At 44.1% G+C, this 288,358-nt stretch overlaps 2 protein-coding genes across 4 annotated transcripts; one reads left to right on the plus strand and one right to left on the minus strand.

The window, feature by feature from the left end:
* Positions 1–32,276: 32,276 nt before the first annotated feature.
* USP6NL (USP6 N-terminal like) lies at positions 32,277–185,589 on the minus strand. Of its 3 annotated transcripts, XM_044280073.1 has the most exons (15): positions 185,412–185,589; positions 182,303–182,337; positions 110,500–110,568; positions 97,660–97,742; positions 80,905–80,944; positions 78,669–78,749; positions 78,233–78,340; positions 76,835–76,944; positions 66,644–66,692; positions 61,740–61,860; positions 60,903–60,997; positions 58,551–58,616; positions 56,918–57,017; positions 47,566–47,718; positions 32,277–36,600 (listed from the first exon to the last, which is right to left on the minus strand). In XM_044280073.1, the coding sequence occupies exons 3-15, from the start codon at positions 110,506–110,508 to the stop codon at positions 35,198–35,200; spliced, it is 2,418 nt and encodes an 805-aa protein (XP_044136008.1). In that variant the 5' UTR covers positions 110,509–110,568; positions 182,303–182,337; positions 185,412–185,589; the 3' UTR covers positions 32,277–35,197. The 3 variants fall into 3 exon arrangements, with proteins under 3 accessions (XP_044136008.1, XP_044136007.1, XP_044136009.1); XM_044280072.1 differs by lacking the exon at positions 182,303–182,337; XM_044280074.1 differs by lacking the exons at positions 80,905–80,944; positions 182,303–182,337.
* A 43,796-nt stretch (positions 185,590–229,385) lies between these two features.
* On the plus strand, positions 229,386–280,022 carry ECHDC3 (enoyl-CoA hydratase domain containing 3). Its single transcript, XM_044276745.1, has 5 exons — positions 229,386–229,550; positions 271,858–271,979; positions 274,503–274,600; positions 275,361–275,561; positions 279,067–280,022. Exons 1-5 carry the CDS (start codon positions 229,420–229,422, stop codon positions 279,385–279,387), a joined length of 873 nt encoding a protein of 290 aa, XP_044132680.1. The 5' UTR covers positions 229,386–229,419; the 3' UTR covers positions 279,388–280,022.
* Positions 280,023–288,358: the final 8,336 nt, after the last annotated feature.

Here is a 288,358-nt window from a genome sequence, read left to right on the forward strand (position 1 = left end):
ACTGTATGGGCTAGTCTTCACTCCCTAGCTTTGGGTACCCATGACCAGTGTTTCCTCTAAGCCTTGGCAGCTACTGAGCGGGGTAGGCTTACAGATGGGCAATGCTTAGTCACAGGTGGGCGATAGGACAATCAAACAAGAGATCATCATTGATACATTGGCCAAACATTAAATCTAGCGTACTAAGTAAGACAAGCATGGTCCATATAACTGCAAGGTGTATAACTTATACTGGCTAATAGCCGCAGTTTTTCCGCAGGGGAATCCGCTCGTAATGCACATGTGCAGGTAGCATTTAGGGCGGGTTCATCTGGCAGTGTTATTGAGCTAAAAAAAAAAACGAAAGGGGTAAAACATTGCATCTTGCCCCAGACAGGATTCACATGCAATGGGTTTCATCTGAATAAATAATTGACAAAAAAAAAAAATGTAACTTATAGTCGGTAGAAAAATATATATTGTGCAGTGATTGCATTTGTCATGATTTGTCATGCAAATAAGCAATAAAATTAGGCTAAATGCAGTCTCAAATGGGACTACAACCCACTGCATCCTGCACATGATGGACAATATAAGCTATGCTAAAGTTAACCAGTGACCAACCCAGGAGCTGAGTCACATGTTGTGTTTTATCCTAATGAGAAAGATTTCATAATCAGGATTTGGAGAAGGGGCAGAGGGATAGCAGAGCAGGGAGAGGCTGGTGCTGCTAATGGGGAGCTTATACCATGAGCGAGATCATGGCACCAAGGCTGATGATGGAGCAGGAGCTAGACAGGTTGTTCGTTGGTTCAGTACCAGGCTGCTGGGGACTCCGCTTACAGGGAACACTGGCCATGATCTCCCCCATGGTATGAGCCCCCCAGTAGCAGCACTAGCCTCTCCCTGCTCTGCTATCCCTCTGCCCCTTCTCCAAATCCTGATTATGAAATCTTTCTTATTAGGATAAAACACAATGATGTGAGTGAGAGAAACTAGCAAAAAACCAAGCCTACCCCAAACTGTGTGCTAATTACCAATTTACCATCCAGCTAGAAAATGCACCCATAAATAGTGCCAATCAGAAAATTCCCCATAAACAATAGGCGTCAGAGTGTCCCCATAAACAGTGGTAGACAGACTGTGTGTGCCCCCATAAACAGTGGTAGTCAGACTATGTGTGCCCCCATAAACAGTGGTAGTCAGACTGTGTGTGCCCCCATAAACAGTGGTAGTAAGACTGTGTGTGCCCCCATAAACAGTGGTAGTCAGACTGTGCCCCCATAAACAGTGGTAGTCACTGTTCCGCCCCCCACTGTGACATAGGCGGCACCCCGCTGAGCCGCACACAGAACAAGGACGTATTGAAGAAGTCATCAGGAGTGTGGGCATTTTGCCAGCAGGGTAAGTGGTGCACTGAGCAGACTGCACACCCGCGCATCTAAGGCTACTTTTACACTGGAGTTTTTCTTTTTCACCGTTTGTGAGATCCGTTCAGGGCTCTCACAAGCGGTCCAAAACGGATCAGTTTTGCCCTAATGCATTCTGAATGGAAAAGGATCCGCTCAGAATGCATCAGTTTGCCTCCGTTCAGTCTCCATTCTAGCTTTGGACGCAGACACTGCTTGCAGCGTTTTGGTGTCCGTCTGACGAAACTGAGCCAAACGGATCTGTTCTGACACACAATGTAAGTCAATGGGGACGGATCCGTTTTCTATGACACAATAGAAAACGGATCCGTCCTCCATTTACTTTCAATGGTGTTCAAGACGGATCCGTCTTGGCTATGTTAAAGATGATACAAACTGATCCGTTCTGAACAGAAGCAGACAGTTGTATTATCTAAACGGATCCATCTGTGCAGATCCATGACGGATCCGCACCAAACGCGAGTGTGAAAGTAGCCTTAGAGGGAACACTGCCTATGACCCTATTGCTGATTTGCAGACTGTTCTTTCTTGGACCATTTTTGGTAGGCAATAACGGTTACATAAAAAGGAATACCCCAGAAGACTGGGCATTTTGGAGAGGCTCAGGCCTAGTCATCTAGCCATCACTACTTGGTCCTTGTCCAAGTTACTCAGATTCTTACACTTTATCATTCCTCTCATGCCAATTTCCTAACTTTTAAACACCATTGCTCCTAAATTTAGCTGCAAGTGCCATTTCTATGCCGGATTAACCACTCTCCTGAGAAGGCGCATTCCTGAGCAGGGGCATTACAAAGGTGGGTAGGGCGCTGGCCAGCAGACTCAGCAAATTTATCTTCAGTATATGCCTAAACTATGATGAGGCCAGGGGATTTCGTATAATGTGGTCTATTATAAATTCCCCCCATTAACTTCAAGAACCAACTTGTCACATACTTAAGATATCCCACCCCTTGAAATTTCCAGATAATTTAATTTCACTGACAGTAGTTCTAACTGTATAGGTGATCAGCATACACATAGATCTTTAACATGATGGATTGCTGTACAGTATAAAATAAAATTTCGTTACAATATTTCACGAAAGTTTTTATAAGCGTCTGGTTGAGTTGTTTTTGCAGAAGCCAATATTCAGATGTGTGTCTGTGACAGTCTGCATATTTTGCCTGCTTTAAGTAATAGAAAAAGGTCTTTCACACACTAACAAGGATGGGAGCTTATGCAGAGTGATTAATTTAAGTCAGATTGGGAGAAGGAAAGCCTTTGTTTGCAGGCTACACTGAATCCTGGGTATAAAGTGGATATGGCCGCTGATCTCCTGAGTCTTTTTTATGTTCTCCAGAGTTTACCAGCTTTAAAAATCCATATTCGATATGGGTACAAAAATGAACTGACTGTATACAGCCAAGAGACCTATTGGATACATTTGTTGTGGTGCATTTGTGCATTAGCAATAGTGGGGAAGATTTACAAAGCTAAAGACGCCACAATTCTGCCTTAATTTGCACCAAACAACTGGAGAATATGACATGTCCTAGATTAGTGTAGAGCGAAGTGAAACAAATTGAATTTGATCGAAATTTCAGGAAAAATTTGATTCACCATAAACTCACGCTTCATGGTAACGAAAGTTGAGTGAACCTGTCTTTTGGCAGATTTGAGTTCAGGTTCAGGGTTTAAGTGAAATACGTAATGGATTCCATTCTCATAGAGTCAATTACTTAATTCGACGCCGGCGTGCCGCATAAAACAAGTGTATGGCCAGCTCCGAGGGTTCTTTTCTGCTGGCCATACACTTGTATTATGACTGCATGCAAAACGGAATGCCTCTAAAGGCATACCGGCATTGAATTATGTTATGAATTCCGTGAGAACAGAATCCATTACTTAATTCACTTAAACCCCGAACTCGAATCTGCCGAAAGGCAGGTTCGCTCAACCCTAATGGTAACAAATAGTTTTTTTTCCTAAAATGGCAGCTACACGTGTTACAAAGTGAGGTAAGAAGCCTGAGAATGCGATATAACCCATAATGCAATGCAGCCACCCAATCAGCAGATAGTCATCCCATGTGATGTCACAGCCTTATAAAAGCTTCATGCTGCCAGGGACGCTAGGGACAGTGGTTAACAAATCTTTTAATTGTAGAATATTGGATAGGGACAGTGCAGGGAGAGTTTTTACACACTGTAGGGAGGGTATAGGGAGACTGCAGGGACAGTGCAGGTTCTGTATAATTGCCCTGTGCATCTTGTTCATCTTCTGCGCCATTCATTCTTAACATGTCCTGTTATACATAGACTTACTGTTCATCAGAATCATTGTCAACAGGCGGTATACATAGATGCGTTTTTATAGTTCATCTGCTGCACAATTCATACTTAATCTGTTACATTACTGATTCACTTACTGTACACTGTGGCCGACAGACAGTTGCCTGGGCACTCAAAAGGAGTGCCCAAGTAGCAGCAGAACAAGGGGTGGTGGTGGTAGCAGCAGCCACGACAACATGCCAGAGCTGTCACTGTCATCCTCTGGTCGTGTTTTGACCAACAATCCAGCTGTACTGGAATGTGTGACTCTCTCTTCAACATCATCTCAGGTGACAACAGAAACACGCAGCCAGGAATCAGTGGGTTCCTCTCACACCACACTTAGTTGGCAGCTCCTTCTGCTCGGAAAGTAATGCATGCCGTCGGCTCTGCTCCACTTTCAGTAAGGACGAGATTAGTGAGGACTGTCAGCAGCTACAGGCCAGCACAGACTTGGAAGTGAGGTCCGCTGCGTCCTCCCTTGGGCGTGCAACTAGTGAGGATGACAGTGGGGTGTGAACACGTGATGCGAGCCGTCAGGGACAAGGCCATGAGTCTGGTAAGAGTGACATAAGTGATGACCAGACAGTAGTGATTGATGATGTAGCCAATCGCATGTGGGAGCCTGATGAAGAGAGGGCATCATCATCAGGGGTGAGGGTGGCAGGATGTCGCTGAGCCAGCAGTGGGAGATCTGGAGCCAAATGCGCCCGAGGTAGACCATCTGATACTCAGGAGCATACCTTTCAGGAAACAAGTTGCAGTGCACAGGTTCATACAGGCAGCACGGAGTGGTGGGGGTAAAATGCCATACTCTGCAGTGTGGGAATTTTTTATCAAGTCACTGGAGGACGTTAGCGTGGTGGTATGCAGGATATGTGGGTAGAAGGTAAAGCGCAGTCAGGGAGCTAATGTTGGAACCACAGCCCCACATCAACACATGGAGCATCACCTGTGGCCTGTGCAAACTGTCGTACTAATGTAGTGGTGCAGCATGAAGCAGCAACCGCTGCATCTCCCAGCAGCTTGCATCCCTTCTCCAGCAGTCAAATGGTAGAGTCCGAATTTGGCGTAAACAGAATGAGAACATGTATCCATCATGCCTTGTTACCACTGTGCAGGCTGGTGGTGTAATGGTGTGGGGCTACCTGAGCATTGTTTCTGACCATGTCCATCCCTTCATGACCACCATGTACCTATCCTCTGATGGCTACTTTCAGCAGGATAATGCACCATGTCACAAAGCTTGAATCATTTCAAAATTGGTTTCTTGAACAGGACAATGAGTTCACTGTACTAAAATGGCCCCCACAGTCACCAGATCTCAACCCAACAGAGCATCTTTGGGATGTGGTGGAACGGGAGCTTCGTGCCCTGGATGTGCATCCCTCAAATCTCCGTCAACTGCAAGATGCTATCCTATCAATATGGGCCAACATTTCTAAAGAATACTATCAGCACCTTGTTGAATCAATGCCACGTAGAATTAAGGCAGTTCTGAAGGCAAAAGGGGGTCCAACACCGTATTAGTATGGTGTTCCTAATAATTCTTTAGGTGAGTGTAGATCTTAAGGCATGGGCATGTTGCATAGTACACCACAGATTTTGTGCTGCATGATATACTATGTTTGATACAATATGTTTTTGCTTTAGCAGAGTCAGTGATATCGATAGCTCTCTCTATGTTAGGGCATGCTATGCATTTTCCACATGGTCGGCATCCCAATTTCGGTCCATTGGATCCAAAAATGGTTCCAATATTTTGTGGGGAATAGTAGGACTTAACCAAATGATCCCTTCGATTTTTTGACCTTCTGGCGACCAAAGATGGAGAGGTCGTTACAAAACGTTCTAGATTGGGATCCGTGCGTAAAATCGGCCAAAACCTTTTTAACAAATCATTTAAAAATGAATTTTTTTACAGTACAAATTAATTTATGAAGTTATTGTGCAAAGTCTCGCAAGACTTTGGGAAGCAATAACTTCGGCTCAGCGGAGCCAATACATTCTAAAACTGTACGGAGCTCCTGCTCCGTACAGCATTAGAACAAAGTTTTATCCGAATCGACTTTGGATGTTTCATACGACGTCGATTCACTCATCCCTAGCTGTGATATTATTCAGACATTCTGTTGACCTCTGCTGTTTGTGTATATCTACAAGATTTCAGCCTGGAACTAAAAACCTTATTCTTTTTACATGCATCTTCAGCGGAGTTGACACGGCTTGACAAGGTTTCAATTAAAAGATATTGGTCCAATACATACAAACCCCAAAAGACTGTCTCAAGAGCCAGCTACAGAATCACAAGAAAGTTTCAATAGAGCATCCCTGTGTGTTTCAGTTAGGTGACAAGCTGTGAAATCACAAGTGGGTCTCAAGTTGTGACATCACCAGTAGATAAGTCAGCTTTTGTTCAATCACAAGTAAGCTAAACCACTGACATCAGATGAGCACTTAAAATCAGGTAACATACTGTGACATCATTATTGGGTTTTAGTCAAGAAATCAATGGAATTATCAAATGAATTAAGTGTTTCAGACAGATAAGTTGCTATGACTTTATAGATGTGTTTCAGGAACTTTAGAAACAAATTGATAGTAATTGGTTTCTGGTTTCTTTAATTTAAATGAATTTATTTAGCAAATAGCATTCATCATACAAAGAAAGTTAATGCAAGCCCTTGAATTGCGCGCTGCAAAACGCTTGGTTTTAAAGCTTCTGCCCCAGGCACTGCTGCTGTCACGGACAGCATACAGTGCAGTAATGCCAGCAAGGTACCAATCAGAGTGGCCCCTTGCCGGCAATGGATCCGATTGGTTAGTCTGTGCAGACTAACCAATCGGATCGCGGCAGTGAGAAAATGCCGGTTTCAGGCTCTGATCAGAGCCTGAAATCAGATAGTGTCCTCGTGCCCCCCCAATCTGCGCCCCTCCCCCCCGCTCTGTGCCCCTCCAAGCCCCCTTGTGTCCGCCTGCCGCTCATCTCCTGCGCTCATCTGCCTCCTGCCCTGATGCATTCCACCGCCCCCTCCCCGCCCCATGCATTCTCCCTGCCCCTCCTGCTCCAGCCTCCCTCAATGTTGGCGGCCGTACATCCCTCACCCCGCCCCTCCCTTTCCAGCACTGCCCCTGGTCCCCCTTCTGTGTGTTATGGCGGCGGCTCTATTCCTGAGCTGCCGCCATCAGCAGCGAGTGTCAGCTCTATGCTGACACTCTGCTGTAACCCCATAGAGCTCCCTCTCTCAACCATCGGGGCTGCCGTGCTCGATGACAGCACCCGATGACAGCGTCCGCTGTTGCCACCTACAGGGCATCTAATAGTATTATATTTTGCAATGCCAGAGCATTGCAAAGTATAGTACAGCCATAAGCCCCACTGGATCTTCATGATCCAAGAGGGACTTGATAAAAAAAAGAAAGTGAAAATAATAAAAACAAAAAATAAATAAAAAAAATGTAAATAAAAAATAAATTGCCTTTTCCTATAAAAAATAAATACACATATTAGGTGTCACCGCTTCCGTAACGACAGTCTCTATAAATATATCACATGATAGACCCCGTCCGATAAACACCATAAAATTTTAAAAAAAAACTGTGCCCAAAAAGCTATTTTTGTCACCTTACATCACAAAAAGTGCAACAGCAAGCGATCAAAAAGGCTTATGACCCCCAAAATAGTACCAATCAGTCACCTCATCCCGCAAAAAATGATACCCTATTTAAGACAGTCACACACCAAAACCTCATTTTTTTGTTTCAGAAATGCTATTATTGTGTAACTTAAATAAGAAAAAGTATACATATTAGGTATTGCCACGTCCGTAATGATCTGCTCTATAAAACTATCACATGACCTAACTCCTCAGATGAATGCTGTAAAAATAAAAAAATGATCAAAAAATCCTATGTACCCAAAAAATTGTACCAATAAAAACCTCAACACTTTCTGCAAAAAACGAGCCCCTGCACAAGACGATTAGCAAAAAAAATATAAAACATATGGCGGTCAGAAAACCAATCCAGCAAAATCTGCCTTCCAAAAACCGTATGGCATTCTTTTCCTTCTGCGCCCTGCCGTGTGCCCGTATAGCGGTTTATGACCACATGTGGGGTGTTTCTGTAAACCGCGGAATCAGGGTAATAAATATTGAGTTTTGTTTTGCTGTTAGCCCTCAATGTGTTAAAGAAAAAAAGTAATAAAATGGAAAATCTGCCCAAAAAGTGAAATTTTGAAATTGCATCTCCATTTTCGTTTAATTCTTGTGGAACACCTAATGGGTTAACAAAGTTTGTAAAATCAGTTTTGAGTAACTTGAGGGGTGTAGTTTCTACAATAGGGTCATTTATGGGGGTATCCACTATGTAGGCCCCACAAAGTGACTTCAGACCTGAACTGGTCCTTAAAAAGTGGGTTTTGGAAATTTTCTTAAACATTTTAAGAATTGCTTCTAAAATTCTAAGCCTTCTAACATCCTAAAAAAATAAAATGACATTTCCAAAATGATGCCAACATAAAGTAGACATATGGGGAATGCTAAGTAATAAATATTTTATTAGGTATCACTTTCTGTTTTAAAAGCAGAGAAATTGAGATTTGGAAAATTGTGAATTTTTTTTACATTTTGGATTTTTTCATAAATAAAAGGTGAAATATATTGACTCAAGTATATGACTATCATGAAGTACAATGTGTCACGAGAAAATCTCAGAATGGCTTGGATAAGTAAAAGTGTTCTAAAGCTATTACCACATAAAGTGTCACGTCAAATTTGTAAATTTTGACCTGGACACTAGGGCATCAATGACCCTTGGTCATGAAAGGGTTAAAAATGTTTTGTTATTGTCCACATTGCCCCTTTGCTGGTGTTAAATAATATGTGATATAAGATTAAATGGGTATTTAATATAAAGTATGTATTACATTACACACTGACACCATCTATAGTAATGTTCATGGACAATGGGAGGTCTGTATGAGGACGTCAAGACCTATATTTAAAGTCTCCACGTAGAAGCACATACATAGTTTAAAAAACACCTGTATCTATGGTATAAATGACCAACAGAGACAGACAAGGGGTTGTCTTCTTACACCCACTCTGTTAGGGGTGTTTGCTGGCTAGAGATGAAGACACATAGAGCCTGAAGATTCCTAATCTTCAACAATGATACTTCAAGGAGATTAAGACTTTTCATAAACTATTTCTGTAAGTAATCAACTCTTATGAAGACTGGAAAAAAAAACGCATTATAAATTTTTTATATAACTCTTGTTGAATCCTGGTGATGAGTCCTCCGGGTGTTCTTTACTCCAAATAAGCATACACTAGATTTGGAGAGGATTACCAAATCAGGTTGATATATTTTTCATAAATAAATATAATACACTTGGAGACATATTACAATTGGCGAGCTACCATACTGCATATTCAAGCTTGAAGAGGGGGAAGAGTGAACTTAAAAGAATGATCAAGCTTTAATATGAATGATCAAGCTTTAATAAGTCAGAGAATCTAAGAAGAATCTTCTGGAGGACAACAAGTGCCAGACGTACCAAGACGTGCTGATGACAGATGCCCAGCCTTGAATCTACTTAGGTTGCGAGTATGGAAATAATACATTCTATTGCTGATAAGAGTAGATTACAATTTATGTTTATTCCTAGTGAACAGTTAGATCTGCAGAAGATATGGTTTGATTTACATGCAGAATGTGAAAAGGAAAACAAGAAGATAGACTACTGTAAGCATATTTTAGTCAGAAAAAAGACAGAGAAAATAAGGAATATTTTCCATATAGTGAAGGTTTTTCACAGACTAGTGTCAGATACATCCATGTATAATTGTACTAGTGAAGTTCCACCCACAGATGCTGTGATCTGTGAAGATGCATCAATTGAGGGTGGAATTGGTAATAAAGTAGAGGAAAGTAAGAATAATGCGGATTTGAGAATTTAGCAGGATGAGATGAAACACATATGTTTGATCTCTGCTGAAGGTGACTATAACCTTATAGATGAGGAAGGGCCAGTACAACAAGAGAAGACATTGGAGATCTCTGCTGAAAGTGACCTTGTGTCAGTAGATAATGACAAGTCTATACACCAGCAGACATTGCATATTAAAGAGGCCAGCTTACAATTAAAATTACAGAAGCAATTTATGAAAATATGCAAAGAAAGCCCCACATATGATGCAAACCTTCATGTGTGCAGGAATTTTGAGAGCCATGCAGACAGATTTGAATTATCAAATGAACAAAGGAATCGATTATTTAGATTGTGGCTTCCTGCAAATTTTTCTAGGAGTCTAGCAATGAAACAGGCTGATGATAATAATTCAAAAGAATGGATTTTTCATAATGATGTACAAATATTAAAAAAGCTGATTTGGTGCACTAGAAGTGACAGCAGGCCCACATATGAAATTCTAAAGGAATTTAAAATTGGCAGAAAGGAATCCACATTTCGATTTATGTCTATGTTTGAACGGACATACAAAGGGATTATTGAGAATGCCAAACTTCACATATCATTCACATGTTTGTCAGAAAGTTCAAATTTTTAGAGCCTTCTATATTAGTGTTGGCATCAGAGAAACAAACATTATTTCAGGCTGCAAAGTTTCTGGACATTATGAGGAAGCAAATGAAGCAAGACTTGTCTCCATCACACATAAAGTATAGAGCGAACACAGGCAGATAAAAAAAATAGACAGAATCCAGCCTAAGACGACCCAAATATCATATACATGTAAAAGAAGCAAAGATAATCTTTATGAGGAACGTAGAAAATTACATGTAATATTTAGACCCTATCATATGATAAAATCAGTCACACACATAAATCCACAGACACCAATTGTCATTGAACAGATTTCTGAGGTAGATATAAATAGATCGACTTCAGTGAAGGATCTACAGAGGGAAAAAGATCAGATTTCTAAGTCAGATACCAGTCTAAAGGACAAAGGCATAGACATTCAATACCAGATGGGTTTTAAATGTAATTATTCTGTTATTATTGATGAAAAACGTAAGAAAAAGCAAGGATTTCTTAAATGAACTAAAAGATTTAGAAATTTCGAAACCAGTCATATTGAGCAGGATAATCAGGTATCTCATCAACAGAGAAGTTATGAGAATAGGGTTAAGTATCGGCTAGAAATAAGTCTATTGAGGACAGACATATTGGTAATGGTTTTGGCCTGGATGAGGATAAGATTTATTTTTTTCCATTAAAGTTAGCTAAATAAAAGTTCTGATTAATTATAAAACAATGTGTGGCATAATATAAGTATATACAGAGACATGTGATACCTCTTGTAAGATCAGCACATTGTAGGATAAACCATGTATTTAGATTATGGTTCCATCCTCTTATTTTTGTACAAGGACATGTAGAGTTTGAGCATGCCTGGTATAGGAGACAGAAGCTATAATTGTAAAATTAACAGGATCCTATTCTCATATGTCTCGAGTAGGGTTGAGCGAACCCGAACTGTAAAGTTGGGGTTCGTACCGAACTTTAGGATTTTTGGACCCCAGACCCAAACCCAAACGTTTCAGTAAAATTTTGGGTTCGGTGAGTTAATGATGCTTTTTGAAAGGCTGCAGAGCAGCCAATCAACAAGCGTTTATCCTGTGTGCCCTTAGAAGCCATCACAGCCATGCCTACTAATGGGATGGCTGTGATTGGCCAGTACAGCATGTGACCCAGCCTCTATATAAGCTGGAGTTACGTAGCGCTGTACATCAATCTGCTCTGATTAGTGTAGGGAAAGGATGCTCCTGCTGTGAGGGAGAGAATAGGACAGAATCTTTAATCTGAAGTGCTTGATAACTCAGCGATCTACCTAGATTTTTTTTGCGGGTGCAGTGCACAATCTTTTTACCCTGCCCTGAGCCCAGTGACACAGAAAAATAACTTTTATCCGTCAGTTAGGTGGGCGTCGGTGGCCATTTTTATGCAAGTTCTGTGCACCAGCACAGCATATGTGCATTTGTGACAGTCAAATAGAAGCTTGAAATACTGCAATTATATTCTGGGTTTAAAAAAGCACACTTTTTGGGCAAAATACTAAATTTACGGCCTTGGCTGCATCTGTCAGTGTGAGATACAAGCTTGAAATACAGCAATAATATTCTCGGTTTAAAAAACAAAACATTTTGGGCAAAATACTGAATTTTGCAGCCTTTGCTGCATCTGTCAGTGTGAAATACATGTGTTAGATACTGTTGTTCTATTCTGTTATGAAAAAAAACCCACCAATTTTGGGCAATATCCTAAATTTGAGAAATATGAGCGTCAAATAAGGGACGTGGTCCCGGTCGTGGTGCTGCTGGTGGAGCTCCTGTTGCAGGGAGAGGACGTGGTCGATCTGTGCCAGCTACACGCACAAGTGAAACACGTTCCTCAGGTGCGAGTAAGCAACAGAACCTTCAGCGGTATTTGGTCGGGCCTAATGCAGCTCTACGAATGGTGAGGCCAGAACAAGAACAGGCGATAGTAGATTGGGTTGCTGATAGTGCTTCCAGTTCCTTTACATTGTCTCCCACCCAGTCTCCTGCAGAAAGATCAGAGTTGGCACCTGCAGCCGATGTCCATCCGTCTTTCACCTCACCCCCTTGCAAATCAGCCAAGCAGTCTGAGCCCCAAGTCATGCAGCAGTCTCTTCTTTTTGATGACTCTGCTAGCAGGCTTTCCCAGGGCCATCCACCTAGGCCTGCACAAGAAGTGGAAGAGATTGAGTGGACCGATGCTCAACCACTTATGCTTCAAGATGAGTACAGGACCACCGCAGCATGTTTTAGATGATGACAAAACACAGGTGCCAACTGCTGTGGCTTTCGAAAGTGTGCAGACCGACAAGGAGGGCAGGGGTGAAGACTGGGTAGAAGATGATGTGGAGGACGGTGAGGTCCTCTACCTCACATGGAATCAAGGTCATGCGAGTGACCTGTGTAGTTCGGAGGAAAAGGCGGTGGTCGCACAGAGCCACCAGCACAGCAGAAGAGGGAGCAGGGTGCAAAAATGGAGCTGCCGTCCCCTACACAGTACGCCTGCTACTGCCCACCGCAGCAAGGGGCCAAGCACACCAAAGCCAGCTCCAATGAGTTCCTTGGCGTGAACAATGTGCTGACGACAAGACACGAGTGGTTTGCACGCTGTGCAATCAGAGCCTGAAGCGAGGCATAAACGTTCTCAACCTGAGCACAACCTGCATGACCAGGCATCTAAGTGCAAAGCACGAGCTGCAGTGGAGTAGACACCTCAAAAACCAAAAAAGGTCTCCTGCTCCTCCTGCTTCCTCTTCTGCTGCAGTCTCGGCCTCTTCATCCACCTCTGGAGTGACAGTGCCACCTGCCACCCTGCAGAGGATCTGCCAGCAACACCACCACCTGGGTCACCAAGCATCTTCACAATGTCCCATGGTAGCGTTCAACTTTCCATCTTCCAAACAATGGAGCGGAAGAGGAAGTACCGCCCTACCCACCTGCGATTCCTGGCTTTAAATGCCAGCATTTCAAAATTATTGTCCTTTGAAATGCTGTCATTTCATCTGGTGGAGATGGAGAGTTTTAAAAGCCTTATGGCAGTGGCTGTTCCACAGTATGTCGTGCCCAGCCACCACTACTTTTCCAGGCGTGCCATCCTTTCACTGCACAACCAAGTCGGGGACAAAATCAGGTGTGCACTGCGCAATGCCATCTGTGGCAATGTCCACCTAACTATGGATACGTGGACCAGTAAGCACGGTCAGGGACGTTATAGCTCCATAACAGCACACTTGGTAAATGCAGTGGGGGCTGGGCCTGAGGTGGATAGCAGTTTGGTATCTGTCCTTCCACCACCGAGGATTGCAGGGCGCTTCAGTTTGCCTCCTGTTGCTTCCTCCTCCTACTCCCTTTCCTCTACCAGCTCCTCATCCGTTCAGCGTAACGCCTTCACCACCAACTTCAGCACAGCCAGGGGTAAACGACAGCAGGCAGTTTTAAAACTTATCTGTTTGGGGGACAAACCCTACACCGCACAGGAGCTGTGGACGGGCCTTGAACAACAGACCGATGAGTGGTTGGTGCCAGTGAGCCTCAAGCCCGGCCTGGTGGTGTGCGATAATGGGCGAAATCTTGTAGCAGCTCTGGGACTAGCCAATTTGACGCACATCCCTTGCCTGGCGCATGTGCTGAATTTGGTGGTGCAGAGGTTCCTTAAAAATTACCATGATATATCAGAGCTTCTGCAGAAGGTGCAGACCGTCTGGGTGCGCTTTCTGCATTCTCACCCTGCTGCTGCTCGCCTGTCGCCGCTGCAGCGCAACTTCGGCCTTCCTGCTCACCACCTCATATGCGACATGCCCACAAGGTGGAACTCCACCTTGCACATGCTGGCCAGACTGTGCGAGCAGCAGCAGGCGATAGTGGAGTTTCAGCTTCAGCACGCACGGATGAGTCGCTCTGCGGAACAACACCACTTCACCACCAATGACTGGGCTTTCATGCGAGACATGTGTTCCTTGTTGCGCTGTTTTGCGTACTCCATCAACATGGCCAGTGCCGATAACGCCGTTCTCAGCGTTACTATCCCACTTCTATGCCTCCTTGAAAAAACACAGCTGGAAACACAAGGCAGAGGAGAAGGAAGAGGTCGCCAACGAAGCTGGGGCACCACCAACACCTCAGAATGCAGGGTTAGCATGGCCGAAATGTGGAAAAGCTTTGTCAGCACACCACAATAACCAGCACCACCAGCTGATATGGAACGGCTTAGCAGGAGGCAGCATTTCAGCAACATGGTGGAGCAGTATGTGTGCACACACCTACATGTACTGAATGATGGGTCTGCCCCCTTCAACTTCTGGGTCTCCAAATTGGGCACATGGCCTGAGCTTGCCCTTTATGCCTTGGAGGAGCTGGCCTGCCCTGCAGCCAGTGTATTGTCTGAAAGTGTGTTTAGCACTGCAGGGGGCGTTATTACAGACAAGCGCAGCCGCCTGTCCACAGCCAATGTGGACAAGCTCACGTTCAATAAAATGAACCAGGCATGGACCCCACAGGACTTGTCCGTACCTTGTGCAGAATAGACATGTATACCGGCCTTAACCAGCCATTGTTATAATACAATGCAATTCGTATGTTGTATTTTGGATTAAAATAAAATTTAAAAAAATAAAATAAAATAAAAACTGTGTTGGCTACCTCGTCCTCCTCCACCGCCGCTTCCACCTACACCGCTACGTCCACCGCTTCCTCAAACTCCTACTCCATATTGACCTCCACCACTTATTTTTTATTTGTACATATTTTATTTTATGTCATTTCACTAATTTGTCTGTTACATTTCCGGGTGAAATTCACCAATTTTTGGGTGTGATATACCACTGCTATAGCTAGTAGACAGGTAAAAAAAAAAAAAAAAAATAACGAATTTGTCTGTTAGATATTCGGGTGAAATTCACCAATTTATGGGTGTGATATACCCCTGCTGTACCTAGTGGATAGGTAAAAACATTTCACTAATTTGTCTGTTACGTTCTTGGGTGACATTTGACCATTTTTGTCCTGATTAAACCCCTGCTCTGCATAGGTGATAGCGACAAATTTCAAAAAATGGTCTGTTACATTGTCAGGTGACATTTTACCAATTTTGCCGTATACAAACCCCTGCTCTGCATAGGTGACGGAATAAAATTTCAAAAATTCTTCTTTAAATTGATGCGTGCCCCCTCCTTTCATTCAATGCTTAAACTTTAACAACTTGTCCCACATTTGCGCTTCAATAATTTGTCCCATTTTTCCGCTCTATCATATTTAATTTCAAACAATTAACCTCCCTTGGATGTGATCTCCCTTTCTCACGCTCCCTCTCCGGCGTGGAACCCTGATTCACCGCCAACCGTGATCAACATGGTAGGCGCAGAAAAGAACATCGAAAGTTGATAGAGCAGATATCCAATTGGATCGTGGACATCACGGGGACGTGTGACATGGTGGGGCAGTATGTGTGCACACGCCTACACGTACTGACTGATGGGTCTGCCCCTTCAATTTCTGGGTTTCCAAATTGGGAACATGGCCTGAGCTTGCCCTTTACGCCTTGAAGGTGCTGGCCTGCCCTGCAGCCAGTGTATTGTCTGAATGTTTGTTTAGCACGGCTGGAGGGGGTTATCACAGGTTATATTCCCCAATGTTTTGGGGTGCACCCTAATTTTAAAAAAATATATAAAATGAAACCAAAAACCAGTGCAGGCTACCTCCTCCTCCACCACCACCACATCCACTGCCTCCTAAACCTCCTACTCCATATGGACCTCATCCTCCTAGATCAAGATTATTAGTTTTTATTTTTACATATTTTATGTTATTTTAAGTCATTTTCCTATCCACATTTGTTTGCAGAGCACTTGCCATGCTCATTTTGCTGGCATTTGCAGCCCTCTAGCTGTTTCCATGACATTTTTAGAGCCATTTTAGTGCTCAAAAGTTCGGGTCCCCATTGACTTCAATGGGTTCGGGTCCAAGTTCGGGTCCCGAACTCTAACTTTTGTGTGAAGTTCGGCCGAACCCGAACATCCAGGTGTCCGCTCAACTCTAGTCTTGAGTCTAGAGACATTTCTCTCAAAATCATAGGCGGTCAGAGAATAGACAAATACGATTTTTGCATATTCTTTATACAGATAATATTGCTAGGAAATATTTTTCTGTTGCATTTAATATTTTCTATTTTTATCTTTTCCCCAGTAGAAATTTTCTTGAGAAGCAGCATATTGACCGGAACCAATATTTTGGTACATGTGAGACGGGCAGTGCTGTTTGTTTGTCTGTATTGTCTGCCTATGCCCTGAGTTCCTGATGATTTAATATAGAGAAACGCATTGAGCGTAAATGGGGCGATGTCTAGGCGCATATAAATTTAAGCTGCTAGGTGTAGGGCGCTGTGCCGTCCCGGGCACATAATATTTATTAGGGTGACAGTGTTAGGGGTAACAATTAGGAGGATTTAGGGGTGAAGTCTAAGCTTATTCAGTGTGAGCAGTGAGTCATTAGCACTCAGACAGAACACTGTATATAGCAAATCTTTCCCTTCCCTCTCCCCACACGCAGCTTCTGTCTCCATGTGCCCAGTCCTTACCTGTAGGTGCATCACATCATAACTATAGTGGTGGTGGATGCCCAACAGTTGACAGGGACTATTTACCTTGCAAGCTATATCATTCTGGGTATATGGCTGTTGGTCACAGCAGGACCGCAGCTTTAATTGCTGAGTCAGAGACATTTCCTCCTCACACCCCGCAATAATTGATAGGCGGTGTTTATGAAGGAGTAACTGACTCTTTGGCATATACCCGTTGCCAACCTAGTTGTTTCTATAGCTTAGCAAGGGTCTGTCCCAACTGTTATTTTTGCAATAGTGATTCACTCTCTTCCCAATATTTTAATGTGAATTAATGGGGCGAATGCTGACATTTTTACATCGCAGGCTGCGATGTATGAGCGAGCGGGGAGGGACTGGGAGGAGGAGCTGGGGGCAGGCAATTGCGGAGGGGCGGTGCAGTCACTGTACTATAGCCCCGCCCCTCCAGTGCTGCACAATACAAATATAAAATGTCTTATTCAATAAACGTGATTAACCACCTCCGGACCGCCTAACGCAGATGTGCGGTCCGGAGGTGGCAGGGCTGCGCACAGTCACGCATATACGCGTCATCTCGCGAGACGCGAGATGACGCGAGTATGCGCCCGCGCGTGCGCAGTTCGCGCCGGCATTTCATCGAGAGGTATTTCGTCAGCAACCTGCCAGCCAATGATCGTGGCTGGCAGGTTGCTGATTTTTAAAAAATCCAATCAAAGTGCCAGATAGCAGATCATATTTGTAAATATGATCTGTTATATGGCTGCCTGCTCCTCTGCTGGTTCTTTTCGTCGGTTGGATCCAGCAGAGGAGCAGGCTTCACAGTGAGTACACCAAACACTACACTATAGCCCCTGATCACCCCCCTGAACCCCAATTAACCCTTGATCACCCCTTTGATCACCCCTGTCAATCACAAGTGAAAAGAAAAAAGTGATCAGTGCAAACTGTCACTTTTTTTTTTCACTGGTATTGACCGTTAGGTTTTAGGTATAGTTCAGGTCCCTTGGTTAGGTAGTTAGCGATCAGTTAGCGCCCAGCCCACCGCACCGCAGTCCGTTATTCGCTGATTAGCGTATCGCTAATCAGCATTTGTACTTTTATAGTATCTGGAAGTGATCAAAACTGATCACGGTCAGATCTATAATAGTACTAGTGTCACTTTAGTTCGCCCTCCACCCAAAACGCAGTGTTTGCCCGATCAGGCCTGATCGTTCGCCCACACCCGCCCCACCGCAGTGACAAAAAAAATTTTTTTTTTTGATCACTGCACATTCACTTTACACGCACTGCGGCGATAAAAAAATCAGTTTTGATATTTTTTATCAACCGCAGCGGCCTCCGGTACTTCGCTAGCCTCCCCTTTGTAAGACAGGCTTGCTTTTTTTTTCTTGGGTAGTCTCAGGGAATACCCCTAAATTTAGTTGCCCACATGTCTAACAGGGGGTATTCTTCTGAAGAGGCCTACAGGCTTCTGACCCAGTCGGATGAGGAGTGGGAACCCTCATCTGATGAATCCAGCGGGTCAGAATACGAACCTGTAGAAAGCAGTGGCTCTCTGACCCAAAGTTCGGACGAGGAGGCTGAGGTCCCTGATACCACCAGGCGTACCCGGCCCCGTGTCGCTAGACCGCAGGTTGCGCAGGATCCGCTTCAAGAGCAGCAGAGTGGGGCTGGTGCTGTCGGATTACGTGGTGAGGCATACACCAGCAGCCCAGCCCTCCCTGGACCTAGTACCAGCACTGCCGTACAACCTGGTGAAGTAGCGAGCACCAGAAGGGCAGTTGAAGCTGGTACGGTGGCACGTGCAGTAGTGACCCCGTCGCAGCCACCGCAAAGACGTGCCCGTAGAGCCCCTAGAATCCCAGAGGTGCTGGCAAACCCTGATTGGCAGTCCCCAACTTCAGCCGCACCTGTAGTTTTCCCTTTCACTGCCCAGTCTGGAGTTCGGGTTGAGACGGCTCAGATCGGTTCGGCCCTGGGATTTTTTGAGCTGTTCTTGACTGCGGAGCTTTTAGACATAGTTGTGGCCGAAACAAACAGGTATGCCACACAATTTATCACCGCTAACCCGGGAAGCTTTTATGCCCAGCCTTTCCGGTGGAAACCAGTCCAAGTTTCCGAACTTAAAACTTTTCTGGGCCTCCTCCTCAACATGGGCCTGACAAAAAAGCATGAATTGCGGTCATATTGGTCCACGAACCCGATTCATCACATGCCCATGTTCTCTGCTGCCATGTCCAGGGCACGTTTTGAGGCCATCCTGCGGTTCCTGCACTTTAGTGACAACACCGCCTCCCGTCCCAGGGGCCACCCTGCTTTTGACCGGCTCCACAAAATTCGGCCCCTCATAGACCATTTCAACCAGAAATTTGCAGATATTTATACCCCAGAGCAAAACATCTGCATAGACGAGTCCCTGATACATTTTACCGGGCGCCTTGGCTTCAAACAATACATCCCAAGCAAGCGCGCCCGGTATGGGGTCAAATTGTATAAGCTCTGTGAAAGGGCCACAGGCTATACCCACAAATTTCGGGTCTATGAGGGAAAAGATCAGACCCTGGAGCCGGTCGGTTGCCCTGACTACCTGGGGAGCAGTGGGAAGACAGTTTGGGACTTGGTGTCACCCTTATTCGGCAAGGGGTACCATCTTTATGTGGACAATTTTTACACAAGTGTGGCCCTCTTTAGGCATTTGTTTCTAGAACGGATTGGCGCCTGTGGTACCGCGCGAACTAGTCGCGCGGGCTTCCCCCAACGGCTCGTTACCACCCGTCTTGCAAGGGGGCAGAGGGCCGCACTGTGTAACGAAGAACTGCTCGCGGTGAAATGGAGAGACAAGCGTGACGTTTACATGCTCTCCTCCATTCACGCAGACACGACAATACAAATTGAGCGAGCAACCCGTGTCATTGAAAAGCCCCTCTCAGTCCACGACTATAACCTCCACATGGGAGGGGTCGACTTCAATGACCAGATGTTGTCTCCGTATTTAGTTTCCCGACGCACCAGACGCTGGTATAAGAAGGTGTCTGTATATTTAATTCAATTGGCTCTGTACAATAGTTTTGTTCTCTACAGTAAGGCTGGGAGAACTGGATCCTTCCTCAAATTTCAGGAAGAGATCATCGAGAACCTCCTGTATCCAGGAGGTTCCGTGGCCCCAACCACCAGTGTAGTTAGCCGTCTACACGAGCGACATTTCCCCAATGTCGTTCCTGGTACCTCAACCCAACCGTCACCCCGAAAAAGATGTCGTGTCTGTAGCAGGAGTGGAATAAGGCGTGACACCCGCTATTTCTGTCCTGACTGTCCGGACCACCCTGCCCTATGCTTTGGAGAGTGTTTCCGGAAGTACCACTCACAGGTACACTATTAGCATAGGGATCATCTCACCAGGACAGGCACACAGGGCTATTAGGGCCCATTCACTCACTGCTGCTGCAAACGTCTCCTTTCACATGGGACAAAGTGCATAACGCACTTCGCCACATCTTTGGGCGATTTGCGCTTTGCACATTGACCCATGGGGAAGGAGAGGTTTGTTCTATAAAGGTAAAAAAAAAAAAAAAAAAAAAAAAAACACACCAGTAAGCAAACACGTTAATGTTCAGTTAAAAAAGTTAAAGTTACATGTTCTGTTGCAAAGTTAATAAAATTATTGCGTTGCGGCCTGTTTTTTTCTTTTTTTTTTTTTTCTTTTTTTTTACCTTCCAGGTGGACCAACCGATTGACTAGCTGCAGCACCGATGTGCATTCTGACAGAAGCATTGCGCTGCTGTCAGATTACACGCAAGTCGGTGTATGCGGCGCTGCAAGACGGGATTTTCTCCTCTGCAGTGACAGATACGTTTGCCGAGGCATACGAGCTGAGGAGGAGGCGGCGTTCCTATGCTTTGGCAAGCACTTTGTATATATATATATAAAAAAAAATAAAAAAATCCCGGCAATGATTTATTCATCCACATCGATTGATGTGAATGGAGAAATCTGGTTTGCCAGGGCATACGAGCTAAGTGGGTATGGATGTTGGGCGGAGCTCCTATGTCCTGGCAGACGCCTTTCCCCTCCATTTTTTTTTTTTGGCAGAGATTTTTTCATCCACATTGATCGATGCGAATGAAGAAATCTGTGCCGTTCATTTTTTTCTTTCAGCCCAGAGGCTGAACGGAAAAAAAAATCTCATTACCTGTATGCTCAATATAAGGAGAATAGCAGAAACTCCTAATGCTGGCCATACATGTAATGATTGCGGAGACCCTCAAATGCCAGGGCAGTACAAACACCCCACAACTGACCCCATTTTGGAAAGAAGACACCCCAAGGTATTTGCTGAGGGGCATATTGAGTCCATGAAAGATTTAAATTTTTGTCCTAAGTTAGCGGAAAGTGAGACTTTGTGAGAAAAAAATAAATAAAAATCAATTTCCGCTAACTTATGCAAAAAAAATAAAAATTCTATGAACTTGCCAGGCCCCTCATTGGATACCTTGGGGTGTCTTCTTTCCAAAGTGGGGTCACATGTGGGGTATTTATACTGCCCTGGCTTTTTAGGGGCCCTAAAGCGTGAGAAGAAGTCTGGGATCCAAATGTCTAAAAATGCCCTCCTAAAAGGAATTTGGGCCCCTTTGCGCATCTAGGCTGCAAAAAAGTGTGACACATCTGGTATCGCCGTACTCAGGAGAAGTTGGGGAATGTGTTTTGGGGTGTCATTTTACATATACCCATGCTGGGTGAGAAAATATCTTGGTCAAATGCCAACTTTGTATAAAAAAATGGGAAAAGTTGTCTTTTGCCAAGATATTTCTCTCACCCAGCATAGGGTATATGTAAAATGACACCCCAAAACACATTCCCCAACTTCTCCTGAGTACGGCGATACCAGATGTGTGACACTTTTTTGATGCCAAGGTGGGCAAAGGGGCACATATTCCAAAGTGCACCTTTCGGATTTCACCGGTCATTTTTTACAGATTTTGATTGCAAAGTACTTCTCACACATATGGGCCCCTAAATTGCCAGGGCAGTATAACTACGCCACAAGTGACCCCATTTTGGAAAGAAGACACCCCAAGGTATTCCGTGAGGGGCATGGCGAGTTCCTAGAATTTTTTATTTTTTGTCGCAAGTTAGTGGAATATGAGACTTTGTAAGGAAAAAAGAGAAAAAAATAAAATCATCATTTTCCGCTAACTTGTGACAAAAAATAAAAAATTCTAGGAACTCGCAGTGCCCCTCACGGAATACCTTGGGGTGTCTTCTTTCCAAAATGGGGTCACTTGTGGCGTAGTTATACTGCCCTGGCAATTTAGGGGCCCATATGTGTGAGAAGTACCTTGCAATCAAAATGTGTAAAAAATGGCCTGCAAAATCTGAAAGGTGCACTTTGGAATATGTGCCCCTTTGCCCACCTTGGCAGCAAAAAAGTGTGACACATCTGGTATCGCCGTACTCAGGAGAAGTTGGGGAATGTGTTTTGGGGTGTCATTTTACATATACCCATGCTGGATAAGAGAAATATCTTGGCAAAAGACAACTTTTCCCATTTTTTTATACAAAGTTGGCATTTGACCAAGATATTTTTCTCACCCAGCATGGGTATATGTAAAATGACACCCCAAAACACATTCCCCAACTTCTCCTGAGTACGGCGATACCAGATGTGTCACACTTTTTTGCTGCCAAGGTGGGCAAAAGGGCACATATTCCAAAGTGCACCTTTTGGATTTCACCGGTCATTTTTTACACATTTTGATTGCAAAGTTACTTCTCACACATTTGGGCCCCTAAATTGCCAGGGCAGTATAACTACCCCACAAGTGACCCCATTTTGGAAAGAAGACACCCCAAGGTATTCTGTGAGGGGCATGGTGAGTTCCTAGAATTTTTTATTTTTTGTCGCAAGTTAGTGGAATATGAGACTTTGTAAGAAAAAAAATAAAATAAAAAATCATCATCATTTTCCGCTAACTTGTGACAAAAAATAAAAAGTTCGATGAACTCACTATGCCCATCAGCGAATACCTTAGGGTGTCTTCTTTCCGAAATGGGGTCATTTGTGGGGGTTTTCTACTGTTTGGGCATTGTAGAACCTCAGGAATCATGACAGGTGCTCAGAAAGTCAGAGCTGTTTCAAAAAGCGGAAATTCACATTTTTGTACCATAGTTTGTAAATGCTATAACTTTTACCCAAACCATTTTTTTTTTTTGCCCAAACATTTTTTTTTTATCAAAGACATGTAGAACAATAAATTTGGCGAAAAATTTATATATGGATGTCGTTTTTTTTGCAAAATTTTACAGCTGAAAGTGAAAAATGTCATTTTTTTGCAAAAAAAATCGTTAAATTTTGATTAATAACAAAAAAAGTAAAAATGCCAGCAGCAATGAAATACCACCAAATGAAAGCTCCATTAGTGAGAAGAAAAGGAGGTAAAATTCATTTGTATGGTAAGTTGCATGACCGAGCGATAAACGGTGAAAGTAGTGTAGTGCCGAAGTGTAAAAAGTGCTCTGGTCATGAAGGGGGTTTCACCTAGCGGGGCTGAAGTGGTTAAACATGCCCCCCCCACTCCTAATATTACTGTACATCCTAAACGCTTCTGTAGAACGCAGGCAGGCAAGCCGGGCGGGCGGCAGCGTAACTCCCTGATGTCATGTGCCTGCGCCGCCTACTTTATGAATGAAGCAGGCAGCGAAGGCAAGTGACGTCAGTGAGTGACGCGCCTGCCGTCCGGCTTGCCTGCCTGCATTGTACAGAAGCATTTAGGATGTACGGTAATATTAGGAGTGGGGGGGGCATGTTTAATCACTTTTAATTTAATAAGACATTTTATATTTGTATACTGGAGCGGCGGGGGGGAGGGGATCTGTGGATGACAGTTTTATGGGGAACATCCGTGGATGGCACAGTTAAGGGGTGGGGGGTCTGTGGATGGCACTGTTATGGGGTGGAGGGTCTGTGGATGGCACAGTACAGACCAAAAGTTTGGACACACCTTCTCATTCAAAGAGTTTTCTTTATTTTCACGACTATGAAAATTGTAGATTCACACTGAAGGCATCAAAACTATGAATTAACACATGTGGAATTATATACTTATCAAAAAAGTATGAAACAACTGAAAATATGTCATATTCTAGGTTCTTCAAAAGTAGCCACCTTTTGCTTTGATTACTGCTTTGCACACTCTTGGCATTCTCTTGATGAGCTTCAAGAGGTAGTCACCTGAAATGGTTTTCACTTCACAGGTGTGCCCTGTCAGGTTTAATAAGTGGGATGTCTTGCCTTATAAATGGGGTTGGGACCATCAGTTGAGTTGTGGAGAAGTCAGGTCTATACACAGCTGATAGTCCTACTGAATAGACTGTTAGAATTTGTATTATGGCAAGAAAAAAGCAGCTAAGTAAAGAAAAACGAGTGGCCATCATTTTAAGAAATGAAGGTCAGTCAGTCCGAAAAATTGGGAAAACTTTGAAAGTGTCTCCAAGTGCAGTCACAAAAACCATCAAGCGCTACAAAGAAACTGGCTCACATGCGGACCGGCCCAGAAAAGGAAGACCAAGAGTCACCTCTGCTGCGGAGTATAAGTTCATCCGAGTCACCAGCCTCAGAAATTGCAGGTTAACAGCAGCTTTAGATTAGAGACTAGGTCAATGCCACACAGTTATAGCAGCAGACTCATCTCTAGAACAATTGTTAAGAGGAAACTGTGTGAATCAGGCCTTCATGGTAGAATATCTGCTAGGAAACCACTGCTAAGGACAGGCAACAAGCAGAAGAGACTTGTTTGGGCTAAAGAACACAAGGAATGGACATTAGACCAGTGGAAATCTGTGCTTTGGTCTGATGAGTCCAAATTTGAGATCTTTGGTTCCAACCACCGTGTCTTTGTGCGACGCAGAAAAGGTGAACGGATGGACTCTACATGCCTGGTTCCCAGCGTGAAGCATGGAGGAGGAGGTGTGATGGTGTGGGGGTGCTTTGCTGGTGACACTGTTGGGGATTTATTCAAAATTGAAGGCATGCTGAACCAGCATGGCTACCACAGCATCTTGCAGCAGCATGCTATTCCATTCGGTTTACGTTTAGTTGGACCATCATTTCTTTTTCAACAGGACAATGACCCCAAACACACCTCCAGGCTGTGTAAGGGCTATTTGACCATGAAGGAGAGTTATGGGGTGCTGCGCCAGATGACCTGGCCTCCACAGTCACCGGACCTGAACCCAATCGAGATGGTTTGGGGTGAGCTGGACCGCAGCGTGAAGGCCAAAGGGCCAACAAGTGCTAAGCATCTCTGGGAACTCCTTCAAGACTGTTGGAAGACCATTTCAGGTGACTACCTCTTGAAGCTCATCAAGAGAATGCCAAGATCAAAGCAAAAGGTGGCTACTTTGAAGAACCTAGAATATGACATTTCCAGTTGTTTCATACTTTTTTGATAAGTATATAATTCCACATGTGTTAATTCATAGTTTTGATACCTTCAGTGTGAATCTACAATTTTCATAGTCATGAAAATAAAGAAAACTCTTTGAATGAGAAGGTGTCCAAACTTTTGGTCTGTACTGTATATAACAGTGTCCGTCATCCACAGATCCCCCCCCCCCCATAACAGTGTCCGTCATCCACAGATCCCCCCCCATAACAGTGTGTCATCCACAGATCCCCCCATAACAGTGTCTGTCATCCACAGATCCCCCCATAACAGTGTCCGTTATCCACAGAAACGCCCATAACAGTGTCTGTCATCCACAAAACCCCCCCATAACAGTGCGTCATACACAGATCCCCTATAACAGTGCGTCATACACAGATCCCCAGTAATAGTGCCATCCACAGACCACCATTAGTTCCAAACCCACCAAAAGCACACGTTTTGGTTAAAAAAATATTTTTTTTCTCATTTTCCTCCCCAAAAACCTAGGTGCGTCTTATGGGCTGGTGCGTCTTATAGGGTGAAAAATACGATAAGTTAAATACTTAATGATCCAGTATATAGAATCATAAAGATTCATAGGTACATTTTCAATTTAATGTAAATGTGTTATGGTAATATTTTTATGGGATTTACTTTCTATAAGATTGTTTATTTTGGTTTTCAAAAGTGGTTTTATTTATACTGATGATGTATTATTGATGATACACACACACAACTATATCTTCATATACAGAACTATATCCACATATACAGGAGGATAGTATATATTTTATACATGATGGTAATATATTGATCTTAATGTGAATGAATAATGTATCTTCAAACTGAACATTTGTAAGGTTTTCAAAATTCCTACTTTATGGTAAAGCACTCATGTTTTGTTTATACTGGAGTGATGGTCAAGGCAGACTCATGTCTCTCAAGAGTTAAAGTCTAAGAATAATAGTCAAATTTAGTTAATTTGAGTCAAGTATTGGTATATGGAATAAAGTTTGCAAATACAAGGGTATAATGAAATATGTAGTTATCTATCACGTAATTGTATGCGAGTATGATATACATGGACTACATGGTGATCATGGAGTTACTGTAATTGTTATTTGGGATATTGTATTCCAGAGAGGTTCCAAATATGGAAGGAGTTAATCTTGGATCAGTGGTAGGAATTCTCATTAATGATCATTTAAATATAAGGGTCAACTATATTGGAAAGCATATCCAGCTATGGGGAGTATGTTAATACTTATTTGTTGCTTTTCTAAACAAAGGTTTATATTTATAGCTGTGTTATATTTTAAAGAAGAATACAATGATATTTAATAGAGTAATATATCTCATGCAGAATACTACTTTATTAAAAAAGGTAAAGATTTGGTTTTACTGTAGAAAGAAATATTTTGTGTGGTCAATTAAATTAATCAATATATTTTTTATTTATAAAAATTCCACAAACATACACAAAGATATATGACTGAAGGAATAAAGATAAAAAGGCTACACTTACATAAAAAAAAAAATTAGGATATTTTAAATAATATATAAACATCTATATTATGTTGAAATATATGGTAATAAATGACTGGTGGTATAGTACACTGTGATACTATAGGTTAGCTATAATCACAAACTTTGGTGTAGTAATAGGAAAGAAGATAGCTTCAATTAAGACTAAAGTCAACAGGAAATTTAATGTTTTCTAGAGACTGATATTTATGAAGTCTATAAAAATAAAGACTGATGTGCACAGAGTCCCTGGAAAAGACTTGGAGGTAAACAAATCTGTCATATTCTGGAAAAGGTGTGAAGATAAGGGACACTGGAGAGTGGCCCAAGATAAAGGTGAAGAGCACCTGAAGCACACCTGTCCATAGACAACTCCAGAGTAAAAGGTCATAGAAAGAAAGTTCTGTCCACACAGAAAGGAGGTCTGTGACAGAAGGACTGGCATCCAAAATGGAGATCTGAACTAAGAAGAGCGAGTGCTGAAGAGCATCAGTAAGTGATTTAGAGTTAGAATAGTTAGGGTTCCAGAAGAGAGATATTTAGCACCTTTGTTTGACCTAGGGTGCACCCTCCACCCCCACCCCAGTATTAAAAACACCCCAGTATTAATCATTGGTGGCAGTGGCCACAGGATCCTCTCTCCCCTGCTCCTCCGATCGGAGCCCCAGCAGTGTAATCCTGGGGCTCCGATCGGTTACCATGGCAGCCAGGACGCTACTATCAGGGTGAATAGGACAAGGGTTCTAGTCCCTAAGAGGGTTAAAAGTTAGTTAAAAAAATAAAAATAAATTTTAAGTATAAATGAAAAAGAAAGATTAAAAAATAAAAAAAAAATACACATTAACAATAAACATATAAATATTCTGCAGATTTGTGTAGGAATGTTTTTTTTTCTTCCAAAAATGAAAATTCCCAGAATATCTGTATAAATTATCGGCTATGGGCCTGAAAGTTCACAAATTATCGGTATCGGCCCTAAAAAAGAATCAATATCGGTCGATCCCTAGTTATAGCAATCCTATCAGAGTTTATGTAAGTCAAATTTAAGGTAAATAAGTGAAATTACAGTATCAAGATCATGACGACACCAGAGCAAGATGAAGAGAAAAAGATGGCTAATAGATAATGGATTAGTTTTTAAATTTATTTCATTAGTATTTAAATCACAGTTAACCATATGTTCAGCAAATATTATTTTGTTGTCATATAAATAATTGATGGAGAATTACTCTAATATATAAAGTTGAGTGTATGTGTGTGTATGCATACCCGCTAAAGTAATCTGCACCGTTGCATTTACAATTAGGAAATTTGGCACACCGGTACATCAGGTGTCCGGGAAGGTTTTAGACCAGGTCTCAGTTCTCTAGGACTTACCGTTCCCGAGATATTCCCAAAAAATGCATTAGCCAATAGAAGCTTGGTCACATGATCCTTATCAGACAATAGAAGCTCGCTGGTCCTCCAGTCTCCACATCAGTTTTACTCCAGGTTTCCATAACAACCCAGCCATTTATCTTCACTGCTGTAGGAGAGCTTTAAATGAAATCTGTTGCAAGGATAATTGCTATTGAAGTTAAGCCATGGCCTAATAGCACTTAGTACCTTATTTCAAGATGTGCCTTTGTTCCAGCAATAGATGTTTTTAGCCTCTGAAAATCCAGTTTATTTGGTATGCAAATGAGCCCTGTAAGGTGCCCAGAGGGGCGTCACTCTTGCAGGAAGTAGCCCAGACACGCCCCCTGCCACAATGTGTCCACCCTCAAAAGACTTAAAACTCTGCCCCCATGTCCCACTAAACCACGTCCCTGATTTGGTTAGGCCACACCCCCTCCCACTCCTGAACCGATGGGGATGGAAAAAATGAAGGTGAAAATCAACTTCTGTCAGCTGCAGGGATGGGAGGGAGGGTGACTGTCTCCCTGCAACTTACAGTGAGACAGCACAGTGCTGCTGTCTTAGAATGAGCTGTTTAAAAGGACATGCCCCCGATCCAGTTAGGTCACGCCCCCTCCCACTCCTCAGCCGACTGAGATTAAGAAAAAAAGTTAAAAATCAACTTCTAGGTCCCGCTAAGAAACGCCTAGATCTTGTTAGGAGTGGGAGGGGTGTGGCCTAAGCCGACGGGGATTGAAAAAATGAAGCGGTGGGAGGGCAGGTAACTTTCTCCCTGCAGCTCACACTCAGACAGTACAGTGCTGCTGTCTTAGAGTTAGCTGTTCAAAACGACACGCCCCCGATTCAGTAAAGGCCACTAAAGGGGGCGGTCCACTGTGGAGGTCACTGTCAAGGGGGTGGTATGCTGTGAAAGTCACTGCTAACGAGGAAGGCTGATGTAAAGGTCAAAGTTAAGGGGGTGGGCTGCTGTGGAGGTCCAATTTTAAGGGACGGAGGGGGTCAGTGGGGGGGTGGTCAGTGTTAAGGGATGGGGGGCTGTGGAGGTCACTGTTTTGGGGGCGGGGGTGCTGTAGATGTTATAGTGGATAGTGTTGATATCTTTTAACGACACACACAAACATTAAATGAAATAGGTCCTTCAGCTAGTTAATTTATAAAGAAAAAAAAAAAAAAGTTAAATGAAGAGTCCAAGATAATAGTAAAATTTTATGCTGTGGGTTCGAAAAGATTCTCACCCTCAAGAGGGGGAAATGTTAAATAATATATAATATAATGTTAATTGGTATTTAATATAAAGTATGTATTACATTACACACTTACATCATCTATAGTAATGTTCATGGACGATGGGAGGTCTGTATGAGGACGTCAAGACCTGTATTTAAAGTCTCCATGTAGAAGAACATACATTGGTTAAGACACACCTGTATCTATGGTATAAATGACTGACAAAGACAGACAAGGGGTTGTCTTCTTACACCCACTCTGTTGGGGGCGTTTGCTGGCTAGAGATAAAGACACAAGGAGCCTGAAGATTCCTAACCTTCAACAATGATACTTCAAGGAGATTAAGACTTTTCCTAAACTATTTCTGTAAGTACCGTATTTTTCGTTTTATAAGACGCACTTTTTTTCCCTCCAAAAAGGGGAGGGAAAAAGTCACTGCGTCTTATAAAACGAATGCAATGCAAATTAGGTGGCCATTAAACAGTTGGGTGGGCCTCCAGCCCGCGCTTCCTTAAAGGGGTTATCCCATCTTAGACAATGGGGGCATATCGCAAGGATATGCCCCCATTGTCTGATAGGTGCGGGTCCCACCTCTGGGACCCGCACCTATAAGGAGAACGGAGCAGAGAAAGTGGAGGCGGGCGCACTGCGCATGCGCAGCCGCCCTCCGTTCATTTCTATGGAGCTGCCGAAAATAGCCGAGCGCTGGCTCGGCTATTTCCGTCGGCCCCATAGAAATGAATGGGAGCGTTGGCCGCGCATGTGCGGTGCGCTCCCATTCACTTCAATGGGAGAGGCGGGGAGCTGCGCCTGGTGGTGGTCGGACCCTGGGAAACCCGGAGTCCTCCAGCCACAACTCTCCCCGGCTCCGTTCTCGTTATAGGTGCGGGTCCCAGAGGTGGGACCCGCACCTATCAGACAATGGGGGCATATCCTTGCGATATGCCCCCATTGTCTAAGATGGGATAACCCCTTTAACAAGACCGCACCAGGGATGGGCAGGCTGGCGGATTTGCTTATTATGCCTGTCCCTGTCCCCTCCTCTAGCCGCCAGCCTGCACGTCCGGTGCGCACCCGGCACCGGAGTCCTCAGCTCCAGTAAGTAAAGATTTTTCCCCCCCGGACCCGGCATCGGAGTCCTCAGCTCCTGTAAGTGAAAATTTTTCCCCCTCCTTCGGCCGCCAGCCCGCACTTCTGGTGCGCACCCGGGACCGGAGCCTGCAGCTCCAGTAAGTATAATCTTCTCCCCCGTCCCCTCCAGCTGCTGCCAGGAGACCCCGGCACTGACCTGAGCTCCAGGGTCCCAGTCTTCTCGTCTATGTGCTGGATGCCTGTCACACTGTGCTCTGTTATTGTGCCTGCTAGCCCTGCTGCTCTCTGCTCATACATCCCCCATGTACTGCAGTGTATGAGTGGATTCCTATGGATGAGGGGGGTTAAAGTATTTATTATAAACACTGTCCAGAGACTGTTCTGTAATTGGCATGTGTTTATATTAACTATGACTATAACCCCCCTCATCCATAGGAATCCACCCATGTACTGCAGTATATGGGTGGATTCTTATGGATGAGGGGGGTTATAGTCATATTTAATATAAACACATGCCAATTACAGAACAGTCCCTGGATAGAGTTTAGATTTAATCTGACTATAACTCCCCTCATCCTTGAGAATACACCAATGTACAGTACATCAGTGTATTCTTTAGGATGATGGGTATTATAATCACATAAGTGTCATCCACAGATCCTCCCCATAAGTGTGTCATCCACAGATCCCCCCCATAAGTGTGTCATCCACAGATCCCCCCCATAAGTGTGTCATCCACAGATCCCCCCCATAAGCGTGTCATCCACAGATCCCCCCCCATAAGTGTGTCATCCACAGATCCCCCCCATAAGTGTGTCATCCACAGATCCCCCCCATAAGTGTGTCATCCACAGATCCCCTCCATAAGTGTGTCAACCACAGATCCCCTATAATAGTGTCATCACCAGACCACCAATAGTTCAAACCCCACCAAAAGCACACCTTTTGGTTGAAAATATATTTTTTCTTATTTTCCTCCTCAAAAACCTAGGTGCGTCTTATCATCAGGTGTGTCTTATAAAGCGAAAAATACGGTAATCAACTCCTATGAAGACAGTTTCTTTAAAAACCGCACTTTTATAATATGTTAATTACCTGGCTACCAGCAAGTAGGGCGGTTGCTTGCTGGTAGCCGCCGCATCCTCCTTTAAAAAAAAAACGCCCCCTCCTCCTGTTAATTGACAGGGCTCCAAATTGTCTGCGCTCCAAATCTCACGCCTGCGCCGTATCGGTCTTCAGTCGGCACAGGCGCACTGAGAGGAGGACGCTCGCTCGGCAGCTCCTTCCTCAGTGCGCCTGCGCCGGGTGAAGATGTGACGTCATCGGCGTGACAGAAGCCCTTTAAAGAGGTAGTGTGACTTCTCCAAAGCCTTTAAATGTTTTAATAAAAGATTGTATACTCACCATATAATCCCCTGCCGCTACAGACCTTCTCTCCAGTCTGTGTTTACAGGCTGCAGCGGTGACATGGCGATATACTGCACATTACTGCTGCTGCCAATTACTGACCTCAGCGGTCTTGTGCAGTATACTATATGCAGCTATGTCACCGTTGAAATGCTGGAAACTGTGGGGAATTAAGTGGTGCGTATATGATCCTTTATTATTTTAACACACTTAGTGGCTTTAAGGATATTTTTAAATAAGACAGATAACCCCTAAAAAAAATAAAAAATATAAAAAAATAAGAAATCTTGTTTCAGTTTCTAATTGCAGAACTGTAGGTTTCCAAATAAGACAAACAACTTGTAGGTACTTAATAATATTAATCTTTAACGTATTAAAAATACAGTCACATTAAAAAGAACAATTAAAAACTGTAGCGGATGACATATGAAAATAGTATGTATAGATTTATACATAAAATCTACAATATTTAACATGATCGATACATTTTTTAGGAGCAGTTGTTACCAGCTCAGCACAGTATATTGTACAGCTTGATTAAGAATCGCAGACCGCAATTAGGAAATGAGTATTATTACAGTCACATTTATATACATTGTGTTATGAATCATTTCTGTATTTCTGGAAATAATCGGCAACACAGACAACAGGAAAAGAAAAAAAGAAAAAAAGAAGCATTTAGTCATTTGTTGTAATGTACTGTAGTGTTCAGCTATCTGTTAACACTTGTTCTAATCAACCATATACACAAAGATCACTCATGCAGATATTACTACTGCACATCTACCTAGTTTTATCTTTTTTTTTTATATACACATAAAATGCATTACAACTGTACCTTAAAACATGAAGACATAAAAATACAACTTTCCTGATCCAACTTCAATAATTATGGAATATGAAGAAGAAACATTAATTCTTCTATGTAATTAAGGTATTGTGTGTTCCCTGCAAAGAAACATGCCCTGGTGCAATACTACTTTGGTTTGCGACGCTGCCGTGTGAAAGCTGAAATGACTAAAATTATACTCTTCTCCTGGAACAGTTAAAGAATGCACACAAAAAAAAAAAAGAAAAAGAAAAAGACATCTAAAGAAAAATGTGTCAATCAGAAGTAGGTAAAAACCCACTCAACCCGACACTTGGAAATAAAATTCAAATTGATTTGCCTTCTCTTAACTTTTAGTGTCATTTCAGCACACAATGCATTGCTTCATAAAAGGTGTGATAGTATAATGATAAAACAGCAGACATTAAGCCATTAAAAGCAAAGGCACATAGTGAAAGACACATGCTGTAGGAGCAGAGTGCATGATTACCGAAGGCGGGGACAGATTCAGCTGAAAGCATGTATAAAATAATGAGCACAAAAGACAAAAAAAGACAAAAAAAAAATCAACTGTAACGTCTACCTATTTAGCAATCAACTGCTAAGTATTATGTTTTTGGAGGAGTGTAATTGTAGGAGATATTGCTGCAAATACACACTTTCTAGTTCAACCCGATCCAAATTATGTAAACATTACAAATACTATGTATCTGGAAGAAAGACAATGCACAGTGATGTTAAGAAGGGGAACAAGCGCTATAAATTGTACATTGTGGATCATCACAGATGAACAAGAGGTATCCGTCAAGGCACCACACACAGCACTGCAGCAACAGTATAGAGATATTAAGGGGCATGTGATAGAAACCTTCTCTAGACTACTAGTCTTACAGAGATACTTGGAGGGGTTGCCTAGAGGAAAAGTAAGGTTTGAAACAAAGCAACATTACTGGTAAATCCAATGACAATAATGTGCACTGAAGTGTTACCATCCTCCATAGGCACAAACTAAAAACTTCATATAAATTCACTATAGAGAAGGCTTGCTACGCCATACAGAGGACTTTGGGCAATGTCCTCAGTCATTGTTAATCTGGGTTTTCTGTAACTTTAATTTGGACATTCTGACCTTATTGCATTAGCTTTTGTTTTGCATGGGATGCACTCAGCGGCTACATCTCACAGCTGGTACAGCACTTTCAAAATCAATATTGGTAAAGTGCACAGTGTCAAATGGATACAATAAAGCATTTTACAGTGTGAATAGGCCAGAGTTGTTGGAAGACACACCATTAAGCCGAATACAACCTAGGCAGAATCTATAGCAGCTGCTGCTCAATGCCGAAGTACTGAGAAAAGTTTCTCAAGTACGGAACCATCATCAAAAGCCATACATTCATCCTTATAATACTTTCATACTACAGGAACAAAATAACCTCCAGTTTCTGAACCCAAAGAAGTCATGATACTCACCTGGAGTATAAATTAAAACTTTCACTAGTCTCAAATATATCAAAAAGTTAAAGATAGCACAAAGTAATAGGCACGTCTTTGAACTGACTTTGCTGAATAAGTATACCAATGTATTGAAGCAGGTACTGTAACAGTCTAATGACTTCCAGAGGCTCTGAATACATTAATATGTTAGGAAGAACCCCTAAATGTATTCTTAGATTAAAGGAATACTGTTTCATAACATTCACCTTTAAGGGGTATTCCCATCTCAGACATTGATGGCATATTGCTAGGATATGGCATCAATGTCAGATAGGTTAGGTCACATGTGCCAGAGGTGGGACCCACACCCATCTCCAGGACAGGGCCCAAGAAGTGAAAGTGAGCATGCCATGCTATTTTAAGAGGTCCAATAGCAATGTAAGGAGAGTGCATCGTGCATGCTTGTCCATCCCTCCATTCACTGCTGGAAATAGCAGAGCCAGTGCTGGCAATTTTCTGAACTCCCGTAGTAGTAAACAAGAGGTGGCCACGCATGCTTGGTTGTTTTCCCTTCACTTCGGAGGGCCTGTTCTGGAGAGAGAAGCAGGTCCCACATTGATGACATAACCTAGCGATATTCCATCAATGTTATAAGATAAGAATACCCCTTTAAACATTGCTTGCATCACCAAAAGTCTTTTAAATAATTCCTTGAACCAAAGAATCTGCTATCGAGGCACTAAAGTTAAGTAGCTAAAGAATCAATAAATATCTCAGAACATATATGTACATAAAAGGCTACATATCGAACATTCTAAGATCCGGGTTTAACACCTAGTTGGTAAGTCTATGTCAACTCTATTGAATGTTTTCATGTATATGTTACGGTATAATGTCTCCTTCCACACAACCTTAAGCGATTCAAAAAGTTCATGCTTGAAATGTTGCTTGTAAAAACAAAGCAACCAAATTTCACTATGACACCATTAGGAATATACAGTTCACAGCATCACAGACTCATGCATTATTAGTCCATCACGAGGATTTCGAAAGTGCGGTGCATTAACTCCAGGTTTTGAATGCAGATACCGTGGTGGAGTTACTTGTTCACTCTGTGGGGAAGTCCTTAGCCTTACTGGACTATTAACAGATAAAGAAGAAAAAATTTTCACTGGGCTTGAGGGCTGAGGTGAGCTTGGGGAATATTGCAGATTAGACAAATAGCTTCTTGATGCCTCTCGGTTTAATGGTTGTCCAAAAGTCCCAAAAGACACTTCAGGAAGGAATGTGTGGTCCACTTGGTAATCGATCGGTGGGACAATATATCTGTGGTTTTCCCTCTGATTAAAATTACCTAAGCGTAGAGTAGCATTCTCTTCTGCAGGTAGAACTTCAATTCTATGGGAAGGTGATGTAACTGGATTTTGCCTAGCAGTAGAGGTCACGGGTATTTTATCTGAAGGAAAATCAAAACTGCGATCATAGGATCGACTTAATGGACCAATCAATTTTGGTGAATGGTGCTCATTATTTAATCTACTTATTGAGTATTTTGTATTATCTGGATAAATTGGTGGGCTGCTGTAGGAAGGAGGTGGTTGTTTTAGACTGTACCCATCACCAGTACCCTGAAATGGTGCTGAAGGCCCTGGAGAGCGCGACTGCGTGCCAATAGGATAATTACTATCAGTTGCTCCTGGTGGACTGGATCCTTTTAAAAGAACACGTGATGAAGTGCTATTAAAATACATCACATTTCTGTCAGACAAATCTGACTGTCGCCTTGAATCTTCAACATGATTGTCAATCTCATTTTCACCACCGGAAACATTATCATACTGTGATGCATTGGATCCTCTCTTACCACCTGAATCAAAAACTCTATTTTTCTGCTTCACTGCCAAACCCTGAGATTCAGACTGACTTGAAACTCTATATTCTGGTGGGTTGCCCCTTCCATCACTTATGTGCTTTAGAAGAAGCTCTTTATTTTTTATTTCGGATGGCAAATTCCATTTAGGAGCGATTCCCTTTGATGAACTAGAAGTTGCATTTGTGTTTTGGTTAGCGGCAGCATGGTCATAGTATTTAACTTTGTCCTGAGAAGGAGTAACAGGTTGAGGAAGTTTCCTTTGATGTCCATCTGCCTTCAACTGCTCAACACGATATTCCCCAGATTCTCTCTTTATGGATTTCAAGGTTGACTTATCAATGGAATTCTTTCTCCTCTTCTCAGTAGGTGATGCTTGCTGTGTTTTAGTTGGAGATGGAACTTTTTCATGTTTCACTTGATTTGGAAGCTTGCTGGTACTCTTCTGCCCATTCATAACATGATTTGTTTGTATATGAACAGGTTCAGAAGGAATTTGACCAAGAGGTTTTTTAGGCTGTTCATCTTCTTTGCCTACGATTTAAGAAGAAAAAAAAAAATATTAAAATAATAGATGTGGGGGGGGGGGGGGAAAGAAAATTCCAGAGTAAACAAAACCTTAAAATTTAAAATGAGCTTTATACAAAGCTGTTGGTCAAGGCAAGGCTTCAAGGTGACATGTGAGTTGTGACCATTTAGGACTCATGGAAATGCAGTCGACACACAGACTGTATCTCCCGAGCCGCGGCTCCCCTGACCTGAACCGACTGCATCTAGGGCTGCAGCTAACGATTATTTGAATAATCGATTAGTTGCCGATTAATTTCTTCGATTAATCGATTAATCGGGAAAAACGACAAAATTACAAAACAGAGGTTTATATGATCTTACTTGAAAAATTATGTTCAAAGGCCATATTAAAACAAATTGTGGGCGACACTTATGGGGGATCTGTGGGCGACACTTATGGGGGATCTGTGGGCGACACTTATGGGGGATCTGTGGGCGACACTTATGGGGGATCTGTGGGCGACACTTATGGGGGATCTGTGGGCGACACTTATGGGGGATCTGTGGGCGACACTTATGGGGGATCTGTGGGCGACACTTATGGGGGATCTGTGGGCGACACTTATGGGGGATCTGTGGGCGACACTTATGGGGGATCTGTGGGCGACACTTATGGGGGATCTGTGGGCGACACTTATGGGGGATCTGTGGGCGACACTTATGGGGCGACACTTATGGGGTGATCTGTGGGCGACACTTATGGGGGATCTGTGGGCGACACTTATGGGGGATCTGTGGGCGACACTTATGGGGGATCTGTGGGCGACACTTATGGGGGATCTGTGGGCGACACTTATGGGGGATCTGTGGGCGACACTTATGGGGGATCTGTGGGCGACACTTATGGGGGATCTGTGGGCGACACTTATGGGGGATCTGTGGGCGACACTTATGGGGGATCTGTGGGCGACACTTATGGGGGATCTGTGGGCGACACTTATGGGGGATCTGTGGGCGACACTTATGGGGGATCTGTGGGCGACACTTATGGGGGATCTGTGGGCGACACTTATGGGGGATCTGTGGGCGACACTTATGGGGGATCTGTGGGCGACACTTATGGGGGATCTGTGGGCGACACTTATGGGGGATCTGTGGGCGACACTTATGGGGGATCTGTGGGCGACACTTATGGGGGATCTGTGGGCGACACTTATGGGGGATCTGTGGGCGACACTATTATGGGGGATCTGTGGGCGACACTATTATGGGGGATCTGTGGGCGACACTATTATGGGGGATCTGTGGGCGACACTATTATGGGGGATCTGTGGACGGCGTAGTTATGGAGAGGGGGATCTGTGGACGGCGAAGTTATGGAGAGGGGGATCTGTGGGTGGCGCAGTTATGGAGAGGGGGATCTGTGGGTGGCGCAGTTATGGAGAGGGGGATCTGTGGACGGCGTAGTTATGGAGAGGGGGATATGTGCACTGTTATGGGCATAACAGTGCACAGATCCCCCTTCCCATAGCAGTGCCATACACAGACCCCCCCTCCTCCCCATAGCAGTGCTATACACAGACCCCCCTTCCCATAGCAGTGCCATAGACAGATCCTCCCCCCTCCCCATAGCAGTGCTATACACAGACCCCCCTTCCCATAGCAGTGCCATAGACAGATCCCCCTTCCCCCTACCCCCTAACAGCCCCGGCCCCGATGCTTGCATCTTTATTTTACCTTTTTACAATGACGCTCCCGCTCCTGTAACAGCCAGGCAGAGCGGACGGCGGCGTAACGTCACTCAATCACGTGACGCGCCCGCTCCGCCCACTTCATGAATGAAGGAGGCGGAGCAGGCGTGTCACGTGAGTGAGTGAGTGACGTTACGCCGCCGTCCGCTCTGCCTGGCTGTTACAGGAGCGGGAGCGTCATTGTAAAAAGGTAAAATAAAGATGCAGCGACCGCCCGCCCGCCCGCCCGAATAGCAACGAATCGGCGATTATTCGATAACTGGATTCGTCGACAACGAATCCAGTTATCGAATATAATCGATTACATCGATTAATCGTTGCAGCCCTAACTGCATCATAGTAATATATGAACCAGTCAGTTCGGATCTGATCGCTGGGCTATTGCAGTGTACAAACACTGACCCCACTCATGGAAGTGTAAATGCCACGATTTTATCAAGGCTAGCAAACATGTTACCATAGAGCTGTAGCCTTATAGAACAGTTTAACTCTGTTTAAGGGTACAATATGTTTCTCTGCTCAAAGACCAATGCCGCAGGCACAATTCAAAACACTGAAATTTTCCAATATACACTGAGAGATACATAAAATGTTAGGACTACATATCAAGGACTGCTGAACTCAAACCAATGGTGCGTTTCCACTTTGCGGCAGTATCACGTTGTTCACTGCTATAGTGAAGATTGCCTACATTCATTGATGGTGTGCTCCTCCAAATCTGCAAATGCTTATGCCACACTTCCAAGGTTCTATATAAGGAAGACTTACCACAATTGTTACACAGTTAACCCCTGTGATCTATGCTCAGAAATGGCTTAGGGTGTACATTAGAACGTTTCATCTCATTCCAATTCTTTTCTCTGAAGCACTGATCGCAGTATAGGACACTTATAATAATATAATAAACAGTAAATAAATAAAATACCATAAGTAATAACAGAACAGAACACATATACCATGGGGGGGGGGGGGGGTAAAATTGGCCATAAAAAAAAAAAAAATATATATATATATATATGCATTTTTTTTCAAGAAAAGGCAAATAAAACAATGATTTCTATTGTTGAAAACGCTACCAAATAGGGCATGCTGCAATAATATTTTTTTTTTTAAATGGGCAAAATAAAAAAACAAACAAAAACAAAAAGAACCCCAAGTAAATAAATCTGTGACTACAAAAATGTTGTATGGAAATCTCTGAAATGCTGAATGCTGGACAAATTGGTGTTTCTTTGTAGTTTTTGACATTTGAGGTGTGCATTTTGAGTTTTTTCAAATTGCAGCATGCTTTGGAGTCTTTCCCCTCACTGCCTGGCAGTTTTCTCCTACAGACCTAAACATTTTTTTTTATTTTTGTTTAAAAAAAAATACGCATTATGTATGCTGGCGTTTAACAACTTTATTATAATATATATATATTTTTTTAACAATGCTTTTTCCCCCCATACAGTTCTACAGAGGAAGTGACATTACAGAGGGCACATACGTTCCTCTTAAAACCTTTGGCCATTTTTCTTCTGATTCTTCTCTCTCCCTCTCCCCAAAAAATGCCATAAAAAGGGAGGGAACTGAAATAGAAAAAGAACAGTATGCGGAGTGGAGCAGGGTGGGGGAAGGTTTCCTGTCCCCTAAGGACATGATAATGAAAATGAAGAAGGATGCTACCGGAATAATACACAAGGCTTTACACAAGTGGACTACACAATGACAGGTAGCAATGTGGCAAAAAACATGCACGAAGGCCACAGACTTAAAGGGGTTTTCCGAGACCGTTTAAGTGATGACCTATCATGTGAATAGGTCATCAGTACCTGACCGGTGGGAGTCAAACACCCAGAACCCCCACTGATCAGGTATTTGAGAAGGTACCAGCACTCCCGTCAGCCTTCTCGCATGTTTCCCTAGGCCAGTGACGTCATGCTCATTGATCACATTGCCGAGGTTCAGCTCAGCCCCATTCAAGTGAATAGGGCTGAACTGCGATACCAAGCACAGCCACTGTACGGCGATGTCCTTGGTAAGCTGCGAGAAGGCCACGGCACAGACACCCGGGACCCTGCCGATCAGATACTGTTGACCTATCCTGAGGACTGGAACACATAACCCTGTTGTATCGCTTTTCATTTATATAACTTCATAAAATGATTTAAATCGCTTCAGTAGAGACAAATCAACACTACATAAATCTCTTCAGGTTGACTTTTGGCAAATTAATATTTCCAGGTAGTAATTACCTTCTAAATCTACTGAAGTACACGTCAGTCCTAAACCTACGTCTTCCGACTGTGCAATGATTTGCCCACTAATAAAAGGACTATAAAAAGATTTTATTGTGATATAAACTATAAATCTTTCTTTGTGGAAGATGTACTGAACATGGTTTTGGAGCTAGAGTTTGGTTTTTTCTTACATGTACAGGAAATATGACGCCAGTTCACCACACCCTTCATATACTAGAAATATTACAGCACATACATGCAGGGATCCACGTTCTGCATGGCTGGGTTTATACGTGCTGAAATATTAAATATTCCGCATGTTCTTTCTCATGTAAACTAGAGAAATAATTTGTTAAAAACGAAGAAGGAAGAAAAAAAAAAAAATCGAAGTCAGTAGCACCCTTACAAAACAAAGCCTTTTTAATATAATCCATCTTTGTCTCGGTTGGTATTTAAACGTATGTCCCCTTTGTTAATAATGTCACTCCTGCAGCTCTTTCAGGAGTTTATCTTAAGCTTGCCTCCCACTTTCCATGGTTTATGCTGATTTTGGAATTTAAATACCACGTGAAGTCAGATTTAACACCTGAGCTCACAAATTCGGCAGATTTGTAGGTGAAACTTACGAAGAAGGAAACCTAAACCAGGGGAGTAAAAAGGGGTTCCATATCATAAGTAAATTTAGTGTATACAAAGAAATCTATCTAAAACTAATCCGTCCCTCCTGACAGGACAGTGAGAGTCCTGCATAGCTCACCCAAACAGGATTATTAACAGCTCTCATAGTATAAGGGAGCATTCACACGACCGTATAAATGGATCCGCATACGTTCCGCAAATTTGCGGACCCATTCATTTCAATGCAGCCGCAAAAGATGCGGACAGCACACCGTGTACTGTCCGCATCCGTTGTTCAGTTCCCTGGCCCCGCAAAAAAGAGAGCATATCCTATTCTTGGGCATTCTCTATATAGCGCTGGCCATGTGCAGTCCGCAAATTGCGGAACGCACACGGCCGGTATCAGTGTTTTGCGGACCGCAAAACACCTTACAGTCGTGTGAATGCACCCTCATTGTGTGTGGGAGGGTAATCAGGACTCTCATTGTTTCTCCTAGGAGTCCTATCAGACCTTTCGGCTATTTTGGAGCCCCTTTACACAGGCAATGATCAGGAATGAACTGTTTGTTCCTGATTATGGCCATTTAGATGCAGCAACAATCCCCCCTCTATGGGGATGAATAATCGCTATAGCTTGTTGGAAGCACATGCCTGTCCACACAGGGTTCTGCACAGCTATAGATGATAATTTTAGGTGCCACGTGAGAGAGGCAATCCACCAACAAACAAACAAGTGTTGTTTGTTGAGGGGGGAATTGCTGCACCTTTACACAGGGCACAACTGGAATTAGCGCTTGCATGAATGGTCACCCCGAAAACTGTTCCATTCCTTGGCCAGTGTAAAAAAGACCCCTTACTCAGAACACCTAAAAAATAAACATGATTTAGCATACCAAGCCACCTTCTTCCAATGTCATGAGGTCCAGTTTTGGTGCTCCAATGCCCACTGCACCTGGTTTTGGTGGTGGACAAGTGTCAGCATGGGTACTCTGACCAGTCTGTAGCTATGCTGTCCTATATTCTACAATGAACTGACACCTTTCTATCATAACCAGCAATTATTATTTTTTTGCAGTTTTTTGTACATGCACTGACCCATCCATTTATCCATCAAAATAGAGTCCTTGGCAAAGAGCCTTATGTTTCACAATTTTTCTTATTCCACATCAAATTCAAAAACTGTCTGTTTACATACTACCTATTAATATTCCCCTCCCTTGACATTTACTATTGTTACAAGATATTCACTTCACCAGTCAGTGGCTTTCACATCACGGCTGATTAGTGTGCATTACAAATACTTAGTTTACACTGTTTATTACTACCGCAATTATACAGAGAGATATATATATATATATACACACACACACATATACATACAAACACACACACATTCATACACATATGTCCAGTATATCTCAGAGAAGAGATCTATAGCTTGTATCTTTTTAATAAATGGTTGTATACCGCCCCCTTGTGGCATTTCTATGTACTTTGGAGCACCAATTCTGTTAATTACAGGTTCAAGTTTAGGAAGCATAACTGATATGTAACTGGCTGAAACCACTGCTTTGTTGGCTGGAATCATTTAATAAAAGGCAAAAAAAAAAATTCTAAGATCTAATAGGGTGGGACATTTTAAAATAAGATACAGCGAGTGAAACCCTACTCCAAGATATGTATCATTTATGAACATCTACAAGACATCCTAGGGCAACTTGTTGCGTACAACACTGGCTAAACACACATACAAATTTAACCTCTTGCTTATCAGCTATTGAAGGTGTATTCCAGTGAAATAGTTTTATAAAAAATGGGGCGGAGAGTGCAAAAATAAACTGAGTATTGAGCTTACTGATCCCCTGCTGTTTGGCCACAGCTCCAGTTCCCGCTCCTCTCTTACTTCTTTTTAGGCTTGACACACTGGAAAGAGCTTGGCCTTCCAATTACTGGCCACAGTGGGGACCCACTGGCTGGATGGGCAGGCTCAGCCATTTCCAGCATTTCAAGCAAGAGAAGAGGAAGTGAAGAGAAGCAGGGACCAGAGCAGCCACCAAATAAGACTACTTTCACAATGGCGTTTCTGGGTCCGCCTGTGAGATCCGTTTCAGGGCTCTCACAAGCAGGCCCAAAACGGATCAGTTTAGTCCCAATGCATTCTAAATGGATAAGGATCCGCTCAGAATGCAGCAGTTTGCCTCCGTTCAGCCTCCATTCCGCTCTGGAGGAGGACACCAAAACGCTGCTTGCAGCCCGCCTGACGATGCGGAGCCAAACGGATCCGTCCTGACTTACAATGTAAGTCAATGGGGATGGATCCGTTTTCACTGACACAATATGGTGCAATTGAAAACGGATCCGCCTCCCATTGACTTTTAGTGCAAGTCAAAACGGATCCATTTGCATCATTATTTTTTTGGTCATGGTAATGCAAACGGATCCGTTCTGAACAGATACCAGTGTTTGCATTATCGGTGAGGATCCGTCTGTGCAGATACAAGACTGAGCCGCACCTAATGCAGGTGTGAAAGTAGCCTTACATGGGCAGGGGATAAGTAAGGTGAATACTCACTGGCTTACTGCTATCTGTGACTCTATTTAAAGGGGTTTTCCAAGATTTTACTACTGATGACCTATCCTCACTGGCACTGGGCACCCCCACCGGTCAGCTGTTTGAGAAGGCACCGGCATTCTCAGTGCTTACCAAGCATGGCGCCATGCTCTGTATAGCGGCTGTGCTTGGTATCGAAGTGAATGGGGCTGAGCACGATACCAAGCACAGCCGCTATACAACGTACGGCACTGTGCTTGGTGAGCATGGAGAAGGCTGTGGCACTGACAGGAGCACTGCTGCCTTCTCAAACAGCTGGTCGGTGGGGGTGCCGGGTGTTGGCCCTCCACCGATCAGATACTGAAGACAGGTCATCAGAAGCAAAATCCCAGAAAACCCCTTTAAACATTATTGCACCAAAATACCTTGCCCTTTTGTGTAGGGAAATCAGGTACATTTGATAATAACCAGGACTCTGCAGCCCTAACAGAAATATATACTGTACAAGACATGGGTGCCTTGGCAGAAACTATTAACGAAGCCCTGCTTTAAAAATCCCTTCTTTAAGACTGAATGCTCCTTTAACTATCACAGCATGGATTAAGTCTAAAGAAAGGGCAGGCACTGCTTTATTTTAGTTAAATGTCACAAGAAAGCACCTGCTTTCTGCAGTGATAAAAAATTGACATCCTGCTGCAGCATTTAGCAGTCATTATAATGAAAAATAACGTGCTGAAAATTGCAAGCGAAATCAAAGCCTCTTATGCCCGTATACTCCGGCTGCTATGGGAGTATGGTAGAATACTAGAAAATGCCTACAACTAGAGCACAAAGTGTGAATATAGATTTCTACCATCATGTACGACACAAGATTCTGAGAGAACAGGGAGCGAATGTCAGAATAGCGCATTTTCGGACACTTGAAAACCTTTCACTTGTAGTCTGCATTCTGCCCCTGAAGAGATTGGGGAGAAACACTTATTTCATACAGGGTAAAGGTCTGCTCTATTACTTTTCTTTTTGTGTTAACATCTTCTTGGATGGTGCTAAAAAAAATACTGAGAAAGAATAGATCGCTGTGCAGCGAGACCAATGCTGGTTAAGGTAGAAAGTTGTCACAACATGCAGTTCATTGCTAACAGTAGAATGTGAAGATGTACCCACGCCTGGCCCTGAAGTGTTTAGCACACACGATTTACAGGGATGGAATGCCCGGCGGCCTTCATCCCTGTACAGTGCATGTACTGGACTACACTCCCGCAAGACTTCGGGGCCAGGTGAACACGTCTTCCCTGCCTGGCCCTGTCAGGTAAAGTGGTGGTGTGCTGTCCGCATCCGTTGCTCCGTTCCGTGGTCCGCAAAAAACATGAAACCTGTCCTATACTTGTACGTTTTGCGGTCAAGAATAGGCAGTTATATCAATGGCTGTGCGTGCCGTTGTGTTTTGCGGATCAGCAATTTGCGGACCGCAAAACGCACAACAGTCGTGTGCATGAGGCCTAAAACTGCTGATTTCTACACAATGGGGCCACATATTGAAATAGGAGCAAGAATTTTACAAAAGTACTGACTAGATGCCATAGCTGGATGTTACCGTGTGCCCACTGGCCCCCACTGTCTATGATGGGATCTAGTAAAGCTCCGGCTGCTACCTAGCAAATATGCCAGGATTCACATGTAGCTCCATCCCCCTGAAGAAGCCGCGCGAGCGGTGAAACAAGTCGGGGGAGCTTCGTCGTAATAATTTTTAATTGTATGTCAGGGAAAGCACATCCATAGCACTGCGAACTGCAGACGCAGTATGCTTTGGATTATGACCACGAGGGTGTAGATGTAGCGAGTCGTGCTGGCAACAGAGACTAAGCTGAAACAAGCAGCAAGATATACTGCTCTAATAAATATCTAATGTTGCAAACAGCAGACCGCATACATCGCTAGAATGATAGCGAAATCTGGTGGCACATAACACCAGCGTACCATCAAAAGTGAAGATAACTTTTGAGGTGCACCTACCTAATATTAATATCATTCTCAGAAGGATATAATCCGGGATAGGTATTGATACAGTACCATAATCACCCCGTGGACACAATCCCTTACATATATATTTTTAAAGACTCTCAATAGAGTTGTTTCTTGTTTGTTTTGTACTAAATGTTGGGAAAATTATTCTAATAAATAATAATAAAAGTTATATTTTAAAATTGACCTTAAACAGGAATTATTGGTCTTTCTGACCATTGGATTATAAAAAGGATTCACACTGTACGCAAGGGTTTTCCTCTGGCCAAATCTTGGCATATTTTCCGGGTAGCAGCCGGATCTCCGCCATATTCCATTATAGTCAATGGGGCCGGTGGGCATACAGTAACATACGGCTATGCCGGATCCAGAGCGCTCTGGAAAGCTGTTCTCTGCCGTGACAGCCTGCCAGAGACCTCTAATGCAGACCTGAAAAAAGCCTAAGGGTGCCTGCGCGTGGTGCAGATTTGTGTGCACAAAATGTGCAAGAAATCTGCACCAAAAGCGCACATAAATCCACACCATTTATCGCGTTTTTGGTGTGGGTCTGCTGTGGATTTTCCACAGATCTCACTCTTCCATTGAAAAGGGTGAAATCTGCACAAGAAAAATGCAACAACAATTGATATTGACATTTTAAATTAAGGGGAAAAAAAAGCTAAGTGTAAATGCGATTTATCTAATCTTCTAAACTTTGCATGTACAAGTGGTCCCTCAGGTTACAATATTAATTGGTTCCAGGACGACCATTGTCTGTCGACACCATTGTAACTTGAGTAATCTGTTCCAAAGCCCCAAAATGTCATCCAATATAAGAGGAATAGAAGATTTAAGAAACATAAGCAGATAACTAAGACAGATAGAACAAGTCCTTACATATAACTAGTTGCTAACTAGCAACTTAGGCTACTTTCACATTAGCGGCAGCCTTCTCCGGCAGGTAAACAGCCTGCCGAATCCGTGCTGCCGCTAGTGCACGCAAAGTTTGCTCCGGCCTCATTCACGAAACTTACCACCCATTGCTCGGGAATCTATGAAGCGATGGCTACAGCCAGGTAACAGCTTGCCAGATCCGTGCTGCCACAAGTGCACGCGTGCCACTCCCGCCCTATTCACTTAAATGGGGGCAGACCGGAGGTCCAGCCGCATCACGGCAAAAATGTTGAGGGGGCCGTAATAAAACTATGACATGTCGTAGTTTTATTCTTGCTGCCTCTCGGCACGTTTGTCGTGAGGCGGCTGGACCTCCGGTCTGCCCCCATTATAGTGAATAGGGCGGGAGTGGCACGCGTGCACTAGTGGCAGCATGGATCTGGCAAGCTGTTACCTGGCTGTAGCCATCGCTTCATAGATTCCCGAGCAATGGGTGGTAAGTTTCGCCAACCAATATGCGATAGTCAACGGGGAGTGAACCAGAGCTTATATGCTGTCTGTGCTGATTGGGCTCTGGTTCACTCCTCATTGAGAATCATGCCTCCATGACAGTGCTTAACCACAACAGTGTATTGGAAGCTGAAAACACAAATACCGACTATTTGTGAAAGGGAAGGGGGGGGGGGGGGCGGGTTTCATAGAATAGGAAAAACCAGTGGCAGATTCTGCACCAGACTGCACAAGAGAAGAACAGGCTGCTTCCGCAGAGTGCCAATTCAAAATGATAGTACCCAGTGGATATACAAAAGCAATGAGCATTAGCCTGTTTTAAGCAATAGCATTTTGAAAAAAAAACCTGTATACAAACAGCATATTAATGTAACTGGATATTAAGGTAAGAAATCAATACACTCATTCTAGAGCTAGATCCACAGAGACTTGCAGGGCTGCTTACCTGGAGGGGGGAGATCAAGCTTTGCTCGCCTTAGCTCGGTCATTGAGAGCTGGAGCTGTTCAATCACGTAGTCATCCTCATAACCAAAATTGTTAGCAAGGCTCTCCTGCAGGAACTCTATTAGATCTTCCATTGTCAGCTTCATTAAGTATTCTAAACAAAAACACAATGAGGTTATTCACCATACTTTTAATAACTAAGCGAGCAGGTATAGAGAAGAGAAAATTACTTCATCACATAACAAGCTACAATAGCTATAAAGGCATCATTATGGGTTTTGGGTTATTAGCATTTACTTATTTATGAATAATTAAACTGGGAATAACAATACTGTGAAAAACGCTATGCTAAATTATAAAACTTCATTAAAAACGTATGGCTTTATGGAGAGCATATTAATGATGGCAGGCACATCATCCCAACTTGTGCAGAACACATTGCGAATGCATCCAAGTGTTGCTTCTGAGGCCATTCAACAAATAACACAGCGGACCTAAAATGAAAGTCGTAATAAACACACAGACAGATTATGAAACATTAATATGGCAAGCAAATAAAGAAGTTATAATCTGTGGGGTATTCACTTTAACCTATCACCTTAACCAGGGTTTTCAGAAAGCAGGCCACTATTCCAAGAAACAAAATTATACAACTGTAATTATAATTTGCACATCACTGTATTCTAAAGAAATTAGTTTATTTATATATATATATATATATATATATATATATATATATATATATATACACACACATACACACACTAAATTGCAACACCAAGAAAGGAAAGACGTAAGGTTATGCCAATCGAGTAACTAGCAGGTGTCGCCAAGATCTGCAGATGATTACATTTTCAAGCATGTAGCTCCAATCTGTGGTAAGTTTTTTGACATATGAAACCTCAAAAATCTGATCAACTGATTGTGTGATGCCTCCTGTTCGTCGACGTGCCAGTTATCACCACTTGTGTTCCACTGACCTCACACCACCACTGTCAAAGACTATCATGGTGCACAGCAAGATGGCAATGGAGGTCTATCCTCTTCAGGGATGGGTCCCGCTTTGTCTCGAAAACAATGATAGCTAGAAATTGGTCTGGAGACCAAGTGGGCAATGCAATAAAGAGGCCTCCACAAAAGGAACGCTACACCGGTCCTACTCCTGGGATTATTCTGTGGAGTGGCATAATGTACGGTAGCCATACTCCTCTAGTCTTCATTTCAGGTACACTAACAGCTCGGCGTCCCATTGATTTGGATGTGGAACCACTGGTACGGCCATTTCTCCAAAGTGTCTCAGGAGCCATTTTTCAACAGGAAAACGCCACGCCGCCGCATGTTGTTCATGCTACTGTGAGCAGCCTGGAGTCCTCTCCTGCATAACAGAAACGGGAAGGATCCGTTATGCAGACCATAGACTTCTATTATGACGGAAGAAATAACGGAATGCCTCTAAAGGCATTTCGTTATCCATTCAGTCATAGAATTGCATTATGGTCCGTGGTAATGGAAACCACTTTTGACCAACAAACGAAGTGTGAACGAATTTCATAAGCGGAGCAGCCAGGAGAAGCCAACAAATCTAAGGCTGGCCATGGGATCCCGCACAGAAATGTGAGAAAAGGATGTACAGGAACCCTGAATAGGACAGGAAGAGCATGAACCAGGAAGGCCAGCCAGAGAGCGTAGAACGCACGGTGTCTTAGACTGGGCAAAAAGAGGAAAACCCAGTTAAACGAAGCCCAAGGGCTCGAGAGGCTTCAGAAGATGTGGATAGCAGCACATAATATCACAAGAAGGATAAGAATGTCTGACGACTGAAGATTATGTGCGGAAGGTACGTCCGGATAACGAGGACCACAGAACTGCTGTGGAGACCTGGACTGGAAACCTAGGATGTCTTGCATGACAATAGGCCCCATGGAAAAACCGAGGGGGGTTTACCCAACAGAAATGAACCTGTAGAATCTGGGTATGCACGGGACCTGACGAACAAGCAACAGGAAAACTCAGACACAACCTTATCAAATGTATAGGTATCAGGATGGGATACTTCAACCGAGGAAAAAAAAACCTGGGTAAACTGGAAGGAATTACTGGGCAACTGGCAGAGGACTAGTCTTGTAGGGATCCCCCAGGTACGGGAGGAGACCCCTGTGGGCCAATTTGTAAAAGAAAATAGCGAGTAACCACTCCCTTGTGAAAAATCCAGCACGAGAAGAGACTAAAAAGTATGGAATATGATCACTCATCAAGACAGAGATAAGGGATGGCCAAGGGGGATAAAAAGCCACAACGGGAACCAATCAGAGGTAGAAAATGAAAAACCATAAACAAACGGGGAGTCGTCTGAGAGGACAAGACTGTGTCCTCTGGGATTAATAGCATCCCAGCCGTGCAACAGAGAACAATGTGGCAGAAGAGTGCAGCCAAAGCAACCTCTGCCACTGGATAAAAGGAAGACTGCAAGTCATGCTGGATCCAGGACCATATCATGAGTGGCATTAGACAGCCTGAGGAAACTGAGCAACCACACTCTTAAGAGAGAGCAGGCTACAATCCATGAGAGAGAGCACATACACTCGCCGGAATAAACTCCAGGAAGCCGATCCAAAAGGTAAGGATCGCAGCATACATCTCGGCTTAAAAAGGAAACACCCCCTAAGGAGCAGGTGCTGTGGAAGAGAGATGCCCCCAGAGCCGTAGAGGCTTGTCATGAGACGTCTAACAAAAGAAGCTGTTTGATACTCCACAAACTGCCTGGATCAGGCAGACCCAACTGTAGGCTGAAGAACAAAAATATCGGAGGTGTATCGATTCGTCAGAGACCATCTACTGTCACAGTGTGGGGACTGTGCCTAAAGGGGACAGTGCGGTCATCAGCAGAATGCACAGATTGGTCCGAGATAGGAGAAATACTGCTCCAGGAGAGAATGTGATGACCATGTCCGAAGTCACAAAAACACCAGAGAAAATCTGGACAAATAAGAAAAAAAAAAATAGTACAGGCCATGGAAAAATGGAGCTCTAGCCTAAATACGCCACCTGAAAAGAAGAGAGCTAAAAGTGGAAACAGTATTCGGAGGCAGTGTAATAGTCAATTCGCTTGGTAGTAACCACCAAATTCTGTTCTAGGGCAGATACACCACCTAAGAAGGTGTGGAGTATCATGACCAACTATGTAGTGTGGAGTCCCACCGGGACTTAAAGCTGTGTTGTGGGGACACACCCTGGGAGGAGAGAGACTGCCATGTCGGCACTCTAAACCAACAGCCAAAAACTCAGGGGATAATGCGGTAGTAGCTGCAGTATCCAGTGGTTGCGCCCGTGTTTCGCTTGTCGGGGAGGACAGGGTAATAGTAAAAACAGTCTCTTGGCATAGTAGTAGACATAGTATCCAATGGTGGTGCAATTACTTCACCTGTTCATGTGAATACTGAACTTGAGTAGGTAATGCAGGATATACTATCCAGTGATAGAGCAATTACTCCACCTATGGAGGGAGGTATGCAGTGGTTGTACAACTACGCCGCCTATGGAGGGGGGTAATGCGACCAGCTGAACAGTATGCAGTGGTAGTGCGATCATGCCACCTATGGAGGGGGTAATGCGACAGGCTGTACAGTATCCAGTGGTCGTGCAATTACACCGCCTATGGAGGGGGCTAATGCGACAGGCTGTACAGTATGCAGTGGTAGTGCAACTGCTCTGCTTAAGGAAGGGGGAACTCGACAGGAAGTATAGCGCCAGTGCGTGTCCGTGGAAATGGGATAGCATTAAAATAATCCAGTGGACTTGTTGCAGGGAAGTGCACCAGTAACCACATGAGGGGAGCGCACATGCACCACCTTAGAGGGGGTTAATTCTGCAACAGACACCACACTCAACACTTGATAGTGCCAGGGTAACTCATTTTATTTTTATTCTCCCCCCCCCCTTCCCCAAAAGAGAGGCCAGGGGCAGAGCTCAGCAGACTCCTGGAGAAGGGGGACGTTGGGGTGCAAAGGTGGGGTGAGAGATTGGGGGAGGTGGTGGATGGAGGGGGTTATACTCACACTGTGTTTACAATACTCGCCCCATCTTCATCCTCTTCGGGGTACCGACAAGGTCACCTCTTCAGCCACTAGCACCAAGGTGTTAGTGAGGCTGGAGTGGAGGGGGGACTGCAGAAATGCAGGTGACCCCATTGGCTGGCGGGATGCAGGGGAGCTGAGCCGCCCTGGTCCACTTTTGCCTTCTAGGGGGAGGTCGGGTGGTGAGGCGAACCGACACTGGCCTTCCTCCCCGGGTAAACAGAGAGGCCAGGCGTGTCTGTTTCCTATACCTAAAGAGGAAAAAATATATATATAACAAAAGAAGATGCCTAGCAAAGCAGGGAGGTCTGCCTCCTACAGACACTAAGCTAAAACTGATTAGCTCAGTGTATGCAGGAGGGATATAGCCAAGAGGAGGAGCTAGCACTTTTTTTTGCCTACTGTCGCCTCCTAGTGGCAGCAGCAGCAATACCTATGGGCTCCTGTGTCCCCCAATGATACGAGCGAGAAATGAAAATGCAAAAAACTCTCCAGGGCTGAAAGGTTTAAGGACATTCAGCACTCTTCCTAAGCTGGAGCAAGGTAAAAAGAGACTGGTGAGTGACCAGGGAAGTGTGTGCATGGGAGGGTCAGGGGATTGGTTAGCTGCGTATTACCCCTTTGCTATTTTACACCATTGTCAGCTGTTAATAGTAAAATTAAAGAACACTGAAAAACCCCTTTAAATGTAACCTGTCCCCATGAATATGCAGTGTAACCTGTAGGTATCATGTTATAGAGCAGGATAAGATAAGTAGATTAATATATCGTTTTATGGGAAAAAATTCAGTAAGGCCCCTTTCAGACCAGCGAGTTTTCTGCGTGGGTGCAATGCATGATGTGAATGCATAGCCCCACAATGAATCCTGAACAATTCATTTCAATGGGTCTGTGTATATGAGCGTTTTTTTTTCACTCATCAGTTCTGCGTTGCATGAAAAACGCAGCATGTTCTATATTCTGGTCGTCAGTGAAAAACGCATTGCCTCCGCAAGCAGGTGCGGATGCAATGCAGTTTTTCACTGATGGTTGCTAAGAGATCTTGTTTGTAAACCTTCAGTTTTTTATCATGCGCGTGAAAAACGCATTTCACCTGCGTGGAAAAAACTGAACAACTGAACGCAATCGCAGACAAAACTGACTGAACTTGCTTGCAAAATGGTGCCAGTTTCAATGAACGCACCCTGAACGCATCCGGAGCCGATCTGTCACGCTCGTGTGAAAGAGGCCTTAAAAGGTGTAACTTAATTAAATGACTCATTCTTGGCTTTGAAGTCAAGGAGAATACGACTGTCCTATCGGTGACTGACATCCTTCCCTCTATGACTGTGTATACAGAGATAGCTGTCAATCACTGATAGGACCGCCTCCTTGACCTCAAAGCCCAGAATGTGCAGGGATTTAAATGAATGGAATACAGGTTATATTGAATCCATTCCCACAAAGCTTCATATCCATCCGCTCAGCTCCTCCTTCTCTATGACATGATGTCATCGGCCCAGACACTGCATTCAATGTGACAGGTTCTCGCCTTCTGTACCTGGTATAGGGAGCACTGATAAGTAGCAATGGAAAGAGAGAGCATAAGGCCAATGAGACCACCTCAAGATCTAAAAGGGCTGTAGTGTACAACAAATATACATTCTTGTCTTTGGGCTGTGGTAGGTATTGCAGCTCAACACTGTTCACTTATAACATTTGTCCTTTTAATGTGATCAAGAAAACAGTAAGGAAACAGTAAGCTTATTGAGTAAAAAGCGGGCACCACACATATCCCCCGCCGGGCAAATCTACCGGATGAGAAGAACATCCTCTTCCTTAGTTTGGTGTCCAGTGCAGCTCCTGTTTTAATGATCAAATAAAGGGAATATAGCGAATACATTCGCCCCAAGTTGCCATTTTCTCCCTCTTGGTTTGTAGAAAGGTATAATATACTGGCAGAGCAGTTTAGGTATATAAGAAAATGAGAATAAAAAGCCTGCATATTTCATCAAACACAAGAGCGTCTTTGAGATAATTATGGGTAATTTAGTGTGAGCTCTTTTAACCATTTATAAAGACTCTGAATTATGCAGGTGCTTTTTAGCCACAATTTATTCCATGGAGAACAAGCCGAACTGTTCAAAGTGAATGGAAAAGACCGATTTGAAGAATAGAGGAAAGTAAAGTTGAAGTCCGCTTGCTGATTTATCACATACCGCTTCATTTTAAAAGTTTACGTTCACCTGTAGAAAAGATTTTATCTCAATTTCCCAATAGGTCTGCTGTACGAATCCATCCCTGTACAAATGGCATCCATATGATAACGTACAAGGCAGCCCACCATACATGCCCATTAGCACAATACAGGCTACGCCTAATTTCAACAGCGACCTGGATTCTTCCTAAAGGGGGCAAAACATGTTAAATGAACATTGGCCGAAGCAATCCCAGCCAACGGTGTAATGTGTATAGGGGGTCTCAACCGACTTTCATAGGTGAAAGGCATTTCTTCAAAGGGTTGTCTGAGACAATGAGGGAATATAGCTAGGATATGCCCCTATTGTCTGGTAGGTGCGGATCCCACCACTGGAACCCGTACCTAGCTCCTAAACTGAGCCCCGAAAGTGGTGGAGGATGCACTACGCATGCGCAGCCGTCCTCCATTTATTTCTATGGAGCCAGCGCTTAGCTATTTCCGTCAGGCCCATAGATGTGAATAGGAGCAGTAGCCGCTCATGCGTGGTGTGCTCCCTTTCACTTCTATGGGGAGAGCGCCTAGTGGCAGCCAGACCAGAGTCCTTTAACCACCACTTTGGCCCGCTACGTTCTCGATATAGGTGCGGGTTCCAGCGCCTATCAGATAATGGGGCCATATCCTAGCGATATGCCCCCATTGTATCAGATGAGACAATCCCTTTAACCATGCCAGACAGAGCACAGGACATGTCACATTGCCATATTCTAGCCTAACAGTTACTGAACCGAATACTCTGCATGGAGAGGACTTGCTCTGATTAAATCATTATGCTATACCCACTCCCTTTGATGAAACAGCAATGGTGCAGATTTGGATCACAAATTATTGCTCAAGGCATTACACACACATGTACCTGTCATAATCAATGTACTCGCTGTGCCGTAATAACGCTCACAAAATACCCATAAGACATGGCTTGTTACATGGAGATGAAATGGACCCTCCGGGAGCCATGGATAAACACATCTTAAAGCTTCAGCTCTGTGCCATGTAAACTTCTCCTTTCCAGCACAGGAAGAACGTACATATTTCAGCAGCGCGCCGTTTGTTCCCGACGTACATCACACAATTGTCTGCCTCTGACTGTATTATAAATGGTAATTTAAACTTCACAGCCGTCCAGGATCACACGTGTACAAAGTGATTTCCTCAGAGGCTGATGATAGCTGAGCGAATACTGGAGCTCCAGCCAGACCTCTCCTAATATATTAGTATACATTGTATCACACAGACTGACCTCCAGACATATGTACCCTGCAGACACGGATATGGGTCTGTATGCATTCAAATTACTAGAAGACGGGCACTTTTCCACAGGCCGATCGGGCAGGCAATGGTCGTGAAGTTCCATCATTTACATGCAGCAATGATCGCTGCTGTATGGTGGTAAGCCAGGGGTCATGTTTTTTCCCTATGTTTAATGTATATATCGTGTGAAGAAAAGGACACAAAACTGTAGTAAACTACGCTTTGAGTCCGGCAAAAAAAAAAAAAAAGGAGTTAATGTATACTTTTTTATTTTGTATTTTTTTAACAATGGAACTCTATAGTGAAGGATGCCACTGTATGGAGTCCATCAGAGACATCGGTTTAACGTATCCATTTTTTGCACACATTAAACAGAAGACAAAAATCTGATGTGAACGCAGCCTAAGCAATGGTTACCGTTATTGCTCGTCCGCATAGGGGTTCTTTGTCTGTCAGCAGAACAGATTTATTTACATGGAAACTCATCGCAGACTACGCAGGGGTGTGCTGCAGCCTCGAAAACATTCTATTCTCAGTGGTGATTGTAGCACATGAGCTCTGGGGTTAGTAATGCTGCCTAAGGGGCCAGTCACACGTCCGTGTTCCGCATTTTGCAGACCGCACATCGCCGGCACTCTCATAGAAAATGCCTTTTCTTGTCCGCAATTGTGGACAAGAATAGGACAGGCTCTATTTTTTTGTGGAACGGAAGTGCGGATGCGGACAGCACATTCCGGCCCCGTTGAAAATAAATGGGCCCGCACCTGTTCTGCAAAATTGCGGAACGGATGTGGACCCATTTTGCGGACGTGTGAATGGACCCTTATAGCACTGGCGCCCTGACTGAGCGGTCATTTTCTGTGTCGCAAAGGATCAGGAAGTGGAGACCAGGGACATGGAAAGCATCAGGGGCAGTAGAGGTAAGAGGGGTACCCCCTTTGTTTTTGTTTTTATGGCATTTAGACTATAAAAAAAAAAAAAAAGAAAGAAAAAAAGAAAGAAAAAACACTGAATGGACAACTGCTTTAATAAGGACCCGTCACTTCTGCTGACCTGTCTGCTTTAGTAACTACTTTCTTTATAACTAAGTTGTGCCATTCCTCAATTATTCCTGCTAAAAGTTTATGAATGAATTGCCAGCAGTCTGCAATAAAAGGTCCAGCTGCACAGTACGACACTGACAGCGCTGACTGGATAGTGTCAGACAGTGCAGGGACATGTCCCCAAATAGTAACACCCAGATGGACCTATAGTGCAAACTGCTAGCCACTGATTTGCATACTGTAAGTAGGAGTAATAGAGGAAGAGAATAAAAATAGATGCACATAGTTACTAACAGACATGTCAGGAGAGGTGACAGGTCCTCTTTAAGGAATCCGCTACATCTATCCATTCAGGAGTTGAATAACTAAATACATCCTGACTTTGGATGTTCGGCTCAGTAACCGTTGCCAGTGCACTCCTCTACAGGCTGGCAGCATTGGCAGTAAGTAATTGCAATCTGCTAACTATTGGAATCCTTGAGGGAGAGTGAACACACACAGGGTGAACCCAGGGTATGTGCCAAAATAGCTAAAAGGATGCTGCATAATACAGTCCACAGAAAATGGAGTTAGTTGATTGCTACATGACAATACGCGCAAAAAAAAAAAAAAACACAATATAAAAATGAAGATTATATAAATTAGCAATTTCTGGAAAGAAGGAGATAAAAGTGACACAACACACGTCTATTTTTTAGGAAAAGAAGATGTGGTCAACTGCAAAACAGCTTACAATGAAAAAGAACTTACTTTTATGTAGCTTCACAATTGTGTAGGACATTGCAGTAAGAACTCGATCACCATCAAGTATGTAAATGTCCCATATCCTCAGGTTTAGCGTGAAAGGAGTCTACACAAAGGCGAAAAATATCATGAGTGCCATTTCATACTGAGTGTATTCAGAAACCTAAAGCTACACAATCCCCTCCACAGTATGAGTACGAGGGATCGCTATAGCTGCCTGCATGAACGACCGGATCCCCCAATGAACGAGCATGTCGCTCATTCATCGGGTGATCGGCAGAGCATGTAGATGGCCAGAATATTGGGAACAAGCATTCGCAGAAATGGTCGTTCCCGATAATCTGGCCTATTACTGGTACGTGTAAATCCACCTTAACCCTTTAAAAAGTACCAGATGACAATTTCTTTAAAAGGGGTATTCCCATCTGAAACAATGGGAGCATATCGCTAGGACCGAGAATGGAGCAGGAAAGGTGGTGGCCGGAGGACCCCAGGTTTCCCCGGGTCCGGCCACCACCAAACGCTCTCCCCAAAGTACTGAATGGGAGCGCACCGTGCTTGTGCGGCCAACGCTCCCACTCATTACTATGGGGCTGACTCAAATAGTCAGGCCAGTGGTCAGCTATTTTCGATGGCCCCATCGAAATGAATAGAGGTCGGCTGCATGTGCGCAATGCACCCTCCACCACCTTCAGGGCTCCGTTCTCAGTGCAGGGGGACATATCGCTAAGCTCTTCCCCTATTGTCTAAAAGGTGTGGGTCCCACCGCTGGGACCCGCACCTTTTAGACAATAGGGGAATAGCCTAGCGATATGTACCCATTGTCTCAGATAGGAAAACCTTTAAACTTGCTTAAAAAGACCAGTAATTTCAATCGGTGGGGTGAAATATCTGGCACTGTTCATCAGTCAGAGAAGCTAAAAGTTGGACCTGTTAGAAGTGGATCTGTACTCAAACACATTAAATGTTGAAATAAGAGAAATCCACTAATATCTCATATATATGAGCAGCTTAGGGATACTGTGCACCCTTCAAAAGGATCTATGATTAGAGCTGTCATTATATGGATGTAAACCAGTGCACCGAAAGAGCCTTTTGCAGATCTTTTATATATGGTTAGGCACTGGTTACTATCAAAGTATGACGAAGCGGAGGAGAAACCCGGGTCGGGCGTTTCATGAGAGGACTTTTTATATGCGTGTTGTTTTACGGATCTTGTGAGTACAATAAATCACGTTATTTAAACTCAGTTGGCGGTATTTCACCATGTTGGGCCGTCTCTTCTTTGACTTTTAGGAGATTTGAGCATCGACCTTAGTGGGAACCAAAACTGAGGAATCACATCGATGCATACCTTCCAGTGTGAACTGCACTCAAGTTGAAGCAGCGCGGTTTTCTATATTACATACACAGGCACTGGTTACTGGTGATATAAGCTAGCGCTGAAAGAGCTCTCCCATGACAAATTCTCAGACTTTTCCCGCATCTGGACATCTTCCACCCAAGAATCATCCCAGACTTATTAAATTTTGCATTGTGTACATTTTTAATCGGTCACATCTGAAACAAGGTGGGGGTTGGCGGTGTGTGCAGACATGCCAACGTGCTAATATAGACACTTTGTCCTGGTCATATTTACCCGATCTAGGAAGCACTGGAAAAACCACTTCATGGTATAAAGACTTGTATAGAGTTCCTGAGTTTCCTGGAAAATCAAAAACATCTCAATTCATTCTGGTTTTTTTTTTTATGAAGCCAAACAAAATCCATCATTGATATCCAAGTGAAAATCTGAACAATTGTGTTTAATGCTGCCCTTGGTGTTCCACTATTTTGAAGACTACAAACGAGGTGAAGCACCATCTAGAACAGGGCTCCAGAGCAGCCGCACTATGTGTGACTTCATGGGCAGAAGATAACCATAGGAGGTGAAATGCTATTTCAAATTACAGGTTTGGTTTTTCTTAAATATACAGGTAAATTAGATCAGTGACCTATGTGAAGCTTTGGCAGGTATCTACACCATTCAGCAAGGTGAGGGCATTACAGTATTTTGCTGACCCTGTAATCCCGTATTTATAAAGAACTAGAGTGCTTTTAGGACTTTCTTGCTTCTGTAATTACCTGCCTTGTGATCACTCATAGAATTATGCTGCATGACAGAGCAAAGAGGCTTTACTGTGCTTTACTATTCTTCCATGAAAATAGCTGTATGTTACATGAAATCTGCAGGATGGCATATTTCTCAGTACAATATAAAATACCGTACACAAAGAGCAATTACTGATGTCCGCCTGTGAACTAATTCTGGAAAAAACGTAGCACTTCAACCTCACTACTACCACTGAGTGCGGGAGCCCATGGAAGCCAACACTGTAACCACGGCAGCTCGCTGGCACCCCCTGCTGTCAGGCTGGTCTACAGCTCAGTCCAACATAAGAACAGTTATGCTGGACTGTAATGTGAAGAATAACTGATATAGTCAGTTTGACTGTGGTCAGAGTGGCACAAAGACCTGAATGTTCGTCAGACAACAGCCATATTTCCCCGACAACCCCCTACACATGCCTTATTTCCACTTGTATGGTTATCCTAGGACGTCACAGAAACTGTACCCTGAAAGAAGAGCGCTATAAACGCTATATGGTCAATTTGGCTCTATACAATCTGTAAGGCTACTTTCACTGGCGTTTTGGTTTCCGTTTGTGAGATCCATTCAGGGCTCTCAGAAGCGGTCCAAATCGGATACGTTTTGCCCTAATGCATTCTTAATGGAAAAAGAATGCATCGGTTTGCTTCCGTTCCGCCTCCATTCCGCTCTGGAGGCGGACACTAAAACGTTACTTGCAGCATTTTGGTGTCCGCCTGACGATGTGGAGGCAAACGGATCCGTCCTGATACACAATGTAAGTGAATGGGGACGGATCCGTTTTGTATGACACAATCTGGCACAATAGAAAACGGATCCGTCCCCCTATTGACTTTCAATAGTGTTCAAAACTAATCCGTTTTGGCAATGTTAAAGATAATACAAACGAATCCGTTTTGAACGGATGCATGCAGTTGCATTATTGGTGCGGATCCGTCTGTGCAGATCCATGACGGATGCGTACCAAACGCGAGTGTGAAAGTAGCCTTAGGCTTACAGTTTCTAGGTAGCTCTGGGAAAACACCACAAGTAGAAGTAAAGTCACGGTTGAATACAGGTCACTGCGACCTTACCGCTGGTGAAGAAAGATCGCGGCTGAATGTCTGGTTCAGTAGATGGTTTGGAAACTGTTCATTGTTATTAATGTAGCTGCCAAGGGTCAACTTTCACACTTTTCACATACACAAATAATTGAGATATAAATGCAACTGCATGAAACATGCATACACAAATATAAAGATGTGGCCCACAAGACTAAATGCCATGAAATAATAACTTATCATACACTCACCGGTTCTGCGTATCAGATGCAGATCCATTACTTTCAATGGCTCCGCAAAAAATGTGGACAGCACAACGTGTGTTGTCCGCATCCGTATGTCCATTCCGCAGCCCGGCTAAAGACAGAACATGTCCTATTCTTGTCCGTTTTGCAGATAAGAATAGGCATTTGTACAACCATAAAACGTTCACACTCCTTAACACCTACTACTGTTCCCTCTTCCACTCCTATTGACCTGCTTTACATCAGTTGTCTTATCTACCTCACTATTCCCATACATGTTTGTATAAATATATGAATCTTAAATACAATAGGTAGGTACCTACCACTAAGAAAACTCATTTTACATGTTCAATTTCCTGACTAACACGGGACAAAGATATTTTTCACACTGAAAACACACAGCGATTTTTAGTACAATACCTATGGATAGGCCTCTAAACACGCCATCTACAGGTAGTGGAAAAAAGCCACGCAACATTGAGTATTCACAGGGTAACCCTCCGTAACATGCGATGGATACAAGCCTACATTGTCTTTATTCTGAATACTTTACTTACAAAGTGCTGCTTAAGTTTAGGCATAAATTTCTTCATTATTCTATCATGATGCTCCTGAAATCGTAATAGCTTTGGAAAACCTGGAACAAAAAAACCTAAAAAAACAAAACAAAAAACAAAAAAACGATGCATGTTAAAATCTATACATAATACATGAATTGCACATACATATGCACTGCACATACCTGGACACAAGCGATGGCTATAATAAAGCTTACCTAAACTGTGGAATCAACTTTTTTTTTTTTTAACTAATCTAAATATCCAAAAATGTATTTCTGTAATATGCTTTCATTTTCTATGCCTTTTCTCTGCATATATCAATATAATGCTATATGACGCCATCCGTGCTGGGAGGTCAGGACGGGTGCGCTCGCTGACACATGCTGCGAGTCCAATGCGTGGAGATCGCTTGTGTGAAAGGGGCCTAAATGTGCTATGCCAGACATTCAGAAGCAGCGGTGTGCTATATAGAGCTCCTGCCTGCACTTCCTCACGGTGTTCCGCTAAAGAGAGCGGGCGCAGACAGGAGCTCTGCGTAGCACACTGCTGCTCTTGCCCGCTCCACTAAAGCCTGGCATAGCACATTTGGACAGGCAGGAACAGCAATGTGTGCTCCTGTGTGGGCCCCGCAGTAGAATCTGTAGTCCGATACATCACTGATGTGTCAGCCGTGTACGAGTGTACGGATTGCAACTGTTTTATGTACCTATTTGACAAAAATTAATTTTAGAACATTTAGAACGTTCAGGTACATTTTAAGTACATAATCAGACACAAATCACACGAATTGTGAATAATGAGCATTATTTTGAACTAATAATGAGCAATTCTTACCATGCAATGTATGTTTGGACCCAGAGAACAGTTTGACAAGGGCCCAAAAGGCATCTTCTTCATTCATGTACATAAGTAATAATGCAGTAATCTGGCTCATTCCCTGACAGTATCCAACCTCCTGTACATGAAAAAAGATAAAAATATTAGTTTACAAAAACAGCCTCTACTTCAGCATTAATGTAAAACTTTTAATGCAAGGCTTTATTACAAACAGCAGCCATGAAGCCAAGGTGAACAGAACCATGACCACTAGGACTGTTCCGGTTTCGGACACATCCAACAGGTTCAGGACTCCACTGCTTCTCATTATTTGCAGTCAAAAAAGTAGCAGAAACCATGAGGACAATAGAACCCCACTGCACAAGTGTGAACCGAATGTGAAAGATCTCCCACGGATATAAAATGCCAAAAACACAGCAGTACCCGCAGCAGAAACGGACATGCGTCCCACTGAAAACCTGCAGTGCAAGTCAGTTTACCCCGCAGCGTGTGGATGGGATTTCGGAAAGCTCATCCACTCTGCTGGCACTGTAAAGGTTGCAAAATTTCCAGCTCAAAATTCAGCTGCAGTAATACCACATAATGTACATGGTGTGCATCTGTACCTTCAGGGTACGTCCACACTGAAAAGACAGCTGCGGCTCTGCTGTAGATAAGCTGTGACAATGCTGCATGTCATACATGACGTTTTAGATGCAGAAATGGCTGCGGATTTCACACGCTCCACTGGAAAAGGTGACATCCGCAGAATAAATCGACACGCTACAGATTTTAAATCCGTAACGCTGGTCAATTTATGCTGCAGATTTTGTTTATCCTGCTTGGGGTACTTTCACACTTGCGGCAGAGGATTCCGGCAGGCGGTTCCGTCGCCGAAGCTGCCTGCCAGATCCGCCAGCTTTCCGTGGATATAATGGAGGCCATTTTGGCACCAAAAATGACAGAAATTCAGGCGGATCCAGCATGCATGTGGAACCTGCACTTGCTGAATTATATGGTAGCCGTCATGGCACATAACAGATAGAATTTAGTGTTAGGAACCCGTCTAACTAGAGATCGCCTTGACGTGTGGCAGACGGGCTCAAATAATTTTGTACAAAACGATTTGCCAAGCATCTCTAACTTATTAGTATAGCATTTGCAATTATGATGCAATTTTGTACTTTATTTGGTTTGCAGTGAGCTGTTGCATTGCATGTTTTGTTTAACAGTCTTCTTCTCAGCCATAGCAACGTGCCCCTGCGCTTTGGGATGTGCTGACTGACCCCCTCTTTCTTTGCAGATCCGTCAAAATGTATGCAAACCGATGGCATTTGTCAGACGGATCAGGATCCTGATCCGTCTGACAAATGTATTGAAATGCTGGATCCGTCTCTCCGGTGTCATCCGGAAAAATTTATTTTTTTCACATTTTTTGAGGTCAGAGAATGCACAGACTGCAATGCCAGATCCGTTTTGCTGGAACACTCAGGGCCAGATCCGGCATTAATGCATTTCAATGGGAAAAAATGCTGGATCCGGCATGTGCGGTATTATCTCCGTCCTGAAAAGTCAAAAAGACTGAACTGAAGACATCCTGAACAGATTGCTCTCCATTCAGAATGCATTAGGATGAAACTGATCAGTTTGGTATAGAGCCCCTGTGATGGAACTCAATGCCGGAAAAGAAAGTACCCTTATGGAAGAGATTACATCCACTTTGCTGGTACTCTACAATGCTATAGATCTTCCTCTTAAAAATGTGCAGCATTTCCGTCAAGTGTGGATGTACCTTTAGAAGTGCACTCTAGAAAGGACTATATTAAAGGCTGGCAGAGCAGTTCCAGGGCTTGTAGATCCTCACTGGTATGTTGTTTTCACCCTTTCAGAGTGCACAGCTTTAGGTGACCATATAGCTTAAAGGGCATCTCTCAGCAGATTTGTACCTATGACACTGGCTGACCTGTTACACGTGCGCTTGGCAGCTGAAGGCACCTGTGTTGGTCCAGTGTTCATACGTGTCCGCATCGCTGAGAAAAATGATATTTTAATATATAAAGATGAGCTTCTAGAAGCAGTGGGGGCATTACCATGACAGAGACTGAGCCCTCTCTGCAACTGCCACGTCCTCTGCACTTTGGTTGACAGGACCAGGCAGACATGGTCACATTTACACTACCTGGCCATGTCAAAGTGCAGAGAGAGCAAGGGCAACACCCCCATTGCTCCTAGAGGCTCATTCACATTTATTAAAACATCAGTTTTCTCAGCAATGCAGTCACATATGAACATGGGACCGACACAGATGCCTTCAGCTGCCAAGCGCACAGGTCAGCCGGTGTCATAGGTACAAATCTGCTGACAGATGCCCTTTAAGACAACTGTTGTGCAAATCTTCATTCAGAGGACAGCTTCTTCTGTTCTCAATAAGAAAAAGGGAATACGATGATGTTAGATACCTCTAGCAGGAACTAAAAACTAAAGGATTGGGTCTGCTGAAATCCAACATCCCCATATCATGTTCTCTACAGGTGACACACTCCTGCGCCATGACATAAAAGAGGCAAAGTGGATACTGCAAAAGCTGGGTGACGACACCTATGGAAGAAATATTTAATATGCACTGTGCCAACCACAGACAGGGTTCTGTGTGGTGGGTCTACATACATCGATATAGCCAGTTCTTTGTTGAGGAACCAAAATCAGTTTTTGGATAAGTAACAAACGTTTAAGAAACAACTGACATACAAGAAGCGTAGAAATCCTTTAAGAAAAATGGGGTTAGAAAAGTAACTATTCTAATAACCGCTAGTCCTTTTCTGAGAATTTCCATGTACTTGGATTTTTTTTTTTTATACAACCCAGGCAGGGAGCTCCTCAGGCTTTCATCACACTGCCAGGTTCGGAGGGTTAACAAGACTGGTTTTGACACCATGCAGAACTTTTGCCAAGAGATTTCTCGCATACACTTAAATACCATATGGTCATACAGAGATCTAGCATGTGCCGCACTCCCCGAGCAGTGTGAATTCTCGGCGCATTGTGACCAACATGATAATTACACACAGATGTTTCTGTGGAAGGGATGGTGAGACCACTGATATTAACACAGAAGAGGGGACCCTGCAAGACCTTCCATGCCCAGGTAGTGCAAGCTATATATAGAGGCTTCATGTTGGGCGATTAGAAAAATTATCAGAGCCGTCTACCCCGCCACCTGTTCAGATTCCTCCATATGTGAGCACATTTTCCAGCAAGCACTTTCTGTGCTTTAGCTATAATTTAATGCAGATGAACGGGGGGATTCATCGCTCTGTACAATTAGGCCTCTTGAAATTGCACATTATTTCCATAAAAAACACCAGAGAATCAATGATAAAAACATCAGGTTCTGCACTGAGCAAAGGTTTCACTTTCTTCCTTTCCACTTAAGTAAGAAAAAGAAGACAAAAAAATGTTAAGATGTTGTCTGACCGTACAGAGTGCTGCGAAATGTCACACGCCGAGGATTCGATAAAACTGCACATGCTGGACATATGTGAATTACACGTCCTAAACATGATAATAAAAATCCCAATAGGTGTCGTTTGAATTTGGCCTCTTGCTAAGAGTCTCGTGATGGGGTTTGGGCCATCAATCACCACCTTAATCAGATTGCCTACCTTGGCAGCACTCCCTACACTATGGTCAAGATAAAATACTGGCAAAGAGCGTACAATCCATCTCCATTCCATGCACTAATTGGAACGGATGCCACCTCACAGGGTGGGGTAGAGCATAATAAGTGACCGTGACTCTGGCTCATAATGCGAATGCATAAAACGGCCAGAGAGGTGGACACAAGGTCTCATTAACATGTGGCCATAGTGATTTAGCTCTTAAGCACACACAATACTCTGGCTCGGTACATTAAGATGAAAATGATGATGAATCGCATTACATCCTACAGCGCTGGTTCCTCTATTAGAGATGGGCTTCTAAGTGACGGAGTAGGAGCAGCCCACAGATCATGGCGAGTCTAGGGCACTACATAGAGAACTAATATGCCATGCACTGTACTGAGAAGAATGACGATTTTACATAGACCTGCATTATAATGTCAAAACCACATCAACCGAGTGGTCACCATGTTTCTGAAAATCCATGACGGATGATAGAAATTGCTACATCTTCAAAAGATGACATTTTGATTAAAAAATATATAATCGTTTTAAAGGGGTATTCTTTATCTTGGCGATTCATGGTTGAGATTAGAATATGGCCGTGTGTAGGAGGAATTATAGAAACAACCCAGTGGGCTGTACTGTAACTCCAATAGAGAACGATGAGCTACACCGTTACTATACCTCACAGAGTAAAGAAATAGTATAGCTCGCTGTGCTGCGCTTTTTCCAAAATTTCCAACCACTTCCATGGGATTTATGGAAACAACGTAGCACAGCCACCGCTGGTCATCATATATGATGGGTATTCTGAACTCAGTCACGAATGGATGAGATTAGAATACAACTTGAAAGCGTTTTTTTTGGGGGAAAAAAATTATACTGATTGATGGGGTCCGACACCGAGTACCCCCGCAGATCAGTTGTTTGAGTAAACGGTGGTGCTCTGGTGATCGTCGCTGCCTCCTCACAGCTTACCAAGCAGAACGTTGTACATTGTATAGTGGCTGTGCTTGGTATCGCAGCTCAGCCCATTCACTTGAATGAGACTGAGCAGCGTCTAGGTCATGTGACCAATGAACTTGACGTCATTGGCCTCGGGAAAGCTGCGAGAAGGCCGCTAGCACTCATTTAGGGGGCCTCCGCCTTCTCAAACAGCTGATCGGCGGGGGGTCCCCTAGTGACCCTCAGGGTATAGGTCATCAGTATAAAAAAAAGTCAGAAAAACCCTTTAATTAGGCTTGTCCAGAAACCACTTACCGTATTATACAGTGAATATGCCGCCAACACATGAAATAAAGCCTGTTGCCTGGGGAGGAGAACAGAAAACTTTTATCAATACACAATACATCCAGGCTGCTTTAAAAACACATTTCATAAATTCTATCTAATTGGGAGGGTTTTTTTTTATGTGAAAAGCCATTTGCGGTGTTCTTATAAACTAAGAGGAGGCTGAAAGGAACAAAGCATGTAAAATCAATATGAGAAGAACTGACAGCTCTGTTCAATAGTCAAGCCTGGAAGACATCCAGTAGCTGTACTTCTGCCATAGACAACTTCAATACGATAAGTGGGTCTATGATGATCACAAGTACTACACAGTGCAATAACATTCACGTCATCCAAGTGGCTTCATTTAACCACTTAAGGACCACAGGTTTATACCCCCCTAGTGACCAGGCCCTTTTTTACAAATCGGCACTCCACAACTTTAGCGGTTTATTGCACGGTCATGCAACTTACCACCCAAATGAATTTTACCTCCTTTTCTTCTCACTAATGGAGCTTTCATTTGGTGGTATTTCATTGCTGCTGACATTTTTACTTTTTTTGTTATTAATCGAAATTTAACGATTTTTTTGCAAAAAAATGACGTTTTTCACTTTCAGCTGTAAAATTTTGCAAAAAAAACGACATCCATATATACATTTTTCGCCAAATTTATTGTTCTACATGTCTTTGATAAAAAAAAAATGTTTGGGCAAAAAAAAAAATGGTTTGGGTAAAAGTTATAGCATTTGCAAACTATGGTACAAAAATGTGAATTTCCGCTTTTTGAAACAGCTCTGACTTTCTGAGCACCTGTCATGTTTCCTGAGGTTCTACAATGCCCAAACAGTAGAAAAACCCCACAAATGACCCCATTTCGGAAAGTAGACACCCTAAGGTATTCGCTGATGGGCATAGTGAGTTCATAGAACTTTTTATTTTTTGTCACAAGTTAGCGGAAAATGATGATGATTTTTATTTTTATTTTTTTTCTTACAAAGTCTCATATTCCACTAACTTGCGACAAAAAATAAAAAATTCTAAAAACTTGCCATGCCCCTCACGGAATACCTTGGGGTGTCTTCTTTCCAAAATGGGGTCACTTGTGGGGTAGTTATACTGCCCTGGCAATTTAGGGGCCCAAATGTGTGAGAAGAACTTTGCAATCAAAATGTGTAAAAAATGACCGGTGAAATCCAAAAGGTGCACTTTGGAATATGTGCCCCTTTGCCCACCTTGGCTGCAAAAAAGTGTCACACATCTGGTATCGCCGTACTCAGGAGAAGTTGGGGAATGTGTTTTGGGGTGTCATTTTACATATACCCATGCTGGGTGAGAGAAATATCTTGGTCAAATGCCAACTTTGTATAAAAAAATGGGAAAAGTTGTCTTTTGCCAAGATATTTCTCTCACCCAGCATGGGTATATGTAAAATGACACCCCAAAACACATTCCCCAACTTCTCCTGAGTACGGCGATACCAGATGTGTGACACTTTTTTGCAGCCAAGGTGGGCAAAGGGGCACATATTCCAAAGTGCACCTTTCAGATTTTGCAGGCCATTTTTTACACATTTTGATTGCAAGGTACTTCTCACACATTTGGGCCCCTAAATTGCCAGGGCAGTATAACTACCCCACAAGTGACCCCATTTTGGAAAGAAGACACCCCAAGGTATTCCGTGAGGGGCATGGCGAGTTCCTAGAATTTTTTATTTTTTGTCGCAAGTTAGTGGAATATGAGACTTTGTAAGGAAAAAAGAAAAAAAAAAGAAAAATCATCATTTTCCGCTAACTTGTGACAAAAAATAAAAAATTCTAGGAACTCGCCGTGCCCCTCACGGAATACCTTGGGGTGTCTTCTTTCCAAAATGGGGTCACTTGTGGCGTAGTTATACTGCCCTGGCAATTTAGGGGCCCAAATGTGTAAGAAGTACCTTGCAATCAAAATCTGTAAAAAATGGCCGGTGAAATCCGAAAGGTGCACTTTGCAATATGTGCCCCTTTGCCCACCTTGGCAGCAAAAAAGTGTCACACATCTGGTATCGCCGTACTCAGGAGAAGTTGGGGAATGTGTTTTGGGGTGTCATTTTACATATACCCATGCTGGGTGAGAGAAATATCTTGGCAAAAGACAACTTTTCCCATTTTTTTATACAAAGTTGGCATTTGACCAAGATATTTTTCTCACCCAGCATGGGTATATGTAAAATGACACCCCAAAACACATTGCCCAACTTCTCCTGAGTACGGCGATACCACATGTGTGACACTTTTTTGCAGCCTAGATGCGCAAAGGGGCCCAAATTCCTTTTAGCAGGGCATTTTTAGACATTTGGATCCCAGACTTCTTCTCACACTTTCGGGCCCCTAAAAAGCCAGGGCAGTATAAATACCCCACATGTGACCCCACTTTGGAAAGAAGACACCCCAAGGTATTCAATGAGGGGCCTGGCGAGTTCCTAGAATTTTTATTTTTTTTGCATAAGTTAGCGGATATTGATTTTTTTTTTGTTTTTTTCCTCACAAAAAGTCTCACTTTCCGCTAACTTAGGACAAAAATTTCAATCTTTCATGGACTCAATATGCCCCTCACGGAATACCTTGGGGTGTCTTCTTTCCGAAATGGGGTCACATGTGGGGTATTTATACTGCCCTGGCTTTTTAGGGGCCCTAAAGCGTGAGAAGAAGTCTGGAATATAAATGTCTAAAAATGTTTACGCATTTGGATTCCGTGAGGGGTATGGTGCGTCCATGTGAGATTTTATTTTTTGACACAAGTTAGTGGAATATGAGACTTTGTAAGAAAAAACAAAAACAAACAAAAAATTTCCGCTAACTTGTGCCAAAAAAAATGTCTGAATGGAGCCTTACCAGGGGGGGGTGATCAATGACAGGGGGGTGATCAATGACAGGGGGGTGATCACCCATATAGACTCCCTGATCACCCCCCTGTCACTGATCACCCCCCCTGTAAGGCTCCATTCAGACATCCGCATGATTTTTTACGGATCCATGGATACATGTATCGGATCCACAGAACGCATGCGGACGTCTGAATGGAGCCTTACAGGGGGGTTATCAATGACAGGGGGTGATCAGGGTAATCAGGGTGATCACCCCCCTGTCACTGATCACCCCCCCTGTAAAGCTCCATTCAGACATCCGCATGATTTTTTACGGATCCATGGATACATGGATCGGATCCACAGAACGCATGCGGACGTCTGAATGGAGCCTTACAGGGGGGTTATCAATGACAGGGGGTGATCAGGGTAATCAGGGTGATCACCCCCCTGTCACTGATCACCCCCCCTGTAAGGCTCCATTCAGACATCCGCATGATTTTTTACGGATCCATGGATACATGGATCGGATCCACAAAACGCATGCGGACGTCTGAATGGAGCCTTACAGGGGGGTTATCAATGACAGGGGGTGATCAGGGTAATCAGGGTGATCACCCCCCTGTCACTGATCACCCCCCCTGTAAAGCTCCATTCAGACATCCGCATGATTTTTTACGGATCCATGGATACATGTATCGGATCCACAGAACGCATGCGGACGTCTGAATGGAGCCTTACAGGGGGGTTATCAATGACAGGGGGTGATCAGGGTAATCAGGGTGATCACCCCCCTGTCACTGATCACCCCCCCTGTAAGGCTCCATTCAGACATCCGCATGATTTTTTACGGATCCATGGATACATGGATCGGATCCACAAAACGCATGCGGACGTCTGAATGGAGCCTTACAGGGGGGTTATCAATGACAGGGGGTGATCAGGGTAATCAGGGTGATCACCCCCCTGTCACTGATCACCCCCCCTGTAAGGCTCCATTCAGACATCCGCATGTGTTTTGTGGATCCGATCCATGTATCCATGGATCCGTAAAAAATCATGCGGATGTCTGAATGGAGCCTTACAGGGGGGGTGATCAATGACAGGGGGTGATCAGGGAGTGTATATGGGTGATCACCCGCCTGTCATTGATCACCCCCCTGTCATTGATCACCCCCCTGTAAGGCTCCATTCAGACATCCGCATGATTTTTTACGGATCCATGGATCGGATGCACAAAACGCATGCTGACGTCTGAATGGAGCCTTACAGGGGGGTTATCAATGACAGGGGGTGATCAGGGTAATCACCCCCCTGTCACTGATCACCCCCCCTGTAAGGCTCCATTCAGACATCCGCATGATTTTTTACGGATCCATGGATCGGATCCACAAAACGCATGCTGACGTCTGAATGGAGCCTTACAGGGGGGTTATCAATGACAGGGGGTGATCAGGGTAATCACCCCCCTGTCACTGATCACCCCCCCTGTAAGGCTCCATTCAGACATCCGCATGATTTTTTACGGATCCATGGATCGGATCCACAAAACGCATGCGGACGTCTGAATGGAGCCTTACAGGGGGGTTATCAATGACAGGGGGTGATCAGGGTAATCAGGGTGATCACCCCCCTGTCACTGATCACCCCCCCTGTAAGGCTCCATTCAGACATCCGCATGATTTTTTACGGATCCATGGATACATGGATCGGATCCACAAAACGCATGCTGACGTCTGAATGGAGCCTTACAGGGGGGTTATCAATGACAGGGGGTGATCAGGGTAATCACCCCCCTGTCACTGATCACCCCCCCTGTAAGGCTCCATTCAGACATCCGCATGATTTTTTACGGATCCATGGATCGGATCCACAAAACGCATGCGGACGTCTGAATGGAGCCTTACAGGGGGGTTATCAATGACAGGGGGGTGATCAGGGAGTGTATATGGGTGATCACCCGCCTGTCATTGATCACCCCCCTGTAAGGCTCCATTCAGACGTCCGTATGCTTTTTGCGGATCCGATCCATGTATCCGTGGATCCGTAAAAATCATACGGACGTCTGAACGGAGCCTGACAGGGGGGGTGATCAATGACAGGGCGGTGATCAATGACAGGGGGGTGATCAGGGAGTTTATATGGGGTGATCAGGGGTTTATAAGGGGTTAATAAGTGACGGGGGGGGGGGGGGGGGGGGTGTAGTGTAGTGTTTGGTGCGACTGTACTGACCTACCTGAGTCCTCTGGTGGTCGATCCTAACAAAAGGGACCACCAGAGGACCAGGTAGGAGGTATATTAGACGCTGTTATGAAAACAGCGTCTAATATACCTGTTAGGGGTTAAAAAATTCGGATCTCCAGCCTGCCAGCGAGCGATCGCCGCTGGCAGGCTGGAGATCCACTCGCTTACCTTCCGTTCCTGTGAGCGCGCGCGCCTGTGTGCGCGCGTTCACAGGAAATCTCGGCTCACGCGAGATGACGCCAATCGGCGTTAGTGTGACCTGGCAGCGCCGCAGCATTGACGCCTTTCGGCGTTAGTGTGACGGCAGAAGGTTAAAGAGCATTCACCTTGACGGATAAAAAAAGAGGAACTCCAATTTCACATTATGGGCTTGTAAAAGCCAGCATTACAAACACAAGCCTAGTTATAGGGGCAGGCTTCATAAATACAGTGGATATAAAAAGTCTACACACCCCTGTTAAAATGTCAGGTTTCTGTGATGTGAATAAAAATGGACAAAGATCAATCATTTCAGAACTTTTTCCACCTTTAATGTGACCTATAAACTGTACAACTCAATTGAAAAACAAACTGAAATCTTTTAGGTAGAGGGAAGAAAAAATATAAAAATAAGATTATATAGTTGCATAAGTGTGCACACCCTTAAACTAATACTTTGTTGAAGCACCTTTTGATTTTATTGCAGCACTCAGTCTTTTTGGGTATGAGTCTATCAGCATGGCACATTTTGACTTGGCAAGATTTGCCCACTCTTCTTTGCAAAAACACTCCAAATCTGTGAGATTGCGAGGGCATCTCCTGTGCACAGCCCTCTTCAGATCACCCCACAGATTTTCAATTGGATTCAGGTCTGGGCTCTGGCTGGGTCATTCCAAAACTTTAATCTTCTTCTGGTGAAGCCACTCCTTTGTTGATTTGGATGTATGCTTTGGGTCGTTGTCATGCTGAAAGATGAAGTTCCTCTTGATGTTCAGCTTTCTATCAGAAGCCTGAAGGTTTTGTGCCAATATTGACTGGTATTTGGAACTGTTCATAATTCCCTCTAGCTTAACTAAGGCCCCAGCTCCAGCTGGAGAAAAACAGCCCCAAAGCATGTTGTTGCCACCACCATGCTGCACTGTGGGTATGGTGTTCTTTTTGTGACGTGCAGTGTTGTTTTTGGGCCAAACATATCTTTTGGAATTATGGCCAAAAAGTTTAACCTTGGTTTCATCAGACCATAACACCTTTTCCCACATGCTTTTGGGAGACTTCAGATGTGTTATTGCAAAATGTAGCCTGGCTTGAAAGCCTTTGTAAGAAAAGGCTTTCGTCTTGCCACTCTCCCCTATAGCCCAGACATACAGTACAGACCAAAAGTTTGGACACACCTTCTCATTCAAAGAGTTTTCTTTATTTTCATGACTATGAAAATTGTAGATTCACACTGAAGGCATCAAAACTATGAATTAACACATGTGGAATTATATACATAACAAACAAGTGTGAAACAACTGAAAATATGTAATATTCTAGGTTCTTCAAAGTAGCCACCTTTTTCTTGGATTACTGCTTTGCACTCTCTTGGCATTCTCTTGCTGAGCTTCAAGAGGTAGTCACCTGAAATGGTTTTCACTTCACAGATGTGCCCCTGACAGGTTTAATAAGTGGGATTTCTTGCCTTATAAATGGGGTTGGGACCATCAGTTGGGTTGTGGAGAAGTCAGGTGGATACACAGATGATCGTCCTACTGAAAAGACTGTTAGAATTTGTATTATGGCAAGAAAAAAGCAGCTAAGTAAAGAAAAACTAGTGGCAATCATTACTTTAAGAAATGAAGGTCAGTCAGTCCGAAAAATTGGGAAAACTTTGAAAGTGTCCCCAAGTGCAGTCACAAAAACCATCAAGCGCTACAAAGAAACTGGCTCACATGCGGACTGCCCCAGGAAAGGAAGACCAAGAGTCACCTCTGCTGCGGAGGATAAGTTCATCCGAGTCACCAGCCCTAGAAATCGCAGGTTAACAGCAGCTCAGATTAGAGACCAGGTCAATGCCACATAGAGTTCTAGCAGCAGACACATCTCTAGAACAACTGTTAAGAGGAGACTGTGTGAATCAGGCCTTCATGGTAGAATATCTGCTAGGAAACCACTGCTAAGGACGGACAACAAGCAGAAGAGACTTGTTTGGGCTAAAGAACACAAGGAATGGACATTAGACCAGTGGAAATCTGTGCTTTGGTCTGATGAGTCCAAATTTGAGATCTTTGGTTCCAACCACCGTGTCTTTGTGCGACGCAGAAAAGGTGAACGGATGGACTCTACATGCCTGGTCCCCAGCGTGAAGCATGGAGGAGGAGGTGTGATGGTGTGGGGGTGCTTTGCTGGTGACACTGTTGGGGATTTATTCAAAATTGAAGGCATACTGAACCAGCATGTCTACCACATCATCTTGCAGCGGCATGCTATTCCATCCGGTTTGCGTTTAGTTGGACCATCATTTATTTTTCAACAGGACAATGACCCCAAACACACCTCCAGGCTGTGTAAGGGCTATTTGACCATGAAGGAGAGTGATGGGGTGCTGTGCCAGATGACCTGGCCTCCACAGTCACCGGACCTGAACCCAATCAAGATGGTTTGGGGTGAGCTGGACCACAGAGTGAAGGCAAAAGGGCCAACAAGTGCTAAGCATCTCTGGGAACTCCTTCAAGACTGTTGGAAGACCATTTCAGGTGACTACCTCTTGAAGCTAGGGGTGCACCGAAATTCCGGCGGCCGAAAATATCGGCCGAAAATGCACCTAATCCATTTCGGCCGATATTGATACATATCGGCAGAAAATAGCGGGGAGGGACTGGGAGGAGGAGCTGGGGGCCGGTGCGTTCACTGTGCTCCGGCCCCCAGCTCCAGTAGTTATAAAATGTGTACAATTAATAAGGATTCTATTCATGAGGCCCCCTCTGCAGTAGAACATTCAATATAGCCACATTCTACTCACAGGGCTGTTATCTTAATGCTGGCCGGCCGGGCAGAGGAGCAGCAGCGTCACGACTGACGTCATGTGCCCGGCCTACTTTCTGAATGAAGGAGGCGGCGCAGGCATGTGACGTCAGTCGTGACGCTGCCGCTCGTCTGCCCGGCCGGCCAGCATTAAGATAACAGCCCTGTGAGTAGGATGTGGCTATATTGAATGTTCTACTGCAGAGGGGGCCTCATGAATAGAATCCTTATTAATTGTACACATTTTATAACTACTGGAGCTGGGGGCCGGAGAACAGTGAACGCACCGGCCCCCAGCTCCTCCTCCCAGTCCCTCCCCGCTATTTTCTATTAATTGTACACATTTTATAACTAGTCTGTACTGGAGCGGCAATGGGGCAATGGGGGGGGGGGGGGGTCTGTGGATGGCACTGTTATGGGGTGGGTGGGGGTCTGTGGATGGCACTGTTATGAGGTGGGGGGGTCTGTGGATGGCACTGTTATGGGGTGGGGGGGGTCTGTGGATGGCACTGTTATGGGGTGGGTGGGTAATATGATTTATTAAATTCATGAAAAAGAATTATTAATAAAATCATTTAAAAAAAAAAAAAAAGTATTTTAAAAGTATTTGGGCAAAAAGGCAGTTTCGGTCAAGGGGCATCCTGAATTTTCGGTTTCGGTTCAGAATTTTCATTTCGGTGCACCCCTGCTTGAAGCTCATCAAGAGAATGCCAAGAGTGTGCAAAGTAGTAATCAAAGCAAACGGTGGCTACTTTGAAGAACCTAGAATATGACATATTTTCAGTTGTTTCACACTTTTTTGTTATGTATATAATTCCACATGTGTTAATTCATAGTTTTGATGCCTTCAGTGTGAATCTACAATTTTCATAGTCATGAAAATAAAGAAAACTCTTTGAATGAGAAGGTGTGTCCAAACTTTTGGTCTGTACTGTATGAAGAATACCAGGAGATTGTTGTCACATGTACCACACACCCAGTACTTGCCAGATATTCCTGCAGCTCCTTTAATGTTGCTGTAGGCCTCTTGGTAGCCTCCCTGACCAGTTTTCTTCTCGTCTTTTCATCAATTTTGGAGGGACATCCAGTTCTTGGTAATGTCACTGTTGTGCCATATTTTCTAAACTTGATGATGACTGTCTTCACTGTGTTCCATGGTATATCTAATGCCTTGGAAAATTATTTTGTGCCCTTCTTCTGACTGATAGCTTCCAAAATCTCATTGTTAAAAGGTATCTGTGGACCATGGCTTTTGCTGTGGGATGCGACTAATACAATTTCAGGAAAGACCAACTAGAGCAGCTGAACTTTATTTGGGGTTAATCAGGGGCACTTTAAATGATGGCAGGTGTATGCTGACTCCTATTTAACATGATTTTGAATGTAATTGCTTAATTCTGAACACAGCTACATCCCCAGTTATAAGAGGGTGTGCACACTTATTCAACCACATTATTTAATTTTTATTTTATTCTTTTCCTTCACCTAAAAGATTTCAGTTTGTTTTTCAATTGAGTTGTACAGTTTATAGGTCACATTAAAGGTGGAAAAAGTTTTGAGATTATTTATCTTTGTCTCGTTTTTTTACAGCACAGAAACCTGACATTTTAACAGGGGTGTGTAGACTTTGAATATCCAATGTATATCTGAAAGCTTCTCTGATCATTGAGTACATAGAGGTTACTATTCAGGACTCTGTAACATGTTATAAAAGAACATAAGCTCTATGAGGCATCAAAGGGCATAGTTTTGTGAACGAGTAGTAGCTGTATTTTATTCCTTGTAACCCTACTGTTATTATTAAAGGGAATATGTCCCAGCTTTACGCTGCCCTATTTAAGGACAGCATCAACCGGTTGATAGAGACCCTTATTACAATGTTGGGTCACTTTCTACTAAAATCAGTATTGAGAAGCTCCAGCATTACTGTGTAATGAGTACTGGGTGTATTGGGGCGCTATACATACATTCAGCATATGCAAGGAAAATCTCCTGGGACACAAGCTGAACATATGAACAGTCTTACTTCCAGGCAGATATACTAACACAGACTCATTTCAAAAGTGGATCGGACCCTGGGAGACGCGCTATGAATATAGGACTGTACGTACTTAACACCATATCGATCTCTGAACATTATGTGGTCTCGAAATGTTCGGTTCACATCCAGATCAATCTGTCTGATATCAGGAGAAAGAATTCTCGCTTTTTGTTTCAGAACCTATGGGAAAAATACCTACAATATTAGGAAACCTCCGCAATCCAGATAACTACTGATTAATATACATTACAATGCCAGTAATCCAGCATTAATAGAGAAGAAAATAAAATGTACAGGAACCTAAAGGGGTTGTAAAAGATTTTTCTTTTTTTCCCCCAATTCCCTAGTTCCCAAGCTGGACCCATGAAGAGATCTACTGATCTCTGACATTTCATTCCGGCTCTGTGACACCCAAGCTGTCTGCACCAGACATACAATCCACTCCTGTGTCAACCATCTGGAAGTAGTCATGTGCCCTGCTGTAGCCAATGACACGTCCCCAAACAGCAGTGGGTAATGTGCCACCTGGGGACACATCATCGCTGAGGCTAGTCATTGGCTGCAGCGGCGCACGTGATCCCATCCATGAAGAAGTTGACAGGAGGGGACCAGAAGTCCAGTGAAGATAGCCCAGAAGTCAGGATGGGGGGGGGGGGGGGGGGCAGAGAGCGGGTAAGTATAGCTCTATTCACAGATACCGCTGCTGGGGAGGCGGGGGTTAGGCGACAGGATTATTTAAAAGGGGGGGGGAGGGAATCTATAAAACAATCCCTTTAAGGCAAAAGTTAAAAAATACAATGTTGCTAATAAAATATGATGCTATTCACTTAGAGTTTTTTTTTTCCCCCAGACATGTCTAATAATTGGTTCTCTTTGCTCAGCCTTCTGGTCAGAGTTCTGGGGAAAATTCAGTATTGTACAGCTATATGTTGAAAGTCCCAGGTTCCCAACATTCGTGGATTAGTGGCTGATGGATAAAAGGAATATTGTCATACATATACTAAAGGGGTTGTGCAGTGATTTATATGAATGACCTGTCCTCAGAATAGGTCATCAATATGTGACGTGCGGGGGTCCGACAACTAGCATCCCCGCCAATCAGCTGTTTGAAGAGGAGGCGGCGATCCATGCGAGCTTCACTTCCACAGGGGGCAACACGTGGTGTAATGACCAGAAAGCAACGCTCACTGTCCGGTGGGAGTGCCAGGAGAGGATAAGTCATCAATGTAAATCACAAGGTCACATGCAGGCGTGGCAGATTCATTATTGTTTTTCAGAGAACTAAACTACTGTACAAAACGCAGGAAAGGTTTATAGGAATCTCCTTGTATGCTACAGATTTTCATATCCATAGCATGCCAATCACCGCACATTTCAGTATGAGCAATGCAGAGGGTGAAATCCACAGATTCTTTTTCTCTGCCACTTCTGAATGTGGCCTAGAGAGAATAATTACATGAAATCTTACCGTATAAAGGTCTTTTTTGTCTTCTTTTAATTTTGGGACATCCAGTATTAAAGACCATACTTGACCTCGTAGCTGAAGGGGAATGCCCTTGTATATTCTTCGGTGAAGCTTTGGATTATATTTATATTCAAAAAATAAAACATGTAGAGGAGAGAGAAAAAAAATAATTAGGCACGAAAGAACATATAATGTAAGCTAAGTAAAAACGACATAAAAATGGCTAAGTATATGCAGGTTCTAATGGTTTCAGCAAATTACACTTCTATGTTCCACCCTGGTGAGAGGTGGTTTAATGGTGAGAAAGCTGGCAGCTAGTCATGAATATTTGCATCTTTATTTTTTTATTGCCCCAATAGGTATCTTACAGTGTGCAAAATGAAATCACAGCGAGAGAAGAAGCTGCAAACCACAACCCACGATGTAACGTCAGCATTACCTTTTCAGAGTTTTTGTACTTATCCCAGCTCTTCAACATTTTCAGCCATTTGGAGGTCCTCTCGATTTCTAGAAACTTTTGCTATAAAACACAGAGAAGACACATTGATATTACCAACCTAATGGGGTACTGTTATATAGTACTATATGGCACCTCCCTCAGTCTATGTGACGGTTCCCCCCTGGCTTCGATATACAGTAAATGGACAGATGTCATATTTTCATCTCATCTCACTTTTCTGTACATTTGTGAGCAGTCCATTTCACAGTGAAGATCCCATATAGCAGCGTCATTCTACACATTTACCGTCCTAATAATGTCATACATCTATATGGACGTTAATAAACTTTACTAGAACTACTTGGGATGTAGCCAGGGTTTTAGAGATTCATTTTAAAAGGGTTCCCCAGGTATGTTTTTTGCGGAGCAGTCAGAACTTTTCATTTATACTATTTTGGGGTGTATATGACTGTCATCACTTTTTATTCAAAAATTTTTAGCAGGTGAAGCAGCAAGGTGAATACATTTATATTGTAATAGTTTTGATGTTTTAGGACAAGGCAATGCTAAATGATGTTTATTAGGGGGTGATTTAAGTTTTTATATTTTTTATATATATATTTTATTTATATATATTTTTTTACTTATTTTAAAGGGACTTTAACATGTGATCATTTGATTGCTTCTCCCATAGACTGCAGTGATTAGAATTGCAGCCTATGGAGCCCTGCCACAGGCATAGGAACATTACTGTGGCAGGCCCTGTAGGACTTCAGAAGGCCCAAGACTGTTATGGCAACCGAATGGCTCCCTTGATTTCCGAGCAGGGGAGGCATTCAGGCAACCAAAGCGAAGTACTCCGAGGCTATCAGTGCTCAGAACCACTGCACCTGAGAGGCAAATGTCTGATCGGTGTCATCACCGATCATGGTTATTGCCTCCATGTGTCTGCCATCCAAAACAGCAAGCACCTGGCGGCTATGGCCAGGTACATGTATGGCGGAAGTTGTTAAGGGGTTATAGAACTTAATTTGTACAGCCAAGGGAAATAAAAGGGGGGACCTGATCAGACAATTTAAATATGTTAAAGGCCATGTACCCCTTTGGAAACATTTTTATGACTGCATTTTATTCTTATCAGTTAAAGGTCGGGAGATCAGTAAGAACAGCTACACATGAGCCACCAGCTGAAGGGATTCAAAGAAAACAAAGTCACAGCTTGCATACAAACTGATTTTCTAGCCCTTGTATCTCAGTAACGGCTGAACATTTTTAATAACGACCAATTGAAAAAATGATTTTAACTCAAAAAGAAGAAAAAAAAATAATGCCCCCAAAGTTGCAAAAAGCTTTTAAAAAATATATGTTCAGGAAGGTAGTGTTTCTAATAAGAAACGTAGCACAAGAACAAGGGGCACAGTCTGAAATGAGTGCAGTTGGAGGAGAGCAGAAGCAATGTCCGAAAATATTTTACTGAAACAGTTGCAGATGCTCGGAACAGACTTCTAGCAGATGTGGTTGGAAGATCAACAGTAAGTGAATTGAAACCTGCCTGGGACATGCATATGTATCTCCCGATAAATCTCTCTATCTTGGCGTTAAACTTGGCGTCAGACTATCAGATTTTTCCAGGCTGCCAGATGCTGGATTAAAGGAATTTCTCCTTAGTTATGACTATAAAGGCAGCCAGGACACAGCTGCGGTTACTACAGATAACAGCAGGAAACCTGAGCACATTATCCTTTACATACTAATTGTTCCTGCGACTTCCTACAACACGGCATGGTGCCATTAGCATTTGTCACATTATGTTAGCAGGACAAGTGACACTCGAGTGGCCTTTTCAGCATAACTCATTCTTCCACAGTAAATTCACAATCCGTGTACCTTTCCTAACCCCAGTTCACACTTTCTTTTGGCGAGAAAACACTGCATTAAATGCAAAAGAAAGAGCCCAAAAATGATGAGTCAAACCGTGCAAATATACTACTCCTCCCATTGGAAGAGAAAACTGCCTACAAGTGTAGTGTAGAAGGTATTGGGTAAGGGACTTTATTTATGCTGATACGGCATACTACAGGTAGGAGGACACTTTGTATTGCTCTAAAATCAATCTGATGATTTGTAGGAAATTATAAATTTCACATGAAAAGAAATCTGCTAAAAACAATACGTATTACAATAAATAAACGCAGATGTAAAACAAAGAGAAGTAATGAGCGAGGTCTATACATACCCTGTCTAGTGCTCCATCATGAATTGGTAGTTCTTCCTCACTGAAAGTAGACAAATGCGAGTCAATACGCTGCAGGCCATCTCCTCATCCAGCTAGAGGCAGTATAAGCACAGACATTACTCCTCAGCATCTCCACCATCCACAGCCCAAACATTAGACTGTAAGTTACGCTTCCATTTTTTTTTATTTAAAACGTAACTTCCCAGACGAGCTACCTGTATTCTGGATCACTCCTACTCATTCAGTACACGGAAACCACACATTCAATGTAGTTCCTCAAAATTATAGGAACATGCACAAAAATGGTTTAATGTTGCGTCTGCCACAGGAAGTACTTTTCATAATTTATCACTATTTTAAAGAAGTTGTTCGAAATTTTAATAAACCTGCAAAAAATGTTTATAAATATTATATCATAATAAAGAAAAACTATTAACTGCTGCGTTTCTGCACCAAAATCTGCAATGTCTAATTGCGTTCTTTGGTGAGGATTTGAGGCGGTTTTGCCCCGGATCTCGCCCTTCCATTGAAAAAGGTGAAATCCATAGCTAAAACCACAAACATACCAGATATGCTGCAGATTTTGTAATCCGTATAAAAAATTAATAAATCAGCAAAGTGTGCATGAGATGTGTGTAATCTCATCCACTTTGCTGGTACTGTAATATGCTGCCGTTTTCCTGCACGAGAATCTGTGGAGAAGAAACTGAATATTCCACAATGTGTGCAGGTGGCCTAAAGGTCCTATAGTGATGTACATCACTCAGATAACCACTGCAGGCAACTACTGGCCTCAGCAGAGATGCTAGGCATGTATGGCACTGGACTGCTGCGACCAGTGACCGACGTACGTGGGGTCACTGCTGCAGATCCGGAGGGGACTACTGGAGTGGTGGGGGATTCAACAGGTGAGTAAGGCTTTTTATTTTATATCATGTCCTGTTTAGGCAAGTTTCTGAAAATCCCAGACAGCACCATTAAAAGGGCTTTCTAGGAGTACATTATTGATTACCTATTTTCGGGACAGGTAATCCATATCTGATATGTGGGGGTCAGATTCCCAATACTCCTGCCAATCAGCTGTTTCAAGAGGCCGCGGTGCTCCGTTGAGTCCGTGATTGCTGTGGCCCCCTTACAGCCTACCTAGCACTGCGCAGTACATTGTATAGTGGCTGTTCTTGGAACTGCAGTCCAGGCCCATTTACCGCACATAAGCTGTGACCAATGAACAAGACATTGGCTCACCATGGCCCCACTTTTTTTTTTTAAATAACTGATCTGTGAGGGTGCCAGGAGTCGTGAGGGCAAATTATCAATACTGAACTCCCAGAAAAATAATTTAATACATTTAACCACTTAAGGACCACAGGTTTATACCCCCCTAGTGACCAGGCCCTTTTTTACAAATCGGCACTCCACAACTTTAGCGGTTTATTGCACGGTCATGCAACTTACCACCCAAATGAATTTTACCTCCTTTTCTTCTCACTAATGGAGCTTTCATTTGGTGGTATTTCATTGCTGCTGACATTTTTACTTTTTTTGTTATTAATCGAAATTTAACGATTTTTTTGCAAAAAAATGACATTTTTCACTTTCAGCTGTAAAATTTTGCAAAAAAAACGACATCCATATATACATTTTTCGCCAAATTTATTGTTCTACATGTCTTTGATAAAAAAAAAATGTTTGGGCAAAAAAAAAAATGGTTTGGGTAAAAGTTATAGCATTTGCAAACTATGGTACAAAAATGTGAATTTCCGCTTTTTGAAACAGCTCTGACTTTCTGAGCACCTGTCATGTTTCCTGAGGTTCTACAATGCCCAAACAGTAGAAAAACCCCACAAATGACCCCATTTCGGAAAGTAGACACCCTAAGGTATTCGCTGATGGGCATAGTGAGTTCATAGAACTTTTTATTTTTTGTCACAAGTTAGCGGAAAATGATGATGATTTTTATTTTTATTTTTTTTCTTACAAAGTCTCATATTCCACTAACTTGCGACAAAAAATAAAAAATTCTAAAAACTTGCCATGCCCCTCACGGAATACCTTGGGGTGTCTTCTTTCCAAAATGGGGTCACTTGTGGGGTAGTTATACTGCCCTGGCAATTTAGGGGCCCAAATGTGTGAGAAGAACTTTGCAATCAAAATGTGTAAAAAATGACCGGTGAAATCCAAAAGGTGCACTTTGGAATATGTGCCCCTTTGCCCACCTTGGCTGCAAAAAAGTGTCACACATCTGGTATCGCCGTACTCAGGAGAAGTTGGGGAATGTGTTTTGGGGTGTCATTTTACATATACCCATGCTGGGTGAGAGAAATATCTTGGTCAAATGCCAACTTTGTATAAAAAAATGGGAAAAGTTGTCTTTTGCCAAGATATTTCTCTCACCCAGCATGGGTATATGTAAAATGACACCCCAAAACACATTCCCCAACTTCTCCTGAGTACGGCGATACCAGATGTGTGACACTTTTTTGCAGCCAAGGTGGGCAAAGGGGCACATATTCCAAAGTGCACCTTTCAGATTTTGCAGGCCATTTTTTACACATTTTGATTGCAAGGTACTTCTCACACATTTGGGCCCCTAAATTGCCAGGGCAGTATAACTACCCCACAAGTGACCCCATTTTGGAAAGAAGACACCCCAAGGTATTCCGTGAGGGGCATGGCGAGTTCCTAGAATTTTTTATTTTTTGTCGCAAGTTAGTGGAATATGAGACTTTGTAAGGAAAAAAGAAAAAAAAAGAAAAATCATCATTTTCCGCTAACTTGTGACAAAAAATAAAAAATTCTAGGAACTCGCCGTGCCCCTCACGGAATACCTTGGGGTGTCTTCTTTCCAAAATGGGGTCACTTGTGGCGTAGTTATACTGCCCTGGCAATTTAGGGGCCCAAATGTGTAAGAAGTACCTTGCAATCAAAATCTGTAAAAAATGGCCGGTGAAATCCGAAAGGTGCACTTTGCAATATGTGCCCCTTTGCCCACCTTGGCAGCAAAAAAGTGTCACACATCTGGTATCGCCGTACTCAGGAGAAGTTGGGGAATGTGTTTTGGGGTGTCATTTTACATATACCCATGCTGGGTGAGAGAAATATCTTGGCAAAAGACAACTTTTCCCATTTTTTTATACAAAGTTGGCATTTGACCAAGATATTTTTCTCACCCAGCATGGGTATATGTAAAATGACACCCCAAAACACATTGCCCAACTTCTCCTGAGTACGGCGATACCACATGTGTGACACTTTTTTGCAGCCTAGATGCGCAAAGGGGCCCAAATTCCTTTTAGCAGGGCATTTTTAGACATTTGGATCCCAGACTTCTTCTCACACTTTCGGGCCCCTAAAAAGCCAGGGCAGTATAAATACCCCACATGTGACCCCACTTTGGAAAGAAGACACCCCAAGGTATTCAATGAGGGGCCTGGCGAGTTCCTAGAATTTTTATTTTTTTTGCATAAGTTAGCGGATATTGATTTTTTTTTTGTTTTTTTCCTCACAAAGTCTCACTTTCCGCTAACTTAGGACAAAAATTTCAATCTTTCATGGACTCAATATGCCCCTCACGGAATACCTTGGGGTGTCTTCTTTCCGAAATGGGGTCACATGTGGGGTATTTATACTGCCCTGGCTTTTTAGGGGCCCTAAAGCGTGAGAAGAAGTCTGGAATATAAATGTCTAAAAATGTTTACGCATTTGGATTCCGTGAGGGGTATGGTGCGTCCATGTGAGATTTTATTTTTTGACACAAGTTAGTGGAATATGAGACTTTGTAAGAAAAAACAAAAACAAACAAAAAATTTCCGCTAACTTGTGCCAAAAAAAATGTCTGAATGGAGCCTTACCAGGGGGGGGTGATCAATGACAGGGGGGTGATCAATGACAGGGGGGTGATCACCCATATAGACTCCCTGATCACCCCCCTGTCACTGATCACCCCCCCTGTAAGGCTCCATTCAGACATCCGCATGATTTTTTACGGATCCATGAATACATGTATCGGATCCACAGAACGCATGCGGACGTCTGAATGGAGCCTTACAGGGGGGTTATCAATGACAGGGGGTGATCAGGGTAATCAGGGTGATCACCCCCCTGTCACTGATCACCCCCCCTGTAAAGCTCCATTCAGACATCCGCATGATTTTTTACGGATCCATGGATACATGGATCGGATCCACAGAACGCATGCGGACGTCTGAATGGAGCCTTACAGGGGGGTTATCAATGACAGGGGGTGATCAGGGTAATCAGGGTGATCACCCCCCTGTCACTGATCACCCCCCCTGTAAGGCTCCATTCAGACATCCGCATGATTTTTTACGGATCCATGGATACATGGATCGGATCCACAAAACGCATGCGGACGTCTGAATGGAGCCTTACAGGGGGGTTATCAATGACAGGGGGTGATCAGGGTAATCAGGGTGATCACCCCCCTGTCACTGATCACCCCCCCTGTAAAGCTCCATTCAGACATCCGCATGATTTTTTACGGATCCATGGATACATGTATCGGATCCACAGAACGCATGCGGACGTCTGAATGGAGCCTTACAGGGGGGTTATCAATGACAGGGGGTGATCAGGGTAATCAGGGTGATCACCCCCCTGTCACTGATCACCCCCCCTGTAAGGCTCCATTCAGACATCCGCATGATTTTTTACGGATCCATGGATACATGGATCGGATCCACAAAACGCATGCGGACGTCTGAATGGAGCCTTACAGGGGGGTTATCAATGACAGGGGGTGATCAGGGTAATCAGGGTGATCACCCCCCTGTCACTGATCACCCCCCCTGTAAGGCTCCATTCAGACATCCGCATGTGTTTTGTGGATCCGATCCATGTATCCATGGATCCGTAAAAAATCATGCGGATGTCTGAATGGAGCCTTACAGGGGGGGTGATCAATGACAGGGGGTGATCAGGGAGTGTATATGGGTGATCACCCGCCTGTCATTGATCACCCCCCTGTCATTGATCACCCCCCTGTAAGGCTCCATTCAGACATCCGCATGATTTTTTACGGATCCATGGATCGGATGCACAAAACGCATGCTGACGTCTGAATGGAGCCTTACAGGGGGGTTATCAATGACAGGGGGTGATCAGGGTAATCACCCCCCTGTCACTGATCACCCCCCCTGTAAGGCTCCATTCAGACATCCGCATGATTTTTTACGGATCCATGGATCGGATCCACAAAACGCATGCTGACGTCTGAATGGAGCCTTACAGGGGGGTTATCAATGACAGGGGGTGATCAGGGTAATCACCCCCCTGTCACTGATCACCCCCCCTGTAAGGCTCCATTCAGACATCCGCATGATTTTTTACGGATCCATGGATCGGATCCACAAAACGCATGCGGACGTCTGAATGGAGCCTTACAGGGGGGTTATCAATGACAGGGGGTGATCAGGGTAATCAGGGTGATCACCCCCCTGTCACTGATCACCCCCCCTGTAAGGCTCCATTCAGACATCCGCATGATTTTTTACGGATCCATGGATACATGGATCGGATCCACAAAACGCATGCTGACGTCTGAATGGAGCCTTACAGGGGGGTTATCAATGACAGGGGGTGATCAGGGTAATCACCCCCCTGTCACTGATCACCCCCCCTGTAAGGCTCCATTCAGACATCCGCATGATTTTTTACGGATCCATGGATCGGATCCACAAAACGCATGCGGACGTCTGAATGGAGCCTTACAGGGGGGTTATCAATGACAGGGGGGTGATCAGGGAGTGTATATGGGTGATCACCCGCCTGTCATTGATCACCCCCCTGTAAGGCTCCATTCAGACGTCCGTATGCTTTTTGCGGATCCGATCCATGTATCCGTGGATCCGTAAAAATCATACGGACGTCTGAACGGAGCCTGACAGGGGGGGTGATCAATGACAGGGCGGTGATCAATGACAGGGGGGTGATCAGGGAGTTTATATGGGGTGATCAGGGGTTTATAAGGGGTTAATAAGTGACGGGGGGGGGGGGGGGTGTAGTGTAGTGTTTGGTGCGACTGTACTGACCTACCTGAGTCCTCTGGTGGTCGATCCTAACAAAAGGGACCACCAGAGGACCAGGTAGGAGGTATATTAGACGCTGTTATGAAAACAGCGTCTAATATACCTGTTAGGGGTTAAAAAATTCGGATCTCCAGCCTGCCAGCGAGCGATCGCCGCTGGCAGGCTGGAGATCCACTCGCTTACCTTCCGTTCCTGTGAGCGCGCGCGCCTGTGTGCGCGCGTTCACAGGAAATCTCGGCTCACGCGAGATGACGCCAATCGGCGTTAGTGTGACCTGGCAGCGCCGCAGCATTGACGCCTTTCGGCGTTAGTGTGACGGCAGAAGGTTAAAAGAGGTCTCACAAAGATAACCCCTTTGTATATTAAAGATGGCCCAGTGACCAGTTGATGAACACAGGTCCAGGTTCAGAATCTCTCAGCAATCAGCTGTTATCAGAATGGGGAACCTGTAGCTAGCCATACGTTTCCTCATATGGACATATAGAAAGGGGTAGACTTCATGAGACTAGAACTTTAATAAAAACAAAAGATAGTAGCATCATATTCCATGTGGACCACTGCTGAACACTCTGAGGTGCCTCTTGTAGGATATTTCTTTCTGCATATAAATAATTTACTTCGAGAGCAACTTGACTTTATTTTGTTAGATGAAAGGCAAATAAAGCAGAGAGCTGCATCCATACTGTAGCGCCTTGCGCTTTTCTTGTTCACATTCTCGATACATACAGTGAAAAAATATATAAACGCAACACTTTCGGTTTTGCTCCCATTTTGCATGAGCTGAACTCAAAGATTTTCTGAAAACCAGTCAGTATCTGGTGTGGCCACCATTTGCCTCACGCAGTGCAACACATCACCGTCGCATAGAGTTGATCAGGTTGTTGATTGTGGCCTGTGGAATGTTGGCCCACTCCTCTTCAATAGCTGTGCAAAGCTGCAGAATATTGGCAGGAACTGGAACACGCTGTCGTATACGCCGATCCAGATCATCCCAAACATGCTCAATGGGTGACCTGTCCGGTGAGTATGCTGGCCATGCAAGAACCGGGATGTTTTCAGCTTCCAGGAATTGTGTACAGATCCTTGCAATGGGGCCGTGCATTATCATGCTGCAACATGAGGTGATGGTCGTGGATGAATGGCACAACAATGGGCCTCAGGATCTCGTCACGGTATCACTGTGCATTCAAAATGCAATCAATAAAATGCACCTGTGTTCGTTGTCCATAACATATGCCTGCCCACACAAGCTGTCTGCCATCTGCCCTGAACAGTGAAAAACGAGACTCATCCGTGAACAGAACGCCTCTCCAACGTGCCAGACGCCATCGAATGTGAGCATTTGCCCACTCAGGTCCGTTACGACAACGAACTGCAGTCAGGTCCAGACCCCGATGAGGAAGACGAGCATGCAGATGAGCTTCCCCGAGACAGTTTCTGACGGTTTGTGCAGAAATTCTTTAGTTATGCAAACCGATTGTTGCTGCAGCTGTCTGGGTGGCTGGTCTCTGAAGATCATGGAGGTGAACATGCTGGTTGTGGAGGTCCTGGGCTGGTGTCGTTACACGTGGTCTGCGGTTGTGAGGCCGGTTGGATTTACTGCCAAATTCTCTGAAACGCCTTTGGAGACTGCTTATGGTAGAGAAATTAACATTCATTGCACGGGCAACAGCTCTGGTAGACATTCCTGCAGTCAGTATGCCAATTGCACGCTCCCTCAAACGTTGCGATATCTGTGGCATTGTGCTGTGTGATCAAACTGCACATTTCAGAGTGGTCTTTTATTGTGGGCAGTCTAAGGCACACCTGTGCAATATTCATGTCTAATCAGCACCTTGATATGCGGTGGGATGGATTATCTTGGCAAAGGAGAAGTGCTCACTAACACAGATTTAGACAGATTTGTGAACAGTATTTTAGAGTAATGGGTCTTGTGGGTATGTAGAAAATGTTTCAGATCTTTGAGTTCAGCTCATGCAAAATGGGAGAAATACTGCAAAAGTGTTGCGTTTATATTTTCGTTCAGTGTAGATAGAGCCATTTCTCACTTTTTACATGCATGAATCATTCTGACCTTGTTCACAACACTCATGATTATATATGGTTATCATACTGCACACAGAATGCAATCTGCCAGGCCAAATGAAAAGACAACATTATAGACCGCAGAAACACAAACCCATAGTTATATGGAAGCTGAATATCTTCAATTTTCCAAAGACATTCTTTGTAACATTGAGACTCTTACCACAAGTTAAGGAAAGAAACCGATCACACCCATTGTGCAAAGCAAAGTTTACCTCCAGAGTTTAAACCAGAAACCACGAGCTGGGAAGTTCCAAGGAAACCAAAACTGACGCATGCAAACATTACGGGAAGAGGAAGGCCACAATCCTGCGGCTGGTCAGCATTCATAGATGCATGCTCCTCATTTTCACAACCATTTTATACAAGGATTTTGAAGGACTGCAACCCATTCACAAGTCTGCAATTTCATTCCGCATTTTGCGGAACGGAATTGCGGACCCATTCATTTATATGGGGCAGCACTTCCGGGTCCACAATTCCGTTCTCGAAAAAAATAGAACATTTCCTATTCTTGTCGGCAATTGCGGACAAGATTAGGCATTTTCTATTAAGTGTCGACGATATGCGGTCCGCAAAATGCGGAACGCACATCGCCGATGTCTGTGTTTTGCGGATCCGCAAAACACACACGGACGTGTGAATGGACCCTTAATGTGATTTCAGGTACCAACAAACTCCAAAAGAATTTAGCACCATGGATGGTGAACTATATGAAGCATGATCCATTACCCCAACACATTAAAAGAAGGCAAGAATGAATTACAACTTTTGAATACGTGCGGTTTTAACTACCCAAATGTAGATCAGTGTTACAAGGACAACCTGTCAAAAGGTCAGGTTTCAAAACACATTTTCTGTTGCTTATACTGCACCAAAATATGCGTCTAGCTGTACAGAGATTGCAATCACTCATGCCCTCAATGGGGGGTGCACAGGGGTGCTCCGCCATTGAGGTGAGGCGATTGCCCTAGGCGGCGCCAGGTTAGGGCAAGTGGGGGCTCTGAGCGCTTCCATTGTGGATCGCGATACGGTTGAAGGATGTGGCGGGGCACGGGAGCCATGTCTCCCTGCCTCACCATTCCCTCTAATAGGCTATAGTCTTAGCTCATGTAGCCTATTAGAGGCTGGTGTCATCATCATCGCACCGCCTGAGCCGGGCTGCATACAGCTCAGAGCACAGACTGGAAAAGGTCTGCATCTTCCACCGCATTGCTGACTGAATGGAGGTAAGAATTTGAGTTTAATAATTTTATTTGGCAGCATGCTGTTGGATCACAATGGGGGAAGCACTATGAAGACATTGAGGGCTTTAAGAAGGAGCATTTATGTACTGGCACACATTATAAGGGGGCCACTATCGGGACATTAATTCTACTGGGGGCACTAAAAGGGGGTAATTTTTGGTACTGATACACGTTATTACGGAGCATTTTTGGGAGGACTGTTACAGTGGGGGCATCCTGGCACAGTATGAGCTTAGCATAGATATTTTTGGAAAAAACTATATTTATGGTAATAAGTGTCAGGGACACTATATGCTGGGTACAGTTATTTTTTAGGGCACTGTGCCAATAATTATTGAAGGGGCACTATCTGCATGGTACTAGTATTTTCAGGTGGACTTTCTGAAGAATAGTGTTGGGGAGCACAGTGGGCACAGTATTTCGGGTGGCAGAATGGGGTGTTCAGAATGTGTGGAGGAGGATGGAAAAGTAGGAAACCAAGATGTCCGTTTGTCAAACTCTGCCAAGACAAGAGATGGCCGAAAGAAATCATCATTGCTGTCTAGTCTTATTGGAGAAAATAAGGAAAATCATTTTGATGGAGAATGTCTACATCAGAGGAGACATTACTGGATGTAAGAGGTATGTGATACTATATTACTCTGTTTTGTAGCACTGTATGTAATGTTTTCCAAGTATGTCTTTAACAGTAGAGCTGGATGAAAGAGTTTAGGTTGAGAATTTGGCAGAAAGGCTGGTGGCACCCTTGGGTGTGCAGTCTAAATCGAAAAAGGCACCTCTTAGATGACTTCTAAAAGTGGCTACACAACAATGGTCAGTTGTTTCTGCCAAGCGTGTGTGCTCTCAGCAGGGAGAGCGTAGTAAACTACTGCCAGAAACCTCTCCCATGTGAAAAGCCCATCCAAACCATCTCCACTCTCCTCTGCTTATGCTCCCCTTTGGACTAAGAGTGCGATGTGCCACCTAAAAATCACCTTAAAACTCGGTCCAATCAATGGACTCAGCAGTTATGTGTGCAGGCACGGCACCTGACTGCTGCCCCTGCTGAGTCAACCGATTGGCCAGCAGTGGTGACATGTGTAGACAGTACATCACAGTTTGTGACCGGAAGCAGAGAAGGGAGCTCGGCGCTGAAAATGGACACAGGCGAGTCTTTTTTTTTTTTCACCCTTGCACCTTGCCTGTACATATGAAACAGGGTTCCCGATTTTGGAGAACCCCTTCAAATATTACAGAAAAGTAGCACTTGCAGACTCTAGACTACTCAAAATATGACGTTAAAGAGAAACTATGGAGGACGTAAGTGTTCATTTCGCCTGCTCTACAACAATTGTTTCAAGCGCTGCTTATTAATTGGATTTTCCAAGTTGCAGGACATACAAACATTCGAAAGCTAAAAATGCTACACTATATGGAAGATCTAAAAGTGTAATTGCCAAAGCCTTTCTATCACTAGGGGTTAAACGTTCCCATGCTAGTTTATGACAATTTTACAGGCCAGTGAATAAAACTCTGCCAGTCTGACCCTGTAGACACAAAACTCACTTAATTTACATTGAAATGGCTAATCAATAATATATTAGACTAGTTTTAATTTGTAGCTTCAACATTTTTATGTGCGCTGCAGGCAACAGTGTAATATGAAAAAGTGCTTAACCATAAAAGTCTAAAAATGGCCCCTCAAAATAACATAATTCAGAACATGAAGCATTTGAGGAAAGTGCTACAGAATTTAAGATGGGCTTAACAGCCTTATAACATCTGAATTGCTTCTATAAATATACTTAAGGCATGAAGATACAGTACTTGTGCTGGAGATAAGATAGCAACCTTGTAATTTCAGTTTAGAAATGGGCAGCTTAAAACTATAATTGTGACATCTACACTGGATTTCAGCTGGAACCATCAATCCAAAAAGCAAGGGAGAACTGGAGACATATTCTATATACAGAGCTAGACGTTTCCAAAACTACTACTATTTTTTTAATAGGAAGCCACAGCCTAAAATAAGGCCTTGTTCACATTTTAGTCCACGTCCGTGGAAAAGCAATGCGTGTTTCATCTGTGAAGAAACAGTGTTTGGTCTGTGTGTCCATTTTTTTTTACCTCCGTGTATCATCCGTATTCCACAGACACTGCTCAGCTGAAAATTATTTTCCAGAACATCTCCTACCAATGGTCCATGAAAGGATGCCATCTGTGTGGTTAGTGGTTTTTCACAGACATTAATGGGCATATTTGGTCTGCATTGCGGACCAAAGTACTGCTCGTGATTCTTGGAAAACCACCGATGTGGGAGACAAACATTAATCATTGTGTATGTGTGCTGTCTGTGGATATCACTTGTCCGTGAAAAACGAGAATGTGAACAAAGCCTAAAGATCCCTTTAGACAGGACAATTCAGCGGGCGATTATCAGGAAGGAAGCGTTCTTTACCAGGCAATCGCCTTCTCATCAGTGGAGGAGACTAATGCATTTACATGCAGTGATCTCCTCCACAGTAAAAGGGAGGAGTGAGCGCTAATGCCACCGGTCTTCCCCATGCAGACTCACTGTTTGCCTGCGGAGCGTGATTAGATGGCACGATCTGTCTGCAGAAAATGATTATTTAGGTGTCCGCACCAATGATCCTATTACCCGATGAATGAGCGATCCACTCGTTCATCGGGTAATGGGTGGCACCTTTACACCGCCAGATAATCGCCAACGAGTGTTCCTATTAAAGGGATTCTGTCACCTCCCCTAACCCAAAAAACGATTTTAAAGCAGCCATGAAGCACAGCTTACCTTGATTAGGCTGTGCTCTTTTATCTTGTAATCCGTCCAGCAGTTTCTGCAAAAAACGACTTTTATTGATATGCAAATGTGTCCTGAAGGTGCCCAGAGGGGCGTTTTGTTCCTCTTAGAGAGCCCAGTACCGCCCCTCTTACAGTGCCCAGCCCGCCTTCCTTGCACTGTCTAACCGCCCCCAGCCTGCCACAGCCTCTCCTCCCCCCTCCCTCACGCCGAACGAACTCTCGCACAGGCGCAGTACCCACTGAGGGCTGCGCCTGTGCGATCAGCAGGAGACTGAGGGCAGGAGCTTCATCCTCGTCACTGGGCATGCGCCGAGCCCAGTGACGTCCGATGCTCGCTCTTCCCTCAGTCAGCAGGGAAGAGCGAGCATCGGACATCACTGGGCTCGGCGCATGCCCAGTGACGAGGATGAAGCTCCTGCCCTCAGTCTCCTGCTGATCGCACAGGCGCAGCCCTCAGTGGGTACTGCGCCTGTGCGAGAGTTCGTTCGGCGTGAGGGAGGGGGGAGGAGAGGCTGTGGCAGGCTGGGGGCGGTTAGACAGTGCAAGGAAGGCGGGCTGGGCACTGTAAGAGGGGCGGTACTGGGCTCTCTAAGAGGAACAAAACGCCCCTCTGGGCACCTTCAGGACACATTTGCATATCAATAAAAGTCGTTTTTTGCAGAAACTACTGGACGGATTACAAGATAAAAGAGCACAGCCTAATCAAGGTAAGCTGTGCTTCATGGCTGCTTTAAAATCGTTTTTTGGGTTAGGGGAGGTGACAGAATCCCTTTAATGCTTGTTAGCAAATATCTGGCGGATTCTCATCCCGTGTAATGGGCCCTTTAGGCTGCATTCATACAGTGTTTGACCAGGGATTTCCATCAGTGATTGTGAGCCAAAACCAGGAGTGAAGGCTACACAAACATAATGTATAAGGGAAAAATTTACACCTGGTTTTGGCTCACGGTCACTGTGGAAATCACTGTTCAAACACTGACTGTGTGAAATGGCCTAATGGGGATGCACTCACTCCTAAAATTAGACGCAGGATGTTGTTGAGATCCATAGGGATCCTAGCAGCTACACCTGCAAAAATGTAACTTATAAGAATATTATAGATATAAGAAACATGGACCGTAATGCAAATATAGTGTAAGGCTACTTTCACAGTAGCATTTTGGGCCGATCAGTCATGGATCTGCAAAAACGCTTTTGTTACAATAATACAACCGCATGAATCAGTCATTAACAGATCCGGTTGTATTAATGTCTTCTACAGCCATGACAGATCAGTCATGAACACCATTGAAAGTCAATGGCGGACGGATCCATTTTCTATTGTGCCAGATTGTGTCAGAAAAAACGGATCTGTCCCCATTGACTAACATTGTGTGTCGGGACGGATCGGTTTGGCTTCGCTTGGTCAGGCAGACAGCAAAACGCTGCAGGCAGTGTTTTTGTGTCAGCCTCCAGAGCGGAATGGAGACTTAACGGAGGCAAACTGATGCATTCTGAGCGGATCCTTTTCCATTCAGAATGCATTACGCTGGGTTCACACCTGAGCGTTTTACAGCGCGTTCCTACGCGCTGTAAAACGCACAACAGGCAAGAACCAATGATTCCCTATGGGAATGGTTCTCACCTGGGCGTTTTACAGCGCGTACGATCGCGCTGTAAAACGCCCGACGCTCAAACAAGTGCTTGAGCTTTTTTTTGGGCGTTTGTCGCGCGTTCCCGCACATAGAAATTCGGGAACGCGCGACAATGTGTGAAAGCCAGTCTCTGTATGCGCGATTGTAAACACCGGTACAATCGCGCATACAGAGCGCTCGTTTCAGAACGCTCAGGTCTGAACCCAGTGTTAGGGCAAAACTGATCCGTTTTGGACCTCTTGTGAGGAGCCCATGACGGGTCTCACAAACGGAAAGCCAAAACACTAGTGTGAAAGTAGACTTAGGCGTCTCAAGTGCTACAGTCCAGCACTGCATCTATGGAAGACTGATTTTTCTTTTACTCAAGGAATGAGAAACACATCAGTATGGAGGTTTGGCAAGTCCCTCTGAGTATTTATGGGCCACATATTTGGGAACAATATAACAGATGCTTAATATCCTCGTGTGCCAAGCCCTAGCATACATACGGCTGTCATCTCCAAAATAGTTATATTAAAAGGAAGCAGACCGCCATGTGTGGTGGGTGCCCCTAAACATAACCCTATTTTTCTTGAGAAAATTCTGTCTTCCAAACCTGAGAAATGCTTCACTAAATACAGAGAAGATTTTGGTGTGCCACTGGGCAGAGCTCCTCCACCATCACTCCACCAGTAACACTCAGCAATTGATTTACAGTTCTTAAGATTTTAGAGCAGGTACCGGCTCAGTGGTCAAATCCGACCAAGGACAACATCTGCATGGAGTTTGTATGTTCTCCCAGTGTTTGGGTGGGTTTCCTATCGCACTCCAAAGACATACCAATAGGGAAATCTAGATTGCGAGCCCCATTGGGGACAGCCTGATGATAAAGTCTGTAAAGCGCTGCGGAAAGCATTTCTCAGGATTAGCAAATCAGATTTTAACAAGAAAAGGTATGGTTTTGTTTTGGGGTACCTACCCTATATGGCAAGATACTTTGAAACTGATTTACGAGGTGACAGCACAACTATGTCATGCAATAAATGTGTTATTCTGGCATAGCTGGTATGCATGCTGCGGTTTGCTCTCCGGTATGAGAACGGAACGGAATGCATTCTGGTGCATTCCGTTCTGTTCAGTTCAGTTACGTTTTCTCCCCATTGACAATGAATGGGGACAAAACTGAAGCGTTTTTTCCGGTATTGAGAACCTATGACTGATCTCAGTACCGGAAAATATTAACGCTGGTGTCAAAGTAGCCTTAGCTTGTCATCAAATAAAACAATTTGTAATTTACCAGTCTCAAGGTTTCATATTTTTTAGTCCACCTTGGTCAAAACTACAAGTCAACTAAGTGCATGATGTGAATGGAGAACAATGTTAGTAACTGGGATTATTACCGGCAGCCAATCTCTTGTTCCACCATCAACCATCTCCAGCATCGCCCATGCACAGATACATTTTATTGAATAACTCAGTGGCTATAAGAAATGTTTAATTACATGAAATTACAAAAGTATACAGATCCAGGTGCTGGTTTGAAAATGGTAGAATATTTTTTGTGGGACAACCCCTTTAAGTGTGCATACTGTGGAAATAGTATTGTTGCTCAACGTTCTTAGCAGATTTTCAGTAGGTACTAATGTTAGGGCTACCTACTGTAATAAAGAGGCTTAATGAAGCAAGTAGTAGGGTAGAGCAGTAGAACATCAATACATGTGAGGACTGGTACTTCTCGTCTGACATGTAGAATAAAAGCAAATAAGAACTGTCCTTCACATTAAGTATTCAGGTAATACAGTAATCTATAGACTCCTACACACAGCAGAGAACTATTTACTGTTTCTCTCCTGCCCTTTTACCCTGTCACCCAACTGATTTGGCTGACCTCCATCTAAACCATCGCTTCCTTCCTAGACACACACTGCCACCTAACACCCTATCCTTCTCACGCCAACTTACATCTCCTCATACCCCCCCAGCAAATCCCCACTTTTCTATCTCTCTCCTTTCACTGATCCACTGCCACACTGCTTAAACCGCTACTCCCTTACTTGCTCTCTCTAGAAAGAACACATGCAACAAGCTTTCCTTCATCCTTTTTTTCAGGAAAGTTTAACTTTCTGGGTCTCACAGAGTCCTTAGCTGTACTTTCATGGGGGACTGCAACACCTTACCGACTTCCGCCCAAGATCTCTCCTCTTGTCTGATCCTCACACAATCATCTCCACGATTTCTCCCATGCATCCCCCATACTCTGAATATCATCATCTTCCCCAAGACTCTCCCCTAACATACAAACTTTCACACGCAACTTGAAAAATCACCACCTCTGGAAAGCCTACAACCTGCAATAACCCACCTGTCTCCTTTCCCCTTCCTTCGTAGACTGTAAGCCCACAATGTTAGGGTTGTCTCCCCCCTTGTACTAGTCGGTCACAAAGTTAGTCTATGCTTATTAAATGTGTTTTAATTCCTGTATATTATACCCCCCTTGTCATACATACAGCTCCCTGGAATAAATGGAGCTTAAAAATTAATAATAACCTGCCGGACGTTCTGTCCGTACTGAAGTGACAACTGGTAATACGGTTACATATTTACTGGCAACACGTTACAGACCATTTCATAAAGGTTCGAAAACTCCTCTGTTAAATATTAACTGAAACAGCAACAAGTTCATAGAAACAAGGCGGTAGGAGGGGGTGAAGGAAGAGAATGAAAAGAGAACAGTAAATGAAACAGTTCATCTTCATTTTACGCTCTGAATGAATCACGCGTGCTCCCCAGACTAACATAATTTCATTTTAAAAAGACACACATTAAAGTTTAATAACTGAAAATCGGCATGCAAGCACAAACTAAATCATCCGAACACTCTGGCGATAAAATGTTATTAACTTGCACACAAGATCTGTCACCCTTTACAATCTTCCCCAAGCCCTACAAGAAACAGACACTTACTGGAGGAAGCCAAATCTATCGGTGACCTTGTAGACGAGGTAATCCGCATCCTCCCAAGGTTCAATCTGTGCACCTTCTCGGCCCTGTTTTGGAAGCAAAGCAAAGTCAGTGAAAACTTATTTTGGTTAGAAACACTGTAAAGTTAGTTTTAAAGGGGTTGTCCGGGTTCAGAGCAGATCCCGGACAAACCTCTATTTTCACCCAGGCAGTTCATGCTCCGATGCTCTCCTTTGCGCCACGCTAAATCGCGGAGGGGAAAAGCTCTTTTGTTTACAGTAACACACTGCCAGGCAGAGGCTTCCGCCTGGTAGTGTGTTTAGTGACGTCACCGGCTCTGCTGGGAGGTCTTTAGCGCTACCCTAGCCGTTTTACTGGCTAGAGCAGCGCTAAAGCCCGCCCATCAGTGCTAGTGACGTCACCAGGTTCCCTGAGCAGCCGGAAGAAGAGGCTTCAGCGCTCCTGCAAGGGACCCGGTACATCACTTCCGGCGAAGAATTTCCTAGAAGAAAACGGGGCTTCAGAAACATAGAAACATAGAATGTGTCGGCAGATAAGAACCATTTGGCCCATCTAGTCTGCCCAATATATCTGAATCATATGAATAGTCCCTGGCCCTATCTTATATGAAGGATAGCCTTATGCCTATCCCATGCATGCTTAAACTCCTTCACTGTATTTGCAGCTACCACTTCTGCAGGAAGGCTATTCCATGCATCCACTACTCTCTCAGTAAAGTAATACTTCCTTATATTACTTTTAAACCTTTTCCCCTCTAATTTAAAACTGTGTCCTCTTGTGGTAGTTTTTCTTCTTTTAAATATTCTCTCCTCTTTTACCGTGTTGATTCCCTTTATGTATTTAAAAGTTTCTATCATATCCCCTCTGTCTCTTCTTTCTTCCAAGCTATACATATTAAGGTCTTTTAACCTTTCCTGGTAAGTTTTATCCTGCAATCCATGTACTAGTTTAGTAGCTCTTCTCTGAACTCTCTCTAGAGTATCTATATCCTTCTGGAGATATGGCCTCCAGTACTGCGCACAATACTCCAAGTGAGGTTTCACTAGTGCTCTGTACAGCGGCATAAGCACTTCACTCTTTCTACTGCTTATACCTCTCCCTATACACCCAAGCATTCTGCTTGCATTTCTTGCCGCTTTATTACATTGTCTTCCCACCTTTAAGTCTTCTGAAATAATTACTCCTAAATCCCTTTCCTCAGATACTGAGGTCAGGACTGTGTCAAATATTCTATATTCTGCCCTTGGGTTTTTACGCCCCAGGTGCATTATCTTGCACTTATCCACATTAAATTTCAGTTGCCAGAGTTCTGACCATTCTTCTAGTTTTCCTAAATCCTTTTCCATTTGGCGTTTCCCTCCAGGAACATCAACCCTGTTACATATCTTTGTGTCATCAGCAAAAAGACAAACCTTACCATCGAGGCCTTTTGCAATATCACTTATGAAGATATTAAACAAAATTGGTCCCAGTACAGATCCCTGTGGAATCCCACTGGTAACATGACCTTGTTTTGAATGTTCTCCATTGACTACAACCCTCTGTTGTCTGTCACTCAGCCACTGCCTAATCCACTCAACAATATGGGAGTCCATGCTCAATGACTGCAGTTTATTGATAAGTCTTCTATGTGGGACAGTGTCAAAAGCCTTACTAAAATCTAGATATGCGATGTCTACTGCACCTCCACCGTCTATTATTTTAGTCACCCAGTCAAAAAAATCTATAAGATTTGTTTGACATGATCTCCCTGAAGTAAACCCATGCTGTTTTTCATCTTTCAATCCATGGGATTTTAGATGTTCCACAATCCTATCCTTTAATAGGGTTTCCATTAATTTGCCTACTATTGATGTCAGACTCACTGGTCTATAGTTGCTCGATTCCTCCCTACTACCTTTCTTGTGAATGGGCACGACATTTGCCAATTTCCAATCTTCCGGGACGACTCCTGTTACTAATGATTGGTTAAATAAATCTGTTAACGGTTTTGCCAGCTCACCACTAAGCTCTTTTAATAATTTTGGGTGTATCTCATCAGGCCCCTGTGACTTATTTGTCTTCACTTTAGACAGCAAACTTAGAACATCTTCCTCTGTAAAGACACATGCATCAAACGATTTAATAGTCATCCTTTCTAGTGGAGGTCCTTCTCCTTCTTTTGTAAAAACTGAACAGAAGTATTCATTAAGGCAGTCGGCTAGCCCTTTATTCTCTTCTACATACCTTCCGTCCTTTGATTTTAATTTAGTTATTCCTTGTTTTAATTTCCTTTTTTCATTTATATATCTGAAGAATGTCTTATCCCCTTTTTTCATAGACTGAGCTAGTTTTTCTTCTGCCTGAGCTTTAGAAGTTCTTATAACTTGCTTGGCCTCTTTCTGCCTAATCTTGTAGATTTCCTTATCTTCATTGCTCTGTTTTTTTTTATAATTACAAAATGCTAGCTTTTTATTTTTAATGATTTGGGCCACTTCTGCTGAGTACCACAGTGGTCTCTTCCTTTTTTTGCTTTTACTGACAAGTCTAATGCAATTTTCTGTTGCCTTCAATAATGCACCTTTTAAGTAGTCCCATTTCTCCTGGACTCCATGTAATCCGTTCGAGTCTGATAAGGACTCATTTATGACTAATTTCATTTTTGAAAAGTCTGTTTTTCTAAAATCTAAAACTTTTGTTTTTGTGTGGTGGGACTCTTTCACAGTTCTTATATTAAACCACACTGACTGGTGATCACTAGATCCCAAGGTTTCGCCTACAATGACATCATATACCGAATCCCCATTTGCGAATATCAAATCCAAAATGGCCTCCCTCCGGGTTGGCTCCTCAACCATTTGTTGTAGGGATAACCCCAGTAGGGAATTTAGAATATCTGTACTCCTGGTAGAACTTGCTATTTTGGTTTTCCAGTTTATATCTGGAAGATTGAAATCTCCCATAATGATAACTTCTCCTTTCATTGTCATTTTAGCTATTTCTTCAACTAGTAGATCATCTAGTTCTTTAACTTGATCAGGTGGTCTATATATCACACCTACACGAGTTACTGCATGATTAGCAAACTGCAACATGTGGAAAAGGTAGGACATGGATGTATGTTATTTGTATGTCTGTCTTGTACTAATGGAACAAAGTCCTCAATCCCGGACAACCCCTTTAAAGGGCAGATACACCAAGCCAGTTCAATGAGAGAAACTTGCAGCGTGCCTCAGTGTGAGGTCCTGCTCTGACCTCCTCCCCTCTGACAGGATCGCACAGCATTAGGGCTCATGCACAGACATGTGCCCGCCGTGCCTGTATTGTGGCCCGCACTTAAAAGGGTCTGCAATACTAAAGATATGGTGCGGAGACATGGAGCATAATTCCACAGAATCATTATAGAGTGCTTCCATGGATTTCGGTCCATACCTCCGTCCGCACTGCAAAAAAAATAGGACATGCATTTTGTTTTTGCAGTGCGGGCGAATTGTGGGCCCATTCAAGTTGAATGTGTCTGCATCAGTCAGCACCGGCCACACAGACGTGTGGATGAGCCTTTATAATGCTGTGTGACCCTGAGAGTCCTTAATGAATTACACTGACATAATGTGGTCAGTGGAATACAATAGATTCCAGGACTCTCAGGATCACACAGCCTTATAAATATGTATAGGTCGGAACAGGACCTCACACTGACACACGCTGCGAGTTTTGAGCATTGGACTTGCCGGTGTGTGTTTGGTCTAACACAGTAAAAATTTACATAAAACTCTATCGACTTGCAAGGCTTCAACTTTTGTGGTAAAGAGTGCATTTTTTATGGTGGTGTTTGAGAGTGCACATTTATTAACATTATGTGCATTTTGTTGGTCGTAAATATAGAAAAAGTGACTTTTGACATTGATGTGTTTTTTTTTTTTTTTTTACTGTACGGATTTCACACTAAATAACCCTTAACATGAGTTGTTCAGGTTATTTCAGTCATGTGGATAACTAATAAGTGTAGTTTTTTTTTTGTTTTGTTTTTTGCTTTTTCGTAAGGGGCTGTTCACATCTAATTTTTGTTTTACGTCAAACGAATACATTTGTAAACATAAAAAATGTATGCCTTGATGTATCTATAGACTATAATTAGGAAAACGTAGTTCAAAGTGCGCACTGAAAAAATTAGAATGGATAGAAACAAAATGTATTACTATTTACTATTATTTTTTTACATTGCAGTGAATGGGAGACTGAGAGAAACAAGACAATGCACGTCCGTCAAACATACACATTAAAAAAAGGATAGATAACCACAAAGTTTCATACGTTTGAATACTTTTTTTTTACGGTATGGCTAAACGTATCTACTCAACATACAGCTAAAACAAGATGTGAATAGGACCTAATATATGCAGAATAAAATGTATTTAAAATAAATCACTTATTGTGTTTCAAGCTCCATTTATATTTTTGGTTAACTTTTTTTATAATATTTTTTTCTAAAAATCCATTAAGGAATTACTATATATGACAACATTATTTTATACTTCTAATGTATTAGAAAACTCCTTTATGCTAATACATTATGCTCTGTGTCTCTATGGCACAGACTGCAGTTAGGGGAACACTCATGCGGAATTACTGCACTTACAGTCCTGGGGTCCTTTCTAGGTCCCAAGGGCTGACTGCAGAGGGCTTACCCAACCTCCAATCAGATCGCTGAGACCCAATTAGTGGAAGAAATCCCCTTTTATCATGCCGTGGTCACAGAGTGGTGCAATCAAGGAGTTAACAGCTGAAACTGGAACTACCTCTGATCCTGGCTGTAGAGCAAAAGCCTGCTCTAGGAAGCTGTTACAGTTCATGCGCAGAGCAGGAGTGCTCACAGAACGGTAGGAGAGAAAATTATATATATATATATATATATATATATATTTTTTTTTTTTTTTCTATCCCCTTGCCGCTTAATACACAGCATCCTATATGTGGACCTGCTTTACTCAAAGACATATAGGAACCGTTCGTCGTTAAGGCACCCAAAAGGAAGTGCAGCCACATTGGTTTTTACCTTTAGCTTCTCAGTAAGGCAAGTCCGCTATCTAGGCGTGTGGTGCTATACTTTACTCAGAAAGTGGTATACATTTTTACAGGAAGTGTCTGCAGGCTATAAAAAGATAATTTATTTTTAGTAGACTTTTTGGCTCCTTTTTCCCCCTCTATGCGACACTGAACAGGCTGTTTACTACAAGCCCCATAATGCCTTGTGGGTGCCATTCCTTCACCGGCCCTTCCCCAGCTCGCCGATTTCTCAGTCTTAGCCCCCCTCTCCTCTACCACATCTGAATGGAGTTTGTATGCTCTCCCCATGTTTGGGTGGGTTTCCTCCCACACTCCAAAGACATACTGATGGGGAACTTAGATTGTGAGCCCCATTGGGGACACAGTGATCCTAATGTCTGTAAAGCGCTGCGGAATATAGTAGCGCCATATAAGTGCGTAAAATACATACATAAATACATAGACATCCATAAGCTTTTCAGTTGAAAGCTGGAGACCATCCTGTTGCAGTACAGGCAGTATGGCTCCAGCTCTCCAGGGAACTCACTGCATGTGCTCGGCTTTGTCTCAGAATCGGTGGGAAAGTAGAGTACCAGTGAAAGGCAAAGGAAGGTATTTAGCACCACTGCGACCATAGCAGTCATACAGTAGTATATCTGCGCATGTGTATCCCCCAGCAAAAGTATTGCTGGATGGACATGTAAGGACCGGTATAGAAGAAACAGTGTGGGTGCCAATCCCAGGTATTAAATCTATACTGTTAGGAAAAAATATAAAAACTAACCAATGCTGTTAATGCTCTTACTACATCTACTGAGATCTGCATCAGGGTGAAAACTCACAGAAATGGAAATGTTTGAAATTAAAAAGCAAACCACACAACATAGACATTATACATTCAGTCAGGAAAGTGCTTTGAATGTAGTGAGAGATCCGCCCGGTTCATGCTGAGTTCTTGCCACTTGCAGCACAGTGATCATCACATCATGTCGCCTTTATTAAGTGCTGACAGAAGGTGAGAACACAGCAAGAACGTGCAAACACCTTAGTATGGGCTTATTATCATGCATGCTGTACGGACATGGGGTGGACATGCAAACTCTATAGGGTAGATTTAATAATCCGGTCTAAAATGTAGCATAAACTTAGGCAGTCTAAGGGCTCATGCACACAACTGTATGCCCTCCAAGACATATGGTCCGTGAGCAGGCCATTTGCCCCGGAGCGGCATACATCATAGGTTACTATAATGCTGTGCGCATCGGGCCACCTGCGGGACTATTGTCCTGCACTCATATGATTTTATGAGTGTGGGACAATAGCCCCGCGGGCGGCCCGATGCGTACAGCACCATAGTAACCTATGATGCTGTGCGCTCCCGTGCAACCAATGTATGCCACTGCGGGACATATAGCCCGCTCACGGACCATATGTCTTGGAGGGCATACGGTCGTGTGCATGAGCCCTAAGCGTGCACCAAATTTTTCACAGTGGTTCATGCAGGAAGATAAATTTGGTGCACAATAGACATGTTTGTTCTACTTTATACTAACTATTGGCTGGCTTACTTTGTGCAATTTTGGTGCAAAACTGACACATCTTAAAGGGAACCTGTCACCTGGATTTTGGGTATAGAGCTGAGGACATGGGTTGCTAGATGGCCGCTAGCACATCCGCAATATCCAGTCCCCATAGCTCTGTGTGCTTTTATTGTGTAAAAAACCTGATTTGATACATATGCAAATTAACCTGAGATGGGTCAGAGCTTGAAAATATGACTCTTCTCTGGTCACACAAGTAAGATATGACTCTTTTATGTTAATTTGCATATGTATCAAATCAGTTTTTTTTACACAATAAAAGCACACAGAGCTATGGGGACTGGGTATTGCGGATGTGCTAGCGGCCATCTAGCCGCCCATGTCCTTAGCTCTATACCCAAAATCCAGGTGACAGGTTCCCTTTAAAGAGTGCCCCCTTTTCTGCTAAGGCTACTTTCACAGTAGCGTTTCTATTTTCCAGTATTGAGATCAGTCATAGGGTCTTTGTACCGGAAAAAAAACGCTTCCGTTTTGTCCCCATTTATTGTCGACCTATTCCAGAAGGGGGCGATAGAACTAGCCCCCACAGGACACGTCGGGGTAGTCGGCAACATCTTTTTGGTGCAGAAAAAAGGAGGCCAGATGCGCCCCGTAATCAATCTCAAATCTCTAAACGCATTTGTCCAGTATCGCCATTTCAAAATGGAGGGAATCCACCTCCTAAGGGACATGCTTCTCCCGGGAGACTGGATGGCCAAACTGGACCTCAAGGGTTGCTTATCCGACGGTCCCCGTAGCTCCCTGCGCCAGGGATCTTCTACGTTTTCTCTGGAACGACCAGGTTTGGAGTTTCACGTCTCTCCCTTTCGGCCTCTCCTCCGCTCCCTGGTGCTTCACCAAGCTGATGCACCCAGTGGTGGCTTCGCTGCACTGCCTGGCAGTGCGATTGATTATCTACCTGGACGATATTCTGTTCATGGCTCATAGCCTTGCTGTCCTCCAGGAACACTTAGAAATGTCCATGGCGCTCATCTCCAGTCTGGGTTTCATAATCAATCAGAAAAAGTCGTGTCTAAGCCCCTCCACATCCATGGAGTTTCTCTGTTTTACCATAGACTCTGTTGCTCAGACACTCAGTCTTCCCCAATCGAAGGTGCAAGCTATTCGCAAGGAGTTAAGTCACTCCCTTACCTCAAGTGTCCCTGAGGCATCTGGCGCGGATAAATCGGTCTCTTGGCTTCGTCCAGCCAAGCAATTTTTCTGGCCACCCTCCACTACCGGGCACTACAGCGCCTCAAGATTGCGCACCTACGAGCGGGAGCCTCTTATGCAGACACCCTCGCTCTGGACGGGGAGACCAGAAAGGAATTAATGTGGTGGATCCACAATCTCTCGGTAGGGAATGGCAGGGCGATCTTTGGTCCCCAGCCGGACCTCATTATAGAATCAGATGCCAGCTGGGGGGCTCATTGCAACGGCGTCTCCACCGGAGGTCCCTGGTCTCTGGACGAATCGCAGCTTCACATCAACGCCCTGGAGCTCCTGGCAGGATCTTTAGCGATCCGGAGTTTCGTCAACGGCAACGTCAGAGCCTGTATCAGGCTCCGTATGGACAATGTGTCGGCGGTCCGCTACGTCAATTGCATGGGAGGCACGCGCTCCTCCGTACTGACACACTTGGCAAGAGATTTCTGGGATCATTGTTTGACCAGGAATATCATGGTGGTGGCGGAGTACCTCCCGGGCCTCCACAATGTTCAGGCAGACTGGAGTTCGCGTTTCACGTCCGACTCCAGCAACTGGAATTTAGATGTGACAGTTTTCTCTGCCGTTTCATCCCGATGGGGCCCCTTCTCCATCGACCTCTTTGCGTCGCGATTGAACGCACAACTACCCAGGTTTTTCAGCTGGCGGCCGGACACGGAGGCGGAGGGCGCCTTCCTCCAGCAGTGGTCGGGGTTACATGTACGCTTTTACCGCCGTTCACGCTCATTCCGAGGGTTTTTCTCCAAGTCCGGCATCAGTCAGCCGAACTGGTTCCGATTCTGCCTTTTTGGAGGACCCAGTCGTGGTTCCCTCACCTGTTAGAGTTACTCGTCGACGAGCCGATCCTCCTGCCCACTTACCCTTACCTTCTCAGAGGGCCAGTGGGTCAACTTCACCCGCTACTTTGGGAAGGAGTCTTACAACTCCTCGCGTGCAGGGTGTCAGGGATCCCTGGGAAGTCGCTGGCGTTTCGGAGACGACTAGATTTTTATTGGAGAGTGCATGGGCTCCCGGAACTAGACGAGCCTATCGGGCAGCCTGGTGCTTCACTCGGCATCTGGATCCTGTTGAGGCACCTGTAAATGCGGTTTTGCTTTTTCTGTCCTCCTTGTTCAAGGAGGGTAAGGCTACTTTCACACTAGCGTTCTGCTGTCCGCTCGTGAGCTCCGTTTGAAGGAGCTCACGAGCGGAGCAGAACGCTTCCATCCAGCCCTGATGCAGTCTGAATGGATGCGGATCCGCTCAGACTGCATCAGTCTGGCGGCGTTCAGCCTCCGCTCCGCTTGCCTCCGCACAGCCAGGCGGACAGCTGAACGCTGCTTGCAGCGTTCAGCTGTCCGCCTGGCTGTGCGGAGGCGTGCGGATCCGTCCAGACTTACAATGTAAGTCAATGGGAACGGATCCGCTTGAAGATGACACCAAATGGCTCAATCTTCAAGCGGATCCGTCCCCCATTGACTTTACATTGAAAGTCTGAACGGATCCGCTCAGGCTACTCTCGCACTTAGAAATTTTTCTAAGTTATTAATGCAGACGGATCCGTACTGAACGGAGCCTCCGTCTGCATTAATATGATCGGATCCGTTCAGAACGGATCCGATCAAGCGCAAGTGTGAAAGTAGCCTAAAGCGTACCGCACTATTAATCTTTACAGATCCGCAATTTCGTCCAGGCATTGTGGTTTTGATGGACGTCCAGCAGGACAACACCCTCTAGTTTATAGGCTGCACCGAGGCTCTTGTCTTTCTCGGCCACCGAGACCTCGCTTCTCGGCAACCTGGGACGTGTCTACGGTTTTGAACTTTTTTGTTGCTTGGCCGTCTAACGGGCAGTTGTAGTTGCGACAATTATCAGCGAAACTGGCCACCTTATTTTGCCTGATTTCTTGTAAAAGAGTGTCGGATGTGTGGGCCTTGGATCACGACGCATGTTCTTTTACTACGGAGGGTGTTACGTTTAACATCTCCAGGCGTACGAAAACCAACATCCGTTCGGTGTCTTATCTGTTTTTTCCCCGCTTCACTGCAGTTGTGTCCAGTAGCTTGCCTGCAGGAATATGAATCACGCACGCTTGATTTGTGTTCTTTGGCTTATCCGCACCTGTTCATCTCCTTCTGCAGACCTTTCAGCTCGGTCGCCAGCGTTACGCTCTCACGTGGAAGTGGATCTTATCCCTCTCCGGGATTGATACTTCTATTTTTTTACTGCGCATTCGGTTCGGGGCGCGGCGGCCACGTCCATGACAGTCGCTGGAGCGCGTTTGGAAGACATCAAGAGATTGGCAGATTGGTCTAGGGTCTCCATCTTCCGGGAGTTCTATTTTCGGCCACCGTCTCACGCTTTCCTCTGTAGTGGCTCGACTTTAAACTTGCAATAGGAGACTCCGTGTCCTAACCTAAAATTACATGATTTTCCTATTTCATGATGTAAAGTCATGACTTTATGAATGACACGGAGGCGAGTATTGCCCGCCCTTCTTACTAGCACCCCCCGGGTTGTTCTTGTTGGATTATCTGTGTAATGCATCAGCTAGCTATGAATTCCTGTTAACCAGTAACAATGTTATTTGTATTAAAGGGAGTCTTTCACCTAATCTGAGCGTTTTAGACCGCTCAGATCAGGTTATAGACTCTTTAACCCTCATTACGATCATACCTTTCTTTTATGTGTCCCTCGCCCAGATAATGAAAATAACACTTTTTAAACTTATGCAAATTACCTTCTGAAGGTGCCCAGGGGCGGCGTTACTGGGCGATGTGCCCAGAAAAACACACCTCCAGCCGGCGGACGTCACGAGCGGCACCAGAGGACGGCGGGCTGGGAACTGGCCCGCACCTGCGCACTGCTCTGCCCATTATGGGCAGATGAACAGCTTTTCATATTGCGCATGCGCCGGCCAACTAAAGACAGCCGGCCGGCGCATGCGCAATATGAAAGGATGTTCCTCTGCCCATAATGGGCAGAGCAGTGCGCAGGTGCGGGCCAGTTCCCAGCCCGCCGTCCTCTGGTGCCGCTCGTGACGTCCGCCGGCTGGAGGTGTGTTTTTCTGGGCACATCGCCCAGTAACGCCGCCCCTGGGCACCTTCAGAAGGCAATTTGCATAAGTTTAAAAAGTGTTATTTTCATTATCTGGGCGAGGGACACATAAAAGAAAGGTATGGTCGTAATGAGGGTTAAAGAGTCTATAACCTGATCTGAGCGGTCTAAAACACTCAGATTAGGTGAAAGACTCCCTTTAACTATCCTGTTTCGACTTCAAGGTTTTTTCCTTTTCCAACGTTGTCTCCACAGGTTGAAGATATCAGGCCTTGGAGGGCATACTCCAGCGTGTTTTGCTTCTAAAGTCCAGGTTTCCTGTTCTCGTTTCCAGTTAAAGTTTTGGTCGAAGGTTCTCCAGTCGTTCCGGTTGTTTCGTCCAGAAGATGTTTATATTCCAGTGGGTCTCAGTTCGAACACGGCAGTGCACAAAGAAAGAGGAGGATCTTAATGGGAAGAGACCTTATATACACTGGGATTGAGGGGAGAGGTTAGTTGCCTTGGTAACTGTACTCTCAATGTTATGTTTTTTTTCTTTGCTGCTATGGTAGAAGTAAAGAGAGAGTTAAAGCAATACTCACCTCTGTGTCCTTCATAAAATAATGACTTTACATCATGAAATAGGAAAATCATGTAATTTTCAAGTCTTACCACAGATTCTCAATGGGACTTTGGGCCATTCGAATACATGAATATACTTTGATCTTAACCGTTCTATTGCAGTACTGGCTGTAGGTTTAGGGTCATTGTCCTGCTGGAAAGTGACCCTCTGCCCCACTCAAGTATTTTGCAGCCTCTAACAGGTTTTCCTCCAGGAATACCCTGCATTTAGTTCCATCCATTTTCATCATATCAACTCTGACCAGCTTTCCTGTCCTTGCTGAAGAAAAGCATCCTCACAGCATGATGCTGACACCACCATGTTTCACGGTGGGGATGATGTGTTCAAGGTTATGTGCAGAGTTAGTTTTCCGCCACAAATAGCATTTTGCATTTAGGCCAAAAAGTTCAACTTTAGTCTCATCTGACCAGAGCACCTTCTTATACAATGTTTGCTGTGTTTCCTACATGGCTTGTGGCAAAACTGCGAATAACTGCATAAGGCTTCATTCACACCAGCGTTCAGCCTTTTCGTTCTCCTGCTCCGTTCTAGGAGAACAGAAAGGACGGATTGGGCACATAACTGAGGCGAGCGGAGCCTGCAGACCCCATAGACTATAATGGGGTCCGTTAGGTTTACGCTCAGAAGATGATTTTGGAGCGGAGACAAAAGTCCTGCATGTAGTACTTTCGTCTACGCTCCAAAATATAAATATATATATATATATATATATATATATATATATATATATATATATATATATATATATATATATATATATATATATATATATATATATATATATATAAATAAATCTCATTTTTTTTTACCTAACCCTGCTTTACACGTCTCCATAACTTCATCCCTGACCTGTCTGGTGTGTTCCTTGGTTTTCATGATGTTGTTTGATCAGTAATGTTCTCTAACAAACCTCTGAGGGCTTCACAGAACAGCTGTAGTTATACTGAGAATAAATTACACACAGGTGGACTCTATTTACTAATAAGGTGACTTCTGAAGGCGGTTGGTCACAGTGGATTTAATTTAGGGGCATCAGAGTAGAGAGAACTGAATATAAACGCATGCCATACTCATTTAATTTTTTTATTTATTACAAATTTTCACTTCATACATACTTTCTGTTTATCACATAAAATCCAAATAAAGTACATTTAAGTTTGTGGGTGTAATGTGAAAAAAGATCAAGGTGGTATGAGTCATTTTTCATGGCACTATATGATCCAGAATCAGCAGTATAACTTGTTTTAGGAATGCGAACCATCTCCTAACACACAGAGCTGAAGAGAATAAAAAAAAAAAAAAAAAAAAAGAAAGAAAACCTGTGCCACTCACCTTAGTCATATTTGGCAACTATGTCAGCTCGTTCTTGTGCAGATTTAACAGCCACATCCTGTTCTGAATCTGTATAAAGGAGAAGACAACATGAGCACATAATAAAACATTTTCAATTAGCAGAGGATGTCACTCTCTGTTGTCCTGCAGTGATAACATTGCGACCTACCATACGTCACTGCTGCAACCAATAACCGGTCCCTGATTGGCTGCCATGGTCACGTGTGAGTAGTCATCATCACTGCATGACAGCAGAGACAGGCAGAAGAACCAGAAACGTTAGGGATTTTCCAGGTAAGTAATACCAACTTTTTTATTTTAGGACTTCCCCTGCTCTGATTGCAATATTTTATTAACCCGGACAGCCCCTTTAAAATGGTTTTCTGAGAGTTTTCTACTGATAACCTATCCAGAGGACACCGGAACCCCTGTTGATCAGCTGTTTGAGAAGGCACCAGCGCTGTGGCCTTCTCCAGCCTTTCCTAGGCCATGTGACGGTATGTTCACCAGTCACAGTCCCAGGCGCAGCTCAGCTCCATCGAAATGAATGGGGCTAAGCTGCGATACCAAGCACAGCTGCTATACAATGTACAGCGCTGTGCTTGGTTTGCTCAGAGAAGGCTGCAGCACTGTGAGCAACGGTGCCTTCTCAAACAGCTGATCAGCGGAGTCTCAGGTGTCAGACCCCCACCGATCAGATACTGGTGACCAATCCAGAAGAAAGGTCATCAGTATAGGCTTTTCCGGAAAACCCCTTTAACACTTCAAATTAAAACTGGGACAAACTAGAAACCATGAAGAGTATGTTCAAAGGTGGTAGATTTATTGAAGAAATGTCTGAAAATATCCCATTTAGGCCTCTTTCACACGAGCGTGATGGATTGACTTCGGATGCGTTCAGAGAAACTCACACCATTTTGCAAGCAAGTTCAGTCAGTTTTGTCTGCGATTGCGTTTAGTTTTTTCCGCACAGGTACAACGCGTTTTGATGCATTTTTCACGTACGTGATAAAAAACTAAAGGTTTACAAACAACATCTCTTCGCAACCATCAGTAAAAAACGCTTTGCATCAACAATGCGTTTTTCACTTCTATGCGTGAATGCAGAATATAGAACATGCTGCGTTTTTCACACAATGCAGAACTGATGCGTGAAAAAAAAAAACGATTATGTACAAAGACCCATTGAAATGAATAAGTCAGGAATCAGTGCGGGTGCTATGCATTCACGTTAGGGGTGGGCGATGCAGCCTAAAATCTATATTGCAATATAATTTTAAGCACGTGCGATATGCAATATATTGTCTTCTATATTTGGGGAGGGGGGGTGTTTAAACTTTTTTTTTTTTAGTTTTTATTTATTAGCCTCCTTAAGGGCTAGAACCCTTGTCATATTCACCCTAATAGAGCTCTAGTAGGGTGAATAGGACTTTACACTCTCCCTGCTGCCCTGTGCATAGTGCACACAACAGCAGGGAGCTGAGTCCTCTCCCCTAAACAGTGCCATCCACAGATCCCCCTCCCGTAATCAGTGCCATCCACAGATCCCCCTCCCCTAATCAGTGCCACCCACAGATCCCCCCTCCCCTAATCAGTGCCACCCACAGAACCCCCTCCCCTAATCAGTGCCACCCACAGAACCCCCTCCCCTAATCAGTGCCACCCACAGATCCCCCTCCCCTAAACAGTGCCACCCACAGATCCCCCTCCCCTAAACAGTGCCACCCACAGATCCCCCTCCCCTAAACAGTGCCACCCACAGATCCCCCTCCCCTAAACAGTGCCACCCACAGATCCCCCTCCCCTAAACAGTGCCACCCACAGATCCCCCTCCCCTAAACAGTGCCACCCACAGATCCCCCTCCCCTAAACAGTGCCACCCACAGATCCCCCTCCCCTAAACAGTGCCACCCACAGATCCCCCTCCCCTAAACAGTGCCACCCACAGATCCCCCTCCCCTAAACAGTGCCACCCACAGATCCCCCTCCCCTAAACAGTGCCACCCACAGATCCCCCTCCCCTAAACAGTGGCACCCACAGATCCCCCTCCCCTAAACAGTGGCACCCACAGATCCCCCTCCCCGACGCTCACAGGAGCACATTTATAAACTAAACAGTAACTTTAACTTTAATCAGCGACTCTTTACTTGTATACCTTACTCTGTCTTAGCTCCAGTAACAGCAGGCAGTGTGGGTGGGCAGCGCTCGCTCACTGACGTCACGCGCCTGCACCGCCTAGTGGGAGGAGCAGGCGCGTGACGTCAGTGAGTGAGCGCCGCCCTCCGGCACTGCCTGCTGTTACCGGAGCTAAGACAGAGTAAGGTATACAAGTAAAGAGTCGCTGATTAAAGTTAAAGTTACTGTTTAGTTTATAAATGTGCTCCTGTGAACGGCGTGGCCCTGAATATTCTAACCCGCAGGCAAGCATCCCCGTCACCATTGGAACGCCTGGGGGTTAGAATATACCATCGGATTTGAGTTTTCACTCTCTCACTGATTTACTGTCAGTCCCTCACCTCCTCCTCTTTTCTCATTGGTGGTCAGCGGCAGCCGCGCACAGTGGGGAGGGAGGGACTCCCCCCTTCTCCACTGTGCCGGCTCAGGAGAACATGGTGCGCACAGAGAGCGCGATCATATCGCGGTCCGGCAATATGCTAAAAATCCATATCATGGCACAAATTTATATCGCATATCGCCCACCCCTAGTTCACGTCACGCATTGCACCTGCGAGGAAAGGAGGGGCCTTAGCGGTGTGTGCCTATGTCCATATTTCAGACCGTAAACAGATACACAAAATACGAAATCCTTATTTCTGCATTCAGCATTTTTCGCACTCCCATCAAAAGGACAATGCTTGTCTGAAATATGGAAATGAATAGGACATGTTCAATAATTTGCATAACGGACCCACAAAAAAGATGGCTACCTGAATGGCCCCATGGAAATGAATGGGTCGGTGCGCTTATCTGCAAAAAATCTGGATAGCACACAGATGAAAAATACTGTCATGCACATGAGGTCTTATCTGAATGAGGCTTGCAATAATCCGTGCGCTTGTCACCAAATAACCACATTCAGCTGTACAGACGGTATTTTTCTGCCCGCATGTGTAGTTCATAAATCCAAGCTATTGAGAATAACAGATTTCAATAAAAGCAGTCACCATTCCTAAATACGGGACAGAGAAAATTTCAGTATTGCGGAGCTGTGCCTCCTGAACACCAGAAGCCACTGAAACTAAAAGAAACTCTGTGCCCTGTAAATCCCTTCCATTACAGCAGTGTCTATCCAGTGGGTTATTAATGCGATCCTCCACGAGGGACATTTAATTAACTTGACTGTCCACTTTTCTTGGCATTTGCATTGGATTCCTCGGAAAGGTTGTCCATGCACATTTATATTCATGTTGTGTCTCGGCAAGATTAATGTTGTAGGTGCTGTAAACAAAACGCCGAACGAAAGCCAGACAGATTTCTAATAATTAACTAGGCCATTTATACTAAACTGCCAAGAGCCGACCCAAGAAGCTAAACCTCTACATATATTTATATCCAAGTGGAAGATGAACCAGTGAGAGCCCACTATCTGCAATGCGTTGCAGAGCTAAACCTTATCTCACAAGTGCCAGTTTTAATTTCCCCTTCCTCTTGTCAGCAATGTAGTGTCGGGACTTGAGGAAGATAAAACCAGAGCACCACTGACCTCCATTCATGCTCCTAATTTACTGGAGAAATTCATTACCTTTTTCTTCTCGATAGAAATGGGCCTTTCAGCCGCAATGTTAGACTGGTAGCATCAGTTTTCTTAATGCCAAGCCCTACACAGCTGTCCAAGCTCATTCAGTGTCTGATGCTGAGCACCGGGAGCCGGCAAATCTAATAAACTGTAAGAGAAATATGTGGCCCCGGGTCCTCGAGTGTGAAATGGACACTCAAGTGTCTTATTCTCTAGGCAATGAGTTCTATGTCTAAAGAAGGAAGAAAACGAGGACGCTAGACGACCTGACTGCCATACGTTCAAAACGCTGGCTGAAAACTGGAAATATTCTATATCACGGAAAATTATGGAGCACTCGTGTCATGGAAATCAGAAGTCACGGGTTAACATACACCAAGTATCAGATCTGTACAAGGAAGAAAGTGGGAACAATCCAACTCCTCATACAAGCAAAGCACAGGGCCCCCCAACAGTCACATTAAAGGGGTTTTCCGAGATTTTAATACTGATGAACTATCCTCTGGATAGGCCATCAGTATCTCATAGGCGGGGGTTCGACACCCGGGACCCCCACAAATCAGCTATTTGGGAAGGCACCAGTGCTCGCAGTAGCACCCCCGGCCTTCTCTCTACTTTTCCTAGGCCGAGTGACGACACATCCATCGGTCACATGGCCTAGGCGCAGCTCAGCCCCATAGAAGTGAATGGGGCTGAGCGCAATACCAAGCACAACTGCTATAACCGGAGAAGACTGTGGTGCCTTCTCAAACAGCTGATTGGCAGGGGTCCCAGGTGTCAGACCCCCACAGATAACCTATCCAGAGGGCAGGTCATCAGTATTAAAATCTTGGAAAACCCTTTTAAACTTTGAAAACTCTCCTGAAAAAGTCACTTTATTGTAAATGTTGAGTTTATGTTTGAAGTACATATAGTTCGTGCACAACTCAGGAGACTTAAAGAAGTTGTGCAGGCCATATATATTGATGACTTATTGTCAGGATAGGTCATCAATATCTGATCCAAAGTAGTGCATGTCTCCGTAAAAAAAATACTGATGTATGAACAGACAAAATCATAATCATTAAAATCATGGACATAAAAAATTTGGACAGCGCACATCAGTGAAAAACATGCCAAGTGAACAAGGCCTACAAGCTCAGGAATCAGAGGAAAGCGGATATCAATCAGGCAATTTACCATGCACGTTTCACCCTTTGCAATGCAATTATGTAAAAAGCAGATTTTTGAACGGATCTGCAACAGATTAATTCCATATGTAGATGTACCCGAAGGGCTCTTTCATGTGTTTGTCCCTTGCGGGAATCATGCTACATATGAGAGAGGAATCCAGAGTTCTGGACTTAAAGAAGTGCAGGGAATTATCATGACCGATAATGCTGTGTGCCTCTGCGTGACCTTTCTTCTACAAAATCATACTGATATAAAGCTATCAGTAGGATACTGTATTATTAAGGTCACGCAGAGGTACACAGCATTATAAATCATGATAATGCCCTGCGCTTCCTAAGTCCAGAAGGCTGGATCCCTCTCTAACACGGAACATGATTCCCGCAAAGGACACACTCACGTGAAAGAGCACTATCAGTTTTAAAATCTTTACACTCAATGACATTTTTTACTTTGCTCTACTTTTCTGAAAACACAATTAATGTGACCAATAGGCGGTAGCCTATTACCGATTTGCACAGAACAACTCTGCAATGCTCATACTTCAGTAGGATGTCTGAAATAAAAAAATGCATTTGGAAGCTATTCTTCCGATCATACACATTTTGAGAATAGACAATAGTTAAAAACAGGAAATCCCTGCCATTGTGTATTTAAGTCTTTTCCATTGTATGTTGTAAAGTGTAAAAAAGGACGCAATGACATGAGCTGTCTGGCAGAGTAAGGATCACACAAGCTTTCCTGTTCACAATGAAGCGGTGGAAGAACAGAAAAAGACTAATTTGCAGCATTAGATTGCACACACAGCAAACCTACACAACTATTTCAGATGTTTTCTTCTTAGACATATTGTCAGTTAGGCAAACTAAATGGAAATGGATTAAAAATACAAATCAGTACAACAGTATCATATGGTGCCTGAGTGCGCCATCAAGACAGATGCAAGTTTGATTTTAGGCCCTTTGTGAACCCAAGCTTGTATAGTGAATCATGCCATGCCATGCAAATCTCTAAAATATACTTCGACCCCATCATAAAAGTGAGCAGTTCTGGTTTTCAGCACATAGCAGGACACTGGTAAGGAAATTCATTCCCTGCCATTACTAGAGGTGTAGATACAGGGAGCAATCGGGACATAACACCCAGATGCTGAATGTCTTGGGAGGGGGCAACAAACTTGCCAGGGTAGTTAGATACAGCGTTAGTTAGGGCAGTAAGCGAAACATTTGCCCCAGGTGGAAGAAACTTTAGCTATAGCTCTGGTTTCTCTATATATGGAGAGACTTTTCAAATCACAATGTCAAATATATTTTACTTAAAAGACAAAGTTCACATGGCACGCACCAGAGGGTTAAAATAGTCTTCATTCCATTTCACAGGTATGTAAAGACATGGACATATCAGTGACTGCTGTACGTAAAGACACACGTGTGTCCGGCCCCTTATATAAGCACTTCATTAAAACACAATTAAAACGCACACGATCACAAATTCTATTCTCTCAGCACTTCAAATAAGGGTTTTGCGAACTGATGCATCTGCAACATGTGCCAAGTGGTGGAGACAAAAAAAAGCTTCTACAGAAGGAAGCAGACATCATTATAAAAACAAGAGATCTGGGACCTTTGGGTCTGAATGACAGGAATGATTTACCGTATTTTTCGCCCTATAAGATGCTCCTGTCCATAAGACGCACCTAGGTTTTAGAGGAGGAAAATGAGAAAAAAATATTTTTCATTAGACCTCAGATCAGACCCCCAATGTTAATCAGACCTGAGCTCACAGCCCCAATCAGACCGTCCTACACAACAATAAACCTACAGTGGGAAGGGATTTGAATCAAATGGTTCTATGCACGAAAGAGCGTCGATCGATGGCACATTTACACAGGGCAATTATTGTGTACATGGGTTCGTTCCTGATAACTGGTTTGATCCTCAGTCCATGTAAACCGGCCAGGACTTTAACTGGCAAATTTATCCTCATAGATGTACCTGCTAATAAGGTAATAGACACCTTTTCTAAGCAGGACAGGTCACAATTCAGGTGCCACTTAATTTATTAAGGGCTCATGCACACGACCGTAGGTATTTTGCAGTCCGCAAAACACAGATCCGCAAAAATACGGATGACATCTGTGTGCATTCTGTATTTTGTGGAACGGAACAGCTGGCCCCTAACAGAACAGTCCTATCCTTGTCCGTTATGCAGACAATAATAGGACACGTTCTATTTTTTTGTGGGACGGACATACAAAAACGGAATGCACACAGTAATTTCCCGCAAAAAAAAAAAAAAAAAAAAAAACACACACCAAAAAAAAAAAACGAACAGACACGGAAAGAAAATACGTTCGTGTGCATGAGCCCTAAGGCTTTCAACTTGGTTATTAAAAGTAAGCAGACAAAATCCCTGAAGCCTACCATCACAAGAAGCAAGAGACATAGCTGGCTGACAGCACTGGAATGGTTATGTGCTGCCAGTCACTGCCAATTATCTTATCGCATTAGATTCATGTTTCCTTACCCAAATACAATGGAACTAGGTACTGATCCAGAAAAAAGAAAGGTAGGCGTATTACTTAGTGTTCTCAATATGCACAAGCTATTTCGTTTAAAACCAGGAGTGAGGGGAGTTTTCATGTTCTAGACCAGTGGTGGCCAAAATCTAGAATGTGATCTACTGGTAGACTTAGCGCCCGGATCTTCATTTTAGAAGGGGCTGTCTGAGTGGGTTAAAAAAATTGCCCAATGGAGAAAATGTGATGAAAGAATGAGAAAAACATTGCTTATAGTTTATTCCGCTGCTGTTCTTACACCGCCACTCTGGTCCTATCCACCAGTTTCTGTTTATTTGGAGGCAGCAGTGATGTACTTGTATACCCATGTGAACACTGCAGGGGAGTCATATTGAGAACAGCAATCAGCTGCAGCGGTCATTTGGGTATGCAGACATGTCATCACTGCATCTAAGTAGATCGATCATAGGGGAGACCAGCGCTGGAACTTGAAGGGGAATGAATGGGCAAGTAACTTTTTAAAAATTTCTATCAAATGTTCAACTTGGGCAACTCCTTTAAGTTTTTCATACACCTTCAAGATTTTCCTGATACACTGCAGTCTCTGGAAAACAATACTAGAGCAAATCAAGGGAGTCATTAAGTCACTTCTATGGAGGAGACATGGCGCTCACTGCTACAATGGTCATGTGAGGTACTGTCACCGTGGTTGGTAAGTAGGTTGGCCATATCGTTGCTGGATCTGCTCACATTCAGCCAAGGAGACATGTTTACCCATTGTTATCTACCACTGTTGTTCATTCTGTATATACTGGATCAAAATTAAAAACAACAACAAAAACAACCCTTTCCCCAAGACAGACAGCGAGAACGCTCAGGCCAAATGTGAAGTTCATCAAGGGGCCCAGCTGAGGCCCCCGTAAAGAGGCAGAATTACCACCACTACTCTATGCAGTATGGAAGTAAAGCAGGTCACCGGCTCTTAACTTTGCATAAATCAATAGTACAAGAAAATATCAGAGAAAAATGCCTTTTTCCTTTTATCAGTTCTTTTCCTTCCCCCTCCACTCCCTGGTTCCCTAAACCAGGGATCGGCAACCTCTGGCACTCCAGCTGTTCTCAAACTACAACTCCCACAATCTTCCTTTCACTTTCATGGGAGTTACAAGAACAGCCAAGAAAGTGTGCATGCTGGGAGTTGTAGTTTCACAGTAGCTGGAGTGCAGAATGTTACGGATCCCTGCCTAAATTAACACTCTGACTTTTCTGCGGATTCCATCTTGTGAGAACAAAACGGACAGCCAGCTTAGGGTTCAGCTACACAGATTTTCCCCACGACAGATGTCGTTCAACCAAAGATCGCAGTGTAGCGGAGCTGCCATAGGAATAAATGGGGTTGCAGCGCGACTCGCATGTTTGCAGAATTTTTCTGAAGGATTTTTGAGACTCATGTGTCAAAGCAAATGTGTAAGTTGCACTGCGACACCATTCATTCCCATGACTGCCCTGCTACACTGTGATACTTGGGCAGGACATGGGCGTGCTACACCTGTCACACCTAAAATCTCCATGTAGCCAAACCCTTAGTGAAGGTTCAATTGACAGCTGCCCACAGAGGTAAGGGCAAGTGATCTGCCGTTAGCAAGTGTTGTATCTCACCCCATGTGCTTCATTTGCATCAATTCCAAAGGAGTGAGAGTAAGGCCTCTTTCACACTGGCGTGTGCGGCCCGTGGTCGTGCTGTGGCCCTCAAAATGCGGGCTGCAATGCACGAGCACAGTCCGTGGGGCAGCCGCAGCGGATCGCGGACCCATTCACTTGAATGGGTCTGCGATCCGGCCGTTGCGCAAAAAGATAGAACATGTTCTATCTTTTTGCGGAACGGAAGTAGGGACGAAACCCTACGGAAGCACTCCGTAGTGCTTCCGTAGGGTTGCGTTCTGTGGTTCCGTACCGCACTATTCCGCATCTCCGGATTTGCGAACCCATTCAAGTCAGTGGGTCCGCATCCGTGATGCGGAATGCCCACGGAACACGCCCGTGTATTGCGGGCCGCAATACGGCAACGGGCCTCACACGCCAGTGTGAAAGAGGCCTTAGAGAGAGGAATCTCCTGCTTTCTCCATGTGTAGTGTAATGGAGACATGACAGCAGCTAGTATCCACCCACTAGCTTAGAGAGAACTGAGAATTAGAGATGGAGTCTGCAGAACATGCAGAATACAAGTCTATTCAGTAAAGGATGCTATTAGTCATGAACACAAACTAAGCAGCTTAACCTGAAAAGGCATCTAAAAGAGAAGGTATGTTTTAGTGAAAAACTTACATTGGAAAAAAAATGTATCTTAAAGAGGTTGTCTCACTTCAGAAGATGGCATTTATCATATAGAGAAAGTTAATACAAGCCACTTACTACTGTATTGTGATTGTCCATATTGGTTCCTTTGGTGGCTAGATTCATTTTTCCATCAAATTGTACACTGCTTGTTTATGGGGGTTACGACCAGCCTAAAATCCAGAAGTGGTGGTCGTGCTTGCACACTATAGGAAAAGGCGCTGATATCTCTGGTGTCCAGGACCGTGGGAGTCCGCACAGGCATGCATACACTGCAGCTCCCATCCCAGCCACCTAGTTTGTGCACTGCAGCGGTGGCCGAAACCCCTGGAAACGAGCAGTGTATAATGTGATGGAAAAATGAATCCAGACAGCAAAGGAGGCAATATGGACAACAATACATTAGTAAATGCTTTGCATTCACTTTCTCTACATGATAGATGTCATTTGCTGAAGTGACAACCCCTTTAACACTGGGGGAGAAAAAGGGGGGGGGGGTGTTATTTATGGGCATAATAATGGAAGAATGACTTCACTCCGCAAGCAAACCCATGATATTTTGGTACATCGACAGACTTTAGATCCCTGCTAGAGTGGAAGACAACTGCATTTCTAGTCACAAATTCACGATGAAACAAAGGCTAATCCTTTTAATGTCACCTCGCCCCTTGTAAGCATGTGACGCTTAGCCAGTGCCCAAGCATCCACATATATCCAGCCCAGCCCTAAACAAGAATATATACACTATACAGTTCAGTTCGTGGCTCAGATATTCATTACAAGCACACTTCTTTAAAAAGTCGGAATATGTACAGCTGGTGGAGAAAATCATAGGAGCAAATACTCTATAGTCAGTCTGGTGCTAATATATACACTGTACAAAGTCTCACCGCCACCACTGGAGATGGCTTATACACAGTATGTATCCCAACTACAGCCATGAATGTCCCCGCGGTAGACAAATTAAAAAATAGAAGGCGACAAAATGCACCATGAAAGCTCACAATCCAATCCTGTGAACCCACAGATTTCAGAAAAAGTGCCGGACTCTTTTTTGCATGGGAGCATGTTGACTCTCCCTAGGCAGATAGAAGAACTGGGCAGGGCGTGCTGAACTTCAAATATGCCCAATCCTTTTGTTCCGACCTCCCATTGAAAACACATGCAAACTTGGCCACACTGTACCTGAAGGGGGGAGGGGGATACAGAGGAATATCCAGTCGGCATTAATAAAATGAATGTGCCCTTTACCTGAATGTATTCCCTTAACTCCAGCTTAATAGATACAGTTACAGAATTTTGTTTCAAACACGTTGCCAATAGCTCCAGCCATGGGTGAACTGGAAACTAAAAGTGGCCCCACGTTGCAGGTGGGTCCAAATTGAAAGAAGGCAACATAATTAGGCAGGGTAACGGAAGTAGGAGGGGTAGCAATACCATAGTGCAAAGCCATATACCTCCCGAGCAGAACCAAAAACCACAGTGCAGCCCAAAATACTGCCGCCTGTGTCACAGCATTAAACTGTATAGCTGTCCTGAGGGTGTCGATACCGACTGCTGGCCAGGTGTGTAGGAGAGAATCAGATCATTATGTACCCAGCTTGCGGCATTGAAAAGGGCTTGGGTGGCCACAGACACAATGGGCAAGAGGGAACCTCATTGAATTCTATGGGAGATTTTTCTAGGCCAGGAGGGAGTAGATAAGCTGTAATATCACCGATCGTGAACAATGGATCCTAGGTTTACTATAGACAGGTGATATCTTCCATTATAATCCTGCCTGTGATGCTAATGAGAAGGCTAGTGAACAGTTACCTGTACAGAACAGGAAGTCTTAACTTATTATTAACTATAATTTTTTTTTTTTTTAAAGGGCAAATTTCCAAGTTTCAATTTCTCTACTTCTATAATACAAAGTAATACCTACAAAAATAGTTATTACTTTACATTCCCCATATGTCTACTTCATGTTTGGATCATTTTGGGAATGACATTTTAGTTTTTGGGGACGTTACAAGGCTTAGAAGTTTAGAAGAAAATCCAAATTTTTAGGGACCAGTTCAGGTCTGAAGTCACTTTGTGAGGCATACATAATAGAAACCACCCAAAAATGACCCCATTCTAGAAACTACACCCCTCAAGGTATTCAAAACTGATTTTACAAACGTCGTTAACCCTTTAGGTGTTCCACAAGAGTTAATGGCAAATGGAGATAAAATTCAGTATTTAGATTTTTTGGCAAATTTTCCATTTTAATACATTTTTTCCAGTAACAAAGCAAGGGTTAACAGCCAAACAAAATGCAATATTTATTGCCCCGATTCTGTAGTTTGCAGAAACACCCCATATGTGGCCGTAAACTACTGTATGGGCACACAGTAGGGCGTAGAGGGAAAGGTGCGCCATGTGGTTTTTGGAAGGCAGATTTTGCTGGACTGGTTTATATACACCTCGTCCCATTTGAATCCCCCCTGATGCACCCCTAGAGTAGAAACTCCATAAAAGTGACCCCTTTTTGGAAACTACGGGATAAGGTGGCAGTTTTGTTGGGACTATTTTTAGGGTACATATGATTTTTGGTTTATCTATATTACATTTTTGTGAGGCAAGGATACCAAAAATAGAAATTCTGAAATTTCATTTCCATTTGCCATAAACTGTTGATGAACACCTAAAGGGTTAATAAAGTTTGTAAAATCAGTTTTGAATACCTTGAGGGGTGTAGTTTGTTAGATAGGGTCGCTTTTATGGAGTTTCTACTCTAGGGGTGCATCAGTGGGGCTTCAAATGGGACATGGTGGCGCCAAAAAAAAAAAAAAAGGCCATAAAAATCTGCCTTCCAGAAACCATACGGCGTTGCTTTCCTTCGGCATCCTGCCGTTTGGTCATATAGCAGTTTACGACCACATACCGGTAAACTGCAGAATCAGGGTAATAAATATTAGGTTTTGTTTGGCTGTTAACCCTTGCTTTGTTATTCGGAAAAAAAAAAAGATTAAAATGGAAAAATTTGCCAAACAACTGCTGTTTTGGCACAGTTTTTATTTTATTTTTTTGACAGTGTTTATCTGAGGGGTTAGGTCATGGGCTATTTTATAGAGCAAATTCTTACGGACGCGGCGATACCTAATATGTCTACTTTTTTAAAAATTTAAATTTATTTATGTTTTACACTATATTATCTTTTTATAAACAAAAAAAAAACATTTTAGTATCTTCATAGTCTGTCTTTTTTTGTTTTTAGACGATTATCTTAGGTAGGGGCTCATTTTTTGCAGGATGAAAGGACGGTTTTATTGGCACTATTTTGGGGGGGCACATGACTTTTTGATCGCTTGCCATTACAATTTTTGTGATGTGACCCCCAAAAAAATACCTATTTGTGCACAGTTTTTTTTTTTTTTTTTTTTTTTTGACCGTGTTCATCTAAGGGGTTAGGTCATGGGGTATTTTTATAGAGAAGATTCTTACGGACGCGGCAATACCTAATATGTCAACTTTTTAATTTTATTTTAGTTTTACTAAATAATATTTTAAAAAATAGTTTTTTTTTATCCGATTGTCAGTGGCTACAACTTTTTTGTACCATGCCCGGGTTTTGTGCATGATGTTATATGGCTTGAGGACTTGATCAGAGAGATCAACTCCTCAGATATACAGATTGTAGTCGATGATGCAATCGGGCTTGAGGACCGTTGCCGCGGTACCTCGCACAGGGAAAGGGGGTGGGTAGGGAGGCAGTGTTAATTTTTCCACACGGTCCCACAAGCGAACGTGGATCTGGCGGCGAGGGACTGGAACAAGGGGATACTAGTATAATAGTTATCCACGTACAGGTGGTAACCCTCATCTTGCAGCACCCCTTGGGGGTCTAGAGTCACACAGCTGTGCTGTGGACTCCAGACACCCGATTTAGGGTGATGCAATCAGAAACGGATATTTTTTTTCTACCACTAACTTTCCATGAATATCACTGCCTAGCCTAACCTAACCTTTCCCTAAATACCTGGGTGCACAGATGGGGGTGCTGGGGCAAAGATGGGGTGCTGGATCCTGAGCTCTGAACAGATGGGGGTGCTGGCTGGAGATCCTCGGCTCCGGGACACAAAAGGAGGAGGAGATGAGCGCTGCGATAATTTGAATGGCCCGCCCGCCCCTGCAGCCAATGAGAGCCGATCCTGAGAGGTGATGTCACCATCACCTCTCAGGATCGCAGGATGGCGATTGGTGGTGTATTATCACACCACCGATCACCATCCTGTTCCGGGTTATCGGGTCCCTAGAGACCCGAATAACCCGGAAACACAGCAAACCGCAGGTCTGAATTGACCTGCGGTTTGCTGCCATCGCCTACACGGGGGGGGGGGGGTCACAGACAGAAATAGGGCACACTGGTTCTATAGATCTGTGGTGGTCTCACCAGTAAGGCCCCACTATGAAGTATACCACAAAATTGTTAGGAATAAAGAAATAGTGAAATAGTTTAAACACGTAAGGTCAAGTTCCCATCTGATTAGTAATTTGTTGTTCTGTTCCATTCTAGGAATTCAGGCTGTGATAGGAATAAATGGTGCCCGATGACTCCCATTCTGCTATAATGGTGTCCATCATGTTCGGTCACTGTGTACACCCAGATATAACGTTATGTGCTGCACTAAATTTTATGACCTCTGGACAGAGCCTCATTCATTTCACTCTGTCCTGAATTTGTAGGCCATTTCCACATTTTCAGCAATAGGCTTGACGCGGCATGAAAAGCCGAATGGAAACCTTACTCTGTTAAATCAGGTACATTGTGATGCGAATATTAAAAGGAATTGTTTAGCAAGAATACTGCTAAGAAATAATTTATGTGGAAGGAAATATTGAAGACCTGTCTGTCTGTGACGTGAACCTTTAACCATTCTCGCTTTTTAAATAAAATGACATAAGGCAATAAAAGAAAAGAAGCGGAGTTGAGGCAGACATGTATGAAGGCCCTAGGCTTATACAAAGGTTATCTGCTGATCAATAGACAAGGAATAGAGAGATGAGAATCAGACTACTAGCACAGCCCTCTGTAAGGACTTTTATTTTCTGCCATTCCCTTATTATTCCTGCAGTTTACAATGAAGGTCCAGATGGGTACTAACAACTGGGTTTCTGACCCTGCACAATCTGATACCATCATATCAGAGCTGCCAGGGTCAGACTGTGCAGGGACAGTCTGGTAACACCCATCTGGACCTTTATTGCAGACAGCTAGCACTTCATTCATAACATTAAAGGGGTGATCTGGGAATTTAATAATGATGGTCTATCCTCAGGATAGGTCATCAATATCAAATTAGCAGGGGGTTTAACAACCTGCACCCCCACCGTTTAGCTCTGCTCACCGGAACTCCATGATAAAGTGGCTGTGCTTGGCATTGCAGGCCCATTCAAATGAAGCCATGCGACTGATGTATGGCGACGTCACTGGCCCAGGATGAACCCTAGGTTCTCACTGAGCACCGCAGCCTATACAAACAGCTGATTGGCGGGGTCGAAGGAGTAGGACCCCAGCCAATCTGATATTGAAAACCTATCCTGAGGATAACCCATCAATATCAAACTCTCGGAGTACACCTTTAATCAAGCAATAGCACATGAGAGTCATAGGAATAGATGTTCCAGAATTGTTATGACATGGGGAAGTCAAGTACTTCTAAAGCAGACATGTCAGGAGAGGTGTCATGTCATGACTAGGGTTGTCACAATACCAAAATTTGGATTTGATTTCGAAACCATAAAAAAGTATTGCGATACTCTATACCAGAGGTGCACAACGTTTCCTGGTTGGGGGCCACATTGCCAGACTGAACCAATGACGAGGGCCGCAATTAAAATTTAAAGGTGTATTAACAACTGAAATATTGTCATTATGACATATTGAACACACATTATATACCATTAATGTCTAGTTACACTTCTAGGACTCCCATCTAATGGGAGAAATACATGAAAAATACATGTGAGTAGCCACAAGACATAGGCATACGTGTCTGTTACCAGATGGTTGGGGGCCACACAGAATGGTATCAAGGGCCACATGTGGTCCCTGGGCCGCAGGTTGTGCACCCCTGCTCTATACCATTCAATACCACGCGAAAAAAATAAAACACCCAAAAGCTGCATGCATTCTGCATTTTATGGTACGTCCTGCCCATAATAGAACATTCCTATCCTATTTTTTGGGGGGGAAATGTGACAAAAAAAAAAAAGGCAAATAGCGCAATTTTATATTTTATTTTATGTTACTGCGTTCACCGCATAGGAGATTTTTTTTATATTTTAATAGTTTGGATTTTTTTGACGTGGCGATATGTAATACGTTAATATATTTTGTTAATATATAAAATTGGGAAAGGGGGTGATTTAAAGTTTTTTTTTTTTTCTTTTTATTTACTAACTAACTAACAAAACTATTTCCCCCTAGGTGCTAGAGATCCCGCACCTGCGCACTCAGTCCGTCGGCCGGCGCATGCGCACTGCGATGCCCATTCCTTGTACGGCATCACAGTAATTAATGCGCATGCGCCGGCTACCAGCACGAAGCCGGCGCATGCGCATTAATTACTGTGATGCCGGACAAGGCATGGGCATCGCAGTGCTCATGCGCCGGCCGACAGACTGAGTGCGCAGGTGTGGGATCTCGGCGAAACAAGAAGTAAGTAGATGGGCGGTCAGAGGGAAAGGATGGGCGGGCGGAGGGAAGGAAGGTGAAATGTTGATGACAGACTCCCTTTAAATGTTATTTATTGCACATAGCACTCCCTCCCCCTTGTATTGAAGGTTACATAGATGGGTTTGCACTATGCAGGAATGAGTATTATTGTTTTTAAATCCCCTTCAAGGGAGGGTACCATACTATAATATAAGGCTCATTATTGGGATTTCCTCTTTTTACTGATATAGGACATACAATGTGGCTTTTTTTCTTTATATATATGCCACTGCTGATTGGACTCGACTGTTTGGTAAGGAATTAATGAAGAATAATTTGATTATTAATATGCTGTGTATTTATAAAATTTTATAGTGTGTAGATTCGAATTGGTCATACACAGTGGTTACCTATAGGAGCCAGTGTAGGTTGGTGTTAAACTAATACACAAGTTAAATCATCAGTTTCTGATCAGTGGGGGTCCAGCTCATCCGCATTCACTTCTATGGGGCCTAGATGCTCCTAGGCCACATGACACATGAACTGGCTTAGGGATAGCAGCTCTGCCTTCTCAAACTGCTGATCGGCGGGGGTCCCAGGTGTCTGGCCCCACTGATCAGATACTGATCTAGGAAAACCCCTTTAAGACAGTTGCTTAAAATGTTCATTTAGGAGTAGGACACTGCAGACATCGCCTGCAGCCAATCGCTGACCGGCTCCCATTACGTTATGACAAATGGTCGCATGTGATTCGCTGCTGGTTGTGTCAAACTGGATTATTCAGAAAGACAGCCCAGCAGAGCATTGCAGGACGAAAGCAGAAGGAGCCGGGAGCCAGCGCCGGGAAACATGTAAGTAAAGGTGGATTTAGACGGGCCGATTATTCCCGATAATCTGGACGATTATTGGTGCGGCTAAATGCACCTGGAGCTTCCCTTTCCGGCCAAGTGGGAAGGTTTGCCAAAACCTCCCCCATTCTTGCAAACCCCTTTAAATATAGGTCTGGGTGGGATGCATTTTTGTGGCCTTGGTTATTGCAAAGCTGCTGGGACACAGATTTCTTTACACATCAGTCTCAAATGTAAAATAAGGCAAAATATAACTAGGGGAAGGAGAAGGGAGGAAGTGCTTGGATTTCTTCTTCAGTGTGTTTAGTGTAGCTTTAGGTGATAGATGAAGCATATTGGCAAACTCCACTCAGCATGTCCTGTCCTCGCAGTTTGATTCCCTTCCCGACATTTGGTTAGTGGGAGGGATGCAATTATATACATAAAGCGCCATACAAAATAGTAGGGAAAAAAACTGGCAAATCCTATTATAACAGTTCAAATATTTAAAAATAATCTTTCCTGTGCACAATGGGGATTACTAAATATTTTTAAAAACCTATCCAAAAAGAACTGATGTCCCTGTAGGATGATCATCTGGAATGAATTGCAGGGAGATGAAAGGGGGGCCCTTTTTTGTTTTGTTTTTAAACTTCAGAACAACTAGGTCCTCCAATTTTCTTTACTTTGAATACAGATCATTTGCTTGCTTCTAATCTTTAAAGTGTCAGCTAGTACACTGACATCTACACCACGAAAAACAGGAAACTATGTGGGAACTCCAGCCGAGATCTTACAATGTCTCCATACTTCAAAGTGGACAGAATGCCAAAGCTTCAGACTGTTTTCCCCAGCCTTTCCCTTTTTTCCTCAGATATCTAAAAGTGCGATGATCAGACGCTCTTCATTTTACTAACGTTCTATTCATTTACAACTGCCACGAGAGATCCTAATTTCCAGCGTGTACAAGACAGTCGTCTCAATAGTATGCTTTTCTGACAGTGCAAGTGTGAAGCTTCAAACAGAAAAAAAAAATTAAATTAAAAACACAAAAAGTTCAAGGTTTCTGAGCAATATCTACACTACCATGTTAAAAAATTGTGTGTAGGACACGAGGCCAAATAACAATGACGCCCTTCCAGGCTCAGAAATAATGTCAACAGAGCTCATGTCCCACGTGACAGCAGAAGACAAGGTTGCCATCTGTCACCTACTAAATGAGGGTCATTAAAACAAATGTATCAGGTATCGGATACATACAAAAGTTCCACGTTTGAAATTTTTCATTTAAAGAAATGTATGAATTTGTCAGTGTAACCTATAAAATATGTACAATAAAGTCTCCAAAATTGCAAAATGTGAACTTGTTGAAGGCCCTTCGTACGACTAGATGAAAGTTGCAGGACTGATAGTCTTCTAAAAGATAATTAAGAAACACTAACCATAGGATTAGGATAGAATATAAAAAAATAAAATTAAAATCCACAGAAAATGACTGGTCGGTTAGTTATCGATTAGTGCAGTTGACAGAAATGTGGAAAGCTTGAGTTAAGTCATTTCTGGTTATATTTGAAGGTTATTGAATAGGATGCCAATTGAGATGATAGTATACTAGTGATGCCATGCAGTGCCCCAAGTCCTCTTTTTTGAAAAACTGTTTGTTAGAGGGTTCCAATATATACTGAGCCACGTGCGGTCCACATTTTATTCTCATGTGTAAGAAGGTCTTTACTCGTAGCTTTGTTAAAGGGTTTCTATCACTTCGCTGCACATATTTAGCTGTCAGACACTAGCGATCCGCTAGTGTCTGCTCTGCCCAACCATCCTAATATAATTGCTTTTGGGGCAGCCGTTTTGCTAAAAAAAGAACTTTTATTAATATGCTAATGAGCCTCTAGGTGCTATGGGGGCGTCGTTAGCACCTAGAGGCTCCGTCTACCTTCAGAAACTGCCGCCGCCCAGCGCGTCCCTCCAGCCCGCCCATCTCCTCCTGAATGCGATCCTCCTTGTGAGCGCCTGTATTCGGCGCATGCGCAGTGAATGTCTGACCGCTTCCCTGCTCAGACATCTCCACTGCGCCTGTTCCTCGGAGCACTATGGTGTCATCGCGCAGGCGCAGTGGAGATGTCTGAGCAAGGAAGCGGTCAGACATTCACTGCGCATGCGCAGAATACATACGCTCACAAGGAGGATCGCATTCAGGAGGAGATGGGCGGGCTGGAGGGACGCGCTGGGCGGCAGCAGTTTCTGAAGGTAGACGGAGCCTCTAGGTGCTAATGACGCCCCCAAAGCACCTAGAGGCTCATTAGCATATTAATAAAAGTTCTTTTTTTAGCAAAACGGCTGCCCCAAAAGCAATTATATTAGGATGGTTGGGCAGAGCAGACACTAGCGGATCGCTAGTGTCTGACAGCTAAATATGTGCAGCGAAGTGATAGAAACCCTTTAAACATCTCTAGACAATGGACACAGAGACCCCAACCTCACTGGAGGGAGGAGGACAAAAAGGTGGACCTTCAATGTAAGGCTACTTTGACACTAGCGTTCTTGCTGGATCCGGCAGGGTCCAGCAAAAACACTTCTGTTACCGACAATACAACCGTCTGCATTCATTATGAACGGATCCGGTTGTATTATCTTTAACATATCTTTACCATTGCCAAGACGGATCCATCATTAACTCCATTAAAAGTCAATAAGGGACTGATCTGTTTTCTATTGTGAGAGATTGTGTCAGAGAAAACACATCCGTCCCCATTGACTTGCATTGGGGGTCATGACGGATCCGTCTTGATCAGTTTCCCAGGACGAAAAGCAAAATACAGCATGTTGTGGTTTGCTCTCTGGTATGGGAATGCAACCAAACAGAACAGAAGGCATTTTGGAGCCCTCCGTTCTGTTCAGTTCAGTCCCCATTAACAATGAATGGGGACAAAACTGAAGGTTTTTTTTTCCGGTATTGAGACCCTATGATGGATCTCAATACCAGAAAACTTAAAAGCTAGTGTGAAAGTAGCCTAAAGGGGCTAACCCATCTCAACATTTATGGAGCATAGCTAGGATATGCCAATCTCTAGAGCAAGCTGCTACCTGCAGTATGGGGCCCCCCAAAGTGAAGGGAGAGCAGATGTGAATGTGTGGCATCCTCTCCATTCACTACTATGGGACTTGGTTGTTTTTGGACGTCCCATAGCAGTTAAAGGGTTTCTGTCACCAGAATTAACCCTATTAAACTGGCTGACATCTCGCGCCTGTGCCATCCCGTTCAGTATTCGGTGCAGGCGCAGTGAGTTAAGGGCGCTCGCCGGCTTCCTCACTGCGCCGAGATTTTCCCAGCGCACAGGGCCGGCAGTTGGAGGTGAAGGCTGCCGGGCCATGTCAATCTAGTGAAGCAGGACTAGGCCAGAGGTGGGAGAACGGAGCCTCTAGGAGCAGGGGCAACGCCCCCCCCCCCCCCCCACCTATTTTCAGAACTCCCACAGTGATGAATGGAGGGTGGCGACATATGTATAGCACCTCTGACACTATAGGCAGAAAATCGCTAGGAGACGCCGAGATGGGTCAACCCTTTTAAAGCAATCAACAAGTTTGTTCATGGGTGGTATCTCATTCATTTGGAAGATGCTGAGCTGAAATACTGAATACATACCATAGAGAATAGTGTCACTCCTAATCCAAGACAACCCCCCTACTACTAATGTCTTGTAACCTATGGATGTGAGAGTCACTGATAAAAGATCCATGAAGTGTACAGAAGATACAGGTAATGTAAATCATTAAGTGCGTTTTATAGTGGAGGAAGAATGTATGAGGAAGTGTTTGTCACACGCATATTAGTTTCCAATTGAGGACAAATTGACTCATTCACAATAAGGGGAAGTTCCAAAATAACTAAATGCATTCCAACTACGGTATTTAAATGGACATATTAGGGCAGAACGCACAGTATGTGACAGTCCGCTAAGTCGCGTTTTATTTAGTACAGAGATATATAACCGAGCTATCATCCTGATTTACATGTCAAATCACCCATACTAGAAATACCTTTATTCAATCTGACACGTGCTTTAGGTACATTTCATGCCTTCTACAGAAAATACTGATCATATCTCATGTATATTGCTGAGCAACTGATGACAAAACATAAGAGCTGACGGGAAAAATGTACCCGATGATATAAGAGATAACACCACGCAAAAAAATAAATAAAATGTGTCTGCTACTGGGCAAAAACCATTTGTCCTCTACTAAAATCGAGTGTGCGGATTACAAATCCGAAGTCAGAATTGTTGTAACACGTCACAGAATTTTGCTCTGCATAAGTATGCCTAAATGAATTAAGCACTTGGAAAGCACTGAATAATTTTGAACAGAACGAGTTTTACTCCAACAATTAACTGATCTACATCAAAGTTTTCGTAGTAAACAGAGTATGAAAATGTAATGGAATAACAAAATTTCAAAAAGTCTTGTTTTTCAGTTTAAAAGTCTTACTTGAGCAAGGCCCATATTGTTATAAGTGATTCAGGCATCTGCTTTTGCGTTTCTTAACGGTCATATTTTCCCGTTGCAAAAACCAGCAGTAGTCCCCCATCATGTTGGGATTCCAGCAGTCTTGATACCTGTTCTCCATTGTAGAAATAGCTCACCATGTTCGTCACTTACGTGTCCCAAATTGGGTGGGAAAAAGTCAAGATGGGAATGTAAGAAATGCGCTTTCAATGACATTCAGCAGCCAAGTTGTTCATATGCTGTAAGCATGTTGTCTACTAATTCTACATAGTTTGCGGCTCGTCTGTTCCCAAGGTAGTTCTGCACTACTAGCGCAAATGCATCCCAAGCTGCAAGTTCCAGAGGGTTGAGTTTTGTTCTGAATGTGTCATCATGCATTAGTTTGTTGATTTCGGGGCCAATAGATATTCCAGCCTTTAGTTTAGCATCAGTTTTCAGTGTGCTAAACTTCTCCTTCAAATACTGGAAACTGTTTCCATCACGATCAAGTGCAATTACAAAACTTTTCATTAAACCAAGTTTAATGTGAAGTGGTGTAAGATAAACGTGAATTGGATCGACCAATGATTTGTGTTGTACATTGTACTGACCAACTGTGTGCTCGACTCTGAGAGGCCACTGTCGATTGTTGTCATCACGACTGTTCCATTGGCACAAGAAACACATATGCTTTGTGTACCCTAACTGTAGGCCAAGCAGCAGTGCTACCTCTTTCAGGTCAGCACAAATGTATCATTTATGTTCTGAGTATTTGATAATTTTCAAAATTAACTCCATAGAAGCATGGGTCTCTTTCATTCCAACCGCATGAGCAAATGGAAAGATGGTTTTTCGTTACCATTGTGCAACAAGGCAGCTTTCAAATTTGGTTTTGCTAGAGTCTATAAATAGCCTCCATTCATCGGGAACATGTGTACTATCTAACTCCATCATAAGACCATTGACATCAGTACAGAAACAGACATCGCTTTCCATTGCATAGTATGCAGCTAACTTGGTGTGTCGATGACGAAAATGTGAAGTTGTGGTGCCTCGTTGTAGCAAATTCCATTCCTGAAGTCTAGAAGCTAGCAGTTCTGACTTTTCTTTAGATAATGACAGATCTCTTACCTGATCCTCCAGTTGTTCTGGATCAGGAAATACATTGTGACAATCAACATCATCTTCTTCATCAGGATCAGAACGGTCTGTTTCAATTGCCGTTCCTGCTGTGGGAGGGACAGGCACTGGATGCTCTACATCGTGTGGTACTGGTTTAAGAGCAGACTCACAGTCAGGATACACAATTTGTGACTTGTTTCTCTTTGATTTGTCTGCTCATGCCAAACCATAGGCACTGCAAAAGCCATTCCTTTCCTTTTACCATTCAACCACTGCGTTAGCCCAGAGTAACACACAGTGAAACAAACATGAGGTGCCCAGCTTTTATCTTGATCTCCAATTTTAAAGTCAAAGTAATGCTTGTAAGCAAGACGCACTCGCTTTGTCAGATTCTTGCGCTGCTCATAAGTAGTATATTTTCCACATATGTAGCAGAAATTGGATCGTTAACTCATTTACATTTATCTAGCTTAAGTTTCTAAACTGATAGCACTATAACAGATCACTTTATCAAAATCTGTCCAGCTTGCCTTATATACTTACTGCTAACATCAGCCTGAGTGCGTCCGAACAGGTCTGAAAATGTCCATTGGAATATCTCCAATATAATGCATTACTATTATAACTGAATAGGCTTTACATGCATAACTTAAAATCTAGACGTGTCAGGCAAATTCCGAGTTCATATTTGGAATCAGTGCACTTATTTTAGTATAAATCACGTGTTTTTCACTCAGTAACAAAATCATTTTTGCGCGGTGTTATTGGTGATGGGTGTATAATTGCTGCACTTCTGTTCAAGGATCTGTTCACACCAGTCAAAAAGGAAAGGCACAAGGCGGTCCAGATTCATCGCAGACAGACACACAGACAGACCCCTTGCTCTTATAATGGGTCCGAAAGCCTCTAACACAGATGTACACAAAGTCTTATGCACAGTGAATTTTCAAGGGTTTCTATCACCAGATTTAACCCTATTAAGCTAGCTGACATTAGCGATGTGCTAATGTCAGCTAAACCTAACTAGCCTATTCCTACTTTTATCTATGTCCCCGTTACGCCACAAATCCAACTTTTATAATATGCTAATTAGCCTCTAGGAGCAGGGGGGAGGGGGGGCGTTGCTCGTAGAGGCTTAGTTCTCCCACCTCTGGCACCTCCCTCCAAGTTCTGATTGACAGGGGCAGGCAGCGCTCGCATCTGTCTGCCAGCCCTGTGCTCTGGTGAAATCTCGCGCCGTTCAGCATTCAGCGCAGGCGCAGTGATGGAAAGGCGCTCACAGGCTGCTAGCCTCCTCACTGCGCCTGTACCGAATACTGAAGGTGCGAGATTTCACTAGAGCACCAGGCTGGCAGACAGATGAGAGCGCTGCAGAGCCCTGTCAGTCAGAACTTGGCAGGAGGCGACAAAGGTGGGAGAACAAAGCCTCTAGGAGCAGGAACAACTCCCCCCTGCTCCTAGAGGCTAATTAGCATATTATAAAAGTTGGATTTCTGGCGTAACGGGGGCATAGATAAAAATAGGAATAGGCTAGTTAGGTTTAGCTGACATTAGCACATTGTTAATGTCAGCTAGCTTAATAGGGTTAAATCTGGTGACAGAATGCCTTTAAAAAAAAATATCTATGTTCACTTCACACAAGGTTGTTGTACATTCACCATACAACAGCCCTTACCTAGAGTTGTCAGCAGTTTAGCATGGTCATAACTGCTGACAGATTCTCTTTAATTCTGCAAACAGTGCCATTTCCAAAGCAAATTTATATTTAGTTCACTTCTGTCTTGTATCAGTACACTACATTATTCCCATTAATGTGACCCCCTCAGATAACGAGCGCCATTTCTACAGAGAATGATTACAGCTTAGTGATCTCTACGTATAAAAGGAAAAATGGTAGGGATAAAATAATAGTCTCCTACTTTCTACTCTGTGGGTTTTTATGACGGCCTGCCTTGTAATTAAACTCAGACTCCTGGCATAATGAGAATACATCAATGAGCTTCCTGGAAGATAAAGCATCCATTATACTGTACCATTGAAGAAAAAAAATATATATCTCCGCACCCCCCCCCCCCAGTCCTTGTACGTCTTAATGGGTAATGTGCCAATTACAAACATGCACACATGTAAATTTGCTTACCATGCATATGTGTATAAATTGTTATGTATTTATTATAGCTCTTTATGCGGATCGGGTGTATTATTGTTTTGCCTATCATACACACATGTATAATTTATCATATATATATTCTTTGAAATGAAGGTTCACTCCGGCTTTGGCCGGTATATGTTATCCACTTATAATCGGATTTGACAAATAATCATGTAGTCAATTTTTTTAAATTGTTTTAAAACACTGAATCATGTTTGGATATAAATTGTGTTTTTCTAACTGGCTTGTCAACTAACAGATACCTTCTTTTCTACTTGCCCGATCCAATACCTGAACCAACAGAGTTTGCCCCCATCTCTTGCGTCGCATTGGATGGATTGGCACGACGTGGCGCATGCTCACTTGCCTTGTCAGCACGCCGGTTCTTTACTGGCGCTCGTATCTGCGCGCGGACCATGCACCGGGTAGTATCTGGGTGACACCCATTGGCGCTTCTCCCTGGCTCCCTCCCCATGATTATGGATACACCTTAATAAAATGGGAATGGTTGGCGATATTAACTTCCTGTTTGTGGCACATTAGTATATGTGAGGGGGGGGAAACTTTTCAAGATGAGTGGTGACCATGACGGCCATTTTGAATCCAACTTTTTTTTTTTTTTTTTTTTTTTTTTTTTTTTTAACGGGAAGAGGGTCAGGCGACACATGAAACTTATTGGGAATTTCACAAGAAAAACAATGGTGTGCTTGGTTTTAATGTAACTTTATTCTTTTATGAGTTATTTACAAGTTTCTGACCACTTATAAAATGTGTTCAATGTGCTGCCCATTGTGTTGGATTATCAATGCAACCCTCTTCTCCCACTCTTCACACACTGATGGCAATACCGCAGGAGAAATGCTAGCACAGGCTTCCAGTATCCGTAGTTTCAGGTGCTACATATGCCTTGAAGATACGAGATGTGCAGCACCTGAAACTACGGATACTGGAAGCCTGTGCTAGCATTTCTCCTGCGGTGTTGCCATCAGTGTGTGAAGAGTGGGAGAAGAGGGTTGCATTGACAATCCAACACAATGGGCAGCACATTGAACACATTTTATAAGTGGTCAGAAACTTGTAAATAACTCATGAAAGAATAAAGTTATGTTAAAACCATTGTTTTTCTTGTGAAATTCCCAATAAGTTTGATGTGTTACATGACCCTCTTCCTATTGAAAAAACAAAACTTGGATTCAATATGGCCGACTTCAAAATGGTCACCACCCATCTTGAAAAGTTTCCCCCCTCACATATACTAATGTGCCACAAACAGGAAGTTAATCACCAACTATTCCCATTTTATTAAGGTGTATCTATATAAATGGCCCACCCTGTATATGTCTCAATAAATTATTCTTTTACCCTTGGAGGTGCGGCCTTATTATGGTATTTCTTTGCTCAGTTTAATTCGTGCCAATTACAAAATTATTACATTATCATTTATTGGTCCGTATATGCTTAGGAACAAACGTGTAAAAGGTAACGCTAAAGAGACACCATTTACAACATTTTTCCAATATGACAATCTTGTTCTGATCAAGGCACACAGGCAAATGAAGTTCCGGATCAATCATTGTATAATGCTACAAATTTAGTGATTGACACCTTTTGTAGGAACACAAGACTTCTTGAGAAGATTCTTATGTTTATTCAGAGACGAGATCAGCAAGACAGCGTTGAAATCGATATAAAAGTCAAGCAGATTACGGCATAGATGAAAGTGTGTAGCACCAGTGGCAGATGGCAGTGCTTGGTTTATCTCCTCAAACACAATCTTTTATATCTCAGAAAACAAAGGAATAATTAGTATTGTAATTACAATTTTCTGCAGTGTGCCGCAGTACATAGACTTCAATGTTTACACACAGATTACATCATTAATATATTATTCATAATACATGACATCACAAATAGTTCACTAGTCATATCCATTGATCAGCATAAGTTATACCTCCAACAATTTCTAATTGGATAAAAAGTTTACCAATAACACTGCATGCATACATGTTTTTATTCTGCTGAAAAATGGCTTCCAAGTGCCCAGCTGGGGACAGGTCATCAATAAAAATATCTCAGGAAAACCCCTTAAAGAAAGGGGAGAGGGCTGTTTTAGCTGCCCATATCTTGATATTGAATGCCATATCTCTAGCTGCGACCAATGATTTCAAACAATACCAGAATCACAGCATTATATCAATTACACCAGAATCTATAGCTGTTAGAAATCGGGATGGCAGCGAATGCAGGTTTCACTGCTTTCATTACCGGCTTCATTTCTGGAAGAAATGTTCACCGCTTTCCCATTCACAATATATGCACAATAAGCCTACAGTTCTCATGTGCATGGCCAGCTTTAAGAGTCATTATGGAAGGGCAGATTTTTTGCTTGTTAACAAGTGCCAAATGTTGATGGGCACCAGGACAAAAGAAAGATTTTTAATATGATAGTTAGTCCCCACACAGTTTATTTGTTGGCAGTGCATCCCTGTATACAAAATAAGACACTCTGCCGTCAAAAAAGGATTTTTGATACCACATAAAAGATCCGAATACCTGACAGACTCACAGCTCACATCCATGGAGATAAAAAAAAAAAAAAAGGCTGTGAGCTCTGCACTGCCATTGGACAGCGCTACAGTCATGGAGAAAAAACGCCCAGGGAGAAACAGGGCAGACTCCTCCCTGGTCAACCGATAGTAGAAATTACCATACAGCGCGGGAGAAGGTAACGGAACCATAACGGGTGAATGGAGCGGCGTGCAGGGATAATAGTAAGTGCAGTGAGACCCCATGAATGTTCAGAGCCATGAAAAGTCCTCATTAAAAGGTGGTCATACACATTAGTCTTTTGTTGGCCGAACCTGTGGGGTGCTCCCTGAAAGGATTTGAACCTTTCTGGACCTCTACGACAACCTTGGTTTGAGACACTGACGTCAGGAGAGATGTTTCTCAGTTGGCAATAACAGACACGCACATCACTGAGAAACACTAACTTTATTATGCTATCGCTTGGCCTTATATAGGCAGTAGAAAAGTTTGCACAACAACAGCGTTAAACCAATCATAAAAGATAAACATTGGTGGTCACACAGATACTACCGGAACATCCTTTTATGGTATGTAATAAGTCACATATAAGAATGTACGCAGTTGTGCCGAATGACCCTGAATGAGACAGAACATTTGTTCTAGTTCTAGGATATTCCCAGAATCTGTCCTGAGACAGATAAGTGAACCTAACTCACAGCAGGGGGGAGATGTGAAACAGTGCGTGGGTGAGATATTATAACAATTCTGTACATGTAAGAGAAGACAAGATGGAGTCACATTTCTCTTCACTCCCCACACAGATGATGTCGGGGAAGACAAGAGTTGGGCAATGAATATTTTTGTCCGATCCTTTTGTTCTCCAGTGTCCAGTGTCTGGCAGCAGCTTTCTTCATCCTTCCTTAGAAGCCAAATGTGTCTGTGTATTGGGAAGACAGGAGGGCATCGGGAGAGCTAGCTGTCAGCCAATGACCATTCAGCTGACAGAATTTTTATGTGTATAGGCAACTTTAACCCCTTAAGGTCCTCAAATGTAACAACAGCATCTGTTCAGTCCGGAAGCCGAAGTCGCGCGCTTCCGCTCCGGTAACAGCGTTCCCGGGCTGAGATCGAAGAACCCGTTACATCGCTGAAATAGACTGAAGCCTCAAGCAGGTTTCGGTGTCTATTTCAGGAATATACCAATACAGGCCACTAGGTCGCAGCATTGTATAGTTATATTGCAAATTAAGTGTTCAATGATGGCTATATAGCCATCAATTAACACAATGGGCAATCTAATGATTGCCAGTTATTGTCAAAAAGTTTTTACAAATATAAAAAGAAAAAAAGTTTCCTTAAACCCCAAAAAAATTTTTTTAAATAGTTAACCAAAAAATAAACATCATGGGCATCGCAGTGTGAGAAAATGCCCATACAATTAAAATATAACAATATTAATACGGCAAATGGCGTAACGGGAAAAAAAAAATGCCAATTTGCCATTTTTTGTCACTTGTCAACTACCCGATAATTTTTTTATAAAAAGTGATCAAAAAAGTCGCACACAGTTCAAATTGGTTTCACTGAAGTGAACAGATCGTCCCACAAAAAATTAGCCCTCACACAGCCCCGTACACATAACTACAAAAAAGTTATCGGGTCATAAACATTTTTTTTCTTCAAAGGTTTTAATATTTTTTTCTGTATTAAAATGCAAGAAAAATTATACAAGTTAGGTATCGTAACCGTACTGACCTGGAGAATGAAGATAACAGGTCAATATTACTGCATAGTGTACAAAGTAAAAACCTTTATCAGAATTGCGTTTTCCCCCAATTCTACCCCATTTGGAATTTTTTTCCCCGCTTCCTTAAATGGTGCCATTAGAAAGTACAACTTGTCACGCAAAAAATAAGCCCTCATAAGGCTATGTGAATGAAAAAATAAAAACAAGTTAGGACTATGGGAAGGGCAGGGAGTGAAAAACGAAAACGCAAAAATGGAAAATCTCTGGGTCCTGAAGTGGTTAAGGCCCCTTTACAAGGGATTACACACTTATACCTGATAATTTTGCTGTGTAAAGGTGCCATAGATCACGCGATTACCTTTTTTCTGAGCAGCAGTTCGTGCTGTGTACACAAGGATCTCGTCACTTGCGATTTTTTTTTAACGTTTGTTAGTAGAAGTAGAAGAAGAGACCGGCGCTCCATAGTATAAACCATCCTCAAATGGTGATGCTAACAAGGAAGTTCTAAGTGCTCACCAGACCAAAAAAGAAACAGGAACATATAGAGCAGCTATAAGCAATAAAACCATAGACACACTCACTGGGACTAAATGTATTCCTTACTTGTGTATTGACCATAACTTTGTACACTGATTCATTTGGAACATTTAAAAGGGTTATCCGAGACTTATACACTGATGACTTCTCTTCAGATACTGATGACTTATTCAGATTGGTGGGGGTCAGACACCCGGGACCCCGCCGACCAGTTGTTTGAGAAGGCACCAACCATCCTGTGAGTGCCACAGCCTTCTCCCTGCTCACCAAGCACAAGGCGGCACATTGTATAGTGGCCGATATACAGGGAGTGCAGAATTATTAGGCAAGTTGTATTTTTGAGGATAAATTTTATTATTGAACAACAACCATGTTCTCAATGAAGCCAAAAAACTCATTAATATCAAAGCTGAATATTTTTGGAAGTAGTTTTTAGTTTGCTTTTAGTTTTAGCTATTTTAGGGGGATATCTGTGTGTGCAGGTGACTATTACTGTGCATAATTATTAGGCAACTTAACAAAAACAAATATATACCCATTTCAATTATTTATTTTTACCAGTGAAACCAATATAACATCTCAACATTCACAAATATACATTTCTGACATTCAAAAACAAAACAAAAACAAATCAGTGACCAATATAGCCACCTTTCTTTGCAAGGACACTCAAAAGCCTGCCATCCATGGATTCTGTCAGTGTTTTGATCTGTTCACCATCAACATTGCGTGCAGCAGCAACCACAGCCTCCCAGACACTGTTCAGAGAGGTGTACTGTTTTCCCTCCTTGTAAATCTCACATTTGATGATGGACCACAGGTTCTCAATGGGGTTCAGATCAGGTGAACAAGGAGGCCATGTCATTAGATTTTCTTCTTTTATACCCTTTCTTGCCAGCCACGCTGTGGAGTACTTGGACGCGTGTGATGGAGCATTGTCCTGCATGAAAATCATGTTTTTCTTGAAGGATGCAGACTTCTTCCTGTACCACTGCTTGAAGAAGGTGTCTTCCAGAAACTGGCAGTAGGACTGGGAGTTGAGCTTGACTCCATCCTCAACCCGAAAAGGCCCCACAAGCTCATCTTTGATGATACCAGCCCAAACCAGTACTCCCCCTCCACCTTGCTGGCGTCTGAGTCGGACTGGAGCTCTCTGCCCTTTACCAATCCAGCCACGGGCCCATCCATCTGGCCCATCAAGACTCACTCTCATTTCATCAGTCCATAAAACCTTTGAAAAATCAGTCTTGAGATATTTCTTGGCCCAGTCTTGACGTTTCAGCTTGTGTGTCTTGTTCAGTGGTGGTCGTCTTTCAGCCTTTCTTACCTTGGCCATGTCTCTGAGTATTGCACACCTTGTGCTTTTGGGCACTCCAGTGATGTTGCAGCTCTGAAATATAGCCAAACTGGTGGCAAGTGGCATCTTGGCAGCTGCACGCTTGACTTTTCTCAGTTCATGGGCAGTTATTTTGCGCCTTGGTTTTTCCACACGCTTCTTGCGACCCTGTTGACTATTTTGAATGAAACGCTTGATTGTTCGATGATCACGCTTCAGAAGCTTTGCAATTTTAAGAGTGCTGCATCCCTCTGCAAGATATCTCACTATTTTTGACTTTTCTGAGCCTGTCAAGTCCTTCTTTTGACCCATTTTGCCAAAGGAAAGGAAGTTGCCTAATAATTATGCACACCTGATATAGGGTGTTGATGTCATTAGACCACACCCCTTCTCATTACAGAGATGCACATAACCTAATATGCTTAATTGGTAGTAGGCTTTCGAGCCTATACAGCTTGGAGTAAGACAACATGCATAAAGAGGATGATGTGGTCAAAATACTCATTTGCCTAATAATTCTGCACTCACTGTATGGGGCTGAGCTGTGTCTAGTCTACATGACCGATGAACGCGTCATCTCTGGCCCAGGGAAAGCCGCAGCACTACTGCAAACACTGCTGCCTTCTCAAACAGCTGATCGGCAGGGGCCCCAGGTGTCGGACCCCCACCGAACAGATACCGATGACCCAGCACCCAGTGGATAAAGATTACACTTTTTATTCTGCTCCTCATTATTCTTCTTCTAGCCGCATAGATCATATTTTGCTCCAACAACCGGCTCTTTCGTGGCTGGACTCTGTACATATTGCACGAGAATCCTCTTCACACTCCTTAACAGTCCTTCCATGGTGAAGTGGGCACCCCACATTCCCCCTCTTCTAAGCTATCCTTCACGGCCCACCACACGTTGGCAATGTTAGCAGCCATAAGTCGCCATACCTCTCTAATTGATCCCAAAGGTCCTCTGGTCCCAATCACTAATCAGCCTCGCTTCTCTCCGGGGCGCTCTTCACACTCTTTCATTCAGGGCACAAAGATTCGTCCACTCAAGATTTTAGCATGTCCTTTCGGGACCCTCCCTGATGTCTCTACCTCAACTGCTCGGGACCCCTTCCGCAACACCACGTAATTCCTTTGAATACATACAGCTCCAGCATTTTCACTCCTACATGAGCAAGACCCACACACTGACCCGAAACCTTACAAAATTCAAACAGATGTGCATAACCCCCCTCAGCGTTTTTTAGAAACATTAACTGTATACAAATTACTCATACATCACCGCTCCATGCACTCCCTCCCCTTCTGTTGGGCCCGGGAACAGGACTTAGGTATATACCTAACCCAATCCCAATGGAATAGGATTTTTCTCCTGACCCATAAAGCATTGATTTCATCTGAGGCCCAAGAAACAAGCTATAAAATCTTAACCAGGTGGTACAAAGTGCCCATGTTGCTTCACAAGTGGTTTCCGACAGTGTCTGATCGCTGCTGGAGAAGTCATACAGAGGAGGGTACGATGGTCCATATTTAGTGGCAGTGCACTGTCCTGCGCTCTTTTTGGAACTTTGTACACAAGGTAATCAAAGAAGTAACGGGCATACCTGTACAGAACAGACCTGAAGCCCTTCTACTTTTTGTACTTAACCTGAATATCCCTGTCTACAAGAATTCACTCTAAGGCTAAGTTCACACGGGCGAGATTTCCGCGCGGGTACAATGCGGGAGATGAACGCATTGCACCCGCACTGAATCCGGACCCATTCATTTCTATGGGGCTGTGTACATGAGCTGTGATTTTCACTCATCACTTATGCGTTGCGTGAAAATCGCAGCATGCTCTATATTGTGCGTTTATCACCCAACGCAGGCCCTATAGAAGTGAATGGGGCCCGAGTGAAAATCGCAAGCATCCGCAAGCAAGTGCGGATGCGGTGCGATTTTCACGCACGGTTGCTAGGAGACGATCAGGATGGAGACCCGATCATTATTATTTTCCCTTATAACATGGTTCTAAGGGAAAATAATAGCATTCTTAATACAGAATGCATGGTACAATAGCGCTGGAGGGGTTAAAAAAAAAGAAAATTAATAATTTAACTCTCCTTAATCCACTTGCTCGCGCAGCCAGCATCTCTTCTGTCTTCTTCTTTGCTGTGTACAGGAAAAAGACCTGTAGTGACGTCAGATCTTTCACCATGGTGATGGCTCATGTGATGACCGGAGTGACGTCACCACAGGTCCTTTTCCTGTACACAGCAAAGAAGAAGACAGAAGAGATGTCGGCTGCGCAAGCAAGTGGATTAAGGAGAGTTAAATTATTTTATTAATTTTTTTAACCCCTCCAGCGTTATTGTACTATGCATTCTGTATTCAGAATGCTATTATTTTCCCTTATAACCATGTTACAAGGGAAAATAATACAATCTACACAACCCCGATCCCAAACATGCCGATTTTTCTCACTCGCGCGGAAAAATCGCGCATGTTCCCGCAACGCACCCCCCCCCCCACTGTCTTTTGATTTTCTTTAATTGTCTTTTGTCAATGGCTACATTTTGTATTTCGTTGGAGTTTGCATCCATGCCATCACGTGGTTTGTTATATTTGAGCGCTAGATGTTCTACGTGCTCTCTCTCTTCATTTTGGACTATTATACGCCTGTACCAAATGTTACTGAAAAGATCATCTCCTACTAAAAACCTCAAAAACTTGAATGAGAAAAAAAATAATAATAATAATATATATATATATAATAATGTAAACAGCTGGACAACCTCTAATATTTATTCATGGGACAACCCCCCTTTAATCATCAGCTTGAAATAATTTTGAATCATGCAGAGCAGAAAATCATTTTCGACTGAGCAAATTCTAGAAACGTATGCCAAAAGCTTTGTGAATACAAATGAAAGGGAAAGAAGTTGGATATTTCAGCGACACAATATGAACCATTCAGTTCTTACAGGAAGAAAAGATGAAGGATTTGAAACAACCTCAACTGAACCCTGATTTTTACTGAAAAAGTTATGCAGTTCATGAAAGACAAGAACTAAATATGTCTGGCCTGAAAAAAGTTCTCAAAGGGAAGTGGGCAGAACAGGCAACGCAAGGCTCTAATAAGCAGGGGCAGAAAGGTGCTACACATCGCAGTGACAGCACAGGTGACCCCAAACTCATGTTATTATGTTACAAGTAGGTTAACATTAATACATTTACTTCTTATCATCCATTCTTTTTTTTATTCCAGAACATGGTACCATTTTTTTAAATTTTGCATTTCTTATTTTTTTTTTTTATATATCTCTGTAAGATGTAGGTGTCTAGTTGCGGGTAGTGTCTACTTCCTCATTCACTTTATAAATATGCCTTATTTGTTAAAGAAAACCCCCTTCACACACACAGTAAAAAGTCCATACAGATTTGAGTATATTGCAGATTTAAAAATCTAAACCACTCTTTTTCCAGCCCTATGTAAACACATAGGGCTGGAAAAACCACTTGATTTTGGTCTAGCAAAAAATAAATAAAAAATAAGTCTAAAAACACTTAACATTTGCAAGTATGGTACTCAGCATCCAAGTTTCTCAATGTTCTGTACATATATCTCTATCCTACTTGCAAGAGTTTCCCCATTTCAAACCATTCCAAGTATTGCATTGTCGCTAGAGCCTGAACAAGCAGCTCTTTGTAACGAGACAACCGATCCATTGTTCACCACAAGTCTTCGTAAAGACAGTACAAGTGCAGCCGTTCTTTTGAAACGCAGTTACTTGTATGTATTCATGTACAGAATAGAATAAGACATAATGTTACTGAGGGTTACATGAGATGTATGTGTGCATGAGTGCATTATTCTGCCACAGTGTATTCACAAGCACCTCTGGGCTATGATTAGACTGCTGCTTCTATTTAGATACCTCTGCGCTGATTCATGTCTGAGGTTTACAGTGCTGGGAGTAGGCACATTTTTCCTTCACATGGCTTGGCCCATGCAACCCTGTAATACACAAATCGCAGATAATATGGGCATGAGCATCAGAACTGGACCATGGATCGATGCAAGAAGGTGGGCTTGTGTGATGATTCATGTGGATGGTATGCACGGTGAGAAGTGGACAAACTGGGGAGGCAGGGTGTTGCTGGGAAGGTTACTTTAACATGTAACACCTCCCTAAACACTGCTGCAGACCAAGTACACCCCTTGAAGGCAACGGTGCAGAGAAATGCGTCCTACAACAGTGCAATCATTATTCAGTAATGGTTTGTAGAATAATAAGGGTCCATTCACACGTCCGTTGTTTCTTTCCTGATCTGTTCCGTTTTTTGCGGAACAGATCTGGACCAGATCTGGACCCATTCATTTTCAATGGGTCCTGAAAAAAAACAGACAGCACAATATCAGATTTTTTTTCAGGACCCATTGAAAATGAATGGGTCCAGATCTGGTCCAGATCTGTTCAGCAAAAAACGGAACAGATCAGGAAAGAAACAACGGACGTGTGAATGGACCCTAAGGTGCTGGCCTGGCCTCCAGATCGTCCACATCTCAATCCTATCAAGCAATTGGGGGATGTGCTAGAAAAAGAAGACCGATACATGGAGGCCCCACCTTGCAATTTAAGACCCCTTTACATGGGCCAAATGTGCAAGCAATCATTAGGAAGAAACAGTTTGTTCGGATTAACTGCCTGCTCATTAGAGGAGGTGCAACAATCACCTCTGATGTATGGTGACAAGCTGTAGATTCATTGCTTCTGGGCAGTACATCCCTATTTAGACAACACACACTGCCAAAAAACAATGGAGGACATTTATCAAGACCAGCATTTTCATCATTGGTCTTGATTCCCCCTGTGCAGCCGGAGGATGTGCCAAATTTATGCAAAGGCACAGGCCTCTCATAGATTTGGGGCTTCCTCCAGGCTGGACTTGTGACAGACGATAAATCTTATATGTGTGGACAGGAAGCCATTTTCTGTCTATTCTGATGGAAGCCTCAATGTCAGTGCCATAGGAATGAATAGAGAAGTAACTGACTTCCTGTCCTGTGTCAGTTGGAGATCCGAGTGCTGGTCACATGACACAGCTGAGGATCAGAAGGTTGGTTATAACTCACAAATACAGTCACTGATGAGAAGACTATATTCACTACAGATTACATCATGTACCTGTCTAACAGGTCAGAGAATAAACATTTTTGTGGGAGTTCTTCTCTAAGAGATGGCCATCCTTAGGATAGGTCATCACTAGCGGTTCGGATGAGGCACTGACACCACACACTCCAGAGGATAGGCAATATTTTAATAGAAGGTAGACAACCCCTTTATGAATAAGAAAAAGGAAAAAAATACTAACTCGTGAACACTGTCAGGTACATTGCAGGTGTGCCTTCAGTGTAATTATGAAGTTTATTTTTCCCTAAGTGTGACATATGATCAAGCAACTAGATGTGCCCAGTGTAAATTAGAGCTTCAAAAACAGTATTAGTGAACGCCTCTAGCACAAGATCAGCCAGAATAAGTTATTCAATAGCAACTCCACTGCCTTTGTGCCAATGAATAATTTATGCCCTGGATGCTTATCCGAATCTCGATGTTCCTAACACCTGTACACTTTCAAGTATTCTGACCTGCTGGCTGAAATGCCATGGACCAACGCAATCTTTTTTTGTTGCCAGGGACAAAGCGATGCACTACAGGCCCCTCAGGCATAGCCTTCTGAACAATTCGTGTTCAGCAAAGTACTGACAGACGACTACGGATCATGAAAGCCATTTTGCTTGAAATCACTCCAGTCGATTTCTAATTATAGTTCCCATTTCTTTTAGTGCATGGTCTCACCTGAAACCGCCTTTGTCAAAATCTGTTCCAAAATAACACCATAGAAAATGTTCAATCTCACCGAAGCTTCTGTATGCAGCCATTACTCCAGAGGCTGGTATGAAAGCAAATAGGTTTACCTTGCAAACACCGGAAAAATAGCTAACAATTGTGCAACAGACGATGAAATGTTAGTAACGGCTTTGCAAAGCGAGCTTTATGTAATCTGCATAATACCAGCATCTATACTCTATGCATTAAATAAATAAATCCAATACAAGAACAGGCAAAAGTAACGTATATTCGAGGAGTACGATTCACTTCAAGAGACAGTTTTGAGGCTTTTTTTGTTTTGCTTTTATTGTAGCCAGACAAAAAAGGTTTTCTTAAAGGGGTTTTCCTAATTTTTAACACTCATTACCCCCTGCCCCCTTCCTCCTTGCCGAACTTGTGGAGGGAAGCATACTTATCTGCTCCCCGCCACTTGTTTCCAATGCCTTCGGGCCATCGCTGCATTTGCCGAGCTCCAGTCCCAGACAATGGTATCCTCAAACGGGGAATACTCACTGAACTGGATTTTTTTTTAAAAACATTTAAAATGCATGATAGCACAGAATTCCACATCACAACAGTACTGACCTCCATTTGCATCTGCTATCACCAAATTGTCTGCAATCTCAAGAACGAGGCACATTTATTTTAGCTTTCTTTATCAAGATCGCCTGCTCTGTGGCAGGCTGTTTGAGCAGAGAACAGTCTGCTGGATGTTACTGCAATGCCTCCAGAAAAAAACATTGCGCGCAGCAACTTTTGTCCGGTCGAATCCTGGGATATTTGCTAGGTATCAGCCGATCTCGGCCAGATGCCATTATACTCAAGAGAGCTTCAACAGGCTGTTCTCTGCCGAATCAGACTACCGGAGAGCTAACGCTAGGGTGAAACTAGCCTTACACATTCGGCAGAAGAGATACACTTCTTTTGCCTTAATACACCTCACTGACGTTGTATGCGTACACCAAATATTTTGTGTTAAAAATTATGATAAATTAAATCATAATAAACTTGGAAGAGCCAACCATTGGCAATTGTTTCCCACTTCTTTATTTCAAATAATCTTGAACAAGGTCACAGCAGCAGGGAGATTACTATGGCAGCCAGGGCTTCAGTAGCATCCTGGCTGCCATGGTAACCAATCGGAGCCCCAGGATTACACTGCTGTGGCTCCGATCAGAAGCTGCCATTGCACCACCAATGAGGAGGAGGGGACTCTGTGGCCACTGCCACCAATGACTAATATTGGGGGGCGCACTGCGCCACAAATGAAGATAAGTAACCTTTTAAATACAAATACAGGAGGCGGGTGATGGCGGCAGAATCCCATAGCCGGCACCCGACCTCTATGACAGGGTAACCCCTCAGGTGCCACCTATATTTGTATTAGTGGGCACTGTATCATTGGTGGCGCAGTGCCACAGCCCCTCCCCTCCTCCGCCCCTGTCGCTTATTATTGGCGGTGGCAGCAGCAGCATGGGGGGGGGGGGGGGGGGAGAGACTGCTTCCTTCTCCCCTGTGCTGCTGAGGGAACATGACGCGCGCTGAGTACAGCGTGCGCCATGTTCTCTGATACTAGGCTGCCCAGTATCAGAGAACATGGGCAAAGATACCTGGTTTCCTGTAGGGTTCTCATACTCAAGAGTTCCTGTGCCCACGAAACAGGCATCACCCATTTTCTTTCCCAACTAACGGCCCTCTATATATGCATTAAGTCTGTTCAAAAAAATTACAAAAATGAAGAAAATGATGCCCAGTGCGGACATACCCCAAGGACAGAGTCAAAAATGAACCCTGCAGATTTACTACAAAGTTCATCTGTGACCACAGACTTTCTGTGCATTATTTATTTGCTGTCCATTAAAAGACCACGGTTGCCAAGATCAGGCACTGTTAATGTTAAATCGGGAGCCATAATGCCATATGTGCCAATAAAGGTGGAACATTTGCCAGTTTTCTAAATACATCCAACACTCCCATTATGTGAATGGGAGCTTTTCTTCACCCCTCAACACATTATTTTGCAGGCAAAAAATAAAAAGAAGGATAGGGCATAATGAATTTCGCAGGAGATTTGCAGGCTTCGGCATTCCAGGACAACCCCCATCAAACATTTTGTCTAGCTATGTTACTCCAGATTTTGTAATCCATCCCCCACTGGAGCAAGAAAGGCACAGTTTGTGACTTTTTAAAAAGTCTGATAATTTTTAAAACTGGACTAAGTGGTGTAAAAATGCATAGCCTTATTTTTGTGACTTTTTGAAGTCACAATGGAGTGCAGGGCTTGATAAATGCGCCCAATGTCCCGTTTCCTGCACGTTTGAACACTTGGCGGTGGCTTTGATGGCTGAGCTATGATTACTCATGGACGGTTCACTACAATAGCAGCACTTAAAAACGACTGACGTTTCTGAACGGTGACAACACAGACATCCTATGACCCAGTAATGTTTAGAGTAACGGAAATGCTGGTCCACCCTTACCATTGAACCTGCTCCTGAATTATGAAGTAATTTGAGACCAAATTTGGCAACATTTTTTGCCCATCTCATGTTAGACATCTCTATGAAGCAAGCCAGCCAAAATGTATAATCCACTTAACTTTGTCCACCGAGGGAGCATAGATTGGCATGAAATGGGGCGTAGGTTAAAATGTGCCATTTTGCACCAAAAAGGAGGAGTCTCAATTTGCAAAGTAAGCTAACAAATATGTGGTATAAAGTTAGACAAAAGTGTCTATCCCTGCATCAAATTTATCATCCAGACTGAGCCCCTGTGATACAATTGGTGGGTTCTACGAGTGTATGTTACAGACATCCTGTAATAACTGAATGTTTTCGCATTTTTTAGGCAGAATCCATTAAACAAACGTCTCAACCTCAATTTTCAGAGAAAAATATGCTAATTTAAAAGCGTTTACATAATGGAAAAACATAGTATTAAGATTATTTATTATGCATTACGCCTGACCTAATTATCTCTCCACTTTAAGCATTCACTCTCTCTGCATGTTAATAACTTTCCTAAATTTCATGAAGAACGTTTTCAAATACCTGCTTCTATATACGCATGCAGCTCATTACCAGCTGCAGCGAAGCCGAGTGACACCGGATCTACACATCTGTATTCTGAGCACTATGGCAAGTTTTAAGGAAATCTCAAATAAAGTCAGCAACAGATCCTACAGATATCGGGGCAGTGAGCATGCTAGGACAGTTTGCCCTCTGTTAAAAGCAAAGGTCACCATAGCCCTTTATGCTGTAGAAGAAAGAGAACCAGTACAAAAGGGTTAACATGAAAAAGAGGAAGCCTGCAATGAAGAAGAGTAGCACCATCAGTGACCAGTCTGCTTATATGATCATCTCAAAGGCTTCACTTCTCATGATGAAAAAGGCTGAGGACCACACTTTCCAAGGTGCCTACCTTTCTTTGCTGTGGCTGATCTGCGTCTCGATGGGGAGACCAATTCTTTCACAATCTGCAAGACTTGAATCATTGCTAGTTAGCGAGACAAGACGCCAGCTGCTCATACATAAAGCCAACAGGTTTCATCGCTAGAGCTCATTGTATTCATCTCCTAGAAGCTCCAGCAATGCAGAAAAAGGAAGATCATACCTTTTCGGAGATGCTCGTCTAAATTCTTTTGAAAGCTTAAAGGCAACCTTCAGGACTGGCAGCAGATGCACGGAGCATGGTTAGACTAGGGAATGCAGTTATGTTCATTACAGTCAAGTACGGCATATCCAGCCCTCTGTATAGCAGCATGAATAATCACCTCTTGTAATGTTTCATAGAGATAAGAAGAGCACAACAGCAGCAATATGAAAGCACAAACACGGGGAAAGTTTTACCATACGGAAAAGATTACATCTGCCTCAAACCACACACCAGGCGCTGGTAGGACACAAGACACCCGGCTCACAGCACGACACAAGACCTGAAATTATTAGGTGGGATTTTCTTATTGCCCCGGAGGAGCGACATTTAATATTCAGAACAATGGCGCACATTAGGGTCTAGGACGGTTGTCCTACTAATCTACAATGGTATTTGCATCCGTGCACACTTCATGGCAACCAACATTGTGGAAACCTACCACGAGATTTACATATAATTACCAATCCTATAATTAATTATCACAAATATTGAAAGCTCCATGACTAGGGCCGGGAGATTATGACCTAAAATCGAGATTAATTAAATATTTTGCCTTGGTTACAATTAAAGAACGATTATTTTTTTGCTCTCATACATGTAATATATCAAGAGTATAGCTTATATATATTTTATTCTAGGCACAGGACCAATGCATATTTTTGGCAAAAATTCTGTAGGTACATATACACGTAGCACAGAGCCAGTATGTAATATTCCAGACATGGGTGCAGAGCCTATCCATAGTAAATGTATGCAGATTGTAGCAGCAGAGCCATGTACACACGTATGCAGGACACTGCTTACCTAGATTCTGTTATCTGGTGCATAGGGCTCTATACACAATGCCATTAACACTACATACTGAGGCGTTCATATCCAGTCATAATCAGAAAGTGGTCACAGTGTGCAGTCCAGATCAGAGAGATTAGATTAGATAAGACTATTTTACATCAATACACCAGGCACAGCATGCATGTGATCATACAGCAGAATGCCCTGACCAAGCTCTTCTGACCTAATGTCAAGACTCCTGTGACCAAGCACCAGAACTACAATGGCTAAGCTGGTATCTCTAGGAATTAAAGTGGTTGTGTCATCTGAGACAATGGGGGCATATCGCAAGGATATGCCCCCGTTGTCTGATAGGTGTGGGTCCCACCGCTGTGACCCGCACCCATCTCCTAAACTGAGCCCCAAAAGTGGTGTAGAAGCACTGCGCTTGCACAGCCGCCCACCATTCATTTCTATGGGGCCACCGAAAACAGCCGAGCCCTGGATCGGCTATTTCCGTCTGGCCCATAGAAGTGAATGGGAGCGGTGGCCAGTCATACGTGTTGAGCGCTTGGTGGTGGCCAGACTGGAGTCTTCCAGCCACCACTTTGGCCCACTCCGTTCTCGACATAGGTGCAGGTCCCAGCGGTGGGACCCGCACCTATCAGACAATGGGGGCATATCATGGGAAAAATAAAATGACCACTATCCTATCATTACACACAAAACCTGTACTAATCACATGAAGGACAGAGTTACTTCACAGCACTGAGCTAAAAAGCTGCTTCATCCTCCTCTCTGCTCTGTTTGTCAGTGATTATGATCCTAAATACAGTTTAATTTGATCTTCAGCTGAATCTCTTTAGGAATGGAATTCATGAGGAGACATAGTACAGAGACTATGTACACGACAGACTGTAGTAATGTGGGGCTGTGGTAATGGAGACTGCATACAAGTGACTCCTCATGAACTCTACTCCTACAGAAATTCATCTAAAATTTCTATCAGCTGTATTCAGGACCATAATCTATGACAAGTAGGAGAGGAGGATGATGCAGCTCTTCAGCTCAGTGTTATGAAGTAACGTCCTCCTGTGTTTTTAGGACATGATTACAAAATGAGCCATTATAACTAATGAAAGGTATTTGGGAATATATTTATAATAAAGCAATATTTAAGTATTCTCATTTTCTCAATTCTGTCAGAACCCCTTTAATGACCAGGCACGAGGACTGCTCCAACCAAGCTGTTATGAGAGGGAATCAAGAGCCAAGCTTTTATGATAGGGCTTCAGCACTGCCCTGGTCAAACTGATATGATTGGCACAGGTACTATTCTGCCTGAATGGGAACAAAAGGGCATCAGCAATGCTCTAGCCACGTGTCGTGTTCTCCCCATCTCAAGGTGATGCTGACCATGCAACTTCTGGACAAGACCTCCCCCACCACCAACTGACACACACAGAAGCACGAAGACTCTCAGCATCTCCAAGGTGCTCTGCCAGAGTACCTGGCTTGCTGCGTGCCCTGGTAACTTGCAAGTCTCCAGGTGAATTCAATGATGTGAAGACATAGCAGCAATAGGAAGGGTGTATCAGCACAACCATGTACTGGAAACAAGAGTGCAAGGAGAGCAGCCTCCCCTGAACAATACCAGTTATCCAAAGTGCACATCTGAGAGCAGCTGAAAGACTCTGCCGTTCACTGCCCACACAGAATTTCTGGGAAACATTCAGAACATGCACTGGGCTTACACCACACTCTACATGGCTTGGTTCACACCACTCCTCCTGAGACATACCCTTGTGATGGCGTTGCCTTGACTGTCGACAAATCTTGTGCTTTAGAAAAAAATAAAAAAAATTTAAAGACACGGATGAAAGTGTGGGCATACTGGGTAAGGAGGTGTGGCCTAAAGGGAATATGGCATCAATTGTTAAATTCTAGATAACCCCTTTAACCTGGCAACACTCATGTAGACGCTCAATGTGCTCCTAATGCTGACTGATGTCGTTAGGTGTTCTCCTAAAGTCCTTCTGATTGGCTCAATGCTGCCCCTAGTGATGTTCTTCTGGTCCCAAGTGCTACTATATCATGCAGCCCTATGAGTAGACCACACACTATACGACCACCTACAATTAAATATCTTCTGACATGCATCAATCAATTTGCATAATTTCTTGAAGAGGTTGTCACTTCACACATTGGTGGCATGTCTCTTGGGTATGCCACCAATGTCAGATAGGTGGAATCTGCACCTATCTTTAGAACCAAGTACTAAAAGTCAATACCGCCATGACCAACTTCACCCGCACCTACTGTGTCCTTCTCCCATACCATGTAGATTGTAAGCTCTCACGGGCAGGGCCCTCTCTCCTTCTATACCAGTTTGTAACTCGTCTTGTTTAGGATTAGTGCAACTGTCTGTATTATGTATGTGCACCCCTTATCATATGTACAGCGCTATGGAATGAATGGCGCTATTATCATAAAATAATAATAATAATAATAATAATAATCATAAATGGCCCACCGTGCATGTGCTCTCCATTCACTTCTATGGAAGTGCCAAAAACAGCTGAGCCAGCACTTGGCCATTTCCAGAAGCACCATAGGAATAAATGGAGGGCGGTCGTGCATGGGGGCACCATTCTGGCATATCCCAGCGAGGACGAGAGTTACAGCAAGGACTACAGAGTGTTAAAGCACACAAATAGAGTTGAAACTACATCACCTCATGGCTACACAAAATCTATTGCAAAGAGTTTTGCTACAAATAATTCTGTGCTGCCAATTAATCGAGTCCTAAACCAGCAGGAGAAGAGTGGTGGAAGCTTCCAGCTCCTCCCAAGAAATCCATTCCTTCATCCCAGAGTCTACACAAAGAGGACATATTACAGATAGCACACGAAGTTCACATGTTCATGGCGGCAGCTGCAGAATACCAAACAAGCTTGGAATTCATTTTGGGGAAATAGGAAAAAAAAAAACATGTCCTGTAAATAATTCATTCCCTCTAAAAAGTCTTCCAGATGGACTCCTCGGGTCCTTCAACTTGTTAAAACCTTGTATTACATGTGGATTCTAAAGTTGGTTTAACTCTTTGTAGTAACTATTTGCATCCTCCATGTAATTACAGTTCTGGAGCATTTAACACTATTCTTCTGTTACTTCTAATAGAGGTTATGAATTAATTGTAAGTAGTATGTAATTAGGGTCTAGCTGTTACCAGCGTGGGGTCATCAGTATGTGCTGCTTGAGAAGGCCGTGGCGCTCCTGTGAGGACATGTTCATGTATTACGTGTCCTAGGAGCAGCTCAGCCCCATAGAAGTGAATGGGACTGACCTGCAATACCGAGCACAGCCACTATACAATGTACGGCACTGTGCTTGGTAAGCGCAGAGAAGGTAGTGATGTTCACAGGAGCGCCAGTGCCTTCTCAAAACAGCTGATAGATGAGAGTCTAACACCCAGGACCCCCGCCAATCAGATACCGATGACCTATCCAGAGGATAGGTCATCAGTACATAAGTCTCAGAAAAAAATCCTTTTAAAGGGGGTCTGTCACCTCCATATGGCCATATACAGTGCTTACATTGTCCTGTAGCACACCTATACATGAATGTAATAGTACCTTTGTCTTTTTCTTTACACTTACAGAAGCTGGAAAAACGAAGTTTAAAGGGGTATTCCCTTCACAGACAATGGGGGCATCGCTAGGATATGCCCCCATTGTCTGATAGATGAGAACGGAGTGGGGAAACGAACGGAGGCCACACTGCGGATGTGTAGCCACCCTCTATTCATTTCTATGGGGCTGCCGAGGGCTGTCTGTCGGCCCCATAGAAATGAATGGGAGCAGTGGCCGACTGTGCGTGGTGCGCTCCCATTCACTTCTATGGGAGCAGCGCTTGGTGGTGGACAGACCCCGGGAAATCCGGTGTCCTCCAGCCACAGCTCTCCTAGCTCAATTCTCCTTTTAGGTGTGGTCCCAGAAGGCTGAGGTGGAACCTGCACCTATCAGACAATAGGGGCATATCCTAGCGATATGCCCCCATTGTCTGTGATTGGAATACCCCTTTAGTTCATATGCAAATGAACACTCGCAAGTGCCCAGGGGCAGCGTTCCCTGTGTAGGAGCCTTTTTTTTTTATTGTTTCCCCGCCTCAGACTCTGCCCGCCCTCCAATTCCCTCGCGTCATCCTTTGGTCCGGCTGAGATCTCTGCCTGCGCACTGCCTCGCCGGGCATGCACCCTGCGATGCCCATTGTGGGCACGGCATCGCTTTAACTACTGTGCATGCGCCAGCGAGCATCGCAAATCCAGCAGCAAGGGGCGTTCGCGCAGTAGTTAAAGCAATGCCGTGCCCACAATGGGCATCGCAGTGCGCATGATCTCGGCCGGACTGAAGGATGACTCAAGGGAATAAGCAGGCGGGCATAGGCAAAGGCTGGGGCGGGTAAACAATGAAAAAGGGCAGAGCAGCCTGGGCACTTACACACTGAACACCACCCCTGGGCACTTGCGAGAGCTCATTTGCATATGAATGACATTTCATTTTTCCAGCTTCTGCAACTGTAAAGAAAAAGACAAAGGTACTATTACATTCATGTATAGGTGTGCTACAGGACAATGTAAGCACTGTATATGGCCATATGGAGGTGACAGACTCCCTTTAAGGAATGGCATATCATGCATGCGTGTCATCAGTACAGATACTTCTGAATCATTATTCCATGGGGAATGCAGGGAGTTGCTAAAGACATGTCAGGAGAGGTAGCAGGTCCTCTTTAAATCAGTTGTAAAAATTCACAAGGCACCACATAGGCCACTTTCACACCTAAACTCTGGAAAATATCAGGAATATTAGGTCCAGAGATTTACCAGTTTCCCTTTCACACATGTAGCCATCAGCCTGGAGATGTTCCACGTCTGATGCATTCTTACTACAGAGGAAATGTTCCCGATACCTAGACATGGAGCGGGTATCTCAACTGGCCCAGTGCGATTTTACGAAACATTCACTGCTGAATTCACACATATGCTCCATTGGACAAAATCCGGATTTTGGGTAAAGTTCGGGACAGACACTGCAGACATTTCACACATACAGCTCCTCCAGGAAAACTCCAGAAAACATCTAGTTAGGCCTCCTGCACATGACAATGTCTGTTTTGGGGTCCTTGTGCATCCTGCAATTTTCAGAGGACCAATAATAAAAAATAAAAAAAAAGCCTATTCTTGTCCACAAAACAGACAAGCATAGAACAGGTTTTACAATTTGCAGCCCAGCAGCAGGGATGACATCTGTGTTCTGTCAGTTGTTTTTTGTTTTGTTTTTTAGTTTTTTGCAGGGTGGATTTGATTTAAGGTAAGGCTTGATTTAAATCATAGTTTTCTACATAAATACTAATTCTTGCTGGTATAAATTATAATATGCAAGTAGATGAAGATTTTAAGAATAACTTTTAGGTTGATTCTGCATTCATAGGTTTATAGAAGTTAGGATTAAGGTCTTTTTCTCAACTCTGTTCATGTTATAACATTTTTGCTGTGAAGAAAAGGCATGTGATCTCTGCTGAGTCAAATTCAGTTTTGAGAACTGCAAAAGTAAACCAAGCATCTGTGATAATATCTTGTAGGCAGAGAAACTGCCCAATAATCTTACAAAAACCTCTGGGAGAGCATAACATTGTGAACTGATTAATGGAATTCATTTACTAAAAAAAAAATGAAACATATACAGCCTTATTCTACATAATTAAATCATTGATTTTTATCCACCCTGGTTTTTTGCAGACCCACAAAAATGAATGGGTCTGTGAGCAAAAAATGCAGATCAGACATGGCCCAAAATATGGTTGTGTGCATGAGGCCTTAACCTGTAAGTTACAAACTCAATTGAGTAGACAGAAATGTTAGGATTAAAGAAGTGCAAAATTTAATAAGCAACCTGCGTCATTTGATAAATCTGGGACAAGGTACAAAAGACACAGTACTCAAGCCAAGCCGATTTTAAATTAGAGTTGTTTCGGGTATCGAACTTTCTATACTTTTAGCCCAGTATTGATACGATACAGGGATTTGCCTTTTATCGATACTAGGCTGTGCGCCATGTTCCCTCAGCAGCACGGGGAAGAAGGAAGCAGTCTCTCCCTCCCCCTGTGCTGCCGATGCCTCCAATGAGAGCGTAGAGGAGCGGAGGGGCTGTGGCCACTGCACCACCAATGATTACTAACGTTTAATACATTACAAATGCAGGCGGCGGCAGAAACACATTGCCGGCACCCTGCCTCTGACATGGCGCTGCGATCTGCGGCATTTAACCCCTCAGGTGCCACACCTGAGGGGTCAACTGCCGCGGATCGCAGCCTTCTGTCAGAGGCAGGGTGCCGGCAATGTGTTTCTGCCGCCGGCTGTATTGGTATATTAAACGTTAATTATCATTAGTGGCGCAGTGCGCCCTGCCCCCACCCTCCCCAGTAATAAAAACATTTGTGGTGCCCCCCCCCCCCCCACCACCACCACCACCACCACAAACCTAAAGTATTAAAATCATTGGTGGCAGTGGCTAAAGAGTCCCCTCACCTCCTCTCATTGGTGGAGCAGTGGCAGCTTCTGATCGGAGCCCCAGAGAGGTAATCCTGGGGCTCTGACCAGTTACCATGGCAGCCAGGACGCTACTGAAGCCTTGGTTGCCATGGTAATCTCCCTGCTGCTGTGAGCACAAAGCCCAGGGCAGCAGGGAGAGTGTGAGAGCCTATTCATCCTAATACAGCTCTATTGGGGTGAATAGACAAGGGATTAAAAGATCCCAGGTTCTAGCCCCTAAGGGGGGAAATAGTTATTAAAGGGAACCTGCCACCTCCCAAAACCTTCCCAAGCCGCCAGCAGCGTGTTCCTGATGATGCCTTTCTTCCTGAAGGCAGATGCAGCAAAAAGTACTGAAAAAGTTCTTTCATCCCCTGCCGGTGCGCTTCTCCACATGTGCTTGAAGTCAAGGAGGCAGCGGCCTCCTTGCTTCAAGGCACAGTAACCACGCCCCCTGCCCCTTCGCTGTGACTGACAGCCGGCTGTTCGGCAAAGGCAGCCGAACTCTTGTGCATAGGCGCCGTCAGTCACAGCGAAGGGGGCATGGTTATCTTGACTTGAAGCAAGGAAGCTGCTGCCCCCTTGACTTCAAGCACATGTGGAGAAGCGCGCCGGCAGGGGATAATAGAACGTTTTCAGTACTTTTGATGCATCTGCCTTCAGGAAGAAAGGCATCATCAGAAACACGCTGCTGGCTGCTTGGGGGCATACGTTTACTAGCGGCAGGATGGATCCGACAGGCTGTTCACCTGACGGAACAGCCTGCCGGAGGTCCGTGTCGCTAGTGTGAAAGTAGCCTAAATCCGCGATGTAACCAGCACAGAAATGTGCAACAAAATCCACACAAAAATCCCCAACTAAACCTGCATACTTTTCACCACATTTGAAGGCACCCTGAGGGTACGACCAAACGGCACATTTGCATCGTGGTCATAATGTGGCCATGCTGCAGTTGAGTACCACTGGGGTCGTACGAGCAGGAGCCGTCTCATACTAAATAATGAGACCGCATTGTTCATGGCCACGCGACACCTTCCATACTGTTTACCCATTAACAATACAGACCCACTGCGGTCTCATTAGTTTGATTAGAGGCGGATGAGGCCCGTACGACCACAGCGGTAACCGACCCAAGCACGGCCGCACAGTGCGGTGGTACCCCAACTCTCCCAGTTTAATTACTAGCCATTAAGCCCTGTTTACTTTTTTGGAAAATGGCAAGCATGGCTTAAAAAAAATAATAATAATCATGAAATGTTGTGTAAACAGTTATGCAGCTTTTGTTCTCCTATACCAGAAAACCAGCACAGGCCTCATCACGAATCGCCCCCTATGTTTGTAACCTGGGAGCCTGTGGTCATTTCATGCTGCTGCTGAGAAATTCCCTTTAAAGTCAGTTAAAAAAAAATTGGAGCCATCGGAGGACATGTGAAGGCTGCTGCAGCGCACATGACCGATTAAGAGCAGGACTGAAAACGTTCTTACAATTGGAATATTAAGCACAGTATGGGGTACAATAACAATCACAGCGCAAAATAATTTAGACTTGGCAAATCTATATAGTTAGAAAGGATTCACATGAAAAGCTCTAAAAATATAACTCCTCTAGGAAGCTATTCAGTAGCGGCCACTGGCTTTCCAAGAAACTGAACGGCAGTCAAAAAGTGTGGAAAAAAAATACCGCACACAATGTAAGTTGTTTGTAATGTTCTGCCAATCCTGATTAAAATGCCAAGCCAGCCTTCCCTGTTAAAATATTTATAGGCCCATTTGTGTTGTATGCAGCATCTTGTGGCGCTCCTCTATCAATACAATCCTCCTACACAAGGAGCTACTAAACAAGGCGAAGGTATGGGGGGCGACTACTGATTACAAGGTCTGAAAGGGAAGATTCATAATCGGATAGTTTAGCGGAACCTGTCACCAGTAGTTTTTAGTTTTCTTGTAAAGCAATACCTCATACTGTAGTCCAGGTTCAGGTGATGCCATCCTCCATTGCACCACTATGGCTCCTCTTCACAGCCAGGGAGAAGACATTTGGTAAATCTCACAAGAAAAGACTATATGTCACGGACGTTCCCGCGACAGATGGCAGGAGATCTGGGAGACTGGCAACACGTGGTTTGATGTGACATGTTTTCGGTTTGGATCAAATGACGTCTGTGTTGTTTCTGGTGCATGCCACACCTTCTTTCCCCATGTGTTGCTATTAGGGTCATTTAACCTTCACTATTTATAGTTGCTTCTCCCACAATGCTGTGCGGTTTATAGCTTCTGTTTGGACCTTTGGATAGATTGTGGTTGGATCTCGGCTGAGTTCCTGGTGCTTCTATTGCTCCTTTGAAGTTAAGTGTTTCATTTACCTTTTGTATTTTGTTTGGGTTGTGTGTGTCGCATTTCCCTATTGCTTGTATTAGGCGTGAAGGAGACTCCTGTGGAGGAACATGTAGTCTTGTCCCTGCCATTAGTACCAGGGTCCTATAGGGCTTGATAGGACTCTAGGTATTCCTGCGTATGAACTCATCTACCTTTGGGGTCTGTTCATACTGGTAGTCAGTCAGGATTTTGGTTAGGGTTTTCACTAGGAGGTGTCCATTTTCCTTTCCTAATTCTCAGGCCTGTTTCCGCCTTCCCTCCTATGCTCGGTGTGGTGTTTCCCTCCCACACCGAAGCGTGACACTATATAAGAGAGTACAGAAAATACTATGCTCGCCTACATAGCCTATTCTTGCGAGATTTACCAAGTCTCACGAGAACAGCTCTGTTTCTCTCTGGCTGCGAAGTGGTCCACAGCAACTGGACAACATCACAGCCAGTGGGAAGTAGACCAGTGTTTCCCAACCAGTGTGCCTCCAGCTGTTGCAAAACTACAACTCGCAGCATGCCCGGACAGCCTTTGGTTGTGCGGGCATGCTGGGAGTTGTAGTTTTGCAACAGCTGGAGGCACACTGGTTGGGAAACACTGAAGTAGACGACCACTGAGAAGAGCAAAGGCTTTCTCCTCCCTCTACAGATTAACATATTATGCGCTAAAACCAAACGGCACAACGGAGAAGTGGATGAGGAACAAAAAAAAGGATGGCCTCTCCTGAACCTGGACTACAGCTTGAGGTACTGCTTTTATTAAAAAATAAATAAAAAAATTAAGAAAACTGGTGACAGGTCCTCTGGAGGAGATTTATCAAACTGGTGTAAAGTAGAACGGGCTTAGGCTACCTTCACATCTGCGTTTTCAATTTCGCTATTGAGATTCCGTTCAGTTGCATCCCCATCGCGGACAGAAAAACGCAAGCAGCGTTTTTCTGTCCGCGATGTGGTGCAGAAAAGACGGATCCGTCCTGGCACACAATGTAAGTCAATGGGGACGGATCCGTTTTCTCTGATGCAATAGAAAACGGATCCGTCCCCCATTGACTTTTAATGGCCTTCATGACGGATCCGTCTTGGCTATAGAAGACATAATACAACCGGATCCGTTCATGACGGATGCATGCTGTTGCATTATTGTAACAGAAGCGTTTTTGCAGAATCCATGACAGATCTGCAAAAAACACTAATGTGAAAGTAGCTTTAGTTGCTTAGATGTTTTTAAAGAATTTTTGGCGATGCTATTTTATTATTTTCCACATGCATCTATATAGAAAAATAAACATAAAAGCCTGCATTTTTTGCACTTTACTGCAGTTATCCGCTTATCACTACAAGCATGATAACAATGACATATCATTGATACATACAGATAACACAGCTTTAACCATTCACAGTAGGTGATGGTCACATCTTGTCTACTCCGTCATATAGTATGCCTAGAAAACTCTCCTATAGATGTCAATAAGTCCCCTCCTGTCCAGGGCTGTGGAGTCTGAGTCGGAGTCAATTTTGGGTACCTGGAGTCGGAGTCGGCAAAAAATGAACCGACTCCGACTCCTACTAAATTTAAATTGGAATAAAAAAATAAAAAAGTAAGTTTAAATGTCCGAATTCATAAACAGTTATAATTAATGACTTCTCTACTGTAAGAATAAAGGCCAATGCATGCAGTGCCTCATGTAACCGCAAAACAAACGCGTTCAGTGATGTGAAGAAGCATGCTTTTCATATGCTTCACTATATGGCACGCAATGCACAATTAGGAGTGGCAATACATATACTTTCCATTGTGTTGTGTTCTGATGTTACAGGGAACACAATGCCCATGGTTTACCTAGCCTCTCACTGATAAGGGATTAAGTAAATATGTGTTTTGCAGGACTAGAGACACTTGTATAAGTGAAGGGAATGGAGGGTCAATAGTTCAAGACTGAAGCTGTAAACCATGGATGTCAAACTCATGGCCCTCCAGATGTTGCAAAACTACAACTCCCATCATTCCCTGATAGCTGTAGTATGCCCAGGCATGATGGGAGTTGTAGTTTTGCAACAGCTGGAGGGCCACGAGTTTGACATCCCTGCTGTAAACCATTGGAAAAACTGCTGTCATTCAGCTAAGGCTATAAAAACGTGTAAACTCAGAATGTTATCTTAAACTTTAAACATGACTATGGGATTCTTCTAGGGAAATCATGTTTTAAAATAAATGTCCCTTCTTGGATCCTCCCACTGCCCTGTCTTCAGCAGAAGATCACCACACAAAGGAGAAGGCAGCAGCTTCTGCCCAACTACCTCTCTGTGCTAGAAGAGCTTAGAAGAACTTCTTTCTTTCCTTCAAGGAATGTATAAAATACATTCGCATATTAAATACAGAGGAGTCGGAGTCGGAAGTACAAAAAACTGAGGAGTCGGAGTCGGAGCATTTATCTACCGACTCCACAGCCCTGCTCCTGTCCATTGTGCCTAAGGCCCAAGGTAGCTGCTGTAAAGCACATCTCTAAATGCTGTGAAAAACAGATGAGGCAAGATGGTTGCCCGCATAATAATGTTCAGGAAATAGAATTAAAAAGAATATGCAGTCAGAAAAATCAGATTAGAAAAAAAATAAAATAATGAATGCGTCACTATCTGGTTTAAATAGCGTATCACTCATACATGTACAGTACCCAGAGACGACTGAGCTCGCAGACAGAAAATAACGTGGATACATAAACCTCAGCCAAAAAGGGCATCACGTCGGCAGATCAAAGAAACCATCACCACCTTTACTGTTAAGAGCACAGGTATTAAAGTATAACTGTTGTTTTTTTTTGTTGTTTTTGGGAGTATTGGATTGTGGCGATTAATATCTCCTTGGTGGCCCTATTTCAACTTTTCACTGTGTGTTCAATTACCCCTTAATTCCACATTTTTGTTCCCTATACTGCCTACTTTTACCTGTGCTTAAAATAGGGTTGCTAGGGGGGCGTAGTCTGGCTGCCTAGGCGGATGGGTGTGTAGAGCCTGAGCTCCCGTGCCGGCACCAACTAAAGCGACTGAAAGCGAACTCAGCGTTTAGCACTGAGACCCCACTGCACTTTCCAGAGGGGAGGAATCCTCTCCAGTCATGACGGGACGAAGAAAGAAGGCGGCCAAACAGCCCAAGTTCACGAAATTTTACTTTTCTAGAGACGCCGGAGAAATCCAAGATGGCGCCGGAAACGACACGGTCCCTCCTGGTAAGCGTGCAGTGACTGCAGATGCGCCGCTGACTTCCCCTGCAACAAGCCTGCGGAGATCACTGTCCGACTCGGCGCTTCATTCCCAGCTGGATCTGGGGGACGGAGACTTAGACGCAGGCGGGGGACCAGACAAGGCCGCAAGTCGGAATGAAGCATATGGCCAGGTGGGCAGAGTCCATTCACCCGGCGGGGCTTTGCGGGAACTCGCCTCGGGTCACCAAGACATTCCATGGTCAAAGACCAGTTGGGGGACTGTTTCTACACCTCCGAAGGGGGCCACTAAGCCTGCCCAGACAACCCCGGATGATGATGGGGAAGCGGCGCTGCAAGCGTTACCAGTATCTAATACTGCCCTCACAGACACTGCCATGAGGGACATGCTGATTCTACAGAGACGCTCAATGCTGCTGGACATAAAGTCCATAATAGCTCCGATTCGCTCAGACATTGCAGATCTGGGGGCCCGGACGGACCACCTAGAAAATAAATTTGGGAACTTTGCGGCTTCACATAATGCGTTAATTGACGCGCACGCAGACCTGGAAGCAGAGGTGGAGAGCATTAAAGCCAAAATGGCCGACCTGGAAGACAGAAGCAGGCAAAATAATATCAAGCTGAGAGGGATCCCAGAGTCGGTGTCCCCCAAAGACATTCCTGATTACGTGCGGTCTCTTCTGAAAGCGGTGTTACCGGACTGTCACGAGAGAGATCTGGAAATAGACAGAGCGCACCGTGTACCGCGTCCGCGCCACCTGGAAGAATCGGTACCCCGAGATGTACTAGCTAGGGTGCATTTCTTTAAAATCAAAGAACAGCTGCTGGCGTCTGCGAGGAAAAATGGAGGCCTTCCTGCGCCTTTCCACAAGGTGCTCTTAAATGCGGATTTGTCTGCGGCTACGCTGCGACTGAGAAGAGCCTTTTTACCAGTCACATCGGCCCTTAGAAGCGCGGACATACCTTATCGGTGGGGTTTCCCGGTACGCCTGCTGATTCATCATGGTGGAGAGATCCATGCTGTCAAAGCTTTGGAAGAGGGGCTGACGCTACTGCAAGGATGGAATATTCCTGTCAACGCAGCTGGGGAAACTACACGCCAGGCCCCTGCTAAAGTCCGGAAAGACTGGTCGAGAGTTCGCTGAATACAGCTTCATTCAGGGCGAGTGTACCTCGCCACTCAGGTGCTGTACGTTAGTACAGGTTTTGTCATCCTAACATGCCTTGTTGTCCTAGGTTGCAGACAGGACATTTGCCCTACACTTAGTACGGAGTCTTATCAGGCTCTATATGTTTTATGTTGAGATGTTATTGCTGTCTTACCTCCTCTGTTTTGGGGGGCTTCAGATGTTTAGTATTAATGATCTGCCTGTATCTACGAGTGCTACCTTTGTCAGGAAGACGCGGACGTCCTCGCTGGGAGTCGTTCCGTGTTTGATTTCTCTTTTATTACCTACTACTATGCAATTGTTGTTTATTCTGATATATAATGGTAATAACTTTTGCTAGTCTGAATGCCAATGGCTTAAACAGTCCTATGCGTAGGTCCCATTTGTGGAGAGAAGCTAAACTGTTGAAATGTGACATTTTAGGAATTCAGGAAACACACTTGCTTCAACGTGATGCGTTTAGGTTGAAGCACCCGCTGTTTCCCCACATATTTCAATCACACTCATGCTAAATCTAGGGGGGTCATGTTAGCAGTTAAGAATACAGTTGCGTTTAAGCATATAGCTGAACATGCGGATCCTATGGGGAGATATGTTATATTGATATGTACACTGAACAACGTGTACAAATCTGCAAGCTCTAATAATAACTCTCCCTAAACCGGGCAAAGAACCGGACAGGCCCCAAAATTTTAGGCCAATTTCCCTGCTGAACCAGGATGTAAAGATCTATGCTAAACTATTGGCCACTCGTTTAGCTAAAATTCTCCCCTCAATCATACATGTAGACCAAGCGGGATTCGTCCCGACCAGGCAGACTTATTACAACACAAGACGCCTCCTAGGCATTTTGCACCATGTCCAGAAATATAAGATCCCTACATTGGCTCTTGCTCTCGATGCGGAAAAGGCCTTTGATAGGCTACGCTGGGCCTTTGCCTTTTCGGTACTGGAAACTATGGGGATAACAGGACATATGCTCACGGCCATTAAGGCACTTTTTAGCAGCCCTACGGCCAGGACGTATGTGAATGGTGCCTTATCAGATATATTTGAGCTCACAAATGGGACCCGTCAAGGGTGCCCCCTCTCACCCCTTATATTTATAATAGCCATGGAGCCATTAGCTCAGGCGATAAGAAGGGACCACAACATAACAGGGGTTAATATAGGTGGGTGCTCTCATGTCATATCCCTGTATGCAGATGACGTCTGCTTGACCCTAACCAACCCTCTAGTGTCTCTGAAGGAGGCAATGGCTCAAATTTCCAAATATGGGGTCCTTTCATATTACCACCTGAATGCTTCCAAAACGCAGGCCTTGCCTTTTAACATGCCGGTCCACCAGGTGGGGGCTCTGCACAACTCATGGAAGTCTGACTGTAGATTGGATAGCATTAAGTACCTAGGAGTAAATGTGTCCTCATCCCAAAGCCTGCTGTACACCCAGAATTATGAAGCTTTATTGCAATCCACGGAGAAGGAACTCTCAGAATTTGCCAAGCATGACACCTCGTGGTTGGGGAAGATTGCCACGTTCAAAATGTTTGTCCTGCCCAAGTTCTTATATTTGTACCGCACCCTGCCAATTTCCGTCCCTGACAGGTTTTTCTCTAGAGCACATTCACTGTTATCTAAATATATATGGAACAAAAGGCACCCTAGGATAGCTCGAGAAATTATGATAAGGGAACGCAATAGGGGGGGCCTAGCGCTACCAGATTTGAAAATGTATTATATCACTTCGTTAGTCTCCATGTTAAAGGGGTGGACAAAACCTTCTCAGGATCTACCATGGGTCCAGCTTGAAGCTTCCCAAGCTGCTCCATATTCCTTGGAGGGTCTGTTAAGCTTGCCATTCTGGACAATACCCACTCCCACACAGTTAGGCCCGGCGGTGTCAGCATCTTTGAAGGCGTGGTCCAGATATCACGTGCTAGCAGACGCAGACAGTCCCCCTACAATTGCTTCTCTCCCTTTTTCAACTATTCGCGCATTGCTTCCCCAAACAGATCTGTCGCATTGGGCGTCAGCAGGTATACAGATTGTGGGAGACTTGTTGGTGCAGGGGGTGTTGCAACCATTCCAATGGATCAGAGACAAGTTCTCCATTCCTAACCAGGAGTTTTTCAAGTATCTCCAGCTTTGTCACTTACTGCAGGGCCTGCGGCCATCCGGAGTAAAAATGGACAGATTGGCAAGGTTGTATCTTACCAGTGGTCTGAAAGGCCTAAAATCCCTTTATAACACCATTCTTCAATCAGAGTCCTTTAAACGTTCGCATCTGATGGTGGCGTGGGAGAAGGACATGAATCTGTCTATTTCTGAAACGGAATGGCTGCAGGCCCTCAGAATGATACATAAATATTTGAAGTGCGTATCTCATGTGGAATCTGCTATTAAGACAGTTCTACGGTGGTATTATACCCCGGATAAACTAGCAATAATGTATGACTCGGTTTCAGACAGATGTTGGAGAGGTTGCGGATGTAGAGGTACCTTGTACCACATTTTGTGGCAATGCCCTGAGATACAAACATATTGGTCGCAATGTAAAGAGTTATTGGCCGAAATTATACCACGAGGAGTGGTTTGGTCGCCACAAATGGTCCTACTATTGATAGGTCTTGACGCTTTACCGGTCCGCTTAAGGGCCATTCACTGTATCTTCTGTGTAACAGCGAAGCTACTATTGTTACGTAAGTGGAAGACCCAAGATATACCAGATATCTCTGAATTGACAGCTGCAATTAACACTTCGTATACATATGAGAGAATTATAGCTATGGGAGGAGCTGGGTATGATAAATTCCTCCAAAATTGGAGACCGTGGTCAGATTCTAGTTATAGTATCCAATTTTAGCATTCCGGGGCGAGATATGGGGAGGCCCTACTGAAATCAGACGAGCCTGAAACTGTCTTGGGTTGGGAAGGGATTCTATGGCAGTTTGGAAGGTTGGCCACTGGCTTCAGAAATCGTAGACTTAGGTAGCCACTTACTCCAAATCAATGATACCTTCGCTGATAACAGTTACTGTATTAGTATTGATGCATTATATTGTTTGCCAATCGGGAATGCCCGAGGCTTTTATGTTCCTTTGTATCCTGAAAAACTTAATAAAAACTATTGAATCAAAATAGGGTTGCTAGGCATGGTCCGTACGCTGCGGTGCAAGGTCAGATTACTGGACAGCCAGGGACTGTAAGTAAATGATTAAAGCCAGGTCCTCCCCAGCAGCTGATAACAGTGCCTGGGCTGTGTGCACTTCTCCCTGTCCCTGCGCTTGGCAGACGCTCCCTCACTTAGCAGAGCTGGAGAATGCAGAGGTGAAGCAGCGCAGACCAGAGAAGGGAGATCTGCCGTCTGCTCAGTGTATAAATGAAAGCAACATATGGTAAGAGGACCCCTTTGTGCTGCAGGAGATTAACCCTTTAGGGGGGGAGGGCTCTGGTTACTGGCACTATTGGGGGGCTATTGTTACTGGCTAGTGAGGGCAGGCGGGATTAGCCTCAGGGTGAGGGCAGTGGCGGCCATCTTAACTGAATAGTGAATCTGCAGTTTTATGCAGAGTGGTTGCTAAGGGCTAAATCTTGGGGAAATATGGGGTAAGTCAGTCTAATAGTAACCGATTCTGGAATATCATGTTACTAGTAACTACATATATTAAAATTGAAATTAGGGTCTAAATGTGACAGTTATCCTTTAAGGTTAATGAAATGTAAATCACATTCCTTTTGATGTATAAGTTACCATTTCATTAACTGAAATCATAAACGAGAGGAGTAATCAGTCACCAATTCCCATACATAGGAGCAGCTTGGTCGCTCAGGTCATATATGTGGTATTTTACATATAAAACACTGCACCAGTGAGACATTAGACAACAATGAAAGGGAGTTAATGAATAAATGCATTATTAAGGTGCGTTTAGGGATCGACCGATATAGATTTTTTTTTAGAGCAGATACTGATAATCGGTGAACTTTCAGGCCGATAGCCGATAATTTATATATTACAATATATTATATTAGTTGGTAGTCACTGAGGTGGTGGAAATTTGCATTTGGCACTAGTATATTATAAATGTACGGTAAATTATAAAATAAAGTTTGTAAATTATAAATTAGTTGGTAGTCAATTTATAATTTACATTTATAATATACTAGTGCCAAATGCCAATTTCCACACCACCCCCCCCCCCCTTCTCACTGACTTTATTTAACCCCTCAGACCTCAGATGAATAAAATAAAAAAACTCCTCACCTCTCCTGCGCCATGGCTCCTCTTCATCTCCGGGTCCGGTGTCGCGCTCCCCTGTGTTCTCCAGCCCACGCTGCACTGTCACCTGACAGCGCCGGCCCCATCAAAGAACACCAGGGAGGGTGAGTATTGGAAGCGCTTGCTGCACTAAGAGCTCACTAGTATTTGCTTTATCAGCATATAGGCAAGGTTAGATGCAGATACCGATAACGTGCAAAATCCTTAATATTAGCCGATAATATCAGTACTTCCGATAATCGGCCGATCCCTAGTTGTGTTCCCATAAAAATAACAGTAAAACATATATAGTTTTCTTTTACAAAGGCAAACCACATGACAATCGTACAGTGACCACAGATATGCAGTTCAAGGGACACAACCGGAAGTGATGGCATCTCGCTAGGATATGACATCACTCCATAATCAGTTTCGGTTTCAGAAGTCAGAACAATTTGAATGGGGTGGAGTTTACAGATAACTATGCTAAGGCCTCATTCACACAATTGTGAGGGCTCCGAGGACGCACTACGGACCGCAAGACACAGCAAAGGTCATATTTTTTGCAGAACGTTGGCACAGAATGGAAAACTACAGGAGCACTTCAAATCGCTTCCATGGGCTTTTGGGTCCGTGCCTCTGCACTGCAAAAGATAGGACATGTCTTTTACGGTATCTGCATCTGCACCACAGGGAGCACATGACTGGTGCCCGTGCATTGCGGACTGCTATTTCCGGTCTGCAGCACTGCGCAGAACCCTTACGTTCATCCTCATAGATTGTAAGCCCAGTCCTCATCACTCGTTTTAATTGTTGACCTGTTTGCAGCCATTTATGACTCTGTTAGGACTTGAACCCCCTGAGTGTAAAGTGCTGCGGAATATGTTGGCGCTATACAAATAAAGATTATTATCATCATCATCATCATCATCTGAATGAGCCCTTACTTTTATGAACTAATATACTAGTTCACTGCAGGACACAACCAGCGGTACACAGTCAGGTCAATGGTACATCTATCATATACCATTAGGGCATCACTGTGTCCTGCAGCAAGATACAGTTTTAACCTTGTACTATATAGGGTATGTTCACACAATGGAAAATACACCCAGGAAAGGTATTCACCATGGAAGAAATCCGACGCTGAAGCTTGAATTCTTGTCATGGGTTTTCAATTTAAGCCTCATACGCATTTTTCATCTGTGTGCAATCTGCATTTTTTTGCAGATAGACTGACCCATTCACTTATATTGGGCTATGCACACATCCATATTTTTTACCCATATCACTAACTATAGCACATGTTCTATTCTGGTCCGAAATTGATTTCTATTGTGCCATTCCGTTCAGTATTCGGCGAATATTAGGCGCAGTGAGGCAGCTGGCAAGCGTCCTTCCCTCACTGCGCCTAATACTGAACGGGACGGCGCAGGCGCGAGATTCTCCCGGGATACAGGGTCGGCAGGAGGAGACCAACGCTGGCCTGGCCCTGTCAAGAGTAGAAGGGTGTGACATGAGGTGGGAGAAGGGAGCCTCTAGGAGCAGGTGCTGGGAGAGCCGAGACACGCCTCCTGGGCCGTGATAGGGAGAGCCGAGACACGCCTCCTGGGCCGTGATAGGGAGAGCCGAGACACGCCTCCTGGGCCGTGATAGGGAGAGCCGAGACACGCCTCCTGGGCCGTGATAGGGAGAGCCGCAACAGAAAGAACACACTCCCTGGTCCACAACAGAAAGGACACTCCGAATGAGCTGCCAGTTTGATATACGGTAAATCTAGCAGAGCAATTGGAACAATAAATGTGGAGATCTATGGTTCCATGTGAGGTGCCCGGCTGGTTCGAAATTTATTATAAAGAGATTGTCATGTACTACATGATCCGATTTTTATTTTTTACATTAATCATGGGATAACCCCTTTATTGTTTGCCTTTTTTGTGGATTTCATTGCAGAAAATGTGGCAAAAAATCCATTGCTGAAAACGGTTATATGTAATTTGTAGAAATTTTGCTGGCCTTTTCAGTGAACTGCTTTTACTCAATTACAGCGGTGGCGCAGCACTCTGCAGAGACATGGAGCATCGATGTACAGGAGAACAGCTGGCAGACGCCTCCCACCAATCATTAATATTCTGCCATTTCCTAGTGATATGCCATGATCTTAAATGGGGATATCCCTTTAAATTGTTTTTTACATGCTGGAATGTATACAGGAAATTGGACATTTTCATTTGTCAGCTTCAGAAAGTTTAGGGGAAAAAAAAAAAAAGTCTGGGCTCTAGGACCAAACTGATACCACAAGTCCTGTGCCTTGCAGGAGTTATATGTGAAGGCCTTTGCTTATTCAGACGCCATCCACGCCATGACAAAGCCTATAAAAGTTACATGCTATGGGAATTTTTCAGCCTCCTGTAAAAGCATCAAAGCATTCCCCCCCCCCCCCCCCCCAAAAAAAAAAACTTAAAAAAAAAAAAAAAAAAAAAAAAAAACACACATGCTGAACAGAAAACAGGCAGATAAGAAATTCCTTCTGACACATAAAAAAAAAAATGAAAATCAGCAAATGAACACAACTCTGCTAGGGACCGTCCACAAGGGCCAGATCTGCAAGGTCATTCAAAAAGATTGTCTAAAGTAAAAAATAAAATAAAAAGTATGAAAATTAAAATAAAAAAAATATGTTAAAATCGGTATAGTTGCCATACAGATCTTTGGCGCAACACCCATGCTAAGGCCTCTGGTCCTGTGATTGGCTGCAGCGGTCACATGTCCATACAGGGTAAAAAAGCTTGGACATAATAAAGATTGGGCTACTCTGTTATAAATTAGCTTAGCGCACTGTGACGACATATATCTGATGCGTATGGCCAGCATAACAATGCCACATATTTAGAAAAGGATTCAATTACTAAGACTTACTTTTTAACAAATATAGTTAATATATTTCCCTAGGACGTGTATAATACAGGATTTTAATTGCAGAAGAACATTGGCCAAGTCATATTAGAAATAGTGTGCATCGCTGTGCACAAAAACAACGCCAAGGGGACTACAATGGCTCCAGCACTGCAAAGCAGGGGTCTATAAAGTGATGTGATCCTCCTGATCATTTATTTAAAGGGTGATCCCCATCACAGAGAGTGCAACCGCTTCAATCTCAGGGCCTATGGGGGACCCCAACCCATTAGAAAGCGATGTCATACCATCACTTTCTGTGATGAGGATAACCCTTAACTTCTTGTTTGGAACCTACAAGGTTAACACGTTTCTGCCTTACTTCCGCTGAAGCTGTGGAAATGAAAGACTTTTACACGGGCACACTGGAGAATAGTGTTTACACAGGGAAGCTGTGGTTGGAAAGGAACACGAATGTTCTCTATTGACGTGGAGCTCAACACTACCTACAGTGTGATTCTGTGCTAATGTCCACAACCCCAAAACAAGAGCTCAGTCTTCAGCATTCGCAGATGATCTCACAATCAATAGAGGTTCCAGTTGTCCCCGGCGCGCGCTGTTCTCCAAGAACACCAGTAGGTCTTAAAAACGTGACGTGAATTCATTTCAAGGTCCACAGAGTTTTCAGAACACTGACTACTTGAGCACTGGACATAGATAAATATCAAACGCTCCAGGACTGGCCAACAATCTAAAGTTCACGGGGACAGCCGGACAGTCATTGGATAGAAGCAGTTAGGAGAAAGAAGGATCAGGCAACAAGGGAATTCAGTACGTTGATCCTCTGGTACACCAGCCATAAAGACACTTGAGGGGGGCGGGGCGCGGATCTGTCAGCAGAGCGAGGGGGGCGGGGCGCGGATCTGTCAGCAGAGCGAGGGGGGCGGGGCGCGGATCTGTCAGCAGAGCGAGGGGGGGCGGGGCGCGGATCTGTCAGCAGAGCGAGGGGGGGCGGGGCGCGGATCTGTCAGCAGAGCGAGGGGGTGCCAATCTGTCGGCAGAGCGAGGGGGTGCCAATCTGTCGGCAGAGCGAGGGGGCGGGGCGCGGATCTGTCGGCAGAGCGAGGGGGCGGGGCGCGGATCTGTCAGCAGAGCGAGGGGGCGGGGCGCGGATCTGTCAGCAGAGCGAGGGGGCGGGGCGCGGATCTGTCAGCAGAGCGAGGGGGCGGGGCGCGGATCTGTCGGCAGAGCGAGGGGGTGCCAATCTGTCGGCAGAGCGAGGGGGTGAGGCGCCAACCTGTCAGCAGAGCGACTTTTAATCTAATTTTCAAACTCATCGGAGCCAAAACCTTATTAGTCAGCAGATAACACCTAGCAGAAAGTCCTTAAGATGAGCAGTGCTCTAGTAAACCACTGCCGGAATACCACTTTACAAGTCATTGCTATCATCTGCTGTTCCTTCCTTTTTCTGTTGGTTCTCGTGCAGAAGTCCTTGTTTCAATCACAAACATTCAGAGCCACAACTCAAGTAAAGATGATCTTATTCATCCTGTATTCTGTAATCTTCCTATTTCAAGCCACAGAAAGAAGGCTCAGCCACTTCCCCATCTTTCCATCACTCTATGGCATTTATCTTGACCTGACTGGTTATAGAGGATTCGGCTTCTACACCACAAGATATTAAAACAGGAAAGATCAGAGAGAGAAAAAAAAAAAAAAAAAGCTTATTTAGCTTGGCCGCATGCAGATTAGAGCCTGGTACATTCAGGATAAACCTAACAGCTTGGCATGCCCACAGTTAACCTGCCATACACTCCCTTATTACATATTGGCATCTTCATTGCTTATGTTTTACCTGCTTAAGGCCTCTTTCACACAAGCGAGTTTTCAGTCCGGGTACAATACGTGAAGAAAACGCATAGCATTCGAACTGAGTGCAAAGTGGAAACGTCACTTTAAAACCCATCCATATGAACCTTTACAAGACAAAAGCAATAAGGCTTAGGCCCCTTTCAGACGAGCGAGTTTTCCGCATGGGTGCAATGCGTGATGCGAACACATTGCACCCGCACTGAATCCGGACCCATTCACTTTAATGGGGCTGTGTACAGGAGCGCTGGATTGCAGCATGTTCTAAATACTATATTTTTCACGCAACGCAGGCCCCATAGAAGTGAATGGGACTGCGTGAAAATCGCATCCGCAAGCAAGTGCAGATGCAATGCGCTTTTCACTGATGGTTGCTAAGAAATGTTGTTGGTAAACCTTCAGGTTTTTTTTTTTATCACGCACGTACAAAACGCATCAAAGCGCATTGCACCCACGCAGTTGCATACATAACTGAATGAAATTACTTGCGAAATTGCGCATTTTTCACTGAACGCATCCGCAATGCATCCGGACCTAATCCGCTCACGCTCATCTGCAAGGGGCCTTAGAGGTGCTTGTTTTGTTAGCTGAGGAAGGTTTGTCGGGGGAGCTCAGGGTATAAAGATGGAGAACTATCATGTAGGTGTGCTTGTAAAGTCTACAACATATACAAACCAAGAGTAAAACCTTCTACTCATCACAGGTTTCAATCAGGCCAGCGGGAAAGGAGGAAGTCAACATTTCACCAGGGGCACAATGGCTGTTTGCTCAAGATTAGACGTGCGGACAAGCAACATTTAGCATTGAGAACTTTCAAACGACTGATATGTATGGACAGGAAAGCACAATATACATTTGGCCAAAAGCCAAAAATTAGCTCAGTGATCAGGAATCGTGACCCACAGGTAATTTAAGAAAACACGAGCAAGGCACACATGATGGACATTTTATTGGGAGGTCTGCAGAACTTGTGATATTACATCATGCCACTTCAGACAATGATGCTCATAACAATGTGCAGAATGCCAAGAAAAACTTAGGACATCAGATGGGGGGGGGACAAGGAAAAATAACCACTCATGCACAGCAAGCCTTTATGGCAGCGTAGTATGGCATTGGCTGATGCTGCAAAAGTAAGATGCCAACATGCTGTGAATGCTGGAGAACATCGTGCATAGTAAGAAATGAAAGGAGACCATCCAGAATTAGGCCCTTTGGCGCACATTAAAATGTGAATGCCACCTATTATGATGGTATATGATCGCTTGACATTACAAACCCAAAGTTGGGGTGGCACTAAGATACTGATGACTAATATAGTGGACCCCAATACTCCTAAACCATCCAGACAGTAGGTAGTGGACTATATTCATATGGATGGTGATTTAGATCCAATCAAGGTCTTCAAGACAAGACCGTGATACCTGACAAAAGCACAACGGGAAGAGTTCCCAACAGAATCCCTCCTTAGTTCAGCTGCCGGCTGGTCTTGGGGAGAGCTTCTAGTCCTGCCATGACTACTCTGAGGGGGACTTACAATGAACACTACGAGAAGTGTGACTTCTTGTTACAATTTGTGAGGGACTACTAAGAAAATGGAGGGGTTCTACAGTAAGAATGGAAACTACAGGGGACTCTACTATAATGATAAAAGAAATGATGTAGGACTTTGTCTGATGGTTAAGTGGGGGCCCTGCTCCGATTAATAGGAGAGTGCAGTGGTCCCCTGGTTGGATGCTAGAGCTGTCACTCACGGTGGAGGGGGGGGGGGGTCAACTGCAAAGCCACTCAGTGCACACTCCATCCACAGCACAATTTCAGGAGCATATTTTGGCAGAATAAAACTTCATATAGCATGGTCAATGTGGCTGACAGATTCTCTTTAACCTCTTCACTCATTATCATGTACATGGTATGTGATATTGTGTGAGGGCTTGTATGGATTCGCCACGGGTGCCGGCTATATAATACAGTAGGCATCGAGCCGCACTGACAGGGAATAGTGATCGGCCCAAGCCCCATGATTTAACCCCTCAGATGCCAGGATCAACACCGATAAAACCATCTGTGAGGTAAAGCAGAAGGATGCGGCTCCCTCTGCCTTCCGATCAGTTACCACAACAGCCTGGGGCCTGCTTCCCAGCACAGCTCAGTAGATAGAGATTCTCTAACACTGGGTTGAGACCTGAGCGTACTTGAACGTACGCTCTGTATGCGCGATTGTACAGGCGTTTGCAATCGCGCATACAGAGACAAGCGAACGCCCATTGTCGCGCGTTCCCACTGAAGTCTATGTACGGGAACGCGCAACAAGACGCCCCAAAGAAGCTCCCGTACTTCTTGGGGTGTCGGACGTTTTACAGCGTGATCGTACGCGCTGTAAAACGCTCAGGTAAGAACCATTCCCATAGGGAATCATTGGTTCTTGCCTGTTGAGCGTTTTACAGCGCGTAGGAACGCGCTGTAAAACGCTCAGGTCTGAACCCAGCCTTAGGGTGAAAGGGATTCTGTTGCTCTATTTGGGTGAATGGGACAAGGGACCAGAAGAACCCATTTTCTAGCCCCATAAAGAGATTAAATATCTTATGTAAAAAGATTTAAAGAGTTATGGCTCTTGGAATATGGGGAGGAAGAAATGAAAATGCAAAAATGAAAAAGGTCTTGGTCTTGAAGGGGTTAAGGTAACATCTATGATCCTCAACTGAAGTGCTGGGGGGGGGGCCTTTGCACATTAAGGCTGGTTTTACACAAATCATGCCCACCCATGGCACCTAATTGCCGAACAACTTTGAAGGCAATGGGGGAGATTCATCAAACTGGTGTAAAAGAAAACTGGCTTAGGGTACTTTACTTACGACATTAGCAGCAGGGGACTCCGGCAGGCTGTTCCGGAGGGTGAACAGCCTGTCGGATCCGTCCTGCCGCTAGTACATGGACTGCTGCACCATCCCAATTGACTATAATGGGGCGGGGGCGGAGTGCCGGCGGCGGCACGGCGAGAGGCGGTCGGACTAAAAGTACTACATGCAATACTGCCCCTCGTCGTGTGCCGCCGCCGGAATTCTGCCCCCATTATAGTCAATAGGGACGGAGCGGCAGTCCAGGGGCACACGTGAACTAGCAGCAGGACGGATCCGACAGGCTGTTGACCCGCCGTAACAGCCTGCCGCTAGTGTGAAACTAGTCTTAGTTGCCCATAGCAAACAATCAGATTCCACCTTCCATTTTCCAAAGGAGCTCTGAAAAATGAAAGTTGGAATCTGATTGGTTGCTATGGGCAACTAAATCAGTTTTCCCCTTTACTCCAGTTTGATAAATCTTCCCCCAATAGCTTTTCTTTTACCAACAAAATTGTGCAGTTGAGACAAGACAGGGTGGGCACTCCATTGGTGGGTGGGGGTCAGGAAGCATGGGGCTTTTCAAATGCAGCGCACTCACTCTCCAGCCAGGTTGTGCGGACCCAGCCCTACACCATGGTGAAGCTGGCTCTCAACGTCATCTCAATGAGCTATGCAGAGTTGTATGGAACAGTTTTTTTTAGTCATGAAAATTCGTGCAGCAAATCTGCAGCATGTGAATACACCCTAAACTAACAGGGCATCTTTTAGCATTTCCATAAAGAGTCTGTAATCCTAAATATTACAATTCATATCCAGCAGGTTCAGATCAACAGAATAAATCAGGGCTGTGGAGCTGCTAAGCCAAACTTTTGACTCCTATTTTTCCACACCAATTTCTTCCTAATTGGCTCATGTATAATAATTAGTAAGAAATTGACTGCAGCACAATGGTGACATCAGGCTTCTCATCACCATCCTGTAAATAATCAGGCTACTGTAATAGAACAGATTTATATTAAATATACATATTTCTAAGCTTCCCTATACTGCTATAAAAATATGCATGTGATACATTAATAATACAATATTAATATATAGATTTTTATTTTGAAGCTGACATTTGGGTCAGTACATGACTGGCAATTATATAAAATCATCCACTAGCAGCTAATTGTACATACTGTAAGTACAGCATAAATAACTTCCTTTATTACAGGCAACAGACAAACTGGGTCATTTTCTAAAGTTCAGTGCAAATGCCTATATGTGATCAGTGTGTATACATTGAAGGCCTTAACACACAGTTAAACGGGTTTTCCGATATTTTAATACTGATGGCCTATACAGTGTATAGGTCATCAGTAGAGATGAGCGAAGCAAGCTTTGAATGCTACATCCGAAGCCACGTTGCTAAAAAAAAAATCGTTATAATACTGTACGGAGATTCGTCTCCGTACAGTATTAGAATGTATGGGCACCGGTGAGCCGAAGTAAGTTATTCAGGAAGTCGTGCGAGACTTCGTTGAATAACTTTGGTAACTGATAAAAAAAAAAAAAAAAAAAAAAACACAACACTTCAAAACTCAGAACTAAACTTGGCTTTGGTTCCGAGAGGTACCTTGGAACTGAAGGCAAGTTCAGTTTCAAAGTTTTTCACTGTAATAATCAATTACCGAAGTTATTCAACAAAGTCTAACACGACTTTGTGAATAACTTACTTCGGCTCATCAGAATCCATACATTTTAATACTGTACGGAGACGAATCGGTGAGGGTCTGACACACGTTGTCCTTTCAGATTTCCCTAGTCCAGTGACAACAGGTTCATCGGTCACATGGCCCATGCGCAGCTCAGCCACATAGAAGTGAATAGGGCTGAGCGCGATACCAAGCACTTGGACTTGGTAAGCTGCGAGAAGGCCGCCGATACCTTCTGAAAACAACCGATTTGTGGAGTCCTGGGTTTTGGACACCCACCGCTCAGATACTGATGGCCTATGCAGAGTATAGGTCATCTGTATTAAAATCTCAGAAAACCCTTTTAAAGGGGGTCATTTACTATAGACCAGAGTTTCACACACTAGTCTTTGTAAAGACCCACTGACAGAAGATCTGACCAATTTAAAAAGAGAATAAATGGAGCCAAAGGGCACATGCCCAAGCTGCCCTTCCATCAGATCTGGAAACAGGACCATGGTTCTCGGGACTGGGCAGACCCCCAGCAATTAGTTATCCCCCAATCCTGTGGATAGGGGATGACTTGCATACTTGACACAATCCCGTTAAATTTGTTGCATCTTCTCCTGTCCATGAGCCGGAACACATCTACTCAGCCAAGGATCTAGAGTAGATTTCTGGTGTTTTCTGGCAGACATGTTGTTAAAGGGAGTCTGTCACCGTATTTGAGCATATTAGACAGATCCAATAGCGTTATATGTGCCACCCAGAAGTTAAAAACGGTACCTTTGTTGCATATACCGGAGTCTTCTTTCAGCCAAAAATGAACTTTGAAGATTCTGTAAATGCGCCCTCTCAAGTGCCCAGGGCGGCGTCTCAATCTTCCCAAGACCGGACCTCCCCAACGGCTCATAACCCCGCCCTCCGTGTGCCTCTGCCCGCCCGTTTACGCTCCTCCTCCTCTCCTTTTCCACTGCGGCTGCGCGGTCAAATTCGTAGCGGGCGCAGTGGAAAAGGAGAGAGGAGGAGAGTAAAGGGCGGGCAGAGGCACACGGAGGGCGGGGTTATGAGCCGTTGGGGAGGTCCGGTCTTGGGCTTGGAAGATTGAGACGCCGCCCTGGGCACTTGAGAGGGCGCATTTACAGAATCTTCAAAGTTCATTTTTGGCTGAAAGAAGACTCTGGTATATGCAACAAAAGGTACAGTTTTTAACTTCTGGGTGGCACATATAACGCTATTGGATCTGTCTAATATGCTCAAATGTGGTGACAGACTCCCTTTAAATAAGTTGGGCAGAGAAGCTCCCGCCAGTGGTCCACCTTCTTCTGCCCACTTCTTCAAAACGTCAAAAAAGTGTCATAGAACATTACAGTAGACCTGCAAACATGCTGAAACTCACAGCATCATAGATCATTATGATGCCATTCGTTCAAGTCCGTCTGGGAAATATGGCGGTAATACAGACCGTTCTAGCTGGACCACACATAGAAGTCTGAGAACTGCCAAAAATAACATATGAGCTACAAAAAGCAATACAAGTCATAGACATGGCTAGGTAAGGCTTGGTTCATATTAGTCGCGTGACAGCTGCCTCGGACTGCAAAAACAGCAAAGGCGGTAAGCATGAGGCCTTATACCGATTGATAATACTGTGTAGCCCTTAAGAGTCCTGAAATCCACTGAATTTCACCGACATAATGCTGTAGGACTCTCAGGGTCACACAGCAAGGCTTCTTGCAAACAGCCATTAACGTTTTTGCAGTCCACGACAGCTGTCGCGTGACCAAGATTGCTGTGTGGCCAAACCTTGAGGCCCTTTGAGCGGAATAAGTCCGGATGCATTCAGTGAAAAATGCGCGATTTCGCAAGCAAGTTAAGTTTTGTCTGCGATCGCATTTAGTTTTTTTTGCACAGGTGCAATGCAATTTAATGGGTTTTGCACGCGCGTGGTAAAAAAAAAAAAAAAATTTAAAACTGAAGGTTTGCAAACATCTCTTCGCAACCATCAGCAAATAATGCATCTCATCCGCACTTGCTTGCGGATGCGATTCTCAGGCGGCCAAATTCACTTCTATGGGGCCAGCATTGCGTGAAAAATCGCAGAATATAGAACATGCTGCAATTTTCACGCAACGCCCAAGTAATGCGAGAAAACCAACGCTCATGTACACAGACCCACTGAAATGAATAGCTCTGGATTCCGTGCGGGCGAAATACTCGCTCGTGTGAAAGGGGCCTAAAGGGGTTGCCCAGGATTAGAAAAACAAGGCTGCTTTCGCCATGCACCAACCCTATCCACAGATTATGTGTGGAATTGCGACTCTTCTCCACTGACTCCAATGGGACTGAGCTGCAATGACCAGACACCCCATGGCCAGGGTGCTGGTTTTGGTACAACGCACAGCCATGTTTTCTAATCCTGAACAACCCCATTAATACATCAGCCTGACACTGCAGGCACACTAGTAAAAAACATCACTGATCGCAACAGTGACTATTTGCTGCATGCGGCTCATTCCCATACCACACTACACAAAAGATAAAAGATCAAGCCAAAGGTTTAAACTAAAGTATTGTCCAGGATTGCAAAAAATATGGCAACTTTCTTCCAAAAACTGCACCACCCCTATCCATGGGTTGAGTTTGTTATTGCAGCGAGTCATTGGATCAAAGCTGCAATACCACACACAAACTGTGGACAGGGGTGGCGTTATATTAGGATAAAAGCAGCCATCATCAGGATAGGTCATCGATATCCGATCAGCAGAGTTCGACTGCCTTGCCGCAGCTCAGCCCCAGTGAAGTGCGGGCACCAGAGCTCTGCGCAGAGGTGCGGGAACTCAGGACCCCGCCGATCTGATAGGTCATCATTAACATTTCCTAGACAACCCCTTTAAAGTCTACTATGTAACCACAGCCTTGCAGGATGACACACGACAAACTGGATGCAGGCAGCGATCATTCCATGCCATGATAGACTGAAACGTAGCGCTAAACAATACACGCTTCTCACATGCTGGCATAACAGTCGTGCAAATAAACCATTTCAGTGCAGATGTATTCCTTCTGGCAGGACGCCTTCCCGCCGCAAATTAGTCTACGCTTTAATCAAGGAAGCAGGAACTAACATACTACACATGAACAGGGCATTGAAATGGTTACGCCGAGAAACATTTCACTACTTCGCGGCACACAGCGATCCTATTGTTAAGGAGAAGCTTCAAAATAAGACCACATCCAAGTGGGCACAAAACGGCACTTTGTCTTTGGGATGTCATCGCCCGCGCAGGGCTCTGAGCATGCTTCATTGTCAGACAGCGCAAGACAATGACTCTGGAGAACAAGGCGACGTTGTCTGTGTGATAGTACAGCCACACCACGACACACACGACCATTAGTGGGATGAGTGCAGTGGGAAGGAACACCATTCTACCTGAGGTATGGCTCACCGCCAACTCTCCCCCAGCCCTGAAAGAGAGGGACAGTCACAGGACAGGTTATGGGTAAGGACGCAGATCACAGCATACAGAAACAGAGGGCGGCTCAGAACAGTGAAAAGTGCAGGAGAACAACACACCAAAGAAATGAGAAGTTCTATTCTGCTAGGGCCCGCGATTGGCAATGATTGGTGTGACTGATGGTCAGACAATTATGTAGAGCAGCACAACAGTACCTTTACGTGGAACTTTGCCAACCCAAGGCCCCAGATCCATAGGGGTCAACACGATCATATTCAAAACGGAAGTGATGGCAGCATCTCCAATCCAACAAGGTTTATTCACAAGTGGTGCATGAGGTCCAAAAACAGCAACGTTTCGGCTACATAGTAGGTTTCATGCTTGAAAAAGGCTGTTGCTGTTTTTGCACTGTCTCATGCACCACTTGTGAATAAACCTTGTTGGATTGGAGATGCTGCCATCACCTTCATGTTGAATACGGGTCCATATGAACGGACTGTCTAAGAAGTCTCCCCTCATGCACGGATCACACATTGAGACCACAGCAATCGCACTCAGAATTTTACAGTTTCGGGACTTGTCTTATACACTTTACGACGCAAGCGCAACACTTGCATGCGCCACACGAAGGGTCTTAGCGTACAGTTACACAACAATTAAACGGAAAAACTGTCTGCTTCGAACGGTTGTTGTTTTTTAAACTGATACTTTCTAGGAAACCATCAGTCTGTGAGAACGGCCAAAATAGGACATATCCTAATTTTTTTGACAGCTGTTAACGGGAACTGGTCACCTGCCAAAACCACCCCTAGCGGCCAGCAGTGTTTCTCATGATGCCTCTCTTCCTGAAGGCCGGTGCGGCTAAAGCTCAGAAAACGTTCTTTCATCCCATGCCGGCGCGCTTCTCTAGTCATGCTTAAAGTCAAGGGGGCAGCGGCCTCCTTGCTTCAAGTCACGGTAACCACGCCCCCTTCCCTGCCCCTTCGCTGTGACTGACCGCGCTTATGCAGAGAGTTCAGCAAAGCCAGCAGAACTGCCGGCTGTCAGTCACAGCGAAGGGGCAGGGAAGGGGGCGTGTTTACCGGGACTTGAAGCAAGGAGGCCGCTGCCCCCTTGACTTCAAGCATGACTAGTGAAGCGCACCTGCAGTGGATGAAAGAACGTTTTCTGAGCTTTAGTCGCATCGGCCTTCAGGAAGAAAGGCATCATCAGAAACACAGTGACCAAATCTACCGTCCAGCATCAGCCACAGTGATCCTAGACCAGGCATCCTCAACCTGCGGCCCTCCAGATGTTGTAAAACTACAACTCCCACCATGCCCTGCCATAGGCTGATAGCTGTTCGGGCATGCTGGGAGTTGTAGTTTTGCAACAGCTGGAGGGCCGCAGTTTGAGGATGCCTGTCCTAGACAGTATTAATAAATCTACATAGTGCCTAACTACACAGCCAAAGGGGTTAAACATAAAAGTTGGTTTTCATATTAATATCCCATATTCACATATACAGGGAGAGATTTATCACGAGGGGGATTTTTCAGTTATACACGGAGACTGTTTCCATAATTCACGCCAAGTTTATGAAATGTCACACGACGTTTGAGAAATATTTCTGGCGCATCTTTAAGTAAGGGCCGTTTCACACTGAGTTTTTTGGCACATATTTTAAAGTGCTTCAGCCTTAGTCCGCAAAAAAATACGGATGGCGTCCGTGTGCATTCCGTATTTTGCGGAACGGAAAACCCGGCCCCTAATAGAACAGTCCTATCCTTGTCCGTAATGCGGACAATAATAAGACATGTTCTAAGTTTTTGTGGAACGGAAACGGAAAGCATGCGGAGTAACTTGAGTTTTTTTGCGGACCCATTGAAATGAATGGTTCAGTGTACGGTCCGCAAACAAAAAAACAGAACGGACACGGAAAAAAAATACGTTTGTGTGCATGAGGCCTTAAAATCGGCTGAAAAAAAATTCCCATTCATTTAAATGGAACAGCGTTTTTTTGTTTTTTTAAAACACATGTATAAAAGAAGCTTGGAAAAAAAGAATGAAAGTAGAGGTCAGCTATAAAGAGAGGGTCACTGCTTGGGGTGACCATGGATTGCCCAAATGACCATTCATTTGAAAGTGCAGCCATGTTCACCTCTCCTTGAGAGGGTTTTCAGTAGCCGGACCCCAGCAGACTACTGCCCGCCCTTAGGGTATGGCTACATAGTGATACTGGTCGCTGCCAGGGTGGCAGAATAGCAGTGATCCCTCAGAAATTAATGAAACTGCTCTATTTTTTACAACTCTCAATGCAATCCCATTCATTTCTATGGGATTGCCGCTAGTCGCGACCACCAGTGTCGCCACATAGCTGTACCCTAACTGATCTCAACAGCAAGGCAACCCTGGAGGCAGTCAGCACCCATCTCATGGGCATACGTTCTCCTTGCAGCCGCTAAGCGAATGGACAACCATGTCCTTGGTGTGAGAACCGCTCAGCAGTCAATACAGGGAGAGAACCCCAAGGGTAGAAAGATAGATGATCTGGAGGGCAAGGGATCTAGTACAATAATATCTACATTTCCATGGTCAGTACAGGATACATACAGACAGCATATACAGCTAGTGAATACAGTGGACACATGGACCCGGGGTTACTATGGGGCAATCCATACATGTCACTTTACATCTGGGGGTTTGTTGACAGAGCCTCAGTAGTGTCACATCATAGCCTGGTGAAGAGCCTGGCACTGATCGTCCTATTCACCCCCTGAAGTATAATACTGAACGACCTCACCCACCTGATGCCCAGTAATGACTGATCGGCATCTGATGTTCTATATACACACAGTATACAAGGCTGTATAACCCAGCAATCACTGCTCAGCCCACACTGGGCACTGTCACCATCTGACAGTCAGCAAAAGTGTCAGCGGATTACCATGGCAACCACAAATCCCACACTGGAGAGGCTGATACAACTTCTAACAGGGGGACAGGAAGCAGAGGGTGTTGCCCGGCTCCTGCCACCTGCATCCCTGTCACTGCCGGCTGGGACCACCTCCCTCCACCACAAGGAGAACTTTTCCCCGCACTCACTCATAGCTGGAGCGGGAGAAGACACGCTCTCAAGCTGTCCTCCGCTGCGTCCTCAGCTCCGCAAGACTCCCGGGACCCCGGGCACTGTACTGCCCCAGCCGGACATCCCTGGTCCTCACAGCTTCTTCCGGTCCACCCGTCTGACTGCTGGGGGCCAACTTCCGCATCTCACAGGGAACACGGTCCCACCCAGACACGTCACCGGCCACGCCCCCCGCCAAACGAACAGCTCCTCCCATTGGTCAGGAGGAGCAGGACAGCCGAGATTTTGTCGTGACGTCATCAAGGCGGCGACATCGTCAGGGTGTTTGGCTCAGTAATGCTAAACACTACTATTTATAGCAGGAGGAACTTAATCCCATTGTCTGACAGGGAGTGTGGCCGGTAATGGCATAGCTCCAGCTACCAGGGCTCTGCTGTGTGGGTGCAGTCATTACTGCAGGTGTGGAAGGAAGAGCATTGTGAAACAACACATTACTCAGAGCCAGATACCGGGACAACAACTTCAGGGGATGTGACATCTCCAGGAGCTTCTACCACCCCTCATTCTCTGGATAGATCATCAGTGGGGGCCCAACACCTGGGACCCCTGCTGATCAACTGTTTGAGAAGGCACTGGCACTCTTGTGAGCCTTCTGGCAGATTACCAAGCACATCGCCGTACATTGTATAGCGGCTGTGCTAGATTATCACTATGTGACCAATGAACGTGTCATCACTGGCCTAGAGACAGCTGTGGTGCCAGTGCCTTCTCAAACAGCTGATTGGCGGGGGTCCTGGGTGTCTGACCCTCACCGATCAGATACTGATGACCTATCCAGAGGAGGCACCAGATTTATGGCGAGGCACGTTGTGGTAGCACAGTCTTGTGCCTTGCCTGCCTCCGTAATTTGGACTTACATAGAATGTGTCGGCAGATAAGAACCATTTGGCCCATCTAGTCTGCCCAATATACTGAATACTATGAATAGCCCTTGGCCCTATCCTATATGAAGGATAGCCTTATGCCTATCCCATGCATGCTTAAACTCCTCCACTGTATTTGCAGCTACCACTTCTGCAGGAAGGCTATTCCATGCATCCACTACTCTCCCAGTAAAGAAATACTTCCTGATATTACTTCCCTATGGACTTTGGTATGTGCATTACACTTTTTGAATGATGATGAAATAAAGAAGACGTCAGTATAATACAGTGGGCTCTTTTGTTGCTTGGACTGTGTGGGAAGGATACAAGAGAACTTTCTGAGCTACGCTACTGCCTACACCAGCAATATATGTGGATTTCTTTTTTAACATTCCTGAGGATAGGCCATCAATGTGTACAGGCTGTACAACCCCTTTAACATTAGCACAAAAACTGCATCAGAAGCATCATGGCATAGGTTTCCATGGCTGAGCAGGTGCATTCAAGCCTTACATCACCAAGCACAATGCTATGCATCATATAGAGTGGTGTAATGCACACTGCCACTAGACTCCGGAGTGATGAAGCACGCTTCTCCTTCCGGCAATAAATGCCTAACTGCATTATGCCAACTGTAACGTTTGGGAGGGGGTGCGACAGTGCTACTGGCTTGTTTTTTTTGGGTAGCCACTTTAGTTCAAGTGAAGAGAAATTAAGTCTTAATGCTTCAGTGTGCCAAGACCTACTGGACAATTGTATGCTTCCAACTTTGTAGAAACAGTTTGGGGAAGGCTTTTTTCTGTTCCGACATGACTGTGCTCCAGTGCACAAAGCAAGGTCCATCAAGGCATGGTTGGGTGAAGAACTTGACTGTCCCACAGAGCCCTGACCTCAACCCCATGAAACATTTTTTGGGATGAATTAGAAAGTAGATTGTAAGCCTGGCCCTCTCATCCAACATCCGTTTCTGAGCTCACAAATGCTCCTCTGGATAAATGGGCAAAAATTCCCAAAGACACAACACAATATCGTGTAGTAAGCCTTCCCAGAAGAGTAGAAGTTGTTTTAGCTGCAAGGGTGGGACCAACTCCATATTAAAGAAAATGGATTCAGAATGGGATGTCATAAAAGCTCCTGTAGGTGTGATGTTAAGGTGTTCCACTAGTTTTGTCCATATAATTTAGCCTAAATGGAGTCCCTACAATAGTGTATTAATGAGGATTGTAGGCACTGCATGTCTGCTTGCATGGTTCCATTTCTAGTTTCCCATGCTTTACTGTGGCAGTGTAATGGTTAATTATCTGGGTTCGGAGCTTTGAACATTTTCTCAGCAGGTTCTGCTGTCAAGCATTTGTCCTGTTGCTGACCTCGGCTTTACCATTGACAATCCTCTTGTGTAAGCCCTTGGACTCACCTAACGCTTGTCTCTTGTTCTACATGATTATCTCAGCTTTGTTCTAGACTGCGATCTCTCACCGCATCTTCCTGACATTTCCTGACTACCTGTTGCTGACTCTTGGCTTGGTTCTGACTACAGTTATATTATTGCTACATTACGGCTGCCAACTGACGCTACTCTGGGAGCTGCAACCTGGGGACCCCCTGCAGCCAAGACTAGACCCTTGTCAGGAGTTAAAGGGCCAGAGCGACATATCAAAGGTATAAATTGGGGCAGGTTGGAGTGATGAGATCCCCTCTGATCGCTCTCTGTCCTCGCTGCAGGAGACAGACTCATAGGGCCAGATTTATCATTAGCTCAAGTCAGAATAATGGAGTGAAAAAGTCGCAAATTTTTGCGCAATCACTAAAACTGCGCAAAAATTTGCGACTTTTTTCTGCTCTGCACTATGCTCGCCAGTTTTCTGAAAGTGGGCGTGTTTTCTTATGTAAATTAATCTCTAGACAGATTTACTATTGAGACTATTTAAAAAGTCGCAAAAAAGTCGCAAAAAATTGCGCAATTTCACTCCAGTGAGGACCATGCTTATCTTATGAGACTTTTTAATAGAACATGCGACTTTTTCATAAAGACGTGCGACTTTTGTAAAGCTGCTTACTGACGGATAAACTGCTACCGTCAAACCACATTTATTACAGTCTTAAAGGGCCGATCATAAAACTGACTTTAGCCATATGTGAAAGTGGAGTGAGCTGTCAGAGTCATGATAAAGTTGGCCCATAGACTTTATAATGAACCTATCTTCAGCAGAGACGAGGGAGAGCACTCTACGAGAGCACTTCTTTTTCTTCGTTCTAGTGATAGATGGGGTCTTAGCACTCGGGACACACACACCCCCCCCTCCCCCGCCCCCAATTAAAACCTTTGATACATTGTTTTGACATATCTCCTCCTCAGGCTGGCCCTGTCTGCAATTCAAATCCTGCGCCTGCGCCTTACGTGTCTTCATTCGGCACAGGCGCTCTGAGAGAAGGACGCTCATTTCCTCAGCACTCCCTCAGTGCGCCTGCGCCGATGACATCACCTCTAAACCCGAAAGAGAAGACGTCATCGGCGCAGGCGCACTGAGGAAGTGCTGAGGAAGCAAGCGTCCTTCTCTCAGAGCGCCTGCGCTGAACAAAGACACGTAAGGTGCAGGCGTGGGATTTGAAATGCTGACAGGGCCAGCCGGAGGAGGAGAGCGCTCCCTGGCCCTGTCAATCAACTGGAGGAGGGGGCGTTTTTTTAAAAGGAGGATGCGGCAGCTATCAGCAAGTCGACGCCCTACTTGCTGGTAGTGAGGTAATTTGCATATTTAAAAAGCTCGATTTTTAATGAAACTAAGTCACAGAACAAGGTAAGCGCCCTAAATAGGGAATAGTCGCACAATAAGGATTTTAATATGCCCAAAAATGAAAAATGAGTTTTGGGGGGGTGACAGAAGCCCTTTAATACTGTACTACATAATCTGCAATGCAGCCAAGTGTGTAAGGTTTTAGGCCAATCTCAGATAGCAGTAGGGTTTTATGGTGATCTAAGTTTAGTTGGACATAACCATGGGAGATCAATAACCATACTGCATGGCTGAGAAAGAAAGCCCCGTCCATCACAGTCCATGGGACTCTGGATCCTATGAGCTTGGCTTGTGTTCACATGAAAGAAAAAGGGACCTTGCTGTGACCAAGAGCAGAAGTAGCATTAGATATGTGTAAGGAGCTGGGCTATAGTTTTATTGTGACTGAATAAAGTTTAAAAAGTTTTTTTTATAATTATTTATTATTATTATTAAAGCCACACTACAGATGCTAAAATGCAGCCATGTCTCGGCTGTCTGTTGCTTTACACTAAGAATTAAAAAGATTACTAGATGTCACAAGACGAGTTTAACTTTGTATATTTGGTGCTTGTTTGTGAATTCCAGTCTTTCCAAGAAAGGTCCAGTAGACACTAATTTTCAGTCTATCCTCTTACCCGGAAATCCTTTTCAACAGTGATGCCAGTCAGTGGCATTCCAGACCTCTCTAGCTCTGGGTAACTATAGTTAGTATTAAAGAGTTGTCTCACTTCAGCAAATGGCATTTATCATGTAGAGAAAGTTAATACAAGGCACTTACTAGTGTATTGTGATTGTCCATATTGCTTCCTTTGCTGGCTGCATTCATTTTTCCATCACATTATACATGGCTAGTTTTCATGGTTACGACCACGCTGCAATCCATCGTTCTTGCACACTATAGGATAAAGCACCAGCCTATGTGCGCTCCCATGGTCCCGGCCACCAGAGAGTCCGGCACTTTTTCCTATATTGTGCAAGCACGTCCACCACTGATGAATTGCAGGGTGGTCATAACCACGGAAACGAGCAGTGTATAATGTGATAGAAAAATGAATCCAGCCAGCAAAGGAGGCAATATGGAGAATCACAATACATTAGTAAGTGCCTTGTATTAACTTTCTCTACATGATAAATGCCATTTGCTGAAGTAACACAACCCCTGTAAGGATCAGTGACACAGAAATTGCTGACTAATTATTGAAACTTGGCTAAGATGTCACTCACGTGCCTTCTGGCTCAAAATCATGCCACAGGGACTTGTCGCTACAGTTAAAAAAGGACTTTGTACCATCTCAAAATCAACAAAGCGTCTTATAAGGCTAACCTTGTTGTAATATTGCAGTCTCCTGAAACTAGGCTGGGCAGATAGGGCTTGTCTCCCCCCTACCACCATTTTCATGTGTGTGTGTGTCCCCTTTCCATTCTTTTGTGCTTCATCCACACTATTCCATTCCATTCTATAGTTTTAACCAACATATGTATTGATTGTGTGTAAATATTAATGTATGCGCACTGGCACGCCTCAGGTTGTGATATGAAGTAACCATATATGACTCGGTGCTCTTTCAGTACTGTCAATGACTGTAAGGTATTGGTTCCGTATGTTCTCAAAAACTCATCATGAAATAAAAAATGACAATGTTAAAGCATATCTTAAACTATAATACCTAAAACATGAAAGGAAACAACCTGATACCAGTTATGAACTCTCAATCCTAGTTTATAGGAACCTTGCAAAATTATAATAATAATCACATTACTGCAGGGGGGAACATTTATTATTCCCTGGCGGCAAAAAGTTGCAAAATTTGGCACATGCTGAAATTTTGTGATCAATTTTTTTCAGGGGCTTTATGCACCCCTCCCAACTTTTTAAACTAGCAGGCGGTGTGGAGCCGGGTTAGCCAGCCTGCCACATTGATTATGATCTGCACCAGGAAACTGGCATAGATTATAGCAAAAATGCTGTTGATGATCTCTATTTAGGTGCAAGGACCTGCACAGAGGCACGCACCTATTATTGTTGTTGCATCTGATGCCAGCGGGGGACAGAGTAACACACAGAGTCACACAAGTAAGATATGACTCTTTTATGTTAATTTGCATATTTATCAAATCGGTTTTTTTTTACACCATAAAAGTACACAGAGCTATGGGGACTGAATATTGCGGATGTGCTAGCGGCCATCTAGCAACCCATGTCCTCAGCTATATACCCCAAATCCCGGTGACAGGTTCCCAGGCCAGTTCAGACATTGTAAATTTGACATGGAAGAAAAACCCTAGAGAATAAGTATCATGCTAATTTCTGTGTAGTAAGTGCTAGTTGGCGAATTTCAGCTACACAAAAATTGTAGTAAAATCATAATCAGAGCAGAGCTACAGCTATTACCAATAGAGGGAAAAGTTGCAAGTGACCTGCAACTATGGCGAAATTTCTCAGCATGGTAAAGTCTCCTTAGGGCATAGATTCCCTAGTATTTTCCATCAGTATTTTTATGCTAAAACCAGAATTAGGTCCAAAACACTGAAAACCCCTAAATCTTTCCATTATACATTTTCTCTGTTTATGATCGATCTACTCCTGTGACTTATGCAAGTTAGTAGCCGAAATACACCTGTGTGTGCCGTATGTTGCATTGTGTCTTAATTAATGATGTTACTACTTGTTTGGTTCTTTTATTGTACTTTATGTCCTGTGCGCATTTTTTCTAAATAAATAACACAATACTTGACTAAATCAGTGCCTGATATTTTTTACTTGCCTATATTTCTTTAGGTATTTCCTTACATTGCTAACTCCATCTCATATAAGTCCTATATACAGTCACTAAACACTCTCATGCCACGCCACTATGCAAAATTGGAATGCTCTTGTTAGAAAATGAACACAAACATGAATAAATGAAAAAAATTAAAATGTCATGACTTAAATATCCCTTTCGGCACTAGACAGTATCGGATAGAAATTGTGGGGGAGATCAGTTCTCAAGAACTCTTCTTAAGAGTCACATTTAATTTGAGTTGTCTTTTCCTTCTGCAGTTGCTTCTCCGTGGACCCTGTCAGGGGTCAGTGAAGGAGAAGCAATCATGAAGATAACATGGAATGACAGTAGCACTTATTGCTCGTAGCTACTGTTAAACCCATGGAATCTCGACAGCAGTAGCGTTAGAGGGGAAATAAAGAACCCCCATCGGGTGACTGATAGGGGTAACTTGGGGGACATAACAGACCACATATTTAGCCCAGTTTTCAGGTAGCAGCCTACATTGCTTGAAACCATTAATTCACGTTAATGTTGCCTTTGATCTACCTCTTCAGAACTATTAAATATCAAAGAATAATGGTTTACAACTTAGGCTACTTTCACACTAGCGTTCGGGCGGATCCGTTCTGAACGGATCCGCTCATAATAATGCAGACGGAGGCTCCGTTCAGAACGGATCCGTCTGCATTATTTTTAGCATAGAACAGCTAAGTGTGAAAATAGCCTAGTACGGATCCGTCCAGACTTTCAATGTAAAGTCAATGGGGGACGGATCCGCTTGAAGATTGAGCCACATTGTGGCATCTTCAAACGGATCCGTCCCCATTGACTTACATTGAAAGTCTGGACGGATCCGCACGGATCCGCACGGCCAGGCGGACACCCGAACGCTGCAAGCAGCGTTCAGCTGTCCGCCTGTCCGTGCGGAGGCGAGCGGAGCGGAGGCTGAACGCCGCCAGACTGATGCAGTCTGAGCGGATCTGCCTCCATTCAGACTGCATCAGGGCTGGACGGCTGCGTTCGGGTCCGCTCGTGAGCTCCTTCAAACGGAGCTCACGAGCGGAAACCCGAACGCTAGTGTGAAAGTAGCCTTAAAGGTAGCCCCAAAGTTATCATTTTGATAAATGAGCTTTTCTACACATTGCAAGGTACTCTTACGGTGGATTTTGGTATCATCGTATACCGTACATTGAGAGAGTTAGTGCCTCTGATTTTTGTCAGTGCTTTGACTAAAATAGCCTATGAGACTAATATTGAGGAGTTTTCTCAAGATTTTTTAGTCTCTTTTAAACAAGAGGTGACATCTAAGAGTGCAACTTAATCTGAAGAAATGTGCTGCTTCATGCTACGCCACTTTGTAATACCGTACTGCAGATAACCTATGAGCCCAATATAGAAGTGCATGTGCTTCACTGTGTTAATGGAATGATAGCAGATAAGGAACATTGCTGGTCAGAAAACTAAAAAAAGGACTTGGCATCTCGGATTGTAAGATAAGCAGTAGCAGGCTACCGTTTCTTAGGATAAAAGCAGGCATAATTTATGTGGTAAGCGCCCCAATTGGGGTAATATTCCGGTATTCTGCTACTTTGGTTAATAAGTGGTATTTACTGAAAGATATCTGCAGTGATAGAAATCATTCCAAACATGCTTCAGTTGTAGTGTATCCCTGGAAGGGCCAATAAATAATTAAAAAAAGTTCTATATAGCGGTTCCTGAAGATAGAATATTCATTTGTTCCTGCAGGCGTTCTCCTAGTCAATCGAGCACCACCGTTCTTTTATAAATTAATTTGCTGCAGTAAAATTCACAGCAAACTTCAAATCCATGTCATAAATTGCATCAAATTCAACGTTGTGTGTGGTGCAGTTTTCAGACAGTTTTCTCAGCAGCATATCTGCTTTGTGTGCACACAGCCTAAGGGCATTTAGGCCAGGAACAAATCTTTGCACAAACACTCATTCCCAATAATTGTCCTGCGTAAATGTGCTGCTGATACCTGATACCTGCTGCTTATTGCCCTTTGAAGATATGGAAGTGCTGCCAACAAACATTGACCAATTGTACTAACAATTCTTCATCTGCCTGGGCAGCAGGGAAAATCGGAAAGGATGGTACCCGCTACAGCAGTGGGTGTGAAACCACTGTGTCAACCAACTGGTTTGACTTTGGCCTAAACCTAAGGGGGTTATCCTGGCAGTCCCCTGGTATTCAACCTTTAACCCCTGTACAGGGATCTGGACTTAGCTTCAGGGGAGCCACCAGACCGCTACTGATTGGGGTAGTCCTGGTATGGTTGTTGACAGAGATACCGGTGTGGAGAGCACCAAAGGATCAGGCAAAACTCACAGTCAGTAACAGGTTAGGGTAGATAGAGTTCATGCGAATGTGTGGAACAGGTCCAAGGTCAGGGCTGGCAGCAGAGGATCACAACCGTAAACAGGCACAGGTCAGGGGTCAAAGTAAAAAAATTCAGGCAGAGGTAAGTACATGGGAAGACAACACCTTAGCAAGAGACTAGTAATGAGCTAGCTGTGAATCTAATTGCTCAGGAAAGAAATGAAAGAAAGAGCACATGATATATAGCAGAAGCTAATTAGCAAATTGTAAAGAGCCAAGCAGCCAAGGAGGGTATTTATAGTTATTGGAGTGGCGCACGTGCCCGTCTCAAATAGCAGGGCAGCGGCAGGCACGAGCTGCCAACTTAACAGTACAGAAGTCTTTCTAATTATTTTTTTATACATAGGCCTGTGACTATGACAAGAGGGCATCCTCTACATCTAGAGAGAAAAGATGGAGATCTATACTGTAAGATCAGTGAGATCTCTGCTACAGGTTGTTGTGATGGATGATTAATTGAATAAGTTCAAGAATGTCCTGGATGCGTTTCTGGAAAGAAACATAGAACAATGATGGCAGAAAAAGACCACATTGTTCATCTCTTACATTATCACAAGTTTGGAGATGGGGAGACATTTTTCATCTAACGCTGTTAGTGCTGTGCTACATAGGTTCTAGTTGGGGCCATGTCATAAATAGTAGGTTCTCAGATCGCCTCGTGGTCATTCACTTTGCAAGTGTATGGTAGAGAACAACTGAGCCAAAGCGCACCTGCTGCCACTGGTTAGCATTGATAAGGATTTGTATATTGAAGCTGGGCCTGCTGAGACCATGAGAACCCAATGGAATGGTTACGGATTTCCACCAACACCATGGACCTGCTCTGGACTACAGTCGCTGAGTGAGGGCTTTCTCCAGGAGAGGAGACCACTCCTGGACTGGAGACTGTAAAATGTGAAAAGAGTCTGTTCTGCTGCTAGGCGAGTGCCTAGTATAGACTGTCCTGATATCAGGGACAACTACCTTTGGAGTATAGAAACTGTCATGTTACCAGTGGCAACCACCTGCGGAACCAGGCGCTTGTGCCTCAGTCTAAACCTCTGTTCAAGTTGAACTTTACCATGTCTGAGTCACCGTGCCATACATGAGTGGGGTAATATGTATAGGTCATAGGCCACTGTGGGGAATTACCTGTTTAGCAATTGTCCTTCCACAGTCAAGACTTTGCACTGGCCACTCTGGTTAGAAGAGACTAAGGGACTGCAGGTATTCGGCTTTGCCCCGGGAAAGAGGGTAGAACTTGGCTCCTTTAAATCCCTAGCAATGACAAGACATCGGGGGAGCGCTCACAGGTATTAGGCCTAATGCAGCAATTATCATGAGACACAGCGCTGGCACAAGCATGCTTTCACTACAAACTGCCAATTGGCAGATGGTGCTAAGAGTTGGAGCCCCACCGATCTGATATTAATGACCTGTCCTGAGTATAGATCATCAATATACTAACACTGGACAATCACTGTACATGTTAACAGGGGGCACTGATCAGAAACATACGTTCATACACACAAGGTTCAGGCAAACATTGCTCTGTATAAAAAGCCTGCCTTTTGGGATGAACCCCCTCTATTAGCCATAGAGGAGAATCAGTAAGAAAGAACGTCTTCTGCTCTGGCCAATTCAGCAAAGCCATAGATTACATTATGATCTACTATTCATTTTCAAGGTCACAATATAATATTATTTCGGCACTGGACCTTGTGTGGCCAGCCTAAATTTCCCCCCGTTCATTGGGGGTTTCAGTTACCAAAACTGCTGCTGAAAAAAGTCAACCCCTTTAAAGGATGTATTTTCAAGTGATACCTAAAGCGGAAGATGGATTTATATTGCCTCGTAAGCTGAGATAAGGCATGTTTGTTTTCTAACCTATGACTAATGGGCTTGTGTAAGCCACTAACTATTCGAGGGAGTGTTGGAATGAAGAATACAATGTAGCTGTAAAGGTGGAACTCTCTATGGAATCTTAGGGGTTTTTAGACAATAGCTCAAGGAATTAACTTTAATTGGATCCACAGAAACACACACATTTTCCCTCTTATTAGAGCAGATAAAAATGACATACAAGAATGATTGCTTCTCCTAAGGTCTTTCCATTCAGTCACCAAACCCTGCTATTTCCTGTTTTTGTCTTATATGATGTCTCCCGTGATGAGAAGGTCTTTGGCTAGGGCGACACGGCAACACTGGTTGTGTGACAGCAGCCAGAATCACAGAGTACCAGAGATCGCCGCAACAGTCCCAAGAAATCGAACACCGCTGGATTTCTTGCAACTGTCGGGGTGATCCTATTTATTTCTATGGGATCACTGCTACTCAGTGATCCTGGCCGCGACCAGTGTCGCCATGTAGCCCTAGACTTTGATTCTAAAGTCTGATGTTTCATGTTAGGATCAAAAAGTTCAGGTAGCTGACAGCGCTAAGAGTCTGGGCTTGAGGAAAATATTACAAGTGGTCACTACACAGCTCCATCATCTTTGAAGACCTGGCATCTTTGAAAGCCGTCACTTTTTTTCTGTTCAGTTATGTAAATAATTTTTGCGCCTTTTTCTTTCATATATGCGGCTTTACTTTTGTCATTTTTATTTTTTGTTTTTATTTTTTTAGAACCAGGAAAATGTAATAAAAAACTAAAAACAGTTTTTTATCTATATTGCTGATTTCTCTGGGGCTGACATATTAGCCTCTGTTACAGGGGGAGTACAGCCCTCAGAAAGCTTGTACAAGCTCACTGTAGAGACCCATCAGCTCATGCAGACACTCCGCTGGGACCGGAGCACTGTGTATACAGCAATGGGGAAGGCAGGAACGGTGAAGAACCATCCCTGCTTTCTCTATGAGGAATCCTGCTGTTACAGGCAGTGGTAGAAACCTCTGCAACAAATCTGATATGTGCAAGTCAATTCTTAAGATTCTTTATGAACAAGCTTAACTGTTTCCAATAAAAACCAACAGAATTATGAATGCTGCTCTGGTTACAGTAGGATATATGGTGAAGCTCATGATCATCAAGTCATACAACAGTCCCACCTTCTGGGTATGTTCAAACAAAGGTAGGTATGTTGTATGCTTTTAAAGGGTTTGTCACCTGAAAAATGGGTATTAAGCTGGCTGACATTAGCTGAACATAACTATATTAGTGCCATCTCACTGCCTGCTGCCGTTATTGAGAAAAACTAACTTTTATATGATCCTAATTAGCCTCTAGGTGCAGGGGGGGCGTTACACCTGGTCCTAGAGGCTCCGTTCTCCCACCTCTGGCCTAGTCCTGCTACACTAGATTGACAGGGCCAGGCAGCATTGGTCTCCTACTGCCGGCCTTGTCTGCTGTGTAAATCTCGCGTCGTTCAGTATTCGGCACAGGCGCAGTGAAGAAGCTGGCAGCCGCCGAGTGCCCTTCACTCACTGTGCCGAATACTGAACGGCGCGAGATTTACACTGCAGACAGGGCCGGAGGTAGGAGACCAACACTGCCTGCCCCTGTCAATCTAGTGTAGCAGGGTGTGGGCAGAGGTGGGAGAACGGAGCCTCTAGGAGCAGGTGGAACGCCCCCCCCCCCCCCCCCCGCACCTAGAGGCTAATTAGCATATTATTAAAGTTTGTTTTTCTCAATAAAGGCTGCAGGCAGTGAGATGGCACTAATATAGTAATGTTCAGCTAATGTCAGCCAGCTTAATACCCATTTTTCAGGTGACAGAAACCCTTTAAGATAAATCTTTGGCTATAGGCTGGCAGAGTACCCAGAAACACAATCTTCTTTGACTATTTTCAAAGTTACAGGAGAAGAAAGTAGTTGCGGTTAAGGAGAATACCCTTTCAGTCCTGAAACAAATGATGCCCGGCTCCAGCCTCCATAGCCCCATAATATCCGACAGTAGAAGAGGGAACAGCAGCACTCATATCCACTGTGCAATTAAAGTATAGGATTTTATGGTGGACCCTGGAAGTTCTCAGTGTTGCAGCTTCTCTATGGCTGCTAAGGTGCAACCACATTACACCCATCTGAAAACAGGGGTCGCATGGATGCAGCTCAGATGCTGTACAACGGAGCTCCAAGGACAATGCTACGCAGAGCTGGCATGCAGTACTACTGAAGGAGAAAAGGTCTATACATATAGCATTTAATGGAATATGCCACAATATTTGTGTTGGTTTCTACGGAACCCAATAGAAAAAAACTCTAAATCCCGGTGTATGAACAAAGCACTAGTATGGCTGCTCTATCAGGGCCCAGTAGAGACAGATCGTAGTATGGCTACAGGCAGACATAAGCAGGCTAGTTGTCAATGATGTCAGATGCTGGATAAACATTTTTTCCTTGCTTTGTCCTGACAAGATCTGCTCCATTTCTTGGCACGATATTCATGGCTCTTATATGGAGATGGTTAAAATGTAAAAATTAAAAGCTATACCTTAAAGGGATTGCCTACCTTCATACAATATAGAACTGAGCAGCACCCACCCAGTGCAGACGCCACAGTTATCCCGACTAGACTCTGTTGAGAACACATGACCACTGCAGCCAATCTCTGGTCTCATTGGTGCACTGGAGAGGCCAGTGGTGGTCTGCAGTGGTCACATACGTGACATCAACACTGCAACCGGGTATACAGTGCCTATCAAGGAGATGCAGGATGTGCAATGTAAGTAAGCTAATCTCCAGTGCTGTCCGTTTTTTTATTTATTGCTAAAATACAAAATAGTCATCTTCCTACAGTTTCTGCATTCCCGCACTGCTGCCCCATTCCCAGCAACTTCCAGGCCCCATCAGACCGGAATTGGTTTGATTCCATGACCGTTGCAGCCAACTACTGGCCTCAGCAGTCACATGTGCTAGAATGGCACATCACTGCATTACACTGGTATAGGAATGGCAGGGCAGCGGGCAGGTGAGTGGGTTCTAGGCCGAGCAACCCCTTTAAGAACAGGTTTATAGTACATAGAACAATTTTCTGATATATGTATTTTCTAGATTTCCTATTTTGCATGATGCCAGCAGGGCTGTCACACAGGGCCCATCACTTGTCACTACTGAAGGGGCACCACGGATGACCTTGGCACCAGAGCCTGCACTACTTACTGATCCCACATATTGAGGGAGATTTAGTAAGAAAACAGCACCTAAATACTGGTAGAAGCTGTGTGAAAAATATGGAGCACAATGTTGTGCTTTTTCATAGGTGCAAAACATTTCTATTCAAATATTCTAGTTAGGCCAAATTCACACGGCCGTGTTCCGTGGCCGAGAGCAGTCCGTGGTATGCCGGGCTGGATTCCTGTTTATAGCAGGAGCGCACGGCGATATTGGTTGTCGCCGCTACACTACAGTAATACACTATACCACGGACCGCTCTCGGCCGCAGAACATGGCCGTGTGCATTCAGCCTTATAGTGGCTATCGATTGCCTATAAGAAGCCATGTTGGATTATATGCACCATCTTATATGAATCTTCATGTCTAGTGGAATATAAGTTCATAGTGAGGCTACTGTGTATAAAGGTAACTGCTCATTATTGTATTCTGTTCATGAATGTACCAGTCTAAGAAAAGGCCTCCTTGTCTCCTTATACATTTTTGATCATAAGATCCCTGTTGTTTGTCTTAATGGTCTTACCAAAGTCATATGTGTGAAAATAGTCCAGAATGGGGCGGAAGGATACAGTTATCTCTTCTAAGTTATATCCTTGAATGGATTTGCCCATTCTGGGAGTCATGTGATGTGTAGTTGGTTAGAGGTGAGCGAAGCTGGCCCCCCTTCAGTCAGCACAAACAAAAACTCCAGTGTGTTTCTTTAGTGCTACGTTTGTGCTGTTTTGTGCCGCAAAAATTAACATTTGTGCTGCTTTTATTTTAAAGATAATAGCAACTGTTTGTTTCAACATGATGACATCACCAGCCCCCCTACAACAGCAAAAAGACATGAAACTTGCTGGATGGTTAGTGCTACGTTTGTGCTGGTTTGTGCCGTTTAAATCTCCATTCTACCTCATTTCGTTTCCGAGTTATTAACCATTTATTGAAAGGTCACCAAAGGTCACCCAGCCCCCCATCACAGGCAAAAGACACGAAACTGGGCTGGTTGGTTAGTGCTACGTTTGTGCTGGTTTGTGCTGTAGAAATTAACATTTGTGCTGGTTTTATTTGTAAGATAATAGCAAAACTGGGCTGGTTGGTTAGTGCTGCATTTGTGCTGTAAAAATGATCATTTGTGCTGCTTAATTTTATGAACTCTATTAACAGGGCAAGTGCCGGGGCCCAATGCTCCTGGGGGGGCCCACTGAGCTGCTATGAGCACTTCCATCAATACAGATGGAGCTCTCACTGCTGTCATTTCACTTACGCAGTACCCCCCTGGTGGGCCCTCTGAGCTGCAGAGACTCAGACCACGCCCCCTCTGCACAGGGCACACCCCTCTACACAAGACACGCCCCCTCTACACAGGACATGCTGCCTGAGGAGGGAGACCGGAGGGCTGGAGCAGAGAAGTGTGAAGACAGTCTCTGAGTGAGTCTGCACTGTGACTGTCTCTTGTCTGTGGGACAGAAGGGGGGGGGGACTCTTCGATCTGCTGCTGCTTCATTCTATTTAGTTGTGTTACTGTTTCATTAAGCAGTTTGTCTCCATGACACCTGCCCCCCCCCCCCACATATCCTGTCCTATCATCCTCATGGGGCCCCTGCTGTCTCCTTTCCTCCCTCATGTATCCAGAGCTCCTGTTTCACCCTCCTATCTCCTATTGCTGCCCTGCACAGACCTCCTGCCCCTACTTGTTGTATGAATCACCCTCAGAGCCCCTTCCACCTACTTGCTGTGTCCACCCCTCCTGTCCATCCAGGGCCCCTGTCTCACTCCTCTGCCTCTCATTATGGTGGCATCTGAACAGCATTCACCATAAGGACCTTCTAACGTCACAGGGTCATGTGACTATGCCCCCCACCCAGTACTGTGCCCCTTTAAACCCTGCATTGTGCCCTCTTACCACACCCTGTGCAGTGCCCATAATCATTCCCTGTACTGTGCCCTCTTATACCCTTTTATACAGTCACTGTATGGTGGTTTTATCATTGTATGGCGGTGTTATCACTATATGGCGGTGGTATCCAATAACTGCATGGCCATAACTGTATCCCCTTCCATGCCCACACCACTTTTTTTAGAACTGGCATGAGCGGGAAAAGATACAGATTGCGGTGTTAAGGACCTTTGCGCCACAATCTGTGTCAGAAATACGCCTAATATAGACGTATTTCTATATAATAAATGACCCCTAATTGTATTATTATTTGGGGGTAGGGCTAATATCTTTATAGTATATAGATTCTAGTGTATTATACTGTGCCCTGTATTTCCCAGTAGAAAATGATCCTTGGGAAGCACAGTCCTCATCCCTGACCACCAGGACCAGGTAGCGTTCTGTCAGTACATGGCGGCCTCCCCTCTCCGCCACGCTGCTCCGCTGTGTACTGGTGCTTATTCTGACACTAGGGCTGGGTTCACATCCCATTTGTGCCATCCATTTAATGTATACCAAAAATGTATGCGTTAATAGATGCCTCAGACTGATGCCATACAGTGGCGTACACCATACAGTTCCATTGTAAAAAAACATATACGTTAACGTATGCATTTTTTACTTGACTCTGCAGGATACAAAAACGTGGAGTGCTGCACATTTGTATACATCAAACCGATAGGAAAAACGCGATGTGAACACACATTTGGGGGGAGGGGGGCGTACTAAAATTTGCTGTGGGGCCTAGTCAGTTCTAGCTACATCACTGCACATCTCCTTCTCTCCTCCAGGCCTGGCTCACTGCTGCAGCGGGCCGCCGGAGAGAAGGAGCGCAGGGAGCTGCGGTTAGTGATGGACAGGACCGCCGGCTCCCCTGCAATGATAGGTATGTGAGGGGGACACTGGGGGGTCATTCATCACACTGTGAGGGCCCCTTACACAGTATAATAACTCCCAGTGCCCCCTATTTAGTATAATGATCCCCATTGACCCTCCATTTAGTATAATGACCACCAGAGCCCCCATTAAAAATAATAACCCCTCGTGCCCCCTCCATACAGTATAACCCCCAGTGTGGGGGCGACTGGGGGTCATTATTCTGAATGGAGGGTCACTGTGGGGTCATTATACTGTGAGGGCCCTTTACATAGTATAATGACCCCCAGTGTCCCCCATTTAGTATAATGATCACCAATGACCCTCCATTCAGTATAATGACCCCCAGAGCCCCCTCCATACAGTATTCCCCAGTGTGGGGGCTACTGGGGGTCATTATTCTGAATGGGGGAGACTGGGGGTTATTATTCTGAATGCAGGGCCACAGGTGGTCATTATACAGGGGGGGGGATTGGGGGTTCATTATACTGTGTGAAGGGCCACTAGTAGTCATTATACTGTGTGAAGGGCCACTAGTAGTCATTATACTGTATAGGGGCCACTGGGGGTCATTATACCGTGTGGGAGCCACAGGGGGTCAATGTAAAAAAATGCCTAATGGGGGCCCACTGGGATTTATCGCCCAAGGGCCCACATGAACCTGGAGCCGGCCCTGGCTGAAGCATACTAACTTTACACAGGTAGTAAGACAAGTTAATGTGGACTGGCATCACTTGAAGTAAGAATGATTATAGCATGCAGACACATCAGTCTCAATGAAAAAGGTAAAAATAGGTTTAATAAGGAATGGCAACATCAGAGACCTGCAACCTGTAAAGGTGTGCGGACACACAGTGAGAGTCACAAACACATGTGCATTTGATGCATTTTGTCAGAGCCTTTGTAGTGCCTTTTGTGACAGCACATCCTACAGTAATTATGTGACTCAAGAAATAAGCAATGTAGAATGTTTTCAGCTTGTGAAAGCCATGGCAGAAAAAGGTGTACAAACAGAAATTTACATGCTGAGAGGTAAAATCTTAAAGGGACATATTTGGAGCAGAACAAATAAAAGCAGGACTCCAGCTGGTTAAAGCTGAGTACAACATACCATCAATAATTTCAAATGTGTTCTCAACAGTGCCCAGTATAGTGGCCGAGAGCAAATGTTCTTCAGAAACATGTTCAGGACATGTTGGAGCATCAAGAAATATTGCATGTGTATCAGTTGACCAAGACACATTAAAATCCAGAGGAGTTTCAGCTCTACAAGATGCAGTCAACAAACACATTAACTTACCACCTTCAAAATGCCTGTCACGCATCCATGACGTGCAACATACACCCTTCAGTTTCTGGAAATGTTCTTTGTAATGGTACAGTAGGAAACACCTTCAAAACAGGACAGCACCTTTGGATTGACACTGACATAGGACTCTGGGCAGCTTGTGAGACACGAAGCAGAGGTTCACAAGAAAGATTTCTTGAAGCAGAACTCTCTGAATTTCGAGCCTACCTTGAATTAAATGAGAACAGGTTCACTTTAAGAGCTGTTGCTGCATTTTGCCAACCAGCTACCAGAAGCTCTCTAGGCCATTACATAGCCTACTGTAAAAGGTCTGATTACGCATGGGAAAAATATGATGATTTGACAAATGCTATGGCAGTGGTAAATTCACATACCAAAATCTGCCCCCATACTGTTCTGTACACAAGAGGTAGCTGCTTGTAGTCCACAATACAAGACACCAGCACTGGATAATATGTGCCAGAAGTAAAGCACTTTTTATTAAATTGACACATACATCAAACAGCCAACATTTGGGGGCCATGCAGGGTCCCTTCTTTTGGCCAACATAGTGACGGTCACTATGTTGCCCAGAAGAAGGGACCCTGTATGGCCCCCAAATGTTGGCTGTTTGACGGACACAGCACCATCCATGTTGTCACTTCAAGCACCAACCTCTTGCTCAAGGTCTGTACACTGTATGGAGTGCTGATGATTTTGTATTATTAGCTGCTTGTAGTTCCAAGTTACTATTTGTTAAGCGTAGGTAGCAAAGGTTTTAGCTTGAGATAATCTACTTTTTTATGCACTTCCCATGGACACGTGCAGTTACCGTTTAATGAAGACTGCGAAAAAATCAGGACTTAATATGGAGATCTCTATGTTTGGGTTTATTTGTTCTTTATTTGTCATTGAATTTCATGAAAACTTTATGATCTTTAGTTTGTAAAATGATTTGTAGAATAAAAATGTTTGAGACACATTTTACTATTCTACTTCTTGATAGTATTTATTTTTTGGGCTGTAGCTATAATCATTCTTACTTCAAGTGATGCCAGTCCACATTAACTTGTCTTACTACCTGTGTAAAGTGAGTATGCTTCAGCCCTGTTAATGGAGTTCATAAAATTAAGCAGCACAAATGATCATTTTTACAGCACAAATGCAGCACTAACCAACCAGCCCAGTTTTGCTATTATCTTACAAATAAAACCAGCACAAATGTTAATTTCTACAGCACAAACCAGCACAAACGTAGCACTAACCAACCGGCCCAGTTTTGCTATTATCTTACAAATAAAACCAGCACAAATGTTAATTTCTACAGCACAAACCAGCACAAACGTAGCACTAACCAACCGGCCCAGTTTTGTGTCTTTTGGCTGTGATGGGGGGCTGGGTGACCTTTGGTGACCTTTCAATAAATGGTTAATAACTCGAAAACGAAAGGAGGCAGAATGGAGATTTAAACGGCACAAACCAGCACAAACGTAGCACTAACCATCCAGCAAGTTTCATGTCTTTTTGCTGTTGTAGGGGGGCTGGTGATGTCATCATATTGAAACAAACAGTTGCTATTATCTTTAAAATAAAAGAAGCACAAATGTTAATTTTTGCGGCACAAAACAGCACAAACGTAGCACTAAAGAAACACACTGGAGTTTTTGTTTGTGCTGATTGAAGGGGGGCCAGCTTCGCTCACCTGTTGGTTAGAGGGGGGCGGAATGTATTTAGCATTCTGTCTAGGATTAGACATGCCCATCTTAATATCATGAGGTTTACTCTGAACAGAAGTAATGTATATAACTTATTTTCCTATTTTTATATCCTAACCTAATAATAGCTTAGTTATAAAGTGTCAAGTTATTTCTACTCACATGTATTGTTAAGCTTGTAATGCTTTATATCAACACTGGATATATTCATTTGCATGTATCATTGTGTTTATTTACTGTGTTTATAACTTTGTAACCAATAAATCTGCATATTTTTATAATACCTGCAAAACTACACCTTTAGCATTAACGTCATCTCACGTCAAAAGAACTCCACTCAGATGTGAATTGTATCAATTAGGTTGTTTACAACTCACCAGGTCATGATTTTAAGAATTTATGACAAATTAGATACATTTTATTTTTTCATGTTTAATTATTTGCTGACCATAATTAATAATTCTTAATTGAATTATTATCACCCGACAACAGAATGTGCCAAACACTATATTTGGTATACATTTTAGCCACATTTAACTCCTCACTATACAGTTACTATACAGATACAAAAATGTCTAGAAAAGGGGAGGTGGTTAGGACCATCTAGATGTATTAGTGTGCCAGATACTGTATATTCATGGTGTGGGCATTATTTTTGAGCAAATAAATTGATGTAGTAAGGAAAAATGTTTAACATGTCTGTATGCGTGTCACGGACGTACCGAGACATACGGACGTTCCCGCGACAGGTGGCAGGAGATCTGTGAGACTGGCAACACGTGGTTTGATCTGACATGTTTTCCTTTTGGATCAAATGATGTCTATGTTGTTTCTGGCGCTTGCCTCACTTTCTATCCCCAGGTGTTGCTATTGTGGTCATTTTACCTTCTCTATTTATTGTTGTTTCTCCCACTATGATATGCGGTTTATAGCTTCTGTTGGACTTGCGGTTAGCTTGTGTTTGGTTCTCGGCTGAGTTCCTGGTGCTACCAAAGCTTTATTTAAGATACCGTATTTTTCGCCCTATAGGACACACCAGCCCATAAGACGCACCTAGGTTTTTGGGGAGGAAAATAAGTAAAAAAAAAATTTTTACCAAAAGGTGTGCTGTGTGTTTGGTGGGTTTGGAACTAATGGTGGTCTGTGGATGGCACTATTACTGGGGATCTGTGGATGACTGACACTGTTATGGTGGGGGATCTGTGGATGACGGACACTGTTATGGGGGAGATCTGTGGATGACGGACACTGTTATGGGGGGATCTGTGGATGACGGACACTGTTATGGGGGAGATCTGTGGATGACGGACACTGTTATGGGGGAGATCTGTGGATGACGGACACTGTTATGGGGGGATCTGTGGGTGACGGACACTGTTATGGGGGGATCTGTGGATGACGGACACTGTTATGGGGGGATCTGCGGATGACGGACACTGTTATGGGGGGGATCTGTGGATGACGGTCACTGTTATGGGGGGGATCTGTGGCTTGCACTGTTACAGGGGGATCTGTGGCTTGCACTGTTACAGGGGGGGGATCTGTGGCTGGCACTGTTACAGGGGGGGATCTGTGGCTGGCACTGTTACAGGGGGGGGGATCTGTGGCTGGCACTGTTACAGGGGGGGGGGATCTGTGGCTGGCACTGTTGTATATGTGCCATCCACAGACCCCCAGCCCATAACAGTGCCATCCACAGACCCCCCAGCCCATAACTGTGCCATCCACAGATCGCCGCCGCACCCCCCCCTGCCGCCGTCGCCGCCACCATACAAATATTGATTAACAAAAATTAATAATTATCAAACATGAACCCCTCATTGTCTCCTATTACTACCTTACATCCTAATCGCTGCTGTTTTCAGGCAGGCCGGTCGGGCGGCCGGCGCGTCTCACTGACGTCACCTGCCTGCGCCGCCTGCTTCATTCATAAAGTAGGCGGCGCAGGCACGTGACAAGAGTTACGCTGCCGCCCGCCCGGCCTGCATGAATTCAACAGCAGCGATTAGGATGTAAGGTAGTAATAGGAGTGAGGGGGCATGTTTGATAATTATTAATTGAATATGACATCGTATATTAGTATACCAGAGCGGCGGGGCGGTGCTATACTACACTGACTGCACCGCCCCGCCGCTATTGCCAGCCCCCAGACCCTCCTCCCAGTCCCTCCCCGAGTCCCCGCTCGCTCCTACATCGCTGCCAGCGATGTAAAACTGCAAGCATTCGCCCCATAAGACGCAGGGGGAAGAAAAAGTGTGTCTTATGGGGCGAAAAATACGGTAAGTGTTTCCGTTACCTTTTGTATTTTGTTTTGATATATATGTGTGTGATGCCTTTCCCTTTTGTTTGTCATTAGGCCTGAGGAAGACTCCTGTTCGTCCTACCTCTTATATCCACTGACATTTCCTCTGATGTAGATATTCTCTTTCCTCATCTTCTCCTTTCAGACCAGACCACCATCTCTCATCTCTGCAGTTTGATCTTAGTTTACTACTTCACCATCATCCTCCCATCTTCTGGACAAATCATCCTTCCATCCCCAATACTGTGCCGCTGTGCTCCTGAATATTATACTGCAGACACAGATAAACCCCCTGATATTACTGGTACCACACAGATAGTGCCCTTCAATAATTATTGGCACAGTGTCCTAAAATAACTGCGCCCAGCAAATAGTGTCCCTGACACTAATAGTGTAAACATAATGTCCCCCAAAAATAACTGTGCTAAGCTGATAATGTGCCAGGGTGCCCCCCTCCCCAACATCCCACCAATGGTAATAATTCTCTGCTAGAGCACAGCTGGTAGTAATAGTGCTATTTACTAGGTGGCAATGCCACAGACCATCGGCGCTACTTTGTAACACTAGTGCAGCAGTGTCCCAGACAGCGCCGTACCTCCGCTGCAGTCACACATAGAAAACAACTTCAAATAGAATATGGGGATGCCGCACCACACCTGCTCCACATTGTGAGCACGAGCGAGATTAAAAAAAGACCCTGGGCGCGGGACCTCGACGCGCGTTTCACCTCACGGCTTCGTCAGCTGAAGCCGTGAGGTGAAACGCGCGTCGAGGTCCCGCGCCCAGGGTCTGTCTTTCCAATTGCCACCATGTCCTCAGGTACGGTCCACATTTAGTATGGTTTAGATTGTGTGTGGGGGTCCCCTGTATGTGTCCTTGCCAGGTCCCATGCACTTAGGCGCAAACCAACTGTATTATTTATATTCCAGCCTAGTTATCATTCAATTATCATATTGGGCTGATTGTGACGCCTATACTACCAGTGTCTGCTAGCTACGACTTTGGGTTTACCTTTTGTCTGTGGTACCGTGTGTACCATACCCCTATTGGGGTGACTACCATATGTGATATCTCTTTGGTTTCCCAGAGCCTTAGCTGTAGCCTTACTTCTTGACCGTACCTAGTTGCGCATTATCTTGCGCAATTCCATGGTATTCCTTTTGAACTGACTTACCCTGTGCTTCTCCGTGTACTGTATTACAACATCCCGTTATTCTCCATTTTTTACATTTTATAATAAATTATATTTTTTGATACAATATTCCACTTGTTTGGTTTTTTAAAAAAAAAGGAAGACACAAGGAAACACAACTGAAGCAAAACCGGACACGGACCACTGAAGCCAAATCACTGACAGTGAAAAAACACTGTCGTGTGCATGAGGCCTTAGACTGTTAAAAGAACTTTGTCTGCCTTCAGTGGAGACCGTTGGAGCCCCTTGAACAAGAGAAATAAGAAAATTCACAAAACCTGAACCGAACCCTCAGCGGACTTAGCAATAATCGCGAGGAGGATCAGCAAAGAAAATAAGGTAAAACAGCCGATCAGGCTTGATCCCTAAACAGTACCCCCATATTATAACATATAGTAGCTAAATAAGAGGTGCACGGCATCCCCATATTCTATTTGAAGTGGTAGTAATAGTGCTTCTACAGTTCCCCCAACATGTCCCCACTGTGCCCCAGAAGTAATAATGCTCTCATAGTGTCCATACTAGTATTCATGTTCCCTATAGTCCCCCAGTAGTAATAAAGCCCACCACAACGCCGCCCAGTAGTAATAATTCTCCTTATAATGCAACAGTAGAAAAATGCCCCCTAATGTGTGGCAGGACAAAAAATGCCCCCTTATAATGTGTGCCCCCAGTTGAGCTAATGTCCCCATTGTGTCCCCACAATGTGTGCCAGTATAAAATACCCCTATATAATGCCCCCAAGTCAATGCCCCCCTATATAGTGCCCCAGTAGATGCCCTCAGTGTCCCCCATATTTTGTCAGCATAAAATTCCCCTTCTTAGTGACCCCTGTAGATGCCCCCATAGTGCTTCTCTCCACCCTTCCCCATAGTACCCTCCATAATGTGTCCCAGTATAAAATGCCCCCCCCCCATATAAAATACCCCTTCTTTGTGGCCTCAGTAGATGCCCCCATGGTGTTCCTCTTCCCCATGGTACCCCCATATAAAATACCTCTTCTTTGTGCCCTTAATAGATCCCCCATAGTGCCCCCAATAATGTGCCAGTAAGAAATGTCCCCATAGAGCCACCCAATAATATGCCAGTAAGAAATTTCCCCATAGTGCCCCCAATAATGTGCCAGTAAGTGCCCCATAGATGCCCCCAATAATGTGCCAGTAAGAAGTGCCACCATAGATGCCCCCATAGTGCCCCTAATGTGCCTGTAAGAAGTGCCCCAATAAAATAAATGCCCCCCAATAATGTGCCAGTAAGAAGTGTTCCCATAGATGCCACCATAGCGCTCCTCTCCTGCATTGTGTGCCAAGTGTCCTGCACTGTACAGCTCAGGTAGCGCGATGACGCCTGCACTGGCCTCTGATAGACTGCGGGCCTAGTTCCTATCGGAGGAATGGGGAAGCAAGTCGCCTCTCCCTTCCCCGCCGCACCATTCATCTGTATTGCTGTCCTAAGGACGGTGATACAGATGAATATAGAGATAAGCGCTTTCACAATGGAAGCGCTCATCTCCACTCCGGCTGCTGCCCCCCACTTGTCACCAGGAATGCTCCACCGGAGGTGATCGCCTCACCTCGCCTAATTGGCGGTGCGGTCCTGGGGCCAAATTTCTCATACAATATGCACTGCTGTGATACATTTGCCACTGTTTCTACTTGTCTGGTATAATATTTGTGTGTCTAAGTTTGGGACAGTATTAATAAATGTACCCCACTGTGTCTGAACTTATGGACTTATGGTAAGGAAGCTGCACAGAATGGAATTCAGTGGTTAGGCAGTGTTATACAGGCAACCATCTGGCAGGGTTTTCAAGTCCCAGTATAGTAGTAGCAATCACATATAATATGTTTATTTGTACCCTGTATGGCGGGATTGTCCAAATAGTAAACTTCAGCTTGTGACCAAATACTGGCTAAAGAAATCCAACATGCCAGAATAGAATGCAGATTATCTGTGGGGAAGACTCAGCCATGAACATTAGGAGGCATTCACATGACCGTGGATCTGCAAAACACGGATATCGGCCGTGTGCATGCTGCATCATGGTGCAGACCCATTGACTTCAATGGGACCATGGTCCCCATGTTGCGGCGAAGTATAGGACATACCTTATCTTTTGCAGTATGTATGCAGAAGGACACAGAAGCCCTCTCATGATGGGAGTGAGGGAGCAGGCAGAGTCAGTGGCGGTAGTGTAAAGTAGAACTGGCCTAGTTGCCCATGGCAACCAATCAGATTCCACCATTTTTCACAGCTCCTTTGGAAAATGAAAGGTGGAATCTGATTGGTTGCTATGGGCAACTAAGCCAGTTCTACTTTACACCAGTTTGATAAATCTCCCCCAGTGTGTTAATGACAGTTTCGTCAGCATGATACTCTGAGGGGCCCAAGTAAGGTGGGCTAGATTTTGTAATGGGTAAGGGGGATCAGTGGTAAGTAATAGTTGTGCATGGCGATATTTTAAAGAGGATATAATACTGTGCCAAATACACAATATTATAGCTGTACTGCTGTGGCCATGGCAAATCCTCCTGGGTGGTATTTTTAAACTGACACCCTGTGCAGACTACCTGGCCATTTGGAGCAGGAGGGGTGCAGCAGCCAGTCACTGGGGAGACAACCACCATAAGACTACCTGCATGTAGGCCGCCTTGCAGACTACCTGGCCATTTGGAGCAGGAGGGGTGCAGCAGCCAGTCACTGGGGAGACAACCACCATAAGACTACCTGCACACTAATGTAGGCCGCCTTGCAGACATTCCGCACAAATTTCCATGCTGATTTCTGTTCGTTTCCGCACCAAATCCACCTAATACAGTTAGGCTACTGTATTAGGCTTCCTGCAAAAGTTCGGATTGCATGTGGTTTTTCCACAAGGATTCTGCTGCAGAACAACCACACCGTAATGAAGTACCCGCAAAGTGTATGAGAGTAGTACACTTGCTGACCTGCTGTGGGGATTTAGCAAGTGTTTGTGCGATTCTTTTGTGCGGATTTTACCCTTTTCAATGCAAGGACATGGCCGCGTGACATGGTAAAGTCACGTGGGTTTGAAGCAGTTGAATTCTGTAAGTGTTCGGCTACAAGGCGACATGTGTCGCACAACAAGAAAGCTGCACAAAATTTCATGTAACGATTGTCAATGGTGTCGCAACAGTTGCAAAAAATCCAGACACGCTGTTCGCTTGTCGTGCGCGACTTTTCATCCATTAACTTTAATGGACGTCACACGAACACAACACGACCGCGACTTGGCAGTGTTTTCCCATTCAAAACACAGTGCTACATTAGTGCAGCAAGTTGCAGATAAGTTGCACATATTTCTGTGTCACGCAACTTTTCTGCAACTTGGAGTCATGCGACTAGGGCTGAAACGATTACTCGATTAAATTGAGTAATTCGACACAAATTTTTTTTGCATCGAAGATTCGTTTGTGTCATGTGACCATGGAGCGGGAGTGAAGCGCTTGCTATTACTCCTGCTCCGTGGTCTCCCGCTGGCCTGCAATACTCACCTTTCCAGCAGGCGGCCTCCGGACACTCCACAGTACGTCCATGGTCCTGCGCTGCTCTGACCTCCTGACGTACGCATGCCGTGACCTGACGCACTGTGTGACGTCAGGAGCAGAGCAGCGCAGAACGATGGAGTGTCGGCAGCACCCCTGCTGGAAAGGTAAGTTGGTGAAACAGAGGGGGTGGGACGCAACTAAGGCCAGGCGCCTGGAGTGCACAGCGTCATAGAAACCAGTGACGCTGTGCAATCCGGGTGTCAGGAGGAGCGTGGGGGCAGAGCTGGGGGCACTGTGTGGGGGCAGAGCTGGGGGCACTGTGTGGGGGCAGAGCTGGGGGCACTGTGTGGGGGGCAGAGCTGGGGGCACTGTGTGGGGGCACAGCTGGGGGCACTGTGTGGGGGCACAGGTGGGGGCACTGTGTGGGGGCACAGCTGGGGGCACTGTGTGGGGGCAAAGCTGGGGGCACTGTGTGGGGGCACAGCTGGGGGCACTGTGTGGGGTCACAGCTGGGGGCACTGTGTGGGGGCACTGTGTGGGGGCACAGCTGGGGGCACTGTGTGGGGGCACAGCTGGGGGCACTGTGTGGGGGCACAGCTGGGGGCACTGTGTGGGGAGAGCTGATGGCACAGGGTGGGGAGAGCTGATGGCACTGGGTGGGGAGAGCTGATGGCACTGGGTGGGGAGAGCTGATGGCACTGAGGGATAGTGGAGCTGATGCACTTGGGCTGATCGCACAGTGGGGAACAAAGGGTGTTGGGGACTGATGGCAGGGGGTCTGATGAGTTTTTATAAAGGAATACAATCTATTATTTTTTTCTCATTAGATTACTCGATTAATCGTAAAAAATAATCAATAGAATACTCGATTACTATAGTAATCGTTTACTGCAGCCCTACATGCGACACATGTGGCCGCGTGGCCGTACCGTAATGTCTATATCCCATCGGCTATAGTAATAAAGACAAGTGATATAATATGAAATAATAATAAATTAGCCCTAATAATGGTGTTTACATTGATTCCCATGATGAGTTTGGAATCGAGGCTTCAAATGTCACGTGACCCTCACAAAGTCCTTATGGCGCATGGGATTTTGACACTACCAGACTGTTGCACACTTAAACAGACTGGAGGTAAGGAGCACTATTTCTGCAAGGGGGCACCTAAAGGACACATTATAGAGTGTGGGGGGACACTGAGGGCCACAGTACTGAGAGAGGAGGCACTATAATGGAGTAGAGGGGTACTAAGAAGGTGTAATGACATTGTGGAGGGCATTAAGTTTCCCTTGATACTGGGGGGAACATGTGTGGGGACATTATTACTATGGGGGAGCTGATGGGGCATCATTCCTTCAAGAGGGCACCACTAGTGTGTAGGGGACAGATGGTGACACTACTCCTATGGGGACCATTGTTACTGTGTGGTACACTAAGGAGTGCAGCTAATTCTGCAGTTTGAGGCAGTGAAGCAACTATTATCTTGCAGTATAAAACTTGATGTTGTTGTAGGGTACGTTCACACAGGACGTAAAATGCAGTGGGAAATTTACAGCATATTTTGCAGAAGATTTGAGGCAAAAGACACTTTAAAAATCTGCACAGGTGATATAAGATTTGGTAGCGGATGTGCTGCAGATTTCACCCTCTGGATCGTTACTGATAGTGCTCCAGGGTATGGAGAATTACTGTCAATGGTCCATGGGAACACAATATGCAAAGAGGTATCTCCCTAGAAAGAGAACCATCTCGCCAGTGCCACCTTGTGGAAGTGACTCCCCATGTTTCAAGATATGACTTTTTAACAAGCCTTGGGATTTGACAATGTCTTCAGTATATTTTTGGGGGTTGGGTGGGAGCAAAACACATGCCTCCGGGGCCAGGTTCACGTTCCTGATCTTTTTAGATCTTATGAAGGTTCCTGACGGGGGCAGTCCAGGGGCAGACTGGCCATAGACCCTACAGGAAAATTTCCAAGTGGGCTGATGCCCAGTGGGCTGTCTGAGCCCTCATCATGACCATCAGCTGGATATCTAACAATCTTATGCTCTCAGTAGTAATTAATGCTAGTAGCATCAGGTACTTACGGCCTGGCTGGTTGCCACAAGTACCCTCCTGAATACCACTGTATCTCCATCATCAGGATGGTAATACAGTTGAATACTGGAGCAGGGGAGGCAGTATTATGTGGTACTTGTGCTGCACTGTGCTTCTGCTGGGCTCTCATTTTGTGCTGCACTGTGGTATTGCTGTTCCCGACTACTTCTGTTGTTCCTGCCTATTTGTGATGTCCCTGCCTACTTGTGTTGCCTTGTCTTCTGTCAATTTGGATTCACCTACAAGATGGGGCCTCTTTTAGGTTTTTTCCAGGGCTGCTTTGAGCTCCTGGGGCAGTCCGAGGTTTGCCACAGAGCCCATTGGACCCTAGCTATGCAACAAAATAAAAAACGCTGCCAAAATCGCTTGAAAAAACGAAAAATATTTGAAATTCATACAAACTCTGCAAGTGCAGTGTGAAGGAGGACTTAGGCAGGTCTTTGACATTTGGAGGCAGACAGATTATCAGCAGATCCTGGCGACATTTGGTGGATCTGTCAGCTAATGATGGGTCACTGCCACAGTGGAGTAGGGTGAGCGGCGGGTCTGCTGCAGTATGGATCCTCCAAGCTAGGGGGCAGCATTGCTTCTCCGGCTCTAGGTTGCACCGTCTGGAGTGCTATGAAGTGGGGTTGTGACTAAATACTATACTCTGTAAGGACCTGCTCCTTACCAGTGACAGGAAATAGCCGACTCTGTGAGCTGTCGATTTCCTATCACTGGTAAGAACCTTTTTACCCCCTAGTGGTCAGGTCCTGAACTGAAGTAGTATCTAGCCCACTCACAGGGAGTTGGCTAAATCCTATACTCCATAAGGACCTGGTCCTTACCAGTGATAGGAAATATCCGACTCAGTGTTAGCTGTCAATTTCCTATCACCGTAAGGACCTTTTTGCACCCTAGTGATCAGGTCCTGAACTGAAATAGTATATAGCCAGTTCACAGGGAGTTGGCTAAATCCTATACTCCATACCAGTTAGCTGACTCTATAGGAGCTGGCTATTTCCCATCATTTGTAGGGACCTCTTCTGCCTCGTTCATCTGGTTACTAAACTGTGCTACAGTGTTATAATATAAAATAAAGTCATATAGGTGACTATTGTAGAATAAACTGTTTTATGTTTATTTTTAGTTCTGGAAAATCTTTACAATAAACAATAAAAAAAATATATCATGTGACTTCTGAGCACTTGTCTCTCCAGAAATGTCCGGTCCTGTGATATTCATGGTAAAGCACTATGCAGAAACATCTGGTCATGTAATCTCTGTACTTTCCTAGTAGTTAAAGGGGTTAAACGATATTGAAAATATTCCCCCAATGCCCAGGCCACTTGTATGGATTATAGTTACCTTCTCCTTGGCACCCGTGTCACTTCAGATCCCTGCATGGCCACCACTGTATCTCGTCGGTCGGATCAAAACATCCAGTGACGGGGGGGGGGGAAGCAGCCAATAGCAGGCAAGGAATTGGGGGGAATATTTCAGATATCGGATAACCACTTTAACATTATTTGTTAAATTTGTGAAATTTCCTATACCTCAAAAGGACCTTTTCCATCTATTATGTACTAGGGAGGATTCATACTGCTGAGGTCCTTTTCAGGGAAAGGATTTAGCTGAGTCACACTGACGTGGCTACAGTATATCCCGTACCCCAAAAAGGACCTTTTCCATATACTATGTACTATTTAAAAACATTAAGAACCAATAGGACCGATGGTGGGTGGTCGGTGTACAGTAATAAAGTGCAAGTGCAATATTAATGGTCAGCCAAGGGAGGATTCACACTGCTGGGGTCCTATTCAGGGATAGGATTTAGCCGACTCACACTGAAGTGACTATTTCCCGTAACCCAAAAGAACCTTTTCCATATGTTATGTACTAGGAAGGATTCATACTACTGAGGTCCTTTTCAGGGATAGGATTTAGCCGACTTACACTGAAGTGGCTATTTTCCATACCCCAAAAGGACCTTTTCCATCTATTATGTACAAGGGTTTCATATGGCTGAGGTCCTTCTCAGGGATGGTATTTAGCCGACTCACACTGAAGTGACTATTTCCCGTACTCCAAAAGGACCGTTTCCATCCATTATGTACTAGGGAGGATTCATACTGCTGAGGTCCTTCTCAGGGATGGTATTTAGCCGACTCACACTGAAGTGACTATTTCCTGTACCCCAAAAGAACCGTTTCCATCTATTATTATGTACAAGGGAGGATTCATACAGCTGAGGTCCTTTTAAGGTATGGGATTTAGCCAACTCACACTGAAGTGACTATTTCCCATACTCCAAAAGGACCGTTTCCATCCATTATGTACTAGGGAGTATTCAAACTGCTGAGGTCCTTTTCAGGGTTTTAGCCTACTTACATAGAAGTGACTACGTTTCGTACCCCAAAAGGACCATTTTCATCTATTAACTAGGAAGTTGTTACACAAATTTTATAAAAATATTGTGGCAGTGATAATGATTGTGGTTCAAAAATGAAGAAGCGGCTTTTTTTAAATGGCCTTTCAAAATGCATCCCTTTAGGAGAGGCAGATCCTGGATGGAGCTGACACATTACTACTGGACAGGGGCAGTGAAATGAGAAGTCAGTGAAGGCAGAATAGTAGGAAGAGGCAAAAAATGAGTACGACGTCAGAGGTAACATCATCCTGTTGTCAGATGATGTTGATGGCTCAGTTGTACTTTCCACATTTTCATCTCCTTCCTCAATAATAACAGTCGCCCAACAGCTAGGGGAGTCACTGGTTAATACTGACTGGGAGGCTGGTTCCAAGTCTGACAGTGCCGCCGCCAGTACAGCCACAAAAATTACTGGTGGAAGATGTGGTTTTATCTCTGTCCTCTTTCATTTTCTGTTGCCAAACATATCCTAATCAAATATGCCTCTGTTTTCAAATAAACTCCAAATTGCAGTCTGTACTACATGCAATATTCCAGAGTACGGTTTCATTTTAAATAAACACTAGTGGTAAGCAAACCAAATTCGGATGATATATCCAAAGCCGCTTCATTAAAAAATAATTTGTATAATAACTTCGGTAATTAATCAATTCAGTAAAAAAAACTTGGAACCGAACCCAAGTTTGGTTACAAGATTTTTTCCTCTAATAATTTATTACCGAAGTTATTATACGAAGTCTCGTGGGACTTCGGGAAGGAATAACTTCGGCTCATCGGAGCCCATACATTCTAAGACTGTACAGAGATGAATCTCCATACAGTATTAGAACAAATTTTTTATCGAAGCGACTTTGGTGATTCACTCATCACTAATACACACATAAATGGTAATTGTACACAGCCTGATGCAAGAAATTGAATTTCCTTAGAAAATGCAATATTCAAATGTAAGTTTTCAGAAACTGTTCAATGTTTCAGTACATTTTGCACAACTTGTTGTTCTCTAACAAGGAGCCTAACAGCAAAATTCACAACAGGTGTTTGATCCATGAATCACCCAATACATTTCCTGGTTCAATTGGAACTTGTATTTAAACAGTCCTCCTCATCATGCTGTTCACATTTTACCATCATGAGACCAAGACAACACCTAACAATTGATCAACAGGACCTTGCCATTGCAAGGCTTCAAGCAGGATCTTCTCAGACAGAAGTGGCCACTGAGCTTAGAGTGTCACAGAGTGTCTTCAGCAGATTGTATCAGAGATATAGAAAGACTGGAAGAGTCACAGAAAGGCAGAGAAGTGGACATCCTTTAGCCACATCCCACACTGATAACCACTTTATTGTGAGCAATGCCCTGCAGAACCAGATGATGAATGTCACACAACTCCAGGCACCTTTAAGGGAGGTGAGAAACACTCAAGTGTCACGTCAAATCATTTGAAAGCATTTACATCAGCATGGTCTACGTGCTAGACGACCTGCAAGGGAATCTGACCACACCACCAGGCACAGGCGTCATCGTCTTGCATGGGCCAGGGAGCATCTACGCTGGATGAGGGACCAGTGGGCCTCAATGCTGTTCACTGATGAAATTCGATTCACGCTGAGCAGAAGTGTTGGCCGCCAAAGATGTTGGAAACGTCAAGGAAAGCGCTCTGCATCAGCCTTTGGTGATGGGCAAGTGTGTCTAGTCAGTACAGAACTGCCCTACACTTTGTGAATGGTCCACTGACAGGAACATCATTAATCCAGTCATTGTACTTCTGTATGAACAACACAGGCCTAATTTCATCTTCATGGAGGACAATGCACCAGCTCATTGAGGTGGCATCATTAGGGAACGGCTGATGGAGACTGGGGGACCTCAAATGGAGTGGCCTGCACTTTCTCTAGACCTGAATGCCATTCAAAACCTATGGGACCAGCTGAATCGCTGTGTAGAGGCTCGTAACTCTGTACCCCAGAAACTCAATTACCTTAGGGCGGCCCTTTTATAACAGTGGGATGCCATGTTTCAGCAGACAATAAGTTGACTTGTGAACAGCAGGAGACGTCGTTGTCAAGCTGTAATTGATGCTCAAGGCCACATGACAAGTTCTTGAGACACGGACATTTTGTGGGAGTATACCCAGCACTGGGGTCGGCTTTTGTGTCAATAAATTGTCTGAGATGAGGAAATTACCATTGCATGCTTCACCTAAATGCCCGGCTTTCATGATATAATATCACTGAAGCCGAAACTTTTTACATTTTCCATAAATTTCACCAAAAAGCACTGGTGATGATACTCAGCTGGTCCCCGTCGCTGGATTCGGACAGTGTGACGTCACACATGACATAAGGGAAAGAGGTCAGCATTGATTAGCGATAACACGTTAATGCCGATGCAGACGTTTCGTTCCAGGAGCCACAAAGGCCGAATTCAGCACCGTGGATGAGGTAATTATAATCGCCAGTGCGGGTATGCCAGATCTAGGAGGTCAGTTTTTGTCTTGGATAACCTGTTTAACCCATTCAGGACAGGGCCATTTTAGTTTTTTGTGACAGCCTTAACTTTTCTTTTTAATTTTTCCTTTCACATAGCCATATGAGGACTTGTTTTTTGCAGAAAGTAATTTTATATTGCATATGATTTAGTGGGAAGCTGAAAAATCTATTCCAAATAGGGTAGAATTGCAAAACAAAAGTCAATTCCACCACAGTTTTATGGGTTTCGTTTTTACAGCGTTCCCTTTGTGATGAAACTAACCTGTTCTCTTCATTCTCCGGGTCAGTACTTTTAGGCTACATTCACACGTCAGTATTTTCCTATATCCCGATTTTTGGTCCGTTTTTTGCGGATCCGTTGTTCCTGAAAATGTTTCCGTATGTCATCCGTTTTTTGCGGATCCGCAAAAAACGGAAACATGTATAAAGTTCAATAATCAAATAAAGTTGTTTGGATTTCTTTGAAAAAAAATAAAAATAAAAATTTGTTATGTGTTTCCAGGAATGGATTCCGCATAAAACGGATGACATACGGAATGACATCCGAATGTCTTCCGTTTTTTGCGGATCCATTGACTTTGTATTGTACCAGGATCCGAATTTTGCAGAAAAGAAGAGGACATGTTTTATATTTAAACGGACATGCAGAACGGAACAACGGAAACGGACAGCACACATTGTGCTGTCCGATTTTTTCCAGGACCCATTGAAAATGAATGGGTCCAGATCTGGTCCTGATCTGTTCCGCAAAAAACGGAACAGATCAGGAAAGAAAAAACGGACGTGTGAATGGACCCTTACAGTGATATTACATTTATATAGTTTTATGGGTTCTGTTTTTACAGTGTTCCCTTTGAGACAAAACTGACCTGTTCTCTTCCTTCTCTGATCAGTACGATTACATTGATACCATATTTATATAGTTTTATGGGTTTTGTTTTTACAGCGTTCCCTTTGAGACAAAACTGACCTGTTCTCTTCCTTCTCTGATCAGTACGATTACATTGATACCATATTTACATAGCTTTATGGGTTTTCCTTTTACAGCGTTCCCTATGAGATAAAACTGACCCTTTCCTCTTCATTCTTCAGGTCAGTACGATTACAGTGATAACACATTTAAAGAGTTCGATGGGTTTTGTTTTTACAGCGTTCCCTATGAGATAAAACTGATCTGTTCCCTTCTTTCTCCGGTCAGTATGATTAAGGCGATACCACATATACCGTATTTTTCGCCCCTATAAGACGCACGACTCAAAAGTCGCAACTATGTTTTAGAGGAGGACAGTAAGAAAAAGTTTTCTAATTAGACCAGTAGTCAGACCTCCAATTTTAATCAGACCCCAAATGTTAATAAGACCCCAATCAGACTTCAGCTCAGACCCCAATGTGAATAATCCCCAATCAGACCTCAGATAAGAGCCCCATGCCTCTCATCAGCCCCGATTGCCTCACATCAGCCCCCATGCCACAGAGAACTTAAAAAGAAAAACACTTACCGCTCCTGCTCTGGATGCCGTCGTTCCTCACCTACGCAGCCACAGCACAGCCGACAGCCAAGGACCAGGAAGCGGTGAGTACAGAGCCTTCACCGCTTCCCGGTCCTCCAGTACTAATGAGCGCTTCTATAATGGAAGTTGTATTCGCCCCATAAGACGCTGGGGCATTTCCCCCCCACTTTTAGGGGGGAAAAAGGCGTCTTCTGGGGTGAAAAATATGGTATATACAGACGTGGACAAAATTGTTGGTACCCTTTGGTCAATGAAAGAAAAAGTCACAATGGTCACAGAAATAACTTTAATCTGACAAAAGTAATAATAAATTAAAATTCTATAAATGTTAACCAATGAAAGTCAGACATTGTTTTTCAACCATGCTTCAACAGAATTATGTAAAAAAATAAACTCATGAAACAGGCATGGACAAAAATGATGGTACCCCTAGAAAACACAGAACATAATGTGACCAAAGGGACATGTTAATTCAAGGTGTGTCCACTAATTAGCATCACAGGTGTCTACAACCTTGTAATCAGCCATTGGGCCTATATATATGGCTCCAGGTAATCACTGTGTTGTTTGGTGATATGGTGTGTACCACACTCGACATGGACCAGAGGAAGCAAAGGAAAGAGCTGTCTCAAGAGATCAGAAAGAAAATTATAGACAAGCATGTTAAAGGTAAAGGCTATAAGACCATCTCCAAGCAACTAGATGTTCCTGTGAGTACAGTTGCACATATTATTCATAAGTTTAAGATCCATGGGACTGTAGCCAACCTCCCTGGACGTGGCCGCAGGAGGAAAATTGATGACAAATCTAAGAGACGGATAATCCGAATGGTAACAAAAGAGCCTAGAAAGACTTCTAAAGAGATTCAAGGTGAACTTCATGCTCAAGGAACATCAGTGTCAGATCGCACCATCCGTCGTTGTTTGAGCCAAAGTGGACTACATGGGAGACGACCAAGGAGGACACCATTGTTGAAAACGAATCATAAAAAAGCAAGACTGGAATATGCCAAACTACATGTTGACAAGCCACAAAGCTTCTGGGAGAATGTCCTGTGGACAGATGAGACAAAAATCGAAGTTTTTGCCAAGGCACATCAGCTGTATGTTCACAGACGAAAAAATGAAGCATATCAAGAAAAGAACACTGTCCCTACTGTGAAACATGGAGGAGGCTCTGTTATGTTCTGGGGCTGCTTTGCTGCGTCTGGCACAGGGTGTCTTGAATCTGTGCAGGGTACAATGAAATCTCAAGACTATCAAGGAATTCTAGAGAGAAATGTACTAGCCAGTGTCAGAAAGCTTGGTCTCAGTCGCAGGTCATGGGTCTTGCAACAGGACAATGACCCAAAACACACCGCTAAAAACACCCAAGAATGGCTAAGAGGAAAAAATTGGACTATTCTAAAGTGGCCTTCTATGAGCCCTGACCTCAATCCTATTGAGCATCTTTGGAAGGAGCTGAAACATGCAGTCTGGAAAAGGCACCCTTCAAACCGGACACAACTGGAGCAGTTTGCTCATGAGGAGTGGGCCAAAATACCTGCTGAGAGGTGCAGATGTCTCATTGACAGTTACAGGAAGCGTTTGATTGCAGTGATTGCCTCAAAAGGTTGCGCAACAAAATATTAAGTTAGGGGTACCATCATTTTTGTCCATGCCTGTTTCATGAGTTTATTTTTTTACATAATTCTGTTGAAGCATGGTTGAAAAACAATGTCTGACTTTCATTGGTTAACATTTATAGAATTTTAATTTATTATTACTTTTGTCAGATTAAAGTTATTTCTGTGACCATTGTGACTTTTTCTTTCATTGACCAAAGGGTACCAACAATTTTGTCCACGTCTGTAGGTTTATGGATTTTGTTTTTACTGTGTTTCCTATGAGATTAAACTGACCTGTTCTCTTCATTCTCCAGGTCAGTACAATTACAGCGATACCACATTTATATGTTTTTATGGATTTTGTTTTTACAGCCTTCTCTATCAGATAAAACTGACCTGTTCCCTTCATTCTCCAGGTCAGTAGGATGACAGTGATACCACATTTATATAGTTTTATGGGTTTTGTTTTTATGGCGTTCCCTATGAGATAAAACTGATGTTTCCTTCATTCTCTGGCTCAGTACAATTACAGCGACACCACATTTATATAGTTGCTGGTCAGCAGGCAGCTTAGTGTGGAGGGCTGTGGGGTCATTCTAGATGCTGATAACTATCTCTATCCAGAGCTACAAGCTACAAGCAAACAGAAGAACACCAGCAGATAGTTACTTAAAAAACAACAACAATTCATTAAAAAAAATAATGGATAAAACAATTAGTTTTTATTGAAGACAATAAAACCGGCAGATTTCACCTCTACATGTACAGTAGAAAATATCAGGCACAGAGACATGATAACTAGGGCTGACCGAACCCCAACTTTACAGGTCTGGCGTTCAGGCAGTGGAGGAATAGACTTATGGATTTCATTATAACGGAATTCTGAGACGGAATGCAAAATGGAAGCCTTTAGGAGGCATTCCGTCATAATAGGGATCGACCGATTATCGGTTTTAACGATATTATCGGCCGATATTCAGGATTTTGAAAGTTATCGGTATCTAGTTTGCCGATATTCCGATAACGAATCGGGAACAAGGATCGCTCTGCTGACAGCGCTCTCCGTGTTCCCTCAGCAGCACAGGTGAGAAGGAAGTAGTGTCTCCCTCCCCTCTGTGCCGCTGCCGCCAATAAGAGGAGAGAGGGGCGGAGGAGGGGAGGGGCTGTGGCCACTGCGCCACCAATGAAGATAACTCTCTCATGAATTCATATACAGGAGGCGGGTGCTGGCTGCAGAATCACATAGCCGGCTCCCGACCTCTATGACAAGTAGCTGCGATCTGCGGTAGTTAACCCCTCAGGTGCCACACCTGAGGGGTTAACTGCCGCGGACCGCAGCTACCGCTTATAAAGGTCGGGAGCCGGCTATGTGATTCTGCAGCCAGCTCCCACCTCCTGTATATGAATTCATGAGAGAGTTATCTTCATTGGTGGCGCAGTGCGCCCCCCCCCCCCACCCCAGTATTAGACATTTGTGGCGCAGTGCGACCCACCCAAACCCCAGTATTAGAAAACATTGGTGGCGCAGTGCACCCCCCACCCAGTATTAATCATTGGTGGCAGTGGCCACAGGGTCCCCTCTCCCCTCCTCCTCAGTGGCGGTTCCCATCGGAGCCCCAGCAGTGTAATCCTGGGGCTCCGATTGGTTAACATGGCAGCCTGGACGCTACTGAAGCCCTGACTGCCATAGTCAGCTACCTGCTGCTGTGTGCACAAAGCACAGAGCAGCAGGGACAGTGTGAGGTCCTATTCACCCTGATAGAGCTCTATCAGGGTGAATAGGACAAGGGTTCTAGTCCCTAAGGGGGCTAAAAGTTAGTAAAAAAATAAAAAGTTAAAAATAAATAAATATTAAATATAAATGAAAAAGAAAGATTTACAAAAAAATAAATAAATACATGTTAACAATAAACATATTAATTTTCAGCAGATTTGGGTAGGATTTTTTATTTTTTTTAAATAAAAATTCACAGAATATCCATATAAATTATCGGCTATCGGCCTGAAAGTTCACAGATTATTGGTATCGGCTCAAAAAAAATCAATATCGGTTGATCCCTACGTCATAATAGAAGCCTATGGGCAGCATAACGGATCCGTCTGGTTTCCGTTATACGGGACGAAAAACAAAGTCCTGTCCTGCATAATGAAAACCAGACGGATCTGTTATGCGGCCCATAGACTTCTATTATGACGGAACGCAAAACGGAATGCCCTCCCCCAACATACAATCCCACACAGCCGCCCCCCCCCCCCCTCAGGATACAATCCCACAGCCGGCCCCCTCCTCAGGATACAATCCCACAGCCGCCCCCCTCCTCAGGATACCATCCCACAGCCGGCCCCCTCCTCAGGATACAATCCCACAGCCGCCCCCCTCCTCAGGATACCATCCCACAGCCGGCCCCCTCCTCAGGATACAATCCCACAGCCGGCCCCCTCCTCAGGATACATACAATCTCACACAGCCTACCCCCTCCTCCATACAATCTCACACAGCAGCCCCCCCTCTATACAATCTCACACAGCAGCCCCCCCAGTATATAATCCCACACAGCAACCCCCCCTCAGTATATAATCTCACACAGCAGCCCACCCCCCTCAGTATATAATCCCACACAGCAGCCCGCCCCCCCAGTATATAATCTCACACAGCAGCCCACCCCCCAGTATATAATCTCACACAGCAGCCCCCCTCCTCAGTATACAGTCATCTGAAAAAATTAGGACACCCTTTGAAAGCATGTGGTTTTTTGTAACATTTTTAATAAAAGGTTATTTCATCTCCGTTTCAACAATACAGAGAGATTAAAGTAATCCAACTAAACAAAGAAAACTGAAGAAAAGTCTTTTCAAGATCTTCTGTAAATGTCATTCTACAAAAATGCCTATTCTAACTGAGGAAAAAGATAGGACACCCTTGCCCCTAATAGCGAGTGTTACCTCCTTTGGCTGAAATAACTGCAGTGAGACGGTTCTTGTAGCCATCTACCAGTCTTCGACATCGGTCTGAGGAAATTTTACCCCACTCCTCAATGCAGAACTTTTTCAGCTGTGAGATGTTTGAGGGGTTTCTTGCACGTACAGCCCTTTTCAAGTCACCCCACAGCATCTCAATGGGATTCAAATCTGGACTTTGACTTGGCCATTCCAGGACTCTCCATTTCTTCTTTTTCAGCCAATCTTTGGTTGATTTACTAGTATGTTTTGGGTCATTGTCATGTTGCATGGTCCAGTTCCGCTTCAGCTTTAATTTTCTAACTGATGGTCTCACATGTTCTTCAAGCACCTTCTGATACACAGTAGAATTCATCGTGGATTCTATGATGGTGAGCTGACCAGGTCCTGCTGCAGCAAAGCAGCCCCAAACCATGACACTTCCACCTCCATGCTTCACAGTTGGTATGAGGTTCTTTTCTTGGAATGCTGTGTTTGGTTTACGCCAAACATGTCCTCTGCTGTTGTGTCCAAATAATTCAATTTTGGACTCATCTGTCCAAAGAACATTATTCCAGAAGTCCTGGTCTTTGTCAACTTTATCTCTGGCAAATGTCAGTCTGGCCTCGATGTTTCTCTTGGAAAGCAAAGGTTTCCTCCTTGCACACCTCCCATGCAAGTTAAACTTGTACAGTCTCTTTCTGATTGTAGAGGCATGTACTTCTACATCAACAGTAGCCAGAGCCTGCTGTAGTTCTCGAGATGACACTTTAGGGTTTTTGGAGACCTCTTTTAGCATCTTGCGGTCTGCTCTTGGGGTGAACTTGCTGGGGCGACCAGTCCTGGGCATGTTGGCAGTTGTTTTGAAAGCCCTCCACTTGTAGACTATCTTCCGGACAGTGGAATGGCTGATTTCAAAATCTTTTGAGATCTTTTTAAATCCCTTCCCAGACTCATAGGCTGCTACAATCTTTTTTCTGAAGTCCTCTGACAGCTCTTTTGCTCTCACCATGGTGCTCACTCTCACTTCAACAGTCAGGAGCACACCAAACTAAATGTCTGAGGTTTAAATAGGGCAAGCCTCATTCAACATGCAGAGTAACGATCTACTAATTATGTGCACCTGGTGTGATATACCTGTGTGAGATCTGAGCCAATTTAAGAGGGAATACATGTGAGGGTGTCCTATCTTTTTCCTCAGTTAGAATAGGCATTTTTGTAGAATGACATTTACAGAAGATCTTGAAAAGACTTTTCTTCAGTTTTCTTTGTTTAGTTGGATTACTTTAATCTCTCTGTATTGTTGAAACGGAGATGAAATAACCTTTTATTAAAAATGTTACAAAAAACCACATGCTTTCAAAGGGTGTCCTAATTTTTTCACATGACTGTATAATCTCACACAGCAGCCCACCCCCCTCAGTATACAATCCCACACAGCAGCCCGCCCCCCCCAGTATATAATCTCACACAGCAGCCCGCCCCCCCAGTATATACTCTCACACAGCAGCCCCCCCCAGTATATAATCTCACACAGCAGCCCCCCTCCTCAGTATATAATCTCACACAGCAGCCCCCCCTCCTCAGTATATAATCTCACATAGCAGCCCACCCCCCTCAGTATACAATCCACACAGCAGCCCGCCCCCCAGTATATAATCTCACACAGCAGCCCCCCCCTCCTCAGTATATAATCTCACACAGCAGCCCACCCCCCTCAGTATATAATCTCACACAGTAGCCCACCCCCCTCAGTATATAATCTCACACAGTAGCCCACCCCCCTCAGTATACAATCCCACACAGCAGCCCACCCCCCAGTATATAATCTCACAAGCAGCCCGCCCCCCCAGTATATCTCACACAGCAGCCCGCCCCCCCAGTATACAATCCCACACAGCAGCCCACCCCCCAGTATATAATCTCACAAGCAGCCCGCCCCCCCAGTATATCTCACACAGCAGCCCGCCCCCCCAGTATACAATCCCACACAGCAGCCCACCCCCCAGTATATAATCTCACACAGCAGCCCGCCCCCCCAGTATATAATCTCACACAGCAGCCCCCCCTCCTCAGTATATAATCTCACACAGCAGCCCACCCCCTCAGTATACAATCCCACACAGCAGCCTGCCCCCCCATATATAATCTCACACAGCAGCCCCCCCCTCCTCAGTATATAATCTCACACAGCAGCCCACCCCCCTCAGTATATAATCTCACACAGCAGCCCACCCCCCTCAGTATACAATCCCACACAGCAGCCCCCCACAGTATATAATCTCACACAGCAGCCCCCCCCAGTATATAATCTCACACAGCAGAAACAAAAGAAAAGGAGCTCATGATACCAAAAAAGTAATACATTTTATTAGAGCGTGATTAAAATGACATGACTAGAACAAAGGGGGAAAAATAAATGAATAGAACAAATTGATAAGTAAGATGCCATAGACATGATAAAATAAGAGCGGAGGACAGAATAAGAAAGACGCCACCCTGGGTCTCTGTGCACACGGTTCATTCTGGTGAGCCCCTGTCTCCTGCTGCCCTCCTTAGCTTATTTGACCTTGTCATTTTTTTTGTACTTGGTCTCCCAATTGATTGGTCTGCAGTATAATTCTATCTTTAGGGCTCTTTCACACCTGCGTTCTTGTCTTCCGGCATAGAGTTCCGTCGTCGGGGCTCTATGCCGGAAGAATCCTGATCAGTTTTATCCTAATGCATTCTGAATGGAGTGAAATCCGTTCAGGATGCATCAGGATGTCTTCAGTTCCGGACCGGAACGTTTTTTGGCCGGAGAAAATACCGCAGCATGCTGCGCTTTTTGCTCCGGCCAAAAATCCTGAAGACTTGCCGCAAGGCCGGATCCGGAATTAATGCCCATTGAAAGGCATTAATCCGAATCCGGCCTTAAGCTAAACGTCGTTTCGGCGCATTGCCGGATCCGGCATTTAGCTTTTTTAGAGTGGTTACCATGGCTGCCGGGACGCTAAAGTCCTGGCAGCCATAAAGTGTAGTGGGGAGCGGGGGAGCAGCATACTTACCGTCCGTGCGGCTCCCAGGGCGCTCCAGAGTGACGTCAGGGCGCCCCAAGCGCATGGATCACGTGATCACATGGCACGTCATCCATGCGCATGGGGCGCTCTGACGTCATTCTGGAGCGCCCCGGGAGCCGCACGGACTGTAAGTATACCGCTCCCCCTATGGCAACCAGGACTTTAATAGCGTCCTGGCTGCCATAGCAACACTGAAAGCATTTTGAAGACGGATCCGTCTTCAAATGCTTTCAGTTCACTTGCGTTTTTCTGGATCCGGCGTGTAATTCCGGCAAGTGGAGTACACGCCGGATCCGGACAACGCAAGTGTGAAAGAGGCCTTACCCATTTTTTGCATACCATTTATCATTTATAGGAGTGATATGTGTTGACAGGTGTCTCACCTGGTATTTTATTGTTTCATTATTTGTACATGGGTTAGACTTTCCATCCAGTATTTATTCCCATGTTTCCTACATACATTGTACCATATTTATTTGATCCGTGTGCTTCCTACCCAGGGTGGCGTCTTTCTTATTCTGTCCTCCAGCTCTTATTTTATCATGTCTATGGCATCTTACTTATCAATTTGTTCTAGTCATGTCATTTTAATCACACTCTAATAACATTTATTACTTTTTTGGTATCATGAGCTCCTTTTCTTTTGTTTCTGCTGTCTAACTCGGGAGCTTTTACCGAGTCACACTTTAGGTGTGTCCTTTGGAGTTCTATTGGGTGGACACTGTTCATTCACCCTCCCCTGGGAGACCCTGCACCCTGGGTCATTTTTTTGTTCTTCTATATAATCTCACACAGCAGCGCCCCCCCCCCCCCCCCCCCCCCCCAGTATACACTTCACACAGAAGCCCCCCCCAGTATATAATCTCACACAGCAGCGCCCCCCCCCCCCCCATACATTCTCACACAGCAGCAACCCCCCATCCATACATTCTTACACAGCAGCCCCCCCTCATAGAATTGTCAGCCCCTCCCCAGTAGTCACATCTATCTCTCAGTCCTACAGACGCTGCTGAGCAGCCGACCCTGACCTTCCTACTCTGCAAACATCCAGCCACAACAGTTACAGAGCACGCTGGCTGCCGACCCACGTGACCTAGGAATGTCACGTGATATTGTTACGTCAGGAGGTCCTTACAGTTAGCCTTTGACATGTATTCCCGAGTACGTGCTGCAGCTGTGCGGGCCCCAGGACTGGCAGTGACCGCTCTGAGGAGATGGCAGACGGGCACAGGGCAGCAGGAGGCGCCGCTTACCGACTACGTGCAGGAGGCTGGCATAAGGTACGGAGCTCAGGTGACCTGAGGAGCCAGCGGGGAAGACTAACAGTGTGACTACCAGTGCAGCATGAATACGGTGTAATTGTGTCAGGGCGAGTCCCATAACCCTATTGTCTGCTGTGTAATACTGTGATTATGGGGACAGCAGCTAAAACAGTGTATAAGTGACTTCATGTGTGACTCATGGAGTTGGGCAGTCACCTAAAAACTGGACGCTTGTCACATGGTGCACAACATGGAGGTCCAGTACTGCGGGTAGCAGGTTTGTTGGTATAGTACTGGATTTCTTTATCATATCTAACAAATAGCGTTAAAGTTTTCCGGTATTGATTTCTGTCCTAGGGGCTAATACCACAAAAAAAGACTTCAGTTTTATCCTAATGCATTCTGAATGGAGAGCAATCCTTCAGGATGCATCAGTTCAGTCCCTTGAAAGGGGTTTTTGGCCAGAGAAAATACCGCAGCATGCTGCAGTATTTTCTCCGGCCAAAATTCCGGAACACTTGCCTGATTGACGGACCCGGCATTCATTTCCATTGAAATGTATTAATGCCGTATCCGGGACCAAGTGTTCCGGAAAAACTGATCCGGTTTCCCAGTCTGCGCATGCACAGACCTTTAAATCTGTAAAAAAGATAAATACCGGATCCGTTTTTCTGGATGACACCGGAGAGATGGATCTGTCAGCTGGATCCGGAAAACAAATGATATCCGTTTGCATACGGATTTCCAGATCCAGCAGGCAGTTCCGGCAACGCTAGTGTGAAAGTACCATTAAAATGATTAGAAACGTATAAAGCCGGTGCCTGGGTTCTGTTCTGAGTAATGGGACCTGATACCCTCTTAGGCCTCTTTCACACGGGCGTTGCGGGAAAATGCGTGATTTTTCAGCGCGAGTGCAAAGCGTTTTAATGCGTTTTGCGTGCACGTGAAAAAAAATTGGCATGTTTGGTACCCAGACCCGAACCCGGACTTCTGTGAGGAAGTTTGGGTTTGGGATCAGTGTTGTGTAGATTTTAAATTTTCCCTTGTAACATGGTTATAATGGAAAATAATAGCATTCTGAATACAGAATGCTTAGTAAATTAGGGATGGCCTCATCTGACTCGTCGTCTTTCTTCTTTGAGGACCTGAGAGGAAAAGCACCTTTGGTGACGTCACTGCGCTCATCACATGGTCCATCACGGAATTCTTCGATAACCCGAACTTTAGACACTGAACTTAAAACTCAAGTTCGCTCAACACTAGTTGCTACCTTTCCCAACAAAAAGTACCGGCCAAGTTAGGGTGTGGTTGTGGGGGTGTGGCTTAACAGAGGGTGTTAAGTCGCTATGTCATAATGTGGCTCCCAGTATTAATAATGCCCCCATTAGTGCCCCCCAGTAATAGTAATGCCTACATTAGTGCCTCCAGAATTAATAATGCCACCATTAGCGCCCCCCCCCCCGACTGAATAGTGCTCCCAGTAATAATAATGCCCCTATGAGTGCCCCAGTAATAGTAATGCCCCCATTAGAGCCTCCTCCAGTTATAGTAATGCCTCATTCTCTGCTTGTACAAAAAAAAAACCCTCACCTTATTCATCTGATCGGGCCGTGGTGAACACTCGCTGCTCAGTACAGGACCTGCGCTCCAGCATGATGATGCAGCACGCCGTGAAATGACATCACCCTGGAGCGCAGGTCCTGACTCCGGTGCCATCAAAGGGATGAGGTCGAAAAAATTTGCAGCATCGGCAGAGGCACTAAATTACTGCCTTGGCCAGTGAGTTACTGGCCTAGTCGCAACCCTATGCCCACTTGGTGTTTCTCCATGACTGATATTGCAAAAATGTCATTTGGCTACTGTCACCTCATACTGTTGGCTCATGCACACGACCATGTTTTTTGTCCGCATTTTTCGCCGGTCAGATGCGGACCCATTGACTTCATTGGGGCTGCAAAATTGTGGACAACACATTGTGTGCTATCCGCATCCGTATGTCCTTTCTGCAGCCCCTCAAAAAAAATAGAACACGTTCTATACTTGTCTGCATTACAGACAAGGATGGGACTGTTCTATAGCAGGCCGGACGCACAGTTTCTGCAAAATGCGGAACGCACGCGGCCGGTATATGTGTTTTGTGGGTCCACAATTTGCAGACCGCAAAACAAGCAGTGGTCGTGTGCATGAGCCCTTGGCCTTTTTCACCCGATCCACGTATGGTCTATATTTTTCTTCAGTATTTGTAGGCTAAAACCGAGAGTGGTCACACATGTGACCCCGTGACATGTCACTGCTGCGGCCTGGGGATTCGACTTCAAACCGGATGGTTGCCTGAGACCTGCAGAGCTGACGGGGCAGCGATGGAGCCAAAACCCAGTGGTGGGGATCAGTTAAAGAGTAACTAAACCTTTTAAGTTTTTGGTAAAATGTCCCTAATGCCATAATAATACTTTTTGTAACATACTTTATTAAAGCATTTTGTATTTTTAATACTTTTCCCTCCCTAAGGTGCATCTTTGCTCTTAAAATCTACAAAAAGTATTATTATGGCATTAGGGACATTTTACCAAAAACTTGTTTAGTTACTCTTTAAAGGGTTTCTACCACATTGTTTTGACAAATTTAGCTGTCAGACACTAGCGATCCGCTAGTGTCTGCTCTACCAAACAATGCTATTATAATAGCTTTTTGTGCAGCCGTTTCCATGAAAAACTTACTTTTATTGATATGCTAATGAGCCTCTAGGTGCTATGCGGGCGTCTTTTCAGCACCTAGAGGCTCAGTCTACCTTCACAAAATGCCGCCCAGCGCGTCCCTCCAGCCCGCCCATCTCCTCTGGAATGCGATCCTACCTCTGAGTCAGCGGACGAATTCTCGCGCCGTGCGCGTCTGTCTTCGGCACAGGCGCAGTGAATGTCTGACTGCTGCCTGCACAGACATCTCGGTCATCGGCGCAGGCGCAGTGGAGATGTCTGTGCAGGGAGCGGTCAGACATTCACTGCACCGATGACCGAGATGTCTGTGCAGGCAGCGGTCAGACATTCACTGCGCCTGCGCCGAAGACAGATGCGCACGGCGCAGGTGCGAGAATTCGTCCGCTGACTCAGAGGTAGGATCGTATTCCAGAGGAGATGGGCGGGCGGGAGGGACGCGCTGGGCGGCATTTTGTGAAGGTAGACCGAGCCTCTAGGTGCTGAAAAGACGCCCCTATAGCACCTAGAGGCTCATTAGCATATCAATAAAAGTTCGTTTTTTATGGAAACGGCTGCACAAAAAGCTATTATAATAGCATTGTTTGGTAGAGCAGACACTAGCGGATCGCTAGTGTCTGACAGCTAAATTTGTCAAAACGATGTGGTAGAAACCCTTTAACCACCTCAGGACCGCCGTACGCAGGATTGCGTCCTGCCGGCGGTCCTGCTCTTCTGGGTGGACGCATATACGCGTCCTCCCGCGAGAGCCGAGATTTCCTGTGAACGCGCGCGTACAGGCGCGCGCGCTCACAGGAACGGAAGGTAAGCGAGTGGATCTCCAGCCTGCCAGCGGCGATCGCTCGCTGGCAGGCTGGAGATCCGAATTTTTTAACCCCTAACAGGTATATTAGACGCTGTTTTCATAACAGCGTCTAATATACCTCCTACCTGGTCCTCTGGTGGTCCCTTTTGTTAGGATCGACCACCAGAGGACTCAGGTAGGTAAGTACAGTAGCACCAAACACCACACTACACTACACCCCCCCCCCCCCGTCACTTATTAACCCCTTATAAACCCCTGATCACCCATGATCACCCCATATAAACTCCCTGATCACCCCCCTGTCATTGATCACCGCCCTGTCACTGATCACCCCCCTGTCAGGCTCCGTTCAGACGTCCGTATGATTTTTACGGATCCACGGATACATGGATCGGATCCGCAAAAAGCATACGGACGTCTGAATGGAGCCTTACAGGGGGGTGATCAATGACAGGCGGGTGATCACCCATATACACTCCCTGATCACCCCCTGTCATTGATCACCCCCCTGTCATTGATCACTCCCCTGTAAGGCTCCATTCAGACGTCCGCATGATTTTTACGGATCCATGGATACATGGATCGGATCCGCAAAACACATGCGGACGTCTGAATGGAGCCTTACAGGGGGTGATCAATGACAGGCGGGTGATCACCCATATACACTCCCTGATCACCCCCCTGTCATTGATAACCCCCCTGTAAGGCTCCATTCAGACGTCCGCATGCGTTTTGTGGATCCGATCCATGTATCCATGTATCCGTAAAAAATAATGCGGATGTCTGAATGGAGCCTTACAGGGGGGGTGATCAGTGACAGGGGGGTGATCACCCTGATCACCCCCTGTCATTGATAACCCCCCTGTAAGGCTCCATTCAGACGTCCGCATGCGTTCTGTGGATCCGATCCATGTATCCATGGATCCGTAAAAAATCATGCGGATGTCTGAATGGAGCCTTACAGGGGGGGTGATCAGTGACAGGGGGGTGATCACCCTGATTACCCTGATCACCCCCTGTCATTGATAACCCCCTGTAAGGCTCCATTCAGACGTCCGCATGCGTTTTGTGGATCCGATCCATGTATCCATGGATCCGTAAAAAATCATGCGGATGTCTGAATGGAGCCTTACAGGGGGGGTGATCAGTGACAGGGGGGTGATCACCCTGATTACCCTGATCACCCCCTGTCATTGATAACCCCCTGTAAGGCTCCATTCAGACGTCCGCATGCGTTTTGTGGATCCGATCCATGTATCCATGGAACCGTAAAAAATCATGCGGATGTCTGAATGGAGCCTTACAGGGGGGGTGATCAGTGACAGGGGGGTGATCACCCTGATTACCCTGATCACCCCCTGTCATTGATAACCCCCCTGTAAGGCTCCATTCAGACGTCCGCATGCGTTCTGTGGATCCGATCCATGTATCCATGGATCCGTAAAAAATCATGCGGATGTCTGAATGGAGCCTTACAGGGGGGGTGATCAGTGACAGGGGGGTGATCACCCTGATTACCCTGATCACCCCCTGTCATTGATAACCCCCCTGTAAGGCTCCATTCAGACGTCCGCATGCGTTCTGTGGATCCGATCCATGGATCCGTAAAAAATCATGCGGATGTCTGAATGGAGCCTTACAGGGGGGGTGATCAATGACAGGGGGGTGATCAGGGAGTCTATATGGGTGATCACCCCCCTGTCATTGATCACCCCCCTGTCATTGATCACCCCCCCCCCCCCCCTGGTAAGGCTCCATTCAGACATTTTTTTGGGCACAAGTTAGCGGAAATTTTTTGTTTGTTTTTGTTTTTGTTTTTTCTTACTAAGTCTCCAAATGCGTAAACATTTTTGGACTTTTATATTCCAGACTTCTTCTCACGCTTTAGGGCCCCTAAAAAGCCAGGGCAGTATAAATACCCCACATGTGACCCCATTTCGGAAAGAAGACACCCCAAGGTATTCCGTGAGGGGCATATTGAGTCCATGAAAGATTGAAATTTTTGTCCTAAGTTAGCGGAAAGTGAGACTTTGTGAGAAAAAAACAAAAAAAAATCAATATCCGCTAACTTATGCAAAAAAAAAAAAAATTCTAGGAACTCGCCATGCCCCTCATTGAATACCTTGGGGTGTCTTCTTTCCAAAGTGGGGTCACATGTGGGGTATTTATACTGCCCTGGTATTTTAGGGGCCCGAAAGTGTGAGAAGAAGTCTGGGATCCAAATGTCTAAAAATGCCCTCCTAAAAGGAATTTGGGCCCCTTTGCGCATCTAGGCTGCAAAAAAGTGTGACACATCTGGTATCGCCGTACTCAGGAGAAGTTGGGCAATGTGTTTTGGGGTGTCATTTTACATATACCCATGCTGGGTGAGAAAAATATCTTGGTCAAATGCCAACTTTGTATAAAAAAATGGGAAAAGTTGTCTTTTGCCAAGATATTTCTCTCACCCAGCATGGGTATATGTAAAATGACACCCCAAAACACATTCCCCAACTTCTCCTGAGTACGGCGATACCAGATGTGTGACACTTTTTTGATGCCAAGGTGGGCAAAGGGGCACATATTCCAAAGTGCACCTTTCGGATTTCACCGGTCATTTTTTACAGATTTTGATTGCAAAGTACTTCTCACACATTTGGGCCCCTAAATTGCCAGGGCAGTATAACTACGCCACAAGTGACCCCATTTTGGAAAGAAGACACCCCAAGGTATTCCGTGAGGGGCATGGCGAGTTCCTAGAATTTTTTATTTTTTGTCGCAAGTTAGTGGAATATGAGACTTTGTAAGGAAAAAAGAGAAAAAAAAAAATCATCATTTTCCGCTAACTTGTGACAAAAAATAAAAAATTTGAGGAACTCGCCATGCCCCTCACGGAATACCTTGGGGTGTCTTCTTTCCAAAATGGGGTCACTTGTGGCGTAGTTATACTGCCCTGGCAATTTAGGGGCCCAAATGTGTGAGAAGTACCTTGCAATCAAAATGTGTAAAAAATGGCCTGCAAAATCTGAAAGGTGCACTTTGGAATATGTGCCCCTTTGCCCACCTTGGCAGCAAAAAAGTGTGACACATCTGGTATCGCCGTACTCGGGAGAAGTTGGGGAATGTGTTTTGGGGTGTCATTTTACATATACCCATGCTGGATGAGAGAAATATCTTGGCAAAAGACAACTTTTCCCATTTTTTTATACAAAGTTGGCATTTGACCAAGATATTTTTCTCACCCAGCATGGGTATATGTAAAATGACACCCCAAAACACATTCCCCAACTTCTCCTGAGTACGGCGATACCACATGTGTGACACTTTTTTGCTGCCAAGGTGGGCAAAGGGGCACATATTCCAAAGTGCACCTTTTGGATTTCACCAGTCATTTTTTACACATTTTGATTGCAAAGTTCTTCTCACACATTTGGGCCCCTAAATTGCCAGGGCAGTATAACTACGCCACAAGTGACCCCATTTTGGAAAGAAGACACCCCAAGGTATTCCGTAAGGGGCATGGCGAGTTCCTAGAATTTTTTATTTTTTGTCGCAAGTTAGTGGAATATGAGACTTTGTAAGAAAAAAATAAAATCATCATCATTTTCCGCTAACTTGTGACAAAAAATAAAAAGTTCTATGAACTCACTTTGCCCATCAGCGAATACCTTAGGGTGTCTACTTTCCGAAATGGGGTCATTTGTGGGGGTTTTCTACTGTTTGGGCATTGTAGAACCTCAGGAATCATGACAGGTGCTCAGAAAGTCAGAGCCGTTTCAAAAAGCGGAAATTCACATTTTTGTACCATAGTTTGTAAATGCTATAACTTTTACCCAAACCATTTTTTTTTGCCCAAACATTTTTTTTTTATCAAAGACATGTAGAACAATAAATTTGGCGAAAAATTTATATATGGATGTCGTTTTTTTTGCAAAATTTTACAGCTGAAAGTGAAAAATGTCATTTTTTTGCAAAAAAAATCGTTACATTTTGATTAATAACAAAAAAAGTAAAAATGTCAGCAGCAATAAAATACCACCAAATGAAAGCTCCATTAGTGAGAAGAAAAGGAGGTAAAATTCATTTGGGTGGTAAGTTGCATGACCGAGCGATAAACGGTGAAAGTAGTGTAGTGCCGAAGTGTAAAAAGTGCTCTGGTCATGAAGGGGGTTTCACCTAGCGGGGCTGAAGTGGTTAAGTGTGGTTACTACAATGGGTCCGGCCACACTATGGGGAAAAGGCCCACAAAGGTGAATAACCCCAAAGGCAACCTGTAAGCTCCTTTGGGTTATTGCACACATAAATTTGTAACTAGTATTTTTTTTCACCTGTAAAAAAGCACTGCGTTTGTTTTTGTTTTGTTTGTTTTTTGGCCATCTGCATTTTTCTGGACATTTTTTTAGCCCACCTGTCTTACCACTAGCATTTTCTTCTTCGTCAGAAACTAGCCATATGGCAGTTTCACTCATGGGGAATAATTCGTCCACCCGCCTACATGTGATTTTGGTGTTTAAAAAATAAAAGTTGCAAAACCCTGGTTATTTTACGCCATCCTCGCCTGGATTACTCCGATGCCAGCTGCTTAACTCCCACGGTCAAAAGTAACTGCGCCATCTAGGCAATTAAAGGGACAGGGCTCCCAGGAAATTCAATCGTGCAGTGCGGATATGGTCCCATGGCAGCAACAGACATAGCCAAATAGACTGCCTGTCACTGGTAGGTACAGTGATAAGATATAATGCACACAGGTACACAAGGCATAGTGCATTATAAAAGCCATATCTGCTAGTGAGACTAAAAGAAAGAAAAAAAAAGTTAATACATTTTTATTTATTTATTATTATTTATTTTTTTACCTCTTCCGGACACATGATGTACCGGTACGGCATGTTGTCCCGGTACTTAAGGACACATGACATACCCGTCGGGCGGTGATCGGAACAAGGTGCCTGCTCAAATTATTGAGCAGGCACCTTTGGTCAATGCGCAGGGGGGTCAATTCAGACCTGTGGTTTGCGGCTTTTTATGGTGCGGCGGTGCCATCGGGTCCCCGTGGGGCTTTAGGGGGGACCCTATGGCATGGAAGGCAGCGGGATGCCTTTCTGAGGCATCGGCGCTGCCTTCCTGTGACGAGCCTGTGAGATCCAGCCCCCTGGACCTCACAGGCCGGAAGCTGTATGAGTAATACACACAGTATTACTCATACAGCCAATGCATTCCAATACAGAAGTATTGGAATGCATTGTAAAGGATTAGACCCCCAAAAGTTGAAGTCCCAAAGTGGGCCAAAAAAAAAAAGTGAAAAAAAGTTTAAAAAATAAAGTTTTCCCCCAAAAAATTAAGTTTCAAGTCAAAATAAACAAAAAAGTAATTTTCCCCAAATAAAGTAAAAAAGTAGACATATTGGGTATCGCCACGTCCATATCGACCGGCTCTAGAAAAATATCACATGACCTCAGATGAACACCATAAAAAATAAAAACTGTGCTAAATAAACAATTTTTTTTTCACAAAAAGTGTAATAGCAAGCTATCAAAAAGTCATATGCACCCCCGGTTTGATAGTGCCAATCAAACCGTCATCTCATCCCGCAAAAAATGAGACCCTACCTAAGATAATCGCCCAAAAACTGAAAAAACTATGGCTCTCAGACTATGGAAACACTAAAACATTATTTTATTTTTTTGTTTAAAAAATGAAATCATTGTGTAAAACATAAATAAATAAAAATATAGTATACATATTAGGTATCGCCGCATCCGTGACAACCTGGTCTATAAAAATACCACATGATCTAACCTGTCAGATGAACGTTGTAAATAACAAAAAAAAAACGGTGCCAAAACAGCTATTTTTTGTTACCTTGCCTCACAAAAAGTGTAATATAGAGCAACCAAAAATCATATGGTCCTTTATGTCTCCAGTTTACCGTGCCACATTTCTTGTCTTGGATATGAATAGTAATAGCTCCTAATATTATATATACACATAAAAAAATCCTTACTGGCCTATTTCCATCTATGTAATCGCCTTTTGCTTTTATCTGCATTGATCACCGGCCCCAGCCGTCCTCCGGCGCCGGAAGTGACGTAATACACGGAGCTCCGATGCGTTCCACCATGCGTTCCAAGAAACCGGAAGTGTGCTTCCGGCGTCCGGAAGCCAGAATCGGTCCCTATAAATGGGCTGCGATTCCAGTGACACGGTACCTGGGCCCAAATTAGGCTACTGGGGGAGACTTTGCCAAGCACCATTACCATGTAAGTTCATATAGGTTATCTAAATGTCTTTACAATTGTGTTTGCCTAGAGCTGTGGTGATTCTTGATCTAAGCGTCCTCCTTATACCTATATTTACATCCTTCTAGGTATATCCCTTATGGCTGTAACTATCATGCCCTCTGGTAATGTCTTATCTACGCCCTCCCTATTGAACATCGGTAGCTAAGTATCGTTTCATTTTACCATCCATTTATCACTAATCACATCTACATCTTAATTGGACTCTGTCCGTTTTTCTACCTACCTCCTGATGAGCCTGATTGTATACAGGCGAAACGCGTCGTGGTATATGTATTAAGATGTGTATATTTTTATAAAAAAAAACGTGCGTATTGTACTAACGAGTGGAATGGTGATCTCCGTATTATCAGGAGAACTTTTCTCACTCTGTTAACCTAACTGTGAATTTCATCCCTATCTCTAATCTTTCGGAAGGGGCAGGTGGCGACCCTATTTATACTAAACCACCCTCCATTCCCGATTTATCGTGATTATAGCTATCGTTTATTTTATATCTTTCCCTGGCTAGGGTCAACCTAGGGATTTGTTTAGTCTTAGGTTCGGGGACAGGGAACCCCCACCATCAGGGGGTCAACCTGGGCTGAGCAGTTTTTGAGGGCTCTGTAGGGTAAGTATTGTGTCTGCCCTGCCCTTTTCCTCAGACCCTGTCTCATTATTATTTATTATTTTGATTTTGTTGACTGGATCCTCGAACTTCCTAGACCTACTGATGTATCGTATCACTAGATGTTTTGTGTAGGGGTTACTACTCCCCGGTCATAAGAAATATTTATATATAAATTCTTGTGAAATTGTAGCACACTCTGTCGGTATATACATACCTATACCCACATAATCACTAATAAAGGTATTTTTAAAAGTCACTAATTCTAAAAAGTAAAACTATATAAACCCCATGTGATAATAAAATCTAATAAAAATCTAACTACTAGGCAACTGCAAAAATCATATGTACCCTAAAATAGTACCAACAAAACTGCCACCCTATCCCGTAGTTTCTAAAATGGGGTCACTTTTTTAGAGTTTCTACTCTAGGGGTGCATCGGGGGGCTTCAAATGGGACATGGTGTAAAAAAAAACAGTCCAGCAAAATCTGCCTTCCAAAAACCGTATGGTATTCCTTTCCTTCTGCGCCCTGCCGTGTGCCCGTACAGTGGTTTACGACCACATATGGGGTGTTTCTGTAAACTACAGAATCAGAGCCATAAATATTGAGTTTTGCTTGGCTGTTAACCCTTGCTTTGTAACTGGAAAAAAACTATTAAAATGGAAAATCTGCCAAAAAAGTGACATTTTGAAATTGTATTTCTATTTTCTATTAATTCTTGTGGAACACCTAAAGGGTTAACAAAGTTTGTAAAATCAGCTTTGAATACCTTTTAGGGGTGTAGTTTCTAGAATGGGGTCATTTTTGGGTGGTTTCTGTAACGGATCTCCTGGTACCCCGACTGGGTGCCTAGAAACATAGAATGTGTCGGCAGATAAGAACCATTTGGCCCATCTAGTCTGCCCAATATACTAAGTACTATGAATAGCCCTTGGCCCTATCCTATATGAAGGATGGCCTTATGGCTATCCCATGCATGCTTAAACTCCTTCACTGTATTTGCAGCTACCACTTCTGCAGGAAGGCTATTCCATGCATCCATTACTCTCTCAGAAAAGTAATACTTCCTGATATTACTTTTAAACCTTTGCCCCTCTAATTTAAAGCATGTGCTCTTGTAGCAGTTTTTCTTCTTTTAAATATTCTCTCCTCTTTTACCGTGTTGATTCCCTTTTATGTATTTAAAAGTTTCTATCATATCCCCTCTCGTCTTTCTTCCAAGCTATACATGTTAAGTTCCTTTTAATCTTTCCTGGTAAGTTTTATCCTGCAATCCATGTACAAGTTTAGTAGCTCTTCTCTGAACTCTCTCCAAAGTATCAATATCCTTCTGGAGATATAGTCTCCAGTACTGAGCACAATACTCCAAATGAGGTCTCACTAGTGCTCTGTAGAGCGGCATGAGCACCTCCCTCTTTCTACTGGTAATGCCTCTCCCTATACACCCAAGCATTCTGCTAGCATTTCCTGCTGCTCTATGACATTGTCTGCCTACTTTTAAGTCTTCTGAAATAATGACCCCCAAATCCCTTTCCTCAGATACTGAGGTTTGGACTGTATCACTGATTTTATATTCTGCTCTTGGGTTTTTACGCCCCAGGTGCATTATCAACATTAAATTTTAGTTGCCAGATTTTTGACCATTCCTCTAGTTTACCTAAGTCCTTTTCCATTTGGTGTATCCCTCCAGGAACATCAACCCTGTTACAAATCTTTGTATCATCAGCAAAAAGACACACCTTACCATTGAGGCCTTCTGCAATTTCGCTGATAAAGATATTAAACAATATGGGTCCCAGAACAGATCCCTGAGGTACCCCACTGGTAACAAGACCTTGGTCTGAATATACTCTATTGACTACAACCCTCTGTTGCCTGTCCCTCAGCCACTGCCTAATCCATTCAACAATATGGGAGTCCAAGCCCAAAGACTGCACTATATTGATAAGCCTTCTATGTGGTACAGTATCAAAAGCCTTACTAAAGTCTAGATAAGCAATGTCTACTGCACCTCCTCCATCTATTATTTTAGTCACCCAATCAAAAAAATCAATAAGATTAGTTTGACATGATCTCCCTGAAGTAAACCCATGCTGTTTTTCATCTTTCAATCCATGGGATTTTAGATGTTCCACAATCCTCTCCTTAAGTATGGTTTCCATTAATTTCCCCACTATTGATGTCAGGCCTACTGGCCTATAGTTGCCCGATTCCTCCCTACTACCTTTCTTGTGAATGGGCACAACATTTGCTAATTTCCAATCTTCTGGGACGACTCCTGTTGCCAGTGATTGGTTAAATAAATCTGTTAAAGGTTTTGCTAGTTCACCGCTGAGCTCTTTTAATAGCTTTGGGTGTATCCCATCAGGCCCCTGTGACTTATTTGTATTCATTTTAGACAGCTGACTTAGAACCTCTTGCTCTGTAAAGACACATGCATCAAAAGATTAATTAGTCTTCTTTCCTAACTGAGGTCCTTCTCCTTCATTTTACTTTGTAAAAACTGAACAGAAGTATTCATTGAGGCAGTCAGCTAGTTTTTATCTTCTTCCATATACCTTCCTTCTTTTGTTTTTAATTTGGTAATTCCTTGTTTTAGTTTCCTTTTTTCATTTATGTATCTGAAGAATGCTGTCACAACCAGACAGCTGAGAAGCTCTGACAGAAGCCTTTCAGAACCTCCTCCTTGAGTTTTCTTTGTTGTGGTTTTCAGTTCCTCATCTCGTTAGCCTCTCTCAGCTGTCATGTAGTTGGACTGATTGCATCCCTTTAAAATCCGCCCCATAATGCATTACTGGGCGGCTTATACTTCTTCCTGGAGTGTGTGTGCATGCTGATCCTGTTTCCCAGTCTGCTACAAGGTTAAATGCTGTACATTTATCTGTTATTTTCTGTTTGCTGGATCCCAGGTGACCCTGACTCCCTCCGTGTCTGGTGTAGGGAGCCAGTTGTCGTGTCCCCTCACTATTGTAGGGTGTTCAGGGGTTATATAGTCGAGGTACGTGGATATGCAACCATCCACCTTTGGGATCTTTGCATAGGCTGAGCAGCCAGGGAAAGTGCTAGGTCTTGTGCAGGGGTCTCCCTTTTGGTTCCTTAGCTTTGGATCCAGTGAGTCATATATGCATGTTGCTTTGTCTTGTTTCCTGTACACCGTCTGTGACAAATGCCTTATCACCTTTTTCCCCTGTGCTTTAGAAGCTCTTATAACTTGTTTGGCCTCTCTCTGCCTAATCTTATAAATTTGCCTGCTGCGGTATTATCTCCGTCCTGAACAGTCAAAAAGACTGAACTGATGACATCCTGATGCATCCTGAACGGATTGCTCTCTATTCAGAATGCTATAGGATAAAACTGATTGTATCTTTTCCGGTATTGAGCCCCTAGGACGGAAGTCAATGACGGAAAATAATAACGCTAGGCTGAACGGAGGCAAACTGATGCATTCTAAACGGATCCTTATCCATTCAGAATGCATTGGTGCTAAACTGATCCGTTTTGGGCCGCTTGTGAGAGCCCTGAAACGGATCTCGCAAGCGGACCCAGAAACGCCAAAAAAAAATGCCTGATCAGTCAGAAAAATGCATTGAAATGCCGGATCTGTCTTTCCGGATCTGTCTTGCCTGATTTCCGGAGTCATCAGGCAAAACGGATGCAGCATTTATTTATTTTACACCTTTTTATTTCAGTCTGCGCATGCCGTTCTTCCAGAATTTTGAATGCCGGATGCGGCACTAATACATTCCAATGAAAAATGGCATTCAGGCAAGTCTCCAGTTTGCATGCATCCTGAACAGATTGCTCTCCATTCAGAATGCATGGGGATAAAACTGATCAGTTCTTTTCCAGTATAGAGCCCCTAGGAAGGAACTCTATTCCGGAAAAGAATAACGCAAGTGTGAAAGTTTCCTAAGCCAGTGATGGGCAAACTGCGGCTCTCCAGATGTTGTAAAACTACAAATCCCATCATGCCCTGCTGTAGGCTGATAGCTGTAGGTAGACTGGGCATACTGGGAGTTGTAGTTTTACAACAGCTGGAGAGCCGCAGTTTGCCCATCCCTTCCCTAAGCTGTTTACTAAAACATATTTAACATGGTTATATAATCAATATGGGCTCTCAGCTTTAATTTGAGGGTATTCACATCCTAATTTAAGGAAGGGTTTAGGAATTACAGCTCTTTAATATGTAGCTGCCTTTTTTTCCAAAGTTAATTGGACAATTATCTCAAAAGCTATTTATTGAGCGGCATGGACATTCCTTCGTTATTCCATCATCAATTAAGCAGGTAAAAGGTCTGGAGTTAATTCTAGGTATGGCATTTGCATTTGGAAGCTGTTGCTGTGAACCCACAACATGAAGTCAAAGGAGCTCTCAATGGAAGTGAAAAAGACCATCATTAAGCTGAAAAAAAGAAGAAATCCATCAGAGAGATAGTGGAAATGTTAGGAGTGGCCAAATCAACTGTTTGGTACATTCTGATTTAAAAAATAATAATAAATGCACACTGTTGACTTTGGGAACTCCAAAAAGCCTAGACGTCCACGAAAGACAACATTGGAGACTGATTGCAGAATCCCTTCCGTGGTAAAAAAAAACAACAACAAAAAAACATCACAACATCAACCCAAGTGAAAAACACTCCAGGCAGTAGATGTATCAGTCTACCATAAAGAAAAGACTTTATGAGAGCAAATACAGAGGGTTCACCACAAAGGTGCAAACCATTAATCAACCTCAAAAATAGAAAGGCCAGATTAGACTTTGCCAAAAAAACATCCAAAGTAACCAGCTCAGTTCTGAAACAGCATTCTTTGGACAGATGAAACTAAGATCAACCTGTACCAGGATGATAGGCAGAAGAAAGTATGGAGAAGGCATGGTACAGCTCATGATCCAAAGCATACCACATCATCTGTAAAACACGGCAGAGGCAGTGTGATGGCTTGGGCCTGCATGGCTGCCAGTGGCACTGGGTCCCTAGTGTTTATTGATGATGTGACTGAAGATAGAAGCAGCCAGATGAATTCTGAAATGTACAATGATGGACTTTCTGCTCAAATTCAACCAAATGCAGCAAGGTTGATTGGACAGCGCTTCACAGTACAAATGGTCAATGACCCAAAACATACTGCGAAACCCAGGAGTTTTTAAGGCAAAGAAGTGGAATATTCTGCAATGGCCGAGGCAATCACCAGATCTCAACCTGAATGAGCTTGCATTTCACTTGCTTAACCACTTGTCTACCGCTGCAAGACTTTATACGTTGCGGTGGTAGGCTCTTATCTGTAACCCGTCGTATAAAAGCGTCAGGTTACATCGTGATCTGCAGATCTCCGTCATTAGACAGCTGCGGTCACATGGAGATGTACCGTGGCCAGAGGGAGCATTCAGGCAGTAATAGACGCTTGTAGCATCCATTACATTGTAAAATCTTAAAGGGTAACTCATGTTTTCATCCAAAAAATCAATTTTAGCATATGTTATTGCTGCAGCAGCATTATCCATAATGCAATCTTTAGTTTCTTCACATACCACTGTTTTCCGTGAGTTTTTTTTACTTAGTTACGACTGTTTTAAACATTTACAATATAAAGACCTTCTCAAGATGGCTCCTCTGCCTGTTCTCTGAGGCCAAAACTGGCTTTCTCTCACTTCACATACACACTTGCTGTAGCCAGCAGCTTCCTGCCAGCCAATCAGATTGGAATATTGAGAGACACGCCTCCTCACTCTGAAGCCTAATGCAGGCATTCGGTGTGAAGGACCGCCCCTCAGTCTTCCTGTCTTCTTAGCCAGAGACAGACAAGCCCTAGTAACTGTGTTTTAACCCCTTAAGGACGCAGGGCGTACCGGTATGCCCTATTTCCTGAGTCCTTAAGGACTCAGGGCGTACCGGTACGTCCTAACTTTAAATGCAGATTCCGGCGCCCATGGGGTTAATCTGAACAGGATGCCGGCTGAAATCATTCAGCCGGCATCCTGTCACAACGACGGGGGGTCATGTGTCGGCGATCGGAGCAAACTGCAGGTCCCTGACCGCGGGGATCAGAAACTTTTGAGTGCCTAAATTAGAGATTTTTCACCCCCCCTGCACGATTTTATGCCGGCGGGTGGTGCGGGGGGGGGGTCGCAGGCGGTGGGGGCGTTGCGGGAGGCGGGTGGTGCGGCAGGCTGGATCGTGATCCCCCGCCCGCCTCCCCTTGAAAATTCGTTGGCTTCTAGTGGGTTATACCAGGGTGCCAGCACCACTGTATGGAAAAGGTTAACGGTCATCGGTCAGGGAGCTCCCTCCCTCTCCATCGGGGGGCTGCTGTGCCTTTGTAGCCCCCCGATGGAGAGGGAGAGAGCCCCCCTCAGCCCCGTACTCACCCTTCCCCGTCTGCGAAGTTGTGGCAGACGGGGAAGGTTCCCATGGCAACAGGACGCCTGCTCAGGCGTCCTACTGTCCATGGTGCTGAGCAGATCTATGCTAAAAGCATAGATCTGTTCAGTGTAAGTAAAATACAATACAGAACCCTATATAGGGTACTGTACTGTATTATACAGACATCAGACCCACTGGATCTTCAAGAACGAAGTGGGTCTGGGTAAAAAAAATGTAAAAAAAAGTGAAAAAGTTAAGATAAAAAAAAACATTTATCACTAAATAAAAATTAAAAAAATAAAATACACTACACATATTAGGTATCGCCGCGTCCATAACGACCTGGTCTATAAAACGGTCATATTACTTTCCCCGCACGGTGAACGCCATAAAAATAAAAAAATAAAAACTATGAGAAAATTTAAATTTTGCCCACCTTACTACCCAAAAAAGGTAATAAAAGTGATCTAAAAAGTCGCATGTACGCCAAAATAGTGGCAATCAAAAGCAAAAAATGAGACCCTACTCAAGATAATCGCCCAAAAACTGAAAAAACTATGACTCTTAGACTATGGAGTAGGGATCGACCGATATTGATTTTTTTAGGGCCGATACCGATAATTTGTGAACTTTCAGGCCGATAGCCGATAATTTATACCGATATTCTGGGAATTTTCATTTTTGAAAAAAAAATAAAAATCCCACAAATCTGCTGAAAATTTATGTTTATTGTTAATGTGTTAATATTTTTTTTTTTTGTAAATCTTTCTTTTTCATTTATATTTAATATTTTGGTGTTTTTTTTTTTTTTTTTTTAACTAACTTTTAGCCCCCTTAGGGACTAGAACCCTTGTCCTATTCACCCTGATAGAGATCTATCAGGGTGAATAGGAGCTCACACTGTCCCTGCTGCTGTGTGCTTTGTGCACACAGCAGCATGGAGCTTATCATGGCAGCCAGGGCTTCAATAGCGTCCTGGCTGCCATGGTAACCGATCGGAGCCCCAGCATTACACTGCTGGGCCTCCGAACGGAGGAGCAGGGGAGAGGGGATCCTGTGGGGGGGCGCACTGCGACTGGGGTGGGGGGGCCCTATGCGCCACCACTGCTTAATACTGGGGGGTAGGGGGGGCGCACTGCGCCACCAATGCTTAATACTGGGGGGGCGGGGGGGAGGCGCACTGCGCCACCAATGCTTAATACTGGGGGGGGGGAGGGGGGCGCACTGCGCCACCAATGAAGCTTAATCTCTAATTTATTCATATACAGGAGGCGGGAGCTGGCTGCAGGATCACATAGCCGGCTCCCGACCTCTATGAGCAGTAGCTGTGATCCGCGGCACCTGAGGAGTTAACTACCGCAGATCGCAGCTACAGCTCATAGAGGTCAAGAGCCGGCTATGTGATTCTGCAGCTCCCGCCTCCTGTATATGAATAAATGAGAGATTAAGCTTCATTGGTGGCGCAGTGGCCATAGCTCCTCCCCTCCTCTTGTCCCCTGTCCTTTCATTGGAGGCAGCAGCAGCAGCACAGGGGGAGGAGACACTGCTCCTTTTCCCCTGTGCTGCTGCTGAGGGAACACGGAGAGCGCTGTCAGCAGCACGATCTGTGTTCCCCATACGCTATCGGAATATCGGCAAAATAAATGCTGATACCGATAGCGTTCAAAATCCTCAATATCGGCCGATAATATCGGTAAATCCGATAATCAGTCGATCCCTACTATGGAGACACTAAAACATTTTTTTGGGTTTTAAAAATGAAGTTATTGTATAAAACTTACATAAATAAAAAAAATTGTATACATATTAGGTATCGCCGCGTCCGTGAAGACCTGCTCTATAAAATTACCACATGATCTAACCTGTCAGATGAATGTTGTAAATAACAAAAATAAAACGTGCCAAAAAAGCTATTTCTTGTTACCTTGCCGCACAAAAAGTGTAATATAGAGCAACCAAAAATCATATGTACCCTAAACTAATACCAACAAAGCTGCCACCCTATTCCGTACTTTCTACAATGGGGTCACTTTTTTGGAGTTTCTACTCTAGGGGTGCAACAGGGGGGCTTCAAATGGGACATGGTGTCAAAAAAACCAGTCTAGCAAAATCTGCCTTCCAAAAACCGTATGGCATTCCTTTCCTTCTGCGCCCTGCCGTGTGCCTGAACAGCAGTTTACAACCACATATGGGGTGTTTCTGTAAACTACAGAATCAGGTCCATAAATAATGAGTTTTGTTTAGCTGTTAACCCTTGCTTTGTAACTGGAAAAAAAATATAAAAATGGAAAATCTGCCAAAAAAGTGAAATTTTGAAATTGTATCTCTATTTTCCATTAAATCTTGTGCAACACCTAAACGGTTAACAAAGTTTGTAAAATCAGTTTTGAATACCTTGAGGGGTGTAGTTTCTTAGATGGGGTCACTTTCATGGAGTTTCTACTCTAGGGGTGCATCAGGGGGGCTTCAAATGGGACATGGTGTCAAAAAAACAGTCCAGCAAAATCTGGCTTCCAAAAACGATACGGCGGACCTTTCACTCTACTCCCCGCTGTGTGGCCGTACAGTAGTTTACGGCCACATATGGGGTGTTTCTGTAAACGGCAGAGTCAGGGAAATAAAGATACAGTCTTGTTTGGCTGTTAACCCTTGCTTTGTTAGTGGAAAAAATGGGTTAAAATGGAAAATTAGGCAAAAAAATGAAATTCTCAAATTTCATCCCCATTTGCCAATAACTCTTGTGCAACACCTAAAGGGTTAACGAAGTTTGTAAAATCAGTTTTGAATACCTTGAGGGGTGTAGTTTATAGAATGGGGTCATTTTTGGGTGGTTTCTATTATGTAAGCCTCGCAAAGTGACTTCAGACCTGTAGTAGTCCCTAAAAATAGGTTTTTTGTAAATTTCTGAAAAATTTCAAGATTTGCTTCTAAACTTCTAAGCCTTGTAACATCCCCAAAAAATAAAATATCATTCCCAAAATAATTCAAACATGAAGTAGACATATGGGGAATGTAAAGTCATCACAATTTTTGGGGGTATTACTATGTATTACAGAAGTAGAGAAACTGAAACTTTGGAATTTGCTCATTTTTCCAAATTTTTGGTAAATTAGGTATTTTATTATGCAAAAAAAATAAATAAAAATTTGACTTCATTTTACCAGTGTCATGAAGTACAATATGTGACGAAAAAACAATCTCAGAATGGCCTGGATAAGTCAAAGTGTTTTAAAGTTATCACCACTTAAAGTGACACTGGTCAGAGTTGCAAAAAATGGCCTGGTCCTTAACCCTTTCACGTCTGCAATCTGTATATATACGTGATAGCTGCACATACCCCGTGCAGCTACCACGTATATATACGTTCTGGCAGCTCTTTAATCCAAGCGCTGCAAAGCGCTTGGATTAAAGCTTCTGCCCCTGCCCTGTATGCTGTCACGGACAGCATACAGTGCAGTAATGCCGGCAAGGGACCAATCAGAGTGGCCCCTTGCCGGCAATCGATCCGATTGGTTAGTCTGTGCAGACTAACCAATCGGATCACGGCAGCGTTAAAATGCCGGTTTCAGGCTCTGATCTGCGCTCTGCAGATCAGAGCCTGAAATCGGTAAGGTGTCCTCGTGCCCCCCGATCCTCCAAGCCTTTGGTGCCCGCCTTTGGTGCCCCTCTGTGGTCCCCCCCCATCTGTGCCCCGCTGACCTGTGCCACGCCGATCTGTGCCTCCTGCGCAGCTGCGCTGATCTCCTTCCTGCCCTGATGCGGTCCGCCCCCTGCATTAATTTTCTGCCCCCCCCCCCCCCCAGCGCTGCCCCCGATTCCCCATTCTGTGTGCGATGGCGGCGGCTCCATTCCTGAGCCGCCGCCATCAGCAGAGAGTGTCAGCTCTATGCTGACACTCCTGTAACCCCATAGATGCTGCGGTTGCGGCATCCATCGGGTTAACAGAGGGAGGGGGCTCCCCCTCTCCACCATCGGGGCTGCAGCGATGTGATTGCAGCGCCCGATGGTTGCCATGGCAACCGGACGCTTTGCAAAAGCGTCCGGTTGCCATGGCAAAGGCGTCCAGTGCTGCCACCTACAGGCAGTCTGGAAGTATTATACTTTGCAATGCAAGAGCATTGCAAAGTAAAGTACAACTATCAGCCCCACTGGATCTTCAAGAGCCAAGAGGGAACTGATAAAAAAAAGTGAAAATAATAAAAGTAAAAATAAATCAATAAATAAAAATGTAAATAAAAAAAAAAGACATTGCCTTTTCCTATAAAAAAATGAAAAAATAAAATACACATATTAGGTGTCACCACGTCCGTAACGTCCGTCTCTATAAATATATCACGTGATGGACCCCGTCCGATAAACACCATAAAAATAAATTTAAAAAAAACAGTGCCAAAAAAGCTATTTTTGTCACCTTACATCACAAAAAGTGCAACAGCAAGCGATCAAAAAGGCTTATGACCCCCAAAATAGTACCAATCAAACCATCACTTCGTCCCGCAAAAAATGATACCCTATTTAAGACAATCGCCCAGAAAATAAAAAAAGCTATGGTTCTCAGACTATAGAGACACTAAAACATCATTTTTTGGGTTTCAGAAATGCTATTATTGTGTAAAACTTAAATAAATAAGAAAAAGTATACATATTAGGTATTGCCACGTCCGTAACGATCTTCTCTATAAAACTATCAAATTACCTAACTCCTCAGATGAACGCTGTGAAAATAAATAAATGAAAACTGTTCCAAAACAGCCAATTTTTGGGTCACCTTGCCCCATAAAGTGTAATAATGAATGATCAAAAAATCCTATGTACCCAAAAATGATACCAATAAAAACCTCAACACTTTCTGCAAAAAATGAGCCCCTGCACAAGACGATCGGCAGAAAAATAAAAAACATATGGCGTTCAGAAAACCAATCCAGCACAATCTGCCTTCCAAAAACCGTATGGCATTCCTTTCCTTCTGCGCCCTGCCGTGTGCCCGTACAGCAGTTTACGACCACATGTGGGGTGTTTCTGTAAACCGCGGAACCAGGGTAATAAATATTGAGTTTTGTTTGGCTGTTAACCCTCAATGTGTTAAAGAAAAAAAATATATAAAATGGAAAATCTGCCAAAAAAGTGAAATTTTTAAATTTCATCTCCATTTTCCTTTAATTCTTGTGGAACGCCTAAAGGGTTAACAAAGTTTGTAAAATCAGTTTTGAGTAACTTGAGGGGTGTAGTTTCTATAATGGGGTCATTTATGGGGGTTTCCACTATGTAAGCCCCACAAAGGGACTCCAGACCTGAACTGGTCCTTAAAAAGTGGGTTTTGGAAATTTTCTTAAAAATTGTAAGAATTGCTTCTAAACTTCTAAGCCTTCTAACGTCCTAAAAAAATAAAATGACATTTCCAAAATGATGCCAACATAAAGTAGACATATGGGGAATGTTAAGTAATAAATATTTTATTAGGTATGACTTTCTGTTTTAGACGCAGAGAAATGGAAATTTGGAAAATTGTGAATTTTTCCAAATTTTTGGTAAATTTGGGATTTTTTCATAAATAAAGGTGAAATATATTGACTCAAATATATGACTATCATGAAGTACAACGTGTCACGAGAAAACAATCTCAGAATGGCGTGGATAAGTAAAAGTGTTCCAAAGCTATTACCACATAAAGTGACGCATGTCAGATTTGTAAATTTTGACCTGGACACTGGGGCATCAATGACCCTTGGTCATGAAAGGGTTAAGGTGAAATAGGGCTGAGGGGTTAAGGGAGCAGTGGAAAGGGACAGAGGACATTAATGAAAGCTGTTATAAGGTAATTACAGATCTTTTGTCAATCATTGACAGACTAACTCAGGTATACATGCCTAGCTCTAATAAACTAGCAAATAAATAAAAAAAATGACAGTTTTCCTTAAGGCTGGGTTCACACCTGAGCGTATTCTTTATGCGCTTTTTACAGGCGTTTTTATCAGGCGTTTTTGAGGCGTATTTTGGGGCGTTTTTGTATTTTGGAAATGCTCGTAATACGTGCGTTTGTGTGATTGACAACAAAGGCATCCAATGAAAAACTGCCTTGAGGTGTCCAATGAAAGAGACTTCCTGCGGAGCTATTTCCTGTGTGTTTTCCTGTGTGAGTAGAGTGTGGAACAGTCTGTAATAACCAAGGATCTCCGCAAAAGACAGCAAACAGCAGCTATAGTATCAGCAGTGCTTATTATGCGTTTGAGGAGAAGGAGACTGAACAGACGACTGTTCTGTGATGGTGTTGCACCCATGCACATACACACATCTCAAACATACCCACAAACACCCATGTGTTGTGATGGTGTTGCATGGGTGTTTGTGGGTATGTTTGAGATGTGTGTATGTGCATGGGTGGTGCATGTAGAGGTGCAGTATTCTGATGAGGCCCTACTCAAGCCGAGGACTGTGCCTTGAGAAAAGGGTATTTAATTATAGACTAACCAGAGCTCGCAGGGTGGTGGAGTGTGCATTTGGCATACTGTCAAACAAATGGCTCTTTCAGCAGTCTCCAATCAACCTGAAATTGGAGAACGCCATCTCTGCGGTAAGGCTACTTTCACACTAGCGTTCATAGGTCCGTTCGTGAGCTCCGTTTGAAGGAGCTCACGAGCGGACCCGAACGCCTCCGTCCAGACCTGATGCAGTCTGAATGGAGCGGATCCGCTCAGACTGCATCAGTCTGGCGGCGTTCAGCCTCCGCTCCGCTCGCCTCCGCACGGACTGCTTGCAGCGTTCAGCTGTCCGCCTGGCCGTGCGGAGGCGAGCGGATCCGTTCAGACTTACAATGTAAGTAAATGGGAACGGATCCGCTTGAAGAGGTCACCATATGGCTCAATCTTCAAGCGGATCCGTCCCCCATTGACTTTACATTGAAAGTCTGAACGGATCCGCTCAGGCTGCTTTCACACTTAGAATTTAAGTTATTAATGCAGACGGATCCGTACTGAACGGAGCCTCCGTCTGCATTAATATGATCGGATCCGTTCAGAACGGATCCGATCGAACGCTAGTGTGAAAGTAGCCTTAAGGCAATGGATTCAATTTTGCGGATTCATTGGTGCATTCAATGGAGAGTACAAATTGCACCGGCGTCCGTGGTACCACACATGGAGCCACCATTAGGGACAAGTTTGCGCCCTATTTCATATCACCGGAGGGGGAGGTGCCATGGCAATTGCAAGCTATAAAAGCTTTAATTATTATAATAAAGACTTTGCATTCTCTTTGTTCTGTGGTGCATTGTGTTCTTGTATTTTGTATTAATAAAGTTGATTTAGATTAGACTGTTGTGAACCCTTTTTTTTTTTTTTTTTTTATATATTGACAATTTGCATCTTGCAATTATGGGCACACCCACTCTCAAATTGCGTTGTTTCTGTGTTTCTGAGGGTATTTTATGTGATTTCTGAGTAGAACTCAGACTGCTTATGTCACCACCAGCCACCACACAAAATGGAGGCTGGTGGTGACATCAGCAGTCTGAGTTCTACTCAGAAATCACAAATACCCTCAAAAACTACGCATGCAGTTTACTGTGCATATACTATATATACTAATGATCAAATGTAGAGGAATATTGATCCATTTATTAAAAGGCCAAATGCACACGGCCGTGTTCCGCGGCCGAGAGCGGTCCGTGGTATGCCGGGCTGAATTCCTGTTCAGAGCATGGTGTCATTGGTTGCTATGACGCCGTGCGCTTCATGCCGCCGCTGCTGTACAGTAATACACTCGTATACAGGAATCCAGCCCGGCATACCACAGGCCACTCTGGGCCGCGGAACACGGCCGTGTGCATTCGGCCAAATGCACATGACAATGTCTGTACCTTTTGCTTTGTCAAACTATCCCATTCTGGCCATATATTCTTTCTAATGGCTTCCCAGGCCTGCTGCCTGATTCTCCTATTCTTGTAGCCAGGCTATGAGCTGTGCGCTGCGATTGGCCAGTGCTGCAGCAAGGGACACTCCTCCTACAAAAAAATCAGTCCAGTACAACAGACGGAGCTGAGACACCGGAGCCTATACCGGGCGAACTGAGCGGCTCCCAGGCATACTAGTAAGTGCAGGGGGACCCCTGGGCGCCGCTCTGCCCACAGGTATAATTAGTTTTTAGTTTGTATACTAGTGAAAGGTCCTCTTTAACCACTTTAACCCCGCTAGCTAAAACCCCCTTAATGACCAGGCCACTTTTTACACTTCTGCACTACACTACTTTCACCGTTTATTGCTCGGTCATGCAACTTACCACCCAAATGAATTTTATCTCCTTTTCTTCTCACTAATAGAGCTTTCATTTGGTGGTATTTTATTGCTGCTGACATTTTTACTTTTTTTGTTATTAATCGAAATTTAACGATTTTTTTTGCAAAAAAATGCCATTTTTCACTTTCAGCTGTAAAATTTTGCAAAAAAAACGACATCCATATATAAAAAAAAATCGCTAAATTTATTGTTCTACATGTCTTTGATAAAAAAAAAAAATGTTTGGGCAAAAAAAAAAAATGGTTTGGGTAAAAGTTATAGCGTTTACACACTATGGTACAAAAATGTGAATTTCCGCTTTTTGAAGCAGCTCTGACTTTCTGAGCACCTGTCATGTTTCCTGAGGTTCTACAATGCCCAGACAGTACAAACACCCCACAAATGACCCCATTTCGGAAAGTAGACACCCTAAGGTATTCGCTGATGGGCATAGTGAGTTCATAGAACTTTTTATTTTTTGTCACAAGTTAGCGGAAAATGATGATTATTTTTATTTATTTTTTTCTTACAAAGTCTCATATTCCACTAACTTGCGACAAAAAATTAAAAATTCTAGGAACTCGCCATGCCCCTCACGGAATAACTTGGGGTGTCTTCTTTCCAAAATGGGGTCACTTGTGGCGTAGTTATACTGCCCTGGCAATTTAGGGGCCCATATATGTGAGAAGTACTTTGCAATCAAAATGTGTAAAAAATGGCCTGCGAAATCCGAAAGGTGCTCTTTGGAATGTGTGCCCCTTTGCCCACCTTGGCTGCAAAAAAGTGTCACACATCTGGTATCGCCGTACTCAGGAGAAGTTGGGGAATGTGTTTTGGGGTGTCATTTTACATATACCCATGCTGGGTGAGAGAAATATCTTGGCAAAAGACAACTTTTCCAATTTTTTTATACAAAGTTGGCATTTGACCAAGATATTTATCTCACCCAGCATGGGTATATGTAAAATGACACCCCAAAACACATTCCCCAACTTCTCCTGAGTACGGCGATACCGGATGTGTGACACCTTTTTGCAGCCTAGGTGGGCAAAGGGGCACACATTCCAAAGAGCACCTTTCGGATTTCGCAGGCCATTTTTTACACATTTTGATTGCAAAGTACTTCTCACACATTTGGGCCCCTAAATTGCCAGGGCAGTATAACTACGCCACAAGTGACCCCATTTTGGAAAGAAGACACCCCAAGGTATTCCGTGAGGGGCATGGCGAGTTCCTAGAATTTTTTATTTTTTTTGGCACAAGTTAGCGGAAATAGATTTTTTTTGTATTTTCTCACAAAGTCTCCCTTTCCGCTAACTTGGGACAAAAATTTCAATCTTTCATGGACTCAATATGCCCCTCACGGAATACCTTGGGGTGTCTTCTTTCCGAAATGGGGTCACATGTGGGGTATTTACACTGCCCTGGCATTTTAGGGCCCTAAAGCGTGAGAAGAAGTCTGGAATATAAATGTCTAAAAAATTTTATGCATTTGGATTCCGTGAGGGGTATGGTGAGTTCATGTGAGATTTTATTTTTTGACACAAGATAGTGGAATATGAGACTTAGTAAGAAAAAACAAAAACAAACAAAAAATTTCCGCTAACTTGTGCCCAAAAAAATGTCTGAATGGAGCCTTACAGGGGGTGATCAATGACAGGGGGGTGATCAGGGAGACTATATGGGGTGATAACCCCCCTGTCATTGATCACCCCCCTGTCATTGATCACCCCCCTGTAAGGCTCCATTCAGACGTCCGTATGATTTTTTACGGATCCACGGATACATGGATCGGATCCGCAAAACACATGCGGACCTCTGAATGGAGCCTTACAGGGGGGTGATCACGCATATAGACTTCCTGATCACTTCCCTGTCATTGATCACCCCCCTGTAAGGCTCCATTCAGACGTCCGTATGATTTTTTACGGATACATGGATCGGATCCGCAAAACACATGCGGACCTCTGAATGGAGCCTTACAGGGGGGTGATCAATGACAAGGGGGTGATCACGCATATAGACTTCCTGATCACTTCCCTGTCATTGATCACCCCCCTGTCATTGATCACCCCCCTGTAAGGCTCCATTCAGACATCCGTATGATTTTTACGGATCCACTGATACATGGATCGGATCCGCAAAACACATGCGGGCCTCTGAATGGAGCCTTACAGGGGGGTGATCAATGACAGAGGGGTGATCACCCATATAGACTCCCTGATCACCTCCGTCATTGATCACCCCCCTGTAAGGCTCCATTCAGAGGTCTGCATGTGTTTTGCGTATCCGATCCATGTATCAGTGGATCCGTAAAAATCATACGGACGTCTGAATGGAGCCTTACAGGGGTGTGATCAATGACAGGCGGGCCATCAATTACAGGGAAGTGATCAGGGAGTCTATATGGGTGATCACCCCTCTGTCATTGATCACCCCCCTGTAAGGCTCCATTCAGAGGTCCGCATGTGTTTTGCGTATCCGATCCATGTATCAGTGGATCCGTAAAAATCATACGGACCTCTGAATGGAGCCTTACAGGGGGGTGATCAATGACAGGGGGGTGATTAGGGAGTCTATATGGGGTGATCAGGGGTTCAGGGGTGATCAGTGGTTCATAAAGGGTTATTAAGTGACGGGGGGGGGGGGGGGGGGGTAGTGTAGTGTACTGTTTTGTGGTACTTTACAGAGCTGCCTGTGTCCTCTGGTGGTCGATCCAAACAAAAGGGACCACCAGAGGACCAGGTAGCAGGTATATTAGACGCTGTTATCAAAACAGCGTCTAATATACCTGTTGGGGGTTAAAAAAATCACATCTCCAGCCTGCCAGCGAGCGATCGCCGCTGGCAGGCTGGAGATCCACTCGCTTACCTTCCGTTCCTGTGTGCGCGCGTTCACAGGAAATCTCTGCTCTTGCGAGATGACGCACGGATGCGTCCAGGAGGAATGAATCAACCACCTTCCGGACGCATCCGTGCGTTAGGTGGTCCGGAGGTGGTTAAAGTCGCCAGGCAGCGCTTTTTGTTATGTAACATCGCCACCTGCTGGCTATAAATTAAACTGTCAGCCTGCAGGTTGGGAATTAACCTCTTCCTGCCTTGACTGTGGCAGGAAGGGGTTAATTCATTAAAAAAAAAGTTTATAAAAATGAAATAATAATAAAAACTGAAATTTAGACTATGTTCACACCCATACAAACATCCTGCCCCTTTTTAATTTTATAAATAAATATATTATTAGTTTTAGCAAATAGTATAGTGGTAGTTCTGTGTGTAAAATATGCAATATACACACTTTTTTTTTATTTATAAAAATCCTTAAAATGTCCAAATTTCCCCAAGATGAATACCTTAGGGGAATAACATAAAAAAAAGGTCACTTTGAAGGGGCTTGTAGCGTTTTGACGCTGTACAAGGTTTTTCTGGCATGGCGTTATATGGCTTGAGGACTTGATCCGAGAGATCAACTCCTCCCATATACCGATTGTAGGCGACGATACAATCGGGCTTGAGGACCGTTGCCGCGGTACCTCGCACAGGGACAGGGGTGATGCCGTTACCATGAATTGTGGACAGCATAAGGACATCCCTCTTGTCCTTATACCTGACCAGCAACAGGTTTCCAGTGGTAAAGGCACGGGTCTCACCCCTGGGGATAGGTACCTGGAGGGGGTGGGCAGGGAGGCCGCGTTGATTTTTCCGCACGGTCCCACAAGCGGACGTGCATCTGGCGGCAAGGGACTGGAACAAGGGGATACTGGTATAAAAGTTATCCACGTACAGGTGGTAACCCTTATCCAGCAGTGGGTACATAAGGTCCCACACAAGTTTCCCGGTAACACCCAGAGTTGGGGGACATTCTGGGGGTTGAATCCGGGAATCTCGCCCCTCGTACACACAAAATTTGTAAGTGTACCCTGAGGTACTCTCACAAATTTTGTATAGCTTCACGCCATACCTCGCCCGCTTGGAAGGCACATACTGGCGGAAAATGAGTCTCCCCTTGAACGCAATGAGAGACTCATCAACCACGAACTCCCTTCCAGGTACATAGGCCTCCATGAATTTGGCCCCAAAGTGATCGATGACCGGCCGTATCTTATACAGACGGTCATGGGCAGGATCACCTCGGGGGGGACATGCTGCATTATCGGAATAATGCAGACATTTCCGGATGGCCTCAAACCGGGAGCGTGTCATGGCTGTACTGTAAAGTGGGGTCTGGTATAGGACGTCCCCACTCCAGTACAGCCTGGCACTGGGTTTCTTGACCAGGCCCATATGCAGCACGAGGCCCCAAAATGTACTCATTTCGGCTGCACTGACCGGTGTCCAGCCACCGGGCCTGGCCAAAAAGGAGCCCGGGTGTTGAGCGACGAACTGTTGGGCGTACAGATTCGTCTGCTCCACGATCAGATTTACCAGTGGGTCACTGAAAAAATGACAAAAAAAGTCATATTCAGTGTAGCCCACTGTGGAAATCTGGATTACTGATTGGCCTGCAAAATCAGGAATCACGGGGTCGTATCGCTCTGGGCTACACCAGAATAGTTCACCGGCAGGGTGCTCCGGTGGATTTAACTGGTGGGCCGGGAAACCAGTACGAGCCCCAGAGCTGCTCGTACTAGTGTGGGCCACAGGGTCCCTAACATGGCGGTCCCCTTGCTCCGCCTGGCGGCGTCTCCGCCGCCTTGGGGGCTCATCATCATCGCTAGATGCGGATAACAACAGGAATGTGGGGTCATCCTCATCCTCACTGGGACTCTCGGAGTCGGAGGCAAGCTGGGCGTATGCCTCCTCGGCTGAGAACGTCCGGCGGGCCATAGGGGAGTGTGTGTCTGCGTGTGTATGTGCGTGTGTGTAAATCTTTATTTGGTGTGCGTGTGTGTGGGGGCACGGGTGTTCACGAACTCACCCTAAAACTAACAGAAAAAAAAAAAACTAACTAAAAAAAGGGCAAAAAATGTGGGGAAAAAAATTCAAAACCGCTGATCAACCGTCCGAAGTTGATCAGCGGTGGGGTGTGCGATGCGCTAACAGTGGCCGGACGCTAAGTGCCGGCCACAGTCAGCGTACACAAAAAAAAAAAAGCACCACAAAAAAGGTGGGGGAGGGGGGGGGCAAGTGGCAGGGGGAGTGGGGCAAGTGGCAGCACCCCTGGGGGTCTAGGGTCACACAGCTGTGCTGTGGACCCCAGACACCCTAACTGGGGTGATGCAATAAAAGTTCAAAAAACTACCTTTCCCTTTTTTTTCCCTGCCTAACCCAAACTTTCCCTAGCTGTCCCTATGTACCTGATGGGGGGGTGCTGGTGGCAGAGATCGGGTCCTGGGGGCACAGATCCGGTGCAGCGGTGGCAGCAGACACGTGCAGGCAGCTCCTCCGGCTCCGGAACACAAAAGGAGGAGGAGAGGAGCGCCTGCCTCTTTTGAATCTGCCGCCGGACCACCCACAGACCAATCAGAAAGCGATCCTGAGTGGTGATGTCACCATCACCACTCAGGATCGCTGGATGGTGATTGGAGTGAAATCACACCACCATCACCATCCTGTTCCGGGTTATCGGGTCTTCAGAGACCCGAATAACCCAGAAACACAGAAAACCGCAGGTCTGAATTGACCTGCGGTTTTCTGCGATCGCATACATGGGGGGGGGGTCACCGGACCCCCCCCGACGCATTTGCCCCAAGTGCCTGCTCAATGATTTGAGTAGGCACGGGGTTCCGATCGCCGCCGGCCGCGCGGCGGTGATTGAAAATACACAGGGCGTACATGTACGCCCTGTGTCCTTAAGTACCAGGGCACAAGGGCGTACCTGTACGCCCTGTGTCCTTAAGGGGTTAAGGTAGGAGGACCCATGCTCAGGAACCTCGGAGCCCTAACTCGCCCTCCGACCGGTCCCTGGACTAGGAGTCAGGGTAAGACAACCTGTTCCTTCTGGATACGGAGGAACAGGAGTCTCACTGGCCAAGCTGCAAGGAAGGGAGAACAAATACAACTTATGGCAATGGCAGGAACTTGCCACAAACATAACACTCCTGCCACAGACACAAAGCCTGGAACCCATGTGGAAGTGCTATCCACAAACAAAAGGACACAGCACACAATTCACATCACACAGGAACACAGGACCATAATGTGCACTAAAGAAGCATAAAACCAAACACTTCTTCTAGACACCAAACAACATTATATTTTTGCTATGACCAGAAGGATGGCCCCCACTGGCAATTGGTAAGTAACCAGGAGGATGTCTCCAGCAAGCATGGCTGAAGCACCCTCCCTGACTACAGCCTACAACTGAGGCTATATAGGGCCAAGAGGCCACACCCAACAGTCAGACACACCCCGTGACTCACACACACAGAAATGGAGTTAACCCTTCCAAAACCACTGAAGGGAAAACACAACTTAAAGGGGAAGTGTCCAAACAACGAACACACTGTGGCTGTTGCCGCAGGCAACGACATGGGTGGCAACCGTGTCCTGGGAGTCAGCCCGAAGGCCGGGACACTGCCACCACATGTACACACAACGACCAAACGTTGCTGCGGGCAACCACAGTGAGGGGAAGATGTAAGTGCACACCACACATAACACAGAGTGCACACAGACATACGAAAGTGCACACAAACACGCACACAACTCCAAGGGAACCGCACACATAACTGTTGTCTGCGGCAACCGCACCTGAGGCAAACAGCAAAATGCCTCCAGCTGCGGTTGACGCAACAACCCGAAAACCACGGGCAACTGTATGCGGCTCCCAAGGAGTCACGGCCATATACATGGTCGTGACAGGGTCCCTCCTTCACAACTAGGTCAGGGCTTCTATTCAAATCTTTTTCTAGTAGAGAAGAAAGAAGGGTCTTTCCGTACAATTATAAACCTAAAAGCCTTGAACAGATTCATAATTTATCGGAAGTTCAGGATGGAATCCCTAAAGTCCCTGATCCCCTTAATAGGGAAGAATGCCCTGATGTGCTCAGTGGATCTTCAGGACACCTACTACCACGTCCCAATTAATCCAGAATCCCAAAGGTTCCTAAGATTTGCTATCCAGGACCACAGGGGGGTAATCAGCCACTTCCAGTTTACGGCCCTCCCCTTTGGGATATCATCTGCGCCCAGAGTCTTTACGAAACTGCTAGTCGAGATGGTAGCCTTCCTGAGACACAAGGGATTAGTGATTATTCCATACCTGGACGACTTCCTCTTGGTTGGGAATTCAGAGGACAATCTCAGATCAGACTTACTAACCTTCCTATCTCTCATCCAGGATCTAGGGTGGTTGGTGAACCAGAAAAAGTCAAATCTTGTACCTTCCAGCACTATCCAGTTTTTAGGTGTCATCCTGGACTCCCGGGCTCAACGTACCTTTCTTCCACCAGACAAGATCAAAAGCCTCCAATTGAAGATTTGTCGGTTTAAGAACAGGAGGTCTTGTCCCATAAGGGAAGCCATGAGCCTCCTGGGCCTTCTCTCGTCCTGCATCCCGTCCGTTCCCTGGAGCCAGTCCCACTTCCGATCTCTTCAGTCTTGGATTCTCAGAACTTGGGACAAACAGCAGTCCTCACTGAATCACAAGGTTCTGATCCCTCCTGCGGTGAGGGCCTCCCTGAACTGGTGGAAAAGCACAGCCAACCTGTCCTTGGGAGTCGCCTGGGAGAAGACCCCCTACATCCAAGTTCTTACGGACGCAAGCGAAAAAGGATGGGGAGCGAAAGTGGGAGATCATTTCTTTTAGGGTTCCTGTATTCCGATAACCCGCTCCCAATCTTCCAAGTTCAGGGAGTTGGAAGCGGTCCGAAAAGCTCTGAAAGCGGCAGAGGTCCTCCTTGTGGGTCACCAAATAAAAATGCTTTCAGACAATACAACAACGGTAGCATACCTCTCTCACCAGGGAGGCACGAGATCGGAGAAGCTGATGTCCATCGCAAGAAAAATCTTCGCTTGGGCAGAGTCCCGCGTGAGGTCCATCTCCGCAATTCATTTGAAAGGGATACTGAACGTGGAGGCAGACTATCTCAGTCGCCAGTTGATAGACCATACCGAATGGTCTTTGAATCAGGACGTGTTTCAGACTCTGGTGGAAAGGTGGGGCACTCCACAGGTGGACCTGTTCGCCTCCAAGAAGAACACAAAAGTGCCCACATTTTGTTCATTGAACCCACGAGACAATTCTTGGGCTCACGATTCCTTGGGACTGGGATCTCTGTTATGCGTTCCCACCCTTGCCTCTGCTTCCCAGGATAATTCAAAAGCTCAACCTAAAAGACTCGACTCTGATCCTAATAGCTCCCTATTGGCCGAAAAAGGAGCTGGTTCCCTTCCTTAAAGAACCTATCGATAGAGGACCCATGGCCTCTTCCCTCCAGGAGGGACCTTCTTCATCAAGGGCCGATACGTCACCCAAACTCGAGTTTCCTCAAGTTATCTGCTTGGATCCTGAAGTCCAGAGGTTGAAATCTCAAGGGCTTTCTGACCAGGTGATATCTACCCTGAAAGCAAGTAGGAAGAAAGTTACCTTCTCGATATATCTGAAGATCTGGAAGCGAATCTGTTCCTGGATCGGCAGTCCTGCCCCAAATCTAGAGCCGCCCAATTTCCAGAAGATCTTAGATTTCCTCCAGCAGGGACTTGAATTGGGTCTTAGACCTTCCACCTTGAAGGTACAAGTCTCGGCCCTAGCTTGTTTTTTTGATCAGGATCTAGCCAATCATCGCTGGATCAGAAGATTTATGAGAGCTGCTTCTCGACTACGCCCCTCTCTGAAATCCAGGATCCCCAACTGGGACCTCAATACGGTGCTCACAGGCTTGACCCTCGCCCCGTTCGAGCCCTTAGCTAGTTTTTCTACCAAACATCTTTTTCTAAAAACAGCTTTTTTGGTGGCCATCACGTCCGCAAGAAGGTTAGGCGAGATTCAAGCTCTATCGATTCAGGAACCTTATCTCCGTATTACCGATGATCGAATTGTTCTTAAATTAGATCCAGGGTTTTTACCTAAAGTAGTATTGGATTTCCACCGTAACCAGGAGATAGTATTACCCTCATTTTGCAGTAATCCCTCTAATGATAGGGAGTCTAGCTTCCATTCACTTGATGTAAGACGCTCAGTCCTGCGATATCTCGAGGTGTCTAAAGATTTTAGTAGATCCAATAACCTATTTGTCCTATTCTCAGGTAAGAATAAGGGTCTAAAAGCCTCCAGGTCCTCCTTAGCTCGGTGGAACAGGGATTCCATTTCCTACGAGTCTCAAGGCCTTCCTTGCCCCACAAATCTGAGAGGGCACTCTACCCTGATCTCGTGGAAACTACTATGTCCTCCTCCCAAGCCGAGCGGGCCGGAGCTTCCCTTGAAGATATCTGTAAAGCCGCTACTTGGTCTAACATTCACACCTTCACTAAGCACTATAGGTTAGACCCAGTTCAGACTTGTCTTTTGGACGTAAGGTCCTTCAGGGCGGTCCCCCCCCCCCCCCCCCCAGGCTATAATTTTTTATATCTCCTCGTAGCCGTCGTGGTGATGAGGTGGAAAGCCGGAATTAGACTTACCGGTAATTCAGTTTCCATGAGATCACCACGACGGCATGTATATTCCCTACCCTTTATTAAGTTTCCTTGGGAGGTTATGAAGTAATACCCTCTTGACTTGTTGTTTTATTTTTTTTTTGTTCTCACCACTTATTTTTGTCTGTGTAATTTTGGACACACTGGTGTTGGTGGTGGGAGGGGGGGATTTAAACCCTCTTTCTGTTCCTGCCCTTACAGAGGTCAGGGGTCAATCTCCTCATAGCCGTCGTGGTGATCTCGTGGAAACTGAATTACCGGTAAGTCTAATTCCGGCTTTTTGTCACCTTACATCACTAAAAGTGCAACACCAAGTGATCAAAAAGGTGTATGCGCCCCAAAATAGTACCAATCTAACCATCACCTCGTCCCACAAAAAATGATCCCCTACCTAAAACAATTGCCCAAAAAAAATAAAACTATGTCTCTCAGACTATAGAGACACTAAAACAATGATTTTTCTATTTCATTTGTTTTTTTGTTTAAAAAATATTAGTGTATAAAACGTTAATAAATAAAAGTATACATATTAGTTATCGCCGCGTCCGTAATAACCTGCTGTATAAAAATATCACATGACCTAACCCCTCAGGTGAACACCTTAAAAATAAAAAAAGTGTTAAAAAAAAGCAATTTTTTTTGTCGCATTACATCACAAAAAGTGTAATAACAAGCAATCAAAAAGTCATACACACCCCAAAATCATACCAATCTATCCGTCATCTCATCCTGCAAAAAGTGAGCCCCTATATAAGACATTCGACAAATATAAAAAAAAAAATATGGCTTTCAGAATATGGAGACATATGAAGTGCTTTGTTATGTAAAACTGAAGTAACTAAAAAAACGTTGTCATATTTGGTATTGTTGCGTCCGTAACAACCTGCTCTATAAAAATAGCACATGATGTAACCTGTCAGATAACATTGTAAATAATAAAAATGGTGCCAAGACAGCTATTTTTTGTTACTTTGCCTCACAAAAAGTGTAATGTAGAGCAACAAAAAATCATATGCACCCTAAAATAGTACCAACAAAACTGCCACCTTATCCTGTAGTTTCCAAAATGGTGTCACTTTTTGGAGTTTCTACTCTAGGAGTGCATCAGGGGGTCTTCAAATGTGACATGGCCCTCCAAAAACCATATGGCATTCCTTTCCCTCTGTGCCCTGCCGTGTGCCCGTACAGCAGTTTATGATCACATTCAGGGTAATAAATATTGAGTTTTCTTTGGCTGTTACTGGAAAAAAATGATTAAACCGGAAAATCTGCCCAAAAAGTGAAATTCGGAAATTTCATCTCCATTTTCCTTTAATTCTTGTGGAACACCTAAAGGGATAACAAATTTTGTAAAATCAGTTTTAAATACCTTAAGGGGTGTAGTTTCTAAAATGGGGTCATTTTTTAGTGGTTTCTATTATGTAAGCCTCACAAAGTGACTTCAGACCTGAACTTTGGAGAGAGTTCAGAGAAGAGCTACTAAACTAGTACATGGATTGCAGGATAAAACTTACCAGGAAAGATTAAAGGACCTTAACATGTATAGCTTGGAAGAAAGACGAGACAGAGGGGATATGACAGAAACTTTTAAATACATAAAGGAAATCAAGGTAAAAGAGGAGAGAATATTTCCAAGAAGAAAAACTGCTACAAGAGGACATAGTTTTAAATTGGAGGGGTAAAAGTTTAAAAGTAATATCAGGAAGTATTATTTTACTGAGAGAGTAGTCTATGCATGGAATAGCCTTCCTGCAGCAGTGGTAGCTGCAAATACAGTGAAGGAGTTTAAAGAGGACCTTTCATCGGTCCAAACATTGTGAACTAAGTATCATGACATATACAGCGGCGCCCAGGGATCTCACTGCACTTACTATTATCCCTGGGCGCCGCTCCGTTCTCCCGTATGTTCGGGGACTTGGTTATAGTAGGCGGAGACTTAGGGGACTTGGGTATAGTAGGCGGAGTCTGCCCTTGTTCTGCTGGGCGTCTCCTTCTCCCAGGCTGTGAGCTCTGCGATTCGATTGGCCAGCAGAACAAGGGCAGTCTCCTCCTACTATAACCAAGTCCCCGAACATACTGGAGGACATAACGGGAGAACGGAGCGGCGCCCAGGGATAATAGTAAGTGCAGTGAGATCTCTGGGTGCCGCTGTATATGTCATGATACTTAGTTCACAACGTTTGGACCGATGAAAGGTCCTCTTTAACCACCTCCCGACCGCCTAACGCACCGATGCGTCCGGGAGGTGGTTGATTTACTCCTCCTGGACGCATCGGCGCGTCATCTCGCGATAGCCGAGATTTCCTGTGAACGCGCGCACACAGGAACGGAAGGTAAGCGAGTGGATCTCCAGCCTGCCAGCGGCGATCGCTCGCTGGCAGGCTGGAGATGTGATTTTTTTAACCCCTGTCACTTATTAACCCTTTATGAACCACTGATCACCCCATATGGACTCCCTAATCACCCCCCTGTCATTGATCACCCCCCTGTAAGGCTCCATTCAGAGGTCCGTATGATTTTTACGGATCCACGGATACATGGATCGGATCCGCAAAACGCATACGGACGTCTGAATGGAGCCTTACAGGGGGGTGATCAATGACAAGGGGGTGATCACGCATATAGACTTCCTGATCACTTCCCTGTCATTGATCACCCCCCTGTCATTGATCACCCCCCCTGTAAGGCTCCATTGAGACGTCCGTATGATTTTTACGGATCCATGGATACATGGATCGGATCCGCAAAACACATACGGACCTCTGAATGGAGCCTTACAGGAGGGTGATCAATGACAGGGAGGTGATCACCCATATAGATTCCCTGATCACCCCCCTGTCATTGATCACCCCCTGTAAGGCTCCATTCAGATGTCCGTATGATTTTTACGGATCCACTGATACATGGATCGGATCCGCAAAACACATGCGGACATCTGAATGGAGCCTTACAGGGGGGTGATCAATGACAAGGGGGTGATCACGCATATAGACTTCCTGATCACTTCCCTGTCATTGATCACCCCCCTGTAAGGCTCCATTCAGACGTCCGTATGCGTTTTGCGGATCCGATCCATGTATCAGTGGATCCGTAAAAATCATACGGACGTCTGAATGGAGCCTTACAGGGGGGTGATCAATGACAGGGGGGTGATCAATGACAGGGAAGTGATCAGGAAGTCTATATGCGTGATCACCCCCTTGTCATTGATCACCCCCCTGTAAGGCTCCATTCAGACGTCCGTATGCGTTTTGCGGATCCGATCCATGTATCAGTGGATCCGTTAAAATCATACGGACGTCTGAATGGAGCCTTACAGGGGGGTGATCAGGGAGTCTATATGGGTGATCACCCCCCCCCCCCCCCCTGTAAGGCTCCATTCAGACATTTTTTTGGCCCAAGTTAGCGGAAATTGTTTTTTTTTTTTTTTTTTTCTTACAAAGTCTCATATTCCACTAACTTGTGTCAAAAAATAAAATATCACATGAACTCACCATACCCCTCACGGAATCCAAATGCGTAACATTTTTTAGACATTTATATTCCAGACTTCTTCTCACGCTTTAGGGCCCCTAAAATGCCAGGGCAGTATAAATACCCCACATGTGACCCCATTTCAGAAAGAAGACACCCCAAGGTATTCCGTGAGGGGCATATTGAGTCCATGAAAGATTGAAATTTTTGTCCCAAGTTAGCGGAAAGGGAGACTTTGTGAGAAAAAAAATATCAATTTCCGCTAACTTGTGCCCCAAAAAAAAATTTCTATGAACTCGCCATGCCCCTCATTGAATACCTTGGGGTGTCTTCTTTCAGAAATGGGGTCACATGTGGGGTATTTATACTGCCCTGGCTTTTTAGGGGCCCTAAGGCCCCTTTCACACGGGCGAGTTTTCTGTGCGGGTGCGATGCGTGCGGTGAACGCATTGCACCCGCACTGAATCCTGACCCATTCATTTCTATGGGGCTGTGCACACGAGCGGTGATTTTCACGCATCACTTGTGCGTTGCGTGAAAATCGCAGCATGCTCCTCTTTGTGCGTTTTTCTCGTAACGCAGGCCCCATAGAAATGAATGGGGTTGCGTGAAAATCGCATGCATCCGCAAGCAAGTGCGGATGCGGTGCGATTTTCACGCATGGGTTCTAGGTGACAGTCTATTCACTGTATTATTTTCCCTTATAACATGGTTATAAGGAAAAAATAATAGCATTCTGAATACAGAATGCTTAGTATAATAGTGCTGGAAGGGTTAAAAAAAATAAAAAAGTTAACTCACCTTGTCCTCTTGGTCGCGTAGATCCCGGTCGGTCTTGTTCTTTAGCTGTGGGCTGAATGACCTGTGGTGATGTCAGATCACATGCTCCATCACCATGGTGATGGACCATGTGATTGGAGCATGTGATCTGACGTCATCAAAGGTCCTTTAGCCCAAGCCCACAGCTAGCAAAGAACAGACCGGGAACGAACTACGCGAACAAGAGGATAAGGTGAGTTAACTTTTTTTATTTTTTTAACCCTTCCAGCACTATTATACTATGTATTCTGTAGTCAGAAAACTATTATTTTCCTTTATAACCATGTTATAAGGGAAAATAATACAATCTTCAGAACATCAATCCCAAGCCCGAACTTCTGTGAAGAAGTTCGGGTTTGGGTACCAAACATGCGCGATTTTTCTCACGCGAGTGCAAAACGCATGACAATGTTTTGCACTCGCGCGGGAAAATTGCGCATTTTCCCGCAACGCACCCGCCTCTTATCCGGGCAAAAAACATGACGCCCGTGTGAAAGAGGCCTAAAGCGTGAGAAGAAGTCTGGGATCCAAATGTCTAAAAATGCCCTCCTAAAAGGAATTTGGGCCCCTTTGCGCATCTAGGCTGCAAAAAAGTGTCACACATCTGGTATCGCCGTACTCAGGAGAAGTTGGGGAATGTGTTTTGGGGTGTCATTTTACATATACCCATGCTGGTGAGAAAAATATCTTGGTCAAATGCCAACTTTGTATAAAAAAATTGGAAAAGTTGTCTTTTGCCAAGATATTTCTCTCACCCAGCATGGTTATATGTAAAATGACACCCCAAAACACATTCCCCAACTTCTCCTGAGTACGGCGATACCAGATGTGGGACACTTTTTTGCAGCCAAGGTGGGCAAAGGGGCACATATTCCAAAGTGCATCTTTCGGATTTCGCAGGCCATTTTTTACACATTTTGATTGCAAAGTACTTCTCACACATCTGGGCCCCTAGAATGCCAGGGCAGTATAACTACCCCACAAGTGACCCCATTTTGGAAAGAAGACACCCCAAGATATTCCGTGAGGGGCATGGCGAGTTCCTAGAATTTTTTATTTTTTGTCGCAAGTTAGTGGAATATGAGACTTTGTAAGAAAAAAAAAAAATCATCATTTTCCGCTAACTTGTGACAAAAAATAAAAAGTTCTATGAACTCACTATGCCCATCAGCGAATACCTTAGGGTGTCTACTTTCCGAAATGGGGTCATTTGTGGGGTTCTTCTACTGTTTGGGCATTGTAGAACCTCAGGAAACATGACAGGTGCTCAGAAAGTCAGAGCTGCTTCAAAAAGCGGAAATTCACATTTTTGTACCATAGTTTGTAAACGCTATAACTTTTACCCAAACCATTTTTTTTTTTTTTTTTTTTCCCAAACATTTTTTTTTATGAAAGACATGTAGAACAATAAATTTAGCGAAAAATTTATATATGGATGTCGTTTTTTTTTTTTGCAAAATTTTACAGCTGAAAGTGAAAAATGTCATTTTTTTGCAAAAAAAACGTTAAATTTTGATTAATAACAAAAAAAGTAAAAATGTCAGCAGCAATGAAATACCACCAAATGAAATCTCTATTAGTGAGAAGAAAAGGAGGTAAAATTCATTTGGGTGGTAAGTTGCATGACCGAGCGATAAACGGTGAAAGTAGTGTAGTGCAGAAGTGTAAAAAGTGGCCTGGTCATGAAGGGGGTTTCAGCTAGCGGGGTTGAAGTGGTTAAGCATGCATGGGATAGGCATAAGGCCATCCTTCATATAAGATAGGGCCAGCGGCTATTCATAGTATTCAGTATATTGGGCAGACTAGGGCCAAATGGTTCTTATCTGACTACACATTCTATATTTAACTGGTCCTTTTAAAAAGTGGGTTTTGAAAGATTTGCTACAAAAAAAAAAAAATGGCATTCACAAAATGATCCAAACATGAAGTAGACATGTGGGGAATGTAAGGTAATAACTATTTTTGGAGGTATTACTATCTATTATAAAAGTAGAGAAATTTAAATGTGCAATTGTTTCCAAATTTTGGGTAAATCTGGTATTTTTTATTTTTTTTATAAATAAAAATGAATTATTTTTTTTACTAAATTTTACCACTGTCATGAAGTACAATATGTGATGAGAAAACAATCTCAGAATGGCTTGGATAAGTGAAAGCGTTTTAAAGTTATCACCACATAAAGTGACATATGTCAGATTTGCAAAAAATGGCCTGGTCCTTAAGGTAAAAACTAGCTTGGTCTTGAAGGGGTTTAATGGGGTTAATGTCTTCAGTGGAATCTTCTAGATATTAGTCAGAGAAAGTATAGCTATTATTTAGGGATCGACTGGTATTGATTTTTTAGGACCGATACCGATAATCTATGAACTTTCAGGCCGATAGCCGATAATTTATACCGATATTCTGTGAACTTTCATTTTTGAAAAAAATAAATACATTTTCCTACACAAATCTGCTGAAAATGAATATGTTTATTGTTAACGTGTAGTTTTTTTCTTGTAGATCTTTCTTTTTCATTTATAATTAATATTTTGGTGTGTTTTTTTATTTTTAATTTTATTTTTAACTATTAGCCCCCTTAGGGACTAGAACCCTTGTCCTATTCACTCTGATAGAGCTATATCAGGGTGAATAGGAGCTCACACTGTCCCTGCTGCTCTGTGCTTTGTGCACACAGCAGCATGGAGCTTACCATGGCAGCCAGGGCTTCAATAGCGTCCTGGCTTCCATTGTAACCGATCGGTGCCCCAGGCTTACACTGCTGGGGCTCCGATCGGAGGATGAGGGGAGAGGGGACCCTGTGGCCACTGCCACCAATGATTAATACTGGGGGGGCTTTGGTGGGGGGGCGCACTGTGCCACCAATGTCTTTAATACTGGGGTTTGGGGGGGTGCACTGCGCCACCAATGAAGATAACTCTCTTATTCATTCATATACAGGAGGCGGGTGTTGGCTGCAGAATCACATAGCCGGCTCCCGACCTCCATGAGCGTTAGCTGCAATCTGCGGCACCTGAGGGGTTAACTACCGCAGATCGCAGCTACCGCTCATAGAGCGGTAGCTCCCTACTATTATTATTATTATTTATTTGAAACCGCCAATAATTCCATGGAGGGGGAACTCGTACATGATATAAAACACAAGTACAATCAGCAAGAACTGGTAGAGAGGGGCAGGGACCCTGCTCGTGCGATCTTACTATCTACAACCAAGCTCTTTTCCCTGTAGCATGGATGAGACAAAAGTGCAGTAAAAGACACTGCCATGTGAAGGAGAGTGTTGGTAGTGCTGACTGATATGTTGTCATTTGTGATCACACATTGGGGGCTTATTTTACTTTGTTGCCTACCATGATTGTAAGGCCCTTCCGAAATCGTTGGTGCTGTGTAAATAAAGGTTATAATTGTTATTTCTCTACAGGAAAATAACCATGAATAATCCTCAGAAGAGAAATGCGCTGTCGCTTGCTATGCTTCAGTCTCTGCAGAAAGACATCCTACATGAGGTTGATGACAAGGATTTGAGGGTCATTGTGATTGCAGGTATTTCCAGAATTACAGTCTGTACACATAATAAATGGGTTCTCTGGCGGGATAATATTTTCGTTAGATAAGAGGCAAAAGTTGTTAAAAAAAATAATAAAGAGGCATTACTGACCTCACCAATCTGCTGCCGCTGCCTTTCTGACGCTTGCCGATTCATCACACGTCTTCACCTCTGGATCTGGGCTTGAAACAAGGAAAACTGCAGGAGGTGCCCACATTTACTGGCTGTGGATGATATCAGCATTGGGGGAGCGGTGAGGTGAGTAATGCTACTTTTACTTTTGTATACCCTTCTGCCACTGCTATCCCGCCAGACAACCCCTTTACAGGAAATAACACAAGCACATTTAGTGGGAGCAAATATACGACAAGATTATATTTATTCCTATTGCAGTATTTAGTGTGTATTTGCGGATCCGATCCATGTATCAGTGGATCCGTAAAAATCATACGGACGTCTGAATGGAGCCTTACAGGGGGGTGATCAATGACAGGAGGGTGATCAGGGAATCTATTTGGATGATCACCCCCCTTTTATTGATCACCCCCCTGTAAGGCTCCATTCAGACGTCTGTATGTGTTTTGCGGATCCAATCCATGTATCCGTGGATCCGTAAAAATCATACGGACGTCTGAATGGAGCCTTACAGGGGGGAGATCAATGACAGGGGGGTGATCAATGACAGGGGTGTGATCAGGAAGTCTATATGCGTGATCACCCCCTTGTCATTGATCACCCCCCTGTAAGGCTCCATTCAGACGTCCGTATGTGTTTTGCGGATCCGATCCATGTATCTGTGGATCCGTAAAAATCATACGGACGTCTGAATGGAGCCTTTACAGGGGGGGTGATCACGCATATAGACTTCCTGATCACTTCCCTGTCATTGATCAACCCCCTGTCTTTGATCACCCCCCTGTAAGGCTCCATTCAGACGTCCGTATGTGTTTTGCGGATCCGATCCAAGTATCCGTGGATCCGTAAAAATCATACGGACGTCTGAATGGAGCCTTACAGGGGGGTGATCAATGACAGGGGGGTGATCAATGACAGGGAAGTGATCAGGAAGTCTATATGCGTGATCACCCCCTTGTCATTGATCACCCCCCTGTAAGGCTCCATTCAGACGTCCGTATGTGTTTTGCGGATCCGATCCATGTATCCGTGGATCCGTAAAAATCATACCGACGTCTGAATGGAGCCTTACATGGGGGGTGATCAATGACAGGGGGGTGATCAGGGAGTCTATATGGGGTGATCATGGGTGATCAGGGGTTCATAAGGGGTTAATAAGTGACGGGGGGGGGGGGGGTGTGTGTAGTGTAGTGGTGTTTTGTGGTACTTTACACAGCTACCTGTGTCCTCTGGTGGTCGATCCAAACAAAAGGGACCACCAGAGGACCAGGTAGCAGGTATATTAGACGCTGTTATCAAAACAGCGTCTAATATACCTGTTAGGGGTTAAAAAAATCACATCTCCAGCCTGCCAGTGAACGATCGCCGCTGGCAGGTTGGAGATCCATTCGCTTACCTTCCGATCCTGTGAACGCGCGCGCCTGTGTGCGCGCGTTCACAGGAAATCACGGCTCTCGCGAGATGACACTTATATATGCGTGACTGTGCGCAGAGCTGCCACCTCCGGAACGCGAATCTGCGTTAGGCGGTCCGGAGGTGGTTAACGGGGTTGTCACCTCTCAATAATCAGTCATTCTGTTCCTTGCAGAGTGATGATTGATTTTGCCATTTACTTCTGTTTTCCATTTTTCTTCTGTGAACTCTTTTTTTTTTTTTTTCAAACTAAGACCCCCAAATTACCTGCTTGTTTCTAGGGGTTACGGCCATCGCTATAATGCTATCGGCGGTGGCCGCGCAGGCTAATGGAAAGAGCTTTGGTGGCCGGGATTTGCAGGAGCGAGGATTTAAGGTGGATTTAGACATTGCAGTAATCAGGCAAATTATCTGGAACAAACATTTCCAACAATCTGCCTGTGTGAAGGTGTAGCAGATCACCCGATGAACGAGCAAAACGCTCTCTTTTGGGTGACACGATCGTTATTGCAGTCACCTAAATGATCATTTCTGTGCAGCAGATTGTGCTGTCTTACTGCGGTCTGCTGAGCAGAAACAATGCAGCAATAGAAAGCCCTAGTCCACATTCTTTGGAGATGATCGCTGCATCTCTAATTAATGAGCAGCCAACTGTCGGGAAGGAAGTGTTCCTGTCCTCATACTCTAGAAGTGATTGCTGCATGTAAATGCAGAGCTTCACCTTCACAAACGAGTAGGCAATTGTCAGAAAGAAGGGCGCATCTCAGAAAACCCCTTTAAGAGTCTGCTGTTTCCAAGCTTTCACTATGGTCTGCTTGGCAGCTGGAAAAAATAAATGTATAAGCTTTTTACTCTTTAAATACATTTTATTTATTGTGACCCTTTTTTTACCGGCTGGACAATCCCCTTTTTAACACAGTTTTTTTTATTTTTATAAAACATAATTTTTTCTTTCGTTGTTTGCTTTCCAGCAAATGGACCTGTGTTTTCATCTGGCCACAATCTGAAAGAATTCACAGCCGATCTTGGCAAAGCATATCATGCTGATGTATTCAATGCCTGTGTGAAGGTGAATGTCTTATTTTTAATCAAACCATGTAAACATTTCTAACAAAAAAAGCTTTAAGGGGTTGTTTAGCCTAGAAGTACACCAGTACATGGTCTCACTGTGCCCACACCTCTTAACCCATTCCTCACTGACCAAGAAGTTGCTTGGTCCTGTAAGCGCTGCAGCCAGTCGCAGGCCACACTTGCTTGAACGGTACATTCAATAGTTAGGGCAATGAGGTTGTCGTCTCTTAGGTCAGACAACAACTTTGATTATTTTTATTAAAGTAAATCCTAAAATGACTAGTCGTACATAATAAGTAAAATGTCAGTAAGGCACTGTTCACACTGACATGGTTTTCATTTATCCGCGCAATGCACGCTGTCTCCACTGAGGTGTCTGTCATTTTGATGCAGGTGGATGTAGCCTAAGTAATAAAAATGGCATCCGATCAAGAATTTTAGTTGTAGAAAATGGTAGTCCCGTCTGTCGGCATGCAGCGTTTTGGAAAATCATCATATAGTCATTTTTGTGATCTGCCAATGAAGTGGGCAGACCTGAAGGTAACTAAGCAGAGGTTTCCCTAATGATGTAAGTGGCACCTATGGGCAGTGGTGTTTAGGTTTACATTTGCCAGCATGCCTCACAAGGAGAGAGGCTGGGGTCTGACATGAGCCAGTAAGAGTGAACTGTGGAGGAGTCTGCTAAAATTCAGCATGGTATTGATAAAATATGACTGAATGTCCCTTCTTCATGATAATCTACTGTATGTTGTGTGCAGCTCATGACCACAATCCAGACCATTCCAGTTCCTGTTATTGCCCAGGTGAATGGTCTTGCCACGGCAGCTGGATGCCAGCTTGTTGCCAGCTGTGATATTGCCGTTGCATCTGAGAAGTCCAAATTTGCAACACCTGGTGTCCACGTGGGACTGTTCTGCTCTACACCGGCTGTTGCTCTAGCGAGAGCAGTGCCGAGAAAGGTTGGTGTATGTCAGGATGATTTTGAAAGCAGATTATTTCCTTGAATACTACTAGGGTAGACATGTACATGGGAAGCGACTCTAAGAAAACTAAAGCAATTAGGTTACTTTTACACCACATTTTGCAGTGTCTGCTTGCTGTATGCACCAGGAAGGCTCCATATATATAGGCCCATATCTTGAAGACCAAAAGAGTGTTGTTTTAACCTCTAGGCTGGCATGCATCAGTTTATAGAACGGCAGAATCTGCTGTGCTTTTCCGTACAGTTATCCTGTTACAAACATATACTGTGCAGTTTTTTTTTTTTTTGTCATTGGCCCCCTAGGAGTGACAGATGCCACTGCATGCTTATACAGTTGGCATCCGTCAAGAGCTATACGTCAAGAAGTCTTCCTTAAGTAAATTCTGACAAGACAATGCAAAATGCAGTGTGAAAGCAGCCTTAGATATATGTACAGTATTTTCTTTCGCTTTATTCTCGATGCAAACTTAAACCATATGTGTGTATTCATATTTCCCACCATACACTCCTGACCAATTATTTTAAAGCAAATATATAAACTGGAAACGTCACAGAAGAAAAACTGCCCTTAAAATATAACCTTTATTGTATACTATGATGAAAGATAGAAAATCCCTCATTAATGTAATGTAAATATATAAAGAAAATCTGCCTGTCCAGGCGTGATTAAATGATAATCAAAATGACCTCTACCAATGATACACAAATATATAGAGATAAGTGTGGGTAAGTAGGAGATCACAGGGAATCCATTACATAACAGACAGATAACCGCATGTATGTAATGATCACCCTTAGTGACAACAAGCTCAATGAAGATATGTAACAGGAATGATATAACTGCAACAGCTATATGTTGGTTACTCACGGTACCAGGGGAATATAGTGGTGATCGCAGAGCTATGATGAAAGGATGATAGTTGTCAAAGATTGAGAATTCCTTTTCACCTTGATGCCAGCAACAACCTTATAATATGATACGAAGGTGGTATAGTGGAAGCCAGCCTTGAGGAGGTCAGAGGAAGTATAACCCTATATATCCCCCAGGTCTCCCTGCCTAACTGTGGAGCACCCGCCCCGAAAGGTGAAAAGGAATTCTCAATCTTTGACAACTATCATCCTTTCAACATAGCTCTGCGATCACCACTATATTCCCCTGGTACCGTGAGTAACCAACATATAGCTGTTGCAGTTATATCATTCCTGTTACATATCTTCATTGAGCTTGTTGTCACTAAGGGTGATCATTACATACATGCGGTTATCTGTCTGTTATGTAATGGATTCCCTGTGATCTCCTACTTACCCACACTTATCTCTATATATTTGTGTATCATTGGTAGAGGTCATTTTGATTAAAGACCATTACTAGTACAACATGAGTAGTAGTGCAGATAAGGATTCTGGATCTATACTTTATATTTTCATACTGCTCCCCTCTCCCAGTTCTCCCACTCTGAAATACATTGTCCGGACCACTGGGCTTGAGCTCAGGAGGTCATCTTCATTATGTGTGCATGGCTCAGCAGTCCAGTGGAGCTTTGCCAGTGCTGGCATTTTTTGATGGCTGATAGAGCAGGTCCTGAATCTGCAGTGAAGTTGCTTGGCATTGCTGCAGTAAGGCACCTGCTCCTACAGTCTAAGCAGAGCAGTTCAGGTGTCCAGATTGACAGACACATCTGGAGGCCTAGAAGAGAAGATCGAAGCTGTTTAAAAAAAAGCCTTCTCTTTTCCAGCATATATTGTGCTCAATGAGCGTTAGGTACTGAATGGAGGAAGCAGTATGCCTCTGTGCTTGTTGTACCAGGCAATCGCCTGATCACTGGATGTTCTCTGGGCATAGTAGAACTGCTGGGTTTTAGCAGATCCAGATTATCTTCACCAATATAAAATGTCACCTAGGGCTGTGATGGCCAACCTCCGGAACTCCAGCATCACTGACCTAGAGTCTTCTGTGGAAAGGTAAAATAACAAAAAATAATATAGTGGGTTCGACCCCCCCACTGAAAAATGCAGTATGGTAAAATAAAGTTGCTACAATAATATAAACTATATATTCCCCCTTGAATTGTGGTGCCGCTAGCACTAATAATGACCTGGATAGTATGCTTTAATCGTCAGTGTTCATAGCACTAAGGTGAATCACTTGCCTGTTTCTGTAGTTGCTGGTATCCCTCTTACCCTAACCCTGGGTTCAGACCTGAGCGTTCTGAAAGTAGCGCTCTGTATGCGCGATTGTACCGGCGTTTACAATCGCGCATACAGAGACAGGCGAACACACGTTGTCGCGCGTTCACGAAAGTCTGTGTACGGGAACGCGCGACAAAACGCCTCAAAAAAGCTCAAGAACTTGTTTGAGCGTCGGGCGTTTTACAGCGCGATCGTACGCTCTGTAAAATGCCCAGGTGAGAACCATTCCCATAGGGAATCATTGGTTTCTCCTTGTTGAGCGTTTTACAGCGCGTAGGAACGCGCTGTAAAACGCTCAGGTCTGAACCCAGGGTATGTTCACACCTGCGCGTTTTACAGCGCGTTCCTACGTGCTGTAAACCGCTCAACAAGGAGAAACCAATGCTTCCCTATGGGAATGGTTCTCATCTGGGTGTTTTACAGCTCGTACGATCGCGCTGTAAAACGCCCGACGCTCAAACAAGTTCTTGAGCTTTTTTGGGGGCGTTTGTATATAGACTTTCGGGAACGCGCGACAATGGGCATTCGCTTGTCTCTGTATGCGCGATTGTAAACACCGGTACAATCGCGCATACAGAGCGCTCGTTTCAGAACGCTCAGGTCTGAACCCAGGGTTAGGGATAGTAGCGCTGTCTTGCTGTGAAGAAGGTGAGTCTTCAGCTTCTGCTCTCAGCGCGCGTTGTCCCGGCCGGTGACGCTCGCGTGCGAGGGAAGCCTGCAGTAGTAATCCAGGAAAGGAATCCTCCGTATGACGTCACACTAGGTACGGGTACCTGCTTGGACCAAAACACCAATGTCCTCCGTCGACCCAGCAGCAACTCACTCCCAAGGAGTGTGAATCAGTGCAGTACTACCTCTTCCTCTACACGGCAGCGCGGGTTCCAAAGTTGATTATACTTTGATAGTGTATGTCCTCTAGGTTTTTTTTGTGACCTCTGGGGGACATAAAGGAGGGGGGAACACCCATGCCAACCCAAACCGTTGTCAAAGCCACTCCATTTATGCAAGACTATATATGAAAGAAATATATATTTATATTTTCCAAAGACAAATTAGGGAACCCTTTCTTTTTTAGTTTGGTACAGAATAAATAGCTGTAATTTGAAGTTCATTTTTTTTTTCTTTTTTTTCCCTACAGTTTAACAACAAAAAAAAGAACCCCATGTGCAAAAACACAAAAAAAATTTTTTATTTTCTTTTAGAAATGTAATCTATTATTGAGCATCTACTGCACTTTTCTCTATTGTGTATTGTTTTACGGTTGTACCAATCTATGCCTTTTATCCTTGTAGGTTGCCTTAGAAATGCTGTTCACAGGTGAACCTATATCAGCACATGATGCCTTGCTGCATGGACTAGTCAGCAAGGTGGTACCTGAGGAGAACTTGGAAGCCGAAACCATGAAGATCGCACATAAAATTTGCCAGGCAAGCCGAACAGTAATTGCTCTTGGAAAAGCTACATTTTACAAGCAGATTTCCCAAGGCTTAGAGGAAGCATATAGAATTACATCTCAAGTTATGCTACAAAACCTGATGTTGAAGGATGGCCAAGAAGGGATAGAGGCCTTCACACAAAAAAGGAAACCAGTGTGGACTAACTCGCAAGAATGATCACCTGCAGAGTTATTACTATGGGAGAAGAATGGAATCGTAGATGCCAAATTTGACTGAAATATAAGTAATTGATTTGATAGGAGCCAATTTAGTGAACATTTTATACCACTTCACCCCACCCCATAAGTTACTTTTGTTATTTGAAATATACCCGTCATGACTGTCAGGTTACCTTTAGGATTTTACACAGGAAAATCTTCTATTTCCACTCTTACTGTGTATATCCGCATCATAGTGAGTGCTATTTCATGACATTTGACAGACATGTTCTTCACATAAAAAACCATGAGGTCTTAACCAGCTTTTAAATGACTGAGAAACTCTACATGTATACAAATGTGTTGAAGGTGCTGCCCAGGTTGAGCCGCATCAGTTAAATTATGTAGGACACTTGCACTCACTCGTATGTCATGGCAATTCTGTATTAATTGTTAAATTTAACTAGACACACTCAGGAATGATTGCTGACAGACCTATAAAAGCTAAACATTACTTAACCCTTTCACCACCAGAGTTTTTTTTGTTTTTCTGTGGCTTTTTTTCACTCCCTGCCTTTCTGGGGCCATAATTTTTTTATTTTTCCGTTCACTTAGCTGTATTAGGCTACATGCACACAACCGTATGTGTTTTGAGGTCCGCAAATAAAAACTGATGATGGCATCCGTTTTTTTTTTTGTTTTTTGCGGATCAGTTTTTTTTGCGGCTCCATTGTAATAATGCCTTTCCTTGTCCGCAAACTAGAAAAAAATAGGACATGCACTATTTTTGGGCGGAGCGACGGAACAGACATACTGATGCTGACAGCACACAGTGTGCTGTCCGTGTTTTTTGCGGACCCATTTAAATGAATGGGTTTGCATCCTATCAGCAAAAAAAAATGGAACGGACACGGAAACAAACAACGTTCGTGTGCATGTAGCCTTAGGGCTTGTTTTTTGCGGGACAAGTTGCACTTTCTAATGCCACCATTTAATAATGCTTACGATGTAGTGGAGAGCTGGAAAAAAATCCAAGTGGGGTAAAACTGGGGGGAAAAAAAGCAACAGTTTTATGGATTTTGGCTTTACAGCATTCCCTATATGGTAAAACTGACCACTGACCTGTTATTTTCATTCTCCAGGTCTGTACGATTACGGTGATGCCAAATATGTATAGTTGTTCTTACATCTTAATACTGAAAAAAAAAAAATGGGATTTTTTTTTTTCTTTTCATCCCCATATTCTGACCCCTATCACTTTTTTGTAGTTATGTACACAGGGCTGTTTGAGGGCTAATTTTTTGCGGAATGATTTGTACTTTTCACTGATACCATTTAGGGGTGTGTATGACTTTTTGATCACTTTTTATTTAAATCTTTGTGGGAGGTCCGTTTTGCCGTTTGCTTTTTGGGATAAATATTTTTATATTTTAATAGTACAGGTGTTTTTGCCCTCAGCCATGCTCACAAAGTATATTTTTATTGCTTACATATCTTTATTTACATTTTAGGGAAAAGGGAGTGGTTTGAATTCTTATTTTAAACTTTTTTTTTTTACACTTCCACTACCACTTCTAAATGTAGAACAGCTTCCTAGCTGTCTTACATTTAGGGCTCATGCACACAAACGTATTTTCTTTCTGCTTCCATTCAGTTTTTTTTGCGGACCGTATGCGGAACTATTCACTTCAATGAGGCTGTAGAAAATACTGAAGTTACTCCGTGTGCATTCCGTTTCCGTTTGTCCGCATGGCCGTTAGACAAAAATGTAGTGCATGTCCTATTATTATCCGCAAATCACGGTCCGAGGCCCCAGTCAAGTTAATGGGTCCGCAAAAAAATGTGGAACGCACACGGAACACTTCCGTATGTCCTCTGTATTTTGCAGGTCCATACTGTAGAAATGCTATGCCCAGCCCATATTGCTCATGTGTTGATTAATATGTTACTGTTTCTGTATACGATCCGCAAAAAACTCATCAAATATGGAAACCATACTGATATGTTTTGTGCAATAACGGAATGGAAGAGGACTTAAATCGGAGAAAAAAATAACCTCAGATACGGAACAATGGATCAGTGAAAAACAGACTGCAAAACAACAACGGTCGTGTGCATGAGCCCTTAGACTATTTTCTATGCCTAAAACAGGTGTAGAAAATGGTAAATGAGATGCCCGCGTCATGCCCACTTTTTTTAGACCTAGCGTGAGCCGGGAAAAGTTGCAAATTGCGACGCAAAGGACCTTTGCACCGGAAATATGCCTTATATGGGCATATTTCTGTTTAATAAATGACCCCCTATGTTCCCACGGAGGGCTGCCACAGGAAGGAGCTCCATAGGAACTAATGTGTGGCAGCCTCTTGTCATTCAGGTGGACAGAGGCTGCCACACACTGCATCCAGCTCCCCTGATCCACTGCATCCAGCTCCCCGACGCTTCCGGGTTTTTGCTCTCAGATGCCGTGGTCATGTTTGACCACGGCATCTGAAGGGTTAAATGTCTGTGATTGGTGTTACTGACATTAGTCCCAGGTGCCTGCAGTTTAAAACTTTAAACTCTTTAAAGTCCCGGCCAGTGCTGTACATGGTACATGGCGCTGGTCGGGAGGGGGTTAAGTACAACCTGTCTGGCAATGTGAGGGTATGTTCAAACGGTTAAAATCCACAGCATAAAAATCAGTAGCTGAAAACAAAGGGAGAGATTTACAAAAAGTGAGTCCGGTAGTTGATACTCTTCTTTTAGTTCCTCAGGTTCCCTCCCCCCCCCCCCAATGCATCAGGTGTTCCTCCCTACTGATCCTGATTCACACGACTGTGAGTATTGATCGCATCTCCCCGACCAATTGCAGCTCCCCTGACCCAAACTGACTGCATCATGGTGTTTTATGATGCAGTCAGTTCCTGTGACCACATGGGTCTATTATACTGTACAGTACATGAGACCCACGATTAGATAGGAATAGACTGTATTATAAATCACCATGACGCAGTCAGTTCGGGTCAGGGGAGACGCAGTCGGTCCAGAAGATGCGGCTGGCACATAGACTGTGTTTCCTGGACTGAGCACAGTCTTGTGAATCAACCCTTAGGCTGGGTTCAGACCTGAGCGTTTTACAGCGCGTTCCTATGCGCTGTAAAACGCTCAACAGGCAAGAACCAATGATTCCCTATGGGAATGGTTCTCACCTGAGCGTTTTACAGCGCGTACGATCGCGCTGTAAAACGCCCGACGCCCCAAGAAGTACAGGAGCTTCTTTGGGGCATCTTGTCGCGCGTTCCTGTACATAGACTTCAGCGGGAACGCGCGACAATGGGCGTTCGCTTGTCTCTGTATGCGCTATTGCAAATGCCCGTACAATCGCGCATACAGAGCGCTCCATCCCAAACACTCAGGTCTGAACCCAGCGTTATACTTATGGACAACCTCTTTATGAGATGAAGATATATTCATGTTTGTCCAGAAAACCCTACATTCGGACAACACGGTTGATACACTTTGCAATCTTCACCATCCTTGGAGGAAAGATGTAAAATTGTCTTATATTAAGTCTTCGACTGTCACAAAGCAGATCTGATTTCACTGAGGCACAAATGAGTGAAACATTTCTATATTGTTAGATGTTGCATAAACATTTTAAAGTTTCCATTGTGTCGGGTATTTATTTCACATAAGATATGAAATCATAAAAATATGATTTCATATTTTTATGAAAAAATAAAAAATGAAAAATTTAATTGGCGGACATATAAACGCCAGTTCTTTTATTGATGAGATCTAAAGTTAATTTGTGCAGCTAATGAAACAGGGTGCAATTAATTATACAAAATATAATTTATTATAAATACAAGCAGTACAAATGGCATACAAATGAATACAAAGATAATATCAAAATTGACCATAAGATGGTGCTCCACCGTTTACAGGCTGACTTAAGTACAATCCAATACTACTTTTCTTTTTATCAAATTATTACCAATTAATATACTGGTAATCAAAATATTATAATGCAACAACAACAAAAAAAACTATAGAAATGAATCTGTGGAAAATCCCTTATGCTCAATCAGAGAATATGGCAGTAAGAGACATCTTATAAATACGCTCATTGACCTAACTACGGATAATAAAATCCGATCAGAGATTCCACTCTGATAGCAATATTACAGAAATTCTAATGATGTGCACGTTCATTAAAATTTCCCATAAAATTATTGTTTTAACACTATTGACCCACTAATAATGGGGTCTCAACTATATGCCAATTGGAGCGATTTATAATTACTGCAAGTAAAATAGATTATACATTACCCCTTGCTTTGGGATAAAGAGCTTTTAGAAGGGACCCAGCTTTCCAAGATTCAGATCTATCCCGTCCTGTGGTACGTTCCTGATGTGTGAAGTAATGCTGATGAATGAATTCCCAAGTGTTCTCTCTGAAGAAGTTCCAAGTGATGTTTGGCTCCAGTCCTCTTTGTCTCAGTGATCTTTTTTTAAGTGATCTTAGTTCTTTTTCTCCCCCAAAAATTGGATTAGATATCCTCATCCTTATCTATGCCCATCCCCTCTTGGATTAGGGATTTCCAATTAGATAAGGTGGGTGTTACGTATGGTAATCATGGGGATGATGTCATTTAATTGGCATTCCTTCTGCCCATCTACCACTTGATGGCACTGTTGTATCATATAGCAATTTTTAGAATTAACATATATATCCGGCTTTATTACACCTCTTAACCTTTGGTCTCTCCCAACTTAAATCAATTAGGAGGTACTCTTTCTGACACTTTAGGATCACTTTCCCAGACATCACGGATTCATTTTGACAGTCAACAGACCATCTTATTTATGGTCAGATAAGAGAACCATAAACTTCTAGCTTTTGCCCTGGTTTGTATACACCTAATTGTCACAGCTATTTGAATAATGATGTTTGAAATACCCTCAGCTCCTCTGAATAGACCCTTCTTAAGAGAAGAAAAACAACAACTTGCTATATCCCCTCAATGAGATATAATACAAAAAGATACATTAATAATGTTTGGTTATAATACATTAATATTGCATAGTATATACGAATCATTAACAAGTTCAAACGCTAAATAAATGCACACAGGAATATATATATATATGAATATATGAATAGATATCTATTCCACACCAGATGTGTTTTATGGACGTCTCTTATCAGATCATGCACACCCATTGTTCCTCAGACTGATATGTTTAGAGAAACCAGTGTTTTTAAGCAATAACCTCTCTTGACCCCGGTATTTGAGACAGTTTATGTGAGACCCATTACAATCTCTAAGATACCACATCTGTTGGCAATAACTTTTAAAACAATATACATTGTATGCCAGTGACCATTCCTGATCTTCTCTGGCTTATTCCAACAGAGAGTTTGGCCTCTTAAAGGTAATGTGAATCTCCATTTTGGTTCTAATATTGTCAGACCTTAATGTGTAGATATAAATATGCCCGACAAATCCCCCTTCATTCCAAAATATTCCATAAAATGTGAATGCATTTGGAATGTAATAAAGGGCTTTTCATATATTTTCTTCGTGATTCACTGAGCGTAGACTTGGCTTATAGTGTTCCAACCAGAGCTTGGTTAAAGTTCTTCTGGAGAACCTTATCTAACGCATTACTTGGATGGGACACAAATTCAAACATCCTATAGATCCTGCAAAACAGGATATACGTTCGATAAAGGTTTGTTTTGATTCTCCATCTCCACATGAATGTTTAATAGGTTCCTTTTCAATGAACCAACTTCAAGTTCCAATGTCTTGATAGAGATGTAATCGGTAACTCCGGTAGTAATAACAGTGCTCACTATGCCAAAAATTATGGCGGCTACGATTGCAAACATGAATCGCTTTGGTCTGTAGAAAACTGTTCTCTGGTCAAGGTCTTCCTTGCTTGCTTCAGGATCTGCGTAATCCGTTCTTGGGAGTATCCGATGTGCATCTGGTACCAGGCTTGGATTTCCGGTGACTGGATTTCGGACATGTTGAATTGCCTTTCGATGAAAACGCGTGGATCCAGGCTGATGTAGATCTTCTGGGATAATATCCTCTTGTTCGTCAATATGAACCCCGCGGTGTCCTGTAGCATGATTCCGGATGAAGGACCTGGCACAGCAATCGGCTCAGCATGGAACTCCTTCCCCAAGATCAGGATGACGTAGATAATGGCAATCATCTTTGATGACATCTTACGCCTATAAAATATTGTATGACATATATGAGTACATACACTTTTCAACTTTATCCTGCAAGAAAAGAATTACTAATACCATATACCTCTGATTGGCATAGGTTCTTTTCTTGGACAGAGTAAGTTTTGGTTTCAGAGGTGAGTTAGGAGACATTTTGTTACAGAGGAAACATACATCAGGATGGGTTAGTATGAGTTAAAGATGTACAATAACAGATAACACTTTTTAGTTCATACGATACCAATCCTTATTTCCGTCTTTAGCTGGAACCATAAAGTCTCTTCACCTCTTTTCATCCAACTCCTTCAATCTCTCGAAGTCGCGCACTAGGGTGACAAACACGTAGCTGATTAATGTGCACCCATTTTTCAATAAACTCATCCCCCTTAGGGATTTTGATCTTGTAGACCACTGGAGATAATTTGTCAGTGATGACATAGGGACCTTTCCAGGAAGGTAGGAATTTTCTCTCCTTCACTTGATCCCGAGCGAAGTTATAGAGATATACCCGATCGGAAATTTGATACTCCTTCTGTGTAGTCTTCAGATCGTAGTATGTCTTAGCACTCATTGCGGCTTTCTCTATATTCTTCTGTGCGAACGCAAAAGCATGCTGGAGGTGCTTGCGTAAATTTTCCACATACTGATGCGATGTTGTAGCATTGATCAAGTTATGGTCCGTTGTTCTGTAAAGTAAATGCTGGGGTAACGCCATCTTCCTTCCCGTGATCATCTCGAAGGGAGAAAGCTTAGTTGCTGCGCTTGGGGTGGCTCTGATGGCCATAAGCACCAAAGGCAACTTGACATCCCAGTCCTTACCAGATTCATTGACAAACTTTTTCAGGATGTTTACAATGGACTGGTTGTAGCGCTCCACTCCACCACTAGAGGCTGGTCGATAAGCTATATGTAGCTTCCTCTTTACCCCCAGGATTTCCCACATCTTTGTCATCACCTCACTGGTGAAGTGACTTCCACGATCGGATTCAATGCGCTGGGGAAGACCAAATCTAGAAAATACGTGGTTAATGAGCAGAGATGCACATACGCTTGAACTGCATGTTTTGCATGGCAAACATTCCACCCATTTGGTGAACAGACAAGTTACGGTTAACATATACTTGTTTCCTTTTGATGAGGTTGTTACTGGTCCAATGAAGTCAATTTGGATGTCTGACCATGGCATGGACATCCCCCTTTTCATGAGCGGTGCCCGATGAGTGGGTCCTTGTGGCTGGAATTGAGGGCAGATTAGACATCCCTTACAATATGTTCGCACATCTTGTAACATATGTGGCCAGTAAGCGTACTCCCGTAGTAACTCGTACGTTATTTTCTCACCTCGATGACCAGCGGTTGGGGCATCATGTGCATGTTGCAACATCAGACCTCGGTATGCTACAGGTACTACCCATTGTGTGATACCGTTCTTCGAGGTCCTTATCAGTAATCCATCCTGTAATGAGAATTGGGACTTACCTTTCATCAAAATTCGTAACTCCTCGTTACCCATACAGTCTTCCGTGGTTATGGGACAGTTGTGTGGATCCTCAATGTACTTATAAAAGAGACCAATAATCGGATCCCCCTTTTGGTTCGCAATGAGATCTTCACTAGGGGAATCTTGGCTCCACTGTGCCACATTGGCTTCAGCTCCCTTTTGGGCCTGACTACTTGTCATAGCATCCACTTGGACAGTTCCCATGAGGTCGTCAACATCAAAGACTTCTCCGTCAATGGCTGCCTGCTTGGCAAGGGAATCTGCTAGGTCATTCCCCTCTTTATCCATGCCTGGATACTTTGAATGACCTCTTATCTTCTTCCAATAAACGATAAGACTGTGGACGGTAACCATCTCATCAATTTTACAAAACATCTTACCATGCTTTACTGGCTTGTTATTGCTTCTCATCATGTCGGATCTTTTCCATCCGGGAAAGTACTCCACAAAGCTGTTACGAACATAATCAGAATCTGTGATGATTACAAACTCCTTAATATCATATTCAATAGCCATTTGTACGGCTTTGTACACAGCAGTAAGCTCTGCAACCTGGCTGCTTTTAGAACCAATTTTGTATCCAACGGATACATCTAGGAATGTATTATTCCACACGACTCCAATACCTGCAACCAATGTACGTTCGGATCCTTCATCGGCGTGGAAGGAACAGCCGTCTACATACACACATGGTAACGATTTGCAGTACTCCTCTTCATAAGATTTATATGGTGATGATGATTGTTCCTCCAGGAAATCATTTTCCGTTGTCTCACCTTTACGTTCCGTATTGGTACAGTCATGGAGTTCTGCTAATCCCTGAGCAACTGGGTTTTTATTATTTTGTTTGTACCTGATCTCCAATGGCCATCCCATTAAGGACATTGTCCAGGCGGTTATCCTGCTGTTTGACAAGTTTCCATCTCTTATACGATCACTCTGCAAGTATTGCAGCGGCTGGTGTGCGGTCTCCACAATGATCCTTTCGCCTTGGATAAAACTCCTAAAATATTGCAGAGCCCATACAGTTGACAATAATGCTTTTTCACAGCTATTGAATTTTACCTCTACCGGTGACAATGACTTGCTGGCATAGGCGATGATCTTGTTTCGGTTTTCCTGTTTTTGGAAAAGAACTGCACTTATGCTTTTATCAGTGAAACCTGTTTCCACGAAGAAAGGTTTTCCCCCTTCTGGATAAGCAAGGCATGGAGCCTGGATAAGTTTGGCCTTGAGCTCAGTTACAGCTTGCTCATGATGCTC

The sequence above is a fragment of the Bufo gargarizans genome, chromosome 2, assembly GCF_014858855.1.
Source record: "Bufo gargarizans isolate SCDJY-AF-19 chromosome 2, ASM1485885v1, whole genome shotgun sequence".
In the NCBI taxonomy this organism is placed as follows: Eukaryota; Metazoa; Chordata; class Amphibia; order Anura; family Bufonidae; genus Bufo; species Bufo gargarizans.

Bases quoted from the DNA above. Each gene is read 5' to 3' on its own strand.
- USP6NL (XM_044280072.1), bottom strand. The intron at 60,998-61,739 runs GTAAGAATTGCT...TTGTTTTTTTAG, and splicing joins GTCCAAACATACATTGCATG to GTTTTTTTGTTCCAGGTTTT. The intron at 57,018-58,550 runs GTAAATATGACC...GCCTTTGTGTAG, and splicing joins TCCAGTGCTTCCTAGATCGG to ACTCCTTTCACGCTAAACCT.
- ECHDC3 (XM_044276745.1), top strand. From the start codon at position 229,420: ATGTATTCCCGAGTACGTGCTGCAGCTGTGCGGGCCCCAGGACTGGCA. The intron at 229,551-271,857 runs GTACGGAGCTCA...ATTTCTCTACAG, and splicing joins GTGCAGGAGGCTGGCATAAG to GAAAATAACCATGAATAATC. The intron at 271,980-274,502 runs GTATTTCCAGAA...TTTGCTTTCCAG, and splicing joins GAGGGTCATTGTGATTGCAG to CAAATGGACCTGTGTTTTCA.